The sequence below is a fragment of the Pyricularia oryzae genome, chromosome 4 (assembly GCF_000002495.2).
Source record: "Pyricularia oryzae 70-15 chromosome 4, whole genome shotgun sequence".
NCBI lineage: Eukaryota > Fungi > Ascomycota > Sordariomycetes > Magnaporthales > Pyriculariaceae > Pyricularia > Pyricularia oryzae.
The window spans coordinates 4,281,453-4,506,942 of record NC_017851.1 but is presented as its reverse complement, the minus strand read 5'-3'; the positions used below and the strand labels follow the sequence as shown (position 1 = coordinate 4,506,942).

Here is a 225,490-nt window from a genome sequence, read left to right as displayed (position 1 = left end):
GCGAATCATTCTTGCTCTAAATGAGCTCCGATCAAGCAAAAAGAAAAGCATACGAAAGGTTGCATTAATATATAATGTCCCAAAATCGACACTACACGACAGAATAAACGGCATCGCTTCTTTGGCCAATCGTCGGCCAGGCAACCAAAAGCTAACGGAAAGGGAAGAGGAAGTAATTGTCCAGTATATACTGGACCTGGATTCCCGAGGGTTTCCAGCCCAGATCGCTGATGTGGCCGCAATGGCCGATCATCTTCTCGCTGCGCGGGACGCGCGACCGGTCGGCAAGCAATGGGCTTATCGCTTCGTACAACGACGCACAGAATTAAAAACGCGTTTTTCTCGCGCTTACGATTTCCAAAGAGCTCTTTGCGAAGATCCTGACGCGTTAAACGCGTGGTTTCAATTGGTGGCCAATATGAGGGCCAAATATGGCATCCAAGACTGCGACATGTACAACTTCGACGAAACCGGCTTTATGATGGGCCAGATTTGCGCTGGAATGGTCGTAACTGGGTCCGAAAGACGCGGAAGAAGGAAAAAAGTACAGCCTGGCAATCGAGAATGGGCGACTGCAATTTGTTGCATCAGTGGCGACGGTTACGATATACCCCCGTATATCATCGTCAAAGGCTTTTACCATTTGTCCAATTGGTATACAGAAGGCGGTCTTCCGGACACGTGGCGCCTCAAACCCACCGTTAATGGATGGACCGACAACGAGACTGGCCTCGACTGGGTTCAGCATTTCGACAACCATACAAAATCGCGGACAAAAGGCGTATATCGGATGTTAGTGCTCGATGGGCACGGCAGTCATCGATCCCCTGAATTCGAGGGCTATTGCAAAGATCACAATATTATTCCACTTTACCTGCCTGCTCATTCATCTCATTTAACCCAGCCACTTGATGTCGGAGTGTTTAACGTCCTTAAGCGGGCGTACGGTCAAAAAATTAACGACTTTATCCGGGCCCACATCACTAACATCAGCAAAGTCGACTTCTTTTTGGCTTTTGCAGCGGCTTACAAAAAGTCAATGACAAAAGAAAATATGGCCGGGGGTTTTCGAGGGGCGGGAATTATCCCCCATAGCCCGGAAATGGTCATATCTAAGCTGGATGTTAGGCTACGGACGCCGCCACCTAAAGAGCTTGATTTTTCCAGCACCGAAACCTGGGTCTCTCAAACACCGCACAACCCGACAGAAGCCGTTAATCAATCTACCCTTGTTAAAAGTCGAATCAACTGTCATCAGGGAAGCTCGCCAACGCCTATTTTTAATGCTGTAAAGCAGCTAGCAAAAGGGTTGGAGTCGATTGCTCATCGAACCACACTTTTGGAAGCGGAGAACCACAGCCTTCGGAAGGCCAACGAAGCGCTTAGCAAGCGGCGCAGGGCTCAAAAAACACGTATCCGCGAAGGAGGGTCATTTACCATACAAGAGGGTCAGAATTTGCTTCAATCAAATGGTGCCGATGGTCTAATATACGAAAAGAAAGATGAAAATGGGGAGGGGAGTAGTGCGCAGCCGGCGACTAAACGACGTTGCGGCAACTGCGGTAAACCTGGACATAATGCACGCACCTGTCAGGAGGATGCAGAAATGTCTGATGTACATATATCCGATTGCATTGAGGTAAATTGAACAACGCTGGCGTTGCAATTGAAATTGGAAGTAGTATTGTGCAGGAAAAGTGTCCGGGGTCCTGATATGTCCGGGGTCCTGATGAACCACGTTAATGGATTAAATCATATTTCGGCTCGCAAGCCTGAAGGGGTTGCAGCCCTAGTTTCGGCGCTACCTATTACGTACGCTGGGGTGGAATAAAAAGTTTTGTTGGGGCAAAAAAGAAAATGGGGAAAACCGCATTTTGTCTAATTTATAATTTGCGAGTCGTGTTTCGCGAGTTTCGTGTTTTTCGTGTCTCTATATTAGAACTAGCAATTTATTCCGTACCAGCAATTACAACTGTTCCATTTGTTTTATTCTTCATTTCCCGTATTAACGTTTGATTTATCACGGCCAGGCATACATTGGAGAACCTCAATATATTAGGCGCTATTAACGGTAACTCTAAATTAAGGAGAGAAAAAAGAAATATCAAGTAACGACACGCCGGCTAAATGCGTTTAAGTCCGGAGCCAGTGGACCTTTGCGCGCCATGGGCTTAGCGTGGCTGGTGGGGTCGAGTGGTAATTCTGAGGTTAGGTCTGGTTGCCTGATCCTCACAAAAACCTTGTTTGTTTCCTTTCCTCTCCTCGGAGTAAAATTTTCGTTGGACGATAGACTAGTTTCCGTGCTATGCTTATCCTGGCCAAGGTGACCCATTTCCAGTACCGCTTTATATTTGGGAACATAAACTAGTAAACAAATAACGTGGATGTACAGTACCCCGGACAGGACAGTACCCCGGACACTTTTCCAACGTGGACGATCCTTCAATTGCAATGGCGTGTTTTTCCCACATCAACAATGGAATCGTCGAATCGCGAAGCGCAAATCATTCTTGCGCTAAATGAGCTCCGATCGAATAAAAAACTGAGCGTTAGAAAAGCTGCAACCATTTTCAATGTGCCGAAATCGACATTATACGACAGAATAAATGGCGCGACTTCTTTATCTGACCGTCGGCCCAATATGCAAAAATTAACGGAAAACGAAGAGAAGGTGATTGTCCAGTATATATTGGACCTGGATTCCCGAGGGTTTCCGCCCCAGATCGCTGATGTTGCTACCATGGCCGACAATATCCTCGCCGCGCGGGACGCGCGACTGGTCGGAACTCGCTGGGCAAATCGCTTCGTCCAGCGACGTACAGAGCTAAAAACGCGTTTTTTTCGCGCCTACGATTTTCAAAGAGCTTTATGCGAAGACCCTGACGCGTTAAACGCGTGGTTTCGTTTGGTGGCCAATATAAAGGCCAAATACGGCATCCAGGACTGCGACATTTACAATTTCGACGAAACCGGTTTTATAATGGGTCAAATTTGCGGCCATATGGTTGTAACCGGGTCCGAAAGACGCGGAAAAAGCAAAAAATTACAGCCTGGTAATCGAAAATGGGCGACTGGAATCTGCTGCATCAGTGGCGACGGTTACAATGTTCCCCCATATATTATCGTTAAATGTTGGAATAGAGGGAATCGCGGTCAATTCAACAATAGAGCGATGATCCACGTGCAATGCCGCACAGGCCAATTGCACGTGACTTACCCGCCCAATTGCGGGTATAAGACGGAAGGACGTTCAGAAGCTTACCTCTAAACAGTTTCATAGAAGATGCACAATTAATATCTTTATATCCATATAACAACGTTCTGTTGATCGATCGACATTACGAAAGGCCTATCAACATAAACATTTATAATACTTTGCATTTTAATTTGTGCACCCACTGCCAAATCACTTAAAGATTAAAGCTTTTAGTTCGCATTACTTGACTTATTTTAAAGTTTACCGAAGTTCATATATATAACTTGCCCATTATTCCAAATATAGATTTTCATATAAGTGGTGGCTAAAATAAAATAAACTCAGCTTTCATTTATAGCCGACTCACTTGTAGATTCATGCAATACTAGTATTGCAAGAGTGTATCCATGGATTTGCTCCACCCAATGCTGGATTTGTAGCCTGAGTTTTGGCACGAGGCGGCCAAAGGCTTTGTACAAAGACTTGTTACGGGACCAGGCGAAAGAGAAAACCGTGGCTAACGGGAGTTTATACGTGGGTCTTAACTTATTTAGCTGTCTGCGGCAAATATCAAATACCTTAATTGATTTTTCGCCAATGTTGTTATGGTTTCGTGCTGGTTGCACGTACCTTTAAATGGTTATAATAGCGGGGATCACGTGACCTGTATTGCTTATATATATTGGGAAAGGAAGAGTGCCACCACCTCCTTCTTTCTACCTCCTCTTTTCCTCGGCGTTAATAACAGCTCCTTTTGGGCACCGCACCGTCGCAACGCCGTTGGACTGCCTTATAATAAAATTAATGACTAAAGTCCGTAACACCCACAAAATCCACATCACTAAACTATTGTGCAATGGGAGTAAACTTTTCTTTTACCGCCAGTTATAACCGCCAATAATATAAGATTATTTCCAGTTCCTCAAAGCATAGTTTTTGGCGCATGATGCACAAAACAAATTTTATAATATAAAACGCATAACCTATAACGCAAGCGGCGGCCGGGCCGAATGTGCAAAACTTCTTTAGATAATTGATATTATATAGCCTCCGTCACCATTAGGTTACAATCTTTATGCGTAAAAATCTGCTTTGCTTACACCCTGCGGCTATTTGGGTAAACAGTTTACCAAAGAGTATCAAGCGCAGATAATCGTTATGCGGACATGCACGTAAATTAATTAGCGTTGCATAGCCGGAGGTGCATGCTTGTTAATTCAGGCCCAGTAGTAATACATTACTGTTTGGCATTTAGAATTTAATTTATCAACAAATTATTACTTGTTTTGTCTATTGCCCTGTGCAAATGTAAGCAAATATGTAAAGTATAACGCCAACGCTGTTTTTATAAATAGGTCAAATATGTCCAGCAAATTATCAGGTTTTTTTACTTACTTTCACTACCAATACAGCTTTCCCGTTTCCAATCCGTTTTACCAAACAAAACAGTACAAAACCAAATCAAAACTTGTCTTTTCCAATCCCGAAAATGCGTTCCATCTTATACCTTGTCACTGGCGCCCTCGGCATGGTCACGTTTGCGCATGCTCTTCCAGCCTTATTTTTTACCTCCACCAACACCCTCGATATTACGGGGCGTAGTGTTGGTCCTTTTGAGCCCGGCAGGAACAGCGTCAACGGTGAAACCAATTACCAAAATCACCAAATCCTCCAGAAGCGCGTTAAGCCGCACAAGGTTAGCATTACAAATAATGCTGGCGCCTCCGGAAGCAGAGGTGGCGGTCTCCCCTCAGACACAGTCGATACCTGGATTGAAGCGGCTCAGATCGCCCTAGCCTCCATTAGCTGCAACCAGGGCACAATTACCAACGGTCCGCATAGTGGCGAAGATTCTAGCAGCTCGGACCCAAAGGAGCATATTACGGTGCAGCCTCATAATGGCGGCCCTAAGATGCACGTATATATTGATGGAACTTATACTCGGGCCAAAACTACCCACAAGAAGGGAAAAAAGGGAAAATAAGCGAAGCTGTTTTGATAATAAACGCGTTTTGGGGGAATGGCGCAGTGGTTAAGCGCCATGGCTGTTACTTGAGTAACGTAGGTTCGAATTCTGCTCCCTCCACCTCCTCCCCGCTTACCCGTGGCAAGGATAACCCGGCTGGCTATCGACAACAACCACCCGCCTGTGCCGTCGAGCCCACACTTGTTGGGAACTTCGTCTCCATGGCTACAAACGACCGACAGCTCCGCTGTTTGGACACAGGCCCCTCTCGATAAAAAGCCGTCAACTGCCGTCAGACGAATCCCCCGTGCGCCTGAAGGCACGGGGTCGCGTCAGTGAACAAACCTGTAAGCAGGACCGGGCACGAACCCGGTCAGGCTCGATTCGCTTCTATGCCCTTGTTTTCCGCTGTGTAAATAGAGAAAATAGAAAGCGCGCCGAGATACCCCTCGGGAGGTTGCTAACGGCCGGCTAATGAGCCGGGCCGAGCCCGGCGTTAAATAATAATAATACTACTACTACTACTACTACTAATAAACGCGTTTTTGGGAATACACTATCACGCGCGGTTCAAAGCTGCCATAGTTTTGGTTTGATTAAGGCTGGGGCTGGGACGTGGCCTCTTTGGCCGAATACATTAACTGTCTTCCTTCTGCTTGTTTTTTTTATGTGGTTTGCAAACTTTTCTTCTTTTGGTTTATCTTCGCAACGCTTTGGTTAAAAGCCATGCGATTAAGGCGTTTTTATCCCAGCGGAAGAAATACTCGCCAGTTGCTATCGTTTAGTTCAATTTCGTTATTTGATATATCAATTAAAACCATTTCCATTGGGAAACTGTTTATAAGCCTCGTCTGCGCGTAGGGATTCGAGTTGAAACACATAAGTGCTGCGAGTCGCTATGTCTAATTATTCCTGTCTATCTTCTAAGGTAACAAAGGAAGCTATTTGCAATCTGTTCTGGGACATAAGGGGTTCGTGCGGGACCATGGATGCCTTACAAGTAAGGCATCCCTGGGGCCGCACCTGTTATTTCATGTCGAGATATCTGAAAAGACTTCTGTTGCATTAAATGATTATATAGATCTTATTGTCACATAACAACAAGCGTTAAATCAGCGTTAGGAACACGATAAAAGCTCAGGCACGCGCTTTAACACAGATAGCATTACCTACACCAATATATGGCTTTCCTACTGTTACGATTAAGGTATCGGGGTAACCTGTTCTTATGGTAAAGTACAGTGGGTTAAAGCAATTGAGCGTCTGACTGGGTAATTGTGGTTCTCAATAACTGGGGGTGAAGTTATAATCGTTCTCAAGTAAGTATTGAGGTTAACTAAAGTTTGATTGCTGCTAAGCAATCCTAAAATCGAATCTATTTACATGGTAATGAGCGTGCTTTATATAGTCCGTTATTCCGAATAATGATATGTATGATATATTCCATAGCCAGCATATCACTCGTTCTGATATGATTGATATGCGATATATCAATCCTATCCCTTCCTTGGCATCACGTGCTATCACGTGACTTCATCCTTAGGTAATCTTTTCCCTGCCGGTCGGTGTTCCTCTCTCTGGTGCGTCGTTAGGAGGGGTGTGACCCCACCTGGCCTTTCTGGTACCGGCCCAATTGTCTGGTCGTAACACCTACCCACTAAATCTGGCTGTACGTGTACGTTAGTGTGCGTTAAGAGTCCTGCTCACTTGGATTATCTTAAGATCCTGTTGCAGGCTATATTTACCGAAATCACTGGCATTAGTCATTGACGGAGGCCTTCGTTTTTGACGGTGTTTTAATGCAACAAAATGCATATGGGCCGGGTAACCGTTTCCAATTTCGAAAGGTAAAAATCCTCCGAGAAAGTTATGGGGCGACCACATCATTAACACGATCGTTTTCCGAACTGTTCCAGTCCAAATAAGCCGTCATTTCCTCCTTTGTCCAGTCTCGGGATCCTATTGGTGTGGTACAACAATTTCCCATTTGCTTATAATCAAGGCATCAAACGTAGTTTGATTTGCTATACCTTAAAGGTAGTCCCATTGCCTTACGGTATTGTTGATTAGTTTTAATACTTCCCCAGGGCTGATCTTTATATCAAGCGTCTCTTGCTGCAACGTATCTGTCGTAAATAACTCGTGGGTCGCTGTGTCGCAATGGTGAGCCTGGAGCTGAATCGGAAACTGCTGGTTGCGCAAATTCTGGTTGTGAAGATTCTGGCTGTAAATCTATGCTAGATTGAACGATAATTGTTTCCAAGGTTTCGGTGGATGTGGTTGTTAATATTGTTTGCTTAGCAGTCTTTGTTGAAAATAATTCGGAATACCATTGAGGGCATGCTTTCGATATTATCGTATGGCCTAACATATGGCATTTACTGCATGTAGGAAGCGCTTTTCGTGCCGCTGCTGCTTCAATTAACTCAAACCCACTCGGCTCTCGCCTTGTGTTTAACTGCGGTGCAGTAGATTTGGCAGAAATAGCAGTAATACGCTGACGAGGCTCGAGCAGAAATGGTGGGGAACCACTGCGTTTTAAATGCCACTGTGAGTGAAAATGTTCTAATCGAAGAACAAGGTTTGCATCCGTCAAATCCTTCAAAATATGAGCGTAAGGAAGTCCCATTGTCCGAGAAAAAGCACCAGTGCAGCTCGTTAAGGGGGTAATGATAGGGATAAATTGTTTCCGTTGCTCCTCCACCTTTTTAAGAGCTTCGTGCGACACCCAACCTCGCATTGCACTGTACAAAGCCCCAGAAAATTCGATTGGAATCCGAATTTGCTGCCTAGCTTGATTGGCACGAAGTTTTTTAAGCTGGTTAAGCAGTGCATGTTTAATAGCTTTCCAAGCCTCAAAAAGATCTGAAGTAGACTTCTTAAAATGTCCTTTCAAAGCGCATGGATGCCTTCGACTCGAGAGGTAACCACATTATTGAAATGTGGGTGTTGATCAACCCAAGCTTTAACCAGTTTCTCTTTATAAGGATCCAGCCATGTTGATCTGATATATGCAATTTCGTTGCTATGGCCGGCAAAGTATTGCTTTTCGAAATCTTGGAATCGTTCATTGAATATCTTTTCGGTTGGTAATCGCACAATATTATGCCAGCAGTCGTAAAAAGCTTTCCAATCTTCTAACGTTGCGTACCCCCTGTTCGGCACCCCCCCTGTTCGGCACCCAAAAATAACAACACTTTTATTTTTATCCTCCAACTTCTATTATAAATATCTCGATGAATCTGTCACTTTTGGATTTACTTTTTTCTGATTTTAATTCTCCATTTTCCAATGAAGCAATATACTGAAAAACAGCTTATATCTGCAATTAACGACGTCAATAATGGCAATCCAATTGCAAAAACCTCCCGAAAATGGGGAATACCTAGGTCTACACTTCAAAGTCGACTTAAAGGTTCTCAACCTTATAAAAAAGCACAAAGCCCTTTTCAAAGGCTTTCCACGGAACAGGAAAAGCATTTGGCTGATTGGGTACTTACCCAAACAGCTTTAGGGCTTCCGCCAACGCATCAAGAATTACGCTTTTTTGCCGAACGAATTCTTCAAGCCGCCGGAGAGACAAAAGGCCTTGGAAAACGTTGGATAACTCGTTTTTTGGCTCGTTATCCAATCCTTAAAACCCAAAGGCCCCGTCGAATAGATAACGCCCGGGTTAATGGCGCTACTACGGAGGTAATTAAATCTTGGTGGCTTTATATTACGAACCCGGTTATTAACGCTATTAAACCGGAAAACCGTTGGAATATGGACGAAACCGGTATAATGGAAGGCAAAGGATCTAATGGCCTAGTATTAGGGCTTAACGGGATCCGGCCGTTGCAACGAAAAGAGCCCGGAACGCGTGGTTGGACGACTATAATCGAATGTATATCGGCTACGGGCGTTGCCCTCCCTCCCCTCGTTATATTTAAGGGAAAAAACGTACAACAACAATGGTTTCCCACGGATTTAAGCCCTTTCGATAATTGGCAATTTCATGCAACCGAAAACGGGTGGACAAATAACCAAACGGCTATCGAATGGTTAAAAAAGGTGTTTATTCCGTATACCCAACCTTTAACCCCTGAAAAGCGGTTATTAGTTTTGGATGGCCATGGATCACATATAACGGACGAATTTATGCTTCTTTGCTTGCAAAATAATATTCAACTCCTATATTTACCCCCTCATTCGTCACACGTTCTTCAACCATTGGATCTATCGGTTTTTGGGCCGTTAAAAGAAGCTTATCGACGTCAACTTGGATTTGTTAGCCAATTTTGCTGTTCAACAGTTATTGGAAAACGAAATTTCCTACTTTGTTATCGAAAGGCCAGATTAAAAGCATTTATAGCAAAAACCATTCAATCTGGTTGGCGTACAACGGGGTTATGGCCGGTAAACTTGGTTAAACCACTTTTAAGCCCTTTTTTGTTAGAAAATAGCAACGCCAACGTTATAAAAGATAAAAACAACGGTTTGCAAAGGGATAAAACACCGGAAAGCCCAGCCCAAAAAATTAACGACCCGTCTTTACTTATTTGGAAAACCCCTAAAACGACCCGAGATATCCGACTTCAACTGCAAAAACTTTCCCAATCCAACAAAACCAACGCTACTTCACGTCTTTTATTTGCAAAAGTCCAAAAAAGCTTCGAAGCCAAAGATACCCTTTTGGCTAGCGCCCAGCAAAAAATCAGCTTATTGGAAGCACAACTGGAGGCAATACGGCCGGTTAAAAGGAGGAGGGTGGTTCCGGATCCAAACGAGCTTTTGGTTAACAAACAGAACATTATTGGATTGCAGGAAAATGATATAGAAAATTTGGAACCTTTAGCTGATGAAGAAGAGGTTAATGAACCGGAGAAGCGTGAAAACGATTGTATTTTTGTCCGTTGATAATTTTATATTTAAATCAGTTTATAAAAGTAGGCATTTCGTTGTTAGATTTTCAGGGTGCCGAACAGGGGGGGTGCCGAACAGGGGGTACGCAACGTTAAACCTTAGCCTCGATGAACGAAGGATGGCTGACAATAGCGGAGAACGGCTTTGTTGGCATGCCAGAGACATAAAAGTGATGCTGCACCAGGAAAACAAGCGGAAGCAGCATTCATGCAGGCAAGACAACGGTCTGTTAAAATAACCGAAGGAAGTCGGCTGTTGCAAGCTTCATATAGAGATCGTAGCCGTTCTAATGCCCAAAGATAGTCTTGCTCAGTTTCATTACTGAGAAATGCAAATGCAATACAAAAAGATCGCCGGCAAGCATCGACTCCAATAATATCCAAAAGTGGCATGCCGTACTTGTTAGTTTTGTACGTGCAATCCAATAATAGGATATCCGAGCATCTAATATGTAATTTCGCAGAGAATGTTTGCCTTGAGGAGAGAGGCAATCATCAAGAAACGAGGACAAACTGAAATATAATATCGCGTGTATTTCTTGAAAGAATATATTGGGTTAATAAAAATGCGAAATAAATTTGATAAAAGAAAATAGTGGTAATTCCTGGCGCACAGGGGTAAAGGTTCCGCATATATGTACGTCGTCGTAACAGGTGGTATAGGAGGTCTGTCACAGACCTGAAGGACAGCCACTGGGCTGTCGCTTAGTCATGACCCCTGTCACGTGAAGGCGCGAGGGCCGAGCGCCTCGCGCGCGTATATTTACGCGAAATCTCTGCAGTCTCCGATATGTAGCTCCTCGAGCTACGTCTTCGTCAACAACCACCTGCTACCCTGTACCTGGAAGACTAGATAGCCAATATACTCTGTCCTGTTACCTGATCGCCCGCACCTACCTGTCCGCCCTGCCTGCCCGTGACATTACGTAGCTCCTTCATTAGGTGCCCGCGATGCCTGCGTCACTGCAACCCCCGATCTTAACCGATTCGACCGAGGAACTGATCGAACACCTACAAGGACACCCTGAACAATGGGTGTCTTACATCTCCGATTCCTACCAAAAGCTGCAACTATTGCACGATAGCAACGTCCGCCTGAACTCCTGCCTAGAAATGCAGGAAGCCGAGACCCAACGCGCCCGCGCCGAGACCCAAGGCGCCCGCGCCGAAACGGACCGTGTCCGCGACAAGGCGCAGGCCGACATTCTGGCCATGGCCATGGAAAAGGCCTCCGCCATAACCTCCCGGGATGCCGCTTTCGCCGAATTAGAGAAAACACGGTCCGAACTGAAGGAAGTTCGGACCGTAACGCTACCCACGGTACACATAACCACCCCCGCCCCAACTACCAACACGCCTGTTGAACCCCTTATGGTTACTCCTATGGGAACGACTCCGCCGCCTGCTTCCGAACATCCCGCCTCCGCCCGCCTTTCTGAACGACTTCCAGACCCCGATAAATTTACGGGCGCCCGCTCCGACCTCCGCCGCTTCGCCACCCAAATCCGGGGGAAGATGACCTCAAACAAAGACCGCTTCCCCAACCCCGAATCACGCCTGATTTATATAGCCGGTCGACTGTCCGGTAAAGCGTACAACCTGATCCTGCCCAAAATGGTCGGAGGCACACCCCAATTCGGAGATTATACGGATCTCCTCCAATACCTAGAGGAGGCATTCGGGGACCCCGACCACGTCCAAAACGCACAAAACAAACTATATGCCCTGAAGCAGCGGAACGTAGATTTCGCCGAGTATCTGTCGGAGTTCCAACGCCTGTCTTTGGAAGGAGAAATGCCGGAGGATGCCCTCCCCCCTCTTTTATTCCAGGGAATATCGGAAGAGCTCCAGGACATGCTCCTCCACAACCCCGCCCCATCTCGCCAATACCACGAATTCACCCGACACCTGCAAAGCTTGGATAACCGCTACCGCCAGCACCAGCAGTATAAAAATAGACAGACACGTACCCCTCGGGCCGCAGCGCCCCCCGCGCGCGCGGCTCCCCGAACCCAACCCGACATACCGCGGGCCGCCCCCAAGCCAAACGCGGAGCTTCCGCTTAACGACCCTATGGACCTGAGCAGCCAACGCCGCCACAACCGCAAGGAAAACATGCTATGTTACCGTTGTGGATCCCAAGAACATTTCGTTGCCAAATGCCCGGAACCGGATACCCGCCGCACGCGGCTGCACCAGGCCGGAATCGAACGATCCAGGTCCAGGTCCAGGTCCCCGCGCCAAATACAAACCAAACTCCCTAAAAACCCCCGCCGCGGCTCGGACGCCAGCCGCTCCAGCAGCCGAAGTTCGAAAAACGGAGCCCGCCTGGGATAAGTCGCCCCCAGGCCGCCAAGGCCGCGCATAGACCGCCGGCGATCCGCATCTCTGCCGCCGCCGTTCACGGGTTCCCCGTTGAAGAGGAATATAACCAACGATCCGACCTAATGATCCTGCCTGCCGAACTGACAGTGGGGGGCCAAAACCTCCCAACCTATGCCCTCACCGATTGCGGTGCGGAAGGAAAATGCTTCCTCGACCAAGGATGGGCCGAAGAACGCCAACTACAAATGTATCCGCTGCGAAACCCATTCGACATCGAAGTATTCGACGGAAGGACCGCCGAAAGTGGGAAGTGCACCCATTATGTCCGAGGACAATTGAGAATCAAGGACCACATCCAGAAAAACGCGCTGTTCTTCGTCACACAGCTAGCCCACTACCCCATTGTGCTAGGAATGCCTTGGCTAAAGCAGCACGATCCAACGATTGGATTCGCGTCACACGTTATTACGTTTGACAGCGACTATTGCCGCCGACACTGCAATATGCCCGACAAACCGGAGAAGGTTAAAGCTTTACACGCCGTACCAAAAAAAAGCCGCCCCCAGTACCAGGCTAACCGACCGCCGTCCCTCCGCGAAATGGATATCGCCCCTATCTCCCTGCAAGCCGCGAGCATGTACGCCCGCCGCCGATCCTGCCGACTGTACGCCGTAACCTTGAAACAGATTGATGAGGTCCTAGCCGCCGACCCCCAAAATAGGAACGGGCCGACCCTGCCCGAAACAATCCGGGAATTCGCGGACGTATTTTCCCCGCAAGAAGCCGAGAAGCTGCCCCCACACCGACCGTCCGACCACCATATCCCGCTTATAGAAGGAAAAACGCCGCCGTTCGGCCCCCTGTACGCCATGTCCCGCGAAGAGCTGATAGCCCTTAAGGAATGGCTGACCGCAGAGTTGAAAAAAGGGTTTATCAGACCCAGTTCGTCATCCGTCGCCTCGCCCGTTTTGTTCGTGAAGAAGCAGGGAGGAGGGTTGAGGTTTTGCGTGGATTACCGCGCGCTGAATAACATTACCGTAAAAGACCGTTACCCGCTGCCGCTAGTCCGAGAGACCCTGAACAACCTGGCCGGCATGAAATTCTTCTCGAAAATCGATATCGTTTCCGCTTTTAACAATATTCGGATTAAAAAGGGGGAAGAATACCTGACGGCATTCCGCACGAGATTCGGCTTATACGAGAGCCTAGTCATGCCTTTCGGGCTAACGGGAGCCCCCGCGACGTTCCAGAGATATATAAACGACTCCCTGCGCGAATACTTAGACGTATTTTGTACAGCCTACCTGGACGACATTTTGATTTATAGCCGCACCCGAACAGAACACGAAGAACATTTGAAACTCGTACTGGAAGCCCTGAGGAAAGCCGGGCTATACGCCAACGCCGCGAAGTGCGAGTTCTTCGTGACGGAAACCAAGTTCCTGGGCCTGCTGGTCGGCGTCGAAGGCGTAAAAATGGACCCTGAAAAAATCACCGCTGTCCTGGACTGGCAAACACCCAAAAAGCTTACTGACGTACAAGCATTTTTGGGGTTTGGCAACTTTTACCGGCGCTTTATCCGAGATTTCTCAAAGATCGTAGCCCCTTTGACGAGATTGACCAAGAAAGACGTCGCATTCGAATGGAATAGCGCCTGCGAAACCGCCTTCCGACTGCTGAAGAGAAAGTTTACCGAAGCCCCCGTACTGGCGCACTTCGATTGGGAAAAGGATGTGATCCTGGAGACCGACGCTTCCGATTATGTTTCTGCGGGAATATTGTCACAATACGGCGACGACGGAATACTCCGCCCCGTCGCGTTCTTTTCGAAAAAACACACAGCTACCGAATGCAATTACGAGATTTACGACAAAGAATTGCTAGCCATTATCCGCTGTTTTGAAGAATGGCGCCCGGAACTCGAAGGGACGTCGTCCCCGGTCCAAGTAATTACGGACCACCGCAACCTGGAATATTTCACGACGACGAAAATGCTCAACCGCCGACAAGCCCGATGGGCCGAATTCCTGTCAAGATTTAATTTCCGTATCACCTACCGACCCGGGAAACAAGGAGCGAAGCCCGACGCACTAACCAGGAGGTCAGAGGATATGCCTGAGGAGGGGGATGAACGACTTAAGCACCAAGTAGTAGTAGTAGTAGTAGTATTATTTAACGCCGGGCTCGGCCCGGCTCATTAGCCGGCCGTTAGCAACCTCCCGAGGGGTATCTCGGCGCGCTTTCTATTTTCTCTATTTACACAGCGGAAAACAAGGGCATAGAAGCGAATCGAGCCTGACCGGGTTCGTGCCCGGTCCTGCTTACAGGTTTGTTCACTGACGCGACCCCGTGCCTTCAGGCGCACGGGGGATTCGTCTGACGGCAGTTGACGGCTTTTTATCGAGAGGGGCCTGTGTCCAAACAGCGGAGCTGTCGGTCGTTTGTAGCCATGGAGACGAAGTTCCCAACAAGTGTGGGCTCGACGGCACAGGCGGGTGGTTGTTGTCGATAGCCAGCCGGGTTATCCTTGCCACGGGTAAGCGGGGAGGAGGTGGAGGGAGCAGGATTCGAACCTACGTTACTCAAGTAACAGCCATGGCGCTTAACCACTGCGCCATTCCCCCCGCATGCGACGCCATCATCGCAGGCCTCTCGGCAAAGCTCCGTGCGTCGCTGCAGCTCCAGGACGACGACGACGACAAGTTCGACCCGACGGTGCCGCTGGTGGATCAGGGCGTGGATTCTCTAGGGGCCATCACGGTAACGCAATGGTAAGTCATAAGTGCGAGAGCGGGCGCGTCCACCTCCTGGGTGTTTGGAGTGGGGCGGGGGGAGGCGGGGCTATAGGCTAACAGGTCGGCAAAAAAAAAAAAAAACACTTGCTGCAGGTTTTCCAAGGAGCTTTTGATCGACATACCGATCCTCAAAATTCTGGGCGGTGCCTCAGTCGTGAGCCTCGCCGACGAGGCGGTCGCCCGGCTGCCGGCGAGCTCGATACCTTTGATCCAAAGGGCCAACGGTGAGCAGGCACCAGACAGGGATGGTGCCGAGATCAACGGGATTCGCGATCCCCACACCGACGACATTGGCACTGCCGCCGAGCTCGAGCAGGACCTCGCGGAAGAACCAAGCACCCAGGAACCCGTGGTTATCCGTCGGGAGCCGCTCTCCCTGGGCCAGGCCCACGCTTGGAGCCTCCAGCGCGCGAACCCTGACAAACCCTGCCTCCTCAACAGCACCATCGGCATGTTCCTCAGCGGCAAGATGCACGTCGGGCGCTTCAGCCGTGCGTGGAACATGAGTTTTGCACGCCACGAAACGTTCCGCACCGCCTTCGTCGAGGAGGCTGACGGCACCGTGATGCAGGAAATCCTGCGCCGACCCAGGGTGCACCTCGTGCTCAGACACGTTGCGGACAGGGACGAGGCAGTGCGCTGTTACGAAGCGATCAAGACCGAGACGTACGACCTCGCGGCCGGCGAGGGGGTCAAGCTCGTCCTTTTCCGCTGGGGAGGCGACAGCTCCCTCCTGGTTTACGGCTACCACCGCCTGGTGGGCGACGGGTCGACGACCGAGAACCTGTTCGCCGAGGCCGCTCAGCTGTACGCGGGCGCCAGGCTCCCCGCCCCGGCCCTGCAGTATAGTCAGTTTGCCGCGCGGCAGGCGGCGGACCTCGCCGCTGGCCGGCTGCAGGACGATGTGGCCTACTGGACCGCGCTGCTGGCCGACGCACCGCCGGTTCGACCGCTGCCCGTTCTCGCGCTGCCGCACGCGACGCCTGGCAACGCGGCCGGCCCGCCGTCGTGGGCCCACCACACCGCGACGCTGCGCCTGCCCGAGTCCACGGCCCTCGGCGTGCGCGAGGTCAGCCGCCGGTTCAGGGCGTCCCCCGTGCACCTGTACCTGGCGGCGCTGCACGTGCTGCTGGCTCGGGCGGCCGAGGCGGCGGGCGGCAGCAGCGACATATGCATCGGCCTGTCCGACACGGGCCGCGCCGGCGGGGCCGGGGACGCCACCGCCATGGGCTTCTTCGCCAACACGCTGCCCCTGCGCGTGGCCGGCTGCGCGGTCGACCGGCCGTTTGGCGACCAGGTCAGCGCCGCCAAAGCTGCCCTCGCCGGCGCCGTTTTGCATTCCCGCCTGCCCTACCCGGCGCTGCTGGAGCGGTTGGGTAAGGCGAGGGGCGGCACCGCACGCGAGGACGTCATGCCGCTCTTCCAGGCCGTCTTGGACTACCGGCAGGGCGCCACCGAATCGGGCGCCATCGGCGACTCCGTCATCGTCGACACGCTGGTGTCGCGCGAGGCCATGCCTTACGATATTGGCCTCGACATCTCCGACGATCCGGGGAGGAGCCCATTGCTGACGCTCAGGCTGCAGACTTCGCTCTATGGGGCGTCCGACGCCCACCTTCTGCTCAGGGCGTACCACTCCATCGTTTCCGCGGTTGTGCAAAACCCGGCCATGCGCCTGGGCGATGTGCCGCTGAGCCTGGACTGAGAATCGCAGCCCCCTGAGGCGTGACCGGTTCGAACCAGTTTCAGGTTCAAGTTCAGGTTCAGGTTCAGGTTCAGATCGACTGCTCAGGCAGCCGTGGGTCATGTCACGCCGCGAAATCCGTCAATCTTCTTTTCCCATCTGTTCTCGTCAGGCCGACGTGGTGCAAATCTCCTGCAAGATGAACGACAGACAGCTTTTCCGAGCTTTATATGACATGGACGCGGGCGTTGGAGTCGCCGACTTTGTTTTCGTGTATAAAGTATAAAATATAGATTCATTGGTTTTCTCTTCCAAGCATGCACTCTATACTACTTACAAGAGCAAACGTTAAAATCAAAACTCTGCATCCCCGCTCCCGTGCACACAATTTACTTGGCTTGGTTCTTCACTTTCAAGTTTCTGATAATTCACCTACCTCTTATATCCAGTCCTCCACCCTTCCGTCCCCATTACAGCGCCAAAAGGATCCCATAACAATGCCTTTATCAGCCGTCGTCGAATACAAATTTGTAAACAGGGGTATGAAGGTGATTTACTTCACGGCAGCATTCGGCGGTTCGAGATGGTTTATAGCAGCTCCCGTAATTTAGGTCACAAGGAGCGGTCGGTCAGGGGTGCCTTCAGAAATACAATACAGATTCGGAATTTACCATTTCGTCGCCCCATATTTTATTGGAGCTTAGTCTAGATTGCCGAGGCTGTAAGCGCCCTGAAACCCTCTCCCACCTCCTGTGACGAGATCCTTATGCCTCATTCATCATTTCGGCGAACTTGACATAAAATGTTGTTTAGTTGCGTTCAACTGTGGATCTGATTTGCGTCCAATCGCGCAAGTGCAAGTACTGCTTACCGACTTTTGCGACCCCTACTGTTACCTTGATGGGCGGCCACGCACCCTGATGGCCACTCGCTGGCAAGGGTCCGCGGGCGACAAAGCCAGACCATGGCGGCCTTTTGGATATCTTGATATACGCCTCAGGATTGTGGAGCCAACCTACGTTGACCTTGGAAAAGAGATGGATTTTTACTAAAGAGCGTATAAATGCGCATAATCTTTTTTTTTTTTCTCTTCTTTTTGTTCGTTTACTCATTTCCAACCTTCTCTCATCATCCGAGATAACAATACCCCAAAAAGGCCCTTGTCAGAGCTACCACAAATACAAAGATGGCCGTGACAGTATCAAGGGCCTCGGAGCCAACACCGATGGTCCGAAAAGATTCAGCGGTGGATCTTGGTAGCCCAACACCCCTCCCCGTTACTCTCCTCTCTGGCTTCCTCGGCAGTGGGAAGACGACCCTCCTACAGCACATTCTCCGCAGCGACCATGGCCTACGCATCGCCGTGATCGTCAACGACATTGGAGCGTGAGTCTCATTTCCTCCCGTCATTCCCCCGTGCTTTCATGTCCCGTCAACTAAATTCTACGGAAACACCCCAGAGTCAACGTCGACGCCAACCTCATCAACCACCACGTCACCCAGACCACCGAAAAGGTCATCGCGCTCCAGAACGGCTGCATCTGCTGCACGCTGCGCGGCGACCTGCTCGAGGAGCTCGTGCGGCTGTCGGAGCTGCACACGTTCGACTACGTCATCGTCGAGAGCAGCGGCATCAGCGAGCCCGAGCAGGTCGCCGAGACGTTCGACTCCAAGCTGGCCGAGACCATGGGCGCCCTCGGCGACGGCAGCGCTGGTGCCGAGGGTGCCCTGGACGAGGCGATGCAGGCCGTGCTCAAGAAGCTCGCCGACGCGGGGGGCGTGGGCAGCTTCGCCAGGCTGGACACGACCGTCACGGTCATTGACGCCTTCACCATCATGAACGACTTTCACACCGACCAGCTGCTGTCGAGCCGGCGGGGGGATGTCGGGCCTGAGGACGAGAGGACCGTCTCGGATTTGATGGTTGATCAGATTGAGTTTGCGGATGTGATTGTGCTGAACAAGACGGACATGGTGAGTTGGTGTCCTGGTTACAGTGGTTAGAGTCTAGACTGGCTTGGCGTTCAACTCTGAACACTTGAACTAGACTGACAAGACACTGCTAGGTTGATCGTGCTACCAAGCAACGGGTCATTGACTTGATCACCAAGCTCAACCACCGAGCCAAGGTCATTGAAACCTCTCACGGCAAGGTCGACGTCAAGGCAATTGTCAACACGGGACTGTTTGATCTCGAGCATGCACAGACTGGCTACGGCTGGTTACAAGATTTGCATGAGCTGACTTTACGAGAGGTATCATATCACGGCCCACTTGAGTCTTCATCAGTCCCAATCAAGACCTCGGCTAACATGCAACCACAGGTCAACGGTCGCAAGACCATCACCCCCAAACCAGAGACGGAAGAGTACAACGTCCGCAATTTTGTGTACCGGCGCCAACGCCCCTTCCACCCACTCCGGCTGTACAAGCTGCTGTTTGACAAGTTCATCCTGCAGCTTGAGCACCCGGAAGAGGATGACGATCAGGACGAAGAAGAGGACGAAGAAGAAGACGAAGACGACGAGTGGGAGGAGGCAAACAGCGACCAAGAGGAGCAAGAAGCAGACCCCCTCGACGCACCCTCCAACGAGGCCATCCTCGCCAACAAGCGCGCATCCCCCCTCTTTGCGCGCCTCTTCCGCTCCAAGGGCGAGTTCTTCCTGGCGACGCGCCCGCACCGGGCCGGCGAGTGGTCGCAGGCGGGCGCGATGCTGACCATGACGGGCGGGCGGCCGTGGTTCGCCACGCTGCCCGAGTCCGAGTACCTGACCGGCAACGCCGACATTGACGCCCTCGTCATGCACGACCTCGAGTCCGGCGGCGAGTGGGGCGACAGGAGGCAGGAGCTCGTCTTCATAGGGGAGAAGCTCGACATCCCGGCGCTGGAGCGCGTGTTGGACGCGTGTCTGTTGACCGACGAGGAGTGGAAAAAGTGGCAAAAGGTCATGCGCAGCGGCGTCTTGAGTCCGCAGGGCAAGATGGAGAGGTTGGCGCGCTTGTTTGACGATGGCTTCCCCGACTGGCCCGAGGATGAGGGCCACGAGGGGCATGGGCACTGATGCGTGGACGATGGTGACGACAATTTCCTTTTGATGTTGATCTTTAGCATGACTGTAACATATCGAAAAAAGTGGACCTTTTTTTGGGCGACTGAAGTATTCTGCCAAGGAGCTCTTGTTTGTTCCACGAAGCCCGGTCTAGACCGAGCCGTGGCTAGCTATGACTAGCTCAAGTGTTTGCGCTAACACTGTTTGAGATGGGATGATTTTCCAAAACTATTCGTTTTCTCCTATAGCAGACCGGCGTACCTTGGAGTTTTTGCGATGAAACATGGGCGAGTCGAGGATAGTTTGTCCATCCTGGCAAGCCTTGGTTAGGAATGACAACTCTCCGTGAAACTCAAATCCGGGCCAACGTACCTTGGCAAGGTACGCAGTGACCAATAACGTTGGTCGTCGGTTTAAAAATATTCCCTGGCCACGCGAAAGATCATGACGATAGCCAACCCCAAACAAAAAATATCCACCTGCATGCCACTTGGCCGTACAAATCTCCCATGTTACGGTTACCCGACCATGCCACGATTCGATTTGTGTGGGAAATATGCAGTGCTGACGGGTGGGGGATCAGGTACGAGTATTTCCGCACAAGACAACAAAAACAAAAGGACACACAAATCCTGACGCAACTGGCCTCAGGTATTACTCTTGAGTTTATCAAGCTTCTCCTCGCCGGCGGCACCTCCGTCATCGTCGGCGACCTCCACCTCCGCCCCGAGGCCGAGGAGGTCGCCGCCACATACCCTCACCCCCCTCGAGACCGCCAAAAGGCATCCTTTGTCTTCCACAGGACCGACGTGACATCGTGGCCGGGGCTCTCCTCCCTCTGGGCCGCGGCGCTGGCCACCTTTCCGCAGGTCGACCTGGTCGTGCCGGGCGCGGGCATCCTCGAGCCGACCTGGAGCTCGTTTTGGTTCCCGCCGGGCGCCGAGGGGTCGCCGTCCACCGACGACGCCGACGCCGAGCCCGGCACCTACGCCACCCTCGACGTCGACCTCGTGCACCCCATCCGCCTGGCGCAGCTGGCGCTGGCGTACTGGACGGCCCGGAAAGTAAAAGGAAACCTGCTCTTTGTGGGCAGCGTCGCCGGCTACACGTCGACCGTCCACGTCCCCCTGTACCATGCTGCCAAGGCCGGCATCCACGGCTTTGTCAAGTCCATCGCGCCGCTGCACGCACGGTTGGGTATCCGCGTGGCTTGCATTGCGCCGGGTCCTGTGCGGGTGAGTTTTCTTTGCGGGAGGGTTGCAAAAAAAGGGTTGATCTTTTTGACTTGCTGGTCCAAAGTTGAACTGACCCTTGGTGGCTAATAAAAAAAAACGACAACAGACGCCGATCTGGAATCCCAACGTGCTGATAGCCAAGCGTGGCGATGAGCAACCGACACTAACGCCAGAGTTTGTCGCCGAGTTGATGCTGGACGTGTGCACCTCTGACCGGTACGGCGACGGCAATATTGTCGAGTGCATCGAGGTCGGCACCAGCGACAAGCACAACCCTACGTTCCGCGAGGTCCCCTGTCATCTACTCTACCCGTCCTTGGACCCGAGTGTCTCGCCGGCCATGGATGCGGAGGAGCAGCGCTTGTGGAAGAGGCTCGAGACGAGGGGCTTCGAGGCCTAGACTGGGAAGACTATAATTGGGGACTCGATATTACATCCAGTTTTTTTTTTTTTTTTGTTTTTTTTCTTTTTTTCTTTTTTTTTTTTGGTAAACTCCAGACCACCCACACTGGCAATGCAATACCTCGTCATTACCCTTCGTGATAGTGTTGGGTATTCTATGTCGGTCGCATCACGAAGCAGATATTCAATGAGGGATATGATCGCCAAGCTCTGACTCGTCAACAGCAGCTGCACATGCGGGAGCTCCGGAATGCTAGTCAACCATCCTTTCCTCCCCCAGGTCTGCCCATTGAGCTCCCAATTTTGCATTGACATGGACATAGACGTGCACTATATCTTTTGAAGCGGTAGATGATTTGTTGGGGTTGAGGATTATTCCGGGGTATGAACAATGCGCCTTATGCATGTGGATGCGAACAAAGCTTTCGCGCACCCAGAGTCCCGATACGAACAAAGTGCACCCTTTGTTCTGGCGATCTGTGGAGGCACCACTGGGAAAGCTTTCTACCTTGAGCAGATCCTTGGCCTCCTTCACTTCTTGTAAACTTTAGTAGACTCGGCGCAGTTGGACGTTGCTGAACTGAATTATTCTAGATTTCTAATCTGGCCGTGGAATTGACAATCTGAACAAAGATGCCACTACCTTGGTTCACAATTCGACCCCGGTTGCTCTGGTTCGTTGCCTTTATAAGAGGCTAGGTGTGGGATGAACAGGGACTCTGTTTGCATGCCGGAGTTTTTTCAAGTCGCGGTGGGCAAACATCGGCGTTTTCTTTTGTACAGGGCTGGGAAATGGACCTGACAAAATGGGACGAGCCCAGGGGGCTGCAAATCCCAGCCAAAAATAATCGGGCACAAGTTTATGCGAACCAAGCTTTGCAGCCCAGAAAGTTCAGGGGCGCTCCAGTAGTGCGATTGTTTACAGGAGAATGACTCGATAAAGCAGTGCAGTGACAAAAGGCCAAGCTACAAGTTCAAGAATGAAAAGCAGACAACACCAAAAGGGAGACAGGAATTAATATAAGTATCGTCGTCCGCATCCATTCCTACAGCTCGTTTTCCGTCTCTCTCAGCACCGCCCATTCTTTTGACCATCCGGTTCAGCTGCTTTCCTCTTTTCTTTCGTTTTGTCTGCCTTCTTGCTGCCATCTTTGGAGCATTTTCACTCATTTACAAAAAAAGGGTCTTCCCACCACAATCATTTCTTTTTTTTTCCCCACGGCTTCCCGTCTTGTCGCCAAATCAGGGCAAAATGCGCACCACTTCGATCGTCGTCCTCTTCACCTTGGCCTCGGGCGCCTTGAGCATGCCGGCCCACGCCGACAACACGGCACCAGCCACCGGAACCCACACGATCAAGACCGGATCCGGCAAAGCTGCCGCGACCAACGCCGGACCCGGGAGTCTCAAGCGCACAAAGACTTGCGATGTTCACCTGACCTGGGGAGAGGGATACCTCGACTACAAAGATTACATAGCCCAGGGCTTGTTCCTTTGCAGCCAGTTGGGCGGCAAATGGCCCGGCAAAAGCGAATTGACGGGAGCAGTCCGGTGCACTGAGGTCCCATTGTCCGTAAGCAGAATCGGCACGGTTTGGGCTAGGCTCAAGAACGGCATGGCGCACCAGCTACAGTACGGCTGCCTTGGCGACGACTGAGGAAGCAGTTAGTTCATGTATATGATCAACACACAGAGTTTTATGTTTTTGTGAAGCCGCACGCAATACGTGTTACTAGTCAAATCAATCTGTGAATTCCTTGCTTCAATAATGTGACATTGTCTTTGAGGGGCCAGGGGGATGTTGAAAGAATGGAATAAACGAATGGAAAATCACGCGCTAGGTTAAAGGGAGTGGCCTATATCTAGCCGCCCGAGAAAACTAACTTGGGTTGACCTGGAATAGATGTAGAATTGGGCAACCGAATAGTATAAATATATAATGTACTTCTTGTTCCTTGGTATCCAAAGTGTGCTTGATAGAGAGAAAAGGAAATGTCGCGCAATTGGCTTAATTCTTATTGTAAGGGTATGGTTGTTTCACGGCCACGGTTCGACTAAACCACGGCCATGGATACTTCTACAATGTTGTTATTTTCCGGTACAAACGCCATGTCAAATGTGCATTACACGTAACGATACGTGCGCAAAACCAACCCAACTTTAAACATCTGCTGCACCACCTGCACCACCCATACCATTTGCACCACTTGCACTATTTATATTATTAGCATATATTTTTATTGCAAATGATAAAAATACCGATGGTGTAAATCGTAAATGGTGCAGGTGGTACATAATGCAGGTTGTAAATAATGCAGGTGGTAAATGATGCAAATGGTGGTGCGATAAGAATTTTAAAGTTGGGTTTACGCACGTATTGTTACGTGTAATGCACATTCAGTGTGGCGTTTGTCCCGGAAAATATTAATATTGCAAAATATCCATATGGCCGTGGTTTAGTCGAACCGTGGTCGTGAAATAACCACACCTACTTCAATGCAATCTAGTAATCCACTATGTAAATCCATGCATGTTTTGTTGTCGGAGAGACCGACGACTAAATAAAGCAAAGAATTGGTCCGTGCAAAGGATTCAAGAAAACGGCCAAGATTTTGTTTCCCCGTTTCCAACATCGGCGTTGGCCGTTGGCCGAAAGCGCAGGGATAATCTTTTCACTCAGGCTACAAAATTAGACTATTAATATTGCTCCGCCGGACCGCCGGACCCAGACCCGAGGGCTCAGCAAACCACGTATAGCGGTGCCGGCACGGTCCTCAGAGCCATTCTTTCCAATATAGAGAAGGACTGGTGGCGTAAAGAACTCTGTGAACGGTCCCCCGCATATAGGGAATGGAAATTCCAATACACACCGAGAAAGGAGCCCGAGGAACTGCGTTTGCCAAGACCCCTACTGGGCCATTATTTGGCCATGAGGACCGGCCACGGCGATTTCAAGGCCTACCATGACCGTTTCAACCACCAGGATGCAAACACCTCGTGTGCCTGGTGCTGGAAGCGGACCTCCCCTGAGCACCCGGTGCACTGCCGCTATTCGCGGGCGGTGTGGAGAAACTGGCCGTGGCCTAATAACGACCGGCCGGCCGGGCCGCCAAATCGCGCCCAACGCTGGAAATTCTTCCAGACAAGCTTCGGGCAACCGAAAAGCTTTGAGGCGTTTTCGATAGCCACCAACTACTTCAGCGCCCGCCCCAGAGCGGCCCGCCAGCGCCCCGCGCGCCACGAACGCACTTTACGCCTAGGGACACCGATCGTAAACGACTCGAACTCTGACGAGGAATAGACTTACTGCCTTTTCACCCACACTTCACGGCACAAGCCGTCAGACGAACCCTCCGTGCACCTTAGGCACGGGGTCGCGTCAGTGAACTAACCCCCTAAGCAGGACCGGGCCCGAACCCGGTCAGGCACGATCCGCCTCTGCCCTCCTTGTTTTCCCCCTGTGTAAATAAAGAAGATAGAACGCGCGCCGAGATACCCCTCGGGAGGTTGCTAACGGCCGGCTAACAAGCCGGGCCGAGCCCGGCGTTAACTAATACTACTACTACTACTACTACTACTACAACGCCACAGGAGCAGTTCGTGAGTGGCTGTGGTGTATGAATAGCCTCATCTACCCTTCACATGGATGGACAAACGGCATAATCCGAATTCTGAGCGCGAGCTTATCCACCAATGCAGATACACCAGGAGTCGTATCGCACATCTGTGGTCTGATTGTGACTTGATCGCCAGTCTGTGAAGACGCCTTGGGTTTGACTGGTACTTTCCTGCTGCACCTTGGTATTTTTTTGAATTTCGATGCTAAGATCAGCCTAGTGGTAGTTCTCTGCTTGGCCAAGTTTGCACCCAAGATACAGTCCATGCGCCATCTCCCTGCACTCTGCAGTCGGTTCCCGGCTGATGAAAATCGCTCATGAATACGACGCTAATCACGGTTCAAAGTGAAGACTGGCTTTGTAGCCAAGGTAGGTGATCCTGTGGAAGACCTTCTTGACTGGCTCGAACCCTGTGTCATGTCTGAGCTGGGCCATCGCATTGAGAGGCAGGAAACATTGATGCTAGGAAAAGAAGATGAAGGTGTAGCTTTGATCAGCATACTAAAAGAATTGGCGCCTTATGTTTACATGCTAGTATACAAAAAAAACAAAAAAGATACATGGCAAATGGAATAGAAGTACAATTCGAGAAAAGCAACGCCAGGCAGACCCCCCAAAATATCAGTTACAGACCAACTTGGCACTCTTGAACCCAAAGGGCAGCAGGCTGGCGCTCGACAGGAACCCTCCGTTGAGCAGCTTTGCGAGGTACGGCGACTCGGTGCACATGTTATTGTTCGTGGTCAGGTCCGCGGTGGCGACCTGGTCGCCCGTGCAGCCAAAGTTGGGAAACACGGTGACGTAGCAGCCCGTCGCGGCCTGGTCGAGCCGGGCCTTGAAGGAGGTGGGCGGGTGCACGGGGCAGGGCTGGGTCACGTCGACGCAGCTGCCCTCGGCCAGCCCGATCGGCGCAAAGTTGCACAGCGGCTTCAGCAACAGGTTGCTCACCTCGCAGGCCGGCGCGAGGAACGGCGTCAGCGTCGCCGTCGTGGTGTAGTCGTCCCCGCCGTCGGTGCGCCGGGAGATGCTCGCGGCCGAGGCGGCGGTGGCGAGGAGGAGGAGGGTGGTGGCCGAGAACTGTGCGTGGGGGGAAGCGGGATTTATTGTTAGTGGTATGCTGGCGACAGCGGGGTGGATTCACGGGGCTTGGAGGAGACGCTAATGCGGCACGTACCTGCATGGTTGTCGTGGGGTGGGATGCTGGAAGATTATGTGGGGAATGTAGTTTTTATGGTGTAGGAGATGCAGCCTGGGTGACTCTAAGAGGTCTTGGAATGATTACTAGGAATGTTGTTATGTTTGTAGGTCTGGTGGTGTGATAGGATGAGTTGTGAGTTGAGCTGCAATGGAATAAATCTTGGACCAGACGGAATGGCAGAGCCTATTTATCAATTTTGGATCCTAAAAATTCCATCTTGAGTCGCAGTCCCTCATGGTCGCCAAACGATTTGGAATTTCTCAAGTTTGCTCACCAATTCGGTAAATCCGTGGCTGTCCCAATTCCAGATCAAGCCGCCTTGTCAAGTGTCAACATGGCTTACACGCAAAGCCTTGCCAAAAACAGCTAATTCCCATCAACAGGCTGGTCTATCGATAGTGGCTAAAAAGAACATTACCAGATCAATTTCTTCAAAAGGACTTTCCCCTGAAATGCTAGATTCTAGACCAAACGACCAAAGGCAAAACGTTTCTCCCCCTCCCTCTAGAGATGCAATTCTTGTTCAGCTCTTCCACTTCGGCAAGACCGGATCACTCAAAAGTACACACTCTAGACACTTTCTGACTTGGGTTGCTAGCAAGCCCGATAAGGCGGGCGACGTTAAGCGCCACTGGCCATGGCTGCATTTGGCTAGCGGCAGGCCGCAGACGTGGCAAAAATGGCGCGGCTCCTGGAACCGACAAGGCGCTACTATGAACAAGGCAGGTACAGGTTAATCGCCATTGGCTGGCCTGAGCTCTGGTGGCATGTGGGGAAAGCGGCGGCAATTCCTAAACGCTAAAGCAGGGGATACGATTGATAGTCTGGGGTCCAGGTCCACCGTTCGGCATCTTCCGATCTAGGCAATCGATCCTTGGGAAGGGAGGGAGCCCAGTCCCCGGAATCACAAATACTGATTAATCGATTGTGAAAGGGATGGGAATCTCCACAAATGCGATCAAGTGACAGTTTGTTGCTGACTATTCTAGTGTTAAGAATGAAGTACTAAATATACTAAAGTATACTAAAATACACTAAAATCGATAGTTCTTTCTTCACTTGTCCCCTCCCCGCAAGCAATTATATGTAAAGAAACGATCCCTTTTTTATTGTCAGGAGGCACGGAATGCCAGACGATGACTGACTATTTCGTAGCCCCCTTGAGCCTCCTCACCAAAGCCTTCAATGCATTATTTCCACTTTGTTGGAGCTCACATTGAGCTCTGCCGCCAGCTTATCCAGGTCCTCGAGGTAGTAGGGAGCTTTTGCTAGGGTGCATGGCGAAGCAGTGCGGTTGGTATGGGGTTGTTCCATTTGTACCCATTCCATTTTTACACGCCTTGATGGTCGCAGAGTATGTCGGCGATGTCGGCTTGCTCTTCCATTTGGGGAACCTTTTTATAAAGCTCTCGTATGATCTCTGCATGCTGCCTTTAAAGGCTGCCACCTAAACTAGCAGGTTCTTTCTCAGGGTGGGAATGTCTAGCGGTAGTGGCTGATGCAGGAGGCGGATCTCTTCATCGTCCAGCTCCGATGGCTTGGGTGCAAGGAGATCAACTCTGTCATGCTTGGGTGGCATGTTGATGTCCACGATGAACATGTCCTCTTCAATGCCGAGCCGGTGCGGCAAATGCAAGTGCAAGCTTTCAGGGAATTTTCGGCACGAATAGTACGATAAGTGTAGTACGATAAGTGCACCTGAGTGTCTCCATTCAAGAATCAGGATGCGAGGAAGAGTCCATCTGAACAGATCGCGTATCATCGTCAATGACCCAGTAATGACACGGAGTACTCATGATTGCCTCGTAGATTCGGCCATCGTCGCTTTCACAGCTCTCTCTCGATCATCCGGCAATCGACACGTCCGCCAGCAAACGGGTCCCGGCCTCACTGACGACCAAATCATCCACCAGGACACACTCCTCGGATCGAAAGGCGCCAGGACAACTCAACCATCTTATGATCTTCCCCTGCCACCAGTCGCTTTTCGAACCTCAACTTCACCGCCAGGTCTGCCTCACCTGGCAGCTGTGGTGCGTCTGAGTCTATGCTCCAGCTTGTGTCTGCCAGCCCAGCCGGCACGCTGCCCTCCGGGATGGAGACCATGGCGGCGGCTGCGGTCGGTCTGCCAGGTTCCCAGTTCCCACCTTGTCGAGAATGCTGGTTGTGGCAAGTCGATTCAATTTGCCAAAAGTCGACACCGCTGTGTTGGGCAGCTACATCAGCTCTGACATTGTAACCGGCAGCGCCGCGAGGGTTGTACTCACTGTTTTTAGGCAAAGGGTCCGAAAGGGAAAGCGAGATGGCTCAATCTTGCGACTTTAACAGCTTCAATCCCTGCACAATCGGTGTCTTGGCAGCCAACGGCACAGAGAGCATCGACAGAGCTCAGGATGCTATCAAAGCCTGGTCCGCTGGAAATTGCATGCCGGACGTGGCTGACAGCTCCAAAGATCTTGTCAACTTTGAGATTTTGGGCGCAAGTGATTTGGTTGAGCGAACCTGAAATGTCACTCAGTTTTCGCCTGCAAAATTGGAGGGCCATATTTCTGACGCTAACGCAGTATCATGGAGGGCCAACCAACAATCCTTATTGTATTGGGGCACCATACTGCACTCAAGCATTTGTGCGGTTCAACACTGAGACTACCATCGACCCTTTTACTTTTGTCGACTATTATAATTATAATCTTAAACGTAAACAGTTTCAAAGCCAACGGCATCGAAAAGAGTTCACTTTATGCAATGGCGAGACTACGCCGGAGACGGGTGTCAAGTGTGGCAAAAGGCAAAATATGGTGTTGCTGTCATACAGCTGACCCCGACCCGATTTGAACGGATAACCTTACGATCTGGAGTCGTACGCGCTACCGTTGCGCCACGAGGCCTTGTTGGATGGATGAAAGTTGGGCAAGAGTTGAAACATTAAGAGGCACAGCCAGACGCCTGTAACAAAACAAGTCGTTCGGATAGGTTCTGTTCGCCTGCAGCCTGTTCAGATCATCTTTCTTGGTCGGGGCAACACCCATAATGCAGACCCAATCAAGGATGTGTCGTGCGACCCTCATGACTGCCACACTCACATGCAGTATCCATTGGGCAGTTGACGTAAGCGGCATGCTGGCCGACTTTGCAATCAAGCAGTATGCAAGCTTGTTATTCTAGTCTAGTCCAGGCAAAGCATGTGTTCTCTAAGCGCATTGTCATGGCCGTGTTGCAAGTTTGCCCGAATGCGACTCATACCAAGCCGGCCGCGTGGGACTGTAAGTGGGGAATGGGGTTGTGCCGGGGAAGCCGATGCCGGCATGTTGGCATTGCGCCACAGCTTATAAGCGTCGCAATCGCAGCCGGAGGGATTCCAGGCGACCAGGTCTATCGGAAATGCTGTTTTTGAGACGCGATCTGGTTTTTGAATTGCATGAATTGTATTCGATCGGTCAGAATCCTTGTGAATCCCCATTTAAAATTTGCGCACGATTACTTCATGACCGCGGCGTACTCAGCGGCGCTTCCCCACGATTAAATCATGCTGAGATCATATGGAAAACGCGGTTCCACAAACCCAAGAATCATCACGATCGCAACGTCATGACGTCAACTAGACATAAAGGAACATTACAGACTATATAAAACAGATGAGTTTGTAAGTCCAGGTAATTACAGATCAATCCATCGAACGACATAGCAATCAAACCTAATCACCGTCAAAAAGAAGCACCACCAAAATGTCAAACCCAAGCAAGAACGAACTTAACAAGATGGCCCAGCAGGCCGAGGCGGACCTCAACACGTACGAGGCCAAGGTGGGACACGACTTCCGGACCGGCGCCGGCTTCGACGCGGGCGTTAACACCAAGGCGGAGAACAAGTTCCCCAGCGCCGAGGTGCGGTACGGCGAGGACCTGACCACCGAGGCCGCGAGGGGACGCCAGGGCGACCCGGACGCTGCGGACAAGGACGCGCAGTAGGTGCGAAGTTGCGAGCAGTCGATTGTGAATAGAACTTTTTTTTTCGCTGACTATTGAAACAAATCATGATTACAGAAAGGCCAGGAGCAAAGGCAAGCTCGGCGCCGACAACGCGGCGGAGGCGAGGGAGGGAGACAACGATCCCCTGAAGCAGGGCCTGGAAGCGTCGCGCAACAATGTCGGCCCGAACCCGCCCGGTCCTGGCGGTAGCCAGTTCAGCGGGACGAGTCCCAACGACCCTAGGGATGTACCGGGCAGGCTGGACGCTGAGGGCTTGGCGCCGCCGAGCAGCGTGACTGAGGTGTCGGGAGAGGCGGCAAAGTCTCGCAGGTGAGATCCTGGGATTTGATTCACAGGGTTGTATGTATTATATGTTTAATGACAGCAAATGGACTGAAACGGATTTGCATCGTTTCCTGGGAAGTCGGAACAGTGTTTGTGGTGACTGGTGAGCAGAAACGTCTGTACTCATGATGCTTGCCATACACAACTCTTTGCAAGTTGAACAAGAAACTCATCCATCAATGCAAATGCTACCCGTGAGGTTGTGTCGTGGCCACGTTCAAATGGTATAGGTTATGTGGGTTCTTTTAAACCATCTCTAAGGATTCTTTCAAAGACAAAAAGACCAAAAAACGCTTTCAAGTCCACGCTCGCAAAAACGAACTTTTCAAACTTGCAATCATACATCCTTGGGGTGAAAGAAAAACAAAAACAAATAATCAAAACAAAAGAGCAAAACAGACCAGGGACTGGAATCCCAACAATGCAAACCCAAAAACCAGCTCAACAGAAATCCTCAGGATGGCCTCTTACTGACAGTCACACTCCCAAGCTCCAACTGTGTTAATGGTAGTCACTCGGGTACCTGATTTCCCCCGGGGGTCCTTCGCCGGGCGTACCGCTGTAAGCCCAAACGCCAGGGGGCATTCCGTGGCCTGGTGCAGGATGAACGTGATAGCCCGGCCCAGGGAACGGCTGCCCCGGGTAGACTGGCCGTACTACATACGGCCGCGGGTTCTGGTACTGCTGCACCGCGCTCCACACCATGCCTGCGCCGGCCCTCAGGATCTGCGATCCACCCGAGACGACGCTAGACAGCACTCCCCCGCCCTGCTGGGATCCCTGTGGCGCGTACACCGGAGACGCGCCGGCTTCCCAAAAGTATCCCCCCTCGGGACGATCCCACGGCTCCAGCTCCTCGCCCGCGCCGTGGTGACTTGACGACGGACGCGACCCGTGGCCCGACGTGCTGCCGTGGTGATGCCCATGCCCATGGTCGTCGTCATAGTCGTAAGCCACGTAGCTGCTGGGTGCCCCCGCGTGGCCGTCGTAGTCGTAGTCCACGTGCGAGCCGCCGCCGCCGCCGTGGTGGTGGTAATCTTGTTGCGCGTGCAAAGGGTTGTAGACCCCGTTCCGGGCGTCCTCGACGGCCTGGATGGCCTGCTGGGAGGGCGGCACGTCGTTTTCCCACGTGTCGGGGTCTTCGGGTTGGTAGGACGGATCCGGAACCCACGGCTGCTGCGGCGGCGGTGGTGACGGCTGACGGGCAGGGCGTGGTCGCGTGGGCTCCATCGTGATCCGAACCCCCGGTCGTATCGGCACAGCTGTGCCTATCGTCTCCCCTCGTGGGCCCTCGACGATATACTCTCTGTCGTAGTCGAAATTCTTGGGCGGCCGCGGCGCCTCCGGCTCCAGGTCCGCCAGCTTCTTCTTCTTCTTGATGCCAACTTTGCTCCTTGCTCGCCCCCACATGCTGTCTGGGCTGCGAGCCACGATGGAGCTCGGGTTGTGCGCTGCGCCCAGCGACGTGGCCTCGGCTGCGGTCATCTCCCCATCCCGCGTGCGCACACCGGTCGGCATGGCCGCGGCGCCGACCGCGAAGCAAGAAATGACAAATTTGACATGCATGGTAGAAAAGAAAAAAAAAGAAAAAGCAAAACGTCCGGAAAGCTACTGGGAAAGCTTCAAGTGGGACGGCAATTGACAAAACGCGAAACAAAACAAAAAGCTAAATGGAGTGGTGGAGAGAAAGGATGTTAAATCGGGAGAAGAAAAAAGGTGCTATTTAACCTCGTGGCAGTGGAAGTGTTTGCTTTAGACTTCAAGTGCGGCAAATGGTTAAAGCCTCGAACAGGTCGCAATCTGCTTGAATGCCATTATATTTTTAGTGTGTTCGATTCATTGAATGGCTCCATTTAAAGATCATGCTATTGAGAACCGAGACCTTGGTGGGTGCAGGTTGATTAATATCTGGGAAGCACCCAGTCGCGGGACAAGCTCGATTACAATTCACCAGGGTGTGTCCCTCTGTGGCTGGCCCATGGTGCTTGAGAATATATTCGACAACAATTATGGCTCGGCCACTTCAAGCTTTCAACTTTTAGTCATGTTCAGGGAGTTCCTTTATTCTTTATATGCTATAGAGCGAGCCTATTATCAGCCTTCCCCTTACCACTATATGAGACAAAGCCTCACAAACGCATGTTGCTGCTAATTAAATAGATATTAAGTTGGCAAGCTGGCTTCGCTTTGGACAAAACATTGACACTGTGGGACAAGACTAGTCGGACTTTCCTCTTTGGGTCTTAAAATAATACGGATTACCCATGCCCCCACTGATGACTGAATCAGTGCGATTCGCAAAATCAGAACCTGCAGGTAAATTTTTACTGGTGGCTTCACCTCGGGACGGTTGCCCTTACTGCTGTTGCGAAAGAAAGCGTCGACGTTTATACCTCATGGCTAATAGCTTCAGCTATCTTCTGGTGCTCTGCGCCCGGCAAATTCCATGATCAAGTTTCTGCGACAGTAGCATCCAGCCGCGAACAGGGGGAAGGCACCCAGCGGCAGCGACCAAGTGTCGCCCACGCAGCTGTTAGAAACTTAAAATTTTTGATTGTTCCCGGAGCCAGCCCAGGAGGCTGGTTCTCAGGAGTCTTGGCAATCTTACTGTCCTAGATTTTGAGGGTTCTGTCTCGGAAATTGAGAACTCAGCAATGGCCTTTTAGTGGTCTATCTCAATGAGCCACTCGAATTATTTCTAGACCTAGCAGCCTTCGCTCAAGTCTCTGAAAGTTCAACTAGATGACGGTACGCAATTGACGTATTTTCGTGAGTCCTGCCGAGGGGAATTATTCTCGCATCTCGATTACATGCAACGGGTGCCCTTTGATGCCATCCCACCAAGGCCTTATCGGGCCTTCTGGCATGCGAGGGACGCCGTTCCAGGTCCAAACGGACGTTTATAAATCCCACCAAGGCAATGGTAGTTTCAGCCTAGCCAAGCCATCCACGGCAGCCGATCCCCGTCTTTGAGCCTTGGGTCAAGTCCTTGGCTTTCGACTTTTGCGGGGTGCATCCTTGTACGCGAGACATATGGCTCCGATGATTATAGATCTTCTTGAGTGGAACCCATTTTTAGTCAGCGTCACAGTTATTCTTGGAAGCGGTGAAGATTCGGTGGGTATGACTTCGGGACGTCCTTCCGGTAGTTGTTGCTTTGTAGTGGCAGGTAAACGGCGGCCAAGGACAGCAGGTGTGCGCCGCCAAGATAATGATGCGCTATTTTTTTGCCCTTCGACGAGCTTCGAAACGGGAAATTCGTTCAACTGGAATTCTGACTCCGTGATGAAAAGATGCAAGCCTGAGCCGTAGCCTTGAGGACTACAGATGGCGCCAAGGTGGTTGCGACTGCTTAACCTTAACTCCAAGTCCAAGGAGGAAACGATCGGCACTGTACTGCAGTAGCTCGTTCTTATTTATAGATGCAAATTTTAAAGATGGGAATTGGAACAAAAAATAGATAAAGACTAAAGCAAGAAAAAAGAATTCATCGTCAGGTGGGGGGTGACAATAGCTTCTCCGCGTTATTCACCCAAATCTGGTACCATCCAAGTATGTACGGTACGGCATATCACCCTTCGAATCGACAGCCGCCTTGTTAAATGTGACTAGCCCACACCCACGTGCTGCGTACTACCGAAGACAATTGCTGATTGCCAGATTGAAAGTACTGCACTTGATAGAAATTCCCGACTGGCTATAACTCAAGAGAAACGTCGTAGGGGCGTTACACGAGATTAAATGATCCACAAAGGAGTAAAATTGAGGAGGTACTTCCCGGCCAATGCTCAGGAGACGGAGCTGCATGTACCGGCTGGGCGGCCAAGACGGTCGAATTTGTCCTCCATCACACCACATAATGAAACCCTGTCTTTATATAGCAACTGTGGTTGACAAATAAGAATGTTGAGAAATTCCCGGTCTTTTAGAGTAGCTGGTAGGGTGGGAAGCAATCTCCTAGCTTCCGGCATGGTTCCCGATAATAGTGTGCCATGGATACCGTCGACATCACCGAAACGTCGTGAGAGCCAAAGAAGAAGCAAGCCATGGAGAAGGAGGAGAGGGCATCTATATAAGCAGGCAAATATTCCTACTCTTTTCTGTCCCTGGAGAGAATCTTCACCCGCAAACACTGTGCTTCCTCAACCAGCCCCTTGTCGCCTTCGAAATGGTCAATTTCAAGAGCCTCGTGGTAGCATACCTGGCTGCCGTGCCCGCAATCTCGGCACACTACGTCTACTCGATTCTCACGATCGATGGGCAGGACACTCCAGACTGGCGCTACAGTGAGTAGTTTATTTCAACTGATAGTATCGTCGTGCGATGAAACGATCAAATCTAGACTAGTTTCTAACTGCGGGGATGACACACGACAGTCCGCCAGAACAGCAACAACATCCAGCCCACCAAGCACTTTCTCAACGCAGGCGCCGACTTTCGCTGCAACTCGGGCTCCTTTGCCAATGCGGGCCGCACCCAAGTCGCCCGTGTGAACCCGGGCCAGCGCATCGGGTTCAAGCTCTGGAACCGTGGAAAGATTCTCCACCCGGGGGTACGTCGCCTTTTCAGCTGATCCACTCCAAGTCTTTTTTTGTTCTTTTTTTTTTTTTTCTTTTTTTGCCGAAACCTGTCCTCTTTTCTTGACATGGATTGACACCAAACGCCACCACACCCAGCCTTCAACCATCCACATGTCCAAGGCCCCCGGCGACGTGCGGCAGTACCAGGGCGACGGGGACTGGTTCAAGGTGTACCAGGACATCATCTGCGGGCCGCAGAACCCGCTCCGCGACAGCGACTGGTGCAGCTGGGACAAGGCCGAGTTCGGCTTCACGCTGCCCCGCGACACGCCGCCCGGCTAGTACCTGGTGCGCGTGGAGCACATCGCCATCCACGGCGCCCAGTCCGCCGACACCGAGTTCTACTTCACCTGCGCCCAGATCGAGGTCACGGGCAGCGGAGCCGGCAAGCCCGGTCCCCTGGTCAAGATTCCGGGCCTGTACAGCCGGGACGACCCGGCGCTGCGCTTCTTCATCTACGGTGCGCGCAGCTACCCCTACACCAACGTGGGGCAGCACGCCGTCTGGACTGGTGGTAACACGGGTGGTGGCGGCGGAGGCGGAGGAGGAGGAGGAGGTGGTGGTGGCGGAGGCGGCGGAGGTGGTGCTGCTTTGTGGGGCCAATGCGGCGGTCAGGGTTGGACCGGCCCAAAGACTTGCTCCGAGGGCAGGTGTGTTGTGAGCAACGAGTGGTACAGCCAGTGTGTCCCGTAAAGTGTCCAACTGGACGGCAAAGGGGTGTTTACTTTTGCGGGGCAAGTTCTATATAGGGGCCGTGTGTCCAGCAGACAACTTCCTAGGTAGCTTAACAATCAAACTTGGTCCGCAAAGGGATCACCCAGTGTTCACGTCCCCACCAGAAGGACCATGATACGAAAGTCGAACAGCTCAACGACACCAGCTCCATCGTCACCACTAACAGGGGGCTTCATCTCTGCCATGAAACTATGTTGGTATTTTGGAAACATATAAGGAGAACTCAGGGTGTCTCGCTGGTACTTGACAGGCGGAGACATGGATAGCCGAGTTGTGATGTGTAGCAAAGATTCACACTGAATCCCATGTCAGAAAGGATAGTGGCTCTTGAAAGTTAGGTTGGTCCGTCAAACATGGACAGCCGGCTATCCACACATGCTACTGCAACCACGCCAGCACTGCTCCTCCTTATCCATATAAGCTGTTCGCGTGAGTCTACGTACATAATACATTTCATAGCCATTCTATTATTAATACTCGGTGTCTATAACAACAACTTAGAGTCTTGGCTGAGCGACTTTGTATCCACGATGCACCAGTTTGTAGTCGAGTCCATTGGAATGGATCGGAAAAGGGGATGCTGCCATATTGGCGGACTGCGTGGCATTCGGGCAGCACCATCTCCACCCACAACCTCGGATGTCAAATGCCGGAAAACGCGGCTGAGGTCATCGCAGCTGTCTTCGTAGCCAGTTATACCGATCCCGAGCCGTGAGGGATGCACAGTATGGTGTTTTCATGACTCCATGACAGGAGTCGGTGTATCTGAGCCCGAAGGAAAAGTTTGCAGAGTGGGGCTGAAGTGAAAAGAATTACCAACTTGGAATGCACCCCTCCACGTTCCGAGCAGCACTCCACCTTTGGAGATGGAGAGCTTGGGGTAATCTTGTCCACAGCTGACCGACCATGTAACCCGAGTCCATAAAACCAAGTCACATTCTGCCATGGCTACAGAGGACAAATCTCTTCCAGCGCGGGGAAGCGGGACGGCCCCAGATCAAATCTCATTTCCCCACGGGATTTTCGCAGCATCGTGATCGGTAGTTGGGGGAGAAACCCGGGTCGCGTGGAAATGATGTTCGTTTGGAACATATAAAACAAACAAACATGCCTCGCCCCTAAATTCCACCCGCAATCATGACTGGCGCTGTCCGAGGCCGAGCAGTCCGAGTTACGACGTCTTTTGTCCCCCAATCCGCTCCGCGAGGCCTCCATTCGCCCTCGAGACCATGGCTCGTCGAACCGTCTACAGCTGCCTGCTGGCAAACATCCTGGCCGTGCAGGCCCGCGTCTTCACCCCGAGCAAGGTGGCGGTCGGCACGGCGCCCAGCCAGGGCGGCGGCCCGTTCGCCCCCTTCACGCTCAACGCCTCGCACCCGCTCGCCACGCTCGACTACGGCGTCGAGGTCGCCGGCTACCCGCAGCTCACCGTGTCCGACGTATCCGGCGCCGCGTCCGTGCAGGTCGAGGTCAAGTACAGCGAGCCGTTTGCGGGCCTCGAGCAGGTCTGGGCCGACGGGCCGTACACGTACCAGCAGGGGCTGGCCAACGCCTTTCGCGTCGAGACCTTCAACGTCTCTGCCGCGGGCCTCGTGGCCAGCCGGCTGATCCAGGGCGGCCAGAGGTGGCAGTCCGTCCGGCTGCTGGACACCGGGTCCTCCGCGGCCGCGGTCACGTTTCAGAGCGTGGGCTTCGAGGCGACGGCCGGCGAGGCGGCGATCGCCGACATGCCGGGCAAGTTCAGCTGCGACGACGAGGTGCTCAACGAGGTGTGGGCGCTGGGGGCCCGGGCTGCCGACCTGGCGTGCGTCGAAAAGGGCACCCAAAAGGCCGTGTGGCAGGTCGACCCGGACAAGGGCGTGCGGGTGGCCAGCGTGCGGCCCACGCAGACGCTCCGGGGTGCCCTCCTGGGCAACTACACGCTCGAGTTCGACGCCATGATCGAGCGCGGCGGGGTGTGGTGGTCGGTGGCCTGGCCGCTTGGTCGCTTCGGCGGCGTGCAGCTCCAGCTGACGAGCGAGCTCCCCAACGCCACGACGTTTTCCAACACAAACACCACCTTGTTGCCGAGAAACACGCTCAAGCTGGGATGGGGTTTTGGTTTTGTCAACCAGACCACCCTCACCTCGTACGATCTGGCCCTCGCCGCTGTGCCCTTTGATGTGGCCGAGAACAAATGGTACCACTTGACAACCACCCTCTCGCCCGACGGCTTCCTGTCGGTATCCCTCGACAAGACACGGATCCTGCACACGCAGCTCTCGCAATACTACGTTGGCGGCAGCCCCATCGCGCCGTCTGGCAGCTTCGGGTTCGGGGCGTGGCAGGACCAAGCGGCGTGGGTGCGCAACGTGACGGCGACGGCCCAGAACGGCAGCGTCGTCTACCAAAACGCCATGACGTCGCCGGAGGTCCTGTCCGAGTACGGCGTGCAGAGCAACTCGGAGGGCGTGTGCCTGGACGGACCCAAGCGCGACCGGCTGGTCTGGCTGGGGGATTTTCTCCACACCATCCGCATCATGGGCGCCAGCACGTCGCGCTTCGACCTGGAGCGCGGCACGCTGCGCTTCTTCCTGGGCACGCAGATCCCGCTCGGCATCTTTGACATCTCCCCGCGGATGGGCTACGACCCCGCCGCCGCCAGCGGGCCCTTTAGCGGCTTCGGCGCCCAGCCCTACGCGCTCGAGGACTACCAGCTGCTCGGCCTCAACGCCCTGCACAGCTACGTCCAGCAGACGCGCGACGTGGCCTTTGCGCGCGACGGCTGGGCCCAGTGGCGCCGGCAGTTCGACTGGCTGTTTGCGCGCGTCAACCAGACCACCAACCTGCTCAATCTCGAAAGCGCCTTCCTCGGCCCCGCCGTCGACGGCTCCGCCACGTCCTGCCTGGCCGTGCAGACCCTCCGCGCCATCGCCGACCTGTCCCTGGCCGTCGGCGACGACCCCTACCACTCCCGGGCCAACCAGACCGCCGACGAGATGGCCCGCGCCGTCAACGCGCGGCTCTGGAACGACGCCCGCGGCTTCTACTCGGTCTCGCTGGCCGACCGCGACCACCTCTCGGTGCAGGCCACCGCCTTTTGCCTGTCGTCGGGCGTCGCGTCCGACCCGCGGCGCATCTCGCGCTCCGTCGCGGCCCTCGACGCCCTCCAGCTCGGGCCGGGGTACAAGGACTCGTCGCTGATCGACTCGACCGCCCCGGACACCACCATCTCGCCCAACACAAACGGCTTCCTCCTCGACGGGCTGCTCCGCCGCAGCAGCAGCAGCAGCAGCCGCAACGCAAGCGACGCCGCCGCCCGGCTCCTCCGCTCCCTCTGGCCCGAGATGCTGCCCGGCGCGCACGGCGACCGCCACGCCTCGGGCGCCAGCTGGGAGTACCTGTCCGCGACCGGCGAGCCGGGGCTCGGCCTCTTCACCAGCCTCGCGCACCCCTGGGGCGGCGCCGCGACCTACGCCCTGACGCGCCACGCGGCCGGCGTCCGGCAGGCCGAGGGCGTTGCCGGCTTTGGCTACGCCAGCTGGGTGGTGGACCCCGAGGTCGGCGTCGGGAGCTTCGGGCTGAAGCGGGCGAGCGCGCAGGTCCAGACGCCAAAGGGGCCCCTGGCTGTGGACTGGAAAATCGGGGCGGGTGCGTCGGGGGAGGAGGTCGTAAATGTGGTGATTCGCGCGCCTGCTGGGACGAGTGGCGTTTTCAAGTACAAGGATACCACCAGGGTGCTGGAGGGTCAGACTGAGTACACGCTCTCGGTCCCGGTTGAGGTTAATTGAGTTTAGTGAGCGGCGTCTTTTTTTCGCTATTTGCTAGGAAGTTTCATTTATGTGTTTCATAGTCTATCCAATTGTGTGTGTGTGTGTGTGTGTGTGTGTGTGTGTGTGTGTGTGTGTGTTTGACTGCATTTATCCACTAGACTAGAAATATATTCGTAATCACGTACACCTCATGATAGAAAACAAGAAATCCCCTTGCTAAACGCCGAGCTGTTTTCATCCAAGAATATCAAACCCAACCAGGCAAATCCCCCACTGCATCCCGAGAGTCAGTCTCTTCTCTCTCAAACCGAACCACTGCCTTTCCCCAGCCCTTTTACGAAAATCACAACCAGGAAGACGGTTTCCAAACAGCCTTTTTCTTTGGCCTCGCTACCGGCGACGGGGGACCATGGCGCATTGTCGGGGCGAGATCCTCTGCTAGTGCCTCCGGTATGGGCTCAGTTTCGAGCCTATAAGGGGGGTCGGGGGGACCGGCAGCCTCTGATGAGGACCACCACCTCAGGGCTTTGCCGTCTTGGATTACGATTGGATAATAATATCTGTTGGTCACTCCCCAATCCTTACGCGGAAAGAGAAGAGTCGAAACGAAGAGTTGAAAAGAAAAGTGCAAAAACAAGCGATTGATTACATGGAAGATTGCCTAGATTTGTACGGTTGATGTGACTTTGTAAAATAGTTGGCAATGTAAAAATTAGAAAAGTTTAACAGCTTTTACTACCCCTGGAAAACACAGAAATAGCAATTCCCTCAGCTTTTCACCTCTAGCACGACATTATACTGCAAAGATGCTCTAAAAAAAAAGAAAAGAAAAAGACGAGTAAGTTATAATAGGACGCTAAAAATGCGAGTCTTGATATTACGGAAAGGCCGACGGCGCCGCCTGACTCTTATTAAACTGTGTTATCCTTGAGTTGGTGAAAATCTACTATTTTTATCTCCATATCGCAGCATCGTACAATTAAGCGCCGTTAACTAATCAACCCAGTAAGGATTCCAACAGCTAACCTGCCCTTCTCCCATGCTGCAGGTTAAGGATTGCCTCTCCAGAACTGCTGTAGAGTTTGTCACCTACCACCACTTCCTCCGAGCAGGCCCGTCTGTCCCTTGCTCACTCGTCCGTTGAGCGTACTGCTCCTTGTTCAGAGGCGGGTGCGGCTCGGTGTTCACCGGCTCAGCAAGCACCGCTTCTTCTGCCGATATGGGCTGGGTTCTGAGCTTGAACCCACGCCCTAGACCTCCGCCGCCGGGAATGGCCTCGCCTCCGGTGATCCTGATGGGAACAACCACGCTGGGCGGTTCCCTCCCGCGAAAGGCTTGGCCTTCGTACACCATGACGTAGTCTTTACCCTCCTCGCCGTCGATCGAGGCGACTGGGTTCTTGACGGTTGGGTTGACGTTGGGTTCCTTGACGATGGAGACTCTGTAGTAGGTGGCCTTGGCTTGGATGGCAAGCAAGCTGACCACGATCGAAATGATTTTAATATTCATGATGGTGATGTTGGTAGAACTTTATAGGAGTATTAAGTATAGGACTAATTGTAGTGTTGCTGAATGCTCAAAATGGCATATTTTCAAATGACGGGGCGTATGACAAGTTAATAGAAATGCTCTTTATATAGCTGACTCTCTTCCCTCTAGTGCATGATGCAACATGGATCCCGGTCCCGGACTAGCCGTTCCTTGTGCAAACAACCCCGCAATGACTTATCCGTCTTTGAACCCTGGTCTGGATGGGCCATCTATCGTTTACAAACATATCTAGCCAAGTACATATGCTCGTATTATTTCAACAAGGAAGTATAAAGGTGTAAACCAGTGTTTAAAGAGTGTTGGAAAATACATGTTTTTAACACTTGTTTCTGAACCTCGTATATGCGTAGAATCTTGTCGGCAAAATAAATAGGTAGGGCGATCTGATATCTGCAGCCACCATTGTTCATCTCATGGCTCATGGGTGTGGCGACGAAGAAGTTGAATTTTGCTTTTAGAGTTTCTTTTTATTTTTATTTTTCCCGATCCTCGGTATTGGTCGGAAGGCTTTCATAGTTTGCCCAGCGCCAAAGGGAAAAAGTCAGACTGCGGTTAAAGCACGCTCACTGGTTGAAATACAAATAGTGCTCACAACCATAAACATGCCGAATTTCTGTTTTGACGCTGCCTACACTTTTATTGCTACCGGGCAACTATATACAATAAGCAGTTTATTTTTTGCCAACCATCTGTCCAGATTTCCAAGATGAAGATGGCAACAATGATTTATTAAGTTTTATTGCAACCCAATCAGTGGTTAGTTGCCCTTGCGCTACCTTGTTTGTCTTTGCATGCGAGGCTTGTCAGTTGGCACAGGTTATCCGTGTAAAGAACTTTTATTTGCCGGGTGCTTGTCTAAATAAAATGTGCCAGGTACAGGAAAGTCGAAATTTGAGAGAGAGGAAAAGACATAAGAAAAAGAAAAAAAAGGAAACAAGTATTTTTCAATTGCCCTCGCCGTTAGTCCCTCGGGACTGGCTCTCATTTAAAATAACCATAAAAATCTTTTTACTCTTCATCGACCGAGCGCTTGGAACCGTGAAAGAACCCGTGGACAGATTTGCGGTAGTCTTCCACGTGGCTGCTGTAAGAATGTTCGTCACCAACAGGCTTTCCCTCGATTCCCGAACCACTCATGTGATTCTGATAGTAGTAGTAGTAGTAGTATTAGTTAACGCCGGGCTCGGCCCGGCTTGTTAGCCGGCCGTTAGCAACCTCCCGAGGGGTATCTCGGCGCGCGTTCTATCTTCTTTATTTACACAGGGGGAAAACAAGGAGGGCAGAGGCGGATCGTGCCTGACCGGGTTCGGGCCCGGTCCTGCTTAGGGGGTTAGTTCACTGACGCGACCCCGTGCCTAAGGTGCACGGAGGGTTCGTCTGACGGCTTGTGCCGTGAAGTGTGGGTGAAAAGGCAGTAAGTCTATTCCTCGTCAGAGTTCGAGTCGTTTACGATCGGTGTCCCTAGGCGTAAAGTGCGTTCGTGGCGCGCGGGGCGCTGGCGGGCCGCTCTGGTGTTACGATCAAGGTATCGGGTAACCTGTTCTTAGGGTAAAGTACAGTGGGTTGAAGCAACTGAGCGTCTGGCTGGGTAACTGGGGTTCTCAATGACTGGGGGTGAAGTTATGATCGTTCTCAAGTAAGTATTGAGGTTAACTAGAGTTTGATTGCTGCTAAGCAATCCTAGAATCGAATCTATCTACATGGTAATGAGCGTGCCTTATATAGACTATGTTCCGAATGTGATCTCTCTTGATCTGTTTGATCTGTGATTCTCAACTGAGATTCTACAGATCATAGAGATCCATTCCCTTGGCCGTCACGTGAGGTCACGTGAGATCTCGTGGCCTTGTCCTTAGGTAATCGTTGTTCTGCCGGTCGGTATCTCTTTTGGGCGAGTGTCGTCAGGAGGGGTGTGACCCCACCTGGCCTCTCTGGTACCGGCCCAACTGTCTGGTCGTAACATCTGGGGCGGGCGCTGAAGTAGTTGGTGGCTATCGAAAACGCCTGAAAGCTTGTCGGTTGCCCGAGGCTTGTCTGGAAGAATTTGCGGCGTTGGGCGCGGTCTGGCGGCCCGACCGGCCGGTCGTTGTCAGGCCACGGCCAGTTTCTCCACACCGCCCGCGAAAAGCGGCAGTGCACCGGGTGTTCAGGGGAGGTCCGCTTCCAGCACCAGGCACACGAGGTGTTTGCATCCTGGTGGTTGAAACGGTTATGGTAGGCTCTGAAATCGCCGTGGCCGGTCCTCATGGCCAAATAATGGCCCAGTAGGGGTCTTGGCAAGCGCAGTTCCTCGGGCTCCTTTCTCGGTATGTATTGGAATTTCCATTCCCTATATGCGGGGGACCGTTCACAGAGTTCTTTACGCCACCAGTCCTTCTCTATATTCGAAAGAATGGCTCTGAGGACCGTGCCGGCACCGCTATACGTGGTTTGCTGAGCCCTCGGGTCTGGGTCCGGCGGTCCGGCGGAGCCGGCCTTGGCCAGCTCGTCAGCCCGGTCGTTTCCCGGGATTCCCTGGTGCCCAGGGCACCAACGGACCCGAACCTCGGTACTTTGTTTTCGGAGTAGATCGACAAGGTTATGGAATTCCAGAAAGGCCCATTGGGACGAACGCGGCGCGTCGCCTCTAAGACCCCAAATAACCGAGGTGTTGTCCACACAAATCCAGATCCGGGCGCCTGGCTGGGCCTTGGCTGCCGCCTGTAGCCCTTTTAGGGCGCCAATCGCCTCGGCGTCGAAAACGTGGCTTTCCGGCGTAATAAATGCGGAGCCTGCGGCAAATTCCAGGCCCGCCCTAAAAGCGGCCCATCCGTACCCTATTTGGACGCAGTTGTTTTCGTGTTTTTCCGAACCATCCGTATATACCACGATATCGTCAGGTGATACCATGTCCAGCCATTCGATAAAGCGGCGGGCCGCTTCCTCTTTCGGGACTCCTCCGGTGGGGTCAGTGCGAGAATCCTGGGCATTGCGAGGTGCGCGCAACTCTAGTCTCCGGATCCGCGGGAGAAGTTGTGCAGCCGTTTGCAGGGTCGTGGCCGAATGGCCCGAGTTGCGGGCACGAGGTGTTTCACGCAGGCGGCTGACAAGGGGGTGCCCCTTGTCCGCGAGCCTTAGTCGGGCGCCGTATTTCAGGCGGGTGTAGGCCAGCGCGACGCGGGCCGAGGGTAGTCCTGCGTCCCTGAGAACAGTGGACGAGGGGGTGGTTTTATACGCCGGGAGGATTGCCCGTGCCGCTAAAACCAGCGGTTTGTTCAATGCTTTGAGGAGTCCTCTTTGCTTGTGCGCTGGGTTGTACCATGCCTCGGCTGCGTAGGTGGCCGAGGAACCCACGCATGCCACCGCTGCCTTGCGAAGTGCAGCCGCAGGCGGTCCGTATCTTACTGCCCCAAAGCTCTTAAGGTGGGCAGCGACCGCCATTGCTTTGGCAGCCCTTTCGGCCACGTGGCGGCGCCCGTCTAGCCGTCGGCTGAACCAAAAACCAAGCCAACGCATGCCCGGGTAGCGCTCGGCCCCGGAGGCGCTTTGTCCGCGTCGACCGCTCGGTAGTTGGACCGGGGTAACCGTTCTACCATTAATCCGGATTTCCGGGTTGCGACCGTGCCTTTTCTTAGTGATATGGATCACCTCTGTCTTTTCCGCTGCAAAATGGATCTTCTCTTCCGCCGCAATTTCGTGCATATCCCGGAGTTTATTTTCCAGCCAACGTACGTTTTCCTCCAACGAGGGTGACGATTTCCATGTAAGCACGTCGTCTGCGTATGCCAACCGCCACTTCGTACCGTTTTTGACGAGATACGCCAAATATAACATATATAGGATCGGGGAAAGGGGAGACCCTTGCGGGGTGCCGCACCCAAGCCGCCTAAAGCCCGTGGTCGTACCCTCCAGCCGGACTCGGGCCTGGCGGCCGCTTAAAAAGTTAATCACGAACCTGAGGAGCATTTTACTAAACCCGAGGCTCCGCATTTTCCGTATTAATCGCCTATGGAGGAGGGCGTCGAAGGCGCCTTGGACGTCGCATGCGACAAGGGTGACTTCCTCCCCGCGAGCTAGAGCCTGCTCGATATCGTGGGCGAGGGCACAAACCAGATCCGTCGCCGATCGTTTGGGTAGGGCACCGCCGTGGGTGCAGCTAAGGAGCCCGTTGTCGTGTATGGCCCAAGCTATCCGGCGTGCAACGAGCCTCTCGAGGCCTTTTCCGATGCAGGAGAGGAGGGCTATAGGCCGCCAGGATCGAACGCTGCTCCGGTCTTTCTTCCCCGTTTTCGGTAGCATCGCGACTTCGGCCTTCTTCCAAGGCGCTGGGAAATGTCCGAGTTCCAGGCAACGTTGGTAGAGCCTGCGCACCGGCTCGGCCAACGAAGCCCATCCGGCTTTTAGTAGCCGGACGGTCATTCCGTCGATGCCCGGGGACGTGCTCGTAACCCCAATGCAGGAGCGCTCCGCCTCTTCCGCACTAACCTGGGTGTCCCAAGGGATTTTAGCCTCGTCCGGCGACCAGGCCTCCAAGGGGTCTCCCTGCAGGTCATCCTCCGCCGAAAATCGGCCAAGCACCTCCCGTTGCAGTGCTTCCGCTTTTGCTAAAGGCTCGCTCACTTGCTCGCCGTTAATAACCAGCGGCGGGGACCGGAGGCGTGGTCCGGCTCCCAGCCAGCCCACCATGTTCCACAAATCCTTATCGTCGCGCAGTTGGTCGATCCGGTGCCTCCAGTACTCCCGCTTCGCGGCCCGCACCCCTTTCGTATAGGCTTTTTCCTCGGCAGAGGCGTCTGCCCTATTTACAGCGCTCCGTTTAACCCGCTGGAATTCGGACCAGAGCCGCTGGCAGTTTTCGGTCCACCAGGGAGCCGAGCTGTCCCTTTTTCCCGCCGGCGTACCCACGACCCACGTCACTTGCTCCCATAAAGTTGTAAATTCAGCTACCCACGCGTCCAATGCGTAGCTATCGGCCGCGGATCCCGGGTCCGGTATATCTTGCATGCCAAAAGCAAGTAGCTCCGCGAACTTTGGTAACCGGTCGTCCCTAACCGAAACGTTAATCGCCTCCGGGCGGGGGGCGCCGCGCGTCCGCAGCGTGGTATAAAGGGATTCGTGGTCGGAGCCTGTGTAAAGACTGCTGTCAACCACAGTTATTGTGCTGGGGAGGTTGGAAAAGACCATATCCAATAAACCCCCGTCGCGGTGGGTGGGCACGCCGATATTTCCTGTAAAACTCATCCCCTGGGCTTGCGCCCATGCCGTCAGTTGGTCCCCTCCGCGTGCGTTTGCGCGGCCCGGCTGGTATACAGCAGCCGCTACGTTAAAATCGCCGCCTAGCACCGTGGGTCCATTTGGCACGGTATTGCATACCATTTCCAGCGCGGTTTCAGTGCCCGGAGCCCTATATACGTTAACAAACAATATTCCGTTAATTTCGAGCCAGAGTATGTCCCGCGTATTTTGGCCCTGCGGTAGCCGTCGTTGTGCGGCCCTTAGGGCTGCCCCCTTCTTGACGTAAGTGAGCACCCGGGGCCGGAGCCCAGTTATGGCTTCGTAAGTGTTGGCGTGCCATTTGTCCACTGGCGCAAAAACATTATAGCCCGGGTACGTTTGTGTAATCGTATTTAGCCCGCACCATGGCTCTTGAACGTTAACCAGGTCCACCTTTCTCTGGTGGCACAACTCCAATAGGCTCAGATGCACACCCATCCTTTTACCTACGTTGGCCCAAATTACGTCGAGGCATTCCCGCTGCATATTGCCGAGCGAGTATTTCGTCATATTAATCGACGGGTTGCTTCCAAGTTTATCCCATCAGCGGGGCAAGGTTCGGCAGCCGCTGCGTCCTCCTCCATTTCGGCTGCCCAAACGATTTCGTCGTGCACGCGTTCCTGTTCAACCTGCAGGAAGTTACGGATGTCCGCCCCTGCCGCCTCGCATGGCCGCGCTCTTTTGTTTGAAATGCTCGATCGGGAGCTCGAGGTTTGCGAATGCTGCGATGAGGTGTTTAGGACCGGGATTGCAGGTGCTGGCTCTCGGCGGGCCGTTTCGGCCAGGTCGTTGATAATCGCGGCACGGTTGGCACGTCCGATTCTGCGAATCCCCTTAAATTTACGCTGTGAAGGTCGTTCAAATTTCCCATTTACCACCAAAGGTCGGGCAGGGCAATTCTCATGTCCGGATGGGAAATGGCCGTGGCAATTAACGCATTTGGGGGCTGCCTTGCACGGCTCTTCCTCTGTCGCATGTTTTGTTTCACCACATATGCCGCAACGCGCTTGCCGTACGCAGCGACGTATTTCGCAATATCCCTGGCAACCGTCGTGGTGGTGTGTAATTTTGCGTGATTTTTCAACCTTCCGCGCACGTTTCGACACTCCAAAAAGCTGAAAGGGCTTTACGGGTTGAAGGAAGGACACTATCCACGTGCCCTCAGCCGTATGTGGGTCGTAACCATGTTTGGAAATATGCCAGTTGACTGGCTGCTGGCCTGCTGCCACGGTAATCTCCTCCTGGATTACCTTATGTACGTCCTTTCTTCCGTCCAGGCAATTGAGCGTTCGGGGCACTCCAGAAACGGCGTATGTGTGCCAGGTTGTCGGGACAGTGACTTCCCGCGCGTCCAATGCGTCCATAATGGCCTTGACCGCGCTGGGGTTGAGGAGTTTTTGCCGTGTTTCCTCAGAGGCCACCGTAACACCCCAGCCCGTGGGGGTACGCTTGGCGTTTGGGATTTCACTGTGTGGCACCGAGACCAATTCGGCCAGTTTGGTCGTTACCGCGTATGGCTCCCTCGTCACCATCCGCAATTTGTCATTTACGCGGATCAGGATGCGGTTGGACGGCTGTTCTGTCAAACGTTTCGGGGCTTGGGAGCGGTCCCGGCCCGATTGGGAGGGAGTTGCGGAGCTGTCAGGTGCATTGCCGGGCGTCGTACGTATCGGGTACGAGCGCGTGGCCGGGGTTAAAATTCGCGTTGGGGCCGCCGCTGGTGGCGTGGCGGCTCGCTCGGCCCATGTGACCGATTTGTTAGTGGGCGTGCCTCTGCCTTTAGAGGCCGACGACGCCGTGCCCGTCCTCGTAATTAAAATGCTGCGCCTTTCGCTGGAACTGGTCGGCGAACGCGACGGGGAGCGCGAACGCTCTTTTTCAGGGAGGGTGCGACTGAGGAACCAGCCGCTGATCACGTCGTCAAGTTCAAGAACAATTCTCCTAAGCGCGGCGTCCTCCGGGGCCTGTAAACTTTCGAGCTTGGCTGCAAAGACCTCTTCGAGCCAGCTGCCGACTGTTTCCACGTTTTCCAACTCCTGCTGCAGTGTTTTGATGGCCAGGGCCGGGAGGCTGGAGTACCTTCCGCGGCCAGCCGGCTCAGGCGCGTTAGCGGTGCGCGTGTCGAGAGATACGTGTCCCGACTCGGCCTGGCCCTGCGGCAAAGCCTGCGGCGTGCTCTGCGGGCGCGCGCGGCGGTTTGAGACCTCTGGTGAGGCCATGACGACCGGCGCCCGGAGGGCGAAAATTCTTCAGCTGTTAAGCTTATTGGTGTGTTTGGGTGTGAATCGCTAACAAAGGTGGGTCTGACCCATGAATGGTGGAGGATGCTTGTGGGGGGTTGATGGCGAGGTTATAGTGCCGCAGCATCCCCGCGAGGTCGCGGGCGCGGTCGGCGTGGTCCGCAGCCGGCCAGAATGAATCCCGCAGCGCATAGCTGGCGGCCAGCACCGCTTGCAGTACGCAGGGCTCGGATGTGCTCATCTTGATTATGAAATCATCAACCCCAGAGCTGTTGAAGATGACGTCCATGGAGCCCATCCGGTCTCGGGCGTAAAAGGAAAACATGACGACTTCCTCGTGGGTTAGATCGGGCAGCAAGGCCGGCCGGACCATGGTGGCGCTGCCACCGGAGCCGGTTTGGAATTTGAATTTCCATGGACGTTTCGCCGTGGTTTTGGCTGCAGGGTACTCGCAGTCCCACCTCTCGACGGCACACCCGCCGCATGTAGGCCTGGCCTCGTCGCACTTTTTGCGTCTCTGCTTGCAGGTCAGGCAGCCGTTTCTGCTTTTGGTGCGGCCCTTGGCACCCGGTCGCGTGAACTTTGGAACCGGCTGCTGTTTGTTTGTGTGATTGTGCTGCATTGTTGCTTGGGGGACAAAGGAGAATGCCTACTTGGTGAACTTTTCTCAGCCAAGGAGCGAGAAGAAGTCGAGAATTGAAAATGTTGTGGTCGTCTCGGAATCGTGCCTCGGCTGCCAAGCTGCGATAAGCATTCGGTGAGATTCGGTGGGGGAATAATCCCCTGGATCGACCAACCACAGGGGTGTGGGACCCGGTTGGATTCTCGGTCTGACTGCAGTTTAGCTGCCAAGATGTAAGCCGATATGTCATCTGAGTTATCTAACTGCTTGTCAACATACCTACCTAGGTACCGACGAGGGTCGATTTCAGTTTGGGCTTTACCTTACGTCATACTACAATGTTGCGCAGTATGGAGTAAATATAACACCCGCGTGAGCACTGCGCAGTATTTACATTCGCGACACCAAAGGAATTGAGTATTTGTTTACTCAACATGTCCCCTGTTCGAGCAAGTGGAACAATATCGCAACCGTCCCTCATCCCTGTTGATCACTTGAGAATTAAGGAAACTCTCTATCAACATGGCGCCGTCAAGCATTATAATTCATAAGTAGTGGATAGAATAGTGCTTTCAACTCGCAGGCTCGCATGCCTCAAGGGGCGCCAGCATTGATTTCGGCGCTATCTATAACGCATGCCGGGGTGGCGATATAAGATTTTTTGTTTCTGGGGGCAAAAAGGAAAATGTAGGAAACCCGCATTTTGGCTGGTATATGGGTTATTCGGTTTTGTTTTCTCGTCTGTTTTGTATTTTATCGTGCTTTCCTCTGAGTCTTTCGTACTTTTTGCGAGACACAAAGTTCAAAGGCCAACTGAACTTGATCCATAAATTTTGGGTACCTGTGCTATCAAGACACACTGGCAGCACGCGCAGTCATGAAGCGACCACGGCTGTCAATTTTTGTGGTCAGTGGCCAAACTCGTCGCTCCACCGTAATCCCACCTATAACATGATTGCCAAGCACAAAAAAACGTCCATCCCACTCTCAACGCGGTCCAAAACAAACTGTTCCCGAGTTCCATGCGTGTCCCGTGTTGACATTGAAGCACGTATCCCAACCACCACCACCGGCGAAAAGCCCGAGACCTGTACCGCACTGGCCAGAGTGTGCGTACAACGATTGGTACATCAGACACCTGCCTTCGAATCTGAACGAGTGGGCGCCCTCAAAGTTTCGGCAGCTGCGACACTGGTTGTTCACGACGGCGTACTCGTAGGCGTACAGGTTTCGGCCGTCGCACCGGTCGCCGCTGTACGCACGGATGATGCATCCGGCCATGGCGAGCGAGTTTGGGCCTTGGGTGCCGTCTTGGTCGACTTTGATGGGCACCAGTAGATCTGTCGAGTTGGCTTCTTCGACTGGGGCCGCTAGTGCGAGGGCCATCAAAGTCGAGATGAGTAGGAACTTCATGATTGAAAAAAAGGCTTTTGGAGGGTACAGCTGACGAATTGCAAAGGTGATTGAGCTCGAATGGTGTGATGAAGCAGTCTGAGTGAGGATGGGTGCTTTGGGAAAGAAAAGAAGAAGAAAAAAGCCATCTTGTTAAAGGTCTGGCTTTTATACGCGTTTTCGAATCAACTTCGTGATGCAGGGCTTCGGGAATTATGTGCCGGGAAGCCAACCCAAATGCCCTCAGCCTGCCCGATTTCTTGGGAATGTCACTCTGTTTTACTGGTGGTTCGATAATTCGACGTGATGGAAATCCAAACCCCGCTTGACAAGTAAGGCTAGATAACGTTGCGTACCCCCTGTTCGGCACCCCCCCTGTTCGGCACCCAAAAATAACAACACTTTTATTTTTATCCTCCAACTTCTATTATAAATATCTCGATGAATCTGTCACTTTTGGATTTACTTTTTTCTGATTTTAATTCTCCATTTTCCAATGAAGCAATATACTGAAAAACAGCTTATATCTGCAATTAACGACGTCAATAATGGCAATCCAATTGCAAAAACCTCCCGAAAATGGGGAATACCTAGGTCTACACTTCAAAGTCGACTTAAAGGTTCTCAACCTTATAAAAAAGCACAAAGCCCTTTTCAAAGGCTTTCCACGGAACAGGAAAAGCATTTGGCTGATTGGGTACTTACCCAAACAGCTTTAGGGCTTCCGCCAACGCATCAAGAATTACGCTTTTTTGCCGAACGAATTCTTCAAGCCGCCGGAGAGACAAAAGGCCTTGGAAAACGTTGGATAACTCGTTTTTTGGCTCGTTATCCAATCCTTAAAACCCAAAGGCCCCGTCGAATAGATAACGCCCGGGTTAATGGCGCTACTACGGAGGTAATTAAATCTTGGTGGCTTTATATTACGAACCCGGTTATTAACGCTATTAAACCGGAAAACCGTTGGAATATGGACGAAACCGGTATAATGGAAGGCAAAGGATCTAATGGCCTAGTATTAGGGCTTAACGGGATCCGGCCGTTGCAACGAAAAGAGCCCGGAACGCGTGGTTGGACGACTATAATCGAATGTATATCGGCTACGGGCGTTGCCCTCCCTCCCCTCGTTATATTTAAGGGAAAAAACGTACAACAACAATGGTTTCCCACGGATTTAAGCCCTTTCGATAATTGGCAATTTCATGCAACCGAAAACGGGTGGACAAATAACCAAACGGCTATCGAATGGTTAAAAAAGGTGTTTATTCCGTATACCCAACCTTTAACCCCTGAAAAGCGGTTATTAGTTTTGGATGGCCATGGATCACATATAACGGACGAATTTATGCTTCTTTGCTTGCAAAATAATATTCAACTCCTATATTTACCCCCTCATTCGTCACACGTTCTTCAACCATTGGATCTATCGGTTTTTGGGCCGTTAAAAGAAGCTTATCGACGTCAACTTGGATTTGTTAGCCAATTTTGCTGTTTAACAGTTATTGGAAAACGAAATTTCCTACTTTGTTATCGAAAAGCCAGATTAAAAGCATTTATAGCAAAAACCATTCAATCTGGTTGGCGTACAACGGGGTTATGGCCGGTAAACTTGGTTAAACCACTTTTAAGCCCTTTTTTGTTAGAAAATAGCAACGCCAACGTTATAAAAGATAAAAACAACGGTTTGCAAAGGGATAAAACACCGGAAAGCCCAGCCCAAAAAATTAACGACCCGTCTTTACTTATTTGGAAAACCCCTAAAACGACCCGAGATATCCGACTTCAACTGCAAAAACTTTCCCAATCCAACAAAACCAACGCTACTTCACGTCTTTTATTTGCAAAAGTCCAAAAAAGCTTCGAAGCCAAAGATACCCTTTTGGCTAGCGCCCAGCAAAAAATCAGCTTATTGGAAGCACAACTGGAGGCAATACGGCCGGTTAAAAGGAGGAGGGTGGTTCCGGATCCAAACGAGCTTTTGGTTAACAAACAGAACATTATTGGATTGCAGGAAAATGATATAGAAAATTTGGAACCTTTAGCTGATGAAGAAGAGGTTAATGAACCGGAGAAGCGTGAAAACGATTGTATTTTTGTCCGTTGATAATTTTATATTTAAATCAGTTTATAAAAGTAGGCATTTCGTTGTTAGATTTTCAGGGTGCCGAACAGGGGGGGTGCCGAACAGGGGGTACGCAACGTTACTCCATATCGCTAGGTAACTGCAATTTGCCTGAGCTGACGCGCCCTCCGCCCCAGTCCAAGAGACGTACAGATCTTGTGTAACGGAGACGCCCCACACAAACTGGCAAATTAGCGACCTGAAAAGGATAGCCAATCCTCGCGCCAATCCTCGCGTACATGTACCACTGCATATACGGAGCTCAAAACCCATGAAACTCGTAAGTAAGGCCCATCTGTCAACCTGCACATTGGCCCCCAATTGACTGCCAAGTTGCGCGATATCTTGTGGACTTTTGATATCAGAGCATTGAGGGGTATGAGCACACTGAGGCTCATCGGCTCGACCAAACATGAGTCACTATCAATTCAAGTAGTAAGGGGTAATCCAGTTATCGCGGGAAAATACGCAGGCAAGCAGGGCAAACGAATCAATGCTCCCTCGTCTAGTTTGCCCAAACTCTGCCTTTTTCTTCCAGAAGTCAAGATGACTTCATTTTACTCGAGAAACAATAGTTATTAATCCATATTCAGCCCAAAAGATACATCTTGGTTCATGAATTGCGCGTGATGCACGCAGAAACCCTTGCTTTTTTTCAAACACAACAATAAGCAATGAGAAACCTTCTTTCCGGAATAACAATAAAAAGTTGCAATCCGGTCGTCTCTGATAGGATTTCCAGTTCAGTCCGTGCATGATTGTGGAGATCCCAACATTTTTATTGATCAAGAATATATCCGCTGTCCTTTGAATATGTGTCCGATGGATATATGACACGTCTAGATTGAAGCAAGGTACCTTAGGTAACTATGTATGAGGTACCCTACCGTGAATCCTTGGTCGAGTGAAAAGCATCTAGGTCTTTGGGCCCAGCATAGTCGTACGGAACCACCCAAGCAGCGATGTCATCATTATTGCAGGCCATCTTGGTCTATCCGACCTCTCTCTATCCTTGTCAGAACATACATCTACCCCTTCAAAGAAAACTACCGGCCTACACTCGTCTTGTGCCGCGCCCTTGGTCCTGCCCCAGATCGTCACCGCGAACAAGCACAAGAGCCGCCGCTACCGATGCCGCTTGTAGTGCACGCCGGCAGTCCTCATAACAAAGATTCATGCGTAAACATCTCGGGTACCCTGAATATCGTCGACTCAAGCGGCAAGGCAATTTCGTAGGTGACGAATCTCGGCGGCAGTAAAGCCGCCAGAGCTGAGATATCCATCAATCCCGCCGTATACTCGGCGGATATACGTGTCCAGCTCCTCAACGAAGCCTTGTTTAAGCCCAGAGTCCTCCGTATATTTATCGTTAATCTCGTGCTGCTCATATAGACGTTGTTCCGAATAACAATAGTCGTGGGAGATGGCGTCTAGTGGAATGTTCATAACCAGGAGAATGATTGTTATCAACAGGCCCGTCCTGTCTTTGCCGTGCGCGCAATGTATTAATATGGGCGTTCCCTTTGCTGGCTCAGTAAGGGCCCGCAAAGCCTATAGTAATAAACAATGGTTAGACAGCAGTAAGTTGTTTGACGATGTTTTGAATGGAACAGCGAGCCAGAAAAAAAATAAAGAAAAAGAGACAAAGAAAAGCAAAGCTATCGCCTACTTTTATCACTTGAGGTTTACCGTGGTCTAAAATGTTGATCAAAAAACCGTTTAGCCCGTTATTCTCCCACAGTTTTCGGGTTATGATGCGTTTAGTTGCCATGTGGTCTTGCAAAATGTAGTAGAGAATGGAAAAGCGCAGCCAGTTCGTCCAGCTGATATGCTGAAGTAAATACTTCTTGGTTTGCCTTCCGATCAGGTTCACCTTTTTGTAATGGATCCCCGTAATTTTGGAAGAAATATCGAACGTCTCCCGAGATGATTGCGACTGGGCCAACGCCTGCGCCTCCGCCTCGGCCTTGGATCGCTCCGAGCTAATTAACACAAAAAGGGGTCATCTTGTTGAGCATTCTAGAAAATTATTCTATACATAATAGAAACCAGCGGCTGCTTCACTTACCCACGTCTCAAATCCAGAATGGTTCGGATTCCTAACTCATCCTTGAGGAACTTTCTGTCGATGGGAGAGGCTTGTTCTAGTCGTCTTTAGTATAGATTGAACCATTCCCCAAGGGGCAGGAAAGGTGGTATATACCGATAGCTGCAGAGCGATATAAAACGCCTTCTTTCAAAATCCTGGGGAACGGGAAAGTTAGCTCGAAATGTACTCAGTGGACTGGGGTTATTTTAACCTTACTTGCGGTTGGCCCAGGCGTTGACAGTTACGCCAACGTCGCGGAAATCGGGAATATTGGGGAGATGATGTCGACTTTCGGGTCGTTGGATGGGTGGTTCAAGCGGGATTTTCTCCATTTTAACGACCGAAATAGGGCATGAATGAGCAAATAATACAACTGCAATTACTTGCTCATATGCTCCGAGACCCTCTGCAGCTAAAAACCAACCCTGGAAGGTTAGGTCTTATATGGATATTCGAGAGCTGACCGGACGTGCCACCCCTATATTCGATACGATTTCGAGTACCTGCTATCGTAAGTAAATTTACTTTATTTACAAGAAAAATAATTTTGTGCCTTCATCTGAAATGAGCTTGGATCACCTTGCTTGTCACGAGTTATCCATGGTGACCAAACATAAAAGCCGCATGCGTAAATTTCAACACAATGGTTCAATGCTGGCAAAATATTCATTCACTGCAGCGTCGTCCGACGTACGAATTTTCGGCCAAGAACTTTCGGGATGTGTCAGCCTACTGGGCCTTATCCGCACACTATAGTAACTATATACCAGAACGCGCAGCATTGGGCATGCGTTCGAACTTGGTACTGTATAACGAATCGAGTTTAGCTTTGAACGCTGGCGCACATTATTGGAACCATGCGGTCCAGACACCCGCCAGGAGGCTTAGTCTCGTTGCTCGATTGGTTGACCTCTATAGTAGTAAGGCTCAACGTGTCAAACGGATGAAAGTAATTTATCCCAGGACATTGGCCAAAAACGTGATGGAAATCGAAAATATCGTTAGTTGCTTTGGTCAGGGATTCGAATCCCGAGAATTATGCTTCATCTCAAATTTGACGGAACGAGTACTATTGCGCTAGCCATCGAGCCAGGGTGCGAATTCGGTTCCAGAAATGCAAATTCGCATGCACATAGTATATTATGGGAAAGGTCAAATGATAAATCGCCTGTTTGTTCTCGAACGCCCCACGAGGGGCAGCGATCCCGGCGCTACTCTATAGACCCAATTGCGAGGGCCGCTAATCCTGGCGGGTACGGCACCAGGTTTTGTTAGCTAAGCATGAACCCCCAAACTTATTTACCAATGAATATAAGTATTAGACGAGAGCCGCAAGTATTTGTCACGAACGGGGATTGGGTACAGGCTAGGCACACGGTAATCAACAAAATACAGGGCAATAATACAGCGTATAATAATCCACGATAGCACTATAACAATAGCACTTGGACTAGAGACTGATCTTTAAGGATTCAGGACTAACCTGCTACCCTTAGGATCTAGGAGCCCCTATTTATAGGCGGCGTTCCTACTGCGTTTACGTAACGCGAGTCTACAGGTTCAGCAGAACCCAGCCCCTAGGGCTGTACGCTAGCATCTAGGCACTAATAAATCTGCACGTGACAGTATTAAGTATTTTGGCAAAGGTATTCTCTCGAGACGTGGATTTTGAAAGTTTTGTCAAGAGGGATTTGTCCTGCAGAAGGTGAGGTCCGTAGTAGTCTGTATTCTTCAAGTGCAACATAAACAAAAGTAAAGTTTCACCACAACAGACCGGGCAAAGAAGGGCATTTCCTCAACATGGGTAGTTAATTCTGTCAATAGAAGCATGCAAATAATTACAGAAGCAGATTCCCATCCCAAATCCTCAATAAATGCACCCGCCCTTCTTCTTTCTTCAGATTCTTGCAGATCTCTATGCCTGCGACCCCCGTGGCCCACACCACGTACCTGCGCAGTCGAGTTCGGAGGCAGCAGGAAAGAATTCGTCGGAATAAGATTGCAGTACTGGAACCTCTTTTCGAGTCCCACATGACGTTCTCCTTGGGCAAAGAAACAACAGCTTGTTGTACAGCAGGTCAGGGGAACGGGTATATGGGCTCGTCATCCACACTAGCTTTGACAACTCTTTGCTTATCCATGTTTTCTTTTTGCGCGCGTGCTTTGGCATGAAGGTGAAATTGCAGGCATGTCATTTGTGCTTTTGACATTGGTTGCGAGGGCAGACTACGGTGTTTTCCATGGTATGTCATGAGGGTTGCGTAGACAATGGTCCCGTTCTTTTATTGTATTCTTTCTGGGGCTATTGCGGGTATGAAAAATAGGTTCAGCTCGGAAACATCCCTTTTGGACTGAAAATTAGTGATGATCAAACAATGGAGGTACTGTCAGTGCCGGCCTCGGCGGCGTGTGAAGGAGTTATTCACGTCGCCACCCATTGCATCTGGACATCTTTGGCTCGGCATCCTTTCTCATAACTGTTGATTTGTTCCATACAACAACCCCTATTTGAGTGCGCTCGACCAGGGTCCAGGTGATATGCGCGTTCCTTCAAGCTTCAATAATGGGTACGTACCTACCTTGCACCGAGAGAACGATCGAGAAATGAAATAGCCGACTTGATTCTCATTCCAAAACCCATCCATTTTCTACAAATTTACGTAGTCACCAAAAAAGCACTACAGAGAGCAAAAAACGGCCACGATTGCCAAAAGATGAACTCCGGCGCCGAGGTTCGAACTCGGGTCTTCAGGGTGCTTTCCAGGAATGTGCTGAAAGCCTGATATGCTAACCTCTGCACTACGTCGGATGCTTTGCTTGTTGGAAGTTGACCGTTCCACGGGCAGATAAAGGAGGAAGGGCGGTCAGAGGTTTGTGGGAAGCGGCAGGTGGCAATTTCTTTCTCTTTCCCCTTTGATCTGAGCTCAGGGTGAGATTTTGCTCGGGCGTGGAGTGAACGCCGGTGATCCACAGACCACAGTTGACGTCCTGCAACTGAGCTTGTTTGCTCCCGTTTGCCTCTCAGGCAGGCTTCCGTTCCAGACTTTCCCCGCCACACATGAAGTCGTGACACAATCTGGAAACCGCGGGCTTTCGAGTCGTAACCCTCCCAGGCTAAAAGGCCACAACGACCACGCAAGAGATTTACTTCACCAACTCAAGGGATGAGGAAAGGAGCTCAAAGAGTTTGGTACACTTACGAGACATTCTTTTATACACTTCTTCCCATGTCGAATTGTCGGCAGGTTTCAGGTTTGCTTCCAACCCCCATCCTCGACACCAACCTTCTATTCGCCCTGATACTCCCTACTCTTCTCCCTCCTCGGGAGTATACTGAAACTCTATGCTCGGATCCAGCGTCACCATGGCGATCTGAATCACCCGCAAGACGGCCGTCAGGTACCGCATCGCCAAGTCCTGATTGCCGCTGGTGGAACCCTCGGCTTCTTTGGCGTTGCGGCGTTTGGCCAACAGGGTCCGCATGGCCTCGCTGCCTCCCGCTGATATCTTGGCGTAGTCGAACTCCAGCTTATTGACGAAGAAGTCGCGCAGCGACTCTATCAACTGTTCGTGTTCTGCCGGGGACGAATCTGCGAGGATACTGGCGAGCCGGGCTACTTTTGCACCATGGTCCAGCCCCTGTACCTGCAGATAAACCTCGCAAAAGGCCCAAAGAAGGGCGTCTTCGCAGTGGTCAAAATCCTTTCTGAGCCCCTGCCTATCGTGGATCCACTGACGCGCACGGCCAACTACCGACCTGGGGCTTGATAGTGGGTCGAGGGATATGAGGAAGTCGCGAGGTATGGTCGGCCTTTTTCCTGTGGTTTCATCCGCAGGGCCTTGGGTTTGCAACCGCACGTGAAAATACTCGTTCTGCAGGTCATCCGACTCGGACAGCACAAAGCCATAGGCCACTAGCAGCTCGCTGTTGGTCTTGAGCCCGTAGTTGTTGAAGATCTGCTCGCCTGGTCTGTACCCCTGTCCGCTCCGGCCATTGACCAAAAGTCTACACTCACCGGGGACAGATTCACTATCCCAGGTAGCCTGGACCAGCGGGTCATGATTGGCTATGTCGAACAATGGCATCAGGATCGAAAAGTCGTCCATCTCACACCCGTCCAGGTACTTTGCATGCTCGTTCCTCAACGACTCCCAAACCGCCGGGGGAACCACGAGACTGGGCCGAAAGCTCCGGCTCGTAAAGATGCAGTACGCCCAGCGGTACAGCAGCGGGCTGTACTCCCGCCAGTTCTCGAGGCCCGATTCCCTCAGGGCCCGTCGGCCCTGCTTGGACTCCCGGCCCGCGATGCCGGCCATCTCCTTGGCCGCAACGCCAGCGTTGGTCGCAGCCAGCACTGCGGCATCCTCCTCGGGCCAGAACGGGGGCAGATTCCAGGAGGCAAGGTGTTCTGGCTGCGGGAGGGAGGCGATGTAGGGGTGCCAGTGTGATTTGGGACCAAGGAGGTACTGCTGTATCAGAAAGAAGCGGCTGACGACGTGCGGGGGCACATTTTGGAGGAAGTAGTCCGGGAAGGCTGGCGGTGACTGTGCTGGGGATCCATTTTCTCCAGACGTTGATGTCGACAGTGGACTTCCGGTCAAGGCGTTGAGGACGGAGAGGGTAGTGGACAGGGGGCAGCTCACTGTGGCGCAGTGACCATCCGCGTCCGGGGTGACCGCCTCTTTGGCCCGAAGAGACACTTTAGTGATCAGATCGTTATAGACTTCGACTGCAGGGTTCAGCCGCCCGCCGTTGGCCTTATTCCATTCGACCAGGGTCGCAAAACGCTTGTCATTGGCGGTGCTCATCGTGAAGGGGCTAGAAAAGTTCCTGCACTACTGTTTAGGTTGCTAAGGCGGGGTGCGGGGCATGTAAAAAGGCTGTGTTTGCGATGGCGGTGGCGCGCGCTTGTGGGATTTCTCTAGAGAGCACGGGCCTGCGTGGCTGGAGCAGAGCTGCGAAAACCCCACAGTGATCAAGCTGTCAATTGCCTCCCAAAGCTTCTTTTGTCTGTAACTGCTATATTTGCATGATAAAAGGCCATGATTTTGCCCTCAACCATGGATTCATATATTGCGATACCTAATGCAGAAGATTTTTACCATGTTAAAGAAGCTTTGGAAAGTATGGACGAGACCATGGTAGTTTGCATGTGCACAAAATGCAACGGTTTCAGAACGCCTGGGTATTTTTTTTCGCTAATAATAACCTTAACCAATAAAATCTACGAAGGGCTGAAAAGGAGCATTGACGGCCCCCAATGTTGGCCTCAAAGCTTGACCAGTTTCTGTAAGGATTTATACCAGTAACGCATCCCATGCATAGTACAAATACATTTGGTGGCGCGCTTAGGGGAGCACAGCCTGACACTGACCGCGCGCCAAGAACCAGTGGAGCCATGCACAAGATTTCAAGCAAAGACTTTACCATAACAAGAACCATTCAAACAGTCAATTGCGCGGACTGTAGCTTGTGTGAATATATGTGACCGACCGGCATATGGTTGCGGAATTGAAGCATGGGCGGTGAACGTCAAGACGTGCTAATTACTTTTGACAAGGTTGGTACAAGGTGATACGGGTTCTCAGTGATGTGATTATGCTGCTCGTTTAGTTGGACGCGACGCTGCCAAGAGTGCCATGCAAACATTACCATTGCCTCAAGATTGAGCTGCCTGACCATACTCAGTCCAGTTACCCACAAGGGGCGCGCTCTTTCGGGGCTGAGCCAATCAGCCGCAGACTGACCGACGATGGGGAGCTAGCTGGAGTCTGAAGACATCCACCTTTGGGTCAGAGCTTACCTCGACCCAAAAGGAAATTCTTGGCCTTTAAACTGCGCCGCAGGGCTTTTGCGTTGAACTGGGTTAAATAACTGGACGACAGGGGGTGGGTCAGCACCCTGACCTTGCTTTGCTTGCCTGACAGGGGCGCTTGGCTACCCGATCCGAGAATAGGTCAGCCAAACCCTTGTTTTTTATACGTGGGCTGGGCTGACGTGACAAGCCTAAACGAAAGAGGCATCCGGGGCAAATCAAATCAGTGGTTCCTTGCCGCATTCCAGGCTGTGCAATTTAGAAAAGAATCGACATGTCGCTTGGGTTCAAGATATATAATTCGGTTCCCTTCCGGAATGGTGATAGTCACGACTTGTTGTAGATCCTTTGTTCCATCGTCATTCAACGAACAACAGCCATTCGCATCTTGTTTCGCTGGGCTTGATTGATTTTTCTCTTTCTTCATCATCAATCCCCCAGTTTTCAAACAAGCTCACCAAGGGCTATAATCCAGCGATTTCTCGTTCAGCCCTACGCACCCATCACCCCAACAACCTTTTTTTCCAGAGGCCAACACACGCACACCACCAACCATGGCCCACCACAACATCGGCGAGCACTCGCCCTTCCTCAAGCGCGTCCTGGTCCCGTTTTGGGTGATTAGGATAATCATCATGGGGATCAACATTGCCTCCATGGGGATAGCAATCGCGGCCCTTGCCTACGTCAACAGCAATCGCGACAGGTACAGCAACGAGCTGGAAGAGCTCAAGTCGAACTACAACGTGCAGCAGGCCCTCAGCGTCGCCATCGTCATCCTCGTGGTGCAAATGGTCCTCGTCCTCATCTGCCTGGCTGGCGACATTGCCTGCATCATCAAGCGCTCCCGCCGCACCTTGACCCCCAAGTTCTTCCTGGGAGTCAACATCTTTCAGTCCCTCTTTTGGGTTGTCAGCTTCATCCTGAGCATGTTGGGCGCCAGGACCGTCGTCTCCATCGTCATCAACATTGTTGTCTTGTTAGTATCACCTTGCGCTCCCCCATGGATTTTGATCAGCCAATCATCAATACTGACTATCGAATCAACACAGGTTTTCTTTCGTCGGTCTTCTCATCTACGCCTCCATCATCTTCCACAAGGAGCGCACCGGAAAGCTGCCCAGCCCGCTCGAGAGCCACCAGATGCTCGGCAAGAACAACGTCGAGACCGGCTACTACCAGCAGACTAGTCCGCAGCCCCAGTACACTGGGACTAGCTACAGCCCACAGCCCCAGTACGCTGGAACTACTGCGCCCCACGCCAACCAGTAGGGCTACTAAAGAAAAGCTCCTGCTGAACGCTGGCGTGGGCCTGAGGCGATGAGGACCGACCAGGCCTTGTTCTGCAGGAGCTGGAAATGACTTTTCACGACATGTTGTTATTATTAGAGATTGTTTCGCTGTTTCACTTTCCGTCTTTCTTTCCCATTCTATTGCTCTCAAAAAGCGAGCATTGATGGTGTTTCCCGCTCGTGCCGAGGTCATGTTTTGTTGGCATGAGCGACTATTAAAGATACCCCATGAGGATAACCACAAGTTAATCTTACCAAGAGAAAAAGATGTTTCTTGCCACAAAATCACAATAGCCATTGCTGTTTTGTCAAACCTTTGCCTGCTGGAAAGTGCATCGCTCGGCCCAAACGTCATCTGGCTCCTCCGTGCCGGGTTCGCCGTGGATGCAATGAAGCTATAGGGGCAGAGACTGCACATATTTTGCACCGCCATATCCGCATCCCACTGCACGCCCGTTGTAACCTGTTCCCGGCTGCATCTTCTACCAAGCTCTACTCCATCTTCTCGAATTCCATGCTCGACCACTCCGGTACATCCTCCCACCTCTCCTTCAGCGACTTCCCCGTCAGCTTCCTCGCACCATTCGCTTCCGAGGAGATGGCAAACGCCTTGGTGATCAACACGACCACGGGCTCCCTGCTTGCAGACGCCTCTCCTCCAACGTCGATTTCATGATCCACCGCCGGTATCATGGTCCGCTGACAGGCCAGGTTCGTGTTGGAGTCTGGCTTGAGCGGATAGCACCTCGTCCTGTTCCCGTCCAGCAGCGTCTCGGTCCGGATCCCGCTCGCCCCCGCGCTGGAAAGCACCAAGACTCCATCATGTGCCCTGATGATCCCTTCCGCAGTCCCAACCTCGGCGTCGCCAGCCAAAGTCTCCAGATCGGGGACTTGTTTACCATCCTTCACCCTCCTGTTCCCAATGGCGAAACCACCCTCCACAGTCCTCAGCCCATCCCTCACCAACACCCCGTCGTCCAAAAACACCTCATGCACCCTGACATGCCAGTCGGGCCACCTCCCTGTCGGCGGCACCAAGGTCGTCTTGATCCTGACGCCCAAGTCCCCCCAGGGCCACCACTCCGCCCTGGCAGCCACAACCTCGTCTCGGTCAGTGCCCGTCCCCACCACACCCTTGACCAGCTCCCCCTCGCTGCACCACCGCCACTTGACCGCCCACGTCTCTCCTGCATCCCTGCTTAACGCCAGGCAGCTGTCGGGCGCGATCTGCTGGATCAGCGGGCCGGTGGGGACGGAAAAGGCAAACGCCGACGAGTAGGCAAACTTGCAGTACTTGGCCTGCGTGGCCTTCATCGGCCACGCGACAAACTGCCCCGCCGAAAGCAGGAAGTGGTGATTTCCGGCCGGGTGGTTGCACAGGATCTGGCCGGGCGCCGGGACCGCCTGCACGGGCTGCGACGTGAGCAGCTCGGACGGAAAGGCGGCCTCGTCGGAGAGCCAAAATGGATCGGAGGCGGGCAGGGCGATGGCGATGAGGGTCTTGAGCGCCCAGTAGGGCGACTGTGGGGAGTTGTAGTCCTCGCACATGAATGCGTTGCTGTGGTGGTTTGTTTCAAACGGGTTGGCTTTTTGGTGTATTACTCCAGAGCAAGAAAAAGGGCACAAGGTCACCTACGGATATAACCAGCCAATGTTCAAGGCCCCCGTCGAGTCGAAAATGTCTGTAGAGTTCTGAGACCACCACCTCAGGTGTCTGAGAAGGAACCCCTTGACGGCGCCTGGACTGTCGAGCGGTGCAGGCATATCCGGGACGTTGGCGAGGGCGAGGGCGGCGAAGAAGCCACCACACGCAAACCGGTACGTCAGGGACCTTCCGAAGGGGATCGCCGCGCCTGTACATGCAGACTCCCGAGTTAGCCTCTGCACACCCCACCAGCTATACAATTTCCAATTTCCGAATTGGGTTTCCTACCATCAGCGTCAAAGTAGCGCCAAAACTCGCTCCCAAAGTCCCGCGCCCGCTGCTTGTAGACCTCGGCCCTCTCCGGATCCAAATCCGCCGCGAACCGCACATAAAGCAGCTGGCTGAACTGAATGGCAAAGCTGCCCGAGTAGTAGTCCACCTGCCTGCCAGCACCCACCTCCTCGTCCACCCTCCTCCCCTTGCCCCTCCCCTCCCGCTCCGCCCCGGCAGGTAGCCACGGCCCATCGGCGCTCCAGCCGTCCCGCCGATAAAACCCATCCAGCACCGCCAGGTCCGCCTGCATCTCGCGCCGAAGCAATTCAGCCTCGCCGCCCGACGCGCCGCACACTTTGATCAGCGCCAGCTCCGACAGCACGCGGAACCAGCGCCAGTTGTTGAGCGGCATGGGCTTGCCGACCATGCCGCGCAGCCAGTTTGCCACGTTGGTCCGGGAGCGCGCATCGAGCGCCCCGTATAGTCTGTCCGGGGCGGCCAGCAGTGCGAAGCTGACAATCTCGGCCTCAACCATGCGCTGGTCCGTGGGGGAGATGGCGCCCCAGTACTCGTCGTGCTCCGGGTCCGTCCCGGCTGCGAGGCCGGTGATCCATGGCTGCAGCAGCGAGTCGAGGTCTTCGGTCGAGTTGTCGCCGCGGAGGAGGGCGCCGACGGCCCAGAGAGGCCGCGCAAAGCCCTCTAGCTGGGCGGCGGTTTCGTCAAAGTGCGTCCCTGTCGCTGGCGATAGGCGGATGCGGGCATGAGAGGGCGAGAAGAATGGGTGGAGGGGTTTGAGGAGGGCGGTTGTGCCGGTTAAAAAGTCGGCGCGTGTAAGCCAGGGGTTGTCTGTGAACCCGGCGAGGGGCGGCATGGTGTCCTGCTAGGCTTTTCCTTGGTGCAATGTGTGTTTGTGTGTGTATGTGGCTGTTATTTAGTACAGAGTGGAAGCCTAGGTACCCAAGGTAGGTAGTCACTCTATGCAGTTGTGAAGACCAAGCTTCAGGTCATGCTGCTATAATGACCCCTGGTCTACAACTACTCTAGAACTAGTATTCATTCACATCGGAGCGTCTACCGTGCGGGGTCTAAGATTTGGAGATGTATGCACTCCTCTTTCCATTTGCTCTTCTGACCCCGCCTGCAACACGAAGATCTGAGCTTTTGCCGCCGGGTCAAGATGGACCGAAAGGTGAAAGCATTAGGCAGGTGGGAGAGGTAGGTAGGTTCATGCATCAATGGCATCATTCTCAAATCCGAGACTACACGACGAACCGCCCACCACCACCATGACTGGAGCCGACTTTGGCATCTCCAAGCGCTTCAACCCCCCCCCCCCCCTAATACCACAATATTACCTGAACAAGCTTCTTCTGTTTTTTTCTTCTTTTTTTTAATCATCATCCCCCTTGACCTTGTCTGCCTCCCGATCCGCTTCACGCAGCGCCTCCAAGCTCTTTTGATGGCGATTATACATATAAAACCCGGTGCAGAGTGAGGCCCAGCAGCCTACGATGAAGCAAAAGTTGACAATGTAGCCCTTCTTCCACTGCGGCGCCTCCACGACCGGAAACACGGTGATGGGGTAGAAGGATTGGATGGCAAAGCCGAATGTCAGCATGGACCCTGTGCAGACTGCGCGGGCCTCTGTTGATGCGTAGACAAAAAGGTTTCGTTGAATTAGCGTTGGATCTCAAATGGTCAAACAAAAGATGCAGAGTATCACATACCTGCGCTGTCTTTCAGCCAGTAGTTGACAGTTGGTACCAGAATTGGTGTGATTGCTGCGCTGATGCCAAGGAGGTAGTAGGCAAAGACTGCGTAGTATAAGACAAATTAGAAATAGACTAGATAAAACTAGTGGGTGAGTAATCCAGGCAGGAAAACAACCCCAACTGCATGCAACCAGAATGCTTTCGCGAAGGAGCATAAACCTTGAACCTACACTTCAACCCGTCAGGGATATACCAAACCATCAACAGGATGTTCGCAAACAAAAACAAGCACTGCACGGCGGTAAACACTGCCCAGGTCGGATACACCATGCACAACGACGTGGCCAACACGGCCGTGACCACCGACACGCCCTGCGCCCCCGTCGGGATGGTGTTGATCTGCGGCACCGTGTACGTGCCGTGCTTGGTGGCCTGGTCCTTGAGCCACAGCGCCATCTGGCCGTGCGGGTAGCTGCTCGACAGGAACAAGACGTACGCCAGCACCCCCAACCCGTACCACTGCCACCTCCTGTTGGCCAGCAGCGTCTTGAACGTCTTGACCGACAGCCTCTTGGGCTCCTCGACGCCGACGTCGCGCATCCTCCGCTGGCCCATGGCGTGCTGCTCCTCCGTCATCCACCAGGGCTTGCTGCTGGTCGGCATTCCCGGGAAGATGAAATATCCCAGCACCGAGAGCGGCAGCGAGATGCAGCCGTCAATGACAAACAGCCACCTCCACCCCGACATCCCCCCGACGCCGTTGAGGTTGGTGTAGGCCGCCGCCTGCAGGTACCCGCCCATGATGACGCCGATGTTGTTGCTGACGAACCACACCCCCGTGCGCTTGAACAGCTCCTCGGGCTTGTACCAGCTGCTCATGATGAAGAGCGAGCCCGACGCGACGGGCGTCTCGAGCAGTCCCAGCAGGAACCTCGTGCCGTAGATGTCCGCCGCCGACCGCAGCCTCGACTGGGCAAAGGTCAGGATGCTCCACAGCACCTCCATCGTCGGGAGGAAGTAGCGGGACAGCCTCGGCCGCGACAGGATCAGCATCGCGGGCACCTGGCAGATGATGTAGCCGACGTTGTAAAAGGCGCCAAACAGCGAGTACTCGTTGCCGTACAGCCCCAGCTCCTCCTTCATCCCCGACACGTACGCGTTGTTGATGTTGCTCTGGTCTAGCCACTTGAGGAAGAAGGCCACGCATGTAAAGGTCAGCAGGAAGCAGTCGAGCTTGCGCAGGAACTTGCGCTCCTCTTCCGGGTAGTGCTTGGGGTACCAGTCAAACATGTACACCCACGCCCACCAGAGCGACTTCTTTGCAGTTTCCGGCGCCGCTGGGGTGGCTGAGCTGGCCGATGGTGGTGCTTTCGCGTCGTCATTGTTCTCCATGGCACCGACAGCTGCTATCGGCTTTGTTGCGGCCGCTCCAACATTCTCAACATGGTCGGGTTGAGATGCAGCATGTTTAGTGCTATGGTCAGGATCAGCGTCGGGAGCTCCCGCCATCTTGGGGTCGTTGTTTTCGGCCACCATGATGATGCTTTTTTTTCACAACTCGATAGCCCTGACGAGTTTGTGACAGAGCATTCAGCGGCAAGTACCAAGTGCACTGTCGGAAGTGCAACCCCAGTACTTATCCTGCCGACCATGGTCGCATTCGCTGCATCCTTCGCCCCCTCCCCAGCCGTCGCCATTTCCACGGGTCAAAATAGACCGACGATCGGCACACCATGCAGCTTCAAGTCTGGGGTTTTGTTTTTAAAGTCGCCTGCTTATGCTGCAGTCCAAGGATAGGCTCTAACCCCAGCTTTTCGTCGTATTTTTCCCCGCACGGGGAAGGAAGCATGCAACCGTACTCGGCTCCGACACACCCATCATGGGACCTTCTCTCTCATACCTTGCCACTTGATCAAAGTGCTTCTGGGTCAGAGTTGGTCAATCCAGGTTGCTGCTAGTTCTAGTGTGCCCAAAAGGAAGAAACTGGGCGGCTGTTTTGGGTCCCGTCTTCGATTTGTTTACTGCCATTTTGTTGTGAGCGACAAAATTTACTTGCAGGCATCTGTAATTGAGCAAAAAGAGAATTAGTCGAGTAGCGTCAAATACGGATATCTCTTGGGGTGGCAAGCAAGGCACTCACCGTGGGAAAGACCTGCCGTCAGCAGTACGTTCTATTCTAGACTAGATCCGTTTCATGTAGTGTTACCTAACATGTTTGTTCCTTGATATGATTCCCTTGGGTCATTTGGATTGGTTGACAACAACCGGCTGTTGTCTTCAAGGCCGTCATATGTACCATTCTTTCCTTCAGAAATTGCCTATTGAATCTGTTCAAACCACTCGGTACAGCAGAAAATACACCGATCGAATTAGAGCCCCTGAGGCCGCCGCTCAAAAATGAACGGGAGCTCTTGAAAACAAACCTGCTAAATGAATGCAAAATAACATACCGTAGCACATAACAACCCATATCTTTCACCATGTCCACTCTCTTGCTCGGTGCTACCTTGAACCACAAACTGCCAGTGTATCTACCGCCGAGTCCCTGCTCCGAATAGAAACCAAGGGGGGGAAAAAAAGAACAAAACTTCCCGAAAACATGCAGCAAAGACAAAACTACTCCGCCAAATCAACACGCGCATCCATCCTTGCCCTCCACATCCCGTGGGCCATTTAGGCTGACGCTCTGCTGCTCGCCACTGCGACCTGCACCGGCACCGGCACCAGCGCCCCTCGCGCTCTTGAGCGACGTCTCCGGGATTGCGTTGGCAATCGCCGTAAAGACCTCGGTGACGTTGAATCCCGTCTTAGCACTGGTCTCGAAGAACAACAGCCCTTCCTCCTCGGCGTACGCCTTGGCCTCCTCCGTCGGTATCTTGCGGGCGTCGCCCGAGTCGTCGCCCGCACCTTCGGCATCACCATCGTCATCTCCACCACCGGATGCATCGCCACCGTCGCTCGTCAAGTCGAGCTTGTTGCCGACGAGCGCAATCACGATGCCCGGCGATGCTTGGCGCTGCAGCTCGGCGACCCAGTGCTTGGCTTTGATCAGTGATGTCGGCTTCGTTAGGTCGTAAACAACGAGAGCGGCCTGTGCGTTACGGTAGTACATGGGCGCCAGCGAGGCGAAACGTTCTTGTCCCGCCGTGTCCCATATTTCAAACTTGATGGTCCGGGCCGGCAGGTTGCATTTTTGGGTCAGAAAGGCAGCTGTGTCGGGCAAGATGACGGGCTTCTGGTCAGTTCCTCGGCTTCCGGAGAGGCGCATGTGTTTGCGAGAGTGCGGTGGCAAAGCTTACCCCCTATCGTCGGCTCCTTGTTCTCTTGAAAGTCGTTGTTGACAAACCTCAGCACAAGTGATGACTGGATATGCCAGGTTTTGAGGTTAGCAAACGGCGCGCGACGTTGGGATGGTTCACGTGCGATCGTGAGCATACCTTTCCCACTGCAGCTTCACCGAGCAGCACCAGCTTGACGCTGCTGCTGGGTTTGGCGGCTCCGTCGGCCATGGCGGGAATTCACCTCGATCGGGAACGCCGGTGTAAGAAAAGCAAGCGGTCGTAAATTTGATGTGTCTTCTTGAGATTATCGGCTAATCGTGGATCGCGGCTGCGATGGATGGATACAAAAAGCGATGGCGTTGGGAATCGTTGTCGCCAGGGCAAAGTTTAGTTCAGTCTAGAATCGTTACCGGGAGCCTGTTTGTTTGGCGGGTGACGTGATGGGCGGTGTTGAGCCAACGACGACGCTTCGTAAGGTGGGATTAACGCCAAGCAGGGCTAATCCCATTCGGTCTAAGCGCGTGGTATCCGCCCTCCGATAAGATAAGAACTTCCATGGTTCTGCACGAATTGCGGGCAATCCCCACCTCGGCGGCAGAAAAAAAAAGTTTGGGCGGGCGGTCATTACGAGAGTAGCTTGCAACTCCCTTGGAGCTCTTCCGGGGACCGATATTTTGAACCGATCAAGTCTTGCGTACACAGAGCCAGCAACTCACAGATTTCAGTCATGGGTGGCTCAACAACCAAAAAGCGCTCTCGTAGTACGAGCAGCGATTCTCTCGATCAGGTCGAGGTCAACGAAAAGTCAGGAAAGAAGAGTCTCTTCGATGAAGGAGATTCCTCCGACGACTCAAGTTCCGGCAGTGATGACGATTCTGAGGAAGGGGGCGCGAAGCTAGAAGAGGCTTCGGGGTCATTCAAGATCAATGAGGAGTATGCGAGGAGATTTGAGCACAACAAGAAGCGGGAAGAACGTCAACGACGTGAGTTGCTATCGCATTCGTCCATACAGACTCAAAGATGTTCGCTCCTTGTATACTAACAGCATGACTGCCTTCATAATCACAGTCGAAGAAAAGCACGGCCGAGCTCTTGCAAACCAAGATGACGAAGAGTCTGACTCTGAGGACGAAACGGAGGACGAGGAAGGTTTCCTAGCCACCGAGGACCTCGACGCGGAAATCTCAGCTACCCTGCAAGCCCTCCGGAACAAGGACCCCAAGATTTACGACAGCAATGTTTCATTTTACACACCGATCGATGAGGCCACCGCAGCCGCAGCCGCCTCGAAGAACTCCAAGGACAAGCCCATGACGCTCAAGGACTACCACCAAGAGAGATACATGAAGGGCGACGTCGGCGCAGACTTTGACGAGGACTCGAAAGCACCGCCGCCACGAACCTATGCACAGGAACAAGACGACCTCAAAAAGGACTTCATCAAGGAGGTCAAGGCCCTAACGAAGGACGACTCGGACGACGACAGTGACGGCGAGGACTTCCTGAAGCGCAAGTCCAAGCCCGACCAGCCCGCTTCCTCAAATGGTGTGCATCCTTCTCGCGCCGCTCAAGTCAAGACCGTCACCGAGGCCGACGTGGCCAACGCTGACAAGGACCCGGAGCTGTTCCTCTCAAACTTCATGGCCTCTAGAGCGTGGGCACCCCCAGAGGGGAACCGGTGGGAGGCCTTTGAGTCGGACGAGGAGGATGCCGACAACGCAAACATGGCCGAGGAGTTTGAGAATGCTTACAACATGAGGTTCGAGGACCCCGAGAAGAGCAACGAGGTCCTGCAGTCGTACTCGCGAACGCTCGTCGCGGCCAAGACCGTGAGGAGGGAAGAGACCAAGGGCAGAAAGCGGCAGCGTGAGCTCGAGAAGGAGCGCAAGGAGGCGGAGAAGCAGGAGAGGCGGGAGGAGCGTGCCCGCCTGAAGCGGCTCAAACTTGAGGAGGCGGAGGAGAAGCTCAAAAAGATCAAGAAGGCCGCGGGCCTGCACAACAAGACGCTCAAGGAGGAGCAATGGGCGAAACTGCTCGACGATGCCTGGGACGACGACAAATGGGAGTCCGAGATGCAGAAGCAGTTTGGCGATGATTATTACGCAGAGGAGGAGGTTGGCGATGTTAGCTCGGACGAAGAGGCCGAAAGCTCGTCCAAAAAGCGCAAGCCCAAGAAGCCGAAATGGGATGACGATATCGATATCAAGGATATTATTCCCGATTTCGACGACTCAGTACCGCCCACAGTACGCCTATCTGATGACGAAGACAACCAAGAGGCAGATCAGGACGACGCTGAAGATGGAGTTGGGGAGGAGGAGGACGACGACGACGAGGCGAACCCCTCCAAGAAGCGCAAGACGTCAAAAGACCACAAAAAGGACCGCATCGCCGCACAGCGCGCCGCCCGCCAGGAGCGCGCCAAGCTCGAGGCCCTGGTGGAGCAAAAGATGGAGCTCGACGACCCGACGGCGCTCGCCTCGTCGTCCAAGAAGCACAAGGCGACGGGCGGCGGCGGGTTCCGGTACCGCGAGACGTCGCCCAACTCGTTCGGTCTGACGCCGCGCGACATTTTGCTCGCGCCCTCGGACGCCGTCCTCAACGAGTACGCCGGCCTCAAGAAGCTGGCCACCTTCCGTGACCCCGAAAAGAAGCGCAAGGACAAGAAGCGCCTGGGAAAGAAGGCGCGCCTCCGCCAGTGGCGTCGCGAGAACTTTGGTCGCGAGTTCGAGGAGAGCGGCCCCACCTTTGGTTTCGATGGGGCTGTCGCTGCCGCAGAGGGCGGCGGCGCCGTCGAGCACAAAAGCCACAAGGGCAAGGATAAAGGAAAGGGCAAGGCCAAGGCCGAGGGCGAGGATGACGAGAAGAAGAGCAAGAAGCGAAAGAGGTCCAAGGGGACCAAGACTGAGGCGTCGACATAATTTATTTTTTTGTTGTACAGGATTCGTCTTGACAGAAGCAGATACCAAATATTTCATCTTTAACAACTGTTCAAATTCTTCATGCTGAGCGTTACCTTTGAGCAAATTAGGTTATATGTGATATCCAACCGCGCGCCAACTTTTACTGAGACTTGAAGCTTGCACGCTTGTTCTTGTCTTTTCTTTTCGCCCAATCAAGTCGGTTTATTGAATTTGTATGTTGCTGATATTAGCAGAAAGAGGTATCGCACCTAGGAAATGGTATCTAGCCAAAAAGCAAGAAAAAAAAGGCCAGGAACAGACCGGACAAAAAGAAAACAACATAAAGAAAACAGTTTTTGACAAGATTCCCACGCTCAAGAATTTCCCGATCCCCATATGTCCAAGGTAACTTAGTAAACTCCTTTCAAGATGCCTGCCCAAGGTAGCTTTTTTTGTTTTGAAAGAAAAAAAAATAGGATAAAAACAAAGACAAGAAATTCGGTCTGTTCCTGGCCATAGTTCCCGGTGGTATTACTTCCAGATCTCAAAGTAGTCTGCTGTATATCTCGACCCACGTCTCCCAAAGATATTAATCCAGGAAAGAAGATCCGCTCTTGCTATGCTGTTCGTCATGGTGGGTCTCTTCAATCTGACCCAAGCTGATGATGACCGCGCTGCTTGAGACAGACGCTCATTCCCGCCCAACGCGCAACCTCTTCACTCATGCTTGCGGGTGACAAAAGCGACGACCTCGCATCCCAGACCGTCCCGTACCATCTCTAATGGCCGTTGTGGTTTGGGTTGCCTCCGCCGCCGCCGCTGCCCATTCCGCCTTGTGTAGTCATGGCCCCGCCAAACATTGCGCCAAGTCCGTCAAGGCTGGTTAGGTCGTGACCTATCTCGGGAGGCTCCATGTTGAAGGGCATGAACCATGCCGACGAGGCGCCTTCGTGAGCGTGATGACCTGGGTGGTTATGGTGGGTAAGTGTGTGGCCCACGAGGGCCGCGTGCAGTACTTCTGCCGTCGAAGTGTGGGTGCGTCGTCCGCCATCACCATGTCGTTGGCCGCCCATGCCGTCCCAGATGCCACCGCCATCCAGCATCTGGCTTGTCATACCTGGATCCAGACCGCCGTATGCACCAAAGACTAGCTGCCGATCGAGCTGTGGTAGAATACCTGCAGTTGTCTGCTGGGAAAGTGACAAGGATAGCAGCTCTGGCGAGTAAAACTGTGAGTTTTGATGGTGGTGGTTATGATGGGGAAAGGCGCTCATTGCGACTGGACTGATAGGTGACAGAGTATGATACGGCGCCTGGTTCGCTGACTGGGGTATCGTGAGCGGGCTGAAGCTCGGCGCATTTGTCTGTCCTCCCATGCTGCCGGAGAATCTACGTCTGCTGTTCCCCTGTTGTGGCGGTTGATGCTGTGCTTGTTGCTCAGTAGCACCATGCTTGCCGACATCTGTCATGATAGGATCTGGTTGGTGCTCCGACCGCGAGGTGGTACTACCGCCCCTCTTGGCAATCGATTTTCTCTTTGCCGGTTGGGGCTTCCCGGCGTGGCCGTTATTGACTGCGCCTTCGGTACTACGCGGCGACATCTTGGTCATAAACTCCTCGACCGTAGCCAGCTCTGGCTTCTGTTCCAAAACCGCATCGTTCCCCTTCTCCTTCGCCCTGTATTTCACTGGGTCCAAAAAGTCGGACTGAGAAACACCGTGGGGATATCTATCAAACCAGTCTCCATACTGGAATATTTGTGGGCTGTTGTTCTCGTTTGCTGGATTACCCTGCCGAGCAGCATCTGCACAGGCGCGATATTGTTCACGGAGGTTTTCTGTCATGAAATGGAACATTCCCCAGAAACGCTTCATCTTTGACAAGAATCTTACGTTTGTCGCGAGATTCCGCTTTGACGTCGACTCGATGGCAGGGTTGCCGGAGAATATACCGAATATGTGGACGGTACTGGAAAGGAAGGTACAGTATCCCACAAATGGGGCAGATACGAGATACGGCTCTGCGTCCTTGAGGAGTTCCGACATGCGGTTGGCGGCCGCGAATGCCTTGGCGCCAGCCTTGGTGACAAATGATTTGGGTACATCCTGCTGGGTTATGCTGCCTGGAGACGACACTGCAAATCTGTTCATGAACAGTATGTTCTGCTGAATTGAGATGTGAAGGAACAGAAACTGATTTGCCATTCCTTCGGTGTCATGGAGTTTCAGGTTCTCTCTGTTGTACTGCAGCGAATCTGGCAGACTTGCTGGCAGATCTTCAGATTGCTTGATGAGCTTAGCGTATTCGGCGTCGGGGCTCCACATTGGATGAGGATCCAGCTCCTTCCCTCCTTGGTTCAGATAGTTGATGATGCGGCCCCAGATGGCAATTGACCGGACCATGTACGCCGCAACACCCATGTTCTCCTTGAACTGAGTGGCCTGGTCTTCGTCCAGATCCATAGTGTTGAGCGTGGGGCCATTCAGGTCCTCCGTTGCGCCCGGAATATCTAGTTGGAAGTATTTCTCTTTGACCGGTAATGGTATCTTTACCGTTTCTTCTTTGATGAAGGTCGGTCTCTCGGTGCCGGATGAGTTGAAGCGGTCCATCAAGAAACATGCCCACATCGTCCTTCTCCGAATCTCGCGGTCGATGAAGCTGAGCTGAGCCCTTCCCGAATGCGGATCATATTCAAGGTCTTTGTGCAACTGGAGTGCAAAAGCCATGCGGATGGCCTGGCCTCCAAGAGCCCAACTTCGGCCACCATGGCAAGTGCCAAATTCATGAAGCCCGAGTATAAGTAGACAGGTAAGAATGGTAATGTTTGGCCACTCATACCTCCTCATGACAATATCTCGTGCATGAGACGCCCATTCTTCGCCCCGTAAGAAGTTTGGGTTTGTGTTCAGCTTGGGGTGTGTCGAAAATCGCGCGGATACTGCACACACGGACAAGATAAGTACCGGTGGCAGAGTTCCAGCTCTGAAGAGGTAATAGAAATTTAGCACATGCAAAATCACAAACCGAGCGTCACAAATGCGGCTTGGCGCAAGGCAGCCGTGAAATACAGTATTTGGAAAGTCAAAGCAAATTTCGCCACTCACCTAAGTTTCCTCATATAACTCGGCCTATGTAGCAAGTGATAGGCCTGGCCATAAATGTCATCAAAGAAAACCTCCGCCAGGTGTTCCTGTATCTCCCTGGATGGCAGCGCATCGGCGCCCTCCTGCAGCAACTTGTTCTCTTCGGCCTCGTGGAGCGCAAGAGTTGCAGGTCGGCCCGAGGTATCAGTTTTGCTCTTGGTCGAAGATCTCGCCCAGTTGTCTAACTCGGGGCCAAATGCCTCATCCGCCCCACGCTTCTTGGCCGCTGCCTTGGATGCACTCAGGGTCCCAGGGATTGCTGGTTTCAACACTGACCTCATCACCGTCGCTGCGATGCCGTCTTGTTCGGACTTGGGCACAGTCTTGATTATACGCTCTTCCATGCGCTTCAGGCGCTTGTCGAGCATGGCCATGTAGTCGGTCCTTGGCGCGGCTTTCCGGGCCGTCACTTTGTACACGCACGGGATCCGAGATCGGAGGCAGTGTTTACATGCCGGCTTCTCTCCAGAGCAGCGTATCTTCTTACGCCTGCATGCAATGCAGGCCAGAGGCAATCGCTTCCGCTCCTTGCCAGCCTTGGTTTTCAGCTCGCTCCAAGCCGGCATTGATTCCCCCTTGTCGTCCTTGAACTTGCCTGCCCCAGATGCGTCGCCGGGACCACTGGATATCAGCCCGAACTCGTCTGCGCCTGGATCCTCCAACAGCAGGCCGTTGCCGTTACTGTCGGGGCTGCCATCTTCGGATGTGACCTGGCTGGGTCTCCTCTGAGAAGCCCTGTTGCCATTGTAGCTGGGTGCTTGCGCGGTTGTGGAGGCAATGGAGCCCCTTCGGTCGGCAGGTATCGAAGAAATCGAAGGGCGATGCTGCGTCGGAGGGAAGACGTCGACTGGGGGAGAGGCATCGGTCATGGCAACGATTGTGCTTTCGTCATTGATCGTCTGGAAGGGAAATTGAAAGTCGCCAAAGTGAGAGGAATCCATGACGTTTTGAGGAGGCGCATCATCGTGCAGACTGCCGTTGGGAGTTCCATCGAGCTGGAAGCCATTGAGGTCGACGCCGTCTGCGCGCATCAGTTGAGCTTCTGTATCGAGGTCGAGGGTCGCAAAGGTCTGCACTTCGGTTGTGGGCTGGCTGGACGACATTTCGGCAGCCGCGGTCTCGCGTGGGCTCCAGGATGGAAGCCGCACGAGATTGGGTCTCCTCGTCGCCTGGGAGCGAGGCTGGCGTCGTCGTCGTCGTCGTCGGTGTCGTTGTCGTTGTCGTTGTCGTTGTCGTTGATCGAGGTAGGTAAAGCGATAGCTTCAGTTCCAGAGCAAAGTCGAGTCCGTGCATATGCGGAGAAGCAGTAGAACATGCACCAGCTGCAGCCTGGGGTAAGGAGAGAAACAGTAAATGCAACTCTTGAGGCACACAACCAACGCTAGGCTTTTGGCCCGAAAACAAATGGCTAGTTAAGCCAGACAAAACGAGTGCAGCGTAAACGACTAGACTAAGGTAGCCCTAGTCGTTCTGTCTCAGGTCGCTGTCAGTACAAGGCGCACCGGGGCTGTCATGATACTATCATGGGCATGAGAGATCACGGTTGACTCGCTATCCCCGTTGCACATGGACGAGCTGCTTGGCTAACGTAAGGTAGGTGAGGTACTGAACAGCGGGTCCTGAGTCGGGGAGTGAAAGGCTGGATGGAGGCGCGGTTAACTACGTAGCGTAGGATGCGGAGAGGACTCGAAGATGTGGGAGCTGACAGAGATGGTGGTGGAGACTTTTTGGTCGCTTTGGGCCGAGCAGGAGAGTCAATGTTCAATGGTTTATTCGCATACGACGTAGGTACTTTTTGTAGTACAATATACTTTTGCAGTACTTTGCAACTATCCGTACCGTAGAATCGATGCCAGGGCAAGGATCAGTTAGGTTGGGGCCCGAAGCCGTTGGGGCATCTCCTTGTTTTCTTTCTTTTTTTTTCCTTTTTCTTTTTTGCACTCCCTGGTGAGGGGCTGGGGGACGGAGAAATTTTGGGTCGCGCTGCTGGCTAGACCCTGGCAAGGGTGGTGGCCGTACCGGTGGGTTTGGATATACACCGGTACGAAGGACTTGCTACAAATGACAATAGGGCTTTTAGAAAGCGTGCCAGTGCAACCAAGGTATCGTTATAAGGTACTAAAATAGCAAGTGGCAGTACGTACATAGCAAGATCACCATGCAGTCTTCATACCTAAGTAGGTAGGTATCTTAACTTAAGCACCGTTTGACCGAGGCATGCTTTTTACAAACCCTCTTGCATTAGAATTGCCCTCGTCGGCGTTGCGCGCAGGGGCACATCGGGCATGACCTTTGGGGGAGGAGACAGGGTTCATTGTTCAATTGAGGCAATAACGGGGATATACGGCGCCTTTCAATGGCCAGGAATTATGGGGTAGCCGACCATTTTGCTACGAAGGGTAATTGATGGCTTGCGTGCCCCGTGCATCCATCCGTACTGTATGTAGTACAGTATAAACAGGGACGGGCACGATTTTCAATCAATTGCGGGGGACGTTGATTCTGATTGATTCGCGTCGTCTTTTCTCGGCCTTATCCCAAAAAGAAGCAGCAAAAGAAAATCCATATTTACTAGACCTAGAACTAGACTAGTCTAGTAAGAGTATACAGACTTGGCACGTTGTAACCAAAAACCACGTATAAGTGGTAGGCTACGCGATTACGCAGGCTTGCATGTGCCCGCCTGGAGCGGAGGGAGAGCCGGTGACAGCACTGTAGAATTAATTCATTCAAATACTGGATGAGGACGTGTTGCTCCGAAGTAACCGGTAATAGGTGCCCTCCTTATTAGGCCTGCCAAAGTCGCAGAACCATGGTATGCCCTTGCCGATTCCGCAACATGGATCCCACTTGGGCCACACTTGAAGGCGCGCACACAAATTTCCTCGATTTTGCTTTCTTTCATCTATGGAACGTTGGGCTTATTTTGTGACAGGACTGAGATAATGACCAAGATTGGATGGCTGCGTCCAGACTTGTGGTAATCGACTGACTGCGTTGAAGTAAGATTGAGGTCTCGGACATGGACCAAAACAATACCGTTTTTGTATTTTAACAGTTGCACATTGCTGAGTAGCCGCTTACGAATACTGAGAGTACAAAGTCGACCTTGTCCATCTCTGGGGTGAGCTGTAACTGTGATTGTGTTGCTTCGAGCCTAGCTGTTGGCATTACCCATGGAGCTTGTGCAAGCAAACTACTGGTACCCAGCCAACCAAGGTAGACACGCGCACCTCGAGTATAGGCCAGCTTTTCCAGCTAAGGTAAGGTACTTGCTTCGTATCAACGTGGTAGGAAATCATAGCTCAAGAACGCGCAATGATCCAGGGACTTTGATATCGTATGAAGTGGATTTTCGGTGTTGTATCGCCCAAAATACAGGTGTTAACAAAGACTTGCTACGAAGCACTTCAGTTCGTAGTGCTACGTAGTAATTAGGGGCGTGGTGGTGAAGTGAAAGGTCGAGCAAGTGGGGCAAAGCCTGGATGATCCTTGAACGGCCGGCGAGAGCCAGCCCTCCTCCCCTTTCACTCACCTCAAATCCTCAATCGCTGGCGGTTGGAGAGCCACGAGTCATCCCCGGTCTCGGCCTTCTGGGGTCCCCTGCTTGAACCCCCGACCCCGTCTGTTCTTTGCTTGGTAACTTGGCAACCAGCTATGATGACTGACTTTTGACAAAGCCAACTCTTGACCCAGCTGTTTCCGACCAACCACTATCCACTCTACTATGTACAGTATATAGTGAATATCTCGGTAGGGTATGGATACTTTTCGCAGGTTGTCTGGTGGGTAATTGACAGTGCTCAATTGGTCTGGGTCGTTGGTCGAAACGCAGGACCCTTCAGCGTGGTTCGGCAGGCAAGGATGCCCATGCAATTGAAAAGTCGTGCGTGTGCTTGTTGATACAGACCAAAGTTTGGTGGTGGTATTCGGGGTTTCGCTGTAAAGTGCATCTCAGCCATCCTCTGCTGTCCCAGTAGGACATACTCCTGCAGCAAAAAAAACGGCGGGGGCGGGGCCGGTATCAGTGGAGCCTCTGTTTCTAAGCTAGAGGAGACTGTCATGTAGGTTCCATATCGTTTTCCAGCATGAACCGACAAAGCTGTCCCAGGTGCCCTAGCCTCACTTACAGCCTGAGCCTTCCAAGGCTGTCAGAGCTGACTACGTCGGACTGTCAGTTTGAAGAAGACATGTTAGCCCGTTTCATATCTTGGAGCTACGTTGTATGTTCATGTCTCTAGTGGAAAACCTCCTATCGTTCTGGTTATATTCCCCGATAGACTTTGTATGAAGGCTTCCTCCCATAAGAGTCCATGTTTTACTACGGTAATAAACGTTAGTTCAGGCACCCTCAATCTCTATCAAGGGGATACAACCACCAAGGCTTCGCTGAACACCTCACTACCCTGGTGCCATCCGAAACCACCACCTACAACGCACCACCCACCAATACTCCTACGAAAGATGAACACCCTCAATAATTCCAAGCTTCCCCAGAGGGACTCCCTACACCAAGAGCTGTCATGGCCATAAACAGTGTTACCAAGATTTGCATGTGGGGAACGTCACACGCTCTCTTCGAGGGGCTCTTTCGAGGGGATGATTGGTCGCACCTGTTTGGCTGGCTCATTGCTAGCAACGCAACAAGGTATTTCTATGTCAAGGGTAGGTGATGCATGCATGCATGAGCGTGTCACCACAGCACAAGACTCGAACTCGAGGAAAAGGTGTTTCTGGTTTGTTCGTTTCGTAAAACCAGTTGGACTGGATCGAGAATTCTGCTTTGTTTTACTTTCTATGTTTGCTATGCTCCTTGTTGCTTTGAGATCTTCCTAGTCTAGACTAGACTAGACCTAGTCTTTTGTCACCCTGTTGAGATCCCCAGCTTCCATGCCACCCGGAGAGGAAGCCTGATAATAATTTCGGCCAATCCCTCAGCTCGGTCTCGCCACTCCAAAACAAAACCAGTTCTGATCTTCACCTAATGATCCCGTCTCCCTGCCCTACCATCCACACGGGTCTCTGCATGAATGGGAAACAGCGGACCAGTCCAAGAACAAAGATATGCACAACCAACCAGGTCTGGGCGTCACGAACCGCTGACGAAAGAACGCCGCAGTCACTGGTCAACGGAGCACCATAGCCGAGAGTGCATCGTCATGACGACCAGCTCTCCGAGCCTGGGTTTCTCAAAAAATGATTCTTCTGTGTTGTCAGATTTACACATACCAAAATGACCAGCACGAAACCATAATATCCAAGATTTGTTTTGTCTCCGATTTGCATCTTCTTGACTTCCACTTCCAGGAGTCAAACAAATCGACACTCCCCCCAGCACAGTCACACCCTAGGTTTCTTAATGCACCGGTGTCACGCTGCCAGTCCATTCGACTTTCCGATTCAGCCGACAACGACGTATAGGGCTCAAACAAATCAATAAAGGTGGTGCCTTCTCAAAAGGCGCCGTGCTACCTAATATGTACCCAAAATTGGGAGAATGACGGAGGTCGTTACATTAAAGAAACTTTGATTGGATAGATGACAACGGCCAGTCCGCATCTACAGACTGAGTCTTGATGCAACCCGCAACTCTCACAATCCAGTGCTTGGAATTCCCCCAGGATTACCCGTTGGATCCTGTCCGCTCCTGCCTCTTTTACACCATCCTCCGTTGCACAATTATCGGCAAATTTATACATCCGGGAGCATCCCGAAGCCAATCAACGATAAGAAAAGAAAATAGATAGAAAATAAAGACAAAATCGAAATTACTACATAGTATACGAAGACCCGTATTAATCCCTCCCGCCTCCCGCCACGGACACACTCCCCACTTTCGCCCATCGGAGAAAAGGAGACACCCTGCATCAAACACGAGCAGATTAAACATAAAAGGAAAATACCATCTGGAAACATCAGGGCTAAAAATGCTAAATTGGCCGGCTATGCTAAATGGGAGGGGGGGTATACATGAGCGGGAGTGAAAACAATGCAATTGAAAGGCGGGCAGAGACACGGCCTCCAGGTTTAGGCGCGACCGGTGGGCCCTCTTACACCCCCCTTTTTCTTTTCTCTCGACGATCAAATAAAACAAGAAAGAAAAAGGAGAAGAGAAAACAATGATTGACAAAAGCAAAAGGGAAAGAAAAAGAAGTTTCCGAAAAGTGTGTGGGGCCGCAGTTGCAGATTTCGATCCCATGGGGTAAATTACCCGATTACCAGAAGCCAGGCTTGCGTTCAGCCCGTCTTTGTTGGGCAAGAGTAGGTGGGTGGTCTAGACTACGGCTTGGCCCTGTTGATCAGGGTGCTCTGCTTATCGCTTACTGCATACACTCATCAACTTGAATTGCTCACCAAGCAAGCATGATGATAGGGTACGTCTACCTGAACCTAGCAGAACCAAAAATAATTGAGCCAATTTCAAATGCCATTCGTGATGGATGAGGGTATCTTGCTGTAATATATGCACCAATTAAACAAAAAGGGTGCGAGGTTTCTTGCCAATCAACCCACTGTAAAGCCCAAGACCATCATTACCCAGAGCACAAAAATTATTATAACAAAAAAAAAGAAGAAAAAAAGCTCAAGCTGCCTCATCATTCATCATTCAAGTACACAGGTATGCCGTAGACGCAAACCGCCGCCGCGGTCAGGTACTTGAACCTGCAGACGTCCCTCGCCTTGGATACGGCCTGCACCAGCGAGGTCTGAGGCTCCCTCGCCGCCGGCGGTACATCTCTGCCCCCGGTCGCTGTGGCGGCGGTCCTCTTTCCGCCCTTGGCCTTGGGCTCCTCCTTAAAGACACCCTCGCCGACCAGGCCCCACTCCTCAAAGACCCTGACGGCCAACCGGTCGATGTCGCGGTCCGTAACGTCCCATAGGGTGCCCGTGACGGCCGGACAGCCCGCTATCAGGTAGTTCCACACGGGACCATGCGTCTCAAAGTCGCCCGCCTCGGCCAGCGACGCCGAGCTGCAGCCCCAGAGCAGGACCGCCGCCCGGCAGCCGCCCTGAAGCCGGCGAACCGTCCTGCCTCGGATGTACTGTGCGCCACTGCCGTGGCCGAAGTAAAGCAGGACCTCCCTGCTGCGTAGCGCGTCTTCAAACTCGGACTCGGTGGGGACGCGGCCGACCATGCCATGCCAGTTGCTCTGCTTTCCAAGAGACGAGGCTAGGGATGTCTCGAATGTTGTCTGTGTTGTCTTGAGATCACCGCCGGGGTTGAGGATCCATGTGCCTGAGTTCCGGGAGACGTGTCGCCCGCTTACAGGTGGGTTCGGGTGGTCCTCTGCCGTTGCCTCTGGCCTTTTTCTGTCGAGCAGCAGCCGCCTGAGACATTCGAGGGAAGGCACACGAGAGACGGCATGACCCTCCATGCAAGGGAGGGATTCCCATGGGAAGACGTGCAAAGCCTTGTCCAAAACAAGAACCGTGTGGGCGTTTCGATTCTCAGATGAGCCATTTCTGCCTTTCCTCTCTTGCATCGCCGTGTAATATGAATGCAGAGCGTCAAAGGTATCGACACTCATTGCATCAAAGTCAATCTCATCATAGGCATTCGGCTCGCCGTGAAACTGTAGGATATCCACGACGAAGTAGAGCAGGTCGTTCAGAGCATCGTCAAGATCACCGCAGTTGGAATCGGTGACGTCTCCCAAACCCACAAAGAGTTCCAGGATTCGAGGATCGAGCGTGACCTTGTTAGCCGTGGACGCAGAAGCTGAAGCTGCTTTTGACCTCTTGCCCCAGACCTGCTTCCTGGAGGGCAGGTGCTTGTCCAGAATGTGAGTGAAGCTCTTCTGGAACCGTGCGAGCAGCTCCGAGCAGCGCTTTTGTTGCGAAAAGATGCCCTTGAAGCCGCCGAGCCACACCTGCTCGACATTGTCGAGTAAATTCTTCAGCCGCTCATCCAGTTCCTCTCTGTGGGACCACCAAGCCGTCTTGGCACCCTTCGCCGACATGTCTCGAGCGTCGTGGCAGCTCGCGTTGGCCAGTTCAATGATTTCGAGGAGCTCAGCACGACCCGTCTGGTAATTGAACGATTCGTTGTCGGTGTCGCGGGAGGTTGCGCGCTCGAGCGGTAGGCGAATGACAAAAGGACTATGTCCAGCTTGAAGGCGCGAAATGCACAAGTCATGCTTGTTGTCACTGAGCGAGACCGAAATCACCGTCCAGTCCTTGGGGATTATGTCAATGTAGTCACGCTGAAAGCGGCTCATATCAGAAACGGGGGCCAGACTCAAACGTCCGCCGGGAGAGGCATCTCCCAGGCTGACCGGCATCGGCCACTCGAGTGCTTCGTTTCTGATGGCGTGCTTCTCCAGAAGCAATGCTTTGCGCTCCCTCCTCCATGTAAGATTCTGTGCCGCCTCAACCGAGCAGGTTGCCAAGTCTTGAGATCCCAGGAGGCGAGGTTTTGATGTACCCGTCGCAGAGAGGATAAGAACGGTGCTTTGTAGCATCACTGCTATCCGGTGCACCATGGCCGCATCTCCAGATACAACAGCGATCGAATGGGCCTCCACAAGACAGTCGTGGGCGGCTTGGAGGTTGACGAGAAAGTCAGGGTGACGCTTGCTAGCAGCGCTGGCGGCAGACCTTCCTTTCTGTGGCTGTGTGGGTTTGGCAGGCGACGAACGATCGGATGCACCTTTGCAAACTGCAGGAAACGACAGCGTCGAGTCCTGTATGACCGAGAAAACCGCATCCCTCGTCATCTGCTCCTGGCACTGGCCAAAGTGGCACATTGCTTGCGCAAGCATTTCGCCAAGTTTGCCCCTTGCCAGCTTTGTCAGGGCCTGAGATGTTTGGAGGGTCTCTTTGGCGGAATTCCAGTCCTTCTTATTGACAAACGAGACCGCCTTGTGCACTGCTATGGATGCCTTCAGGGTAGAGATGATGATATCCGTGGACTCCGACGGTGCAGGCACTGATGATGTGGTTGTGCCCTCGACTGCGGGCGGGGCCTTTTTGGTTGTCCTGCGTGTAGTCGTCGTGGTTGCAGCAGCCTTTCGGGTGGTCTGTCTGGCGGCTGGCTTCTCCCTGATCGGGAGCCTAGCGGTCCTAACAGTACCTTTACGCGCCCTTGATGAGGGCTGTTCTTGATCTTCATCTTCGGCGTCCTTGCCCACCACCTCGGCAACTTCCCTGTCGATGGCAATCAGTGTATCTTCAGCTCGTTGGATCATCCTGAGCTCTGCTTCGAACTCCTTCAGATCGCGGTAAAGCCCTCCGAGTTGACATGCCAGGGCCACAGCCGTGCAGGATTGGTCGCCACCAAGAAGCTTGGAGCTCGACAAGTTTGCAAGCTCGAGAGATCGCTGCAGCTTTCCTGCTCTCAAGTACACGGAAGCCATCCAGGACTCGCACTGAGCCAAGTAGAGTCTGGCGCCCGTGGTCTGTGCAAGCTTTTGTGCTTGTTCCGCATAGTATACCGTCTCTTGAAACATTCCCAGGTGAGCATAAACAGAAGACAAATGAGATAAGCTGCGGAACAGTGGGTAAAAAAGCTTCCAAAACTCTGGTCCAGCAACTGTTACTGTGGATTCTCCAGATTCTGGGCTTGGAGCACCAGCCATGGATGCCACGAGGCTTATGCTGCCTTGGCTTTCATTCGCTTGATCCGAGGTCGATGAGCTGGATGCAGCTCTTTCGAGTTTTGTCCATTCTCGAAAGAGAATACGGACTGTTTCCCTCGCATGAATCAACGCGTGGTGCGCCTCGCCCTTCTTAGAGGCTATCATCGACTGCAGTAGCGATGCATATGTTATTAGGTCTCTGCGCTGCGACCTGGCCATCGGGCTGTTCGATGTATCTGCAGCATGTTTCTGAGCTTGCTTGAAGTGCACCTCTCTGATGGACGACTTGTTAGCTTCAAGAAGTAGAAACTTTTCCCTGGGTGTAAGTGACTCTTGTACTCACGCCTCGTTCAAGTTCCCAGTGAACAGCTGGAACTCAGCAAAAGCAAGGTGGAAATTTGCGACGCTCTCCCGAGAGACCACCTCTCTCTCTTGGGTAAACTTCAGGCCAGCGTCGAGAGCTTTCTGGGCCAAGGAGGAACGACCAGTACTGGCATAGAGCAGTGCTAGTCGGGAGTTGGATGCAAGTCGGGTGTCTGTGTCAGAGTCTTCCAGCAACCCCGAAATTTTAGTTAAGAGCTCGAGGGTCGAAAGCTGGAGAGAGTCTTGTCCCATTGCCTTGGAAAAATCTATTATAGACTGTAGATGACGAACAAGGTGAGAAGCATCGTCAATGCGACTGTCCAAGTCCGCGGGGGTTGAGCATGCTTCCGTAATTGTCTTCCACTGATGTATAGACTGCTCAATACGATCAAGGTCTGGGATCTGGGATTTCATGGCAGAAAGCGACTTGTAGTAGGCCCTGTAATGCTCCATATAGCTGCTTAGAGCCGAGTCTTCTCCGAAACCAGACTTCTTAATCAGGCCGACGACAGCTTCGATCTGAGACTCTATTGCCGGCAGCTCGTCCGAGCTGTCAAGGTGGACGACAAAGAGACATAGCAGCGTTCGCAGGCGGCATATCGGATGTCTCGTGGGGTAATATTTGGTGAGTAGTGATTCGACAGTTTTATCTGTCATAGTGGGAAGCGTACGGTCACTTTTCATGAGGATGAAGTGTAATCGATGCTCGCGGACAGACAGCTGTTCCGGTTCGGTCAAATCAACTGACCAGTCTATCCAGATCTGCTCCAGTTTCCAGATAGATGTCAAGATTCGTGAAAGATTGGCTGCCTTGGAACTGCACTTCCAGGCAAGGGCAGGGGGGAGGCTTGTCGAGGCTTCGACAACCTCATCGAGTGCCCCATCCTCTATCAATGCGGATCTGAGCGTCTGAAGTGCCCCAAGAGCCTCGCTGATGCGGCCCATGGATTGACAGAGCTCAGCCATACGTTCAAGCTTCACGGCAAACTGCGTCTTTTCCTTCTCAGCCGCCGGACGATGCTTGACGCACTCAATGGATCGGCGTAGTGCCCTGAGAGGCTCCGGGTCTTTGGGATCTTTGCTAGACTCGGCAAGTGTGCTGTAGTGAATCCAATGGAAGAGGGACATTTTGACATATACTGAGTTTCCTGGAGACCCAGGCCTCGGTGCTGCATCGCCCATATATTCGAGAATCGTGAGGCAGTCGGCTAGGATCGAGTCCATTTGCGCCCAGGAAACTCGTTTTTCGTCCATATGCATCTTGATCACCAAGAATGCCGAGTCTAGCATATGTTGCAGCATCGTAGCCAGCGTTTGTCGCCTTTGTTCGTAGCTCACAAAATCTTTGGTGCTCCCACTAGCTGGTATGGGTTTTCCTAGCCACCTGAGACAAAACTTGGGACACTGGAGAACGAGCTCTTCCATGAGCCCTTTTGAGGCTGTCGGTATTGGTTCCTCGTCTACTAATGCGTTCATCACCGATCGTCTGGCGAGGTTCACGTTTGTGAGTAGACCCTCCAGGTCACTGGTGTTGCCCTTCAGTACACCTTGGATACCGTCCAGTACTTCTCGTAGCAGGCTCTCGCTCTCAGCATACTGTTCGGCATCCTTGAGCTGAATCGAGAGGAGTAGGGCCGCGACGGAACAGCGGCTGGTGTCCGAGTCCTCATTCGGCTGCAAGAGTGCCTTTAGTCGTTTGATCCAGCTAGCCGCCTCCTGGTATTGTTTTGACTCCCTTGCCATAGCCCCGAGAGCCTGGTACAAGCTGGCCAATGGCGATTTGAAGGACTCTGTCGGCTTGAAACCCTTATCCTTGGCCAACTGAACAACGCGCTGAACAGCGTCCGCGCAGCCGAGATACAGCGACTCATCCGCAGCTGGTTTTCTTCGCACATAAGCCCCGAGACACCGCCATAATGGCTGAATTATGTCTTTATCCACGTCCCCTTTGTGCCCAGCTAAGCTCCACCAATGTGTCCTTGCTTCCAACCCAAGAACATGCACCTCGAACGCGGCCGAGGGAGAGATGTTTAGGCGTGGCTCACACGCTTCAGCATCGGCCTTGCTTGACACGCTCGGCGATAGCGACAGTAGGAGCTGTGAGAACGTCTCCAGCTGCCGAGCAGCCTTGTCAGGGGTTTTGAGACCACATTCCACGGATGCAAGCAGCAAGTCAAGAGGTGAGGTTTTGGCCGGATCTTTGAGATATTCGACAGCAGGTTGAGTATGTTGCGGCTTCTTCATCAAAGAGAGCACCCTGAGAGCCAGTAATTGCGTCGATATGATCAGTTCAGTGATCGCTCCGGCGTCCTTGACCTGGATCCCACCAAAGTCAAGAATGTCTGACACGCGGGCAACCGAGATTGCCGTTTCGGGTTGCGCAGCCCTCGCCGTCTTTTTCTTAGGAGCCGCCGCACCTGCAATAGATGATCCCAAGAGAGTGTCTAATCGCTGCTTGAGATGACGAAGCTCCTTGGCCGCCTGATCCAGCATCCCCACTGCGACCAGCCGACTTGCGAGCGCAGATAGGCCATTTTCTAACTGTAGTTCGGGCAGTTTCGTCTCTCCAGCAGCCTGAAGACCCCTGAGCGCACTGAAAGCTACGCGCGCGCATTCTACAACAGCCAAGCACCCATTGGACCGAGCCGTTGCTGCTGCGGATGATGAAGAAGTCGGCCGTGCTGCTGGCTTCGTCGGCGAAGAGGAGGTCCTGTTGAGGGTTCGTGGGTTGAGGGGTGTCATCGGTGCAGAGCTCGATCGTCGCAGCGCAGCCCGGGAAGTCTTCTTGGCAAGGCCTTGGGGTTCGGCGGACAGCTGGGCTGCCGCCGCAGGCGCAGGTTTTGCAGCATCGCCGAGTGTTTTCAGTGTCGCATTCACAACCTTGGTGGCGACGACTGCGCGCTCCTTTGGGGTGAGGCCGTCCGGCTCAGCCTTTTCTGTCTTCTTGGCTGGGGTTTTGGCGGTCGAGGCCTTCGTTGTTCGGGTTGTCTTTGTCGCGCGCGTCTCGTTTGCGGTTAAAGGTTTGGTAGGGACAGTCGCGTCACTTGGTACAAGCAGGTTCTTGAGTAAAACAACAGTAGCTGATGAACATGTTGATACGGATGAGACTGCAGACAGGACCGAGTCCGCCTGCGCCTGAGGAGTGGATGCCATGTAAGAAAGCAACGCGTTAAACAACCTGGTTCCTAATCATATCCTCTGACCAAAAAAAAAAAAAAAGCAGTATTTGTAGCCCATGGAAAAGGTATATTCTAGTAGCTGTCAGAAAAAGAACGAGTGACGATCGCGAAGCATCGCAATGAGCATATACTAGCAAGCCAGCAAAAATGACTACCGTTCAAAGATCCATTTGATGATTGTTTGTCTCCGGCGCGCTGTTTCCGAGACCCGCCGTTGTGCCCTAGTCCCTGGGCTAACCCGCGACCTATCGTTTGTTTAATACCGTGCGAGCTTTTGATCGGATTGACAAATCGGCAGAACCGTTGACAGAGCAACAGCCCCACCATGGATCATTCTCAAGTGCAGGGGTTAAGATTTCAACGCGCCAAGCCTACAGTACACGGACAGCTCCGCGATTGGGAAACCAAGCCATTGCACCCTTCTTTTTTTCTTTCAGCATTTGAACCGAGCGTGTACATCCTTGACAACCAACACTTCGACATCATATTATTCCAAGGAAATCCTGTTATACAAACCTCCGTCAACTCTGAGTACTCTACGATCTGAAAAAGAAATGGCCGGGCTACGTGCATCCACCCTACTCTCACAGCGAGGCTCCAGAGCCCTCAACGCTATCCTTTCGCCCGTCCACTCTACAACTCTCACAAGGCAATATGGTGGCATCCGGCAAATAAACTATGGCCCAGGGCCGCAAACAGTTTTCAGCACCGAGTTTTGGAAAAACCTGGTACCCAAGCCGCTTCGCTCAGATAGCCCCATGAAGATGCGCAAGACAAAGTCCAAAGACTGGAATCCAGCTACCTTTTACATAGTCATTTTCCTCTTCATTGGGTCGATGTCTATCCAGATGATAGCGATGCGCAGGAACTTTGAAAACTTTATGCGACAGTCGGATGTCAGGATTGGTCTCCTTCGGGAGGTGGTTGAGAAGCTGCAGAAAGGGGAGACTGTTGATGTTGAAAAGGCTCTGGGCGCTGGCGATCAACAGAAGGAGCATGAATGGGAAGATGGTATGTATCCCCAAACCATATCAATTTCAAGCTCAAGGTATCTAACACTTGGGTCTAGTCCTCCGAGAGATCGAAAATAGCACCCCGAAACCCAAGTCGAAGCGCCAGAAGAAGCAAGCATCAACAGAAGCAGCGCCGGTGGAAGAGAACGAACAGGACTCTGAGCCAAAGCCAAGGAAGCCTGCGAGTGCCGATTTCTTTTAGCCTCTGAAATGTTCTAATCTAACAGTCTATGACAACATATCTTTGAACACCGCCGAACCTTGGTGATCGGATCCCGGCTGAACATTTGAAGCCGCCCCAGTGGATGTCCGGCCGAGCGCTTCCACCAGCGCAGGCAAGATGACCTCTGTCGGCATCTCGACTCTCACCCCTTCGGCTCCTGTCTGCTGGTGGTCTATCTCTACAAAAAAAGCATCCTCTCCTCTCACTCCGCCCATGTTCACAATGGCAATGGGTTTACCCTTATCCTTTGCCAACTTTGCAAGCCGCCAAGCCGAGTACGTTGCCAGAGAGGTCCCTAGTACAAGCAACTTGCCTGCCCCTGTGACGGCCTCTTCTGCAGCAGCCTTGACGCTGCCAGCGATACTTTCACCAAACATGACCACGGCTGGTTTCAGTATGCCGGCATTACTGGGCGACTCCCAAGCTCCGTCTTTGTCCACTTCGACCCTTGTTACCTCGCCATTAATCAACGGTGGCGGATGCGCAAGACAGCTGGGGCATGCGGGATATCGAAAAGTGGTGTAAGGAGCGTCTGGCAGGTCGACATCACCATCCGGGTTTGACCTTATACCCTTGGCTCTCCGCTCTGCCGGATCTTCAGTCCCAAGGGCCCCTGAGGCCACGGCCTGCTCTAAAAATACTGCCCAGGCAGGGTTGAGCCGGGCCAGATTCTCTTGGAACAGATCTCGGGGATACTCGTTCTTGCAAGTTGTGCACACCAATGCTCGTAGGTAGCCGTGGAGCTCCACGATGTTCGGCCTGCCAAGTGCATCCGTTAGACTTTCACACGCGGCGTGGTGGAGTCCGTCCACGTTCTGGGTAACGACAGAGGAAACCACGCCCATTTTCGCAAGGTTTGCTATCGCTCTGTGTGCAGCGTTTGGTCTCGCCTTTTGCAGCGACGTCCAGCCCAGAAAGGACCGCGCCCAGTACCTCCGGCGAGCGGCATGGCTGGCCAGGAATTCGTGGTGGTATATCGGCCTGTAGGATTTGTTGACGCGATATGTTCCCTTGTCGCCACGGTAATCTGCAAGACCCGAAGCTACGGACACACCGGCACCCGTTAGGCATGTGGTCGTCGACGGGCCGGTTGCGGATGGCGTCGCGAGGAATTCCAGGAGGGCTTCTACAGCTCCATTGGTCGTCTTGGCAGTCACGGGAAATATTCGCGGTGAGGCAAACACGTCGGTGTAGGGGATGCGCATTAAAGGCTTGCGCAAAGCCGACCCTGCCATTTTTGGAGATGTTCGAACAAGAAAATCTATTCAATGTATGATTTCAACTGTGTAACAAAAAAAATTGATCATAATTTCTTTGACCACCATGTGTTGCTACACTGAGACGCCGGCTGACTGGTTAGATTGGAGTTGTCATCGTCATCAAAGGTTGGCTTGTGCAGAGTTTGGTAATCAACCCCACTTTTTGACTCGCTCCGGCAGCCGCCGCTAGTTGGCCAATTGTACCGTACGGATATAGGCTTGAAAGGCTTGGTAGCCACAGGGGCTAGGATCTGCCCGGTTTTTGTCAAGCACTCCGGCAGTATGTAGGGACGGTATTCGTTAGCATGGATGCTAATTACCTACCTACCTGGTTGATGGCTGCAGATAAATGTAGCCTCAAATCATCCAAGGCATGCAGGCTCGACTGTCGAACAAATACGCAATATTAGATAGCTTTGCCATGTCTTTGTACGGCATCTGCACGCTTTTCGCGCATTTTCAATGCACGCCTGCTCAATGTAATTGACCTCTACAGAGTTGACGTATTGTCAGTTAAGCCGGTAAGCGTCACTCATCCTAGGTCGATGTCGCGTGCCCTTTTTTACTCTGAACCTGGCCTACCTGACCATTGTGATGCAACTGGGCTCCATCCACAAGCCGGAAAAAATTCCTAATGGACTGCCGGTCATCCGCCATGATTCGATCGACGTATGTAAATTGTAACGATTCGTCGTTTCCTACTTCCAGGCCACTACTTAGATCTCCGGTCAAGACAGTCCAGTAGCGGCGACTCAAATGCCTCAGTAGTACCAGCCAGTGCCTGTGGGAAAAGACTACACGAAAAAAGTTACAGACGCGATAAAAATAAAAATAAAAAGGAAGATAAAACAAACGCGCCAACCATCGTGCCGGCCGGACCGAGCCTATATTGAATCGCGTCGTTATTCGTTATCTCATAATCCCCTCTCCCATTTTATTTTTGGTTTTCTGGCTCGCCTGGAGTGGGTTGATTGGGTTTAATTGATGCCTCCGTTTCACGGCGCACATCATCCGGGGCCCTCGCTGTCGCTGAGGTTCAAGGCTCGGGTAATTATTGATTGGCACCACCGCAGCAGAATCAGCTTAGTCGGCATTCGCAGCTTCTGCGGCACAGGCAGCTCGAAGCTGTTGAGAACACCCTGTCCCAACCGCCGCCACAACAACCACCAACACATACCCCAGAACCAGTGCAGGATCTACCAGACCTCTTCAGCCGCCGCCACTTCCAGTTCTTCCTCACCTACGACCACCAGGGCCTCTCGAAGTTTAATCCTGCCATCCCCGTCTCCCAACTCGTCGAGTCGCCGCACGTCGACATCGACACTATACACAAAGGTTGTCGCAATGGCGACGCAGCAACAAACACGCAGCCATTCGGGCCACAGCCACGGCCACGGGCACCATCACCATCACCACCACGGCGACAATGTCTACCTCACGTCGCGCAACAAGAACGACGCCGGCGTGCGCATCACCCGCATCGGGCTCTTCTCCAACCTAGGCATGGCCGTCGCCAAGGGAGCGGGCGGTTACATGTTCAACTCGCAGGCCATGGTCGCCGACGCCTGGCACAGCATGACCGACCTGGCCTCGGACGTCCTGACCCTCGCGACCGTCAGCGTGAGCCTGCGGCCGCCGACCGACCGCTTCCCGACCGGTTTCGGCAAGATTGAAAGCTTGGGATCGCTGGGCGTGTCGGGCATGCTGCTCATAGGCGGCATGTTCATGTGCTACAGCAGCCTGGGGACCTTGTACGCTCACTTGTTCCTCGACCCTTCGGCCGCTGCCGAGTTTATGGCACATGGGCACCATCACGGACACAGTCACGGGCACGGGCATGGGCATGGGCACGGACACCTCGCCCCCAGCCTGAACGCCGCCTGGTTGGCGGCCGGCACGGTGGTTATCAAGGAATGGCTCTACCACGCTAGTAAGTTGACCTCGCTCCGAGAAGTTTACCCATCCCTCACCCATTCCCCTCAATGCCATATCATCCAAAAAAGTTCGAATGACTGACCTGAACTCTTCCCCACGACAGCCATGAAAGTTGCCCGCGAACGCAAATCCTCCGTCCTCGCCTCCAACGCCGTGCACCACCGAGTCGACAGCCTCACGGGCATCGTAACACTCCTCGTGATCCTGGGTGCCAACTTTTGGCGCAACGCCGAGTGGCTCGACCCGACGGGCGGCCTGCTCATTTCTCTACTCGTGATCCGGGCAGGGTTCGGCAACACCGTAGCTGCTTTTCAGGAGCTAGCCGACCGCGGTCTTGACGACGAGGTCAAGGAGTCGGTCAGCAAGCACGTCGGGCGGGGCCTCTCGGCTCTCGAGGACTGCAGGCATGACGAGGTCGAGCTGCGCGGCGTCGCAGGCGTCAAGTCCGGGCAAAACTACCTCGTCGACCTCGAGCTGGCCGTGCCCAAGGCATGGACGGTGGAGGAATGCCGCATGGTCGAGGACGCGGTCCGGACGCAGGTGGGTGGCAAGGTGCGTGGTGTCAGGAGGGTCAGGGTGCGGTTCGTGCCGAGGGAGCAGGATGGCGATGAGGCGCGCAGGTTTGACGAGTTCATCCCGGGTGACGTTGAGCCGGCTCCCGAAGATGTTGAGGACGACGATCACCACGACCACCACCACGGTAACGGGTCTGGCAACGGTCACCGTAAAACGCAGTAGGGATGGAGGCGAAAGTATACACGGTCTAATTTTTGAGGGCCGCGTTTCATGCATTTTCATTTTATCTATTTTTTGTTGGCGCAGGAACGGCAGGCGTTATGTGGTTGTTGGTGATGTTTCAGCAACTCACTCGGACTATACTGATACCTAGACTGCTCACCGGGCGTTTTCCTTTTGTCTGATTTTCTTATGTTTGAAAAACTGCGAAAGCTTAGAACATGCGGTGTGGGATTGTATTAGACTCATCTAGACAGAACATTGTCGATTTGAATCACCGTGAGACTGAATTAGACTGTTTCGATTGATGGATGGTTGCAGAGGGGACAATACACATATTTTTTGTGCAGCGACGGCAGTTGGTTTGAAAGGGAGTTACAAACAGTAACACATGCAACTCTGCTACCAATATAACGTCTCCGACAAAAATTGTGAGCGATTTTTGATCAGTGACTGGAGTTTGTTTTAATACCAGCTTTACATAAATTGAGACCGAGGAATTGGCATTTGATCGTGAACGTCCAAATGGAGACTATAGCTCGGATGTTTTCACCCTGGCCAGAAGAGACCCCTCGGAACCATCTGATATAAACGCGAACGGACCCTGGTCCTTGCACGGGCGGCCCCGCCATACAGGGATTTACGTCACCCGCCATCCGCGCTATTTGCACATGTGCTCTCTTCTTCTCCACGACGGCCCAACATCTTCCCCTTTTCAGTTGACTATCACCTTGTCTGCGATACCTTAACTACCGACCCAGATAGGACTTTAATAGCCTTAATTGTAGTATTATACCTTTTATCAACTCCAGAGCCGGCAAAATGTCTTCCGACAGGATGGCGGGTGTCAAAGGCAAATATTTATTTTTCCCTTTTGTCCCTCGAATCGAGAACTAACACACCGCCCCCTAGACGTCTTCAAAAGGGGCTGGCACCCGGAGAAAGAGGGCACAACTTTCAAGCAGCAGGTGGTATGTCCTAATCCATCCGCCTTGGCTCTGATTCCTCTATAGCTTGGTCAGTCTATGAATTACAACCAGTACCTAACTCCCATACCTATCATTTTTCTCCAGACTGGCGTCTTCCGCCGGGATGACGGCGAGCGTGCCGCCAGCGGCCACAGCGCTACACCGATCTCGCAGCTCAGAGACCCGGCCTCGTTCGCACCGCCGCCGAAACGCACGACCAACATAATACCCCCACCGCCCATCGCCCCGCGCTCGTCGACATACTCCAGTCCTCAACCTCAACAGGAGGAGGCGCCCGCCCCTGTCCCGTCACCACAACCCCGCAGGGCCAACCCGCCACCCGCTCCTCCAGTGAGACGAAACCAGACCCAGCCCAGCCCACCACCTCCCCGGTATGAGGCGACAAGTCCTGCCACCTCGGGCCCTCCGTCACTGCCTCCAAGGCTCCCACCACGTAGCGGCAACTTCAGCCCTCCTCCGCCCGCGGCTCCCCAACCAGAGGCCGATCCAGACTCGGGGGTGATGAACCGCGGGGCTGTGAGCCGGCTCGGCGCGGCGGGAATATCCGTACCGGGTCTGGGCATCGGCTCATCAAGCAAGATCAGCTCCACCGCCTCACCATCCGACCGGCCCAGCTCGGGCCTCTCATCCTCGATCAGCGGGCTGTCGTCTCGTTTCGGCAAGCTGTCGACATCATCATCATCATCATCATCACCCGCACTTTCATCAAACGACCCGGCATCAGCCACGACCGCGCCGAGCGCAGCAAGCGCAGGCGGCGGCACGACCTTTGCTCAGAAGCAGGCTGCGTTCAAGACGGCCAGCAATTTCCGCAAGGACCCGAGCTCTGTGTCACTGGCGGACGCGCGCGCCGCCGCATCGACCGCCAACAACTTTAGGCAGCGCCACGGCGAGCAGGTCGCTGCCGGACTCAAGACGGCAAACGGGCTCAACGAAAAGTACGGCATTGCAGACAAGGTCTCTTCCTACCAGCAGCAGCACCAACCACAGCAACCTGGCGGTGGTGCGCAAGCGGCAGGCTCTCCCGGCGGCGGTAGTGCAAGCAGCCTCGCGTCGACAGCCAGCATGGCGGCGGGCTTCCTGGCCAAGAAAAAGCCGCCTCCGCCGCCTCCACCCAAAAAGAAGCCGACCATTGCAGCTGCGGCGGCTACGTCTGGCGGGGATGCAGATATGCCACCTCCTATACCAATGTCGACCCGGCCTACTTTTTGAAAAACTTCGGTATTGAAAGACGCCAAAGGCGTAGCATAGGCCGAGCCGGACGGATATGATAAATTTATGCTAGTTGGAGACCATCATGCCCGGCTGGCAAACTGTTGCAACGCGACTCTATCCCTGGGCTGGAACGCTCTGGTGGCCGTAAGCCTCAAACAAACATTCAAGTCATGGCCGGGATTATTGATCGCCGTCCCGAGCCTCCATTAGATCCTAGAACTAGTAGGCAATTCTCTCAACTCGGCAAGCCACATCCTGTCGTCTTGACGCGTTGTGCAACGAGAGGTTATTTGGAATTGAATGGCTGAGTACTCAAAATTTACGGGACGTGATGGACAACAAGTACGTAATCAGAATGCGGCTATGCATGGGGGCGTTTGCAAGCCATGCAAAATGATGCGGCGAGACTTGCTTCGGCAGCAAATTGACCAGCTTCACCAGTGCATACAGAAACAGTAGAAACAGTCTGGTGACTTAATCGATCTTTCTTCAACATATGTCCACTTCGACATCACAAAATCTATCAGCATCGGTCTCACATGTACTCAGAATATGGGCTTTCATTACGTTCATCCGCTGCGTGTTTGTTGGCAACAGGCGATGCCTAATCAGATAACTCTCCATGTTTTAAGTTCCCAAAGATGCTTACTTATAATCGCATATACATCTGCCGTCAGATGCCCGAGACCCAAATGTGATGAATTTTACTGTTAATGCCGTGCCTCCTTTAGCGCAGCGTTTAGCACTTCATCTCGGTAAGACCATCCTTCCAGAAGGTGAAAAACGGCGTGATGCCCTATAGCCAAATCTTATGTTAGCACTGCTTCTTCTCCGATCGGGGCGTCGAGAACACGTACATCTTCCCTGTAGTTGAGCTATACAAGTAAACGAGGTCAAAATGTTAGCATAGCTTCTCATGAAAGTTTCTACAGTTGGTGGTTTGGAAGATGCCTCCGCATTGCATCTTCAGAACAGTCCAGAGAGTTTGAAGTATCATAAGGCACATCGGGAACTCGAAAATAAAACGTACCAGAGCAACCCTAGATGAGTTTGATTTGTTAGTATAATCTGGCAGAGAAACAAGTAATTCCGATTTGTATGGTTACTCACATTCCATCGGGGTTAAACTCCTCTCCAATGTAGAACTCGAAGTCCTTGAAGTTAGGAAGGAGCTTGTTCTTGACGTAGTCGCCAGCCTTCTTCTCCCAGGCCTTGACATCCTCCTCAGAGGCACCCTGGGACTTCTTGTGCTCCTTGACGGCCTTGAAGAAACCTGATATTTCGCAAAGTATGCCGTTAGTTTGCTAGAACTAACATCTGATCGAGTCGGCGTTTCCTTCCGTGTGGGTATATGTAAGTGGTATGGGCCGGTATCTCACCCTTCAGGTGGCTCAGGTAGCTCTTCTTGTCGAAGCTGGAGCTCTGGAGGCGGAAGGAGTAGATGATGTCGTTGACCTTGGTGGGGCCGTCTTCGAGAGCCTCCTCGGCGTCCTCAGCGGAGGCATTGGCGCCAGTGTCTGGTACGGTAGCATCCCTTGTCAGTTCCACGCTCATCCGGTGTTTTTGATCGCAAATAGGTATTGCGCTACTGCTCATGGGTGCCTCTAGTTTCACGCACCAACGTTGACGGCGTCAACAGTGATCATCTTGCAGTCGACCTCGTAAACGACATCATCGACAAGCTTGGGGTCGTAGACGTCCGAGAACATCTCGTTTCCAGAGACAATATCCTACAAACCAACGAATGCCAAGTTAGCGACGCGACATGCGCTGGTGTAAGACACCACCCAACTAACCTTGAAAATAAGCATCTTGGCGGTATTGACTAGTAGCGACGATGAACAGAGGCGTGACCTTGGAAGCAATTGATCTTTGATGCGACGGAGTGGTCTTAGAAATTAATGCTGTGATGAACAAAGTCTGCGCAAGGCGGGGTTAAGTACAGACCTCTGGGAAGGAAAAAAAGACGGAGTGCCCCGCCACCAGTTGCTACAGAGCAAAAACTAGACTAACCCAAAAGAGACTTCGCGGAAAGGGGTCTGAGGGGAAGGCGAATTTCCACAACTTCAGCATGACATGTCACGTGCGCTGGTGTAAACTCTGAGAAGCTTGTGACAGGGTTTACCGCGTCTCTTCACGGTAAGGGTACCTGACTGTCAAGTCAATCTGCCGCCCCTTGGTGTGGAGGCAGATGACGAAAACATTAAATTTGGGTTACTAAGGTGCATTGCATGGAAGGCTGAAAATGAAGGAAATAACTGATGGGGGCGGGAAAAAAATCTTTGATCAGACCATAGGAATTAACATTCGCGGGAGCATACGATCCAACACTCTTAACGCAAACACGGGGGAAGACTTGCCCATTGATGGAACGACTTTACGGAAGTGCCGGACCATTTATTTCAAGCGAAATTGACCAAATTGGAGCGTAGTCTCTGACCACACGCCCGATCGGTGATCGGCCGCGCTACGCCTCGTAGCATCAGTCATCAACAGCAATTTGATCTCCACAGCATAACATCCGACCGAGGAGGCGACTTTTTCCTGGACCGTCACCAAATCGATCAATTTAATCTTCTTTCGACCTCTCTTTGTGTCCCTCCTTTGCCCTTGTTGTAACCCGTTGGTTCTTATCTGATCCGAATCAACCCTACCGACTTTGTGTCGTCGGATTTCTGGCCTAATTCTCTCATTTACCAATCTCAATTCGATTTTGCAGCTGTCACCCGACCGGTCCAGACTTGGACCTTTCGCCTATCAATTCTAGAGCAACATTTGATTGATAGCAATTGGTGTCTATACCGCACGAAATCTCTTGGTGATGGTCAATTCTGTCGGCAACGTCACCGCCATGGCGAACTCAACCGTCATGTCGGATTTGCCACCCCTTCCCAGCTACAGTCTCTCGCCGCTGCCCGACCTGTTGCCATTCATCTCCGACTTTTGGCTTCCCATCATTCTCCCACATGTCGCATACTGGATGTTGTCGCTCTTCTTCCATATAATCGACGTCTACGACCTCTTCCCCCAGTACCGTCTTCATACCCCCGATGAGATCACTTCTCGAAACCATGCCACCCGCACCGAGGTTCTCCGCGACGTTCTCATCCAGCAGGTCATCCAAACCATAACGGCGGCAGTGCTGTCCGCCACCGATGAGCCCCAAATGGTTGGCGGTGAGGATTATGCCATCGCCGTGTGGGCCACGCGCATTCGCCTAGCTCAGCGCGCCCTTCCCACGATACTTGGCGTCTTGGGTCTCAACGCCGCCGCCCTGTCCAAGAACATGGCCTCGACTGGCCACACCTGGCTCGCTGGTGCGCTCGCCGGAGGCCACTACCCCGCAATGTCGAACGAGTTCGTCACCGGTGCGACAACAGACGCTGCTTTCGCGGCGTGGGAGTTGGGCCTTGCCAAGGCTATATACTGGTTCATGCTTCCTGCGCTTCAATTCTGGTTCGCAGTCGCATTCCTCGACACCTGGCAATACTTTTGGCACCGTCTTATGCATGTGAACAAGTGGATGTACAGTGAGTAGTAGCTTTGATCCCAGTCTTTAGCCGACGTCATATAGCTTCAACGCTTGGCGAGTCGTGTCGATGTCATCGCAATATAGAGACGTCTTTAAGTTGAAACTAACCGCTTTCTCTGATAGCCAACTGGCATTCTCGCCACCACCGACTCTACGTCCCTTACGCTTACGGCGCCCTATACAATCACCCGATCGAGGGCTTCTTGCTGGACACTGCAGGAGCTGGCCTCGCCTACAAGCTCTCCACAATGAGCCCACGGATGGGAATGATATTCTTCTGCTTCAGCACGATAAAGACGGTGGATGACCATTGTGGCTACAAATTGCCATGGGATCCGCTGCAGAGGATCACGAGCAACAATGCCGCCTACCACGACATTCACCACCAGAGCTGGGGTATCAAGACCAACTTTTCGCAGCCTTTCTTTACCATCTGGGATAGGTGGTTGAACACAATGTACAAGGGTGATGTCACAGACAAGTACGAGAGGGCCAAGAACGCCGCTGCTAACAAGGCGGCCAAAACTGCATCTGCCAAGGCGCAGTAGAAGTCGAAAGCCCAAGTTTGATAACCTGGGGCTTCAAAATCGACAACCTTTTACATTTCATTTGTTGTTTTAATTCTTTTCCAATGGCTTCGTTCCAGCCATTGGTTCTGCTTTATTTTCACCTTACAAGACTTGGCTTGATGTGGAGTGTGGGTGTGGGTAATTTGGATTTACCACGACCTCGACTAAGCTTGGTCTTCAACAGATATATATCTTACGGGCATTGGGGGCGTTTCGATCTCATTTTTGACAGTTTTGGGAGTTCTTGTTCGTTTACTATTGGTGGAGTATTGGTACACATAGACGAAAACCCAGGGATCGGCTGAAGGAATGTTCGGCTTGTATGATGATTTGAGCGAAAGGAGACGCCGAATGTGTCCCGGTAAAGACGCCTCTCACTCTTTGGGAAATTCGCAATCGCTAGTTGGATCAGGCCCGGATTTAAATCCAGTTCACAGGTTTATTTCAGCAGGCAATGGGACTGTTTCGGAATATATTAATTGTAATACCCAAGCACTCACTCCACTTCGTTCCCAATGTGTCGGGACGTTGATGCCAAAAATACGCAGAGGGACGAGCCACTAGCAAGCATTTACAGCACGAAGCACATCCGTATTCGGCGGCGATGAGAGCGGACGTACTGTGAGCGGTGCGGACACTATTACCTACATTTGTTTGTTTATGCGTTATAAAACCGGCTGGTCCAGATGATGCCGGGGAACGTTTAGGCCTGCAGCTGAACGGCTAAAAATGATGGTCGCTTCTTAAGTGAGGGGAAGGAGGCAAAAAACGCATTTGCTGAAAGTTAACGTTGGTTGCATGACAGTGCATCAAGATGTTTGTGGCTTGCCAGAACGATAAACACTGTCGACGTGCTAGAGATGCAGTTTCGAGGGACTGATGCGTTGCTGGGGACGCGGAGTTGCCTGTGAGAGGTCGGGTTGCCCAAGCGGCAAAATGAATTGTGACTCCATCTGTCAGTACAGTCACACTGCATGGAGAAACCCTGCGTGCATAAAGTGGCCGGCAAACCCGAACGTGTCTGTTGGTGTTTTAGCCCTAGAGCAAACGTAGAACTAAAATGTTTAACTTTCTTCTCACTAATTTCATGTTATCTTCCCCATCAACGCTCATTGAAACCGAGTAACCATGGAAGAAGAAACCCTAATGTATGTAAGTAAGCGAGGAACAAAGGGAAGAAAAGACAATACGGAGTAAAGCGGCAGACGGGAAAGCCACTACGACAAGGATGGATGGCCCCCAAGTTCATCTAACGGACGGGAATGGCGCCTGTACGATGAATTGTCATTCTAGCGCCGCTAAGAATGCAAGGGATACACCGCATGGTTCTCTGGAGGCTGACTGACCTTTGACACGTCGCACGGGGAACCTGTTGAGAGCATCTAGGTAGTTAGTTGGCTGAATTGTCTGCCACCAGTCGGCCGGCCGGCCGGTCGGCCAGGAACGGATTTTACAAGAGTCAGTTAACCAACAACCCATCCAATGATGGAATGACCTGCTTGTACCACGTAGCAGTTACTGTAGTGTTACTGTACCTCAAATTGATTGCTGGATGATTAGTCGTCACGTCCCACGTGACTGCGTTTGCGATGAAACGAAACAAAGGAAGTTTGTCATCCTTTCTTTGGCCGCTCCTTTTTGTTGTCGCCAGAAAAAGAACTCAAACCAGGGTCCTCCGTGATGGGCCTACAAGGATCTAAAGCTGAGACAAGTCGATCAATGCTACGCGGCTAGGTGGATGCAAGCGATCAGCCAATCAATGGTCGTCTTGTAGGCGAAAAGCTCGGCCAGGGCGGGAATCAAAACCTTGGTTGTCCAGTGGTTGTCCGGCGTCCTTTTGGGATCCATCTTCGATTCCCTTGCTTGACTCCGTCCTTTTTGGCAGGCCCCCATGTGGGATGTTGTTTTGGGTGTCGGCAAAAGCCACCGACGCCGTCCAAACTCTTTTCTTGTCCCTCTAGGTAAATTCAAGTTTGCCTCCGAGAGGCTTTTATGCAAACAGGACGGGCCAAAATAGAGAAAATCTCGCTCAAATGGGGAGATAATATTCCATTAGTCGCAATCAACCTCTCACGTCGTCTAAACCTGCAAGTTCGGACTATGTATTCTAAACCTATTAGGGCGGAGATTGCTAAGGGGACCGGTTTCGCAACAGCATGAACGACAGCACCGTGCCGAGAACAGCCCCCCTGTGTCGATTGTTCGCCCGCGCCACCTTTTTTCCGGGTGCCCTATGCTGGTCTTTGCGATTTTTGAAGCTATTCAAGGCCTCAAGCGGTTTGAGGAGCACACCGATTTTGGAGCTGGTGGATTCAGGGGGATTTGCGCCTTTTTGGTAGAAAACACATATAATTTGTACTGCTCGTCACTGGAACGTCATTAGGAGAGTTTTCTTGGTTTTGTCAATTGCCAGTGCTGGGCTTGGATTCGATCCTTTATTTTCATTTTACTGTTATCATTTTTATTTACTCCTTTGACACTACATGCGGCCGGCACCTACTTACTCAGGTATTATTCAAATTCATTTTCTGACCGCACCGCAAGGTCGCATGTTTCAAGCCGTTCCTTCACTCAGCTCAGCTTCGAATCCCGTCTCTGTGGTACTGCAGTAGCTCCACGCGAACGAACGGCTCACACACTCTTGACCGACATTCTTTGGGGGTTTCTTCTTTTCGCTCTTTTTCTTTTTTCGGAAGCTTTCTGTTTCGTGGTCGGTCTTGCAGACGGCCCAGCCCCATGTTGCTTCTACTCTAGACCTCCCGCATTCTCGTTGGCCACCTAACGCAAAACAGCCCTTGCCGGGTCACGTCGGAGAGTACTCTAAGCGCTGGCCAGTCATCGACCCCTGTTCGCGCTTGCTTCCTCTTTCGTTCCCCATCTCGCCGTCTCCGAATACCAGATCCAGTCTTAGGACATCGGCGTCCATCGACCACTCTTTTTTCCCGGCGCTTGTTGACGGGCGGACCGGCCTCTCGATTGGTCCATCTGCAGCCCCCTTTCATTTTGGTCCATTAATTCGGGCGAGAGGCACACAACGGATCTCATATGCATGAAGCTGCAGCATTCCGATCTGGGGTGACTTCTTTTTTTGTTATTTCCAAAAACGGTTCGGAACACTCGCTTCGGCTGAACGCAGCCAAAGGCAAAAGGCGCGCTTGCATCTTAAAAGGGTGCCATCCACCGCAATTCTCCAACGCCGTGAATCCTTTCTCGCCTCGACGCCAGGTGCGGCGAGTTGATCTCGTCGAAATCATCCAAAGCATAATGGATCCAACTGCTACACTCTACACCTTTCATTTGTGAGTCTAGAGTGATTTCCTCTTATCAAAAGAAGCCAAACAAAAAGAACTTTGTTTCTCTCCTCCCTACCGATATTGCCTAGCTCTTTTCTTTTATTCTTTCGCTTGTTGTCCCCCTGCACGAACTTTCACCCACCGAGACAAGCGCATTCTTTACTCGAATAAGTCAAAGACAAGACAATTGAGCGCCTCCTCATTTCCACCTCCAAAGGGAAAAAATCGGAATTTTATTCGGACCCGAGATTTCTCGCTTGCGAACGAACCACAGCGTCGGAAAGTGGTGTATTGCGTGTGGTTTTTGTCAGCCGTCCTAGTTGGGATTCTGCTGGGTCGCTCCACTATCAAACACACGTCGTCACGTAAGGTTTTCTCGTCTTTTTTGTTTGGGTTTTCCGGTAATTACCTACCCTTCCAATTTTAGGGGAGGCAATGGACAGCTGTACTGTACCTGCAGCCTAAGCTGGAGTCAGCTTTACCAAGGTGCCTGGCAGCTCTCAGTGTGTTGTTGTCGGCCCTAGTCTAGTTCGGGGACAAGGCACCCCGGTCCCCAAAGGCTGTGCAGCCACTTTGATGACTCGTCCCACTCATCACTTCCTCATCGGGTCCATCAGCCCTGCGACATTGAGATGGACCTCATTTCACAGCCCGTCATCATGTTTTTCCATTTACCGGGGCCAGCCTTCGAGAAGACAGCCGTATACAGGATCCCATCGCCGGGCGCATGTGGGACCTTACGGGTCCCTTGTGCAGTAGCCTCCAGCTCCCGTCAGCATGCGTGGCCTGGCAGTCTTTATTGCGAGGCTTAGTGGTCTTGCGTTAAGGCTGCGATATCCCAATGGGCAGGGGATACCGGTTGACTTGGGCCGCCCTCGGGGTCCCGAGGGTGTGGCGTGTTCTGGTCCAGTCCAACCTCAAGGTTTTTCCTTCTTTAATGAAATGAGCCGCCTTTCCCCAACTCCCGGATTTAGACTAACCTCGTCCCATCTTGTTTTGTTTGCATATAGTCTCACTGATCCGTCCATCCGATCTGTCAAACTCCTTGGTTCTTGGGATAACTTCACAAACGAACACAACATGGAAAGAGATAGTAGGCGACACTGTGGCCAGTGGAGGGCCTGCCATTCCTTTAAAGAGAGTGGAGGTCTGAAGATGGGCGAGACTTATTTTTACTACGTGAGTATCTTTTTTCCCCTCTTTATGTCGAGTCTTACCTACACATCTTTATATCAACATGAGCATGCTAACATACATCATGTGGTCTCAGTATGAGGTTGATGGCACATCAGAAACACACGATTCATCATTACCATCTACAACTGCCTGTCCTTACTTGCCTGGCCAACCCGTCAACACCCTTACCATCCCCATTCAACAGTCACCCCGAAAGCGCAGCGCCTCAGTCAACTCTGTCCGTCGTGGTGACTACATGACACTCAACCCAGCCGACAAGTTCATTGCGCCGAGAGCAGCTCCCCCGGTTCCAATGGCTATTCCTTTCAGCAGAGTTGGCACTTCGGCTGCCAGCGTGCCGAATCCGGACCAGCGTTCGCGATCTTCCTCAAAGCGCCCCGTATCGCCCACACCCGCATGGCCGTGGTCGCCACGGAAACTCTTCAGCCGGTCCAACAGCAAGTCGTCTCTGCGCAAGGAGAACGACACTGACGAGACCGAGGCCGAGACCATTTCGACACCTATCCCTTCTGTTATCGATGACGAGAGGACTGTGCGGTCATCATCTAGGGGCAGCTCCAGGTCGCGAGACATGTCCCCCGAGTCTCTGCGCAGGTTCCTTTCCGACGACGTTCCCGCCGAGGCAACCCCAGATACCAACACGGAGCGCCTGGAGCTCGCTATACCCGACGACATTGTCGAGGAGAACGAAGACGACGACAATTTTGCTACCTCGGCCAGGTCCGAGAGCATTCCCTACTTTACTGTGCTATCGCCGCCCCCGAGCCAGCGCACTTTCGCATCGCAGTCGAGGCCCGAGACCCCGTCTCTGTCTCCTCCTTCGCTATCGCCGGAAATTTTTTCACCGCACTCTGCCGCATCCAACGATATTCCATCATTTTATCACTCGGACGACGAGGGCGAAAGCGAGGACGACGATTTTACCTTTCGCCCGCTGCAGACCGTTGTCGAGATCAATGCCGACTCGGACTCTTTTGGCCAAAGCCTCATGTCTGCATTTGCCGGCTACAGCCTTCCTGAGGAGGCACGCGCCAGCAAGGTCGCCGGGCGCGTCCACATCAAGGACCAAACACGGGTTTTTGAAATGTTATGAATTCATGTATCACTTCTCGACTTTCGTTGCCGCCAAAATAACTACCTAGATAATGAGGATTCCTCTGGCTTTGTTGCAAGATACCATTCTGCAGGGAGTGCCTACACTCTTCTCTTTTTTTTTCTCCCAATTTCCTTTGTCCTTTTTGGGGTTATAGCGGGCTTGCATGGCGTGGGTCCAGGGAACGAGGTCTTTGTTCCCTTTTTTTCTCCCTTCATTTTTTTTACTAGGTGGCGTTGGTCAACGGCCTGGATGATAGAATACTGTATCTGATAAGACAGATCTGACGGCTCACGTTTGTCACGATTGCTGTTGAGATTTCAAAATACTTTGAACTCATTTACGTTTGTGCCTCTAGAATGCGTTTCTGTGCCTCATTGCTTTCTCGTGTAAAGACCTTCTACGCCCCAGCCTCCTGTATCTTTTTTTTCAATCCTTGACAAATCCTACGAACTCAATTGATAACACTAGAACACGTAGCAATCAGGAAGCAAATGGCAATCTCCACAGCGGCAGAGCAAGTTCAGCTGAACAGCCCTGCGCCCTAGGAAGGATCGTGATCGTGATCTATCGGAAGGCCTTTTTTTTATGTCTCTTTGCTTTGTTGAATCTTAGGATGTTAGCGGTATGTACCCTGTATGTACCCTGCAACCTTGAAATTGGCGACGCATGTAATTCAGCTGAACATGAAGAAAAGAGGTGACAAAACAATTATGACCCCTGTCCCGAACAGGCGTGCCCCTGGCAATCGAAGATCGTTCCTTTGATTCCATATTGGCATTCCCTTGCATTTATGCGTAGAATAAGAGAAAAAGAAAGGTAAAGAAAAAAATTCCAATTAACCAGAAGAAAAAAAAGAGTCACCTCTGCACAGGCCTTGCATCGGACTTGCCCGACAACATGCACCCCAGACGCCTATTACCCAACTTAACTCCCAAACGACTATTACACAGCTTGACGCCACACCCTGTATCCTCCCCCTGTCCGTCGTCCTCATCAGAATCATCGTCTCCAAGCAGGGTGAGGACCCGCCTCCTGACGAGCGGCTGCTTCGTGCCACTGCGGTATTGATGCCGCTGCCCCTGCCGCCGCACCCGCAGCTCCACGTCGCTGCCACTCTACTTCGCGGCAGAGGCGGGCGCTGTCGTCGTCGTCTCCACGACCGGGGTGGTGGGGGTGGGGGTGGTGGTCGCAGGCAGCACCACGACGAGGCCAGGCTTGAGGAGATCGTTATCATCGCCTACTGCGGCTGGAGCTGCAGCTCCGGCTTGGCGATTGGGCATCACCGTCGACGTCGACGAGAATAGCACCAAGGGTGGCCCGTCGACGGGCGTGTTGTTGGGCGCATCCATGGCGGCTGGCGCGGCTGACTCGGTTGGCGGCACGTTCTCGGCGAATAGAACCTGGTTGCTGCTGCTGGGGTTGGCCTCCTAGACCACGGTCCAGCCCGGATATGGGTTTGTTGAACTTGCTCCGTCATCGTCGGGGGGGCCGCCGTATCGTGGCTGCTGCGACTCGCCGTCACCGTGGCTCGGTGAAGCGCCAGGCTGCGGCGGGCCAATCCCTGGCAGCCCGTCGGTAGGGTTGATGGGGCTGGACGCTTCGATGGGCGGGCGGTTGCCGTTGAGAACGACGATGCTGTCGATTTCTTGCTGCGTCAGAGGTATGCGTCCCTTTTGTTTTTTTTTTTTTGTTTTTTTTAGTTGGGGGTCCCCGGGTCAGTGCCGGGTTTAGCTGTCTGCATGTTCCCGGTGACAATTAAATGAGTTCATGGCAGGGAAACTAACTGCGACAATGTCGGCCCTTGTCATCTGGGATGAGTACTCGATGACATCCAAGAATGTCATGAGGGCCTTGCTTGGAGCAGGCCACGCCGTGGCGTCCATGATATCCGGGGGATGTTTTTTCACTCCTTCTTCTTGCCGCAGAGACCACAGTCGAGCTGTTGGCTGGGCACCTGTGAGATGCTAGGAGAATAACAGAGCACCAGGCAGACAATTTTCTTTTCGGTATGGAAATGAAAAAAAAAAATATGGTCTAATGATTCTTGAAAGATTTGGTCAAGAGGCAATCTCCCTTGGGTAGAGGTCCGATATCGAGCTAAATCTCGGTGGGTGCGAGGTTGTATCGAAGGCTGCGAGATGCCATTGACAAAGGCACTCGAGCCAAAGTGGACAGAAAAGCTCCATGGTCTGCACTTCCCATGAGGCAGATTTAGAGGCCGGGCAGGCAGGCAGTCAGTCTTGTTGCAATTTGGGAAGGTTCAACAAGATGGTTGGTTCAAGAAATAGAAATAACCACCAGCTGCTTCCCATTGAGACTCGATCCGGGACCTTTTGGCCGCGGACATCGCTAAACCGTAATAATAAATATTTAAAGGCGTGAACATGTATTATGAGCATACTTTTGTTTCCAAATATACAAAAAAAATGTATATTCAGCGCCCAAGTGCCACTTTTGAAACATTTTGTAACACTTCTCACACGCTACACTGTCAATTTGCCGCTGGATGTGGTAATTCCTTTGCAACCTACCCACACAACATTCCTTGTTCTCTACCTACCTACCTATGTAAATCTTGTACATCCTTTTTCAGCATCTTACATTCAGTTTAAATAGGTAGACATCCCTTTAATTATTTCTAGAAATACTTGCCATGATATCCAACTCTTGAACTTGTAACTACTACTCCTTTTCATATTTTCTTTCCCCCGGCTGTGTATTTGTTGATCGTTTAGCCGGCTAAACAAAAAAAAAAAAAAAAAAAAAAAGAAAATGCGCTCATCTCTTTTATTCTTTATGCTCTCGGTCACTGTTTCCGCGCAACCACCCCCGGTCAGGCCCGATGCTCCCATCCAACCCGAACTTGGTGGGCGATGCTGCGCCAAGGAGGGGGTGGCAGACCCTACATTAACCTGCCAAAAGATGGGTTTAAACTCGTTTTGTGTGAGTTTTTGGCTGTCCTGTTACTGAGAGTGAGTGAAAGAAGAAAAAAGAATTGTAAAAATAATAATCTGTTTTGTTTTGCAGTGCACCGGCCGGAGATCTTTTATTTCAAGGGGGTGCGACGGTGGGACAGGAAACGAAGCGGTTGGGCGCCATGTTCAAGGCTTTCCACCTCAAAACGGCGCTTGTGGTTTTACTGCGTTTATTGGATGCGCATAAATGAATCATTTCATTCCACCCATTAAACGCTTGACTGACAATTACATGACGCGCGATATTAACTATCGGGGGCACTGCAATTGGATTTCACATAACAAAAGAACCGTTTATTAGTACGAACATCACCTACAGGTGTAAAGGACTTTGTTCGTTTTCCTCATTTTCCTACAGCACCTTCTTCACCTAAATCCAACCGTACCTAAGGTACCTGGGCTACAACATGGGGGAGGGATGGATTCCAGATTGTTTGAAGCACTTGCCAGTTAGAAAATATCTGTTAATTTCTCACTCGCGTGTCTTTCTTTCTCTTTTTCTTTCTTTTTCTTCAAGGGCCGGCCTTGCCTTGGATTAGTTGTGCATCTAGTTACATGCAGTATCGGGAACCAATCTAAATGCTTTAACGGAATCAGGGGGAATCCTGCATTCTCCATAGCCGTTGCAGAAGCTTTTTCCAAAGTTGCAAGTTTTAGCAGCCCGCGCTTAAAGCTTTGCAGGCGTGGCAGCGGCAGCTTCCATGGATACCAAAAGTGCAAAGCAAGAAGGGAGAAAGCTTCATTGTTTTGTTCAAGCTTCAATGAAAAAAATAACAGTTTAAATTTTAAATATGACAATAAATTTTCGGTACTCAAATTGTATCATAAACCAATATCCAGTTAGTTACCAAAAAAAATGAATACAAAATACAGTTGTAATTTTCCGGTCTCCAGCTTTAACATTCGTAACCATTATTTATAAAGGTTATAAGTTGGCGTTTTTGACGTTTTCGTCAAAACAATAGGTAGGTTTTTTTTTTTTTTTTTGCTTTCATATTTGGCAAAAATGTACGATATATGTTCGACCAAGGTATTAAGACGACGTCGTGACGAAATTAAATAAGGGAACCTTGAGATGCCCGATATTAGTTCTACCACGTAGTATAATCGAATGACCCAAGGCCGGAGGATAAAACATTCACCTTGACGGCATAACCCGTAGATATGACCGTTGCCTTTTATGGAACATTGGAATTTCCAGCAAAATATATTATTTATGCCTGTTCAAAATGGTGATGGGACTTCGGAAATGCGCCAGGACGCGTAATTTCTCTGGTGATTATGGCATGTAGTCGACCCTGACTAAGTATGCGCCTATACAACAGGCAGGGAAGGTTAGGTGTCTACGTGGTAGAACTAGAGTAGAGTAGAAACAATTAGTCGGTAAACCCGATAATTGTGTCGACCACGTTGGAATGTCTAAAAATAGCGACAACGCAGACATGATCTCGAATAATGAACCGAGACAGAAAGTCGGAGGGAAAGGGATTTTACAATCTGTTCAAGTAGAGACAAGCGCATTGTGCATACAAGGTTTGTATATAACGCGTTTGCAGGACCGGGGTCTGCGAGAGAAACCGCACGCCCAGAGTATCGCTCCGCCCTACAAAAGCCTTGGTGGCTAGTGGTTGCTTACTGCGAAAACTAAGCGTAGATAGCCGTATGAAGTCGGCGAATCCCAACGGATCGACACGTTCGAACAGGTAGAACTTCTCACATTGTCCGCTCCTCCAGACTACCCAAGGTACCTAAGCAGCTGTCTTGTTTGCCATACACAGGTTTAATGACCCTTAACAGCGAGATTGAGTGCCCATTACTCCGACTTGGAGTATATATAGTGTTACATTTTTTTCTAGTGTTTTGCATGGTCTTGGTTGGAAGCTAAGGTACGCTATTACAGCGAGCCTCATCATCCTCAGGAACATGTCGTGCGGCTTTGGATGCAACAGATTTTCTATACTTGGGGCGAAGAAAATAAATGTAGACCATGAATGTCAAACACTACACAGGCTCGATTGCCATGGCCATTGGAAGTTTACAGTCATCCGAGTTTAGGCAAAACGCGTTTTTTTTTGTTTTGGCCTAATTTGGATTCAATAAGGAGGATCACTTGTGTAGTTCCAGTCTTTTGCTGTTGTTATTACGCCGTCGCACCCCTCTTGTCGAGAGTGATCTTTTGTTCTTGCTAAAACCCTACCCCTGATCCAACAATCACACAGCAGTAGTGACGTCGAGATGCCTAGATGGAAAGGTATATATCGTTAATGCCTTGCATCATCCAAAGGTTGTGCAGTCAACGTCATGGAGAGTATTTATACAATGCTGACGGGGGCAAAGCATAAGATAGCTTCAAGCTGTGAGAACAAAAGGGACTATATGTTCCATTAGCTGCAAGATGCAATACGATCACTTGACCATATACTTTTCCCCGTGTGGAAGATGGATGAGAAAATGGCGGGTCAAGCTCTAGAACTAGACTAGAGGAAGTGGCTACAAACGGCAAACTGTTCAAGGGGTAATTACACTAGCCGCCGGCAGGCCTAGAATTGGCAATAAGGGTGTGTGTGGTTTAAAGGAGGAGAAAGAGAAGGAAAAGAAGAAGAAGAAGAAGAAGAAAAAATCAGTGACCGACTTGTCCGTTGATTTATTTTGGTCCATTTCTTGGACGGTTAGCCTGCTCCAAGACTGTGCAACGCTTGATTATTAGGATTAAAGTCATCATGCCAAAAATGGGAAATTATCGATGGTTGTCCCAGCCGCGTCTGGAACAGCATTCGAATTCTGGATACGTTTGACAACACTTTGCGGCGTGTACAGACGGTTCGCTTGCAGATTGCGGGGTGTAGTGGGGATTCATAGGTACGGAATGGGTTTCAATGCCAAGATAAGCTTAGCGGATAAGCCCCTACCTACCTAAAATTAACCCCTGTCACTTCTTTCCCAGCCAAAATGAAATCCAACCCTTTGTCATCCCATTCATTCGCGATTCTGCAACCGTGGACGCTTCCGCCTCACGACGAGTCAATCTACTACTATCTACGACCATAAGGTACATATCCGATGAGGAAGGCAGAATATCGAAGCTCCCACAGGAGTTTTTCACAATCGACAAGGAAGATGAATGGAAAAGATCACATGATCAGCCAGGTCCATCGCCACCAGCATGTGCCTTTTTCGTGGGGTTTCCTCACTATTAGTCTAGATGACTTCGAGGAGGTTGAGGAGTAGGCCGAATCGGGTTCAAGATCTTTCAGCTCGAGCGGCAAGCCAGCCCATTGGTCGAGTTGTGAATTCTGACCAGGCCCAACGCGAGTGCCTTACCATTCGTCTTTTTGCAGGGACAAAGTCTGAGCGTCATTGCCCACAAGCAACGTCTGTCATGGCAGCTTTCCAACTGGTCCAAAGTCGTTGACGCCAAGTTTTTTTCTAACAACCCAAGCGAGGGAAGTTCCCCTCATTGTTATGCATTAAGAGTCGTGGCGAGCATATTCAGCTCAGCTCAGACTAGGTCGACGCGACGGCCCGTCAATATTTCCATGATTATCGCTTCAGCAAAAAGAGAATGACTGTAAGTTCATGGAGGTATAAAAAGGGACTATGTCTCTACTTGCCTACGTGCATGTCTATCTTGGTACAATGCTCATATGCGACAAGGCTCAAGAGGCTAGAGGGACGGCCAAATCTCCCCCGACTCTAGCGTCTGCTTTGTTTGTTTTCTCCTGATCAGACGTCATGGGCGGTGTAGAATCCAAATCCGTGCCTCCGTGCACCAGCATAACGAGTGGGACGAACCGGGCTCAAAAGGCACCCGCAAAGAAAATTTTATCAGCTCCAGGGCTATATATCACCGGCCTCGGGTCTCAGTTCCCGCCACATCTTTTCGGTCCGGAAAAGTTGGAAGAGCTTGCAAGAAGACTCTACGATGTTGAGAAGCCAGCGTAGGTCCCAAAGCTATAGCTTATTCCTACATGTTAAGCCCAGTCCACATGGGATGCACAAGCTAAACAAAAGCGTCTCCATCAAACAAACGACCACTAATATAGCCTCAAGAAGCTCCTCCACATCAACCGGTCCACAGGTATCGAGACCCGCGCGGCTGTCGGCACCTTCGAGACAATAAGCTTTGCATCTCGATCAGACCCGCCGTCCATCGCGGATATGGACGACCTCTTTCGCAACTCTGCCGGCGTCGACCTGGCCACGGAGGCGTGCCGTAAGGCCTTGGAAGAATGGGGCGGCGACGCAGCCACCGAAATCACCCACACCGTGGCCGTGACGTGCACGAACCAGGGAAACCCGGGATATGACCTCATGGTGGCGCAGCGGCTGGGCCTGGGAGCGGGGGTGGACCGCACGCTGCTCAGCGGCGTCGGCTGCGCAGGCGGGCTGGCGATCCTCCGGTGCGCGGCACAGCTGGCTACGGGTGCTGCGGCTAGAGGCAGGCCAGCGAGGGTCTTGTGCTTTGCGTGCGAGGTGTGCACGCCTGGCATGCGCCGCGAGCTGGCCGAGGCCGACGCGTGTGGTGACGAACCGGCTGGTGTGAGCATTGCCGGGGCGCTTTTTGCTGACGGCGCAGCGGCGTTTGTGTTGTGCAACGAACTTGGCATGCCGGAGAAGCAGAGCAATGGGGCCGGGAAGAGACCACCGCTCCTGCAGCTCCTTGAATGGGACAACGCCGTCATTCCAGACACGGTGCAGCACCTGGCAAGCTACGTCAACCCGCTCGGCTTCCATACCATACTCACGCGGGACGTGCCACGCCTGGCAGTCAAGGCAGTTAGACCCATGCTTGAGTCACTTCTACAGCTGCCGTATCTCCGTGAACAGATCGGTTCCTCAGCTGAAGGTCTCGGGGCGGTGGACCTCGACTGGGCGCTGCATCCTGGTGGTCAGGCCATCATTTCTGGCGTTCAGACCACCCTGAACCTGACTGACCACCAGCTGCGTGCTACCAAGCAGATATACCGCACCAGGGGCAACTCGTCCAGCTCTGCCGTCTTGGCAGTTCTTGATCTGCTGCGTGGTATGGGGAAGGGCAGGGACCATATTGTTGCCGCTTCTTTTGGGCCGGGGGTCGCGATCGAGATGGCAATTTTTAGGAGATGTCGCTGAGACGGCATACCCTACCATACCCACACTGTCGTATAGCCCACTCTGGTAAAGAAGCAGTCTGACAAAGCACTTCAGAAATCGAGTACTGTAGAGTCACCACCAATAGGCCTGCTCAAAGCCTAGCCCGTATCTCCGCCTCTGTCCCCTCTGGAACAGGCGGTAACTTCACATTGCCCTCCCACGCGTCTACAATTGCGCCCCAGTACCGATCCGCATCCTCGACAATCAGCGCGCAGTGCGGCGCCGTCTGAAACAGCACGGCACCGACCTTGTCCTCCCCGATCCTACTCTGTGCCTCACGTGCATGCGACACGACATCGTCGACGCCCACCATGACATCCCCCGCGCTGAACAGGTACAGCCGCCGCACGTCCTCCCCGATCAGGGAGGCGCTGTTGAGCTCGGCGCGCAGCTCTCGCACGGAGCTCATCAGCCCCGCGTTCTGCACCGCCTGCACGGCTAAGACGAGGCAGTAGGTCGACGCCGTACCAACCCGCCGCAGAGAAGGGGAGAGCGACGGCGGCAGGGACACGAGCGCGGTGCGGTAGGCTTTGTCGAACGAGGCGTCGCCGGGACAGCTGTCAAACACCACGAAGCCCAGCCGGTTGCGCAGGACGGACGGGATGGTGGAGGTCAGGAGCTGAATGGCAATGTTGCTGCCACCATGGGAGAAGAAGTGCAGCAGCACTTCTTTTCTCCATCCCTCTGCAGCAGACGCAGGGGTTAGGATGCTGGCGATGGCGTCGGCGTCGCGGGCACGCTGGAGGCGGGCACGCAGAGTCACGAAGGACCGCAAGGCCAGGTCGGGAAAGACGGTGCGGATCAGCAGCACCAAGGTGGATGGCCAGCAGGCCTGGTAGCCTGTCACGTATTTGTTTACGCGACGGTTGGTTGCGCCGCCGAGCCAGGTGCAGATTATCACGAGTTTGGGTGGTGAAGGTGTGTCATGGCGTTGACAGATGGTGTTGCTTCTTCTTGTTGGGAAACCGAGGGTCCAAACAGGAAGATATTGTTGCCTAGATCCAGGGGGCTCTCGCCTGCCGCATCAACCTCGGATGACGCTAATGAGTTGGGTCTTTGCATCGTGATGATGGTTCTAGGAAGCCAGCAAAAGATGCAGTGTATCTCGACGTGTGGCCTGAACGTACTTGTAGTCGGAAGATGACGAGTTGAAGCTCGTCTGTAAGAGTCGCTTGCGCGCTGTTTGCCCGTGGGGATCCCACAGAGAACAGGAAGGAGTTGCTTGGCATCTTGAAGTGGGTCATCATCCTCAACATTTTGAATCCTTTGGGCAGCCTCACTTCTCTGGTGCAGGCCTTCACTCGCGTCATTCTCCTGCCAAATTAGGCAAGTGTCTCATGTGGAAGTCCAAGAAACTCTTTCCTGACGACACATCCTCTTGATGGGCTCTGACGACAGACATTCTTGCTTCCTCCTATCCAAATCAATCGGGGAAATGCGTAGGTATTGTCATTTCTAACAAACCCACAGTGTTCAAAATCGAGCACGTGTCAGGGTGTGCATCTTCCTAGTATTTTTCAATCCAAAAGCCAACGGATACCAATAGGGAAAAAAGAAAGAAAATAATGAACATGAACTGGTCACTCAAATGCAAAAAGAAAGAAGAAGAAAGTGTTCGAATGGGCTAGGGCCGAGCCGCCTAGGGCGGCCAAGGCAAAAAAATTGTGAGATGGTGAGATATTTGCATCTGGAAAAGGAAACGAGATTAAAAAAAAGACGTATCCCAGAGACAAATAGACGATTCCATGGGAAACCAATTGGGAGATAGAGCAATGAATCTTCGTACTTTTTACCTGCCTACAAAAATAGCCCGAGCCCATTTTAGACCCCGGTTTGTGCTGTAATGCACATTTCTCCCGACTATTTGTCGTAAAGATCATCCGCGGACTTCTTGCTCTTTTGTAGGGAGGGCACCACCGTATTCCAATTTGGTATCTAAGACGATTCGAGACGCTGGCTACTGCAAGTATATCTCTATTCACCATAATTTTGATGATTGATATCATGGAAAAGTCGCAGTACGGTCTCCAAAACGGCCAAGTTTATATGCAACAAAGCTATCAAGCATACTGGGTAATAGTAATCTCTCAATCGGAAGCGCACCGACCGTGATGATTGGACAAGCCCGTCAACATCACACATTCTGCCTGTACCGCTGGCATTTCTGGCTTAAATGTGCTCTTCAGGGCTACACGCACCTGGATTGATCCGATCTGGAGCTGATTATCCCTGTTCATTAGGCAGTCCTCCCACTTAGGAGATCTGAGAGAACCAATACGTATAGGCTAGGTAGGCTAGCTTGCCGAAGTGCGGCCTCTGGGTATGGATAAATACGAAGACATCAACGAGTGCCATAGTGGCAGACTCAGCATATTGCTCTCTCTACTGCCTGGCGGGCTGTCTTATCAATTCACAGAGTGAAGGAAGTCCATTCCTCACGGATGACACGGTTTCGCCGACTCTGTTTATCGACCGCAATGTTACTTTCATCAAGTAAAACTTCCTCACCGGCTTCAAACAGCTATTGAGAAAGCTTGGCGATCCTTGACCCGCTGCAAAGATGGATCCGCTCTTCGATCATAAGAAAGATTTCACCTTTGAGACTCTCAAAGCTCTCAGGTAGCCGGCCTTTGGTGCTACTAAATCGTTTGATTCAGTGATTGCAGGTTCCTGGATAACACACAAGACTAGTCCTCATCATCGCCGTCGTCACTTCCACTCGACCAACCTTCGTGGTACTCGTCAGCCATCTGAGCAAGCTCGTTGCCAAGGTTTTCCCTATCCTCAAGACCAATACTGCGGAACACGGTCGTTCGGAGGAGCTTGAGCCGATCGGAAGTAGAGCTATCTGTTGTGAGGGAGGCAACGACTGGCAGTGTGCTCTTTAGTGGCTGTCCAGATTTGGATGTGTAAATGTTCGGGAAGCTGTCCGGTTGGGGGAATCTGAGGTCCGTGTAATAGCTGGATATCCTTTGCTGTTAGCCAAGGTACATACGACGTGATCCCCTCAGGAATAAGGATACATACCTGCGCACTGACGCCTTCCCTGATGATTGGTATTGTCTAGCAAACCGGCTGCCTTCGACCGTCTGATTCTCGCTGGCAGATATGCCGCGAACAGAGATGGTCTGACCGAAGACATGGCGTTTCCGGCGGTTACTTGACCTTTGAGGAGCACCAAGATCGTCACCAGCAGTAAAGTCTATCGGAAGATCAACGTCGGCTGTCGTGTCATCTTCAAAGTCCTCCTTGTATCTGTCAAGGAAATTTGGTTGCCTCGAATCGTTCGCCGATTCATCTTCATCTTCCCTGACGACGTCCATTTGCAGGTTGGCAATAGTCTGCTTGCCCATCACGTTCAGCCAGTCAGCCATGCCGTCCAGCCTGTCACTGGCGGGTCCTTCCCGCATCCGGGATGGAAGAACTGCTGTCTCGAAAGCCGTGGTGAGCAAGGCTGATTTGTGCCACGAGGATGAGACGTCCAGTGCCACGTTGGGACGCGAATTTGGCGACCGTGGTATGGAGAACGGTACTAGTATCGAGGCCTGCTTGTATAGTTCCGTCAAGGCATGTGCCTTGTTTGACATTCTCAACATGCGTTTCTCCTGTTGAGAGGGTGGTCAGCGGAAGTAGCCCAGAGAAGGAATCGTGATCCGAAACTTTTCTGCTCCAAGAAATTCACCATACCCTGTTCAGACCCGCGGCCGAATCCTGCAGACCCCAGACCCAGATCACAGACTTTCCATACTCGTCCCGCAGGCGCTCCGCGTAGCGCGCGGCAAACCCACCCCATGCGTCGTCGATGGTGGTGAAGAGCTGGATCCCCTGCATGTGGTCGGCCTCCTCGACAAAGGGCCTCAGATCACGGTCCAGCAGGTCATGCTCGCGGTCCAGCTCCGAGAAGAGCTCACCACCCGTGGGCCACCGCTCAAAGGGCCGCAGGGACGAGTTGAGCTCGTAGTCGCTCAGCTGCACGACGGAGCGCGGGTGCATGTAGAGGCGGTTGAAGTCGGACCAGTACCGCACCGCCGACGGGGTCAGCTGCTCGGCGGGCTCGCCGACCTCCAGGCTCTGCTGGTACGCCGCCACCTGGATGGGCTCCTGGCGCTGGACGACGGTCTTGCCGCTCCACAGGGCCTGCGGCGCGGCGTCGTCGTCCTGCTGCGCGTCGTACAGGGCGTTGATCTTGCGCATGGATCCGAAGCCGCCCTTTAGGTCGTAGATGACGGTCCGAGGCATGAAGGTCTCGGAGCCGTCGGCGCCGATGCCCGACCGGAAGTGCACATCGTGGTTGATGGGCGATTCGGTGTCGTCAGAGTAAGTGAAGTACGACTCCTGTTTGCGTCACGCCGTTTGGTTCTCAGCAAACTGCGTTTTTACTTTTTAACTTGTTTCCCCGGGTTGTCGTACCTGAGCATTCCAGAAGTGCGTTGCCAGATAATTGCTCGGTTGACCCAGCTGGAGTGTGATGATTTCATGCATCTTGGGTATTGTGCCCTGAGGGGCAGGCGATTGTAGTTGAAATCAAATTCAATCGAGATCTTAGCGCGGCTGCAGCGGGGTAGGTCTTGGTTTCTAAAAACACCACCCGCGCACCTGCAGTAAAAATCTCATCACAATTCTATCCTCCATCCGATCACCACACAAACAATCGACGTCCAGTCGCTCTGGTGTTTCCAAAATGTTGTCACAAACTGACCTGTCATCTCTGGATGTTTCGTCATTTGATCTGCACGAAAGATTAGTTCGTTCTAGCATAATCCGTTTCTCCCCCTTTTTTTCTTTTTTTTTTTTCTTATTCGAACTGCATTTGCGTTCGCAAGACCATTGTTCCTTTTCGCCAACTCGCTCCTTCAGTTTGGTATTCATCGTGAGGATATAAGCTTTTCCACATGCTGATTGACACCTCGAACAACGAAGCCAAAGAGGATACAAATTTGGACTACTATTAAAATTGGTTCATGAACAGTCATCCGCGTAAATTAACTTTGTTGCATTTGACATGCCTCACTATGCTGCCTGCCGGTACAAATCCAAAGACATGCGCTTACTGGTAAAGTTAGACAGCCGTTCACATACCATGGAGACTAGGCTAGAACTAGATGCGATCTGCATTGCGACATCTGAAACTCAAGCGGTGGAAATCCCATTCAATAGTAATTGCATCACATTACAGTGAATGATATGCTGCCTAGCATTACTGAGAGCATACATGACACTAAGTTAAGCGACAATAGGCTGCACGCCCGATTTTCCGATGCGGCATTGGATACCACCAGTTTTGCCCAGGTCCCTGTTCCATTGTTTCAGCTACGGTACAATACAACATTTGTTCTAGCGCTGACGGCAGAAAGAATGCTACAGATTCTTCTGCGCATGGGCAACAAAGACAAAATGTCACCCCTGTGCCCTCACGCCACCCCCAAAACGGCCCGGTCACCAGTACCAGACGATTTTTTGTCAACGGCTCGTATGAGCTAAACACACCCCAAAACACGGCAACAAAGCTCAGAATACGACAATGGTTCACTGAAGAGAACCTCAGGAAGCCCTCGGAGCAGCCGGAATGGCTGACAAAAATGGGGGTGCTGAACCATGCGCAACATGGTCGCAGGCAGATTGCGCCAGAGAGGAGTCAGCCAGGGCTCAACCGGGCGAATCGGGGGGACCGCGTTGGGAATCCTAGACGGACGCCGTGATAATATACTTTTTCTTGAAATTTTGACAGCTCATTTGCATGCTTGTTATGTCGAATTATGGAGTAACAAAGAGTCAGGCCGACTCCGAGATAGCAGTCGGGGGGTTACAGACCGAAGACCAGATACCTGCTCTTGGCAGGCACAGGTGCCAGACCGGCGAGGCTTTCCTACGAGTCGGACGGTTTCTTGGCTCATCCACATGCTGATATTATGCTAATACTGTCACATGTATAATTAATCAATCGCCCGAACTGACCAGCCAGCGCAAGCAAATTCGATACGGCCGTCCAGTAAAAGCTCGGTCGCCTTCAAGGCCTTGCCCCCGTCACTGAGGCGAGGCGACGTACCACCCTTCTGTCCCAACGTAACAGCGGACGCCCAGACAGCATGAAAGGATACTGCGTCAGACGTCGCCTCGGTTTTTACTCTCCACTTTATCGCGTATAATAGGCATTTACAGTAGTATGATAGATCTTGGCTGGAACGTCGCCCATTGTACTGCCTCTCAGCCGACTCCACGACAACCAAATGAAGATCGACTCTGGATGGACGGGGTTTGTGTTCGAGCTTAATGAGGCAAGGCGGTTTTATTTTCTTCAACGGGTTATGTCTGGGGGAGGAAAAAAGGGGGGTCGGAAAATTCTCACGGTCCGGAGATAAACCAAGGGAGAGCCGGGCTGTCAAAAAAAAAAAAAAAAAAAACGAGTCCACGCCCTGTCGAACAAATTTCGAGTTGGGGAGGTTTAAGGGTTGTCGGGCCGTCACAGAAAGATTTCCCCAGATGAACAAAGGACAAAGTTATCCGCAATGCTATAATCTCGGACTTGCCAGAAGCAAACAACTTTTGGGGAGCTTAGGCCGACTCCGACAGCCCTGGATTGAACTCCCAGGCTCAAAACAAAGAACATCACGGCAAATGCAAGGGATGGACCCTCAGGGGACGTTGTTTATGCACTAGGGCTTTTGTTTTGTTCGAGAATATTTGCCTAAACTAGGGGGCAAGACGAAATGCCTGTCATAAAAAATACACAATTGTGCGGTATTGATCATCGATCTGTTACCCTTTTATCAGTTTTTGTGCAGCTTGATCAACAGCAAACAAACTGAAAGTCGATGTTGAATTGATTCATCTGACAAAACCTTGCAGATAGTTTACTGCGATGCGATGTTGCTACTTGACTGTTGGCAAAGGACGTAATTGGCAAAGCTACCCTACCGAAACAAACCTGAACCTTGGATGCGTTTTTTTTTCTCTTTATGTTTTTCTTTTTTGTTCTCTGGATGGAAAAAATAGCCTTCCTTTGTACAAGAACGACGACATGGTTTCCTCTTGTAGTAATCATGTAATGTGACGCTGTGCCGTGTTTTTCTCGCGTGTGCACCCGTTCGGTTCCTGACTTGAAGTTGTCTGGTGGAAATTAGTACGTGCGTTGCCTTGCTTTTGTGGGTCGGCATTTACGGAGTCCAGTACTGTAAGTTAAAGTAAGTGCCAGGACAGGCTTTTAGCTTATGTAAATTAAAGGTAGGCCCGTAAAAATGGTTCCTTTTTTTTGTCAACCGCTGTGTACGAAGGAGTACCTAGGTAAGGTACCTACCTAGGTAGATACCTTGCATGACTGATCACAGTATACCGTAAGTGCAGAGCAAAGTAACGAAGTCACCCTTCCTTGCTATAGGACAGCTTTACGGTGTAGTGTGGCTGTCGTGTGTCATCAGGAGGGGCTTTTGTGGAAAGTGCCACAGGACTAAAGAACAAAGAACAACACAGAAAGAAAGAACAAAAGGTGAAAAAGGCTAAAAAAGTTTCTAGATCAGGAAGGTCACCCGTACCTGAGTTGCCGGCAGGCAAGCCACCCCTTTCTGGGATTGCGGGCTCGGCGTGGTCATGGAACCAATCGAGGAAGATCATCCGCATGCGCACAGGGTGTATAGTACCGTATCAAGTAACCTGTCTTGCCTGTTAAGGTGGTGAGGATGGTTAACAGTGGCAAGTACAAGCTAGCGTCATCCGGGCTTGGTATCGGTTTCTTTTTTTACTTTTCTATCTTTCGTCTTGGTCTTTGCGTCTTTTAACCCAGTTTTCCATGTGGTGTTTTTGCTTCTTAGAGATCAATCCCTTTTTCATCTTAGTCGATCCTGTCCCATCCTTAATTTGCATCATCTCAGTTCACCTTGTCTCCGTTGCAGTACCCGAATTATTCCCTTCGTCCGACTGGCGACTGGGATTGGATGTCATCAAGGGTGCGGAGCATGTAAGCGCCAGTTCCTCCAATTTGTTTGGACCAAACAACAAAGACGCAAGAGCAGAAAAATGCTCCGAGGTTGATGCAATTTCGTCAAAGGGAGCACAGAGAAAGCTTACCGGGTACCTTGTCCCTTTCGATGCAACCAAACCCTGGCGCTCACCTTGAGGCACAGTTCAAATCTTCTATCCACCACTTGGCACACATGTAACCAAAATCAGAAGCATCTCTCGGATGTGCACCGAACGCACAACTCGACCGGCAAGCCGGTTCCTTGGGAGAAAAAAAAAGCCAACCAGGCAGCCTGAAGTTAAAGCCAAAAAGAGCCACGTGGATCACTCTGAATCTTTTCTAGAAGTCCTGTTGATTGGTTTTTCTTTTCTTTTCTTTTTTTTTTTCTCGCTTCTCGCTGATGAGGGTCTTCGCACATGGGCCATCATCCCTAGGTACAGTAGCAAAAGTAGGTTTAGGATCAAACTAGGTTGAAAGCAAGATACGGGTGAGCCGACAGCCCGATGGTCTTTCTCGACAGCCAGAAGCAAAAGTTGGCCTACGGAAGTAATCACAGTCCAGTAGTCCTCGCACCCACATCATGGCCATCCTGCCGGAAAGTTTTTGGTCGGTGGAACTGGGTGGACTCCCAACGTTATGGGGAAGCCATGTGCCGTACTGGTATTATATTGTCAAGGTGAAGCTGGGGGTCCAGGTCAAGGATTCCGTGATGAACTCCCCGGAGCCCTGCAGCTTGACTCGTGGAAAATGCTGGGCATGTGTTGGTTGGGCAAAGGCAGGCGTGGCGGGGCTTCTTTTGCTGGTGCTGAATGTCTTGGCAGAGGACCTTCTGGGCGGATGATGATCTTCACTTTGAATTTCTCCATTTTTTTCCCCGGTACCGTCTTGGGTGTCATTCGAGTCCCCTATTCGAGTAAAGCCCGTCTGCGGCACCCCCTCTCCGCCCTCAACATGCATGCATTCCCTCTGGTTATTGCGAGGTAAACGGACAGGGCTCGAATGCACGCCCGATGGGAAATGTGTTAGGCAGGACAGGACAGGACAGGACAGGACAGGCTGCTTGTACAAAACCGACTTGGCTTGCCATGCCTTGGTGGGTGGTGTACACTAACAACCTTTTCCCATTTGGCTCCTTTTCCCTTTGCTTCTGTCAATAAGTCTTCTTCAAAGGCCAAGCCACCCTCAACCCGACGTCCTACGCCACCAGACTCAACACCAAGCATAATAGTCTATGGCTTCAAAGCCCCGGCACTAACACGAACAAGTATATCGATGCTTTTTTATGTGGATTTGGCGGTACTTTTGGACGATGCAGGCGACGAATTTTGAATAGATAGTCTTTCTCCTCTTTCCCAGTTCATTTATTCCTTGTTGTTGCTGTATTCATCACACCTTGTATACTTTTCTTCTTCTCTCGATTTCTCTGTATCTGTTCTTTGGTCGAGAAAGGGGGACTTTTGTCACCCGAGGGGATTTCACAGCGATGGAAAATTCATTATTACCCAGTACCAACGACTTTACAGACACCGGCACCCTCGTTGGCCTCGAGCGTGGCCACCGCGATGGCCTGATAGCAGTATGCGTCTTCGCAGGCGTCTCCCTGGTCACGAGCACCGCACTTTTCCTTCATCTCACACGAAAGCTGGTGTTATGGCACCTTGCCGACAGGAGACGGAGGAGGTCTGAGAAGCAAAGGATAAAGCGACTGAATGCGCAGTCACCCGGCGTTGATTTATCTCTTGGTCTTCCTCCCCAGCACTTTCAGCGGAGGACGAGGCCAATGACGGTCGAAGACACCGAGGACATGCGTGACGGCACGGGAACAAGGTCCGGGGACGCCAAGTCTATGGAACCTGTGCACAGGGAGCCGAACCAGTTTGTCGTCCTCCTTTATAACTTGCTTCTGGCCGACATCAAGCAGAGCGTCGCATTCTTCCTCAACGCCGTCTGGGTTGCTCGGGACTCCATCGTCGTCGGTTCGGGTACCTGTTGGACGCAGGCTTTCTTCCTGTCAACAGGAGACTTGGCGGGAAGTCTTTTTATTGCTGCCATTGCGGTGCACACCTATCTGGTAGCAATAAGGGGATGGAAACCATCACAAAGAGCATTGATCCTGACCTGTTCGTCGATATGGATCTTCAACTACCTCTTGGTATTTATCGGGTTTGCGGCAACGAACAAGGTCAATGTTGGGTTCTTTGGTCGGGCCACGACTTGGGTATGTTCTCTGTTTTCAGTCAGCACATATGTCCTGTGATGCACACCCTAAATCTTTACTAACCTGGCCTTTTATTTATTTATTCTAATAGTGCTGGATCACCAGGGAGCATGAAGAGATCCGTCTGTTCACTCACTATCTCTACGTGTTTATATGCCTGGCCTTGACGACCATAATTTACACGTGGATCTTTCTGCATCTCCGCCGCACGAGACGTAAGGAAGCCGCCGCCAACGCCCGCAAGTCATCGACCCCGACCACGACGAGCGACGGCCGAGACCCAGACACCGATTCGCGCCGCGACCCGACATTCTCCAACAACGCCAAGAACAACATAACGATGCATACACACGGCGACGGCTACAATTCGGCCTTCTTGATCTACCCCCTGATCTACGTGGTCTGCACCGCACCCCTCGCCATCGGCCGTATCGCGACCATGGCCAGAGCGAATCTTCCCGTGACGTACTTTTGCGCCGCGGGCGCTCTCATCTCGCTCAACGGGTTTCTCGACACGGTGCTGTGGGGCCTGACGCGTCGGGAAGTTGTGTTTGGCGACGTGGACGGATCCGCGGGCGCCGACGGCTTGGGACTCGAGAGCTTCAGCTTCATGCGCACGCCGCACAACAGAAAGTACGGCAACATGATCTGGATCGAGGCCGGCGCCGACAAGTCCAAGGACAACGACATGCGGGACGGCAGCAGCCGCCGCGGCCCGTCGGGATCCTTCTGGTCCGGAATACTGGGCGGCGATGGGCGGAGCGGACGACGGGACGGGCGGGGTGCCCAGCGCAGCGTCTCTCAACAATCTTTGAGGGGTGCCGCCGGGCTCAGCCGCGGTGAGACATTGGGCGGGATCCAGATGGACATGGTCACCACGGTCGTGGTAGAGGTCGACCCGGATAGGATCGCAGACGACAGCCCGAGGAAAGGCTCGGGCCTATCTATCAGTCCCGAGGATTACATCTCAAGCGTCGGGCCGCGCGTCTCGTCCGATTTACATCGTTCCGGAGGCAGTGCAAGCTCCGGGGTATCGGCGCAGTCGGGGGCCCGGAGCGAAAAGGATTTGCACATGAACATGGACATACTAAACCGAATATAGACACGAAAACGAAGAACCAAAGATACCCCATTAATAGATAAAGATAAAATGTTAAAATTCCTTCTATCCTGAGCTCAACAGTCAGTCATTCCTTTGCCTGCCGCGATGTGCCACGGATTGACCGCAAGCATGAAAGATGCATGGACGCCAGAGCTAGTGCATGACTGTCTGATAGTTGTTGCCTAGGACAATGTAAAAAGGAAGCAAGTTTTTTGTCTTCTTGATTGTGGCTTTTCAGAATATTTATTTCGCATTTTCCAATTGTCATCCCGCCCTAACCTATCGGCCCTTTGGAACGGTCCACGTTTCGCTCAGTCACGCGTTGAGGTGAGCGTTCCGTTCCCTTTGCGCTCGGACTCTGCGTTCCTGCTTTTCGAGGTCCTGGAAATTTTGCATCCATGCTCTGGGGGGTTTTTTTTTTAAAAAAAAAAATTCGCGTCTTATTGTGGGCCGGGTAGAACCTTGGTCGCGAACCTACGCGTAAAATTTTATAGAGCTTGTGGATTGATTGGAACGAATTCAATCGTTTGTGAGGGGAAAGAGGCTGTTGGGAGAGAGAGAAAAACGTCATGATGTCATCTACGATACCAGCCAGCCATGCATGCAGCTTTGACCCAAGTCACTGAATCACAAGATTATCATTCAAGCCTGATATCTATATGTTTTCTAGCTATAGGGATTGAGGCTCAATTCCGGCTTGGATCGACACAGATCTCATCTCCCACATGTTCCTGCTGGTTTTACCGGCAGGCAAATATCGGTCAATTTGGTGCAATCCAATGCCGTGAACCCATGACGGTTTGCTCATCACGTGGACTTTTCCAGAACGAAACAGAACCAAAATATCGTGTCGTATTCCCCACCAAGCTGTAACCAGACTGCCCCCACTCTGCTAAGAAGCACCCCCAATTGACCTACTAGAACCATAACCCAGCACTAGCTAGGGAAGTACCCAAAGAAAGACCCGTCGCCTCTCAACTCAAAGTGAGGGTCTGGGTGTCTGACGCGACCGAGTTTGCTTAATCGTGGTCAATTAAACAAAAAACTCACCCGCGCAACGAACTCTCCCTCAACCGTTCCCAATCCAACCCCTTCCCAGCCTCAATCCGCCCTCTGCAGACAGCAACCGCACCTCCATATCTTGATCAAACTGTGCGCGATTTTGCAGGCAAGCAGGGTTATTTGTCTTCATTGAATGTTTCCTCGGCGTATCGATGCCCTTGGTATCGAAATAGATATCGAAATCTGCACATCCCTCCATCCCTACATCCCCCTGTCACACCCTTCACCTTCTAAACGGCCTGGGCCCCATCGCATCTTTCGCTTGTGAAAAAAGTGCCCGCGCCTGGTCGCATGCGCATATTTTCCATTGCGAAGTCATAAAACAGAGTTGTGCGACAACTCGAAACCACACGCCCATTATGTCGCCGTCGAAGCGATCCTCGGTCAAACGGGGTGCGATAAAGCGCGAGGCTACTGCCGACCACACCGACGACATGTCGCCGACGCGGCCTGCCAAGAAGCGCAGGAGACAAGCTCCCGCCGGCTCTGATGCCTCCGGTCTCAAGCTTACTACCGCAGATGAACACTCGTCCGAGCCCGACCTTGCCGAGGAGCCCGACTCGAGCGCCCTGGCCGACACATCCGGCATCGACCTCCACGACGCCACCGAAGTTGCGAACCGCGTCTCGAGCTGCCTGAAGCTGCCCCAGAAGCCCAAGGAGTCCCTTCGGGTGAGCATAGACCACGCAAACTCTTCGCAACACTACGTCACGCGCAGCGTCAAGGCCTTTGCGCAGATTCTCGGCCACGACTGGACCTACTTTGTCACCCACACCACCATCAACATCGGCCGCGTCCCGTCAGATCATTCGATCAAGCAGCCGCCAGAGGACAGCGAAGACCACGTTCACATCGACCTGGGGCCGACCAAGACGTACTCACGGCTGACCGCGCGCATCCGGTTCGAAAACTCGTGGACCTTGGAGGTCAAGGCCAAGAGCGGCATATTGTTGGACGATGTATTCCTGGGACCTGGAAGCATGGTAGATCTCACGAGCGGCAGGGTGATCAGCGTTGGTGACGTCGAGATGATCTTTATATTACCGCTTGAGAGCGCCCCTCTGCGCATACATCCAACGTATCTAGAACGCGCTGGCCTGGGTGGCAACGAGTTTGCGCTCCCAGTAGGGGCGGAAGGGAAGCAAGAGGTTTTAGAGGACTCTCTTCATGCAACCTCGACTACGAACCTGCCCAGGCCTTCGAGCAGTCGTGTCCCGCTCCCGCGGGGACAGCCCCAGCCCCAGCCCCAGCCCCAGCCGCAGGCCATCGCACCTGCACCTCCTGACTATAGGCGTCCTGGTACGCCGCCATCAGTTCGGAGTCGGGCCGGTGGCCGTGGGCCAAAGTCTTCACCGTCCAAGGAAGCCGGCACCTTGTTGATGCACCCCAGTGATGTTGATCTGGCAGCGGACGAGAATCAGCACATCAAACCGCAATATAGCTATGCGCAGCTCATCACCCAAGCAATCATGAACACGCCAGATGGAAAGCTCAACTTGAGCGGCATTTACAACTTCATCACACAAAACTATTCGTACTACAGGAGTCAATCCAGTGCGGGCTGGCAGGTATGTACAAACCAATACTACGACGAGACCCTGGCATCCGCTCCTAATAAATGAGATGGACTGACTCGAAAATTTGAGACGACACAGAACAGCATCAGGCACAACCTATCACTGAACAAAGCTTTCGAAAAGATTGCGAGGTCTACCGATGAGCCAGGCAAGGGAATGAAATGGACACTAGTATCAGAGGCCAGGGAAGAAATGATCAAGAACGCCTTCAAGGGCGGAAGGGGTGGTCATCGGGGCTCTTCAAATCCTTCTTCTCCCAGTCAGCTGAACTATGTCAACCAAGGGCCCAGAGAAATGGCGGCTAGGGACGGCGCACCATCAGCAAGGAAACGAAGGGTCTCTCCATCCGGCTCGCCACAACCCCGCTCAGCACTACGAGACCTCCAGACCCCGATCCGTGGAAGCTCCCGACGGCTACTACCCGACGAACCAGGCATGGGCGGAGACGGCAGCCCGCTGCCGCGCATCCGTGCGCTTGGTACGCCCAAGCTGCTCCCACCCCACATGCCCTCGCGAGCATTGTCCATCCCCAAATCGCACACGGACGTTTCAGACGTTGCGACTGACGACGACCACGTCCCGCGCTCGCCCACCCTGACGAGCTCCTACGGCCAGGACGAGAGTGGGCTCTCGTTCGTCACACCCGCGCCTCACCGCGTCAACCTGAGACTGGCCCCTCCGAGCACGGCCCAGCGTCCGAGCCAGCACATGCCCACAAGCTCGCCAGCGCCCTTTTGGAGGTATGCGGACATCGGAAGCACGCCGATGCGTCCCGGTGCCCTGGACTTTAGCCCCTCGAGGAACCGCCTCGACCCCGTCCCGCAGAGCAGCAGCCCGCCGAACAAGTCTCCAGACCAGAGTCCCACGCGCAGGGCGAGGCCGTCGTCTAGGGATCATATCAAGGAGGAGCAGAGGGAGGATCCGGAGCCGCTCGAGCCTGTCAATGGCAAGCGGCCGGGGTCCGGGCAGGCGTTGCCCCCTGACAATGACGAAGACGACGAAGCGGATGGCGGCTTCGATCTCACTAAGTCAGTATCATCACTCAGTCTGTCACTATCTGGTGATGGAGCTTTTGTATGTCGACCAGGAAAACATTTTGCTAACTATGTATTGTACACAGGGGATTCCAAAGTATCGGGTCGTACCACGCTCCCGTGGGCCTCGGCTTCCAAGTTCTTCCTGCATCTGGAAACAGGTAGACCATTGTTCTTTTTCTCTTCCTCTTGAAAAAGAAACCAAGAAGAGAAAAGAAACCAAAAGAAAAAGAAAAAAACCGTTGCACAACCTCTGCTAACACTGGTGATTTTCGCGGCTTATTTTTTGTTGTGTTGTTCATTATTGTCTCGGTTGTAGTTTTTGTCTTGGTCATTTTCTTTTCTTCCTTGCTGCCTTGGGTCTCTTTTTTTTTTTTGCAACGTCACCAACTAACTATACTGCAAAGCCAGACACTCAGCATGGGGTTTCTATTTGCTTCTTTTTTCAGGGTGGCTTTTGCTTGGCTGCATGCGTGAGGCGTTTTTTTTTCTTTGGCCATGTACAAAATTTCCCATCTTATCTTGCAAGAGATCACGCCATCTACGTCTATCTCCCGGCATGTTGGGCTTGTTTGAAAGCTAGCTATTCATTGAGAGCAGCACCCTTCTGAGGATTGTGAAATCCAACTGATCGGCTCCTCCCATGTCGGCACCATCATAGCATCAAATACGTCGAATATAATCATTAATTGAAAATGTGCGAATGAACGAGATGACAGTTTCTTGAAAATGTGTCTTTGACATTTTGATGATTTCTGATAGACATCAGTAACTCCTAGAAATCTAGCTCTCATCTAGAACTAGATTGACACAATGAACAACTCCCGAACCCACACACACAGAACTGGAAGGCCTTTGTCACGCTAAAATAGGACTTAAAAAAAGCAAAGAGAAAACATGGACGACAAATATGTACAAGAAAATAGGACGGTTCGAGAAACTTTTTGCTAGTTGATGTGCGAAAATAGCAGAAGTTGTCCCCAACCATCGATGAACAAGATTCCAAGTTGTGACCCAAAACCTGTGGTGATCATATGTACAAGGAAACGTATCGAGACTTGATGAGGCACGCCTTCTCCAAGTCTGGGGGTATTCATTCAAGCTGCCAACGGTGTGGCAATGGTATATATTTACCAGGAGAAAGCCTCCTCGCAGAAGTCAATGGCGCCAAATTCCTGTCTCTTGCGCACGGCGCAACGCACTTCGTCGCTGAGGGCACCGGGTCCACACACCGAGACGCCGACAGTGCCGACCTGGTTCTCCATCTCCATGGACAGAAGCGTCTCAATGTTGGGCCTGCCGGGGAACATTTGGACTGTTGCCGACGGCGAGTGAATCTCCTTGGTGGAGCGTGGCCGGGACACGAAAAGCATAATGCGAAGGACATCGCGACGACGCTCCATAGCCAGGATTTCAGTCATCCACGGCCTGATCCACTCGAGGTGCTCAGGGGATTGGATGATCCAGACAAGGACGACTTTGCGCGCGGCAACGGTGCCATCGGCAAAACCAGCCACCAGTTCGCGCACGTGCGGCACCGCCTGTGTGATACCCACACCACCGGCGAAGAGCATGGCGGTGCCATACGACGCCATGCTGTGCATGCCGCCATAGGGACCCTCGGCCCAACACGTGGTCAACAGGCGCCCGCCCGGGTTTGCGGCAGCCTTCTTGTAAAGAGCCGCCGTGGCACCAGTACGGGCCCGGATAACATAAGAGATGCTCGTCTTGCGTGTCGCGGCCACATCCTGCCTGCTCATGGCGAGGCCCTTCTCACCGTCGGGCCGCTCGCCTTCCTCGGACCAGGCCACTGAGAATGGGTGAGACTGGGTCCAGCTGATGGTAGGGAAGTAGAGGTAAGCATGCTGGCCGGGCTTGAACTTCCAGGGGCGAGCCATGTTCACGGTGACCCTGACGGCGTTATCAGGCAGGGCCTCTACGAGGGTTTTGCTGCCACCAGATCCAAAGTTGCCGTAGGCGACACGGAGCATGCGAGCACCGCGGTCGGCAGCCCAGATCGAGATGACGCCGTAAATATACGGCAGCTGGGGAAGGGTCTCGAGGGACAAGTGGTACCAGACTCCCGCAACCGACACTGCGGCAGCAAGAATGTGGAGGATCTTGAACGTCTCGTAGAATGCGTGCCTGGCCGGGCTGGAAGCCTGGAAGAGGATGAAAGTAAAGGCAATGGTTCCCTGATTTGACATGGTTAGCTGAGTTGGTCACCGTTCAAGGTAAGTGGGAAGGCTACTTACAATCATGCCCGGCATCAGGAAATCAGACGCAAAGACCCTCTGGAAGATTTGGCCGGCAGACATGCCGGCGGTGCCCTTGGGAACCATGTAGGCGACGGTGTGGATGATAGCCTCGGCGACCACAATGCGACCGAACCATCTGTGCATCAGGTTCATGGTGTCGAAGGAAATCCCCAGCAGGGGAATGAGCGGGTTATTCCGGGCGGCCATGAGGAAGAGGGGAACCATGTTGACGACAGATAAGACACCAGTGCGGTTGCGGAGCTGGCTGGCTACCGAGTCGAAGTTCTTGTGCAGGGGGATCTTCCAGACGCAAAAGAGAATGTTGGTGGCACAGTAGCCGGCGAGCAAAACGAGCTGAAGGCGCGAAGGGAGGGTGCCAACGTTGATGGCCGAGCTGATCTGGATCTCACGGTTGTGTCGTTTCCTGAAGATGGGTGCATATTGCAATTCCCTCTTGAACCACATCCACTTGCTGTTTTCCTTCGCGAAGTACCGTTGCGTTTCGTTGTTGAGACTCGACACCTGCCTGGTGTAGCGAACAATCCAAGTTGATATCCTCCAAACAATCAATGCCAGAGCGACGGAGCCGATAACATAGTACAGATAGTTCGACAGCAAAACGTTCTCGAGTCCCGCGTCGTTCGGTTTGGTAGCCCCTGCTCCTTGGAGGGCAGGAGCTGTTCCGTTCATTGTGCCGTTTCCTCCTTGAGGCGCGCCGCCCTCTGCCGCGGGTGGTGCACCCCCTTGTTGATTCGGGGCAGACATTGTCGTCGATTTTTTTTTGTTCGTAAGTTGATCGAAAAGTCGAATGACCTCTGTTTGTGTACAGAGACGTACCAAAAAGAACCTCCGTTTATTTGGAAGGTTGGCTCATGGAAAGAAGGGAGAAAGAAAAAACCACAGTGCGTAGCGTCAAGATACAGTACTTGTTTGCTGTACCTATACGTTCAAAAGATGGCGAATCAAGAAGTAAATGGCATGCCACACAACTCGAGTCCAGCCGAAAAAACTGGAGTAGGGACCAGCACTCTATTGTGGGCGTGTAAAGATCGTCGTGGGCAACAGGTCGAATAGAAGTAAACAGGAAATGAGGACCCGAGCACACTCAGCTATGTCCAATGTCTGAGTTGCTGTTGGCAGCGATGGTTGGTATTGGCGTAGCGCGTTTCGATTTAGGGTCGGCCAGCGGGTGGGGGTAGTAGCACAGGATTCTGCTTGGGCGAGCGACTGTGGTCTGTGTTTTTAAATGAGAACCAGGCCGCCAAGATTACCGATTCTACTTGGCGGGCAAGAGTGAGCGACGAACCGGGTTGTCGTTACGAAGACGAGGTGGGTGAGGTAGATGAACAAAGAAAGGGGGAAAGGCCCAACAAGATAGGAACAAAAAAAATCCAAAAGGATGTTCTGCAAACCCCAAAGAAGAAGACCTGTATCGTGAAGAAAAGAAACCTTGCGAAGGTCGTCGATGATGAAAGGATCCTCAGGCCTGGACGAGAGGGGGCCAAGTCCTCATTAAGAATGGAAGGGACGGGAGGGCAATGTAATATGTGAGCTGTTTCCCCGGTGGTGGGGTGGAGCTGAACGCCCACAGAGGGAAGAACAAAAATGAACATGCATCCATCCACCTGCCGTGTTCATGATGGGGAAGCGCAAGGCTTCGCCCCCCTTCGCAACACTCACAGGCACATGTGGGTGAGGATCCGCCGCCGTGCCTCCGCTTGGCAGCCTAGTTGATGCAGTAATCTATATCAGATCGCCATGCGAATTGCCAGGGGTATCCTTCCACCCCTCCTTGCTGACAGGGGGATGACTGTCTGTATTCTGCCCACTTCCCATGCCTTCTTGTCGCAAGATTTGACTTGCGATCAAAAAGAGAGGAACAACAAGAAACCGAAAGGAAAAAAAAAAACTTTGCCCAACCTGGTGGTTCATCATCAACACCATCATGCCAAGGGGAGGCCCCTACCCAGAGCTGAAGTCGAGTTTAATCTGTATGTCTTGGTAAGGGCCGCCCAGACCAAGGGATTATCCATGCGGCGGTGGTTTTTTATGCAAAGCTGTCGTGTTTTGGATTGTTTATTCTGTTCACTTATTACTTTTGTCTTAATCTTGACTCCCGCTGTGTGTTTCCCTTTTTATTCTGAGGATAAGCCGGCCGTTTTTTTTATCCAGCCGCATCGTCATCAATCCATTCAAGCCCTTGGTTTCGTGCGTTTAAACCTGCCTGTTGGACGACCAGGTTAGTAAACACGGGTCCGAGATGTACAGCAGTAGCAGATCCGCCTACAGTAAGAGGGTCGATCCAGATCGTCGCAGAGACTGACGGTCGCCTCCAAGCCCCCATCCCTCGAAAAGGCCCCAGCTTTCAACCATACCCACCATTCACCCATAATTGCGCCCAGGGCTCCTGAATGAGGAAAAAATTCCAAAAGCCATAAACTCGGGGTTGTCCCTTTGTGTCGATGGTGGCGTGTTGATTTCCTTATCTACCTAGATAACTAGGTACCAGTTAAGTACCTAAACTGTGGGTTTTGTCTCCGAAACAAACTGTACATCCTTTGCATGAAAGATCCCCCAAGTGATATGATGCCATTTGGACTATTCTCAGCAGTGCATGTATGTAGGTAGGTATGTATTTATGGTCTGGCCCTGGCAGGGTCCCGAATTAGCTACAACCTTCAGGGTGCTTCACCTCACAAGGCGACTGGCCAGTTCGCTGATTGGAAGCTGGCTTGACTTTGCCAAAACTTGCTCGTTACCCCACCACGATGGAACACAACCGCTGTTGTACGGAAGCAAATCTTGACGTGTGTTCCATTCCATCTCACCCGAGTGACCCGACAAACCATCAGAACTAGATTTTATTTTCGGGACCCAGGCCGTTACCCCTTTTCTTTCCGTACGATGCCACCAGGCAGGGGAGTAACCCGACAACAATCACGCGAATTAAAGTCGGCACTTGGCCGAGCTGGTAGGTTAAAAGGGCTGTACGTGGGCTGACGGGCTTAGAACTGATGTCACATTGATTTATTTCGTCGAAACAAAATCGACGCATCTTGCCGAGAGTTTAGCCACCTAAGTGGCTAACATAATCAATTGTATTTCGACGTTGGTGACGATCCAGTGCGCGCGCCCTTGCATCAGTGCCCGCCCAGGCCGTCGTATCTGCCTGAGTCGGGCGGTACCTACAGTAATAATGCAAGGGCGGTGTAGTGCATGCATGCATGCACATTTCGTCCGGTACCTGCAGCAGCGCTGTTGAATGGTGTGTGGCTGGAGGTGTCATCCGAAAGAGGCACGCAGTTTGCATCGTACAGTACAATACACTCCGTACACTGAACCGGGATTTTTCCCTGTGCACCCGTGTAATTGCTTGTTCCTAGCGACCACAAAAAAGTCTCACTCACCCATGATTGATTAATTGATTGATTGGTATTGGATGTCATCACAATTCGGACTCCCGACAGGAACTCGATTGGCCAGCTCACGCTCTTGGTGTGCTAAGTTGTGAAACAGCGGCCTAGGCCCAAACAGCTCCCATCAACCCGTTCAAAGCCGTTGTCCCAATTGGTTGCTGGTCAATTTCCACCAACGCTCATTTTATTTTTGCGGCCCTTTCGGCTCCGCTTGATTTTTTTCTTCTTTTTGTTTCTTTGTGGGCTTACGGGAAAAAAGTTCAGGGATCGGGTTCGCTACCAGGCTACATGGGCATGGCAAGAATAAGAGAAGAAAAAAGCCACTCGCGGAGAAATTTCGTACATGGAAAATCATAACCCCGTCGTCCCATATCAGAGCTGGAATGTTAGGGATCAGACCAGCATATGGTGACCAGGCAAGGCCCCTTTTCTCATCTTCAAGAAGAAACAATCGCCAGGGCTTTCGATTGAGTCCAGGGGACGTTAGGGCCAAGGTGAGAATGCACGTTCATTGTGCCGCTTCTACAGCACTACAGTACGCTAGGGCTGCCTCCTGCCAAGCAGTCAGAGGCCGAAATGTTCTAGCTACGCAAGCAAGGCAAGTAATTAATTAATCAATGTGCGTCTATTCCAGCTCCGAAATTCACAAAACAGGTAAGGCTGCCGTTATCATGTGGGGGCTCTCTTTTTTTGCGGTTTGGACGAATTGAGGCACGGTCGAGGGGACGGTTCGATCGTATTGACTAAATTCTCAGGGGCCAAGAGAAGATCCGTCTTGTTGTGCATCCTATGTTAGAGATCGTCCAGTGTCCACTGTCCAGTGCATCTGCATCCAATGCCGAACATGCATCTGAAGCTACCGTACACGTAATTACATGAGATTGCATCTGCCCACCGCGCCCATACACCCACTGCGTCGGCTAGGAGCGATGATGATCCCAAGTCCACAAAATTTTCAGATCTTTTTGGGGCCCGCCGGCCGTCTCGCCTCAACTTGCTTGCCCCTCAACGCAAGCGCGTTTCGACGAATTTTGCTTTGGCGTGGCGAATCAACTCACGCCAAGACATGGGGAAAAAAGTTAACTGACGCCCTTAGGCAATACTTGCCATACTGGCCCATGGCGCGCCAAAAGCACGTGTCTTTTGGCAGAGTGAAAAAAAAAAAAAAAAAAACCCGCCGGGTTAATGGATTATCAGCATGCTGCGTAATAAACAGATACGGTGAAATGTCTTGGATGTGCTCGCTGGAGGTATAACAAAAGTGGTTGACCTCCACTTCGTTCCGCAAGGGTTCGGCATCAACGATAACCAACCGTTCGGGTAGGATGCGCAACATATTACGAAGTGCGGTTGTTTGGTACGTTGCTCCCACATTCCGGCTGGCGAAAGTGTAAGAGAATAATCGTATACCAGTATCTGGAGGTAGATTGATAATGCTGAGTTGCGTGATTGAGCAAAGCGTTTCTTTCTTCTTTTCTTATTTCTTTTCCCCCTTCTCTTATCTTCTCAGCAAGCCCGACCTGTCAGGTATATACAACATCATCCCGGCAATCGCCAAAACCCCTAGGTCGCTCATTGCCTTTTGGGATGATGCCCCAATCAAGATGTAACCAAAAATTCCCTATATGCCATGCGCGATTGATACCGAGAAAAAATAAAAAAGAGGTGACGACCGAAATGAAGGACATAAAAAGAAATCTCGCCAAAAAAAAAGTCCCGTCGACTGTTGCCGGTCCCATGGTTTCGACTGGGAAAATAGAAATAAAATAAAATAGCATTTAATCTCGTCCCAAGCCTCCTTCATTTGGGATACAAAACAACAATTTAGCATACGCATTAACAGGACCCATCACGAGGAAACACGGGCAACGGACATTCTCGCCCCATTCGGGTTGAAATTTTGGACACTTTTGAGCTATGATCTCCCGAGGAGCCAAGCCCTGTCAAAAAATAACTAGTCTAGGGCTTCTTGGCAGTTGACAAAAATGGTTTTTCTCCCTTGGAAATTCTCCTACATAATAGTCACTTCTTTTATTTTTCCTCTTCCTTTTTCTAATCCGGGCCATTCGGCTGGCAAGGCTAAGCCCGCTTCCTGCCAAGTAGTGGGGCCCTTTGCTACTGTTACCACTCGTGCTTGTGCGTATTCTTAGCGAGTTTTCTTTGTTGCTTCATCTACATTCGGTTAGCTTTGACAAGCGATTACAGTTCTTTTCTGGGGGGAGGGGATTGACGACGGCGGACGTTCTTAACCGTACCGTCAGGGCGGTAAAGTCTTTGTAGTTTGGATACCCGAGTTAACTTGCTATCACTACCCCAGAATGTTGGCAAAATGGGGAAACGGATGGAAGCGAGTATGATGCGCCCGCAAGCTCGGCGCAAAAGAGGAAAACAAAAAGAATCTTGCAATCCGCAAAAGAAGGAAGGGCTAGCGAGAAACAATTCGAAGCTGACTGTGTCGTACATGGCAGGGCTAGTATGGGCTGACAGGCCCCCTGCTTACGGTAGTACTAAGTAACATCTACAGCCTTTTTTATTCCTTTCCTTTTTTTTTTTTTCTCTCTTTTGCGCGCTTCCTTCGCGAACCGGCTAACCGCCACAAACCCCCCCCCCCCCCCCCCTTGCGCACATTTGGTTTTGTGGCGCTGGTCAGATGAAAAAAGAAAAGATACAGATAACGAGATTGAAGGAAAACGAAAAAGAAAAAAAGAGAGGAGAAACTCGTTTCATCTGATGAATTCTCGCTTGCGTAAGTCGTTCGGCCACTTGCTATGGTATCATATGCCGAGCCCTACTATGGGTATGTTTGAAAACACTTTGAGACCATATCTCCTACTTGTAAAATTCTCTGAGACGATCTTCTCCTACCTACAAATTCCCAGAGATGGCATTTCTTGTTCAAATGCAGTACATATGTTCGCGGACAGCACCGTGAAGAATCTGCTGATTATCGCCCTAGTCGAAAACACGGGAGATATCTTGAAATCTTCAATTGCGTAGCGATCTACCGAGTATGTCTAGTTACGCATCTCCAACGCCAGGTTCCTTTGTTCAGCTCTTGGATGTTTTAACATTCGAATTCAAACATTCTCCCTTGAAGCTACGAGTCAAACCTGCGATTTTCTCAGGGAATAAAACAAAACACCGAACAATGGTTGAATTCTAGGATACACGTTAGATGACAGTATGAGGATGCTCACGTACAGGGAAGAGGAAAATGGTCAGAGAGACTGTTTGCAGTTCCAGTTCCAGTTCAATGTGAATATGTTTCGTAAATGCGCCCAGTTCCCGATGACCTATATTGTGAGTGAGTATGAGTTGCTGTTTTCCCTCTCTCATTCATACTAGATAGCACATCCTTGACTGTTTGTAAAAAGTAGTTGCTGGCCTTGAGATCTCAAGGATGCCCCCTTCTGCATAATGGCAGTTGGAGACCGACAAACTGGTACTAAACCCACGTAGTCTGATAGTACGTAGTACATCAGACCATCGGCGGGACAGCCGTTTTAACCACGTCAAATATTAATCGATCGCAGTGTTTCGTGTCTCGGTCAACTAAACGACGCGGGTTCGCATCGACCTTGATATTCTACAGCCGCCGCGGTTGCTGCCATCGCTCGCGAGAGGAATACTTGGCCGTCCCAAAAAAAAAAAAAAAAAAAAAAAAAAAAAAAAAAAAGAGACGGTGTTACAGACATAGCTCGTCCTCGCTACTCGGCTCTATGGGGCCACATGTCCACCTGCGCCGCTTTCGGTCCGCAGAACCACATCTAGAGTCGCTCGCTTCACGCCGTTCCTGTTGCCGCGTGTTCAGTCGATCGGCATTTTCCCGCAAAGGTAGGCCAGTTGTCGTCCTCCGTCGCTTTGCCGGGTTCTCGTAATCGTCGATAGTGGCCGGTTGCGGGTAATTGATGCCCCGACTGCTGCTTCGTGATAGTGACACAGGCGGATCCTGGGCGGAGGTTTTCGCTCTGAGTGCGTACCCTTGCTCAGGCTTGGTACCTATTTTACTGCCTGTGGCTGACATGGAACGTAATCGTCTAGCCACATAGCCACGCTTCGGTGTGTCCGCCCTAATTGTTCCTGACATGGCCTTCCTTGGTGGTCCATCTGCCATAATTGCTCGGGCTGGGATGACCGGGGCGGCAGTTGTGACGGGCCGCGAAACCTTCTGCTTGACCACGACTCGCTCGATGCTTTTTGGTCGTGCTTTTCGGTTTCCTTGTTCACTGTCAGGCTCATGGGTCGCTGTACCACTAATGCGAACCTGGCGTGTCGATGACGGAGAGGCCGACCTCCGTGGAGCCGTTGGCGGGCTAGCAATAACCCATTCACTTATACCTTCTTCCCAGCGATACCCAGTGAACATATTGGACGGTAATGCTGAGTCGGTTTGTTTCGTCGTTTCCGTCCCTTGATGAGTCTCATTGGTCGTCTCAGAACTTCGCAACGAGTCCAGTGTCTCGGCGAACGCGAGGTCGCGCATGTCGTTTGTCCTCGCCGCCAGGTAGAAGGCAACATCTGCTTCCAGTGACTGGAATATCCCGCCATCAAATTCGAGTTCCTGCACTCGACTGCAAAGCTGGCTCAGATATTTTGATGCTGGTGTCGTTGAGCCCCTGCCGCAGCACTGAGCAATGGAGCCAACGAGTGCAACGGCCATATCATAATGCGTTGCCGTCTCTTGGCTGGTTCTGGGCTCTTGCCACAGCTGTCGGAGCTGGAACACAGCTCTCTCAGCGCCAGGTTGTTCTTCCTCATCTGGGTCGCCATACTCGCAGAGGTATAGCGCCAACAGTAGCAAGAAAACGCAACTCCTTTGCTTGCTGCCCCGTTTCGTCTTCAAGCCAGCAATGCAGCAATGTAAAATGACTCTGGTCCGTTCTCGGACAGCGGATATCCTATGTTGGGTGGTAGAGTTGAACTCTAAAGAGACTGCTTCCTTTCCAATGACTAATATTGTTGCTAGTGGTGATATTGCGGCAACTAGGGCTTTCTGTGACTGGTCTGCGAGCTCAACTGCCATCTTTTTTGCCCAGGAGGCGCCCGTCCCCATGGGCTTTCGGCTAATGTTCTGACAAAGAATGCTCAATGTCGTAGTTGCCAAAGTGATGGCCCATTCACATGCCGTCTTGCGGCATAACACACGAACTGCCATCGACCAGATGGGTTTCCAGCAATTTGACAAGATCCATTCGTGGGGTAACCTTTCGTTTTGTAGAAGCCTAGAGACAGCTCGAAGGGCTACCCGCTCTCTCTTGGCATCATTGCCATATTCAACCAAGAGCTTCATCGGTCCCATAGCGCTGTCCTCCCCAAAGTTGGTAAACTGCGCAGATGGTTTCGGGTACTTGACATCCGTGACAGATGCCATGATTAGATCAGCCTCTGCGTCAGCGTTGCAGTACATGCACACAGAGACAATGATGCCAACAAACTCCACGTCCAGCAAGCCATCGCGGATGGCACCCATCATAATTTGTACGGCGTGCGCTCTTGCCACGGTTCTGAGATGCCTGTAGCCGCCACAGACGCCGAGGTCCTCCAGTTCGCTGTAGATGCCAAACGAGACCTCGGAAGGGTTGAATGCGGCTTTCTCGCCCCGGGCCTCGGCATCCTCCTTTTCCCATTGCTGTCGCCCAGAGATGTAAGCAGGCAACTTCCGTAAACACATGCTGAACAGGGACTTTCTGGACGCAGAATAGTCCGCTGGCTCTGCCGTGGCCCATAATATAGCCTCAAAAGACCGATTTATCGAGTCCAATATGTTGTAGGCAGTTTCTGACATCTTAGGTCGTAGCTTTGCCAGTTCAGCATTTGCATTAGATCGCGTTGAGGTAGAAATTCTTCCCTTGGAGGAAGCCTGCGTTGACCGTGGCCTACCCCTCTTGGCGATGGGCTCCGGCCATGAAGGCAATGCCACTGGTGAAGACAACTGGTGACTCCGTATCTTGCGCGCGACTGGTGTAGGCATAGCTGTTTCTGAACAAGCAAAGGCCTCGCTGCTCGCGGCTTTTGAGGATGAGCAGGCTGCTGGCGCCTTCTTGACTTTTCTGGACTGTGTCGGGTGTTGCTTTGAAGCCTTGGACGAGTATGTGAATTTTGATTTGGCCCTTCCGAGATCCCCCCGCGGTTCTGATGCTCGGAAGAGAGTGCTCTCGGCACCGGTTAAGCCACGGGCCTTGCACTCCGTCGCCTCACGAGAAGGCCAGGCCAGCTCCCTTTGTAAAGCTGCTATGCGAGATATCAGCGGCCGAAGTAAGCGGTGGCATCTCGTCGCGGTCCATTGATTAGCCTCCAATGAGCCCCGAAATTCAGGCATGTAGGCACGGCTCTGTCGTGGCATCGGAGCAACAATTTCCGGATAAACCATATCCGCCGTGGACACGTAAGTTGGCTTAAGCTTCAAGTCCATGATGGAAGTTGATGATGGTTCTGATATTCAATAATGTTGCAGAGACACGGTCCAAGATATGTATGTCTCCATCAAGGATATTGACTGAAGCCCTTATGAGGCGGATCAAACATCCAGTTTGATACCACGGCCATCAAAGGTGACTTTGCACAGCAATCATGATCAACGCGTTAAATAGCGAGACTAGTATGAAGGTAAAAGATGAGCCAGGGAAGTAGAGGAGCCCAATCAGAGCCAAAAGAAATATAAGAAGAGTGATTCCAGGGTCATTGAGTGTGATACAAGTCTAGTCGGTTATCCTACCAAGACCCAAAATTGGCATGGATCTGTGGTTGCCCTCCAAAGTAACCTGTGCCTTCAGTATGGGGATCCAATGAGCTGGAGCAGCCCAAACAAAAACATTGGTTTGTTTACTCCATTTCCTTTTGTGGCCTGATAAGATAAGAAGGCTATGGAGACAGCTCCAAAATTGTGCGGGGCAAAGTTGGAAATTCTATTGGGCGGGGTTAGCGGAGAAGCATCCGCCCAACGGACAGGTGGAATTGGCAATAGGGGTTTGTCGGTGTGGGTGATGGTTTGCAACCCATGCGGTCTACTCCTTGTCTGGGTGCGACCTACCATGTCAAAGTACCGGTACTACCGAATTTAGGGGTCATACACAAATGTTCATCATCGTTAACTTACGTTGTGAAAAAGCAGAATATTCAAGGCAAACGCAATTGAGGAGGTGAACTGTTGAAATTTTGAGAGGGAGAAATGCCAGACATGTCTAGTGGCTGTACCTAGCAGATCTTGGCTGCATTGACTAGACAATCTTCAGCGGTGGGCTCATGCAATTAAAGATTTTGGAGCGTGCGGGACAGTTTTTACTGCGGATTCAGGGCGGGACTCGAGCTCAAATGGATGTCGAAAGAAAAAAAAAAAGTCGATGACAGCATGTCACTAACAGCCAGTACCGTCCTCCATAGCTGAACTGGGCGGGTATTTCCGGCAAGTGATCCCTGCCCTATACGTCGCGTGCCCAGTGGATTTACGCGATTGCAATGCAGAAAGGAGTAGGCTAAGAAAAATTTCATGACTCCAAACTTTTCTTCTCAACATCTCCTGCAGTGGCCGTTTTTTTTTCTTTAGGTGTTCAAAAACGGGAATAATTCTTTGCATTTGAGGGTTTCCTCCTTTTGTCTAGACACTCGAGTTCTATTTGAACCCTTCTGCAGCTACTTGCCACTTTTGGCGTTCTTGTTTAGAGATTCTAAATTACCTTGCCTACTACTTTTTATTTTTTTCCCACCCCCTCCGTCCTCCTGGGAAAAATTCTTTCTTTGCCAGCAACGCACTTTGCTTGTGACGACGTTCCTTGACGGTCTTTGTGCCGCGCTATACCCTCCAAATAATCTTCAACATGGCTGAAAAGACGAACGGTGCTGCTGCACCTAATGGAGGTATGCCTACCAACCTAGAAACGGGCTTAGAGGGGGGGATGGCCGGTGGCGGTTACCTGCGTTGAATCAGGACTAACGACGACGCCTTTACCAGCTGCCGATGCGCCCAAGTCGAGTCCAGAACAGGCACAGGATGTCGCTGATGTTCCCGTCACCGACGAAAATGGCGAGCAGATTCCAGAGGGTATGCTTGAAGCCAGCAAATAGAACGTCGTGGCCCCTGAATGTGCAGCGGATACTAACTTTGCATTGCACCATAGACACCGTCCTTTCTCTGACCATAGTTCTCCCTCAAAACTCCGAGAAGATACCCATTGCTGTCTCCCCCCACGAGCAAGTGCATGAAGTCAGACAGTCCATTATTGAGATGCCCAACGCCTTGCAATACTCGTGCTTTCACCTGGAACACAAGGGCGAGCGCATCAACGACTTTGCTCAAATATCTGAGATCAAAGACATTGCCGACGGTGACGAAATTCATCTTGTCGAGGACCCCTACACCGAGAAGGAGGCGCGGATTCACCTGATCAGGGTTCGTGAGTTGATCGGCGCCGCCGGAGACCGGACTGATTCTGTTCAGGGCATCCTCCCAGGCCTCTCGGTCTATGACACTGTCGCTGCCGAAGCCCGCAACGCTACTGAGGTAGGAGAATACGAGTTCAATGCTGGACCGAACGTCAAAGCCCTTCTACCAAAGGAGAACGACCCCCAGCCCAAAACTGTCAAGGCCATTCAGGTTTCGCCATGGAACCCCCCGCCAGCACACTTCAGGCAGAAGGGTCACTTGCTTTATCTCATCATCACGACCAACGAAGGCGAGCAGTTCCAGATCACTGGACATGTTGGTGGATTCTTTGTCAACAAATCTTCAAACAGCAAATTCGACCCGTTACCTCGTGCGGGACCCAAGGCATACGCTGCACACTCGCTCCTGACCCTGATAGAGCAACTTTCGCCCGCTTTCTCCAAGGCCTTTGCTGAGCTTCAGGAGTACACCAACCAAAGGGAACCCCTTTCTACCTTCCAAATCACCAACGCAATCCCTGCTGCTCCTTGGCTGGTACCATCTGCCAACTCAGCTGCCTGCACACACACCCCCGATATCACCAGAACTCAGGAGTCTTTCCTCGTCTCTGGTGTGGAGAACACCGACACCTTGAGGGACTGGAACGAGGAGTTCCAGTCCGCAAAGGAGTTGCCTAAGGACGGTGTGCAGGACCGTGTTTTCAGGGAACGCTTGATCTCTAAGCTGTTCGCTGATTACAACGACGCTGCTGCTCGGGGCGCCGTTCTCGTTGCCCGTGGCGAGGTTGCACCCCTGAACCCGACTGAGGGCAAGGACGCACAGATCTTTGTTTACAACAACGTCTTCTTCTCGTTCGGCGCAGACGGTGTCGGTACGTTCACTTCCGAGGGTGGCGATGAAGCAGCGCGGGTCGCTACTGCCAAGGATGTTTCTGGTGTCAAATTGGTGAACCAGCTGGACATTGACGGCCTGTACACCCCCGGAACCGTGGTCGTTGACTACCTCGGAAAGCGTATTGTCGGCCAGAGTATCGTTCCCGGTATCTTTAAGCAGAGGGAGCCTGGTGAGAACCAGATCGACTACGGCGCAGTTGACGGCAAGGACCTCGTCGCAACCGATGAGCGCTTTGTTCCTCAGTTCCAGAAGCTCTCAAAGGCCCTGAAGGTGAAGCCGCATGCCGTCTGGGACAAGGAGGGCAAGCGCCACGACCTTGAGGGATCCGTTGAGACCAAGGGTCTTGTCGGAACCGATGGTCGCAAGTACGTCCTTGACCTCTACCGCATTACGCCCCTGGATGTGTCATGGCAGGAGGAGGTCGAGGCCGAGTCAGATGCTCCTGAATACCCTCACCGCATGACCGTGCTGCGCCCTGAGCTTGTGGAGCTTTTTGTAAGACAAAAGATGCGGGAGTGGGTCTCTTCAGAAGTGGCCAAGCGTGGCCAGGCTAAGAAGGACCAGGCTGCGGTCGAGGAGAAGAAGGAGGCAAAGGCTGAGTCTGAGGAAGATAGCGATAGCAGCAGTGAGGAGGAGAGCAGCAGTGACGAAAGCGATAGCGAGGAGAGCAGCAGTGATGAGGATGAGGAAGAGGAGAAGAAGCCGAAGAAGAAGTCAGTGCCGAAGAAGGCGGCCAAGAAGGAGGAGGTGAAGGAGGAAAAGAAGGATGAGAAGGAGGCAAGCAGCGATAGGATCGATGTTTCCGATTTCTCATTCACCCTCAATCCCGATGTCTTCAGTGGACAAGTCCCCCAGACCGATGCCGAGAAGGAGGCTATGGCTGCCGATGAGAAGGACGTCCGTGACGCCTGCGAGTACCTGCGCAAGACTGCCATCCCGGATCTTCTCAACGACCTTAGGGAGTCCGAGATCAGTTTCCCCATGGACGGCCAGTCTCTCAGCCGTCTGCTTCACAAGCGTGGTATCAACCTGAGGTACCTTGGCCAGATTGCCACTGCCAGCGATGGACCTCGTCTGCAGTGCCTGAAGGAGGTCAGTGTTCGCGAGATGATCGCAAGAGGTTTCAAGCACGTTGCCGCCAAGCACCTGCGCTACCTGCCTCTTCCCCTTACTTCATCGTGCATCTCACATCTCCTCAACTGCCTGCTTGGTACCGCATTCAACGCCAAGCCTACAGCAGAGATTGACCCGTCAATCAGGTCGCTGTACGACGACGCAGACCTGGCTTTTGAGAATGTGACTCCTGAGATTCTCAGGACCGCGATCCAGGAGGAAGTTGCGCGCCGCTTCCGCTACACCCTTGCTTCGGACTGGTACAATAACCTTCCCCACCTACACATGCTGCGTGAGGTCTGCCTGAAGTTGGGCATCCAGATGCAGCACAAGGAGTTCATCTTCACCGCCGAGGGTGCTGCTAGCCAGCCCGCTCCCGTTCCGGTCACCAACGGCAATGGCAACGCCCCTGCTGAGGGCAGCAAGAAGAACAAGAAGAAGAAGAAGGCTGCCCGGGATACCTCTCCCGACTCGGTCACTTCTTCATCGACCATCCCGCACACTTTTGTCCCAGACGACATTATCAATGTCGTTCCCATCGTCAAGGACTCGTCTCCTCGTAGCGTTCTGGCAGAGGAGGCGCTCGAGGCTGGCAGGATCTCAATCCTTCAGAACCAGAGGAAGATCGGCCAGGAGCTTCTGCTGGAGTCTCTGTCCCTGCACGAGCAGATCTACGGCATCCTGCATCCCGAGGTTGCACGCGTGTATCACTCGCTGGCCATGTTGTACTTCCAGCTGGAGGAGAAGGATGCCGCCGTTGAGCTCGCTCGCAAGGCCGTCATCGTCGCCGAGCGAACCATCGGTGTGGACTCTCAGGAGACGCTCCTGGATTACCTCAACTTGAGCTTATTCCTTTACCAGCTGGGTGACAGCAAGCAAGCACTCGAATTCACCAAGCATGCGCTCAACATGTGGAAGATCATCTACGGTCCGGACCACCCCGACATGATCACGACCATCAACAACGCTGCCGTGATGCTCCAGCAACTCAAGGAGTACCATGAGTCGCGCAGGTGGTTCGAGGAGGCCCTGCGCATCTGCGAGGTCGTCTTCGGCAGGCAGTCGGTCAACAGTGCCACGCTGCTCTTCCAGCTGGCCCAGGCCCTGGCTCTGGACCAGGAGCCCAAGGCTGCCGTTGTCAAGATGAAGGAGAGCTACAACATTTTCCTGGCCGAGCTCGGACCCGAGGACAAGAACACCAAAGAGGCCGAGGGCTGGTTGGAGCAGCTCACCACCAACGCCGTCAGCATCGCCAAGCACGCCAAAGACGTTGAGGAGAGGCGGCTGCGCGCCGGCATCCGGTTCACACCCCGGGCTGGAGCTATCGGCTCGACCTCAACTGCGGCAAACAAGGTGGCCAAGTCGGAGATTGAGCGCCCGGCTGCTGCCTCGTCGATGGACTCGCGCAGCATCGACGAGCTGCTCAAGTTCATCGAGGGCACTGACAAGCAAAAGAAGCCAGCGGCCAAGAAGCGAACTGGTCGTGCCAACCCTAAGCGCAGGGGTGCCGAGCCCGTGAGCACTAAGGCATAAGGTTCTTCTCGCTCCGCAATTGGATTGCTAATTCAAACTTCATTCAACATTTCGCGCCATTTACAACGAGATAACAATCCCTTTTTTCATATCTCCTCTCCCAATCTTCTATATGGTATACCGTTTTTATTACCTCCTTTCCCGTTTACGGCGAAGGTTTTTGCTGTGTCAAGACGTCCTCCCACACCGTCCTTGGCACATTGTTTCTCTGTAATAAAAGTTCACACACACGCACACAAATCTCCACTGCACGATTTTCAATAAAAGGCTATAAACATGAGAAAAACTTGGCTGGCTGGCTGGCGGGCGGGGATAGGCAAAAAAAAAAAAAAAAAAAAAAAAAACAGGGGCGGCTTGTGGTGCATATTGTACGACTAAGAGGTATTAGATGAGTTGGCGGGTCGCAAAAAGCATCATACGCAGCATCGGGTAGGGGGGTTTTCGTCTGTTCTGTCAGTATCATGCAATGGCAATGAGAAAGTTCGTCATCCAGCATCGGGAGGTTTTTGTTTTTATCAGTTTAATGACTCTTGATCAAGTTCTTGTTCATCATCGATTGCTGGTGTACGTTGTGCTTGTTTTTGCAAGGGCTGCATTGACGGCGAACCGAAGTGAAACTCGAGATTTACTTTACTTTTAAAATCATTCACCTTATCCATGGTCAAGTGCCTGCGTGATGTGGACGGTAGTAACCAACAGCCTCTAAAGAGTAAATCGTATGTGTACCAACATGAAAGTGCCTGTATCCGGCATCGTTGGCGATCACGTTACATCCCCCGCTTTGAGTGTTGTCGTTTCATTACGTAGCGCACCGCTGCCAAGAAGACCCGATGTGGGGTTCAGTCCTTGGGCCACCGCATTACCGCGACCCCCGGCCTTTCCCATTTTGTACTGTAACCAGCAACCAGGCAGAACAGACAGTTATGACATGGGGTTTTTTTTAAACATCAAGTCAAGCCATTGATTCAACTAGACAGCCTGGCCATCCATGCCGAAAGGCAAGATGCGCCTGGCGAACGGCTATCATACCCCGCTAATGCTACTTGCCTAGAACACACCTACCGAGCGAGCTTAGCTTCCGAGCTAGGTACCCTTTTCTCTTTGACCAAGTACCTTTTTCCCCTCTCAACATACTTACCGGTACATCAAGTAGGTAGTACATGCCTTGCCAAACCCCAGACTAATCGGTTTTGGGCAAGGTTCGCCAGCCCCAAAAGTACCTTATCTTGGGTGAGATACTCCGTAGTCGAGGCAAAGCAGCCTTACCAACCAACCAACCACCCAATCGCACCGCCAATCTACGCCTGCCGTCCCTTCTTTTCTTTCTATCCGCATGACTCTCGGATGGCTGATGAGAGACACCATCCTCGCTACTACTATTAGGCTACTGACAGAAGCTGGCCTTTGTGGCCGAAGTAGCGGCACATACCAAGCAACTACCACGTACGACAAGAAGGGTTGGGTTGTAGTCCGTCGCCTCCTCCTCTTCTACATTGTCGGGGTGTAGTCTGTCTCTCTTGAAGCTTTTCTTAAGCTGTTGCAGCTTATACATCTTCATCTCTACCCCGTTTCCCTTGTTCAATTCAGATTTTATCACCAACAACAAAACCGAAGAATGAAACTTGCAAGATCCTAGAAGATCTCCCAAGGAAGAAACGAATAGCACACCGGTCCAGCCAAACGCCACCCACGCGACTTCCCACCGACTCAAGTCACACCACCAAACCCCTCTTCTTCAGACAGGAAAAGGGACCTGCTTACCTTGCCTTGTCATTTTTTCTGCCGACCTTGCCTTTTCGTCCGCCATTCTATCCTTCCTCGCTTGTTGATTTTTTTTATTTGGGGTTTGATTCAACTACCACGTACCTTACCTACGTACCTTTGAAACCCCTGTCTCCTCACTGTAACCCACTCGAGAAACTCCGCTTCCGCCCACCCCGCAAAGCAAACGTTATGAAGGTCGAACCGCGCAACCAGTCCGAAAACAACGACCTCCTTGGCTACCGCGCGGATCCTCACTTCCCCCACATAAAACATCTCCAGCAGCCCGCCCAGTCCACCGAGGACAAGCACGCTCAACCACCGGTGACGTTTCGGGGTTTCGACGTCGAGCCCGCCGCGGCGCTCGACATCAGCATCATGGGTCTCGCGTATAACACGTACCTGAACAGCAACAAAATATTCGGCTGCAAGAACTGCAAAGCTCACCTCTCTAATCACGAGGACATAATCAGTCGTGTACGTGTTTTTTTTTTCTGGTGTCTTCTCTTAACCTCTTTGCCGGAGGCATTCTTTTGTTCGAGACTAACAAATGTTTTTGTCGTGATAGAACTTCCGCGGTCAACATGGGAAGGCTTACCTCTTCAGCATGGTGGTCAACGTCGAGACGGGCGAGCCCAACGAGCGTAACATGACGACCGGTCGCCACATTGTCAGGGACATAATGTGCAAGCAGTGCAAGGAGATCGTTGGCTGGAAGTACGACAAGGCCTTTGAGGCTACGGAGAAGTACAAGGAGGGCAAGTTCATACTCGAGGCCGAGTTGCTGTGCAGTGTATCTTGAGCGCCCTGGGATGAGATGTTGAGATAGGGGGTGCGTAGAGTACACTACTGCAAAGCAAGGGTATGTTTCTATTTACATAGGCGACCAGTCCGCCACGGTAGGACTAGCCTGTTACACCCGATGGTGCGCTCTTGTCTTTGCCATGAGCCATGGGGATGTCGGAGGTGTGCCTATTTTGTCACATATCTATCCGATTTCCCTTTTCATATGCAGATTCGAAATGTGGTGTTTTTTTTTCTTCTTTTTTTTACCCCCAGTTGGGGAAGACTGGACTTCTTTTAGTTTTTCTCTTGTTTCATATGGAGAGTTTTCACAAGGCGTTTAGAACGTCTTTACATGGATTGCGATGAGGTTTAACCTTGGTTCATAGGAATACAGTACGATGATGAATCATACACCATCGAAATACACTTGTTTTAACAAACAATTATTACAAAGTAATACATCCGAGAATCTTTCGGCCATGCGGGGACTGTCCACAGTTACGCAAATTCTTGATTTCCCGGAGAAACATTATTCTCATGGTCCCCCGCCCTGTTCTTCTTAAGATTTGCCTTATACTTCTTGGGACCTGACATGGTGACAGCAGATGCTTTGACAGCCATGCCTCCATCTGGACCCTCTATCCATATTTCCCACGAATCGGTAGACCTCTTGGTCCCGGTGGCTGGGTATTCGGTGGCGGCGTTAGAAGTATGACGCACGCAGACGCGCATGGTCTCACCGACGTAGAGCGGCGCCAGATTACGGTAGCTGATGCTTTGGATATGTTTTTCCGCGCGGGCAGGCCCTACAACCTTGGCGGCGGCCCTCAGGGCCGTCAGCATCAGTACCAGGCTCAGAGGCCCGTGGACCAGCAGGTCGCGGTGACCCTCGCTGGCGCGGCAATACTCGCGGTCGAGGTGGATCAGGTGCGCGTTGTGGGTCAGGGCGCTGAAGTGGAACAGAAGGCGACGGGACGGGGTGAGCTCGAAGCTGTAGTCTGGTTTGTGGGGCGCGGGCGCCCTGACTTTCTTGTTATTGCCGCTGTTGCTGTCGCTGCTGCTGGCGGTTGTCTGGTCCTGGGACTTGGCCACGTCCATCTTGACCTCCTCGTCGCGGAGGAACACCAGCGTCCGGCGCTCGATGATGCTGAGGCGGAAAGTCTCCCGCCGTTGCAGATCTACGCTATGAAAATAGCCATACTCCCTCAACAGCTCGACGTAGACCTTCTCATTGCCCGGCTGGCCGCGGACAGTGACGTCGGCGATGGACTCGCGGCAGGCGCAACGAAGACTTCCCAGGCGCAATTTATCGGCGGAAATAACCGCCTTATGCTCCCTGGCGGGTTCTGAATCTGATCCTGGAGGAGAATCAGGAGCAGGATCGGAAACAGGACGGGAATGGACACGATGTGTGAACTCGAGGCTGCCGCCTGCCCACAAACGCCGCGAGAAGCCCTGGCCTGGTGAGTGCTTCGGGTCGGTGCCGTCGGGCAGCAGTTCCGACTCGGCCAGCATGGGCGGAAAGTAAACCAGGTGGTGGCCCGGGGGCAATGCGGACGGCTTTCTGCCGATTAATCGGTCGTGAATGGCGTCTGCCGGAAGATAATCGGCGAGGGCAAGGTCGAGGAGCTGGGATCTAGTGGGAGATAGAAATCTTTCTTCGATCCATGTCGGCGGACGGGCCAGCATCTCCTCCCGGAGCCTGGCGGCAAAGTCGCCATTTGTTTCGGGAGAGGGGTTGGTGGAAACGTAGCGAGATAGTAGTAGTGCCCTTTGTGGTCCTGCCAATGGGTGTTGTTGTGATGGTCGACTTGTCCGCCACGATATGCTCCGTATGGCTTTCATTGTGACTCTGTGACTCGATTTAATTTTCCTGAGATCAAGATCACCAGGTACGACGAGACAGAGCTAGGAGATCCCAGAGCATAAAATAAACACAGATTAAATAAAAATTTGGAAAATTAGCATGGCAAGATGGGACAAAATCAAAATGTTGAGCAGAACAGGAACAAAACAATGAGCAAACATCCTGCACGTGCCAGTCACGTGTTAAGACACAATCAACGTGTGATAACTTGGCCCGTCGAGTGTCCCAATTGTCATCAACACTTAATTAACCCCACCCTAGACTTGTTCAAAATATTCGAGGCTTGTCCAGAGATGCACGCCCTTTCGTGATGAAAGCTGCGAAATGTTGTTGTCGGGTTCCTCGATAAGGGTGTTGCTGACAATATAACGTCAAAAAGCAATGCCAAATGAATCTGTATGTATTATTGTACCAAGTATTTGGGTAATTTTATAAATAATACCGCGGATGATTAATATATCTGGGCTTGAATCATTAATTTGCTCGTTCGTGCTTTCACTAAATCACACATATCAACTCATATCATACTTCCTTCACTCGCTGGTCATTCAACACCTTTCAAAGACCAACATAGATCGCTCGAGTCCTTTTCATAAAGACCCATCATGACAGTCGTACAAACACGGAGTGAGCCTGCGAATCATGGGTCGTCCGTAGCATATCTAGGACCTCCTGCCTCATATTCTCATCAAGTACGGGCTGCATTATACTGAGCGACACAATGTACTATTCCCTTGATAACTGATATATCAACCTCTCAAAAGGCTACTACATCCCTTTTCCCCGGAAAAGAATGGTCGTTAGTGCCTACGGCTACGATCAAAGGTTGGTGAAGTCGCCAGACTCTATGAACACTTTACGCTTTCGTACTACCTCATCAATACTAACAAACCCCAATTACACCTCCGCCCCGCCAAACAGGCGTGTTCGACATGGTCCAGTCAGGCAACGCAGCATACGGCGTGGTTCCCTTTGAGAACTCGACCCACGGCGTCGTGACCTTCACACTCGACAGCCTGGGTGACCGCGCCGGCGAGTTTGCCGACGTCAGCGTCTGCGGCGAGGTCTATCTGGACGTGCAGCATTTTCTCCTGGGCCGGAGGGACCCCACAGCCGACGACCCAAACAGCCTCGCGCACATCCGCCACGTCTACTCGCATCCGCAGGCATTTGGCCAGACCCAGGGCTTCACATCGACCCGCCTCGCGCACGCCGAGCTCGTCGACGTCAGCTCCACCAGTCGCGGCGCCGAGATGGCCGCCGCGGATGCCTCGAGGACCAGCGCCGCCGTCGCGAGCGAGATGGCTGCTGCAGCCACGGGACTTGACATCCTGGCCCGCAGCATCCAGGACCGCGGGGACAATACGACTCGCTTCCTGGTCCTTCGGAGGGGTCGGCCATCGGTAGCAAGGCAAGATGCCTCGTTCGCTGTCGCAGCTGCCGCCGCCACCAAGTCCCTCGTGTCCTTCACCGTCCCGCATCGGTGCCCCGGAGCCCTCGCCGAGGTCCTGCAGTGCTTCCAGCGCCATGGCCTGGACCTTACCAGCATCAACAGCCTGCCCAGCCTGATTCAGCCGTTTCAGTACCTCTTTTTCGTCGAGTTTGAGGCCGCAGATCGTGCAGAGAGCAGCATAGCTGTCGTGCTGGAGGATGTGGCGCGGGTGGCACAGAGCTCACGCTGGTTAGGGAGCTGGGGGAGCAAGCGGTAGGCTGGTACATTTTATGACCAAACATAGAGAAAACTGTCAAAACAACTGCAAAGGGCAATCGAAGGGGGAATATACATAACCCGTCAGGCTATAACCAAAAATAGAGGGGATACATATTGATCGGATAGACATGACTACGCAAATTATGGCAAAACCACCCAATAGTAAAAGGAACTGATACCGGTACCCTGATGAAAACCAGGAACTTTGGACCATTAGGTTTATGCAGTCTCAATCTCTACAGCAACAACCACCATATCTAAATCTCTATGGTGCCGTCTATCATTAGTCAGACATTACTGGCCAATTTCCACTCTGATGCCTTTTCAATCATAGTGGGCGCATACTGCAAGCGAGTGGTGAATTTCTCAATCTAGATGTTACATAAACGTTTGGATAACGGATACCAAGTTCCACATCAGGTCGTGGCCGAGGTCCAAGCTGCTGGTGGACTATCTAATGATATCGCCCGCTCCTACGAGCCCGCAGTATCCTCACTTTTGCCAGGCAGACGCCCATATGAATGAACGTCCAATTTCACCAATTTCCTCTGATATCCTCGCCCGTTTGTCTTGTCCAGAGCACAGACCACAGACAAAGCCCTGAAAATGACATCTGACTTCTTGAGGCTCACTTTGACCTTTTTGACGGGTTTCGCGTAGGGAGGTCGCTCTCTGTGTATGCTCTCATCTACATTTTGCTTTCGCCGATTCAGACCAAGATCTTAACTTGACTACATAGAGAATGTAGCTGACAGGACGAGCTGCGATGCGAGCTTACCTCAACAATCTGATATCTACCGCGTGTAAACACAAACTCAAGAAGCCGTCATAACAGAGCGAAGCGGGCTGGGGCGCACGACTTGATGTCCCACGCTGGTGTTGGAGCTCGACTTGTGCTCCATCTCCATCGCCAGTCGCTCGGTCCGAGACATTTTTGATGCACGCTGCTCAGAGACGGGCGACTCTGCAGGCGCGGCTACTTGAGTAGAATATCCCTCGTTCCCAACGAGGGATTCGGTCTGTCAATCTGTTGGGTTGTTAGTTGTATAATCCTCCATCTTTATGCTGGGGCGACATGGCCCGAGAATCCGGTCACATACCATCGTAGTAGTCGTCATCGTCGTCGACTTCAGCTAGCTGCTCAAAGTTCACCTTGTAACGGAGGAGACCGCCAATACCACCGAAGCCCTTGACGAACTGGTTGCCTTCAGTGGAACGGTCTGAGACGAACTCAAGCGCAGTACCAAAGTCCTTGTAATGTTCGGCAACCCATTCGAGGAAGGACTCTTGGTTGACAACCTCCATCTCCTGCCCGGTTTCTTTGTCCATGAATTGATCCCGGTTTCCAGTCTCTTGCTCCTTGGTAGTGTGAAGGATGATCTCGGTACCGGTGCTGTCCTTGAGAGTCCAGCGTGTGATTTCCAGGTTCTCGAAAACAATGAGCGTCTCCACAGCACCCAGCTCCAAGGCCTTGAGAGTGTCCTCAACACCATAACAGATCCTGCCGGTGTCCTGGCTGATCTCCTCGAAGTACTTGCCAATGAGCTTCTTCTCCTGGATGAACTTGACGTTACCAAGCGTCTCAGACGAAAGCTCAATGGCCTGGTTGAAGCCGTTCTCGCCACCGTACGACACGTCGACGACCTTGATAACCTTGGTCGCCAGACGGCCGTCAAACATGTCGGAAGCATTAAGATCGTTCTTGAAATCAGCAGAACCAGCCAGAATGAGACCAGCGACGTTCACCTTGTCGGCCGTGATGAAGTTTTGCACAGCCAACTCGGCGACCTTGCGGACGTAGTTGTGGCGCTTCTCCTCACGCAGACGCGCGAAACGCAGAGCAGACTGACCACCACGACCGTGCTTCTTGGGCAGATCGACCGAGAATTTGTGGACGATGTCTCGGGTGTTGCCGCTCAGAGTGCCAAACAGAGCTCCGTTACCGTCCATGATGATGAAACCGAACTTTTGGTCTGACTCGAGCAGCTCGGCGAGGGCCTCTGTGTGAAACTTGTTGTCGCAAAGATAGAGCGAGGTGTTGATCGGCTTAAAGGGCTCAAAGTCAATGTTGACCTTCCTCTCCTTGCCTTCCGAGGTCAAGATTTCACCACAGTACACGACGAGACCATTCGGAGGAACCTTGTTGTAGAGCTTAAGCCTCTGCTGGGTCGAGGTGATGGCCGAGAGGACAGATTGCCGATTCACGCGAGATTTGATGTTCGAGGCAGTACCCTATTGTCGTATTAGCGCCAGCCACTCATCGCGTCGCCGAGAGCTTCCTTCGGTACGTACGTATTCTTCAGCCAACATCTTGGCTGCCTGCGAGATCTGGGCCTTGGGGGCTATGCTCGGGTCGACATGTTAGTCTGTCGTCTCCTCGGACGTTTCGAGTGCAAGAAACTCAGATCAAGTTTGGACAGGGAACGTACGAATGATCAAGGAGATCATGCTGGTGCCGTTTCCTCTAGCCGCCTCGAGGCGCTTGATGAGCTTTTTCACCTTCCATATCTCGATCTACAAGACAGCAAGTCGCAAAATGTCAGCAAGAAAAACGTTTGAAGACATGATTGACCGCGAAAAGGGGGGTTTCTGCAAGAGGCAGCCAACCCAACAAGGCAAAACATGGACCAATTATATAGTGGAGTATCAACCGTACGTTCTTCTCAGCCTCATTTCCCTGAGGTTCGCTCATCTTGACAGAATACCCTTATTGGGTCGGTCCCAAACTGTGAAAGCAACAAAACTAAAAAGAAAGCCTTCTTTCCCAAGGGGAACCGAAGAAGATTCGTTCCAAATCTGAAAGATGTGTAGGTGAAGAAAACTGATAGTTTTTGCGGTGGTTAGTGGGGGTGTTCGAAAGGAGGGGGGCCAGACATAAAGAGCTTTTAGCGCAAAGGGCGACTTTTTTTGTGCCACGCGCTTTGAATTTGGTTATCCAAGAAAATGACAGGGGGCAAGGGCTGGGATTTGCGGCGGGGACCTTTTTGGGACCAGTGACCTCACTCTGCCTCGCCAACTGGTTGGTAACGGGGTACCTGGCCAACCTAGCAAACTTTGGCAAGCTGACTGTTAGGCCAACAAGGCCAACTATGCTAAATAGATGACAGCGTTCCAATTTTGTACCCGTACCAAGGCATACATAGTGCAAGGTAAAGGCTAGTTCTAGTGCGAACGAGTCGCTCGAATCACCAGTTCACCACCGAAATAGCCAGAGAGGTGGAGTCGAGGCGGAGCTTTAAGCAACCAATGAAATATCGCCGGGCCACGAGGACTAGGGTCCGTGGAGCTGCAAAAAAGGGCTGCTTGCCAAGTTGCCAGCCGGGGTTTCATTGAGTGCAAAGTTATGAGGTACCAGCCCCTAACCCCGGAATGCTTAATGATGGATGAAGTCACCCGGCTTTTGTATCCAAACGACGGTCCACCACGCGTGCCTTCAACCTTTTGTAGATGCAATTGGGAAAAGTCGCGACCGCCGTAGATGAGGGCAGTCAACTGCTATTAGAGAGTAAACTTTCACAGCGAACCCCAATTCAGTTCGCTGCGAAGAAAAAATAAACCGAGATGGCATCGTCACTGCCGACACAGCTGGCAGAGACCATCCAAACCGCACACATCAACCACCAACCGTCGCCGACGCACGACATCAACCCCTCCACCGCAGCCGACAAGGTCGAGATACTTTCGACAAGCGAGAAGCACCATGATGACGTCGGGAGCATAGACGGCATTTCGGACGCGGATCCGCTGCATGTCGACGAGGATGAGGAGGACGACGAGGAGGACGACGAGGACTTTCATGCGCTCAACCGCCGGAGACGGAGGGCCAACCTCCCGCCCATGCCGGATCTGCGGTTTGAGCAGAGCTATCTCAGGAGCATATCCAATGCGAAGACTTGGTACAAGGTTGCGTTCATTACGGTCTGCGATCAGGTAAGCAACTTCAGGGCTGGCAGATGAGGTCGTTGGACATCATATCTACGAAAGGAAGCTAAAGACTGACATGGGCTCCATACGGCAGGTTATGATGCCCCTGCTTCAAGGAACCCTTTACAACCTCGCTTGGTGTGGATGGCAGTACTGGAACAAGACGGCCCAAATACATGGTTCGACGGCCGGGGCTAGACTGAGGCGTTGGTGGTACGGGGTCAACAACTGGAAGATTCCCCCGGAGAGGAGGAGGAGACGATAGACTCTGTAGATGGACAACTGACCCCTCAGACGAAACAGAGCGATCTCTGGTATGACATAGCCTGCACTCGCCGGTATTGACATATTTGGTTTACTTTCACGAGGTACACCAGTGAAGGACTTCAATGTTGGGCCTGTTTAACATTCCTACGAGTCACTTGGATACAACGGTGATTCATGCGTAAAGGATTGCTTGATATCTATCATTATCTAATTTTTGCAAAAGACGAGGTATCTTGTCGCAAAATGTTTCCACGTCTTGCCTCTATAGTTCAAGCTCATAAAGTTTTTTGTTTTCTTTTTCGCCTTCAGAACAAAGACCTAGAAACTTTGTACTTTTCGCACCAGAACACTACAGCAGAATAGACAATGCGTGTACGAAGACAAGCCTTGAACGTGCAAAGTTTCCAGGATGCTGTAACAGGCTAAGAAAGTTCTTGGTATAAGGCACCCCCAATGGCAGTCAAAGTTCCGTTGATGAGTCGTTATTGAGGTTACTAAACATCAATAGGGGGTGCCAGTTGCGATGGCTTCTCTGGGCTTCGGATCGCCAAAGATGTGGTTGGCAAGTCAGGCCCGGAATCATTGGCACCCGAGGTAGGTTGTGCAAAAGGTTTGTCTGTCGACTTGGCCTGGTCCAGCTTCCTACCAACTGAAACGCCGTCGTCATCGTCGGGAATAGGGGATTGCAAAGTGACCTGTGGTCGTGCTAGTTTTGGCGGTGTTCCTTGACGCTGCATCCTCTCGCCGGGCTTGCTGCTCTCGGAGCTGCCTGGGCTCAGTTGTGCGCTATCACCATTCCGCTTATTAGCGGGTCCGTCTGCCTTGCTGTACTTCCCAGTATGGCGATCATATGAAACCTTCACTGGGAGTTTCACCACTAAGCTCGAGTCGACTTCGTCGCCATCGACCATATCCGCGTCCTCGTCAAATTCATCATCGTCGTCCTCACTCTCGTCAGGAACGTGCTCGTCACCCTCTTCATCGTCCCCAAAGTCGGGCTCACTATCATCGGCCGCATCCGAGTCGAAGTCGTCGCTCCCGTTGGTCTTTTTACTGGATGACTTTCCCGACCAGCCGTTTGTCCCGTGATTGACAGCGGCGGAGCGCCGTGGCCTCCCATTCAGCCCGGCAGGCGCGCCGTCATCTCTCATCTCGGTATCTCCATCGTAATATGCTACGCTGTCCGTGGCCACAGAGCCATTGTCAGGCATGTCGGCGTTCAGCCGATTCGGTGCTCGTATCTGACGGCCACGCGATGTTGTGACTGGACCGGCAGGCTCAGCTGGTGTTTGAGTACCGTGGCGAGTAGATCTTCTTGTTGCAGTCGAGTCGCTGTTGAAATCGTAGTCGTCGTCATCGAACGTGTACTTTGCGCGCTTGCCCCGTGTTCGGCCTTCGTACAGGGAGAAGCCCGGCTCGGGGCGCTTGAACTGCTGCTTGCGGGCAAGACGGTACTCGCGGCGCCTCAGTTTCTGAGAATGGTCAGCAAAGGTTCCTACCCACCAAGAATGTCAAAAACCCGCTACGAAGACTTACCTCAAGCGCATCTTCGAAATGTGGTATGTGGTCTTGTAACCTTTGGCTCAGCTTGCGCGCCTTGGGTCCACCATCATCCGTTAATAGCTTGTCCGTCAGGGCATTGACCTCCTCTATACTACCAGCAACACTCCACCATGTGCGTTGGAAACCGGCAGGGTTGCTCTCTCGATATATACGGAATGACGTGTCTCCAGGACCCTCAACCAGAAAGTACCGACGTCTGTCGCTGTCGGAGCCCAGAGGCTGAACAGAAAGGGGTTGGTTCAGGTCGTCGTCCATACGCTTGTTCTTGTAGGCAGAGTCAATGATGTCCTTGACAGTCTTGCAGTACTGCATCGTCCAGAGGATGAATGTTCGGAGGAGGTCAAGCTGTTGGCATGCGCGTTAGTGCACCATACATTAACCAACATGCAAGGAGGGTAGGTCGAATTGGCGGCGCTAACAGTATCTGATGGCGTCCCGGGGGAAGCATTCGACGTACTCTTTGGACTGGTGTCATGGAGACAAACGTCGCACCGCCAGCTAGAGGGCTGGTTCCATTCCAGCTCGATGGCCAGGACGACTCGTGGGATTTGATCGCATCCTCGACTGCTCGGTTGTAGTGACCTATTCTGTTCAGATTGGCCAGACATCAGTACCTAGCCAGCATGAAATGACCGGAGAATCGTCTCGCGATCGTGGTGAGTTGTGAGTGACAACCTACTTAATCTCTTGCTGGCGATTGAGAAGGAGCTTCAAGATGGCGCACAAAAAGAGCTCCACTCGATCACCCGGAGTTGAGTCGACAATCTCTCGTTCGAGTTCCTGAGGTCCAAATGTTGCTAGATTCTTCGAGAAGATATCGTTAAATTTGGCTCTGAACATAACAATGAACTGTAATTTTTGGAGGTGGTAGCCATCTCCGAAAGTTAGCGATGCTGATGTTTGTTTGTTGCCTTTGCGGACCTAGGCTAGGTAGCCAACCCCTCCCCCCAACGCCCACATCAAATATTTGGACGCGATACCTCGCGTTGTCCCGCTTTTGCGACGCGACTTTTCGGTAGAAATTTCGAAAGAAAAATAAAATCAGATACTCACAGCAATGTCTGGATTATCCGCCAGAACATATTCATGCGGCGGAGAAGGCTCTCGCTTGCGAGGTGGTGGTGAATCTTCTTTGGGTGCAGCCTCGTCCTTCTTGGGCACAGCGTGGAAGAACTTCAAGATGCCATCCTGTCGCTTTAATTGAACGTCGGACTCATCTCCAGATGGCGGCGGAGAAAGCGAATCGACAGAAGACAAGGCTGACGATTCGTCGTCTGACATTATTGTGTTTACAAGATTGATATCTGCCTCAATCTTTCTGGTGTTTGCTGAGCCTTGTCGTTGCTCGGTACAAACGAGATGGACCGCTGCTACTTTGAAGTTTGTAGTTGCAGGGATGGGTGGTGGAGGAGGCGAGGTTGGCAACCACGAGAATGCTGCTCAGAGTTCGAGGATCCCACCAATTTGCCCACGCACTAGGTCAAACCCACTTATCCCGAGCCGCGCGCACTCAACTCAGGCATGACAGTCATGTGATAGGTTGGAATGGCAGGTAAGATATGTAAGGTATCTCATTATAGAGAGTATGGACAGTTGTACATTTCGGCCAGTAGCCTGCGGCGTGGCAGCCTCGAAGTTCTCTGTTCCGCAGCCATCCATACTCGGTCCCGTCAAACCATCCGTCTCCTTGCAGTATGCTGCAAAGTGGAAGAATGGGAGCTTTGATGGTTTCCGAACCAAAGAAGACTGTTTCCCATTGAAGACTCTCACCTTGGTTGCAGTAATGACTACCCAGTCTCACTCACGCCTGCAGCCTGCAACCCTGTTATCTCTCTGGAGAGGCCCATCTTGCAATCCGTCAAAACAAAATCATAACATGAAAGTGATGTCTTTCCAACCCATAACATCCAACATGACCAAACAAAACGCAACAGTAGCAAGTCGACGATGAAAGGCCTTGAAGACTGCATCAGGTTGTGCTGGTTTGAGGCCTGTTCTGGTTTGTGGTACACACCGCTTGATGATTGCATTTGTTTGTCAGCGTCCGTCGCTTAGGATATCTCCACTCCACTCACTTGTCATGGGAGAGTTTGGACCAGCACCGAAGCACAACATCTCCAAAATGAGGTTATTGCCACATCCAAATCGCTTGCCGATCCCAAACGAGACAAACTTGGCACAACTGCCACCTCGGTACCCATTCTAGCAGGCCATCGCTTGACAGCACTGCTTGCAACTAACACCAGCTTGAACAGTAGCAAAATGTAGGCATTGAAACCATAAAGCTTGATGATAACTGAAAACCAGCAAGCCGGGTTAAATGAGAAAATTGTGAAGTAAACCGGAGTGATCGACGAGTGGAAACACTGCACGCAGTGGTTGGCGGCTTTCAGATCAACTGGTGTTGATTTCTCCGCTCGACCCAAATTTCAATCGGTCCAAGGGGAAGCACCGATCCTTTGACCACTGGAGTCGACTTTTCCCCATAGCCAACTGCTCTGTTGCATAATCCAACCGAGTGTCTCATGGATGCACTCAATTGCTCAGTTGGGCAAGCCCCATCACTTGAAGGGCTTCTGAGTCGACTGATGGCAAAGTTTTGAGGGTAGGGTTCTGCCAACGGACCCAACCAGAAGCCTCCAACGCTCTGACTTGATCCGCGGCATGACCGTGGCTCACGCCTCTGAAGCCATTTCCACCCACGTCGTCCACCGTAGCAAAGACTAACATGAATTCGCTTGTGTGTCACTGGGAACACGCGTTAGAGACAAGAACTCCAAATGCGGAATGTATGGATCTTACAGTATTAAATATCTCTCTTAAGTCCGCAAAATCATAGCGTTATCACAAGATATGTTTGTCATTACAAGGAAACCAAGGAGTAGTCGGCGATGTCCAGTAAGCCTCATCGGCTTTTTGAAGGTTGGCACGTGGGCGGGGTCAACGCGTTCGGCGGTCGGTAATCAAACCAAACGAAGACCGCGTCTTGCCTGACTTAACTGTCCCGTTGCGCTCTCAGCTTGTATTAAAACATGAAGAGTAAGATATGCGCTTTAATCGCAAGAAAACCTGTGATTGAGTTTCCGCTGGCACCCAAGGCAGCCAAATGTCTTTGTTAAGAATCCAGAGGGGAGAGGGATGGCGCAGTGACGATGGTAGTGGTGGCCAGACTCAAAGGTCAGGAGGCCACCGCAATGCTCAAGCACTCCCTAGTCCCCACATTTCCAGGCCCGCACCCCCCGTTAGATGTTCGAAAGTCACAGCGCCTACAGCCTGAAGAAGAGAGTAACAACACATATGTAGGGCAGAGAATGAAGGCAAGAGAGAATTTTGAAAACAAAGTGCAGACTACTATATTATCAATGCGATGGTACATGAGCTGGGCCGAGATATAACGTAAACGAATGGCGCCATTCTCTTACCATTAGAGGTAAGGTACATATCTGAGATACCTAGGGTTGGTACTCCGTACACTAATTAACTCATGACACATTCAAAGGCGCTCTGTAGAATTCGTCCCCGCTTACTCCCGATTCCTGAGCTGACGCCAACTTCACTGGTACCGTTGGCCCCCCACCTCACGTGACCCAAGATTTCTCGAGGTGGTGGAGTGACCCACAAGACGACACAACTGAATTTGCCTAGGTCCATCAAAATTGATCTTGTACTTGAGAAATCAACGACCACCTACGACGTGAGTGCCAATCTTCCTCGTCAAACCAGTTCACGTCGACGCCTGCGGCTGCTAATCTTCGGCCGGTCTTATAGACAAAATAGAACCCGGAACTTTCCCAGTAGGAGCGGAAAGACACGATGGGTCGCGTGGTAAGTAGCCAACTGAGAGCTGGATTCGAAGACTTTGCAAAATCGACATCCGAGAGGAGGCAGATGCGAACAAGTGAAATACTGACTACATTGGCTTCAATCAGATTCGTAACCAGAGGAAGGGTGCCGGTGGCATCTTCAGTATGTTGCCCAGCCTTGAAAACACCACAACGAACCGATAATCATTTCCACGAACTCGTACTTACCAAGCGCTTTTCCCCTACTGCAGAAGCCGTCACCCGCCTGAACAAGAACCCCGCCAAATTCCGAAACCTCGACTATGCCGAGCGCCACGGTTATGTCCGCGGTATTGTGAAGGAGATCATCCACGACCCGGGCCGTGGTGCTCCCCTCGCCCGCGTTGTCTTCCGTGACCCCTACAAGTTCAAGAAGCACACCGAGACCTTCATCGCCAACGAGGGCATGTACACCGGCCAGTTCGTCTACGCTGGCAAGAACGCCGCCCTGACCGTCGGCAACGTCCTCCCCCTTGCTTCGATCCCCGAGGGTACCATCATCTCAAACGTCGAGGAGCACCCCGGTGACCGTGGTGCGCTCGGCCGCACCTCCGGCAACTACGTTACCGTTATCGGTCACAACCCCGACGACGGCAAGACCCGTATCAAGCTTCCCTCCGGTGCCAAGAAGGTCGTCAGCAGCAAGGCCCGTGGCATGATCGGTCTGGTTGCCGGTGGTGGTCGTACTGACAAGCCTCTGTTGAGTACGTAACGCATGGCGTGATCGGGAAGAATGAGGAGGTTGGGTTTTTTTGGGGTGGCAAAGACCGATGCTAACTATGAACTCCTTCTACAGAGGCTTCGCGCGCAAAGCACAAGTTCGCTGTCAAGCGCAACTCGTGGCCCAAGACTCGTGGTGTTGCCATGAACCCCGTCGACCATCCCCACGGTGGTGTAAGTGAAAACCGAGGGACAGGCGATCCCAGAACGCTATTTCTACATCACGAGAATATTCTGACACGTTTTCTGCACTTCAGGGTAACCACCAACATATCGGTAAGGCCTCAACCATCTCGAGGTACGCTGCCCAGGGTCAAAAGGCGGGTCTTATCGCCGCCAGGAGGACGGGTCTGTTGCGCGGTACCCAGAAGACAAAGGAGTAAGGGTTTTGGCGCTAGATTTGTGGGTTGGGACTGCATGGATCATTGCTTTGTTTTCAAGGGTACTCTTTGCGTTGGGAGAGCCGCAATTAGCGAGCTCTGGCCGGTTTTATTTTTCACGGTATCCAAGGATTTAAAAAGGATTCCCTACAGCAGCAAAAGGAGCACTCGGTTTATGAAGAAATGGAGCATTCTTTCGGGTTTTACGCAACAACGGATGAACGATTATGCCCGAAGTGCAGCGGTCTACAATTCTTGGGTGATGTAATAAAATAGGGCTGCAGTGGCATGATGATTCGGACGCACATTGTCAGGCCAGCAGGTTATATTTGTCTCGCCGAGTTGAGCTGGGCAAGGTTCGTAAGGTAGAGGTGCCTAGGTAGGTAGGTAGGTACCTAGGTAGGTAATTACCTAGCAGTCAAGATTGAGCAAGGAAATGTTACCAGATTTTGCACCTAGAGGTAGGTAGTCTAGGTCTAGTTCTTGTTGGAAGTTGCCAAGGCTGGTCTGATCAAGTGGCCATCGTATGAGCTAGGACATGTTATCGTATATTATAGTCCATGGAGTCCCTCCAGAAAGGTTGGAAGGTTTGTTAAATTGCTGTAGACGCATCTCGTCTCATTATTTCTCTCTACACGATTTTCGGAGTATGCTAGCTTCGGAGTCAACTGCCATGTTCAAACTTTGTTCTCAAAACGCTTGTCTGCATATGGCCAAAGCTGCCCACAAGGTACCGGTAGTTCAGACGCTGACAAGGAGACTTTGGACTCGGTGCAACAAGAACCCCACTAAGCAGCATCCCACTCCATCTCAGACCTATTTGTCGAGCTTCAATTACCCCTCCGCCCCCATAGCCCAGGACTAGCCAACATTTTCTTACATACGCAAACTTCCGGTACAACCACAATAAGAATATCAAAATGAGCTCCCCCAAGGAATTCCGTCTTTTCTGCCTTGAGAACCCTCTCTTGGGTAAGTTGATAGTTTTGCAAATCTTTTGGCTTTATCATCGTTTTGGTGGAACTTTTGGAATATCAATTGGGGATCCTTGGCTTGAGGCGGGCGAGCTATGGATAAGCAGAAATCTGTTCCTGCAAACCTCGGCTGTTTTTACGGAAAATAGCAGAAAGAAATAGCTTGAAGCTAACTCAATTGGCAATTAATTCCAGACATCCAGGCCGTTGGAGATGAGGCGCTCCTGAACAAATACGGCCTCAAGGCCAACGATGCCATCCTGGCCGAGGCTAAGCACGCCGGCATCTTCGAGGAGCTTCTCAACAACTACGACGCCAAGCTGATCCCCGGCGGCGCCGCCCAGAACACGGCCCGTGGCGCCCAGTACATGCTGCCACCCAACAGCGTCGTCTACTCGGGTGGTGTCGGTGATGACAAGTACTCCGCCATCCTGCGCGATGCCGTCCAGAAGGTCGGCCTTAGGGTCGAGTACCGCGTCGACCCTAAGGAGACCACCGGCCGCTGCGCCGTCGTCATCACCGGCCACAACCGCTCCATGTGCACCGAGCTGGGTGCCGCTAACCACTACGAGGTCGAGTTCCTGAAGAAGCCCGAGGTCTGGGAGCTGGTCAAGGGTGCTGAGGTGTACTACATTGGTGGTTATCACTTCACCGGTATGTATCCGTTCGCCGTTTAAACTGGGAAAACTCGTGTTCCCATCCCGCAACCGAGCTTGTTCTAATCCTTTGTCATGAAAGTCTGCCCTCCTGCCATCATGGAGCTGGCCAAGGAGGCCGCCACCAACAACAAGACCTTCATCTTGTCCCTGTCGGCCCCCTTCATCCCGCAGTTCTTCAAGGACCCCCTGGACGCCGCTCTGCCCTATTGCGACTATGTCATCGGCAACGAGACCGAGGCCGCCGCCTTTGCCGAGTCGCACGACATGGCTGACAAGAAGGATGACGTCCGCGCCATCGCCAAGGCCATCGCCAACCTGCCCAAGGAGAACTCGCAGCGCAAGCGCGTCGCCATCATCACCCAGGGCACCCTCCCCACCATCGTCGCCGTCCAGGGTGAGGAAGAGGTCAAGGAGTACCCAGTGCACGAGATCGCCAAAGAGCAGATCAACGACACCAACGGTGCCGGTGACGCCTTTGCCGCCGGTTTCTGCGCCGGAGTCGTCGAGAACAAGGCCCTGGCTGAGTGTGTCGACAGGGGCCAGTGGCTCGCCCGCCTCAGCATCCGGAGCTGGGTCCTTCGTAAGTGAACCCCTGAGGACCGTTTAAGAAACGTGGCAGATGGTAATAATAGATGATCTAACCAAATTTCTATACAGATACCCCTTCCCCAAGCAGACCTACCAGCCCAAGTCTGCTTAACAACTTAAGCTGGCTTCTTCTTGTCTTTTGATTATGTGACTTTCCCTATGAGTTTGGGCATGGCGTTGAAGGATTATACGGGCAAAAATGTGGGAGGGTGTTGCATTCAGGTTTCAACAACATAGCAAATATTCCCATGTAAAATCTGCCAGTGATATGCGAAAGGAGGCAATCACTCAACTTGAGATAGAGAAAACTTGCAACAGGAGAAATGCAGTCTCAATCAAATTGGATTGAACGACTGACCCATCTTTTCTTTTTCACGACGCTGTGCATTGTGATCTGAAGTTTGCCGATGGGGGAAAAAGAAAATATAAATAGATTCTTGGAGCTGTTGTGAAAACCCGATAATGATGAATTTGAGTACCGAGGAAGTGCAAGTCCAAAGGCTGCACCATGCACGTATGATCACAGGCTTTGGACCAGTGTTGGACTGAAAACGTCATGTGAAGACCAAGCCGAGACCATTAGATTGGATCTGGGTAGATGGCACGCAAGCGCGGTGAAATGCGAAGGCAGCAGCATTTTTTGTTTCTGCGAAGACCATAACCAGAGACATCTGAGTTGTGGACACAGAGAGCCTCTTGTTCACCCGCTGTTTGCATTTCCTGCATTTCCTCGGGTTCCAAGCTTCGTGGGAATCGATGCAAAAAAAAAAAAAAAAAAAAAAAAAAGACATCAAGCAACAGCAAGCTCCGGGCCAGACGCAGGCTGCTTGACCTCCGACTCGTTCTTTGCTTCCCTCGCAGCGGCCTTGGCGCGCTTCTTCCTGGCCCTGCGCACCTCAATCTCGACGCTTGCCATCTCGGCCGTCACGGTGGCGAGCCTCGGGACGATCTCCTCGACCAGCTGGACGGCTTGGCCCTGGGCCGACCGTAGCGGCGCTGGCGTGAACAGCCCAAACCACCGCAGCGGGTCCTTGGGCCGAGCCGGGGCGGTGTTGCCATCGGCGGTTTCCCTAGTCTTTTCCGCGTCTTCGGTCTGAATGTCATCGCTCTCTGCCCCATCTGCTGCCTTGCCGTCATCATCGCTGGCTTTGGTGGGTGTCTCAGGGGCACGAGTAGGATCGGGACCCGCCACTACAAACCGAGGGCTGCTGGCGTCACCGGGCGATGACGATCTGGACTCATCACCCACCAACCGCAGCTTCCGGACGGCCTGCATTCGCTCGTCAAAGTGATCAGGCCCGTATCGCATGCCCCTCTCGGCTGAGAAGTTGGCCCGCGCAATGTTTTGGTACATCAAGCGCTGGGTTGTGCCCAGGGACTCACGCAGCTTGGTGTACTCGTCGAGCAGCCCTAGGTAGCGCTCCAGGAGGTTGTCAATTTCTAAATCCATTGCTGATAAAATTAAATGGTTGAAATCTGAGTTACGAAGCATCACAGATGAGGGCCCAGTGAGGAGATATCCGTGGCGGTACTGCCTGCAGCTGGTTGATAGATGCGGTTGAATGGTGTTATAACAGGCAGGTAGGTGAAGAAACGGTCAGGTACAATAAGCGTGTTGTGGAGACAAGCTGTGGGTCGATGGTGGGTACAGGGTAGGTACTATTCAGTTGCTAAGCCAACAGATCTGAGAAGTCGCATGTGTGCGGAAGCCTGTACCACTTCATCAACCTTTGAACTGATTCAAATATGCTTGAATGCTTGGGATAGACATCCAAAGCGTTCCAATGTTATACTATATTCATGAACTATAGACATTGACCCTGTTGAGCCTAATCAAATAACAAGCTTCGTCAAGAGTGCCACCTTTTCTGGTCACACTGAATATTCAACTCAGTTGCCTGGTTCTGTCTCCGGCTGGTACATATAGTTGGCGGGAAAAACACCCCTTTCCCCCATATATGTGCCCGAAAACCACTGCGGGTTCTCGTCGTTTATTTCACGTATTTCAGCCCCCTTGGGGAACATGAGCTCATCCTGCGCGTCAGGTTCAGGATACCACGCCCACCTGGCCTGTCTCCTCCAGCCCGTACCTCCGTCGGGCGGGAACACCGTCGTCTCCGCGGCCGCAACGGCAGACGCGGGTAGTCCTTCCACCTCGGGGCCCAGAATTGCGCGTTCGCGCACGTCGACAGAGACTAGCCTCTCCATGGCGCGTCCGTCTTCAGAAACCCAAGACCAGCGCTGCAGCTGTGGGAATCCTTCCACAGGGTTGACTTTGAGCTTCCTGCCGCCCACGAGATCCCGCAGGATGAGGCGATACCACCTGCCAGGTTTGGCCTCTCGGAAACCGACAACGACCATCCTGTGACCAGCTTGTGGACACCGACGCCAGCCAGCAGCACCATTCTCAGAGTTGACTGTGTGTCGCCTGTCGCCACCGTAGCAGGACTCGCAGATGTCGTAGTCGCCAGGCTTGGATTCAGGCACTAGCGAACTTGTGCAATAGTAGCAGTGAAAGCGACTCTGTGCAGGAGGAATCTCGCAACGACAGACGTCACATGTCGTTGTAAATTTGAGAAACTTGGATGTTGGCCCGCTGAGAACGCTACTGATGCTGCTTGTCCGCCGTGAATGGCCCTCACCAGGACGCAGTGACGCGGGGACAATCGGGCTCATGGGAGGTGTCGGGATAGGCGTTTGCGCAGACGAGGCCGAAGGCGGCTGAGAATCCGCCTGCTCCCCATTGCTGATCTGAGGGAAACGTGCCACTGGCACGAGAGGATGTGCACACGAGCGACCCTGATTTACACACTCATTGCAAAAACCCCAATCACCATCGTTGCATATCCCGCAGGTCCAGTAGCAGTCATTCGCCCATGCTAAGCAACGAGAGCAGAATGCGCCTCTTTGAAGCCTCTCTGCCGGGTTGTTGCTGTTTGGAGGTTCTGGTGGGAGGTATCTGCTTGCCGTGAGCACGTGGGGCTCGGGGAATGAGCTACCCTCGATTTCCCGATACCATTTCCATTTGTGAATGCCAAATGTGCCAAACCCGAACCAGTGATGGCAGCCCTTGCCTTTGCGATAACACCTCAAACAGAGTTTGTAGTTGCCATCGTCACAAATATCACAGTTGTAGTGCACTTCGTACTCTATATGCTGCTTGGTGCATGCGGAGCATGATATATTGGGCTCCTCGTAAACCTGCAGAGTCTTCCGGGACCTTGAGCTGTCGGGGTTGGGAGACATGGCCGGTGGAGAATCCGAAGCTAGATGGCTCAAGACCGGGCCAACACCAATGTCCAACGGCCGCCCAACCCGTTTTCCGCGACCGGCATTGTTCTCAAACGAAGAAGGATTCAACACAGGCGGCGTCCCGGCGACTCTAGCGCTGAATGGGAGCACATTGTTCACCTGTTCGACCTGAGCTGTACCCGTCGGCATGGATGGGGAGCTAGAGCTTCTAGACTCTGCAATGGCCGGTCGAGTTGTCTCTGATGGTCTTGAGTAGCCAATATCAGTCTGCGAGCGGACTGCTGTTCTGTTGGGAAGCTGTTGTACTGGTTGTTGTGCTTGAGCCTGTCCTGAACTGGAAGGTAAAGGGGTTGTGGAACTTCGTGTTCTACTAGTGGATTGCCGCCGACGGCGCGAGTTGGCTTGCACGTCCAAGTGGGTCACCGGAGGTCTACTACGCTCCTCGGATTGGCTGGTGGCACTAGTTGACCGACTGTGCGGATTTGATGCAGCCTGTGGAGCTGACAGGGAAAGTGAGCGTCGCCGCGACCGGCTTGAGGGCTCATTTGTCTGTGTTCGCGAAGTTCTCGGTCCGGACGAGCGTGAAGTATCTCTCCTCCGCTCAGTACGGTTCCGCTGGGCCCTTTCCCGTTGCCGTCTACGATATGCTTCCGTGATCTTGCGACTGAGCTCATCGTTGTTGGTAAGGTCAATGTTTTCCAAATCAAGTCCATCCAACAGGCCCTCCTCCTGGATCTGCCGCGCAAATTCCTCGATTTCTCTGTCAATGTCGAGTGAGCCAGAGTCGGTGCTGATCAGCGATCTGATGGACGATTGGTGCTCGATAGGTCGGCGTCTTGAATCTGTAGATTCACCGGGCCGCCGGTGATGCGACTCGCTGCTGCGACGTCGCCTTTCGTCCCCGTGCCTGGCTTCTGGCTGGAGCATGATGGTCTGCTCGGCACGAATTCGGTTCTCCGCCTCAGCCACTTGCCGTCTCGTCCTTTCCCGGGTCCTCACATCCCTAGCGCGACTGGCGGCGCTGTGACCGCTATCTGTGCTTGGTTCTCTACTCCTGGCCGTAGCAACAGCCGAAGGTCTGGATGAGCGAGGTTCCCTCCCGGTCCCGTTGGTGGTGGCAGCAGCTGCCTCGTCAGTCCTCCTTCGCGACCTCGACGACTGCTGTTGCTGTTGCTGCTGGGCCTCGGCCGCGTTGAAAGCCTCCTGTAGACTCACAGCGCGCACTTCCTCGATCAAGCGCCTTTCCTGTTCGTCGAGACGGAGCTGCTCAGGCGTCCTGTGTGGTATCTTGAGGCGACGGAGGACCTTGTCACCGCGCTTATATTTCCTATTCATCTCAGCCATCTCGTTCTCAGGTTTCGCCTTTGTCGGATTGACGGTTAGGAACATATCGAGCAAGGTGGCGACCTTCGCATCGTGCTTCGTATCTCGAACCGGAGCCCGGCATGATGGGCAGGTAAAAATTGGTGAATCGGGCGCCGGAGGGGTCGGTGCACTCTCAGCCGCCGCGGCCTGCCATCCGAACCAGTCCTTGAGGCATGCGCCGCAAAATGTGTGGAGACAGTCAAGTAAAGTCAATGGTTGATAGAGAAGATCGGTGCAAATCTGTTTATTGGCGACGGGATTTGAAACTGTTTTAGCTTGTGTAACTCTTGAGTTTGTCGTGTCGCGGATTTTGAGGGAAGATCAAGAAAGAATCTATGGTTCTCGTAAAAGGCGGGGGAATGAATGACTTGGGCTCGGACCCAGGAGATTCCCAATTTGTGTGCTTTTTTTTTCTCCTCTTTGTCGTATTCCCAAATTATAGTCTCCTCCTTTGCTTTATTTCCTTGTTTCCCTGGGAATGAAAACAAAATCAACACAAGACGCGAAGACTCACCGCACATGTTAATTCCGTTTCCAGATCGACCGCTGGTTTGGGCGAATCCATGATGACCCAAACCCGACCTTTGCCAGGCTGCAAATATGGTTGGCCTTGCGGGCTCGGTATGGCGTGCTGCAGAAAGGCGGTATAAGAAAGCACAGAGGACAGCAGGATGCTTTCAAGAGGCTGAACCTGAAGTTCCTCGTGTTGCCCTGTCCAGAGACGACGACGACAGGCGCCGACAATGTCGGAGGTGGAACACGAGGACGTTGCCGCCCATAATGCAGGCGACGGCGGCGGTAACAGCAGCTGGGGCGGCTCGGCGCTCGCCGTCGTACCTGGTTGGACAAGACTAGCCGGGCCTCGCGGGCGATCTGGTGGGGTTTCCCAGGGTTGTTTCAGCGGTCCCATTGGTGGCATTCTGGTGTATTCCATGAATGCCAAGCTATTGTAGCACTCTCCAGTTAATTGGGCTGCTAGTTCTAGCTCTAACGGCTGCCGTACCTACTGTAGATAGACGCACCTTCCCGCAATGGACGTGCTTCTTTGCGACAAAGATGCCCAGTTGTCAGAAACAGAAATACAGGCTCGTAATTTTTTTATCAATTTCTTCCCCTGGGCGTCTCTCACGTCAGAGAGATCCAACGTAAGTGCCTCGGATTCACCGAACAGGCGATCCAATGCCAGAATGTCGCAACATAGGGTTTGAAGCCCAATATCTATTTTTCTATCTCGCCCAGTTTGATATGTTCGGGATCTCGCGTTTTACCGTCTTCCGTCGAGCCAACTCCGCCTTGTGTCCATTTCAGCGATGTCATAGGGGACAGCTTCATCCGACTTCAAATGTATATGCAGTATTGACAAGATGAGGCCTGAACGGCGGACCCGCTCTCTTCCGATACAACTGACCAATCCACAATCAACCTTTTGTTTCTTTTGCATTTGGTTTAAGACACATGGTAGCAAGGCTGGGTTCTGCACTCTCGCCGAAGCTAACATACATCTGAAGGATTGGGCGACCCGCTTTCCTGGTCAACTGCCTCACTACCTTCTCATGATCGGCTCCGGAATTCATATGAGCACTATGAAGAACAGCGTATGACGCAGGGCCCTCATGCACCCCAACATCACGCGCCTTCTACATTACGTGCATACTTCTGGCAACAAGCTTGCCAAAGTCCATTCGGCTGGGTCGTGAGGGTCTGATAATCGAGACATTTTCCTTGATCTCATTACATAACCCATACAAACAATCGTTTCCCTGGCTTACTGATGAGTCCATTCGGGCTTCTTCTTCTCCGCAAAAGCCGTCATCCCAATCTTCTGGTCCTGGCTTCCAAACAGACTGTGGAACACCCTACGCTCATATTCCACGCCGTCGCGCAGCCCCAGATCCTGGCTCTTGTTGACAACCTCTTTGCACGCCTGGACAGCGACCTTTGAGTAGCTTGCGATCGTCTCGGCCGTCTTGAGCGTGGCCTCCATCAGCTCCTCGTACGTCGCAAACGACCTGGCAGCAACACCCCACCGTGCGGCCTCAGCGCCAGTCATGGACTTGCCCGTGAGGATCAGCTCCATGGCACGAGCCTTTCCAACTGCCTTGGTGAGGCGCTGACTGCCGCCGGCGCCGGGAATGACGCCCAGTTTGATCTCAGGCTGGCCAAAGTTGGCCGATTCGGTGCAGTAGATAAAGTCGCACATAAGGGCCAGCTCGCAGCCGCCACCAAGCGCGTGACCGGAAACGGCTGCAATGATGGGCTTTTTGACCTGAGTGGTCAGGTCTGACCAGTTCTCGATGAATGACTCGGTGTAGGCCTTGGAGAATGTCAGAGGTGCCATCTCCTTGATGTCGGCACCTGCTGCGAAGGCCTTCTGAGAGCCCGTGATTACAATAACCGATATGCTATCTGACTTTTGGTAGTCGCCCAGCGCCGTATTAAGCTCCTTGATCAGTGGGGTGCTGAGGGCGTTGAGCGCCTTTGGCCTGTTGAGCGTGACTATATGATTTTGAGACACTTGGTTCAGTACTTTGATCACTTATTCTAGAACAACCAAAATCCTCTATTTCATTTTGGGAGGTGCTCATTCAGGTCAAACATCTCTCTCTTCACCTACCTTGACCAACACCTGGCCTGGGCTCCGAGACCTGAATGTGCTCATATCCCAGCCTGGAAGAAGCTGCAAATCCCCTGGTGATTCGCGGCAGGGTAGGTGCCTGTATTTTTGAGGCGACTGGCCGAAGAGCTCTGAAGGCGTTCATGATGATCGATTTGTTCACAGAACCAGTTGGAATGGCCAGATAAAGTTGCGAGTTACCACGGGATCAATTCACAGACAGAATTGTACAAACGAATGTTTATTGCTTTTTGGTGTGCTGAGACTGTAGAGTTTAAGGAGACATTGAGATGTTGCGGACAACGTTGTAGAGGCAAGCAACAATAAGTTCGGCTCCCAGTAAGAGCTCCCCACCCATGACACGAACTTGACGGGGTAGCTGCTCACAGTGTCAAATTAAACCGTCCATATCCGAGGTCAACCATCGACATCATAGCGGGTTGCTCGCTCATGCATCGTTCAAGGGGGTTACTAGCCTCTGGGTGGAGCTCCTATCCCTGGTGAGCAAAGCTGCTTCTCAAGCCACAAAAAAACCAGTTGAAGCCACATTCCCCCCACCGCGGCTTGATTGGATTACTGGCGGGCGATAGCTGAGTGAGTGTTGCTGCGGTACGTACTGTAATTACGGTACACTCTTGCGCTGCAAGAGTGGTCAAACATTGATTGTAACAAGAACTTGGCGGCCTGGATTTCTCTCGACTGTATCCACTGAACCCCTGTCACTCCTTACTTCAGTCTTGAGCGCGCCACCCTGCATTACCCTGTTGCATGGGCCAGATTACAACTAATCATATTTTTCCACGCCTTTCGCGACAACCAACAAACCACTTTCTGGGACACACGCCACTTCACCTCGTCTATGGATGCATGCTAGGCCAGACAGGCGGAATACAACAAATCGCAACTTGTAGCCCTATATCCCGCTGCAGCCCTCTACGTTGAACTAAAAAGCAACAGATCGACACTTTGGGCGCTTCACGACTCCTTGGTCGCAATCAGCTTCTACAAAGTCACAGAAACCCACTGTTCTTCCCAAAACTCAGTTTCAACCCCGGCGAAGATGGACTCCGTTGAGCTCGACCAGACGCCCTTTGCGGCAGTGTCTGCGCAGACATCCAGATTATCGAGAGTTCGTGCCCACGATAGAAACTTTCCTGCCCGCCCGGGTCAACAAACTCCCCGCTTTGCTTGTCGCATCAAGAGGCTAACGATATCCGCTGCAACAGCAATACCAAGCCGTCCTCGACCAGTCAACACCATATGTACTGTACCGATGGATCGGCACTGGCATCACACTCGTGCTCTTCTTCGCTCGCATCTTCGTGGCACAAGGCTGGTACATTGGTATGGCCTACCCCCCTTTTTTCGTCACAGCTATATTACGAAAGGTCCAAGTGCTGACGGTCTTGCTTTGTTTTCTACTTTCCAGTCGCGTATGCGCTGGGCATTTACCTGCTCAACCTCTTCCTCGCTTTCCTGCAGCCCAAGTTCGATCCCTCAAATGAAGCTCTGGACAACGACATGGAGGACGGCGCAGTCGGAGGTCTGCCGACGAAGCAGGACGAGGAGTTCCGCCCATTCATCCGCCGTCTTCCCGAGTTCAAGTTCTGGCACGCAGCTACCCGCGCTATCGTCATCGGCTTTCTCTGCAGCTGGTTTGAGGTCTTCAACGTGCCCGTCTTCTGGCCTGTTCTGGTTATGTACTGGTTCATCCTGTTCTTCTTGACGAGTAAGTACATGTGGATAAAATGGGAGATGAGGAGTGCTTGATTACTGGATGCAAAAGAACACGCTAACCAACTTGTCTTGGATGGCATCAGTGCGCAAGCAGATCCAGCACATGATCAAGTACCGCTACGTACCTTTTTCATTTGGAAAGGCTCGGTATGCCAAAAACAGCTCATGAATGACAAATCAAAGTGGCATTCTGTGACATGATGCACTGGGCCCTGATTCAGACGTTGTCTGCTTTTGCAGACGACCTCGGACCTGACAGCATAATTCAAATGTCTTGTTGCGGGTACAATTTCCTCCTTCAGTTCTCAGAAGTGTTGTATGATATACGAGGAGAGCACTTTCAAGGAGATGCCCATTCACAATGAAGAGGGTCATCTACGTCTACAAGATTTAATATATCATAGGGTTGGTCACTAAGATCTGGCGAGATCTGGCTGCAGAGAATAGCAGAATGAGGTGGGCGCTGCGCTGGTCACCAATGATCCACCAACAGAAGCAGAGAGGCTACCTTAATTTAGCGTAGCATGTGAATGGAGCGAGGGCGTTCGATTGGTGTGAGCAGCAGAACCTTCTTGGGCTATCTTTTGCACGAATTTCTTAGAAAGCATTGAGCTATACTGATAGAATAAAGATGCACAATCTCTTGAAGTGAATTGAACAAGCGGTTATTTCAATATATTGCCAAGCGGCCGTTCAACCCCGATTCCATGGTGTTGATAACTTGCAGGGCTGTTGCTTCCCCAGGACGCACCCGAGACGCACCCACCACGCGGATTTGCATGATCGAGTGCAGCAGGGTGGGTTTAATACAGGGTAGGTAAATGAACGAAGCACCAACCAAAAAAATAGTGGATCCGAGCTTGCAGCTCCTAGCGAACTAGACAAGCTCCCTTCTGTTTTAACATCAAAAAGTCACGTCAAGCCACAAAACACGCAAAATCATCAACGCATGAACCGCCATTACATCTCAATTTGTTGCTATAGAGCTCGGTAACAATCGACTTGGTACAAACGCTGGGGAACAAAGAAAAAGTAAACAATGTCACAATCAGCGTCTCGCGGCGGCGAACGCATGGTTCACCAGGACTTCATCGCGCGCATCAGATATTCGAATACGCTTCCTCCACCACCAAATCCGCCAAAACTCCTCGAGATTCCTAATACCGGCCTTGCCAGTGGGCAGTACACAAATCCCGGTTTCGCATCGCGTCTTGCACGAGAACAACCCCTCAACATTGAAGCCGATGCAGAGCTGGGCATGCCATTGGACCTGGTGGGAATGCCAGGCGTCTTCGATGGTGATGAGAGCTGTAGGATTCACCCCCCAAGCCCTGCAGAGACGGACTAGTGAGTGAGCTTGGTGGAATCTAGCTAACCACCACCGCTACAACTACTGCAGCAATCCAGGCCCCTGCGCAAAACCCTACGATACACCCTCACGACAGGCTGCTGCTGCGACCACTGGCAACGCTAGGGAAGCCCAAAGCCAACGACGCTGCCGTCTCCTTCTTGAGGAGAACCGAATACATCGCCACTGCAAAGCGCGCGCCGAGCGATGGAGTCAGTCCCTTCATTAAATCGACGAACAAGCGACCAGGGCAGGCGGGCCCAGCGGCCCGGAGGGCCTTGAAGCGGCCAAGTCCGGAGATTGACGAAGACGCAGGCACGCCGGCGCACGTCAAGCGCAAGATCGCGCAGTCGTTTGAGACGGCGGCCCGCGACCTTGCGGACCCGAACAAGCATGTGCGACACCCGCGCGGCCGCAACGCCGTCGTGAAGGAGGTGCTCCCGCTCCTGCCTGACATGGACGCGTTCCCCGACAGCGGCGCATACGTGACGGTCAAGTTCTACACACCACCGCTGACGGGCGTCGCCGACGCCAAGCCGAGCGTCTACGACACCCGCATGCTGTCGGCCGTGCTCAAGCCGGCGCCCAAGACGGAGCAGGAGATGGAGCGCCTGCGCAGGCTCGAGGAGGCGTACCAGCGCGACCCGGCCAACGTGCCCAAGCCGCCGCCCAGCACCGAGCTGGACTTTTACCTTCCCGACACCACGGCGGCGGGGGCCAATTTCCGGCGCAAGTTCGACGTGGCCGACCCGGAGAAGGACGACGCGGCTCTGTACACTTCGGGCGAGTACTTCCAATTCAATCGCATCCGACGCTACGAGACGGCCGAGGAGGTGGAGCTTGACCACACCAGCAAATACGACGTCGAGGTGCTGCTGTCCCTCGGCGACGAGGACAACGGCACGGGACGCGCCGCCGCGCTCTTCTATCCCGTCATGCAGCGTAGCGTCATCAAGTCGCAGCGCGGAAAGAACATCCTGCGCACGCGCGGTCTCATCGGAGGCCAGGACGAGGAGGAGATCATTGACCAGCTCGACGTCACGGTTGACGATGCACCGGCGGATATGCAGGAGATGATGGACTACTTCAAGAACCAGCCGCGGGTCGACCCCAACGCGGGATTGGAGGAGGAGGATGCTGCTGCCGACGACGGGGATCGTGAGAAGCAGGGTTCACCGGCTGGCCGTGACGGCAGCCCAGACTCTGTGAACGGCAGGGCGGGTGGCGATTCGGAGGAGCAGGATGCTGAGGGTGATGAAGAGGAGTAAATTGACGTAGCGGGCGTGGGCCGTGGGCCGGTCGAGCAAGCGCGGAGATTGGTGGCCTGTAATACATTTGTAGCAATATAGGTGCAACTTGCTCAGGTGCAGACTTCTATCAAGTATCGTACTTGTGTGCTTGCGTGTGATGGAGTCCAGCTTTTTTGGTCGTAAACTCCGTCAGTCTCTGGTTCACCTCAAAACTTGAGACCATATATATGTATTCCAATACAACATCATGTATGTCATGTCTGTATTTCCAACTGTGGCATGAAGCATGAGACATATATATATATAAAGCCCAGGCAAAACAACAAACGCCATCCAATAGCCAATGACAAGAACTCAGATATACACCCAAAGTGACATGCTAAAAATCACACAATGCTCTTTCAATGCCCATGTGACAAGTGATATTGGAGCCATGCTATCAAGGCAAATACCCAATGTTCTTCCTATCATCATCAACGACCCGGCCGTACCTAAAACATCATTCAGTCTTGTCAGCTCTAGCGTAAAACGAGGTAAAAGGCTTGTGAACATGGCCAGAGCCAGATAAATACTTACTCAAGTAGCAGCCTGAAGAACCACACCTCAAGGTCCTCATTCCTCAACACCTTGGCAGCCCACTCCCTACCCCTGAGCGCCATCTTCTCCGCCAGCTCGTCGCCTCCGTCTGCACCGCCCTGGCTAAAATACCTGACCAGCTCGGCCCAGTCGTCTCCGCGAAGGCTCATGGGCACGTAGTGGACCCAGGGCTTGAGCCAGTCGGCGTGCCACTCGCGAAAGATGGACAGCTTGTAGACGAGGCTGCGCGACTGGAGGAACGCGTAGAAGCGACCCGAGAAGGCGTTGCCGTCCACGTCCAGAAGGTGCCGGTAGTGCCAGGCCGACTCGGGCCGCGTCCGGCCCTTGACGGTAAAGTGCCGCTCCTGCTCGTCGCAGTCGGCTGGGTCGCACTGCCCGACGTGCGAGAAGAAAACGTCAAAGAGGGATGCTAGGCGGGAACGTGATGCGGGCTTCGCCTGCCATGTCAGTTGATGCTGCTGTGAAGCGTCTCTGGTTTCTACGGGCTCGAGGATCTTGGCTGAGTCGCCATTGCTGAGCTTGTCCACCATGCGCTGGCGGTGGTGGCGTTTCCAACCGCCGTTCCGACTGTACCCGCCCGTGGTCGAGCCGCGCCAGTACATCTTTGCCTTTTTGCTCTCCCAGTTCGGGTCCTGCGCCTCGTCGTACGCGACCTTTTCGTACCAGTACCAAGGGGCTGGGTGAAGGATGTCGGCGTAGCTCGACACCTTGGATGCCGAGAATATGGGGAACAGCTCTTGGACCACACTGTAGGCGTTGGGCCGCTCGAAAAGCCCGAACGAAGTCGCCAGAGACGGTGACGCGCAGACGTCCGACAGGGCCGTGGCGTTGTACACGAAGCCCAGCTCCCCCATCAGCGACTGCGAGACGTCGTCGACGCGCTCCGAGTCGTCGAGGATCCGTGCCGCCGAGCCGGGAGCGCACGAGGCCCGCGAGTGCAACCACGACGACTGATGCGCATACGTATTGAACCGCGTCGTCCCTACCGCGTCGAACCCGCCCTCGGGCGCAAGCCCTGCAGGCCTCACCTCACCCCCGGACGGGGCAAAAGAGTTCCTAGGCTTCTTGCCCGCAGCCGCCGCGGCCTTCTCCTCCGCAGCCCGCGCAACCAACCTCGCCATGTCATCATGCGGCACTACGACGCGCGGCTCATCATGGACGTTGAAGGCCAGGTCCATGTCGGGCAGGTGCTCGACAAACGACGCCATCATACCGCTGAGCGCCTTGCGGTGCCAATCATTGCCGCCCGAAATGTGCGCGACCTTTCCGGCGCGGACCTGCACGCCCAGCAGCAGATTCCCCGCGAAGCCCAGCGCCTCGGCGGCGCGGCCACGAATCGTCGCTGGCCGCAGGCCCCAGAACGGGGTAAGCAAGTCTGCGACGCCGTCGAACTCGTCGACGAGCTGCACGTCGTGCGCCCGCGCAAACTCCCACCACTTATCAAAGTTGGGGGGTGGGGGAAGGCCGTCGTGCCGGCGACGGTACTCGGCCACGGCGTCCCGGAGCGTCTTGGACTGCCGGGCAAGCGTGGTTTTCATCTCGGCCTCGGCGGCGCCGATGAGGTACGACACGGGGTGCTGGCCTGGCGGTGCTGGTTTTGGACCGCGACCTGCTGGTTGTGTGGTCGAGACCGTGTCGTCAGGGACGGCATGTTTGGTTGGTGTGGTAGATGATGATGGTGATGATGGATTGTGCTGTGTGGTGATGAGGACAGTCGCGTCCAAGGGCCTGCCGGGACCTGTCCATAAACCTAACAGATATAGTGTGCATATGGCGGCAACAATGGCGATGCCGAAGCATTGCTGTTTCCGGGATCTTAGGATCCCCATTGTAAGTGAAACGGCCTCGCTCGCTCCTCAAATGTCGAAGATTACTTTACTTCCGAAGATCATGTGAATTTAGTTGAATGTAATTTACATGAATGAGAAGAATATTACGAGGGATGAATTCTACAGAGCAAAGTAGATGGAGGAACATGAATATTCTGCGTTTCTAGTCCACAGAGCGTTCGGAAAACAGGCTTGGTTCTTGCTATTGGGCAAGTGGCAATAGCTGGGCTGTGCTTGGCCTGAATCTCGGCGGGGTTTCGTATTTCTTTTTTTTTATTTATTTGCAAGTTTGTAAACAACGTCATTTGTATGCCAAGACAAGCAACAACAACAACTGGTAACCATGGAAAGTGAAAGTTTTTCTGTTTACTCCATACTCATCATTGAATCGACTGACAATGTTCTTGAATTGGTAAATATGCTCTTTATCATATGGTTGACTGTTGGTAAGTAAACGCCGTTTGCTTGCTCTACGCGCGTTCCATACAGAGTCGGTTGCCCAGCAACAACTCCTGACTAGACCTACTTCGTATCTCAAAGAAACGAAACACACATCAGGCCAGGTGGATATATTGCAGAGCAGACGTAGCTATTGCCCCGAGGAACGTACACATATAAAATTGCTGATTCGCTTTCTAGATAGAAAAAAATTATTCAGAAGTTTCATTGTCTATTCTTTCCATTATCCCTGACCTATGGTCCCCATCTATTTGAAATTCAGAGTGCAGCTGTATCAGGGAACCGCTATAGACTGCGCAAAAACGCCACCTGAAGCAACACATGTAGTACAATGGAAAAACAGAAACATAAGAAATCAGAGATGGAATGAAAATAGTAGTGTCAGTTTTTTTTTGGTTTGCTCTGCTTGACAGAATAATGGTGAGTGAACCGCTCTAATTTAATGTGTTGTGAAACGAACGTAGCCTGAGAATGATCAGAAATGTATTTTCATGTCCTCCAGGCTGTCCGTCGTTTACTCTCGTGATACGTCACGGCCAAAGATCTTGGACTTGACCCAGTCGTTAATAACAAGGATTCGGTTGCGTGCTAAATCCGCAGTCAGTAATTGGTCATAAAAAGCAGAAGTCATATTAAAAAGTAGAAAACATACCACTGAAGCACATGGAAAGGTAGGCACTCCTCCAGAACAGGTATGTCAGCCTGCCACCAGTGGCAAAGTTACCATCAAGCCAGCTGATATCGGCAACTGCCTTGTCTGAGCCGATGTAGGCCAGAGAACCCTGGTGCGAGTACTTGAACGGCCTGATGTCCTTGATGCGGCGCAGCTTGCGCTCGTACTCGGCAATCTCAGCGCTGACCTCGGCCGGTGCCCTGTCGGCCTGCTTCACATTCAGCGAAGAGCTCAGCTCCTGGATCTTGGTCTCGAGAGTCTCCGTCATGGCCATGTTGTTGAACAGACGGGCCAAGAAGGCACCCTCTTGCGAGGCCACCTGAGCAGTGGGCCCGTATCCTGCTACGGCACAGTCGCCAATGGCCCAGATGTCGCGGGCACCCTGCACGACGAGGTACTCGTTGACGGCAAGGCCGCGGCGCGAGTCCTTCTGAGCGGGTATCCTGGCACAGAGATCCTTGACAAGCGGGCGGACGGCGTTACCCGTCGCCCAGACGAGAAGACCGTAGGGCATGACGCGCTTCTCCTTGGTGCCATCCGGTCGGGTGGTGGTGGCCTCGACCGACTTGTCCGTGACCTTCTGGACCATCGTCTTGGTCTCAATGTTGATCTTCTCCTCCTTGAGCGTGCTCTCGGTGTACTCGATCAGCTGCTTGGAGAAGCTGGGGAGAACGCTAGGCAGAGCCTCGACTAGGGTGACCTTGAATCGGTCGCTGATCTCGGGAATCAGCTTCTTGATGTCCTCCTCGAAGAAGTCGGCAAGCTCGCCAGCGAACTCGACACCAGTGGGTCCTCCACCGACGACGACAACGCTCAAAAGGCGGTCGATCTCCTCGGGAGTCTGGTCCTTGAAGGCGGCCGTCTCGACGCAGTCCATGATCTTCTTACGGATCAACTGCGCATCGCCAATCTCCTTGAGGAAGCAAGAGTGTTCGCGCACGCCCGGAATGCCGAAAGTGGCGTTCTCTGCACCAACACCAACAACCAGCATGTCGTAGGGCACCTCGGTCTCGGCCATATCACCCTTGACCTCTGAAGTGTCAAAGATTTTGACGACCTTGCGGTCGGGGTCGATGCTGCTGGCCTCGGCCTCATAGTACTTGACCTTGGCCTTCTTGTTGCGCAGGATGGTCCTCACGGGCTCCATGATGGAGCGGTGCTCGATCGTACCGGTAGTACATGACGGCAGCAGAGGTGTGAAGAGGAAGTAGTTGCGTGGTGAGATGACGATGACATTGTAATTCTCGACATCGAGGTTCTTCATCAGGGAGACGGAACCCCATCCAGTACCTGAAATGGCAGATAACCAGACCCGTTAGCAAAAAGCTCTTTTGCTCAATTGCATACACAATGAGTCAGAGCATATAACGCGTTGGTCCGACTTACCCAGAATCACCAATGTTTTCCTGTTTGGGTCCGGGTCAGCAGGCTCATCGGGATGCCTCTCCTGGTAGATTGAGTAAGCTGTGTAGCCCAGGCCACCGATTAGAGATAGCTGGATAAGACGCCAGAGGAAGCGCAGTTTCCTGAACTTCTTCTTTGGCGGTTGTTGCGGCGAGAGAGTAGCCGCAGGGGCTTCTGTTGACTCGAGCCTGCGCTGGATCTGCAATTGGCTCTGTAATGTAACAGGTGTGCTGTATACGGGACGCCGTGTCCTCATAGACATGTATCGATATTGAGACTGGAGACGCATAGCAGGCTGCGCGACCTGCGAAAGACGTGCTTGCTGCGGCGCGAGCCGAGCAAGTGCTCTGGCAGACGCCATTGCGGCAGCAATTTGACCTGAAAAATTCCTCGAGCCGTAAAGAGATATTAATTTGGCGTCTCTGCGTTGATTAAGGCGCGTTTTTGGTTCGTCGCTTGACTGGTAGTGGTGGGAGTGAAAATTAGAAGCAGCTTGGTCGTTGGTTTTTTGGGACCGAGATTGCAAATCACTGATATCACATGCAGGAGCTTGGCACCTCTGCGGGTAGAAGAAAAAAAATTCTTGAAAGTTGTGCTGTTTTGCGACGGGCTTTTGTCGGGGTTCCACTGTGACGACGACGGCAGCAGGGATAAAAGCTGATGTGGGGGCTATCAAATTGATTGGAGCTCTCAGTGTTATCGCGACTTTAGCCAGCACCCTTAGTCACGAAATGGCGACACTGAGAGGCGACTTGGCGAGTAACAACGCATCTGGTTGAATAAACGGGGCTATTATAAACAAGGCATTTACAATGTCTAGGTACGACAAGCAACATCCTACCTTGTAGATTAATCCTAATACTACGCTCATATACTTGCAAGCAGAAAAAATCCTTCCACTATCATTAGCCCAACCTCTTTTACGGGCATGGGCGGCGCAGTTCTGCTATCTTTCATCATATGGTTCTTGATCGAGAATTTTGGTCACCCACTTGCCCAAGAAAAAAAAAACAGCGGTCGTCGATCTCCAAGTCCATGGAACCACGAAAAATCGAACCTATGTAATGGAATTTCCGGTGTTACACACCCGCCTTGCTGCTCACTGATTTACGAGGTCTCAAGGCTCCTGAGCCGACAAGTTGCTTCTCTCCCGGTTACTTGCTGCCCGACAGCTAGAGCTGACCTGGATTTGACGAATTACTGGACACAGCCAAGACTGTACCGGTACAGTACATGAATGTTATAACTCGAACCCAATGGTGGCTGGGTGTTCATCATGTTTTTTCAATCTCACACATCCCTTCACTGTGTTTTTGCAGCCACAGCCACCTGGCTTCCCATAGAAGCCAGCTCAATTTGCGATAGATTTTTTTTGCCCTGGTCGTCTTGACATATATGTTTTCTGTTCTCAGGTCAATTATGTTGTTACCCAAATACTAATGCTACGAAATAATATGCAGATTCTATTGCAAAGACATTATGAGCCCAAACTAGGTATAGTAGAGTTGTCGCTTGTCAAGTTTAATCTGTCGGGTTGACTTGTGCCTGTTTGACCACAAGATGGATGTGTCGAAGAAATCGCGCCGGCATATCCCAGCGTCTCAACACTTGGCATGAGGCTCAACCACTGAACCAATCGGCCGGGTGCATATCTACCGTACTCCGTCCGTAGCAAGCCTGGCGTCGTTACTCGTCAAGCACTGGTTTTCGGGTTCTGTCTCCGTTAACCCTGGGGTTTATCCACCTACGAGCCTAGTCTGTATTAGGCACCTCAAGAGACAAGTTGTATGTGGTGGCTTGGCGGCTGCTATTGACGTTGGTTAGAAATTGAGTGTCTGCCCAAAACTTACTCGAGCTTGCCATCAACGAAGATCATGCCCTTGAAAACGACCTAGGTACCTAAGTAGGTATTGATAAGATCACCAAATCTTAGGGGCCTTTACTGCCCCCTCTGCCTTTTTCTATTTCTCTTTTTTCTCCAGGTAATCGACCTTTTTTTTTTGTTTTTCCTCAGTCAACTAAACAATTTTTATTACCACTCTCAAAAAATAAAAAAAAATAAAAATAAAAAGAATATACATAAATGGACGCAAGGGCTGGGTTGCCATCAAATCAAGGCCCGAGATGTTTCCTCAAATAAATTCTCCTGCAGGCGCAGCCTACCGGTAATCCATATCGAGCTCGGCAATATTCTTTTTGGTAGTTTTGTCGCGGCAATCAGTCGGAGAAAACTGCTTTCAGGCCACGTGCATTTACTTGTCCGCTCTAATTCGGGGGTACATAGCCCTCCTGTTTGTATGATCTACAGGATCTACGCAACATAGAACAAAAGAAGTACTTATTGTCAAAGCCGTAGAAACATAAATTTACCAAGCCTACGGAACCCGCACGGAAAATCCTGGGGGACGTCAAGGAACCCATACAAACAAGACGGGCCTCTGACCCGCGGGGAATGCCAGGCTCGTTGCTGGTCGAAGCTGACATGTTGCACCCTATCTCCGGGTGTCCGTCCCGTCAAGCCTTTTACCTGAGTGTCTTGACTGTGTACCGTAGTTGAAGTGAAAGCCGGCAGATCATTCACGACGGATCCAAAGACGTACATTGATGTTTCTATCGTTTTGCTCATCCTGCTTCCGCTACTCCGACGTCGATAATGTGTGTCAATTCCTCGAGTCGCAGTTTTTCCTCACGTCTTGTTCAGGCCCGGATCAAACATGAACATTCGGGCGATAAGCCAAAGATTTGTCGGCTAGATTTTCCTCCTGAAGCGGTGGGATCACTTCTCTCACATATGCCTTAGGTGTGTTGTGAAAAATTGGGTCGAAAATGGGCCGAAAATTGGCTCTCTGCTACGATGGCATTACTCCTGCGTAGCAAGGAAAGCAAAGCAACCCAAGGCAGGCAGGCAGGGTAGGATCCATCATTTCATCTTTTCTCACTACCACTTCAAAAAAACACAAAAAAAACAACAACAAAACTTAATCGCTTCTCATCGGTTAAAGCGTCCGAACCATCTCTACCCAATTCAGATTAAAGCCTTTCCATCATTCCATCATTGTTCAATCAATGCCCCGCTCGTCCCGTCTCGATGCCAATGTGAAAAGTCTTGGGCTGTTGGGATTTCTTATAACCACTGAGGCGGCTCTGCGGGAGTTGGCGCTGGCTGGGCAGGGGCGTCCTGGTTTCCTGTGGCATTTGAAACCACAGACCGCCCCTGCTGAGACAGCCCAACCCCTGTAACTACCACACACGCGACCCGTCTCTCGCCTCAGATATTCGCGACCTTGCTGCCCATGTTCAATGCATGGTGCCGTAATACCGCAGAGCACATATGTACATATCTTAGCACGCCAAAATATGTGCCTAATTACATACTTGCCTTACTGCTTGAGGTAATCAATTGGTCAATGTCTGGCGAGGCGGCCCTCATCCTCGGCAGGATCTTCCTTCAAGACCACGTTTGCAACGTCCCCCGCACCAATGTCCAGTCCCAGTCGGCTCGCCTAGGGTAGCACTGAGATTACCTTATTGTAACAGAGGCAGGCATAACAACGAAGTTATGTAACTGAACTCAGCAGACAACAAGCTCGTTCCGTTCAGGGCCTCCGCGGCCGAGGACGACAAGGAGCACCAGGGTGCACTTGCCAAGATGATCGATCTAGCCGGGAGTGCCATTCATTTCCTTGTGCCCCATTCTTCTTGGGGTCCAATGGATGAAGCCGCTGGCTGCCCGTAACCCCAGACAAGCCCATCCTTTCGTACGGAGTTTCCTCATCGTGGTTGTTGCAAACCCGCGTGGGCCTGGGGTTTGTCCTGTGTCCCCTCCCCTGACCCCTTCATGCCCCATTTACGGAGTTGTGAAGTCGGATCTGGGTGCACCGACTCTTGGTAGCGTGGTTTCTATGGCCGATCTTCGTCCTAGTGGAGGGGTTCCTGTCGTCGTCTCTGCCCTCCCGACCAGAACGTTTCAATCGTCCCTTTCTCATTTGTCTCCGATGTTCACCTTCGTCTTCATCGGCTTCAACGCTTTCATTCCATTCTTTCTTTCCTTAACCCGTTCAAAGGCTGGCCTTCTCCTTTGGGTCACTCTCTTTGAATTATTACCTTACTTTAATTTTCTTTCTTTCTCTTCTCCCGAGGCGTGGTCCTTTTTTCGCTCCTTTTCGAATATCGAATATTCTCCACATACGCCTCCATTCTTTAACCCATCCACGACTTCTGTTCCGTATGTCGAGAAAAAGCAACGCCTTAGTAACATATCTAGTATAACCTGATCCACGCTCCCAAGCTTGACAAACCGCCCATACGTTTCAGCCCAGCATTTTTTCATATAAAAACGCTTCGAGTACATAGGACGCTAAGGACATCGGCAATCGTGGCGTCATCATATATTTAATGGGTGGCCAAAGGAACCTGGCCAAGGGTGCATTCGGAACGCGGGACAATCTGGAGTCCCTCGCTATCGTCCTAGCATAGCGTTGGTGAGGGGACGAGGGATGGCACCATCGCATCACATACGGCACACCGCCGACTTGATACGAGAACAAGTCCATACGGAGACCGACCCATTTTCGCTCACATTATCGACACGGCAAAACGACAACAGCAAAGACCCCGACCGAAGTGGCCGTGACCGGGGAAGTAGCCGATCCGGCAAGGGCGACGACAGCAAGGGTGCTCGGAACGACAAGGACGGTAGCCGAGGCGATAGGAGCAACAGGAGTGGCGGAGGACGTGGTTCCTCTGGTGGAAGACGCTCGGGCGATAACGACAAGAACGGCGATAGCAGCAACAACAGCCGGAACCGCGGGGGACGTAGGACTGACAACGATTCTGCTAGCCGCAATAAGGCCCCAGCCGCATCCTCTGGAGCCCCGGCCCCGGCTACAACTATGCAAAGCTCTCTAGGTACACCACGGCCGCTGCCAGCTATTGCCTCACCCTTGCCAAAAGTCGAGGGAGTAAATCCTGTCAACAACGCAGTACCTGCAAGTGGTGGACAAGCAGGCCGGGCTCCGCCGGCAGCTGTAAACACTCCCTTCATTATGATGCCGAACTCGAACCCAAGCCCGGTCATCCTGCTCTCGACAGTCATACCGGTATGCACGACCTATAACCACTTTGATAGCCAGTTTCAGCATCTGACTAACCTTTCGTGTATAGGATCTTGCCAAAACCGCTCCGCAAACAACATCATTGCCTTCCGCCCCGGCCTTGGCAACTGGCACTCCCGCTATGCCCGACACAACACTAAGCCCGGAACTTTCGAACGGTATCAACCCGGTGGGAGGCACCAAGGCAGGCTCTTCCAGCAGTCAGAACCCCGCCACCCCATATTCTGATGGCGCGCCTGCTCAACAACAACAAGGCTCGTCACAACAGGAAGGTGGTTCAATGGATGCTATAACCGAGCGGGTTCTGATATCCATTGGCTCAATAGGTAAGCTGTCATCACTCTGATGACTTTGATGTCAAGATTATGAGATATGCTAACCTGTCCATCCGTTTCTTCAGTTGCTTTCGCCATACTCTGTTTTGTTGGTTGGATGATTTGGCGCAATGTCAAGAGGTCCAAGCAACAGGACGAACAGAAACCGTATTCCAAGTCGTCACGAAACGGAGGTCCCAGCGAGGCTCCAGCCTTCTACCACAAAATAGCCGCCAAGATACCCTTCCTGAAAACACGTCAGCAACTACCGTGGCAGGAGGTTAATGAGAAAGACATCCGGAGTGCTCCATTGAACCGCAGTGTTGCTACCTCGGCCACTCCGATACCAACATCAGTAACGTCGGCAACACCAGTCTCCACGAACATGACATATGGCAACGGAAAAGTGAACCAGCCGCTTCCGACATTACCGCGTCTACAAACCAGAATCTCTTTCCTGCCTCCGCCGCAGTTGAACATGTCTCCAGCCATGGGTATTTCGCCTGCGGGGCTTGGCATGTCGCCCGGAGCGAGTAGCCAGTCTTCAGCCAGGCCACTAATGAGCACTCCACAAGTATCACAGCTACAGTATGACCTCAACGGCTTGAAAACCAAGAAAACCAGGGAGTGGACAGTATCTTTGCATCAAGCAAACAACTCGTTCAGCTCGACCAACGCCGCTCAATTTGAAGGGACTTTTAACAGCATCGGCGCATCAGCAGGGACGCTGAGGCCACCTATGGCAAGCCCGCGCCACAACCGGGATGAGCTTCCTGGAGAAACCTATGATGCTTATAACCAAACGAGGCGTCAAGACAACCATGCCTCGATGCTCTCTTCTCTATCCTCGGGCTTTGGCGATGCCGACATCATCATTGATGATCAACCGCAACCTCAACCGTCGCTGCCGCAAGGCCTGACAGCATCACAGTTGTCTTATATGCAAACACAAGCGTTATCAACCCACCAACAACAGTCTTTGGGCAATATCCCCAATGGCAGGGCGTCAAGCCGAACATCTTGGATGAGCCGCTCTAATAGGGACACTGTGTATACACAGGCTAGTGACGACTCGCCTCCCAGGTTCCGCACTATTAGCTCATGGGTTCACCAGCAAACAAGTAGTAGTAGTAGTAGTAGTAGTATTATTTAACGCCGGGCTCGGCCCGGCTCATTAGCCGGCCGTTAGCAACCTCCCGAGGGGTATCTCGGCGCGCTTTCTATTTTCTCTATTTACACAGCGGAAAACAAGGGCATAGAAGCGAATCGAGCCTGACCGGGTTCGTGCCCGGTCCTGCTTACAGGTTTGTTCACTGACGCGACCCCGTGCCTTCAGGCGCACGGAGGATTCGTCTGACGGCAGTTGACGGCTCTTCATCGAGAGGGGCCTGTGTCCAAACAGCGGAGCTGTCGGTCGTTTGTAGCCATGGAGACGAAGTTCCCAACAAGTGTGGGCTCGACGGCACAGGCGGGTGGTTGTTGTCGATAGCCAGCCGGGTTATCCTTGCCACGGGTAAGCGGGGGAGGAGGTGGAGGGAGCAGGATTCGAACCTACGTTACTCAAGTAACAGCCATGGCGCTTAACCACTGCGCCATTCCCCCTTCACCAGCAAACAAGTCGCGTGAGAAGAGCGGAGCACCGAGCCAATGACAATGGCGAGACGCCGTCGTTGCCTACAGCACCTGGCTGGCACGATATGCCACCTGAGCCTCAGTTTAACATGATGATGCACGACGGTCAAGCGCCGCGGGCCCCAGAATCTGTTTTCGGTAGACGACCGAGCGCCGTAGAATCTATCTTCGGAAGACGGCCAAGCGCCGCTGGGTCCATTTTCGGACGACGACCAAGCGCCGCTTAATATGTCGCCAAGCGATGATTGACACAACCTGATCTGTGTTAGATTACTAATTACTATTATGCTGTATATGCATGGGGGCCAGTATATATGTATACATTTTTCTTTCCCTCTTTTGGTGCCGAGATACAGTCACTTCATTTTTTTTATACTTTTGCTTGATTATGCCTATATCATGATACCTCTTCTTGACTATCGTTATTTTCAATTACACACTTGCAACCACCTTTGGCCTGGTGCTGAGAGGTCAGCCTATGTACGCCCCGATCTTGGCCCACATGGTCACCAATCTTTTGGATATCTCCTTTGTCTATCTGTTCTTTCTTGCTCATACAAACTGAAAACCAGATCGCAAGTTTTTGAAATACTTGAAACTGTACATGGGATTTTTAAAAAGAGTCCTCTCAAAGACAAGAAGCGTGGCATTAGCTTGGAGTTATTTGGAAATGTTGATCTGTGGGGCAGCAACTAGCGAAAAGCGTTTTGTTAGAATACTACGATTTCTTGAGTAGTAGAGATTGCAATCAACCGAGTCTGCATCATGTCGAAGCGCTGCATGCGTGTAAATGTTGGCTCTGTTTTATATCACGATCGGTCTGTTTGTGCGTCAGTCTGGGAAATGAAACACTTTTGCGATGCCCATTCGGAATGATAGTTGTTTAGTATTCTGTAATCAAAGTTTCTTATCCCTTCTGAATTGCGGTTGTGTTTCTTCATCTATCTCAACGGGATGACTGCGATTACGCAATAATGCAAGGTTGGCTAGCATTTACCTTTATATACTTACAAGTCCGCCATGAGAGCAACAAGAAAAGCGTCTTTCGTAGTATAGTGGTCAGTATGCAAGCTTGTCACGCTTGAGACCCGGGTTCAATTCCCGGCGAGAGAGTCCCACCTACAGCATCCGCAGGATGTTTCCGCTTCTATTTTTTTGCTGTTTTGTCTCACTGATTGATTGATTAATGAAAAAACTCCGCCAAACATCTTCAATTTTTGAAAGGGTATTTAGTGTACTCTAGAGCGGAATTTTGGATTTTTATTTTGCCTTTTTACCTCTTATTTTCAATTTGTTGTGCTTCGAGACAACTAAGTGTGCGGGAACGATTTATGTAGCTGGCGTTTTGTTGTCGCTAATATGGCTGATTCTTAGATTTGTCAGTTTTACAAGATAGGCTTAGTTCTCGCCATCACTGCAACCGCATGAATTGCCCCATATCACTCAGTGGGTACACTATAGGCATCGCAAATCTAGGCAAAGTCCACCTGATGGTTCAATCTACCCTACCGTAGCTCCAAACATTCAAGCCGACCTTGACGCCGCGCTCGACCGGCAACCCGGCGTGCCACGACTCCTCATAGCCTCTGACGACGCCCCCGGGCCCGGCTTGCGGGTTGAAGTTTTCCCAAAACACGGCGTTGCCGACGATGGGCTTGAAGACGACACCTCCTTGTCGTCGTTGATCCTTTTCGGCATCATCACTACCGCCGCAGCCGATGACGAACTTGCACCACCGGTCGTCCGAGCTCGGCCTCTGCAGGAGAGGGAACTCGGTGCCGCCGCCGACGAGCGAGCCGTCGCCGTCGCCGACCCAGGCCATGATGCTGCTGACGCGCGCGTAGCCCATACGTGGTTCCATCCCTGAAATACGGGGGCGTGATTGGTTGTTGTGGTTTAGTTGATGGTTGTTCGTCAGGAGGGGATTCGGCACCATATACAGAAGTAGACCGTAAACCGAGATGGAATTAAACTCAGGAAGAATTCGGGATTGGACTCACAGTCAAAATGATGCCCGTAGTGGCCGCCGACGTGGTAGCGCTGCACCCGGAGCCGCTCGATCCACGTCTCGTCGCGCCAGCCCTGGAGGCTCCTCGCCCGGGCCTCGATGCACCTCACCGTGTCGGTGCGGGGGACGAGTGCCACCTCCGAGTCGCGGATCGACTTGTCCCGACGAGGTCCCGCGTCGTCTGTGACCGTGGATGGTGTGTAAATCGGCTCGCTCCAGTGCAGGTCATGTCAGAAGGGAGGCAGAAACGGTCCGACTTTCAGCCTTTGTGTCTCCTTATTTTTGTTTCTCTTTGAACAGACACAAAGTATATACAGAGATTGTGTACATCTACAAGAGAAGAAAAAAAACACAAACCCACACACTCAACACAGAAAAAGAAAAAAAAACCCCCCCCCCCATAAAAAGAAAGAGAGCTCACCTAATATCAAGTAAATGCCTCCTATCATCCACAGACAAAAAGTTCTCGACGTACAACACCAACGGCTGCCTGGAAAATACGTGCACGGCGAGCGAGTCCGGCTCACACCGCAGCCCCTCGACCCCGACCCTGGTGCCGTTGACGACGTCCTCGAGGGCGTGAAGCGCCTCGGTGAGGTTCGGGCGGTGGTGGTGACGACTCCTCGGTGAGCCGTGCTGTGACGACGACATGGTCTGCTGTTGTCCGCCGAACCCGAGCAGGCGCGCTACGGGGTCGTAGGCGAACATGGCCGCCACGCACAGGGCGACCAGTTGCGGGAGGGAGAGCATGGCGGGAGATGGAGGGATGTAGGAGGTGGGAGGGGTTTACTGTCTTGTCCCCGTCTTTTTGAGGTGGGTGGGAAGCGTGAAGGCGAGTGATGTGCTACCTAACTTGCCAAGGAGTCCAGCGGGAGAAGAGCCTGCAGGTGTTCTGACTTGCTTGGGCTTGAGATTGGGGGGAAACGAAGGTTTAAACAAGTCGGAGTTAGGCCGCAATTAAGAGCATTGGAAGATATTATCTAGCCCTCACAACTCTTTTAATGTGCCGATTTTTTGATGCTTCAATTGCCCCTACGGCAAAGCAAACGTAATGTCAGAAAGCTCTGCCTTGACCTACGTCAAGTCATGACCGTTGCAGTGGCGCCTGGCGGTGGTACGACAACCGCCCAGCCATCCACGTGACTGGCATAATCAGAAAAGAAATATATACATTCAACAAAAATACAACAATCGTATGCAAGATTTCAATATACAATAAAGACACATTAATGAGATCAATAAGAGTTAGGGGGGTGTTTGTCTAATCTAGATGCGGGCCTGTATGATAAATGTTAGTTGCGTGACACGCTCCTCAAAAAACACGCACCCGATTTGTGTAAATCTTGTGCACACGAAAGAGCAGAGATGTTCCGATGCGATACTATACAAAAAAGCCAAACCAAACCAAGCCAAAAATAAAATAAAATAAAATAAAAGAACAATTCCAGCATTCGGGTTCCATATACTGCCGAACCGCCCCGTTAAATTGCCAGAAACGCCGTCGCTAAGAAGGGGTATCTTTGACACCTAAAAGCATCCAAAGGCAAAAAACCGAACCCACCCGTCGTCACCTCCTCTTTTTACACACCCACCCTTGAATCTGGCATGGCCGTATGCTTGAGTATTCAAGCAAGTCAAGAATAAAATTCCATGTTCTCCCTCCATTTCATCCCATAAAGTTCCAAGACACATCTACTGGTTGGTTCTCCGTCCCTACCCCAGAAACCTGCGGCTGATTCGACGATGCCGACTGCACAAACGCATCAATATCTGCCGTGTTCCACATTTCGTCAGTAATAAAGACCGTCTGCTCGTCGGCAAGACCTGCAGGCGGCGGACCGCCAAATAGGCCCCCGCCGTCGCTGGCCACCGATGCCGTGCTGTAGGTGGCGGTAGCCGGCGTGTTGTCGGACGAGCCGCGGGAGTTGGTGAAGACGCCAGCCGGCGAGCTGCACGACGAGTTGCTGTTTCTGTGCGGCAGCGCTGTTTGAAACGAGGAAAGGAGACCCGAAGTTCCTACGGCCAGTCCAGACATCTGCTGCTGCTGCTGCTGCTGGGGGTAACCTGAAGTCGTCGGGTCTGAATATTCCATCAGTCCCGAGGAATCACTGGCATATTGCCAGTTGTCATAGTACGAGTTGACTTGTTGCGCATCTTGGGCTGATAGTTGGCCGGTTGAGTCCTCCTTGCTCATACGTCTTCGTTTGCCGCGATTTCCATCGGCCTCCTGTCCACTTCTGGCTTCGTCGACTTGCGGTTCGGTTCGAGATGAATTTGGCATCGACCCCTGACACAGCCAGGTAACTGGCATTTTCGACTTGCCAGCCCCTCTTATATTGGATTGTCCCATCGGCTTACCCAGTGGCAGGTAGCCAGGAAGCGGCGATTGGACTTTGGCATGGTTTGCCAGTGAAGTCCGAGCCAGCAACGGTATGTTGTAGCCGATCTTTGTCATATCGAGACCTTCAATCGGCGGAAGCCTGACTAGGCCTGCGAGGTTGTAATGATCCAGATCCGCAGTAATCTGTCGCAAGAATGACTGTGTTATGGCGTGGATCCTGCTGATGGCTACCAAGCACTGGATGAGGAATTCCAATGCGTCCAGGTGGCTGGGCTTCACTTGAGTCTTCTTGGATGGCTCTTTGCCATCCTTCTCCGGCTCGCTGGAGACATACATGTACACCGAAGCCGCACAGTACAGGCTGAGCGCGACGAGCGGGTTCCTAAACGCCGACGCACTGTCGACTTGAACTGCTTGCTTCACAATGTTGACAATTTCATCTGCCGAGTTGATGACGCGAACAATGCTGGACTGCGCGATAGTGTCGGGAAGCTCGTGGGCTTGTGCGCGATCGATAGCGCACTGGTGCAGACAGATTACGGAAGCATGCAGGTTGAGGTTCATAAACACGGCAGCGGGGTTCCGGTTGTTCTTGGGCAGCCGCATCCCATCTGGAAGAAACATGAAAGAGCTGGAGAGTGTATTATCAATGTCCCTGTGGCGTTTCCAGAAGTTACCATATTCGAGGTCTTGGGGACGATCATCGGGACGAATCTGGGCGACGTGGGCCAGAAGTTGGTTGAATATGTGGCATATGCCGACTGATGCGGCAAACGTCGAATAAGAGGCGCCAAAAAAGAGGTCTTTTAGTCTCGCTGTTTCCTCTTCTTTGCCGCTGACGAATGCGTCGTGCGAGCTTGGTACGTTTGTTGCGATCTGTTCTTGGCTCCGGTCAGCGAGTGATACCCTTTGACGAACTTTCCGAGCCTCTACTACAGTCGAATAGAATATATCTAGTCTACTTGCCTGGCTAGGTTCGATCATACTAGGCCAGCCTGTCGAGACTGATGCATGACTGTCGATGATGAACGCACCCCAAAAAACTCTCCGTCTGCGTTCCGGTGCCGTCAGTAAATCATAGAGCAAGCATACAGGATTGTGCGTCAGACACGATACCTTTCTTCAAGCTCAACCCAACTTTGTGGCGGGAGTATCGTGGGTGTTATCCTGTCCATATAGCCCGGTTCATCGAGGCGATGTAGACCCATCATGTGGCAAAGCTTAACGCCCCTGGCGCAGCTCATGGCAGCACGAGTGAAGTGCATGGTTCGTGCCTCGTACGCAGCCACCAGTACCCAGGCTTGCGCATGCTGAATTGTGATGAAATGTTCTCCGACGCCCTGCGAGAGTTCAAGATGGTCAGCCTCAACGGTCTCACAGACACAGGTTTGTGTATGATACGGCTTGTCTGGTTATCCTACCTTGAGCTCGTCAGCTTCCAGATACTGCCGTGCCCTACGATAATAAGGGTCATGGAAGGCCGAGTATTTGTCCATTTGAAAGGCAGCCATGGCCCAGATGGCGTACTGAAGGGCCATGGGAGGACGCATATGCGGCGCAGAGTGAAATGATTTGAGGTAGCGAGCCGGATGAACAATGGGGATGAAGGTGTGCTGTTGTTGAAAGAATTGTGTGTGCCTGTGGAAGCACAAGCAGTGAGTTGATGCTCTCAAATTTTGCTCCAGTCTTCAGGGCTTACATTTCATCAACAACGTCGAACGGAGGGGGCACCTCGAACATGCCCAAACCCATCAGCTCTTGCGTATTGAAGTAGTCGCTGCTCGTTTGCTGGTTCGGGATTTGATCGAGACCCCTAGAACAATACGAAGCCATGGGTGGTACGGTACTGTCATATGCAAATTCGACATCTGCAGAACCATCACCATCACCAGACCCAGATCCAGGGCTGACATCGTCCAAGTTGACATCACCAATGGTTTCAACTGACGGGCTCTTGACGCCACCCTGTCTTGGATTGGCGCCGGCGTCCTTGAGGAGATCCTCAACAAGTGCTTATCACAGGGTTGATAGAGTCTGAGTTAGTTGGAGGATGTACTCGAGAAAGACACACTGCCACCATGAAGTAGAAAACAAGGATGGGAACAGCATATAGGTACCTAGTCGAGCCTCGAGCTCCTTGACATTTTTGCGCTTGTTCAACGGCTTCCTGCGAGACTCGGGGTATACACATTCGATCTTGAGCCTCGCGCAACGAACGCAGATGGGTAAATCACGTGAACACTTGAGCTTTCGACTACGACAGCCCACTGCCATCGGAATAAAACAAAGTTCATAATTAGCATCAAGGAGGGAGTCAGGCCCTTGCAGGGGTGCTATGTTGGAAGCACAAAAGTGAAAGCTGAGAGGATAGTAGAAAGAGATGGATGATAGAAAAAAGAGAATGCCAAGACCGAGATAGTGCAAAAGGTCTCGCCCTGTGGTGCATCCATCCGATCGGGCTCACGATGGGTGCGAAGTGCGAACAAACATACCGCACGCCATTGGCTCCGAAGACTTGGCAGCCGAGGATGGCACCGCCGAACCACATCCCGCCTCAGTTACCTGTGTGCGGGGTTCCGCATCGTCGTCGGCCATGACTACACCGAAGACAATGCTGGGTGCCACAAAGGCCCGGATTTTTGGCCAGGGGCCCCGGGGTGAGGTGATTTCCGACCGGGGAGTTCCGCCGATGAACACGGGACGGGGAAGGGGTGGCTTGGAAATATAAATTTTTTTTTTTAAAAAAATATAGAAAAAGGTTAAGAAACTTTCAAGCCTGTCCGAACGGCGGGTAAGGCATATCCAGCCGGGGTCGGAATGGGCGGACGGGGGCGACGTCAAGTCGCGCTCAGGCGTTATGCGGTGGTACAGAGAAACTTGGGATTGAGGCCGATCCACGTACGGGTCAGACTAGCGCTAAACTTAAGGCACCTGGATTGCGCAGGCAGCACATTTGTTTGATTGCTGCCTAGTAGGATTTGAACAAACTGACGCACAAAACTAAGAACATGGGGGGAAATAAAATAAAATGATCAATTCCAAAAATCACACAAGAGAACAGATCAGGCTGGATACCTCCCCGCGTCGTCGCCGTAAATTGTTTTACGGAGCCACCGTATCAGGATCCAGCCATCATTAGGCTGGGCCGCTATATTTGACAAAGGTAAAAAGTTCTACGCCGTTCTGGCAAAGGCCATTGATTGCGTGGAGCCATCGGCCTTGGTAAGGCGGAGAGTCTTTGTTCCGATGGCCGATGCCGAGTGCTCGATCTCGGCCGAGAATCGATGATGGCTCCATTATTATTTTCCCATGCGGAACATGGCGGCTCGAAACCGGGGGGGATTTTTTATGGTGACAGCTGCGCGTTTTTCCCAAGATCGGAAGCTCCCCCCCATCTCGGCAGCACGAACGACATGTTCGGGTTCAGTGCCGGGAGTGGTTTAAAGATGGGCGGGTCGTATTTGTCCAATTGACATGTGGTGTGGGCGGCCCTTGCCGTTTGTTGGTGTGGCCTCTACCTGTCTGTGATTAACCAACAGCCTACCTCGGCGCGTTGTTGGTCAATAGTGGAAAATGCCACGTACCGGTAATGACTGCATTGTAATTTACATATCGTTACAGTCAGTCCATCGCCCAGTGGGGTTAGTTTTACGGGTGCGGGGCACTGATTGTGCATACCTGCAAGACCGGTATTACTATCGATTAATCGAATGTCTTCTTCCCCACAATATGGGGCAGTGCTCAACGGTAACCAACACCTTCAAGGGCTATAGTACACTATCCCGGTAGGTTGTACATGTGGTAATCATTAACTTGTCACCTGTAGGGTCTCTTTCGTGTCCAACTCTAATACGCGCCACCTGGGCACTAGTCTATCAATAATAACCGCCTACCTGCCAATGTGAGAAAGGCCTAGCTAGACACGGTAATGACACATTCTTGTCTTTATCCATTTATCCGGGCGAGTCGCTGGCTTTTTAGACGGCCCTAAACCCGCTCATTTCCGTGACAGATTGTTTCTAGGGTATTAGGTATCTACCTCAGGTACCTATGCAATAAAACCTACCCGGTAATGAAAGGTCCGCGGTAAGCGCCACCAACCAATAAACTCCCTGACCATCGGTGTGTTTGGCTGCTAACCCAATTGCTAGCTCCGAGCAAGCCGTCGGCGTTGTTGAAACAATCAATAGTAGATACTCTATGATATGCATGCAGGCCGTTCCCGCGCCGTGACACACGTCAGACGTTAATCTACAGTTGTAGACCGCTCGCACGTGTCCAGCTAGTCTAGATTCTTAGATCTGCGCTGGAGAAATAACGACGGAATGCCCATGCTTGCCAGGTTGGTATCTAGGGACCCAAGGTAGGGCACAAGGTATGTGATTAGTCTCGACCTAGATTAGTGCTGGTCTGAGACCTTTTTCTTTCGGAGCGGCTTTCTAAAATTTGGCATGCAGTGTGTATTCCATACCTAGGTACCTAGGTACTCAGTTGGATTTTAATTACCTCTTCACCGCTTCTCTCCCACGAGCCTTGACGTATGCTGGCTTGTCAATCACCACCCCCTCCAAGACGCCATTGACGTTTACCCGGGCAGCTCAAGTGACAGCGCCTAGCGGGACCCGGGGGGCTGGGGGACGGATTACCGTTCCCTAGGCTTGTGCAAGTCATCCAAACACTAATGGCCTCCCACCCGCTTCGCTGCTGAAGATGTGAACTATTCCCACCTAGCTCGCGGCGCTTGCCACGGTGAGATGACGGGCAGGACAGTGCCCGATGACACTTCCCGACAGGGCAGAACAGGACGCCGAAGACGTGGCGCCTGCCAGGTTGCTAGTTCCAAAACCTGGCCAACGGGACACTTCCAAAAACACGAGGCTCTTTCTCCCTTACCGCCTTTCTCTAGCCTGACCATATCCAGGCAAGACCAAAGATCTAGGGCAAGACCCATCTCACTTCTTTTTCTCACGTCAACACAAGACATGCCGCCAGCGCCAGGAGAAAAAAAGAGGGGGGAAAAGTCGTGTGAGACATTGCACGACTGACGAGCCAGCGATATGTACTCCACGAGCAGCCTCGCCTGGTGTCCTTGATGAACAAACACTGCCCTCCTGTCCAGCTGAGAGGAGCCGTGCTTTTAAAACGGGCATGCAGGGGCTTTTTAGTCTGGCTAGCTGCCATGCTGGCAAGGCAAGGCAAGGCAAGGCAAGGCAAGGCAAGGCAAGGCAAGGCAAGGCAAGGCAAGGCAAGGCAAGGCAAGGCAAGGCAAGGCAAGGCAAGGCAAGGCAAGGCAAGGCAAGGCAAGGCAAGGCAAGGCAAGGCAAGGCAAGTCAAGTGTCTTGTCTAGCTTCTCAGCCCGACGGGTAAAAAATGTCTTTTTGGTTACCGAGGCGCAATCACCAGGGCCATCGGGATAAGGATCTTTGCCAATACCAAGAGAGGCGGTCAGTTATGGGGTTCGGCCATGCAGTCACACACCAGCAGGTGGACGGCGAACTTGATGGGGGAGAAGCACGACTTTGGGGCGCACAAGGTCGCCGTGGTTCCCAATCTCGGCTCGAGTGATCCGAGAAAAAAAAAGAGCTGAGGGCAAGATGAAGAAATGCAAAAGGGCGACTTGCCGTTGTGCCACAGCATTTTGGGTAACACAGTGCTCGGAGATGAGTGACCAGCAATCTCGTGGGCGGGGCTTCTTTTGTGCACAATCACCCAATGGGTTGTAACTTGAGTGGCGCATGGGACCCGGAAAGACGCCTGCGCGGGTGTAACGAGGCACGATCGGTTTTTTCCCTGACACCCGAACTGGACATGTCGTGTTATTGGACAACAGTTGCAGAACGACGGTCTGGCGAATGATAAAAGAAGCAGATTTAGGGTACGGTATACGAAATCTGCGTCAGACCTATCAAGGCTGTGTGAGTGCGTGGGAAATATGTCACGGCTCATAGTGTACATCATGCAAACCTCGCCGCACTCAGGCAAAGAAGGGCAGCACAGGGCACAGCTTCCTCCCCATGAGGACTTGTTTAGATGTGCAACATATCACCAGACAAGCGGTAAACGACGCCATAGACGCGCGCCTACGTGACACTGCCAAGGAGGGGCTCTGGGGGCTAGTCCTGCCGAAGATGTCAAACCTGCAATGTGATATCTCTTCTTGGCTTGTTTAGCCAGCCACCACAGAAACTTTGAGAGTTATTCCAAGTCGGTTACTATACGGGTTTTTTTTATTTTTTATTTTTTTCTTGCCCGGTAAGACACATACACACACACCTGGTCGGGAAGGGCCGGGGACATCCAACAAGCGCCACTTGCACAAAGCCCCCGAATTGTCTTTTATCCATCTTTCCCTCACCGTGATTCTGCAAGCAACTGCTGCCGATTCCATGCGTTCTATGGTTTCCAATGGAACACCCGCATTTCCAGCGGGCGGGGACCTAAAAAAAACAAAAAAAAACGGCAAGGAGGCTGAGGAGACGCCGGGAATCGAGCCAGCCGGACTTGTCGACACGCTAGCCGGGGATAAGGGTGTGGTGGTGGTGGCGGCGAGAAAATGGAGTCTAGACTTTGTGTTGTTCAGCTTTTTCTTTCTTATTTTTACACAGTATATGTATGAGCGACGATCAGAAAATTCGGGGGTCTTACATCATATTTTCCCGGTTACGGTTAAACTACCTTTAGTTATCATTATTGCTTTCTTCCCTTCCCTTAGTACGGCTTGTACGGATATGCAAAATGGGCGTGGCTTAACAGGCCATGGCGGGCGATCGACACCACCAAGGTCGATCTGCCAGGGATGTATTGTGGAGGATAGAGAAAGAAATGATAACAAAAAGAAAAGTTATATACACACTAGCACCACATATGACCATCCCGGGGTTCGGTTGAAAAAAAGAGAGCTCGGAGGGTGCAAAATAGGGACGGGATGAGGCCGGCCTAGGCCACTCGTTTGAGACGGCGGTCGTATCACGATGGGATGGGGGGGGGGGGGGGGTACTCTGTGGGTGAAGGCATTCCCCCCCCCTTCCCTATTTGCGCTATTGATTTTTTTTTGCCTTACCCGTTGTTTCGCTATCATTTCTGAGCTATCATGGCCGGGGAGACGCTGCTTTTCATGTTGCCGAGCTTAACCGCTGGAGGGGGGCGTCGTTTGGCTGATTATTTATGAGATAGTGTGGGTGTGGGTGAAAAGAAAAAAAAGACAGACAAAAGAAAAAGAAACTCTCAAGTCCAATCAAGTTTTTGTGTCATCTTGTCAGTCAAAAGACCAGCAAACTGTTGCTATAGTACTTCGTGTGGCATTCGTCTGAAGCAACGCGTGTCATGGCCGTTCTAGAGAAGCTTACTCGATCCCATGTCTTGTGTGTGTATGTGTGTGTGTGTGTATGTGTATGTATGTATGTAAGTTAGATGGCCTGGCATCGCAACCCTTGTTTTGTGATGTACTAAGTCCATCATGTCCAACAGGCCTTTTTGCCTTTTGAGGGGGCGTACGTGGGCATTCGTGACAACATGTTAGTGTTGACACTGAACCTTGCTTGAATAAACGGAAATACGACGGCTGTCCGCATTCTACACAGACCATGCTGGAGCTTCCTAGCCACGCCGTATACTTTTTGGAAAATGTATTTAGCACGTACTGTGGTAAAATGTGAAACAATCCAGGGCTGTAAATTGGCCACCTTTGACTCTTTTTTTTGTGAACTGGCGATACAACATATTGCAAGTGAACTGTTGGTCGTATCATGGAAACCCTTTACCTGCAGTATGTTTATTGACCTGTCGGCCTGATCTCTGGCAACGGAGCGAGTCCATGGCTTGGCCTGGAAGTCATGCCTCCGAAAAAAAGTTTGTTCTTTTGTCTCTTCATCGCCATCTCAGTGATTATACTTTACTCTGGCAGGACGAAATGACGCAGCCCAAGTTCCATACCTTGACCGGGTATACATGTTCTTTTGTGGGAAAATATCGACAAAAAAGAGCCGATTGTATAAAGATGGCCGAAATGTGCTACAAAAAAAGTTGGGTGTAATTGACAGCGAGTTTAAGCCATGTGTAGTACCGTAGTGTAGTCATACTATCGTCTTAGCATCGATAAAAAAAATAAAAAAAACGACGCCCCCCCCCCTTATAATGAGCTAGTTCATGCATGCTACCGGCTGCCGTGCGGAACAAACATTGGATCGCTCCAAAGTCTCCAAAACTACCTACGGATATGTTCGAATCTCGGGCCCGAGTGAGCTGCTACCGGATTTTACCTCCGCATAAATGCCGGAGGCGTGAATACAGACGAAGAGAGAGGGACAGAGATGGAGAAAACGCAAAAGAGAGAAGATCAAGATCCATGTTGCGTAACTAAATGTTTGCTCAATCTTCGGCTGCCCTTGTCCGTCATCCAATATAGCGTTTGCATGACAGCATTAAAGACCGTGTCGGATATATATCAACAGCTCATAGTCTTACCCCATTGTAGAAAAAGCAAAACATGGGCGTGCTGGCCGACATGATATATCCCACCACAAGATGAAAAAAAAAAAAAAAATTAAGCCCAGAAGTGGTTGCCAAGGCCTGGGGAAACTAAACCAAATCAACATTTCCCTAATGCTCGGCTCATACAGCCTGACCGCATCTTCTGTACAACTTGATACCCGCGCCACTATGCAATCAGTTCCACGTTGGGAAAGCGTGGGACTGACGGCGGCAACCCCTCCTTGGCCAAAAGGTCAAGGGTTGAGGAAGAGGGTGAACAAAGAAATAAAAGAGACGCACGGAATCCCGCACAAAAAGCGCCACCTACGGATGGTTGTGGCACGTTGAAACTCCCGTCATCAGGGTTGTCACCGGGATTGGGAACAATCAAGGCTATCTTGGCTTGCTTGGCTATCAAATGGGATTTGTGCGAACCACCCTCTGTTGCACCAACCCACCAGGGCCCCCCGGGGCTTATCTCTTTTCTTTTTTTTGTTCTTTTTTTTTTTTTTTTTTTGTTGTTGTTGCTTGACCTTGCCTGCTTTTCTGGGAGTCTGTCTGCCGGGAGGCCGGAAACGGGAGTCTGCATGACTTTGATTTGTGGAGGGACAGGGAGGTTCAAGTTTGCGTACGTGCAAACAGAAGAAAAAAAAAGAAAGAAAAAAAGAACAAAGGGAGACAAAATAGCCTCATAGCAAGGTAGGTACACGGAGCTGTGCATTCGGTGGCGGCTTCCGAACGGCGGGGGCGGGAACTAATTCTAGTTCTAGTCCCCGATGTTTTGAGTTCCTTTGCTTGCTTTTGTTTGATTGATCGCTGCGTCTCGACGGGACTCGGCAGCGCTACTGGCGGGCTGGGGGTTTCCTTTGCGGCCCCCAATCGAACTGACTAATCGTTTCGGCCTAGAACTTGACCTGACCTGACGTCTTTTTATGTGAATTGACAACCAACGACTAAAGACGGTATACCTACCCCCCATGTATTGATTGCACAGTGCCCGAGATCCTTTGTTTCATGGTCATGTTGGGGCGCAAGGGCGCTTCTCTGCATGCTGCAGCCCGCCGAACAAAGCACCGGCCACACCATAGGCAATGAATGGATGGGGTGGTTTTGGTTTCCCGACGTCCGGGAATCTCGAAAAAGACCGACATGGCAAGGCAGAGAGCTACTCACAGCGTAAACGGGCATCAGTACGTACCAACAACATTTTTTTATCTCTCAGTGTCTGGGGGGTTGCTTTGCCGGGGAGGGGTTACACCAGGTTGTGACGAGCAACGAGCAAACCGTGCAAACAAATGCTACTCAAAGCAAGTCAAGCAAAGGCAAAAAAGTATCGTCTTGGCCATCCAACAAGCAGTTGATTTTCTGGGCATTGCTCTGCCATGAACCTTGTTGTCCTAGAGAGATAGAAAGACAAAGGCCAGAAAAGCAGCAAGGCACAAACAATAGTGCTTCGTTATCGGCCAAGGCCCTCATTTGTGGGCTGGTTGAGGAGCGGACGACCGGTCCATCAGGGCTGGGGTTCACCACGTAATGAATGGTAGTAGCCCAGGGTGGGATCCAATATGATGGGTGTCAGGTTGGCTCCTCCTTGCTCAGTTGCCACAATCGCCGGGGATTGTTCAAGAGACCCTTTCCCATACGAGATGGCAAGTTCCGTCGAGGCTGGGGTATCCTTCCCATTGGGGGCAGATAGGATGCCTTCTGCCAGCCATCGTGATGGATGGTGACATAATTCCCAGGTTGACACGCACTCGGGGGGCCGCACAGTTATGCATGCCGGCAGCACGGTTGCAAATAAGTCCCTCTGATCATCGGCGAGTCGAGCAATGACTTGGTAAATAGAGGGTGGAAGTGGCGTGCGACGATTATCGAAAGAATGAGGGTTTTTGTTTTCTTAATGTCGCGGATGAATCATGTTCATTGCTGAGGAGAAAAAAAATTACCCCAGTCGGAAGAAGAAAAGTGCCGGCCGGAACAGCGACAAATGTACGAAGATGGAGATGAATAAAATTATGGGACGCCGAGGAAAGAAAGAAAGAAAGAAAAAAAAAACCCCCCCCCCGGTCGATCGAAACGCGTTGCCGAGAAACACACAAGGGGCCTGTTTTGACATCTATAGCAAAAAGAGTTTGTTTTGTGTTGCAGTATGCATACTTTATCTTTATTTATTTTTACCTCCTTAATATCTTTTACTTTGGTTTTGTTCCTTTCAATATGCACCAGCTAAAGGTACTTACTCCCTTGACCTAGGTACTGTAAACACTTTTCCCACCATGGCAGGTCGTTCCGCCCCTTCCAACCCCGGCTTTGGTGATGTCGCTCTTTTTGACCAACCTGAAAATGACCAAACCCCGCCGCCCATGGACCTGGGAACCCGATCTTTCCCAGATTGGTGGTCTGTGCAAAGAAAGGGCCCCAGACGAATCGGGGATCCATTACAAAAGTGGGGTGTGGGCGTTCTTTTTCTTAATCTGTCGCCGCGCGACACAACCAACACCCGCAATAGATCATCGTATCGGTCATTTACGAGAGGATACGCCTCTTTCTTTCTGATCAAAAAGAGCGACTTGCAGGGTCACGTCTGGTGGGACAGATGGGGGGCCCGGCGGCGGGCAAACGACAACTTTTCGGTCCTATTCTTCACTGATTCGAACCAAGCTCGCCATTCATCACTACTCGCGGGGTAAAATCGCCGGGGACTGTTTTGTCGAGTAAGTCGGGGGGATGTCGGTTCCTATGTGTGTCAGATCTTCGGTGTTCCTTGGCCTACGCTATCTGTCTGCCTTGGCTCAACTTACACGGCTACTTGACTGTATTGTAAGTGGGTAGAGATTTTCTTTGGTATGTGCCGGCCGTCAACAACAAAGTGGGCTCGGTACTTATTTCTTTCGTATCGACTCGAGAGCTGCGCATCCATCTGAACCTTAGTCCCCTGTTTTTTTTTCTCTTTCCAACATGCTTACCATGTGCCATGTCAGCGACGTCGTCTGTTTCCCTTTTTCCTCTCAAATCTTGACTTGTCCTTGAGTCCTTTTTGCCTCTCGGACCACGCCTTCAGGCCAGGCACTTGCATCACGTTCCCTGTCTCGCTCAAAGTCAAAATGAACAAGTCGCACGTCATTCTTTTGTCCCCTACTGACAAGTGATTTGAACTACACACGTACTTGCAGAGCAATGCCAATGGCCCCCATGTTCTTGTCTCAGTTGTTGGCCCACGTTCCCAAGAAACAAGGGTCCTGTAGACAGGCTTCATGTTGAATAGAAACATATTGACTATTTTGTCCTACCGGCAAAAAGAGAGAGAGAGTGTGTGTGTGTGAGAGAGAGAGAGAGAGAGAGAGAGAGAGAGAGAGAGAGAGAGAGAGAGAGAGAGAGAGAGAGAGAGAGAGAGAGAGAGAGAGAGAGAGAGAGAGAGAGAGAGAGAGAGAGAGAGAGAGAGAGAGAGAGAGAGACACACACATACACAAACAAAAAAAAATACGCACACACCCTCTTGGCGATTCACCGCCTTTGAACTTCGTCGTTGTGATCATTCCCTATCACGTTTTTGGAGGGGAACCGTTAAACCGCCGTTGAGACTAGTGTCAATGCAATGACAAGTTGATGCCGCCACCCCCTCCCATACTAAAAGCAAAAGAACAAAGACAAGTACAAAGGAACAGGGCAAGCAATAAACTAGGAAACAAAAACAACGCTAACGAAGCCTCTTCTTAGTCGTGCCTCCGATTCAAACTCCTCGGTCATATCCGTTTTGCTGCATACCGCTCTTCATCCAAGTACCACATCTGACCTAGATAGTCAACCAGGGAAAAAATAGAAGAAAAGAAGAAAATATGGCGCCTCACGGACGGGCCCGTGATCGACCCGAAGCCCTGGGACTTAGATTCCTGTGTCTGTATGCAGGCTGCGTTGTTAGTGTAGTCCTGGCTGCGTTTTCCCATTTCTTTTTGCACGAGGTGCTTTGTGGGGGCCACTGGAGGGTCCAATGCACATCATCTCGGAATTAACTTATTTTGGAAATGTTCCTTTTTCTCATTGTGTCCTCTCCCCCGCTCGTCTGACCGAGCATCGCTATTCGATTGCAAGGGATGTGGGCGGGTGAGACTACCTAAGGTGTTTTCCTCCTTCTAGACCAGTTCCAGTTCCTTCATGCCCGCTGAATGCTTCGTGCCCTGTTGGCCTGTTCCGATAAGAAAAACTCCTTTTTTTCTTCCGTGCCGCTGTCTTTCTCTCTTCCAGGTAGTAATAAAAAAAAACTCCATGTGCCAGGTGTCTAAAAATTTGTACAGTTGGGGGGTAATCAAAAAGCAAATATGAGTAAAGGAAAATGTCGTGTCAAATGTCAGAGCCCATCCCCCCATTGCAAGTGGTATATACGAAATAATACATGTCGAGAAAAGAAGAAATCCATCCGTACTTGTGAATCGGCAGACATAAACATACTAAATAAAAAACAGCAGTATTCCCAACAAGATATGTTCGTACAGTGGAAGGAGCTATAAAAAAGGGATGTGTAAAAAAAAAGAAAAAAAAAGAGTGTGATAGTAGCGTGTTTAGACGCTGCCACGCTTCATGCCAACGGCACGTCTGTGCATGTCATCGTGATAAAGGTGGCTGGCGCCATCGTCGCTGATAGGGCTACCCCTCTTATCGCTGTCGTAGTCTGACCGCTCAGTTGAGAGGAGAATCTTGGAGCCGTCCGAGAGGCCGCGCCCTTGGGCAAGAGCATCTGACTCGGCGCGGGCGTTGTTGATCATGGCTGGGAGCTGGCGTCTTCGAGCGTTGATGAACCAGTTGGAGATTTGGTCTAGAGAAACAAAAAGTGTTAGGACATGATATTCATTGTTGGTGATTGTTGCCAAGCGATCTAAACTTACTCATCTGAAGGCCGGTCTGCCTCATCAGCTCCTGCTTCTCGTCCTCAGTTGGGTACGGGTGTGAGAGGTGTGCCAAGAACCAAGCGCGAAGCTTGTCGGTTGTCTCCTTAGGCAGGTTGCCTCTGCGCTTGCGTTGCTTGTTGTCTCCATTGAAGCCCATGCCACCCATGTCACCCATCCTCATGTAGTCGCCGTGGTAGGCGCTGTAGCCAGAAGGCGAAAATGGCATGCGATCCATCGGGGGCATGGCACCGATTGAAAGGGACTGGCTCCGCGAGGGGTGATGATACGGGTATGGGTAGCCGCTTGGTGCGGGCTGACGGTATCCAGGCTCTACGGCAGAGTGTGGGTGCTGCTGGACCATTCCGCGGTGCTGCTCCATCATGTACTCGTCCCCAGACATTGCCCTCACGTGGTGGCTGTGCTGCTGCTGCTGCTGCTGGTGAGGGTGCTGTTGATGGTGGTGGTGCATGTGAGACTGGGATTCCATTGGTGACCTGTCGAAGTTCAGATGAGGAAGGCTTGGTAGCGTCGGGCGCTGCCTGTCCATTGGGTCGTTTTGCTCAATAGCAGCCGGTGATCTCAAGGTCGAAGTGCTGGTACCAGGAAGGAACGGGCTCGTTCGGGAGGATCCAGCCCAGCTATCGGAGGTGCTAGAACGGGGCCCGCCACTTAGGGTGACTGGAGAAAGAGGACGGTTGTCACGTCGTTGGTATGCCTGGGACTGGCTGGTGTAGAGCCTTGGAACCTGGCTGACCCTTTCCTCCTGGTCGTCACCGAACGATAACCTCCTGCGCTTGTTCTGGCTGGTCGGGGAGTGAACATATTCGGGTGGTGTCAGGGTGCCAGGTGGTCCTGATATCGGTGATGTGGTGGAGGATGGTGTGCTGGTTTGGCCATCTTGGGGGATAACACGGAGGCGAAGGAGATCGGGGAAAGCCTGTACACCCAGGGTATTAGACATACAACGGCCCTGCAAAGGTGTAGCATCAGAAACATACCTGGCGAATCGAGGGTAGCGCTATCCTCTCGGGATCACTCCTTGGCCTGGAAGGAGCATAATCCGCTTGCCGGCGGTCGTCCCAGTTGGAGAAGTACTCCTTCTTGAAAGGAGCATGCGGGGATGGTGCAGCCATCGCGAGTGTGGACATTGTGGGTGAATTGCTTCGTTGACCGATGTTGCTGTGAGAGTAACGGTGGTTTGGCAAGGTATATTCCATGCCCTATTCGAGTGGAAGTTGACGGAGTAGCAGCGCCAGCTCAGTTACAAATAGCTGGATCTGGGGTCAGTACAAGATGTGACTTAGACGCAGAGCGGTCAAGAAGCCCTTAGCTCTGCTGGCTTCGATGGTGTGGCAGCAGCGACATACTTTAAAAAGAAGGCAGCTTGTTGTTAACGAAAGGTTGTGTGGGGGTTTGTGTCCCAACTAGTAACGCGTCCGGCGGCGAATGATAAAATGTAGCTGGCGTTGGCCTCCAGCTGACAGGATTATGAACAGCGTCGAATGGTTCAGCCCTAGTGTCGGTCAATGAACCGAGGCGGCGGGAATGCGTAATGGCGGTCGAGTCGATGCTGAGTACCTCCTGACCACTGCTGGTGTTGCGTTATAGCAAGAAGCGAATGTCTTCCTGCAGTTTGTCGAGGACGCTAAAGATTTAAGATGTTGCGAGTGCCAAATGGTGGACGAGGTCGGTCACGAGAGAGTGAAGTCTATCCGTATTTCACGCAAATAAAAGAAAAACAAGAAGTGAAAGGGAGGACCAAAAGTTGACAGCAACCTGGCACTTTGGTGTTGATCAAGAGATGGGTTAGGAATAAGACGAGTGCTGCAACGTCGAATGGGGTGAGGGTGATGGTGTTCTTTTGTAGAAACGCAAGTGCCGGGACCCTCTCTGTATGCGGATGGGGTAGGATGGATGACCTAGTTCGTGGTGTGGGAATCCAACGGGCAAGGTGCACAGATGTTGTGGCCAAAAAGGGAAGTTCTAGTAGACTTGGGGGAGCATGTGTAAACAGGCCCGAGTCAAAAAGAATTAGGACAGTTCTTCAGCACGACGATGTGCTAGGTGAAACTGCTACCGCCGTAGCTCTAGCGGAAGGACTTGGTTTGCTTTTTTCTTCTTCGTTTTTTTCTTGGAGAGGCCGTTGCGGAATGACTGACCAAAGAAAAACACAAGTCCAGGTACCCCAGGCGCGGGAGAATTGCGGAAGGAGCAGGTAGGTAAAAAAGCAGTTTATACAATCTGCAGCACGGTCTACCGGGGGTAAAGCTAGAAACTAATCCGAAAGTAGCCTGAGGACGCGAGCACGAAATAATAAATGAGAATTTATTTAATATTATCATTATTATTATTATTCAAAATTCAAGGGTAGGGGACAGGAAATATGAACATGGGTCGAGGGTTTGGTAAGGATGACATACATAGCAGATGCAATCTGGTACTGTGTCGATTCCTGCATCGGTCAGGGATGCAGTTGGTTATGGATGTGGGCAAGTCCCCGTCGACTCGAGACCCACAAGCATGCAGGGATATATGAGAATCAACAAGGTTGGTTGCACATTGTACGCAGTACATCGTACCGTACTTGTCGATTGAATGGTTGGTATCGGTAGGGGGCCAGTGGGACAGTCTGGTTTGCTAGTAAGAGAGCGAGACGAAAGAGGAGTGTGCGTGCAGGTGTGAGTGCGTGCGTGCTACGAGTCCGTGGAAGCTCTAAGGTTGTTGGACATGAGTACAGTATCCTGCCAACTCAACCACGCTGGAAATGCAGCCGTTGACAACGGCCGTCAAAAAAAAAAAAAAAAAAAAAAAAAAAAAAGCCCAAGAAAAAAAGGGACAAAGCAAATACGCTACTGCTAGCCGGGCTGTGGCGTGTGTGGCTTGCTTGTCTCTGAATGACTGCTAATTGCTTGCTCTAGAGCTGCCCCCCCCCCTTCTCAACCAAACCGTACGAAAGCTTTCCCCAAGAGATCCAATTCATTCGGGACCTGGAGCTCCAGGATCTGATCAACTACCTTACCACTCTACCTACGGTACTGTACAGCAGGAACTCACTCCTTGGTGCCGAACAGCGTGCTTCCTGGTAAAGGAGTTCGGAAGACGAAAATGGACAAGGGCCAGAGGCAGACACTGATCTGCAAAATGCGGTAAAGGTATACAGTATAATACTGCTGACGATTGAAGAAAGGGGGTTGGGTAGGGGCGTGGCTCGAAAAGAAAAAAAAATGACAAGAAACCAGAAAAAAGCGGCACCAATTGAGAGACGATGAATGGGTGGGTGGGCTGAGTGGGCCGGGTCCTTTGTCCCCTGCAAGCCAGTGGAAAAGAAAACAATGATTAGAAAAAAAAAAGAGAGATAAAATCAACGCTAGGATCAACTGCCCAAGAGCAACGGTGTGTAGCAGGGGTCTTCGACAGCCCTCACTGTGGGCGTCCCCGACGGTTACAAGGCTAGATGAAATTGCCCGATGGTCTGTCATGACAGGGTAGATCCCTGCGAGCGTGCCAATCCACAGACGCGGAGCATTGATCCAACGCAAAGAAGGGAAAAAAAAGGTACGTACCTCTAAAGCGGGCAGTTTATTTCCTGTATAATACTGTACTGTACCTTACGAACTCGGATGCATACAACTTACATACACCTTATGCGACCGTGTGCAAGGCGTCGACAGTGCGGGCCTTTTTTTAGTCGTATCGTCTCTTTAATCTTGGATGTTGCTTCCCTGCTGTACTACGCTGATTATAATTGCATTGTCGCAGTAAGTAAATGCTATTATCTGGCTCACTTGTTCCAAGTACTTTTTGCTCTCAGTGTTAGTATTTCTGGTCCAGCAAGGCAGTTCGACTTCCCAGGGAATATGCGGTCAGACTTTATAGCGCAGTATCGCCAAGATAGCAACGGTCACTGGGCTCACAAGCGATGCTAGGTCTTCACCTCTGACTGCTGGCTCGTGTGAAAAAAAAAATTGTTGGTCATGCCATGCCATCTTGGTATCTGCACAGTCTTGGTGTTTATGGCTCTTGGTTCCTTAGTGCGGTCTCCCTTCCAACCAGGGACGTCCCCAGCCATTTGGTTTGCCTCGCCGGCAGTGCTCGATGTACAATGTATATCTGAGGGACGAAGCGCAAGCAAGCTGCAAGAACCCGATCCAGACATTTGTCATGACCCTTCTCTTGGACCGGATGAAAGTGAAGGATGGCCGGGAATGACACCGAGTACCACTACGAGGTACATCGTAGTAGCACCATGCAATGAAAATCATCCAAGGCAAGGTGCATGCTTGCTTGGCTTGTGCCAGGCTTTGGATCGCGGAGTCAGCAACTCTTGGTTCCTCCTGTTGTTTCTCTGTGTCTGTTGTCATGTGTGCGGAGCCCGAGAGTCGACATAAGCTCAAAGGAATGTCAGGCTCCCATGAGCTCGCTCGGAACTAAGCCCTCGCGCCACAAATGGGGCGAACTTTTTGCTGCCTGGGCTGGCGGGCAAGCAACAAAAAAAATAAGAAGAAAAAAATGCTAGCTAGGTAAAGGGTGGTGGCTTTTGTTTCGCGGAAAATCACAAAGTGGGCGGTAAAGTAGGCGCGGCTCTTTCTACATCCGCCGATGCACGTCAAAGCCTAGTACAAGATTGGGAACGCAATTGCAAGCCAAAAGGCAAGGCCTCCAAAGTCTAAAACGCCCGAACAACAATCGACAACATGAGCCAGCGTATTCCTTAATGAAAGCATGGACTGGCCCGCCATGCCCTTCACTCAAATAGGTGGCATTTAGGAAGTGCCGACGCGTGTGTGCGTGTGAAAGCAAATGGAACATGCCTGGAAACGGCGTTTGCGGGATTATATCAGTGGCGTATGCCAGACAGGTTGCCGACCCCAAAGTGGCGTATTTTCAACGTCAACTAATTCGCCATTGACTTTTTTTTGTTCTTTAGTCGTTAGAGTTCTTCAGCAATTGTTTTGTAACGAGGGACTGATGTTAGGCCGGGCTTCCAGCCACCCGAACATGCTGTGACAGTTCTTGGCCAGGGTAGAGATGACCAGGACATGGGCTCGCACCTCTGCACATCAGGACTACCGAGCGGGGGTGGTGGTCAACGGAGCAGATAGCCGACGGCCCCTGGCCTGTACGCATATCATATAATGGGATGTTCCCAGAAAACCCGCCTGGGAGCTTGGAAATGTATCCGGCGTCTGCCGGTATCAGTGTTGTCATGGTGAGTGCACTTCCACAAGACAAACAAAAAGTCACGTTTGTTTTTCTTATTGTGAGGTTCGGAAATTTGGGATTACTGGTGCCGCAGTCCAGCGGGTACGCTTGTCAAACAAATCAGTTTACTTTTTGCCGCCCTGATGTTTTAGACAGTCAGCAGCAACAAATTTGGATGCTTTGAAGTCTAGCTGGCCCCAAGTTTCGCCTTAGACTTTGTGCCACCACAGTTTACTTTGCGAATTGCCTAAGCTGACAAGTCTAGCGCGATTTTCCTTATCTGCGCTAGATGCACAACTTGTTCCATCAGATGGGATGATGGAAATTTCATCTCCAAAAAAGTTGGAGATCAATTTGTGTGAGGCAAGGGACATCTGGGCGGCGACCATTAAAACTCCAAATTATCAGTTTCTGACAGCACGGTGGCGTCTCCTCTTACAGAACGATCTTTTCAAACTGTGACATGATGTGCTGCTGTTGGTGGCTATGAAGTCCGCCGAGAAAACAGTCATGGACCCCCCAGACGATGGGACCGTTGGGGAAAAAAACCCTTAACAGTTTGCGTTGTATAGTAAGTAGTAAAGTACTGTACGTCCTGAGTGGAGGTGCCGCAATAGCTCGGGGTTTAATGCCACCTTTGATCATCTTGGCTTAGGCATATCTACCTTACCTTACCTAACCGGAGAAAATGACTACCCGGAGAAATCCTGACTGCTCGCTCGCTTCGCCTGCAGATAAGAGAAGTAATTGCTCAAACTTTTTTTGACTTTACAGGTCCATCAGGGCCTTGTTGGTGGTGTCCTGTCTGTCACTAAAATTGATGGGCCTGTTTTTTTTTCGACCCCATCGCATTAAGCTCAGGTCCACCGAGTCGCTCGCGTTCAATCGCATCGTCAAAGCAGTCCGCGAGGGGCCTGTGACGATCAGCCAATCAAGGAATCTTTTTGGAGCTAGGAAAGCTAAGGTGAAGGATTGGTTCCAGAAGAGCTTTAGAAGAAGAAAAAAGGAAATTGGATGCGAGCCTTGGGAGGACAAGTCTCGGCGAAGTTCGAGGACGACACGGCCAAGGACCGGGGCACATGGCTGATCCGTCTAGCCCAGGCTTTTTTTTCTTTTTTTTTTCTCTCTCTTGTTCGTTGTTGAGATGATGTGGTCTGTCATATTCTTGTGCCGCCTTGGTTTCGATTCGATAAATTGCTTTTGACTTGTTCCAGAATTTGGACATGTCTGAGGAAAAAACAAGCCGAAAGACGATAGATCAGGCACAACTGGACTAGCTGTCATCGGGCTGGTCTGGGCAGGTACAGACTTTGGCTGACCTCAATTTGTTCCCTCTCTCTATTGCGATTGGCTACCTCATGGGTTTTGGGACAGCTCAGGCACAAGGCAATCGACAGCCGAAATGTGGGATGGCAGATCCGATCCCCGGTGGGACCCCACCCAAGCGAACATGATAAAATACCACGCAAGAGGAGAAGAAGAGAGTACAATGTGTCTCAAGGGCATCTGGCCCCACAAGATGCAGAGATCTTAAGATGCGATTGGTCGATTTACCTGATGGCAGCTGTGGATCAGCGCCGTCACAACAAATCAAAGATGGTCTCGTCACGCGAGCTTGACAATTTGGCAGGAAAAGCCACCACCGAAACGGGATATCCACAATCAATGGTCAGTTCTGATTCGGAGCCGACAAAAAAAGAAAGGAATCCTACAATGCCTACCGTTTATCACGTTTGCCCAGAGCGACCATCACGCTCGGCCTCTCCGCAAGCTCTCTGTCGAAGATCGGAATGATTGTTTCACCAGTTGGATTGAACGTTGTTGACAGCTCACAGTTGCCATATCAACGGAGAAACCCAATCTTCTTTTATTTTTCTTTGTTCTGGGAGGTTGCTACTAGACGAAGACCGAGTCCGAGCCTTGAGGGCAAGACTTCTCAACGTCTTCCCACATCGGCAACCGGACGTCGGCAAGCATGGTCTCCACATTAGTGACACCGGCTTAGCTTCTTGGAGCTTCTAGTCTTGAGGACAGTGAGGTCTCAAACGAGGTAGCTGATCAACCAACACCCCCTTCGGCCTTTTTTTTTCTTTTTTTTTTCTCTGTTTAAAGCCGCAAGGCGATGACAGGGTCGTGCATCATTTTGACCACATAATCGTGCAACCCCTAGCCCGCCCTTCCAGAATGTCAATCAGGAACGGGGCATCGCTCATGTGACAAGCCGTGCGCAGGGCTTAGGATACCTCGTATAGGCGTGCACGCGCGCACGTTGCCTGCTCATGCGTCTGCCGCCTCTCATCGCCCTGGGAACTTGATTGTCCCCAGGTTTCAGAACTCCGGGACCAGCTCGAGCGGGCCACACGTTCGCCATGCGACCGATCTGGACGAACGACGTCAAAGCATGATTGATGTTGTTTGCCAGCCACACTTTGTTCTTAGGGTCAATGGGGCCGTTTTCTTTTTCTTCTGTCGCTATTTGGCTGCTGATAGACATGCCCCTGTCATGTGGTTTCTGCGGCTGATGACATGACATAACATCGGTTCTTATACCTGCCAAATAGGGGATTTGTTGCTCGCGAGGTTGCACTTGATCTATTAATTTGACATAATCCCGGCGGCAGTAGATCATCCAAGCAAAAAGAAGCGAACAGCAAAAAAAGTCGAACATCAGCCAAAAGGGTTGTGGGCCAGGGCGTTATTTTTTTCTCTCTATTGAAGGCTTCTTACTACGCAAGTTGCTTGGTTCAGTTTGATACACACCCGGGATTAACAACATGTCAACTTAATCTGGGACGTGACGGCATGCCATCCGATGCATTCTCCACTTGTGCAACCTTCCTGATACTTCCAAGCCACACATAGACGCCTTTGCCGAATTGAATTTTCTTTTGCTTCTATTCAATCGATTCCGTATCGAGATGGCAAAATACCGGCGGGCATAGATCTAGGCCGAAGCCAAAATGGCGAAACATTAGTGCTTGCGCGGGATGCTCTAGACCACACTAGAATACTAAATTACTAGGATGGAGGCTCTAGAACATTCAAGCACCGCGACGGCGCCGCTGTCAAAACAACATCTCCAGGGAAGAGAGATGCCCAGCGCCGTCTAAATCCTTCGGGGTTCCCCTTGTCAGTCCGTCACGAAAGGATTGATCGGACTATACAGCACGCCATAAATAGACGATAGAGACAATAGGGAAAAAAGTTGGCATGGCGACGAGCACGAAGACGACGTAGCGTCAGGCGGCTGAGGGGAAGGAAAAAAAAAAGGAGGGGGGAGGGAATAGAAGTCAACAACCGGCCTCACATGATACACTCACATGGAAATGAAAGACGGGCCGCCGGCAGAACACAAACTCACTGCTTCTAACGGGGTGAAGCAGATACTGTGGGCAGCTTGCCGCCTGGCATGTTTGCCGGCGATGAAGCCCAGGTACACCTGCTGAACCATCAAAGATGTGAGTGGGGGGTGGAGAAAGCTTAAAGCGGATACGCGCTGGCCCGGGCGCTTTTATCTTGTGTTATGCAAATCTTCCGAAGCTATTTGGGCAAACAGCTTTACTTGACACAAGCATTCACACAACCTTCAGACTCGTTTCTCATTCCAACTTCGGCGTTTGCAAAGAGGACATCTCCACACAGGCTGAGCTCGATTCAGGCAAATCTTCTTGCTTACTCGTTTTTTTCCGGCTCTGCTTTTTTTTTTTTTCTTTTTTTTCCTTGTTTGGTGGTTTTCTCTCTGCCGCTTCTTAATCCGCCGAAATGCAGTGAGAATATCATGCTCAAAGTAATAGTCTAACCTGATTTCTTCCCAAGTTCACTTTTCTTTTTTGTATCAGAAGTGCATTCAGAGGGTATGACTTGAAGTGGATGACGAGCGCTTGCAGAGAGAGGTACGTACCCCATCCTATCCATCTGAAAGCCGAATCGTCCCATCTCACTGATTTACTATTACTGGCTGACAGACAGGCCGAGCTGAGGCATGAGCCAGGGATGCATGCATATCTGTACAAGTAAACTACGTACATGAGTTGCCACAGATCTGGTCTTGCCTTCACACTATTCGAGCCAAACGGCATGTAGGTACGGTGCTAGAGGCAAACAATACGTGTACCGACTCGCGGCAAGCATATTGATAAGCAATGTTGGGTATAACTCAGGTATCGTGGCCCTGGTTCGGAGGCAAACATCAACTCGCCTTCCATGTTTTCTACCTACTTTATTCCTCTTTGGGCCATGTGCATATTCGTCGGTGATGGCAAGGGAGCCCAAGGATGAAGAAGTGAACACTGACCGTTTATAGGCGGCAAGGCAGACAGGCAGCTTATAGTATGTGAATACCCGCTTGCCGGCTGCCGTCCCTTTTCGGGGTTTAGTTATTGGGGGGCCACGAGCCGCCAGGAAATCCCAAGTTGGACTCCTCGGTAAAGCTGTGGCGCCTCCTTGGTATCTCCTTGGTATGCAGCAAACCCCGATATGCCCTTGGTTTGGTCGGGACACGCAATGTTCCTTTAGGGGTTTTTTTGGGGGAGGTTTCTTTTGCCACTGCGATCCTGCTCTTTTCACAGATCCTGCAACATACATGACCAACCTGCAACTAGGCAAAAATTTGTGAGACCGGCGTGATCCCAGGGCTGCCAGCCGGACCGCCGTGGAGATGGTGTTGTCGATGGGTTATCTTCGGTGGTGCATGTATAACTTTCTAGCACGATCAAACTGACTGGTCTTTCTTATTTTTTTTTTTTTTGTTTTTTTGCCTGCAACCCCATTAATCAATACCATACAGGTTCGACGGGGGCGGTTCCCTGCCCCATACCTGCGCCGGCTCTACATCCGTCGGATTATCGGATTACTGAGAAGGGTGCAGCCCACATGGTGCAATACTTTGCGTAGTAGTATATATCCCCCTCCTCTATCATCTCATCTCTTGGGGTGCCGTTCCCTGGTGCAACCTCGCATCGTGCACACACACAAAACGGATTCATCACCATCCGGACAGGTCATGACATGACTGACCTTCAGAGGAGGCTCCACTTAAGCTGTCTGAATGACTTTTGCTGTTCTGCCTGTCTTCGCTTGACACCCCCTCAAGGGACCCTGCCACCTTGTGTTTTTTTCCCTGTACTAGCATAATTCTCCTATCCGCTTGCCGGCGACCTTGACTGGCCCGGTCCCTTGTTTCCACCAAAAGCTGGGACAGTGATAAAAAAAAATTAAAAATAAAAAAAGAAGGTCTGGGCAGGTTCTTTTGTTGCGAGCGAAGCACCTTCGGCGTGCACCGAGACAAGAGAAGAAACAAAGAAGAACCATGGTTTGCAATCGGCGGTTCAAGGCTGAAGAGAAAAAAATAACATTCATCTACTGCGTACGTGACTTCTAACTTGTGTGGAGTTCTCAGCAGTCCCGAAGCAAAACACAGCCTCAATATCCAAAGGCATGTTGATTATGGTACTCGTTGTTACACATCACTTTGTCAATGTTCTTCTTCAACCCCACGTACGAAGTAACAATATAGCCTTTGTTTGGGAGGGGCGTCTGTGTGTTTCTGCTCGCGCGTGTGTGTGTACGGGTACGCAACCGTCAAATCAAGTGGCAGAGCTGCCAGAGCCACCTGATATCTTCTTTCCCACCGGATCCAACAGCCGTTTCTCATGTTTGCCAATCCATCCGTCATTGATGCATCGGGATCCACCCTGATACCACCCATTCGCTCCTGCTCTGCTACTATATAGACAAGGATTTCGATGGTTCGCAACAATATCCCGATTTGGTTTAGCGGCAATGCTCCCCTAGAACCAGGCTCTGGCTGTCAAACAACCCCAGTTCCGTTATCCACATTGAACATGGCATGCGGGGCCAAACAGAGGAAAGAAGAAAAAACCACACACACACATCGAGGTTACATGGGGAGTCAGAAAAAAAAAAGGAGATCCAATCTTGTCAATCTACAGTAGCAGACGAAAAAAAAAGAAAAAAAAAGAACGCACTCCATGCATGCACACCTTTGATCTCTTTTTGGGCCTTAGCACGCACCTTTTCTAGACTACCCCCCGGGAAGCCCCCATCCGGCCCGGGGATCAAGATATTGTGCAGACAAGTCGTCACTTGGCCCTTGATTGATAGGGACGGGACAACGGTTCGCCAGCCCTGCACCTGGGGGTTGAGGGGAGTTTTTCTTGGCGAACCACTGGCTTGACCTACTACGACAATTAATAAAAAAAAAGCTCAGAAGATAAAAGTAAAAGAACACAAGAGGTTTCATACAATTACGTGCCGTGTTCGGCCCAAAACATGAATAAAAGAGACATCTCTCCGGACAGGGTAAAGGAACCAAAGTTGGCCTCAACCGGGGTTTGGGTTCCGGGAAACGTGGCACACGAGGGCCAAAGGGACGGGCGATTGACAGCCGGGTCCGTGTGTTCTTTCTCTGTTCGCAATGCGGGTTTCCCCTTGGCCTTTCCCTTCCCCCTCCCCATTTTTGCCGAGTCGCTGCATTCACCCTCTTTTGCGCCTCTTTCTTTAGCAAACAAACCCATTGCGATTACCACAATCCGACCAAGTTCGGGAGGGCCGGCTCCACCACCCCCACGTCCCAGCTATAGGTGTTCGGCCCTATAACAACGGGATGTGGGATCTTGGTCGATATTTGTCTGAGTATCCGAGATTTTTATTGAAAGCAAAATTGATGGGCGAGTTAATTACAATACGGTACTTGTGACTTTTTTGGGTTTTCCCCTCGCACAAAACCACCTACCTACTATGGGTGATTGTCCTTGGTTTTGCTTGGTTATCGGCACAATTATTCTTATGCACTTTCCTAATGCATATCTGTACCTACCTATTAATGGCAGGATCTTAGGTTGTATATTGTGGCGTGGTGTGCGTACCCAGAATTGTATTCTGTCATCAACTTGAGGCGCGGCGAAAATAGTCCGCCAGAGCACAAACGACCGACCGGGGTAAGTGGATTGTTGCTAGTAAGCAATACAAATCCAAAGATCAAATGAGCAAAGGTTTGCCCATCTACAAAATGATGACACCTGGGTTAACCTCAGATGATGAGGCTATGGCCCCTTATTTTTGTTATTCTCTCATCAAAAAAGGTTTGCGGGAAGCCAGCTGTCAGTTTGACATGGAGGGGGATACGCACGCCCGCCCGCCCGCCCGCCCGCACGCACGCATGCACATGTATGCCAGCCAGTCTCTTCTGTTTCTTTTGGTCCTATTTATTGTTATATTAAGCCTTTTCATTGACGTCTAATATGGTCCATGTTCAGCAACATACATAAAGCATGAGAGGATGTGCGGTCGGTTTTGTGCCAATGATTTTATAAGACTGCGTACATCTACTTCTTTTTGTGAAAATTCTCCATCTAATTTGTACAATGCAATGTGAGCGACGGCCTCTGTCTCTTCCCCCCTTTATTTCTCGTGACCATGCCTCGACTATTTTCATATCTGGTAGGGGGTTTGCTGATCTGCATTTTGCAAATTGAACAGAGAAAAAAACGCGGAGCCAAAAACCACCTGGCGGGTTGCGTATTCGTTCCCAGCTGTGGACTCGGTCAGGTACTGGACCTGGGTCTGGCCTATTTTGCTTGCTTTACATAAGTCGCTCGCCCCCATCTGATGTTTCCACCACGTACCTACCTAGTACTGTACATACCGGGACCCAAGCCGCTGTCCTGCCAAGTTTACCAACACAGTGTTCGCGGCTCTACCCCTCTTTGACACACACACACCCTCCATGGATCTCAATGAATCTCTATTAGCCTCTGACATTTGCATTTGAGTACTGGGGGGGGGGCAAGAGAGAGAGAGAAAGAGAGAGGGACAAGTACCTAGGGAATAAAGGGACAGGGGACTCCCCCACTCCACTCCAGTAATATCCTTTTTTCTTCTTCTTTTTCCCCTTTCTCTCTCTCTCTCCGACCCTTGCCCACGCACACCCCTCCACCCACACCTTCCCATCTTTTGCCCACTTTTAAACGTACCCGTACCTTCTTGTCATTGTCCTGAGTTGTGACGGAAGATCTGACAACTTTGACAGCGTCCAGGGGCGACGGCGGCAGATAGGCCGCTAGGACACAACGGGAAATATAATCCACCTCGGATACCACCACACAAAAGGAATAGCGTCGACTCGGGAAAAACGCATTGCATTTGGCGGTGCTCGCGCCTCTTGCCTTTTCTCCATCAAAAAACTTCCAGGTCACCATCCATAGTGGAAACATGTTTTTTTTTTACACTCTTTCCCGTAGTGCGTGAGGGGTTCAAAGAGAGAGAGAGAGAGACAGAAGAGAAAGTGTCAGGGGGGAAACGAGGAGGGTTCAGCGAGATCGATTGGCCATCAGAGGGGGGGGGGCAAAAATGATCATAGCGCAAAAGAACGGTAACCCTGACTAACAATTGACATTTGAGTGAAACAACAAAGCGTGGGGAGAAAGAGGGGACCATCTAGCAGCAAAGTTTGCCTGTTATGCATAGTAGTGCTATAATATCAAGGATATATGGTTTATTAGGATTCAGCTCCTTGAACAATGAGGTGGCTAATAAAGAAAGAGGAAAAGATACGAGCACCAAAGACCAAAGGAAAAAAAAAACCCTTCGTGGTCAAGCGGAACTTACTCAACTGTAGAATCGCATAATAAAAATGGGGAAATCGGGCGGTAAGCGGCATGGCCCGGGGTAATCTTTCCTATTTACAGGTCGATAAATGACGACGTAAAAAAAACCACAAAAGTCCCAACGATCTGTACTGTACCGTAAAAGAGGGGAGTGTTTCTTATTCTTTTTAGATCCTTCCACTTTGATTTGCTTGCAAAGAAGAAACCCGAATAAATCTCGGTTCATGGTTCGGTCCCAGGTTTATAATAAGACTGGGTACGTCGTAAAATAATTCCCCGTAACAATTTGCAAAACCACACGATCGTTGGATGAACCAGACTTTTTTCCCCCTCTGCTTTGAATTTTAGACTAGGTAGAGCAAATCGCGGCTACATTGATTATGGTTTTTGTCTCCACTCACACGCAAACATGCATCCATCCTCCCGGGGGGGGGGGGCTCTTTATGCGCCCGCCCGCACGACGCAACGCGTCTCTCGCTTTTATCAGATTTATCCTGGGTATTTGATCAAGTATTACTGTACAGAGAAAAGCTACCTAACTCTGTACGTACCATTCTTGCGGCCAAGGTTGCACCCGGGTGGAGACGAACCACAGTTTGATCGGTTTTTTTGTACTTTGTACGACCGGGAATTTTGGAGCCATGTCGTTTTGGTAGGTAAATCGCGAGCGAGAGGGCAGGGAAAAACTGATAGAGAGTTTCGAGAGACGAAAATAACAAAGTAGATCAAAAGCAGCAAGGCTAGAGAGAGGTATAGAATAGGCATTGAGATGCCGGTCTTTGGGAGGCAGAGACAGGCGGAGACGGGGAAAAAGGACTCGGCCTATAGAGTTGCAGGTAAGTACAAGGTGGTAATCCGGATTCTGTCGCACGAACCCCCCCGGGAGATCGATAGATATCTCAGTTGCTGTTGTGGGCCCTGCGCAAGTAAAATCTGTTTCCAGCGCGCTGGGACTTGTCAAAATCGTTTTGCTCCGCGATGATCTCAATCAATTCCAAAATGGCGCAGTGTCGGCTGTCAACCCCAATCGGGAGATTTTGTTCAATCGAGCATAATTACTTGTTGTAGCTTTTTGTCTAAGGAGTCTTATACTGTACATCATGACACACATAATAATTGCTCACCATGTGGCTTGTGAGAACTTAGGTCCTTTTTTTTTTTCTCTCTATGTTTTTTTTTTTTTTTTTTTTTTTTTTTTTTTTTTTTTTTTTTTTAAATGTTCCGACTTGAGATTTCTGCCTTCTTTTAAAGCCGCATTTTATTTATTTCTTTACCTTGTGCCCCCAGTAGAGCTTATTAGAAATTAAGGATAGAAACAAGTAGGCATACTAGAGTGAAACGCTTACCAAATAACATCTCTTTCTCGCATCCAACAAACATCATGTTCCGGTTTTGAGTCCATGTTCAATCTAGAGGGGATCATCCCAGCCCTGACGCCCATTAGCTACTTTTACTTTTGAGAAGCGGCTTGACCTTGTAAGGTCGAGAATGCAAAGAAGAAATAAACCCTCGTCTGCCTTGACCCCTGAATCATCCATCTACAGTACTTTTGAGTCGTTATCGAGAAGCAAAACGGAATATCGAAAGACTCTTTAGTGAACTGCCTTGTTTTTGAGATATAACCCAAGCATCGTTTGGTTAGCATTCCATCATCTATCTACATGTCTTGTAGTGCTACTGGTTGGTGTGCTTGAGTGGTTCCACCCGCACCTGTCACCATCGATACAAGCGCCCTTGAAGCAAAGCAGCATACTGGATACATACCCCCTGCGTACTGTTATTTGCTGCCTGCTCCCTTGCCTCTCTCACTTGGACCGTGCCGTACTTTTACTGGTAGTATCGGACCTTTACATGGTCCTCACCTGGGTACCTAGGCAGCTAGGTTCATGAGGTCTTCACTCTGCACGCCCCCCCTTTCCTTCCCTCTAACAACAGAAGTTTGCTCTTGGATCGATTTTCCCGCCAAGCTTGCCACGGCTTGTTGTCCAACCATCAGGTCACATCCACCACTTTTATTTGATATCACACAATCTGAGCAGCAGTTTTACACAAATATCACGTTGAGAAAAAACCTGCCGATAGCCTCCACACACACGCAACACAGTTGCACATACACGCACACCCCCTCCATACAGTCAAACCAAACCGCCAAGGATTTCCCGTTCGATCTAGCCACGTTATGCCCGGCCGGAAAGGATCGCGGGAGCCGTCGTGACTCTAATCTCCTCCCCTTTCCGTTTTTTTTTTTTTTTTTTTTTTTTTTTTTTTCTTTTCATTAAAAAAAAAGAATTACAAAATTAAAAAATTCCGTGTGTTCCTCCCCCCCTCGCAGTCTTGGTACGATCTGATCGTCATAACCGGATTTCCGTCCGCTCAACCGGGGAACGGTACAGGACAAGAAATATTTCCCTAAAGGAGCCAAATAGGCTTCTCCGGTGGTTCGCTTCCACCCATGTGTTGTTTCGGAGGGGGGTGAGAGGCGAAATATTTCCAATACGCTGGCAATACTTTTTACGCGAAGGGATAGGGGTCGCTCGGGAAAAAAAAAAGAGAAGTGCCACTCACTCGTTTTTGATCTTCCTAACCTATTTTAGCCAAATGGGAAGGAGAGGAGCAAAGAGTACCGCAGATGCTAGACTAGACTAATACTAATCCCCTCATTCCCTCCTATATCACGATGACTAGTATACACCACCTGGGACCATCGCCTCCGCTGTTATCTCCTTTTTGTCAATGCTGTCATGTTAATCTTGAGGGGGGTTCATGAACCGGTCAGCCTAGGAAGTGCTTGCCAAGGGACTTTTAAAATTTCCGTCTTGTATTTCTTGTCGTCTTTTCTTTCCTTTTTCCGGGTGCCCTCGAGGCTTTTTTTTTCTTTCTTTCTTTCAACATGTGGCTATACCCTTGTTGCCTTGGTCTTCCTCACCTCTTGTGTTTGATGTATATCGCCTGCTTACATATCTTACCGTTGTAGCAGATTATTTGTAATCCATGTTATGGATTGGCCTTCCTGGCATGACCAGGCTGTCCCCTTTCGCGCGGCCTGCCGCGTAACGGAGAACTGCCAAGAGAGTAGGTTGAATGAAACGGATTGGCTTGATCAGACGAACAGCAATGATCAAGATATTAAAGAAAATATGTCGTTTGAGAAAGAGAGAAAAAGAAAAAAAAACAGGGACCTTTTGGTGAAGCCGAGATAACCGAGAAGCGGGGAAGGTTACCTTGGGGGGGTTTAATGTTGTGAGTCTCGTCAAATCATCAGGTCGTTCGAGATGGTTGTTCCTCTCTGTTGATTTCCTGTTCTTATTTTCCCCTTCCTTGGCATGTAAAACGAGGTACCTGCAAAGATGTGAGTAGGAAAAGAATTTCTTGAGTTGTGGGGTTCGGAAGAGTAGAGGAAAAAAAAAAGATTCGATCCCATCGTACCACGTCATGGTTTGGGGCTTGCTATTCAGTTACCTTTGGGGGTTGTGTGTAAGTGGGTGGTTACACCAGCCAAACCAAAAAAAAAACCCCCCCGTAGCGTTCGCAATCACATCATGGGTTTGCACAGATCTACTGGCCTGTTGGCCGATCTTGGTTGACTAGTTGACGGATTATTCAATCATTGATCCCGTCTTTTCATCTGACGTTCCCCTCCTCTCAAACCGGGCAGAAAGAAACAACATAACTTTTCGATGGGTACAAGGAGCAGTGCTGGTGAATACATACTGCCAACTATGTACCTTTTATACGGTGTTGATGGGGCAAAGAGAGACTCCCCCTACACAACTCACACACATGCCTTTTTTTCAGGTTTTGTCAAACAAAAAAAGTAGGTTGCCGCGAGACGAGCCTTGAGAAGGTTCCATGACAAACGAAGCGTGTGAGCCTCCTTTCGGGATGACGGGTGTCCAAAAAAAGCTGAGGCAAAAAAAGGAAAAACAAATTAGAAGAAAAAAAGGAGACAGCGAAAGAACATCAGATTGGGATTTCGTTTTCATGATGTCTGTTTCTCCGGTTCACTTCACTTCCTACACCTAGGTCTACTGCATAACCATCTCTTATTCGTACGTTGTAATTAATCACTCACCAAGAACGGCATTTCTCGCCCAAGTCTGTATGTCATTAAGGAACGCATATAATTGTTCATCGGCCGTTTCTCCTCTCTCGTGTTTCTTCTGTGTTTTTTTTTCTGCATGAAATTTGAGAAAAGCACATGTTGGATTGAGATGTCGTCTTTTATGTACGTGGCCCTTTTCGAGGGGCTCTTATTTCCTCCGATCCGCAGGGGTGTCAAATCGATGGATGTTGGCTTTTTTTCCCCGGAGGCACAAGGGGTCTTGTTTTTTTTTTTTTTTTTTTTTTTTTTTTTTTTTTTTTTTGGTTGCTTGTCAATGACTTTGAGCACCAAGGACCATGCCATCATGCAAGTGCTTTCTTGTCAAAGGCAAACCAAACAGAAACAGCATAAACCCGGCATCTCCGCCTCGCTTGCTCAGGGACACTACATCCGGCATTCGAGAGCTCCGGCAATCAAACAAAAGGAAAAAAAAGAAGAAATCCCTCCGCCCAAGCTCGGGTAGCTGTTGTTGACTTCTAAGGTACCTAGGTACCTAGGTAGGTACCTTACCTAGCTACCCCCCGGTGCAGAACAGATAGAGAAGGAAGAGAGCGGGGAGAATGACATGATCTACGCCGTAAACTGGCTCCTTCCTTCCCTCGTGGCCTTGCTCGCCTCATGTCCCGAACGCCAGATAATACCAGATCGTCTCCGCAGGAGAGGTCAAGAGGGGACCTCTGAAGGCTAATTGGACATGTCATTGACCACACCACGAGCAAGATGCCTGCAGCATGCACGCTCTAGATGAACTAAAACAACCCCTGAGGCAAGACCGCATGGGCTGTGCAGTAGTTCCGTGGTATTGCTCTTTTGGCGGCGCATCTTTTTTTTTCTCTCTTGCTATGGGTGTGTGTGGGCACAAGTGCAAGTGTGTGCGACAATGTGTATGTGCACTGGGTTCAAATCATGTGTGAATCGTTCTTGAGGTTCTCCATCATGTCAAGACTATTGTGCGAAAGTAGCAAATACCCTGCTCCGTATCCCCTCCTCGTTCATGACAAGAACAGGCTGGTTTTGCCGAGGTGTTTGTCCCCATTATGGTGTACCTGCGTGGTCCTTCGTTTGTCGTCCTCCGTATGCACTTCATACTCTCTGGTATTGGTCAAAAGTTGAGGAGGTGGTGGGGTGAAAAAAGGGCAAGTTTGGGATTCCGACTTGGGAGGGGGCGTCTTGTGTCTTCTTTGGAGTTTTACTCGAGCTCGAACGAACGGGGTGGTCACTCTCTGTCAGGGAGGTTTCCTGGAAAGTCAAAAAATGACGCCCATATGGCACGACACGGGAGAACGGAGGAAAGCACAAAAAAAGAGAGAAAAAAAA

The 225,490-nt window shown here is 51.8% G+C and overlaps 68 protein-coding genes, 3 non-coding genes and 3 pseudogenes across 75 annotated transcripts; 34 read left to right on the top strand and 40 right to left on the bottom strand.

Moving 5' to 3' along the window:
• Positions 1 to 4,685: 4,685 nt before the first annotated feature.
• MGG_10995 (uncharacterized protein) lies at positions 4,686 to 5,501 on the top strand (the record flags this gene model as incomplete). Its single annotated transcript, XM_003717322.1, has 2 exons — positions 4,686 to 5,114; positions 5,262 to 5,501. The coding sequence occupies 2 exons, from the start codon at positions 4,686 to 4,688 to the stop codon at positions 5,499 to 5,501; spliced, it is 669 nt and encodes a 222-aa protein (XP_003717370.1).
• MGG_20210 lies at positions 5,211 to 5,282 on the top strand (annotated as a pseudogene). The gene has a single exon. The product of its transcript is annotated as a tRNA-OTHER (tRNA).
• A 9,442-nt stretch (positions 5,502 to 14,943) lies between the features above and the next one.
• On the bottom strand, positions 14,944 to 15,015 carry MGG_20209 (annotated as a pseudogene). Its single transcript has one exon. The product of its transcript is annotated as a tRNA-OTHER (tRNA).
• On the top strand, positions 14,995 to 17,243 carry MGG_06221 (uncharacterized protein). Its single transcript, XM_003717321.1, has 2 exons — positions 14,995 to 15,162; positions 15,280 to 17,243. The coding sequence occupies exon 2, from the start codon at positions 15,638 to 15,640 to the stop codon at positions 16,889 to 16,891; it is 1,254 nt and encodes a 417-aa protein (XP_003717369.1). The 5' UTR covers positions 14,995 to 15,162; positions 15,280 to 15,637; the 3' UTR covers positions 16,892 to 17,243.
• An 813-nt stretch (positions 17,244 to 18,056) lies between these two features.
• Positions 18,057 to 19,932, top strand: MGG_06222 (cobW domain-containing protein; the record flags this gene model as incomplete). The annotated part of the gene is made up of 4 exons (XM_003717320.1): positions 18,057 to 18,256; positions 18,331 to 18,844; positions 18,937 to 19,125; positions 19,195 to 19,932. The coding sequence occupies 4 exons, from the start codon at positions 18,057 to 18,059 to the stop codon at positions 19,930 to 19,932; spliced, it is 1,641 nt and encodes a 546-aa protein (XP_003717368.1).
• A 516-nt stretch (positions 19,933 to 20,448) lies between these two features.
• Positions 20,449 to 21,555, top strand: MGG_06223 (uncharacterized protein; the record flags this gene model as incomplete). The annotated part of the gene is made up of 3 exons (XM_003717319.1): positions 20,449 to 20,465; positions 20,525 to 21,155; positions 21,262 to 21,555. 3 exons carry the CDS (start codon positions 20,449 to 20,451, stop codon positions 21,553 to 21,555), a joined length of 942 nt encoding a protein of 313 aa, XP_003717367.1.
• A 1,254-nt stretch (positions 21,556 to 22,809) lies between these two features.
• On the top strand, positions 22,810 to 23,214 carry MGG_06224 (uncharacterized protein; the record flags this gene model as incomplete). Its single annotated transcript, XM_003717318.1, has 1 exon — positions 22,810 to 23,214. The coding sequence occupies one exon, from the start codon at positions 22,810 to 22,812 to the stop codon at positions 23,212 to 23,214; it is 405 nt and encodes a 134-aa protein (XP_003717366.1).
• A 2,581-nt stretch (positions 23,215 to 25,795) lies between these two features.
• On the bottom strand, positions 25,796 to 26,354 carry MGG_06225 (uncharacterized protein; the record flags this gene model as incomplete). The annotated part of the gene is made up of 2 exons (XM_003717317.1): positions 25,796 to 26,251; positions 26,349 to 26,354. The coding sequence occupies 2 exons, from the start codon at positions 26,352 to 26,354 to the stop codon at positions 25,796 to 25,798; spliced, it is 462 nt and encodes a 153-aa protein (XP_003717365.1).
• A 1,465-nt stretch (positions 26,355 to 27,819) lies between these two features.
• MGG_17208 (uncharacterized protein) lies at positions 27,820 to 27,972 on the bottom strand (the record flags this gene model as incomplete). Its single annotated transcript, XM_003717316.1, has 1 exon — positions 27,820 to 27,972. The coding sequence occupies one exon, from the start codon at positions 27,970 to 27,972 to the stop codon at positions 27,820 to 27,822; it is 153 nt and encodes a 50-aa protein (XP_003717364.1).
• A 302-nt stretch (positions 27,973 to 28,274) lies between these two features.
• Positions 28,275 to 28,562, bottom strand: MGG_17207 (uncharacterized protein; the record flags this gene model as incomplete). Its single annotated transcript, XM_003717315.1, has 1 exon — positions 28,275 to 28,562. Exon 1 carries the CDS (start codon positions 28,476 to 28,478, stop codon positions 28,275 to 28,277), a length of 204 nt encoding a protein of 67 aa, XP_003717363.1. The 5' UTR covers positions 28,479 to 28,562.
• Positions 28,563 to 29,188: 626 nt separating this feature from the next.
• MGG_20208 lies at positions 29,189 to 29,260 on the bottom strand. The gene has a single exon. It is a non-coding gene; the product is annotated as a tRNA-Trp (tRNA).
• Positions 29,261 to 30,014: 754 nt separating this feature from the next.
• MGG_06227 (uncharacterized protein) lies at positions 30,015 to 30,841 on the top strand. Its single transcript, XM_003717314.1, has 2 exons — positions 30,015 to 30,336; positions 30,416 to 30,841. The coding sequence occupies exons 1-2, from the start codon at positions 30,098 to 30,100 to the stop codon at positions 30,672 to 30,674; spliced, it is 498 nt and encodes a 165-aa protein (XP_003717362.1). The 5' UTR covers positions 30,015 to 30,097; the 3' UTR covers positions 30,675 to 30,841.
• A 345-nt stretch (positions 30,842 to 31,186) lies between these two features.
• On the bottom strand, positions 31,187 to 32,251 carry MGG_06228 (uncharacterized protein; the record flags this gene model as incomplete). The annotated part of the gene is made up of 1 exon (XM_003717313.1): positions 31,187 to 32,251. The coding sequence occupies one exon, from the start codon at positions 32,249 to 32,251 to the stop codon at positions 31,187 to 31,189; it is 1,065 nt and encodes a 354-aa protein (XP_003717361.1).
• A 4,622-nt stretch (positions 32,252 to 36,873) lies between these two features.
• MGG_12880 (alpha-L-rhamnosidase) lies at positions 36,874 to 39,828 on the top strand. Its single transcript, XM_003717312.1, has one exon. The coding sequence runs from the start codon at positions 37,230 to 37,232 to the stop codon at positions 39,768 to 39,770; it is 2,541 nt and encodes an 846-aa protein (XP_003717360.1). The 5' UTR covers positions 36,874 to 37,229; the 3' UTR covers positions 39,771 to 39,828.
• A 1,013-nt stretch (positions 39,829 to 40,841) lies between these two features.
• Positions 40,842 to 41,261, bottom strand: MGG_06231 (uncharacterized protein; the record flags this gene model as incomplete). Its single annotated transcript, XM_003717311.1, has 1 exon — positions 40,842 to 41,261. One exon carries the CDS (start codon positions 41,259 to 41,261, stop codon positions 40,842 to 40,844), a length of 420 nt encoding a protein of 139 aa, XP_003717359.1.
• Positions 41,262 to 50,088: 8,827 nt separating this feature from the next.
• On the bottom strand, positions 50,089 to 51,083 carry MGG_06234 (uncharacterized protein). Its single transcript, XM_003717310.1, has one exon. The coding sequence runs from the start codon at positions 50,829 to 50,831 to the stop codon at positions 50,406 to 50,408; it is 426 nt and encodes a 141-aa protein (XP_003717358.1). The 5' UTR covers positions 50,832 to 51,083; the 3' UTR covers positions 50,089 to 50,405.
• Positions 51,084 to 54,144: 3,061 nt separating this feature from the next.
• Positions 54,145 to 55,353, bottom strand: MGG_06236 (uncharacterized protein; the record flags this gene model as incomplete). Its single annotated transcript, XM_003717309.1, has 4 exons — positions 54,145 to 54,483; positions 54,602 to 54,914; positions 55,001 to 55,054; positions 55,238 to 55,353. The coding sequence occupies 4 exons, from the start codon at positions 55,351 to 55,353 to the stop codon at positions 54,145 to 54,147; spliced, it is 822 nt and encodes a 273-aa protein (XP_003717357.1).
• Positions 55,354 to 57,740: 2,387 nt separating this feature from the next.
• On the bottom strand, positions 57,741 to 57,830 carry MGG_20207. The gene has a single exon. It is a non-coding gene; the product is annotated as a tRNA-Glu (tRNA).
• Positions 57,831 to 58,148: 318 nt separating this feature from the next.
• On the bottom strand, positions 58,149 to 59,978 carry MGG_06237 (uncharacterized protein). The gene has a single exon (XM_003717308.1). The coding sequence runs from the start codon at positions 59,828 to 59,830 to the stop codon at positions 58,328 to 58,330; it is 1,503 nt and encodes a 500-aa protein (XP_003717356.1). The 5' UTR covers positions 59,831 to 59,978; the 3' UTR covers positions 58,149 to 58,327.
• Positions 59,979 to 61,094: 1,116 nt separating this feature from the next.
• Positions 61,095 to 65,384, top strand: MGG_06238 (uncharacterized protein). The gene is made up of 2 exons (XM_003717307.1): positions 61,095 to 61,816; positions 61,890 to 65,384. The coding sequence occupies exons 1-2, from the start codon at positions 61,392 to 61,394 to the stop codon at positions 62,107 to 62,109; spliced, it is 645 nt and encodes a 214-aa protein (XP_003717355.1). The 5' UTR covers positions 61,095 to 61,391; the 3' UTR covers positions 62,110 to 65,384.
• MGG_06240 (pantothenate transporter liz1) lies at positions 65,226 to 67,696 on the bottom strand. Its single transcript, XM_003717306.1, has 3 exons — positions 65,990 to 67,696; positions 65,775 to 65,861; positions 65,226 to 65,691 (listed from the first exon to the last, which is right to left on the bottom strand). Exons 1-3 carry the CDS (start codon positions 67,293 to 67,295, stop codon positions 65,438 to 65,440), a joined length of 1,647 nt encoding a protein of 548 aa, XP_003717354.1. The 5' UTR covers positions 67,296 to 67,696; the 3' UTR covers positions 65,226 to 65,437.
• A 101-nt stretch (positions 67,697 to 67,797) lies between these two features.
• Positions 67,798 to 69,490, bottom strand: MGG_06241 (vacuolar protein sorting-associated protein 21). Its single transcript, XM_003717305.1, has 4 exons — positions 69,197 to 69,490; positions 69,059 to 69,122; positions 67,900 to 68,969; positions 67,798 to 67,821 (listed from the first exon to the last, which is right to left on the bottom strand). The coding sequence occupies exons 1-3, from the start codon at positions 69,266 to 69,268 to the stop codon at positions 68,389 to 68,391; spliced, it is 717 nt and encodes a 238-aa protein (XP_003717353.1). The 5' UTR covers positions 69,269 to 69,490; the 3' UTR covers positions 67,798 to 67,821; positions 67,900 to 68,388.
• Positions 69,491 to 69,637: 147 nt separating this feature from the next.
• MGG_06242 (ribosome biogenesis protein Kri1) lies at positions 69,638 to 72,027 on the top strand. The gene is made up of 2 exons (XM_003717304.1): positions 69,638 to 70,023; positions 70,109 to 72,027. The coding sequence occupies exons 1-2, from the start codon at positions 69,768 to 69,770 to the stop codon at positions 71,959 to 71,961; spliced, it is 2,109 nt and encodes a 702-aa protein (XP_003717352.1). The 5' UTR covers positions 69,638 to 69,767; the 3' UTR covers positions 71,962 to 72,027.
• Positions 72,028 to 72,133: 106 nt separating this feature from the next.
• MGG_06243 (zinc finger transcription factor 1) lies at positions 72,134 to 76,322 on the bottom strand. Its single transcript, XM_003717303.1, has 2 exons — positions 75,048 to 76,322; positions 72,134 to 74,925 (listed from the first exon to the last, which is right to left on the bottom strand). Exons 1-2 carry the CDS (start codon positions 76,187 to 76,189, stop codon positions 72,723 to 72,725), a joined length of 3,345 nt encoding a protein of 1,114 aa, XP_003717351.1. The 5' UTR covers positions 76,190 to 76,322; the 3' UTR covers positions 72,134 to 72,722.
• A 2,567-nt stretch (positions 76,323 to 78,889) lies between these two features.
• On the bottom strand, positions 78,890 to 80,372 carry MGG_17206 (uncharacterized protein; the record flags this gene model as incomplete). The annotated part of the gene is made up of 5 exons (XM_003717302.1): positions 78,890 to 79,133; positions 79,217 to 79,257; positions 79,520 to 79,604; positions 79,700 to 79,740; positions 80,316 to 80,372. The coding sequence occupies 5 exons, from the start codon at positions 80,370 to 80,372 to the stop codon at positions 78,890 to 78,892; spliced, it is 468 nt and encodes a 155-aa protein (XP_003717350.1).
• Positions 80,373 to 81,408: 1,036 nt separating this feature from the next.
• Positions 81,409 to 88,395, bottom strand: MGG_06245 (separin). Its single transcript, XM_003717301.1, has 2 exons — positions 85,008 to 88,395; positions 81,409 to 84,938 (listed from the first exon to the last, which is right to left on the bottom strand). Exons 1-2 carry the CDS (start codon positions 88,178 to 88,180, stop codon positions 81,683 to 81,685), a joined length of 6,429 nt encoding a protein of 2,142 aa, XP_003717349.1. The 5' UTR covers positions 88,181 to 88,395; the 3' UTR covers positions 81,409 to 81,682.
• A 218-nt stretch (positions 88,396 to 88,613) lies between these two features.
• MGG_12876 (uncharacterized protein) lies at positions 88,614 to 90,766 on the top strand. Its single transcript, XM_003717300.1, has 2 exons — positions 88,614 to 89,217; positions 89,276 to 90,766. Exons 1-2 carry the CDS (start codon positions 88,761 to 88,763, stop codon positions 89,419 to 89,421), a joined length of 603 nt encoding a protein of 200 aa, XP_003717348.1. The 5' UTR covers positions 88,614 to 88,760; the 3' UTR covers positions 89,422 to 90,766.
• MGG_06246 (NAD-dependent deacetylase sirtuin-4) lies at positions 89,226 to 90,779 on the bottom strand. The gene has a single exon (XM_003717299.1). It carries the CDS (start codon positions 90,675 to 90,677, stop codon positions 89,448 to 89,450), a length of 1,230 nt encoding a protein of 409 aa, XP_003717347.1. The 5' UTR covers positions 90,678 to 90,779; the 3' UTR covers positions 89,226 to 89,447.
• A 612-nt stretch (positions 90,780 to 91,391) lies between these two features.
• On the top strand, positions 91,392 to 93,884 carry MGG_06247 (mitochondrial metal transporter 2). The gene is made up of 2 exons (XM_003717298.1): positions 91,392 to 92,631; positions 92,740 to 93,884. Exons 1-2 carry the CDS (start codon positions 91,686 to 91,688, stop codon positions 93,372 to 93,374), a joined length of 1,581 nt encoding a protein of 526 aa, XP_003717346.1. The 5' UTR covers positions 91,392 to 91,685; the 3' UTR covers positions 93,375 to 93,884.
• A 187-nt stretch (positions 93,885 to 94,071) lies between these two features.
• On the top strand, positions 94,072 to 96,259 carry MGG_06248 (uncharacterized protein). Its single transcript, XM_003717297.1, has 3 exons — positions 94,072 to 94,224; positions 94,284 to 94,342; positions 94,445 to 96,259. Exons 1-3 carry the CDS (start codon positions 94,194 to 94,196, stop codon positions 95,570 to 95,572), a joined length of 1,218 nt encoding a protein of 405 aa, XP_003717345.1. The 5' UTR covers positions 94,072 to 94,193; the 3' UTR covers positions 95,573 to 96,259.
• On the bottom strand, positions 96,003 to 97,500 carry MGG_06249 (translationally controlled tumor protein). The gene is made up of 7 exons (XM_003717296.1): positions 97,372 to 97,500; positions 97,194 to 97,305; positions 96,955 to 97,092; positions 96,686 to 96,848; positions 96,606 to 96,615; positions 96,433 to 96,450; positions 96,003 to 96,371 (listed from the first exon to the last, which is right to left on the bottom strand). Exons 1-7 carry the CDS (start codon positions 97,384 to 97,386, stop codon positions 96,315 to 96,317), a joined length of 513 nt encoding a protein of 170 aa, XP_003717344.1. The 5' UTR covers positions 97,387 to 97,500; the 3' UTR covers positions 96,003 to 96,314.
• A 296-nt stretch (positions 97,501 to 97,796) lies between these two features.
• Positions 97,797 to 100,204, top strand: MGG_06250 (uncharacterized protein). The gene is made up of 2 exons (XM_003717295.1): positions 97,797 to 99,105; positions 99,231 to 100,204. The coding sequence occupies exons 1-2, from the start codon at positions 98,397 to 98,399 to the stop codon at positions 99,653 to 99,655; spliced, it is 1,134 nt and encodes a 377-aa protein (XP_003717343.1). The 5' UTR covers positions 97,797 to 98,396; the 3' UTR covers positions 99,656 to 100,204.
• A 1,980-nt stretch (positions 100,205 to 102,184) lies between these two features.
• MGG_06251 lies at positions 102,185 to 105,633 on the top strand. 2 transcript variants are annotated; one of them, XM_003717294.1, is made up of 3 exons: positions 102,185 to 102,975; positions 103,980 to 104,148; positions 104,240 to 105,633. In XM_003717294.1, exons 1-3 carry the CDS (start codon positions 102,722 to 102,724, stop codon positions 105,257 to 105,259), a joined length of 1,443 nt encoding a protein of 480 aa, XP_003717342.1. In that variant the 5' UTR covers positions 102,185 to 102,721; the 3' UTR covers positions 105,260 to 105,633. The 2 variants fall into 2 exon arrangements, with proteins under 2 accessions (XP_003717342.1, XP_003717341.1); XM_003717293.1 differs by lacking the exon at positions 102,185 to 102,975 and having other exon boundaries at positions 103,403 to 104,148.
• Positions 105,634 to 106,689: 1,056 nt separating this feature from the next.
• MGG_14841 (uncharacterized protein) lies at positions 106,690 to 107,145 on the bottom strand (the record flags this gene model as incomplete). Its single annotated transcript, XM_003717292.1, has 2 exons — positions 106,690 to 106,932; positions 107,047 to 107,145. 2 exons carry the CDS (start codon positions 107,143 to 107,145, stop codon positions 106,690 to 106,692), a joined length of 342 nt encoding a protein of 113 aa, XP_003717340.1.
• An 876-nt stretch (positions 107,146 to 108,021) lies between these two features.
• Positions 108,022 to 108,441, top strand: MGG_17205 (uncharacterized protein). Its single transcript, XM_003717291.1, has 2 exons — positions 108,022 to 108,205; positions 108,290 to 108,441. The coding sequence occupies exons 1-2, from the start codon at positions 108,035 to 108,037 to the stop codon at positions 108,422 to 108,424; spliced, it is 306 nt and encodes a 101-aa protein (XP_003717339.1). The 5' UTR covers positions 108,022 to 108,034; the 3' UTR covers positions 108,425 to 108,441.
• Positions 108,442 to 111,208: 2,767 nt separating this feature from the next.
• MGG_06254 (chalcone synthase) lies at positions 111,209 to 115,168 on the top strand. Its single transcript, XM_003717290.1, has 2 exons — positions 111,209 to 112,175; positions 112,288 to 115,168. The coding sequence occupies exon 2, from the start codon at positions 112,396 to 112,398 to the stop codon at positions 113,347 to 113,349; it is 954 nt and encodes a 317-aa protein (XP_003717338.1). The 5' UTR covers positions 111,209 to 112,175; positions 112,288 to 112,395; the 3' UTR covers positions 113,350 to 115,168.
• An 84-nt stretch (positions 115,169 to 115,252) lies between these two features.
• Positions 115,253 to 117,867, bottom strand: MGG_06256 (uncharacterized protein). The gene is made up of 4 exons (XM_003717289.1): positions 117,781 to 117,867; positions 117,058 to 117,705; positions 116,398 to 116,975; positions 115,253 to 116,331 (listed from the first exon to the last, which is right to left on the bottom strand). The coding sequence occupies exons 1-4, from the start codon at positions 117,850 to 117,852 to the stop codon at positions 116,058 to 116,060; spliced, it is 1,572 nt and encodes a 523-aa protein (XP_003717337.1). The 5' UTR covers positions 117,853 to 117,867; the 3' UTR covers positions 115,253 to 116,057.
• A 508-nt stretch (positions 117,868 to 118,375) lies between these two features.
• On the top strand, positions 118,376 to 119,069 carry MGG_17204 (uncharacterized protein; the record flags this gene model as incomplete). Its single annotated transcript, XM_003717288.1, has 2 exons — positions 118,376 to 118,423; positions 118,735 to 119,069. Coding segments are annotated over 2 exons (383 nt in total), but the record flags the coding sequence as incomplete, so codon positions are not given.
• Positions 119,070 to 122,296: 3,227 nt separating this feature from the next.
• Positions 122,297 to 124,793, top strand: MGG_06257 (uncharacterized protein). Its single transcript, XM_003717287.1, has 2 exons — positions 122,297 to 123,542; positions 123,634 to 124,793. The coding sequence occupies exons 1-2, from the start codon at positions 122,808 to 122,810 to the stop codon at positions 124,642 to 124,644; spliced, it is 1,746 nt and encodes a 581-aa protein (XP_003717335.1). The 5' UTR covers positions 122,297 to 122,807; the 3' UTR covers positions 124,645 to 124,793.
• Positions 124,794 to 125,561: 768 nt separating this feature from the next.
• On the top strand, positions 125,562 to 129,026 carry MGG_06258 (forkhead box protein J2). The gene is made up of 3 exons (XM_003717286.1): positions 125,562 to 127,274; positions 127,362 to 128,311; positions 128,404 to 129,026. Exons 1-3 carry the CDS (start codon positions 126,066 to 126,068, stop codon positions 128,480 to 128,482), a joined length of 2,238 nt encoding a protein of 745 aa, XP_003717334.1. The 5' UTR covers positions 125,562 to 126,065; the 3' UTR covers positions 128,483 to 129,026.
• MGG_06259 (uncharacterized protein) lies at positions 128,944 to 132,080 on the bottom strand. Its single transcript, XM_003717285.1, has 2 exons — positions 130,573 to 132,080; positions 128,944 to 130,512 (listed from the first exon to the last, which is right to left on the bottom strand). Exons 1-2 carry the CDS (start codon positions 131,338 to 131,340, stop codon positions 129,448 to 129,450), a joined length of 1,833 nt encoding a protein of 610 aa, XP_003717333.1. The 5' UTR covers positions 131,341 to 132,080; the 3' UTR covers positions 128,944 to 129,447.
• A 5,588-nt stretch (positions 132,081 to 137,668) lies between these two features.
• On the bottom strand, positions 137,669 to 140,846 carry MGG_06260 (uncharacterized protein). Its single transcript, XM_003717284.1, has one exon. The coding sequence runs from the start codon at positions 140,401 to 140,403 to the stop codon at positions 137,677 to 137,679; it is 2,727 nt and encodes a 908-aa protein (XP_003717332.1). The 5' UTR covers positions 140,404 to 140,846; the 3' UTR covers positions 137,669 to 137,676.
• Positions 140,847 to 141,409: 563 nt separating this feature from the next.
• On the top strand, positions 141,410 to 146,515 carry MGG_06261 (eukaryotic translation initiation factor 3 135 kDa subunit). The gene is made up of 3 exons (XM_003717283.1): positions 141,410 to 141,845; positions 141,940 to 142,029; positions 142,106 to 146,515. Exons 1-3 carry the CDS (start codon positions 141,806 to 141,808, stop codon positions 145,909 to 145,911), a joined length of 3,936 nt encoding a protein of 1,311 aa, XP_003717331.1. The 5' UTR covers positions 141,410 to 141,805; the 3' UTR covers positions 145,912 to 146,515.
• Positions 146,516 to 146,673: 158 nt separating this feature from the next.
• On the bottom strand, positions 146,674 to 147,933 carry MGG_17203 (uncharacterized protein; the record flags this gene model as incomplete). The annotated part of the gene is made up of 4 exons (XM_003717282.1): positions 147,673 to 147,933; positions 147,341 to 147,399; positions 147,050 to 147,091; positions 146,674 to 146,802 (listed from the first exon to the last, which is right to left on the bottom strand). The coding sequence occupies exons 1-4, from the start codon at positions 147,716 to 147,718 to the stop codon at positions 146,674 to 146,676; spliced, it is 276 nt and encodes a 91-aa protein (XP_003717330.1). The 5' UTR covers positions 147,719 to 147,933.
• On the top strand, positions 146,819 to 148,923 carry MGG_06263 (uncharacterized protein). Its single transcript, XM_003717281.1, has 2 exons — positions 146,819 to 148,149; positions 148,241 to 148,923. The coding sequence occupies exons 1-2, from the start codon at positions 147,865 to 147,867 to the stop codon at positions 148,472 to 148,474; spliced, it is 519 nt and encodes a 172-aa protein (XP_003717329.1). The 5' UTR covers positions 146,819 to 147,864; the 3' UTR covers positions 148,475 to 148,923.
• A 33-nt stretch (positions 148,924 to 148,956) lies between these two features.
• MGG_06264 (uncharacterized protein) lies at positions 148,957 to 149,973 on the bottom strand (the record flags this gene model as incomplete). The annotated part of the gene is made up of 2 exons (XM_003717280.1): positions 148,957 to 149,804; positions 149,901 to 149,973. 2 exons carry the CDS (start codon positions 149,971 to 149,973, stop codon positions 148,957 to 148,959), a joined length of 921 nt encoding a protein of 306 aa, XP_003717328.1.
• Positions 149,974 to 150,589: 616 nt separating this feature from the next.
• MGG_14843 (uncharacterized protein) lies at positions 150,590 to 152,311 on the top strand. Its single transcript, XM_003717279.1, has 3 exons — positions 150,590 to 151,017; positions 151,090 to 151,150; positions 151,247 to 152,311. The coding sequence occupies exons 1-3, from the start codon at positions 150,931 to 150,933 to the stop codon at positions 152,032 to 152,034; spliced, it is 936 nt and encodes a 311-aa protein (XP_003717327.1). The 5' UTR covers positions 150,590 to 150,930; the 3' UTR covers positions 152,035 to 152,311.
• Positions 152,312 to 152,370: 59 nt separating this feature from the next.
• Positions 152,371 to 154,858, bottom strand: MGG_06266 (eukaryotic peptide chain release factor subunit 1). The gene is made up of 6 exons (XM_003717278.1): positions 154,693 to 154,858; positions 154,466 to 154,550; positions 154,329 to 154,378; positions 153,137 to 154,268; positions 152,815 to 153,063; positions 152,371 to 152,724 (listed from the first exon to the last, which is right to left on the bottom strand). The coding sequence occupies exons 1-5, from the start codon at positions 154,726 to 154,728 to the stop codon at positions 153,059 to 153,061; spliced, it is 1,308 nt and encodes a 435-aa protein (XP_003717326.1). The 5' UTR covers positions 154,729 to 154,858; the 3' UTR covers positions 152,371 to 152,724; positions 152,815 to 153,058.
• Positions 154,859 to 155,185: 327 nt separating this feature from the next.
• MGG_06267 (uncharacterized protein) lies at positions 155,186 to 156,623 on the top strand. Its single transcript, XM_003717277.1, has 2 exons — positions 155,186 to 155,966; positions 156,055 to 156,623. The coding sequence occupies exons 1-2, from the start codon at positions 155,598 to 155,600 to the stop codon at positions 156,223 to 156,225; spliced, it is 540 nt and encodes a 179-aa protein (XP_003717325.1). The 5' UTR covers positions 155,186 to 155,597; the 3' UTR covers positions 156,226 to 156,623.
• Positions 156,399 to 161,156, bottom strand: MGG_06268 (uncharacterized protein). Its single transcript, XM_003717276.1, has 6 exons — positions 160,593 to 161,156; positions 158,844 to 160,538; positions 158,470 to 158,639; positions 158,248 to 158,377; positions 157,764 to 158,135; positions 156,399 to 157,699 (listed from the first exon to the last, which is right to left on the bottom strand). Exons 2-6 carry the CDS (start codon positions 159,069 to 159,071, stop codon positions 156,722 to 156,724), a joined length of 1,878 nt encoding a protein of 625 aa, XP_003717324.1. The 5' UTR covers positions 159,072 to 160,538; positions 160,593 to 161,156; the 3' UTR covers positions 156,399 to 156,721.
• Positions 161,157 to 161,418: 262 nt separating this feature from the next.
• Positions 161,419 to 162,974, top strand: MGG_06269 (60S ribosomal protein L2). Its single transcript, XM_003717275.1, has 6 exons — positions 161,419 to 161,484; positions 161,559 to 161,615; positions 161,720 to 161,756; positions 161,845 to 162,336; positions 162,429 to 162,526; positions 162,610 to 162,974. The coding sequence occupies exons 2-6, from the start codon at positions 161,604 to 161,606 to the stop codon at positions 162,733 to 162,735; spliced, it is 765 nt and encodes a 254-aa protein (XP_003717323.1). The 5' UTR covers positions 161,419 to 161,484; positions 161,559 to 161,603; the 3' UTR covers positions 162,736 to 162,974.
• A 316-nt stretch (positions 162,975 to 163,290) lies between these two features.
• MGG_06271 (uncharacterized protein) lies at positions 163,291 to 166,403 on the bottom strand (the record flags this gene model as incomplete). Its single annotated transcript, XM_003717273.1, has 1 exon — positions 163,291 to 166,403. The coding sequence occupies one exon, from the start codon at positions 166,401 to 166,403 to the stop codon at positions 165,744 to 165,746; it is 660 nt and encodes a 219-aa protein (XP_003717321.1). The 3' UTR covers positions 163,291 to 165,743.
• Positions 163,297 to 165,314, top strand: MGG_06270 (adenosine kinase). Its single transcript, XM_003717274.1, has 4 exons — positions 163,297 to 163,704; positions 163,902 to 164,360; positions 164,445 to 164,945; positions 165,023 to 165,314. The coding sequence occupies exons 1-4, from the start codon at positions 163,653 to 163,655 to the stop codon at positions 165,094 to 165,096; spliced, it is 1,086 nt and encodes a 361-aa protein (XP_003717322.1). The 5' UTR covers positions 163,297 to 163,652; the 3' UTR covers positions 165,097 to 165,314.
• Positions 166,404 to 166,655: 252 nt separating the features above from the next.
• Positions 166,656 to 170,312, bottom strand: MGG_12869 (RING finger domain-containing protein). The gene is made up of 2 exons (XM_003717272.1): positions 170,085 to 170,312; positions 166,656 to 169,810 (listed from the first exon to the last, which is right to left on the bottom strand). Exons 1-2 carry the CDS (start codon positions 170,133 to 170,135, stop codon positions 166,844 to 166,846), a joined length of 3,018 nt encoding a protein of 1,005 aa, XP_003717320.1. The 5' UTR covers positions 170,136 to 170,312; the 3' UTR covers positions 166,656 to 166,843.
• A 1-nt stretch (position 170,313) lies between these two features.
• MGG_14844 (uncharacterized protein) lies at positions 170,314 to 171,541 on the top strand (the record flags this gene model as incomplete). Its single annotated transcript, XM_003717271.1, has 2 exons — positions 170,314 to 170,403; positions 171,079 to 171,541. The coding sequence occupies 2 exons, from the start codon at positions 170,314 to 170,316 to the stop codon at positions 171,169 to 171,171; spliced, it is 183 nt and encodes a 60-aa protein (XP_003717319.1). The 3' UTR covers positions 171,172 to 171,541.
• Positions 170,629 to 172,532, bottom strand: MGG_12868 (enoyl-CoA hydratase). The gene is made up of 2 exons (XM_003717270.1): positions 172,185 to 172,532; positions 170,629 to 172,066 (listed from the first exon to the last, which is right to left on the bottom strand). The coding sequence occupies exons 1-2, from the start codon at positions 172,327 to 172,329 to the stop codon at positions 171,336 to 171,338; spliced, it is 876 nt and encodes a 291-aa protein (XP_003717318.1). The 5' UTR covers positions 172,330 to 172,532; the 3' UTR covers positions 170,629 to 171,335.
• A 284-nt stretch (positions 172,533 to 172,816) lies between these two features.
• On the top strand, positions 172,817 to 174,599 carry MGG_06273 (uncharacterized protein). Its single transcript, XM_003717269.1, has 4 exons — positions 172,817 to 173,313; positions 173,411 to 173,528; positions 173,614 to 173,913; positions 174,005 to 174,599. The coding sequence occupies exons 1-4, from the start codon at positions 173,245 to 173,247 to the stop codon at positions 174,088 to 174,090; spliced, it is 573 nt and encodes a 190-aa protein (XP_003717317.1). The 5' UTR covers positions 172,817 to 173,244; the 3' UTR covers positions 174,091 to 174,599.
• Positions 174,600 to 174,763: 164 nt separating this feature from the next.
• Positions 174,764 to 176,767, top strand: MGG_06274 (uncharacterized protein). The gene is made up of 2 exons (XM_003717268.1): positions 174,764 to 175,231; positions 175,321 to 176,767. The coding sequence occupies exons 1-2, from the start codon at positions 174,961 to 174,963 to the stop codon at positions 176,535 to 176,537; spliced, it is 1,488 nt and encodes a 495-aa protein (XP_003717316.1). The 5' UTR covers positions 174,764 to 174,960; the 3' UTR covers positions 176,538 to 176,767.
• MGG_06275 (uncharacterized protein) lies at positions 176,696 to 179,138 on the bottom strand. The gene is made up of 2 exons (XM_003717267.1): positions 177,096 to 179,138; positions 176,696 to 177,010 (listed from the first exon to the last, which is right to left on the bottom strand). Exons 1-2 carry the CDS (start codon positions 178,943 to 178,945, stop codon positions 176,959 to 176,961), a joined length of 1,902 nt encoding a protein of 633 aa, XP_003717315.1. The 5' UTR covers positions 178,946 to 179,138; the 3' UTR covers positions 176,696 to 176,958.
• A 372-nt stretch (positions 179,139 to 179,510) lies between these two features.
• MGG_06276 (uncharacterized protein) lies at positions 179,511 to 182,099 on the bottom strand. The gene is made up of 3 exons (XM_003717266.1): positions 181,464 to 182,099; positions 180,057 to 181,367; positions 179,511 to 179,992 (listed from the first exon to the last, which is right to left on the bottom strand). Exons 1-3 carry the CDS (start codon positions 181,840 to 181,842, stop codon positions 179,919 to 179,921), a joined length of 1,764 nt encoding a protein of 587 aa, XP_003717314.1. The 5' UTR covers positions 181,843 to 182,099; the 3' UTR covers positions 179,511 to 179,918.
• A 1,068-nt stretch (positions 182,100 to 183,167) lies between these two features.
• MGG_17202 (uncharacterized protein) lies at positions 183,168 to 183,965 on the bottom strand (the record flags this gene model as incomplete). The annotated part of the gene is made up of 3 exons (XM_003717265.1): positions 183,168 to 183,225; positions 183,332 to 183,372; positions 183,909 to 183,965. 3 exons carry the CDS (start codon positions 183,963 to 183,965, stop codon positions 183,168 to 183,170), a joined length of 156 nt encoding a protein of 51 aa, XP_003717313.1.
• Positions 183,966 to 184,429: 464 nt separating this feature from the next.
• Positions 184,430 to 187,947, top strand: MGG_06277 (uncharacterized protein; the record flags this gene model as incomplete). Its single annotated transcript, XM_003717264.1, has 4 exons — positions 184,430 to 186,580; positions 186,645 to 186,921; positions 186,996 to 187,809; positions 187,863 to 187,947. The coding sequence occupies exons 1-4, from the start codon at positions 185,978 to 185,980 to the stop codon at positions 187,945 to 187,947; spliced, it is 1,779 nt and encodes a 592-aa protein (XP_003717312.1). The 5' UTR covers positions 184,430 to 185,977.
• A 492-nt stretch (positions 187,948 to 188,439) lies between these two features.
• MGG_20206 lies at positions 188,440 to 188,511 on the bottom strand (annotated as a pseudogene). The gene has a single exon. The product of its transcript is annotated as a tRNA-OTHER (tRNA).
• A 1,071-nt stretch (positions 188,512 to 189,582) lies between these two features.
• MGG_20205 lies at positions 189,583 to 189,654 on the top strand. The gene has a single exon. It is a non-coding gene; the product is annotated as a tRNA-Asp (tRNA).
• Positions 189,655 to 189,736: 82 nt separating this feature from the next.
• On the bottom strand, positions 189,737 to 191,588 carry MGG_06278 (oxidoreductase). Its single transcript, XM_003717263.1, has 3 exons — positions 190,971 to 191,588; positions 190,542 to 190,762; positions 189,737 to 190,404 (listed from the first exon to the last, which is right to left on the bottom strand). The coding sequence occupies exons 1-3, from the start codon at positions 191,297 to 191,299 to the stop codon at positions 190,037 to 190,039; spliced, it is 918 nt and encodes a 305-aa protein (XP_003717311.1). The 5' UTR covers positions 191,300 to 191,588; the 3' UTR covers positions 189,737 to 190,036.
• A 22-nt stretch (positions 191,589 to 191,610) lies between these two features.
• Positions 191,611 to 196,053, bottom strand: MGG_06279 (binuclear zinc transcription factor). Its single transcript, XM_003717262.1, has 7 exons — positions 195,383 to 196,053; positions 195,008 to 195,157; positions 194,590 to 194,902; positions 194,312 to 194,528; positions 194,007 to 194,230; positions 193,857 to 193,941; positions 191,611 to 193,766 (listed from the first exon to the last, which is right to left on the bottom strand). The coding sequence occupies exons 1-7, from the start codon at positions 195,483 to 195,485 to the stop codon at positions 192,216 to 192,218; spliced, it is 2,643 nt and encodes an 880-aa protein (XP_003717310.1). The 5' UTR covers positions 195,486 to 196,053; the 3' UTR covers positions 191,611 to 192,215.
• Positions 196,054 to 196,619: 566 nt separating this feature from the next.
• On the top strand, positions 196,620 to 199,591 carry MGG_06280 (uncharacterized protein; the record flags this gene model as incomplete). The annotated part of the gene is made up of 5 exons (XM_003717260.1): positions 196,620 to 196,675; positions 196,970 to 196,976; positions 197,245 to 197,265; positions 197,622 to 197,639; positions 198,010 to 199,591. The coding sequence occupies 5 exons, from the start codon at positions 196,620 to 196,622 to the stop codon at positions 198,235 to 198,237; spliced, it is 330 nt and encodes a 109-aa protein (XP_003717308.1). The 3' UTR covers positions 198,238 to 199,591.
• On the bottom strand, positions 199,086 to 199,540 carry MGG_17201 (uncharacterized protein; the record flags this gene model as incomplete). Its single annotated transcript, XM_003717261.1, has 3 exons — positions 199,086 to 199,102; positions 199,164 to 199,450; positions 199,536 to 199,540. The coding sequence occupies 3 exons, from the start codon at positions 199,538 to 199,540 to the stop codon at positions 199,086 to 199,088; spliced, it is 309 nt and encodes a 102-aa protein (XP_003717309.1).
• A 2,917-nt stretch (positions 199,592 to 202,508) lies between the features above and the next one.
• MGG_17200 (uncharacterized protein) lies at positions 202,509 to 204,049 on the top strand (the record flags this gene model as incomplete). Its single annotated transcript, XM_003717259.1, has 4 exons — positions 202,509 to 202,549; positions 202,761 to 202,889; positions 203,311 to 203,348; positions 203,613 to 204,049. The coding sequence occupies 4 exons, from the start codon at positions 202,509 to 202,511 to the stop codon at positions 204,047 to 204,049; spliced, it is 645 nt and encodes a 214-aa protein (XP_003717307.1).
• A 1,327-nt stretch (positions 204,050 to 205,376) lies between these two features.
• Positions 205,377 to 208,397, bottom strand: MGG_12865 (uncharacterized protein). Its single transcript, XM_003717258.1, has 4 exons — positions 207,610 to 208,397; positions 207,241 to 207,513; positions 206,240 to 207,179; positions 205,377 to 206,169 (listed from the first exon to the last, which is right to left on the bottom strand). Exons 2-4 carry the CDS (start codon positions 207,457 to 207,459, stop codon positions 205,916 to 205,918), a joined length of 1,413 nt encoding a protein of 470 aa, XP_003717306.1. The 5' UTR covers positions 207,460 to 207,513; positions 207,610 to 208,397; the 3' UTR covers positions 205,377 to 205,915.
• Positions 208,398 to 208,837: 440 nt separating this feature from the next.
• MGG_17199 (uncharacterized protein) lies at positions 208,838 to 209,328 on the top strand (the record flags this gene model as incomplete). Its single annotated transcript, XM_003717257.1, has 2 exons — positions 208,838 to 208,918; positions 209,161 to 209,328. The coding sequence occupies 2 exons, from the start codon at positions 208,838 to 208,840 to the stop codon at positions 209,326 to 209,328; spliced, it is 249 nt and encodes an 82-aa protein (XP_003717305.1).
• Positions 209,329 to 213,447: 4,119 nt separating this feature from the next.
• On the bottom strand, positions 213,448 to 214,075 carry MGG_14845 (uncharacterized protein; the record flags this gene model as incomplete). Its single annotated transcript, XM_003717256.1, has 1 exon — positions 213,448 to 214,075. A coding segment is annotated over one exon (422 nt), but the record flags the coding sequence as incomplete, so codon positions are not given.
• A 2,137-nt stretch (positions 214,076 to 216,212) lies between these two features.
• MGG_17198 (uncharacterized protein) lies at positions 216,213 to 217,980 on the bottom strand (the record flags this gene model as incomplete). The annotated part of the gene is made up of 5 exons (XM_003717255.1): positions 216,213 to 216,271; positions 216,461 to 216,635; positions 216,945 to 217,250; positions 217,478 to 217,644; positions 217,977 to 217,980. The coding sequence occupies 5 exons, from the start codon at positions 217,978 to 217,980 to the stop codon at positions 216,213 to 216,215; spliced, it is 711 nt and encodes a 236-aa protein (XP_003717303.1).
• Positions 217,981 to 218,709: 729 nt separating this feature from the next.
• On the bottom strand, positions 218,710 to 219,678 carry MGG_17197 (uncharacterized protein; the record flags this gene model as incomplete). Its single annotated transcript, XM_003717254.1, has 2 exons — positions 218,710 to 219,197; positions 219,286 to 219,678. The coding sequence occupies one exon, from the start codon at positions 219,676 to 219,678 to the stop codon at positions 219,286 to 219,288; it is 393 nt and encodes a 130-aa protein (XP_003717302.1). The 3' UTR covers positions 218,710 to 219,197.
• Positions 219,679 to 225,490: the final 5,812 nt, after the last annotated feature.

Excerpts from the sequence above, each read along its gene's own strand:
- MGG_06221 (XM_003717321.1), top strand. The coding sequence starts at position 15,638 with ATGTTCCTCAGCGGCAAGATGCACGTCGGGCGCTTCAGCCGTGCGTGG.
- MGG_06227 (XM_003717314.1), top strand. The coding sequence starts at position 30,098 with ATGTCAAACCCAAGCAAGAACGAACTTAACAAGATGGCCCAGCAGGCC. Across the intron at positions 30,337-30,415 it reads GCTGCGGACAAGGACGCGCA|AAAGGCCAGGAGCAAAGGCA; the intron begins GTAGGTGCGAAG and ends TCATGATTACAG.
- MGG_12880 (XM_003717312.1), top strand. The coding sequence starts at position 37,230 with ATGGCTCGTCGAACCGTCTACAGCTGCCTGCTGGCAAACATCCTGGCC.
- MGG_06234 (XM_003717310.1), bottom strand. The coding sequence starts at position 50,831 with ATGAAGTTCCTACTCATCTCGACTTTGATGGCCCTCGCACTAGCGGCC.
- MGG_06237 (XM_003717308.1), bottom strand. The coding sequence starts at position 59,830 with ATGAGCACCGCCAATGACAAGCGTTTTGCGACCCTGGTCGAATGGAAT.
- MGG_06238 (XM_003717307.1), top strand. The coding sequence starts at position 61,392 with ATGGCCCACCACAACATCGGCGAGCACTCGCCCTTCCTCAAGCGCGTC. Across the intron at positions 61,817-61,889 it reads GTCATCAACATTGTTGTCTT|GTTTTCTTTCGTCGGTCTTC; the intron begins GTTAGTATCACC and ends GAATCAACACAG.
- MGG_06240 (XM_003717306.1), bottom strand. The coding sequence starts at position 67,295 with ATGGTGGCCGAAAACAACGACCCCAAGATGGCGGGAGCTCCCGACGCT. Across the intron at positions 65,862-65,989 it reads TATCCCTGACGGGTTGAAGT|TCTTTGCCTACTACCTCCTT; the intron begins GTAGGTTCAAGG and ends TATACTACGCAG. Across the intron at positions 65,692-65,774 it reads CTGGCTGAAAGACAGCGCAG|AGGCCCGCGCAGTCTGCACA; the intron begins GTATGTGATACT and ends ACGCATCAACAG.
- MGG_06241 (XM_003717305.1), bottom strand. The coding sequence starts at position 69,268 with ATGGCCGACGGAGCCGCCAAACCCAGCAGCAGCGTCAAGCTGGTGCTG. Across the intron at positions 69,123-69,196 it reads GTGAAGCTGCAGTGGGAAAG|TCATCACTTGTGCTGAGGTT; the intron begins GTATGCTCACGA and ends TGGCATATCCAG. Across the intron at positions 68,970-69,058 it reads CAAGGAGCCGACGATAGGGG|CTGCCTTTCTGACCCAAAAA; the intron begins GTAAGCTTTGCC and ends TGCCCGACACAG.
- MGG_06242 (XM_003717304.1), top strand. The coding sequence starts at position 69,768 with ATGGGTGGCTCAACAACCAAAAAGCGCTCTCGTAGTACGAGCAGCGAT. Across the intron at positions 70,024-70,108 it reads GCGGGAAGAACGTCAACGAC|TCGAAGAAAAGCACGGCCGA; the intron begins GTGAGTTGCTAT and ends TCATAATCACAG.
- MGG_06243 (XM_003717303.1), bottom strand. The coding sequence starts at position 76,189 with ATGTCGTCCAGCCAGCCCACAACCGAAGTGCAGACCTTTGCGACCCTC. Across the intron at positions 74,926-75,047 it reads AGTTATATGAGGAAACTTAG|AGCTGGAACTCTGCCACCGG; the intron begins GTGAGTGGCGAA and ends TTACCTCTTCAG.
- MGG_06245 (XM_003717301.1), bottom strand. The coding sequence starts at position 88,180 with ATGGCATCCACTCCTCAGGCGCAGGCGGACTCGGTCCTGTCTGCAGTC. Across the intron at positions 84,939-85,007 it reads ACTGGGAACTTGAACGAGGC|AGAGGTGCACTTCAAGCAAG; the intron begins GTGAGTACAAGA and ends GTCGTCCATCAG.
- MGG_12876 (XM_003717300.1), top strand. The coding sequence starts at position 88,761 with ATGGCCGGGCTACGTGCATCCACCCTACTCTCACAGCGAGGCTCCAGA. Across the intron at positions 89,218-89,275 it reads GGAGCATGAATGGGAAGATG|TCCTCCGAGAGATCGAAAAT; the intron begins GTATGTATCCCC and ends ACTTGGGTCTAG.
- MGG_06246 (XM_003717299.1), bottom strand. The coding sequence starts at position 90,677 with ATGGCAGGGTCGGCTTTGCGCAAGCCTTTAATGCGCATCCCCTACACC.
- MGG_06247 (XM_003717298.1), top strand. The coding sequence starts at position 91,686 with ATGCCTCCGTTTCACGGCGCACATCATCCGGGGCCCTCGCTGTCGCTG. Across the intron at positions 92,632-92,739 it reads GGAATGGCTCTACCACGCTA|CCATGAAAGTTGCCCGCGAA; the intron begins GTAAGTTGACCT and ends TCCCCACGACAG.
- MGG_06248 (XM_003717297.1), top strand. The coding sequence starts at position 94,194 with ATGTCTTCCGACAGGATGGCGGGTGTCAAAG. Across the intron at positions 94,225-94,283 it reads CAGGATGGCGGGTGTCAAAG|ACGTCTTCAAAAGGGGCTGG; the intron begins GCAAATATTTAT and ends ACCGCCCCCTAG. Across the intron at positions 94,343-94,444 it reads CAACTTTCAAGCAGCAGGTG|ACTGGCGTCTTCCGCCGGGA; the intron begins GTATGTCCTAAT and ends ATTTTTCTCCAG.
- MGG_06249 (XM_003717296.1), bottom strand. Across the intron at positions 97,093-97,193 it reads TGTTGACGCCGTCAACGTTG|ACACTGGCGCCAATGCCTCC; the intron begins GTGCGTGAAACT and ends CTACCGTACCAG. Across the intron at positions 96,849-96,954 it reads CTACCTGAGCCACCTGAAGG|GTTTCTTCAAGGCCGTCAAG; the intron begins GTGAGATACCGG and ends GCGAAATATCAG.
- MGG_06250 (XM_003717295.1), top strand. The coding sequence starts at position 98,397 with ATGGTCAATTCTGTCGGCAACGTCACCGCCATGGCGAACTCAACCGTC. Across the intron at positions 99,106-99,230 it reads TGTGAACAAGTGGATGTACA|CCAACTGGCATTCTCGCCAC; the intron begins GTGAGTAGTAGC and ends TTTCTCTGATAG.
- MGG_06251 (XM_003717294.1), top strand. The coding sequence starts at position 102,722 with ATGCATGAAGCTGCAGCATTCCGATCTGGGGTGACTTCTTTTTTTGTT. Across the intron at positions 102,976-103,979 it reads ACACTCTACACCTTTCATTT|TCTCACTGATCCGTCCATCC; the intron begins GTGAGTCTAGAG and ends GTTTGCATATAG. Across the intron at positions 104,149-104,239 it reads GCGAGACTTATTTTTACTAC|TATGAGGTTGATGGCACATC; the intron begins GTGAGTATCTTT and ends ATGTGGTCTCAG.
- MGG_17205 (XM_003717291.1), top strand. The coding sequence starts at position 108,035 with ATGCGCTCATCTCTTTTATTCTTTATGCTCTCGGTCACTGTTTCCGCG. Across the intron at positions 108,206-108,289 it reads TGGGTTTAAACTCGTTTTGT|TGCACCGGCCGGAGATCTTT; the intron begins GTGAGTTTTTGG and ends TTTGTTTTGCAG.
- MGG_06254 (XM_003717290.1), top strand. The coding sequence starts at position 112,396 with ATGGACGACCTCTTTCGCAACTCTGCCGGCGTCGACCTGGCCACGGAG.
- MGG_06256 (XM_003717289.1), bottom strand. The coding sequence starts at position 117,852 with ATGCATGAAATCATCACACTCCAGCTGGGTCAACCGAGCAATTATCTG. Across the intron at positions 116,976-117,057 it reads CGGCCGCGGGTCTGAACAGG|GAGAAACGCATGTTGAGAAT; the intron begins GTATGGTGAATT and ends CCCTCTCAACAG. Across the intron at positions 116,332-116,397 it reads GGGAAGGCGTCAGTGCGCAG|CTATTACACGGACCTCAGAT; the intron begins GTATGTATCCTT and ends AAGGATATCCAG.
- MGG_06257 (XM_003717287.1), top strand. The coding sequence starts at position 122,808 with ATGGAAAATTCATTATTACCCAGTACCAACGACTTTACAGACACCGGC. Across the intron at positions 123,543-123,633 it reads TTGGTCGGGCCACGACTTGG|TGCTGGATCACCAGGGAGCA; the intron begins GTATGTTCTCTG and ends TTATTCTAATAG.
- MGG_06258 (XM_003717286.1), top strand. The coding sequence starts at position 126,066 with ATGTCGCCGTCGAAGCGATCCTCGGTCAAACGGGGTGCGATAAAGCGC. Across the intron at positions 127,275-127,361 it reads AATCCAGTGCGGGCTGGCAG|AACAGCATCAGGCACAACCT; the intron begins GTATGTACAAAC and ends GAGACGACACAG. Across the intron at positions 128,312-128,403 it reads GGCGGCTTCGATCTCACTAA|GGGATTCCAAAGTATCGGGT; the intron begins GTCAGTATCATC and ends TATTGTACACAG.
- MGG_06259 (XM_003717285.1), bottom strand. The coding sequence starts at position 131,340 with ATGTCTGCCCCGAATCAACAAGGGGGTGCACCACCCGCGGCAGAGGGC. Across the intron at positions 130,513-130,572 it reads TCCTGATGCCGGGCATGATT|GGAACCATTGCCTTTACTTT; the intron begins GTAAGTAGCCTT and ends ATGTCAAATCAG.
- MGG_06260 (XM_003717284.1), bottom strand. The coding sequence starts at position 140,403 with ATGGACTTGAAGCTTAAGCCAACTTACGTGTCCACGGCGGATATGGTT.
- MGG_06261 (XM_003717283.1), top strand. The coding sequence starts at position 141,806 with ATGGCTGAAAAGACGAACGGTGCTGCTGCACCTAATGGAG. Across the intron at positions 141,846-141,939 it reads TGCTGCTGCACCTAATGGAG|CTGCCGATGCGCCCAAGTCG; the intron begins GTATGCCTACCA and ends CGCCTTTACCAG. Across the intron at positions 142,030-142,105 it reads TGGCGAGCAGATTCCAGAGG|ACACCGTCCTTTCTCTGACC; the intron begins GTATGCTTGAAG and ends ATTGCACCATAG.
- MGG_06263 (XM_003717281.1), top strand. The coding sequence starts at position 147,865 with ATGAAGGTCGAACCGCGCAACCAGTCCGAAAACAACGACCTCCTTGGC. Across the intron at positions 148,150-148,240 it reads ACGAGGACATAATCAGTCGT|AACTTCCGCGGTCAACATGG; the intron begins GTACGTGTTTTT and ends TTGTCGTGATAG.
- MGG_14843 (XM_003717279.1), top strand. The coding sequence starts at position 150,931 with ATGACAGTCGTACAAACACGGAGTGAGCCTGCGAATCATGGGTCGTCC. Across the intron at positions 151,018-151,089 it reads CTGCCTCATATTCTCATCAA|GCTACTACATCCCTTTTCCC; the intron begins GTACGGGCTGCA and ends ACCTCTCAAAAG. Across the intron at positions 151,151-151,246 it reads GCCTACGGCTACGATCAAAG|GCGTGTTCGACATGGTCCAG; the intron begins GTTGGTGAAGTC and ends CCCGCCAAACAG.
- MGG_06266 (XM_003717278.1), bottom strand. The coding sequence starts at position 154,728 with ATGAGCGAACCTCAGGGAAATGAGGCTGAGAAGAAC. Across the intron at positions 154,379-154,465 it reads CATGATCTCCTTGATCATTC|CCCCCAAGGCCCAGATCTCG; the intron begins GTACGTTCCCTG and ends ACCCGAGCATAG. Across the intron at positions 154,269-154,328 it reads AGATGTTGGCTGAAGAATAC|GGTACTGCCTCGAACATCAA; the intron begins GTACGTACCGAA and ends ATACGACAATAG.
- MGG_06267 (XM_003717277.1), top strand. The coding sequence starts at position 155,598 with ATGGCATCGTCACTGCCGACACAGCTGGCAGAGACCATCCAAACCGCA. Across the intron at positions 155,967-156,054 it reads TCATTACGGTCTGCGATCAG|GTTATGATGCCCCTGCTTCA; the intron begins GTAAGCAACTTC and ends TCCATACGGCAG.
- MGG_06268 (XM_003717276.1), bottom strand. The coding sequence starts at position 159,071 with ATGTCAGACGACGAATCGTCAGCCTTGTCTTCTGTCGATTCGCTTTCT. Across the intron at positions 158,640-158,843 it reads CGGATAATCCAGACATTGCT|TTCATTGTTATGTTCAGAGC; the intron begins GTGAGTATCTGA and ends CAAAAATTACAG. Across the intron at positions 157,700-157,763 it reads ATTTCGAAGATGCGCTTGAG|AAACTGAGGCGCCGCGAGTA; the intron begins GTAAGTCTTCGT and ends GACCATTCTCAG.
- MGG_06269 (XM_003717275.1), top strand. Across the intron at positions 162,337-162,428 it reads TACTGACAAGCCTCTGTTGA|AGGCTTCGCGCGCAAAGCAC; the intron begins GTACGTAACGCA and ends CTCCTTCTACAG. Across the intron at positions 162,527-162,609 it reads TCGACCATCCCCACGGTGGT|GGTAACCACCAACATATCGG; the intron begins GTAAGTGAAAAC and ends TCTGCACTTCAG.
- MGG_06270 (XM_003717274.1), top strand. The coding sequence starts at position 163,653 with ATGAGCTCCCCCAAGGAATTCCGTCTTTTCTGCCTTGAGAACCCTCTC. Across the intron at positions 163,705-163,901 it reads CCTTGAGAACCCTCTCTTGG|ACATCCAGGCCGTTGGAGAT; the intron begins GTAAGTTGATAG and ends AATTAATTCCAG. Across the intron at positions 164,361-164,444 it reads TGGTGGTTATCACTTCACCG|TCTGCCCTCCTGCCATCATG; the intron begins GTATGTATCCGT and ends TTGTCATGAAAG.
- MGG_12869 (XM_003717272.1), bottom strand. The coding sequence starts at position 170,135 with ATGGATTCGCCCAAACCAGCGGTCGATCTGGAAACGGAATTAACATGT. Across the intron at positions 169,811-170,084 it reads AAACGGAATTAACATGTGCG|ATTTGCACCGATCTTCTCTA; the intron begins GTGAGTCTTCGC and ends GCCAATAAACAG.
- MGG_12868 (XM_003717270.1), bottom strand. The coding sequence starts at position 172,329 with ATGAACGCCTTCAGAGCTCTTCGGCCAGTCGCCTCAAAAATACAGGCA. Across the intron at positions 172,067-172,184 it reads CAGGCCAGGTGTTGGTCAAG|TCACGCTCAACAGGCCAAAG; the intron begins GTAGGTGAAGAG and ends AAAATCATATAG.
- MGG_06273 (XM_003717269.1), top strand. The coding sequence starts at position 173,245 with ATGGACTCCGTTGAGCTCGACCAGACGCCCTTTGCGGCAGTGTCTGCG. Across the intron at positions 173,314-173,410 it reads AGACATCCAGATTATCGAGA|CAATACCAAGCCGTCCTCGA; the intron begins GTTCGTGCCCAC and ends CCGCTGCAACAG. Across the intron at positions 173,529-173,613 it reads GGCACAAGGCTGGTACATTG|TCGCGTATGCGCTGGGCATT; the intron begins GTATGGCCTACC and ends TCTACTTTCCAG.
- MGG_06274 (XM_003717268.1), top strand. The coding sequence starts at position 174,961 with ATGTCACAATCAGCGTCTCGCGGCGGCGAACGCATGGTTCACCAGGAC. Across the intron at positions 175,232-175,320 it reads CTTCGATGGTGATGAGAGCT|CAATCCAGGCCCCTGCGCAA; the intron begins GTAGGATTCACC and ends CAACTACTGCAG.
- MGG_06275 (XM_003717267.1), bottom strand. The coding sequence starts at position 178,945 with ATGGGGATCCTAAGATCCCGGAAACAGCAATGCTTCGGCATCGCCATT. Across the intron at positions 177,011-177,095 it reads TTCTTCAGGCTGCTACTTGA|GTACGGCCGGGTCGTTGATG; the intron begins GTAAGTATTTAT and ends ATGATGTTTTAG.
- MGG_06276 (XM_003717266.1), bottom strand. The coding sequence starts at position 181,842 with ATGGCGTCTGCCAGAGCACTTGCTCGGCTCGCGCCGCAGCAAGCACGT. Across the intron at positions 181,368-181,463 it reads GAAAACATTGGTGATTCTGG|GTACTGGATGGGGTTCCGTC; the intron begins GTAAGTCGGACC and ends CTGCCATTTCAG. Across the intron at positions 179,993-180,056 it reads CCTTTCCATGTGCTTCAGTG|CACGCAACCGAATCCTTGTT; the intron begins GTATGTTTTCTA and ends CTGCGGATTTAG.
- MGG_06278 (XM_003717263.1), bottom strand. The coding sequence starts at position 191,299 with ATGCTCTCCCTCCCGCAACTGGTCGCCCTGTGCGTGGCGGCCATGTTC. Across the intron at positions 190,763-190,970 it reads AGGCATTTACTTGATATTAG|CGAGCCGATTTACACACCAT; the intron begins GTGAGCTCTCTT and ends CCTGCACTGGAG. Across the intron at positions 190,405-190,541 it reads CTACGGGCATCATTTTGACT|GGATGGAACCACGTATGGGC; the intron begins GTGAGTCCAATC and ends CCCGTATTTCAG.
- MGG_06279 (XM_003717262.1), bottom strand. The coding sequence starts at position 195,485 with ATGGCCGACGACGATGCGGAACCCCGCACACAGGTAACTGAGGCGGGA. Across the intron at positions 194,903-195,007 it reads GGAGCTCGAGGCTCGACTAG|CACTTGTTGAGGATCTCCTC; the intron begins GTACCTATATGC and ends CCCTGTGATAAG. Across the intron at positions 194,231-194,311 it reads TGGAAGCTGACGAGCTCAAG|GGCGTCGGAGAACATTTCAT; the intron begins GTAGGATAACCA and ends GAACTCTCGCAG.
- MGG_12865 (XM_003717258.1), bottom strand. The coding sequence starts at position 207,459 with ATGGAATATACCTTGCCAAACCACCGTTACTCTCACAGCAACATCGGT. Across the intron at positions 207,180-207,240 it reads CGCTACCCTCGATTCGCCAG|GCTTTCCCCGATCTCCTTCG; the intron begins GTATGTTTCTGA and ends CTGGGTGTACAG. Across the intron at positions 206,170-206,239 it reads GCAGACCGGCCTTCAGATGA|ACCAAATCTCCAACTGGTTC; the intron begins GTAAGTTTAGAT and ends TTGTTTCTCTAG.